This window comes from Rhinichthys klamathensis, unplaced genomic scaffold, assembly GCF_029890125.1.
Source record: "Rhinichthys klamathensis goyatoka isolate OS25496 unplaced genomic scaffold, OSU_Roscu_1.1 h1tg000050l_1, whole genome shotgun sequence".
Lineage (NCBI taxonomy): Eukaryota > Metazoa > Chordata > Actinopteri > Cypriniformes > Leuciscidae > Rhinichthys > Rhinichthys klamathensis.
Genome location: NW_026606596.1, coordinates 1190158 through 1473391, shown reverse-complemented (window position 1 = coordinate 1473391; position 283234 = coordinate 1190158). Strand labels below are relative to the sequence as shown.

General features: G+C 38.3%; 25 protein-coding genes and 2 long non-coding RNA genes across 57 annotated transcripts; 20 read left to right on the top strand and 7 right to left on the bottom strand.

Moving 5' to 3' along the window:
- The first annotated feature begins 558 nt into the window (after nucleotides 1-558).
- On the top strand, nucleotides 559-32656 carry synj1 (synaptojanin 1). 11 transcript variants are annotated; one of them, XR_008806795.1, is made up of 32 exons: nucleotides 559-708; nucleotides 1603-1750; nucleotides 1968-2054; nucleotides 2469-2736; nucleotides 2934-3159; nucleotides 5679-5762; nucleotides 8284-8345; nucleotides 10290-10386; nucleotides 10559-10734; nucleotides 11514-11595; nucleotides 11679-11831; nucleotides 15118-15283; nucleotides 16825-16848; nucleotides 17204-17395; nucleotides 17826-17910; nucleotides 18119-18259; nucleotides 18349-18541; nucleotides 19779-19937; nucleotides 20041-20197; nucleotides 20317-20434; nucleotides 20714-20926; nucleotides 21134-21212; nucleotides 21355-21517; nucleotides 21616-21801; nucleotides 22350-22388; nucleotides 22564-22695; nucleotides 23621-23659; nucleotides 25289-25335; nucleotides 25420-25606; nucleotides 26501-26781; nucleotides 29090-30832; nucleotides 30915-32656. XR_008806795.1 is itself a non-coding variant. In XM_056247701.1 (32 exons), the coding sequence occupies exons 2-31, from the start codon at nucleotides 1627-1629 to the stop codon at nucleotides 27309-27311; spliced, it is 3978 nt and encodes a 1325-aa protein (XP_056103676.1). In that variant the 5' UTR covers nucleotides 559-708; nucleotides 1603-1626; the 3' UTR covers nucleotides 27312-27314; nucleotides 29090-29178. The 11 variants fall into 11 exon arrangements, 10 of the variants coding, with proteins under 10 accessions (XP_056103676.1, XP_056103675.1, XP_056103670.1 ...); XM_056247701.1 differs by lacking the exon at nucleotides 30915-32656 and adding an exon at nucleotides 27294-27314 and having other exon boundaries at nucleotides 29090-29178; XM_056247700.1 differs by lacking the exon at nucleotides 30915-32656 and adding an exon at nucleotides 27291-27314 and having other exon boundaries at nucleotides 29090-29178.
- Nucleotides 32657-33484: 828 nt separating this feature from the next.
- slc9a6b (solute carrier family 9 member 6b) lies at nucleotides 33485-43057 on the top strand. The gene is made up of 16 exons (XM_056247692.1): nucleotides 33485-33868; nucleotides 34825-35024; nucleotides 35146-35223; nucleotides 35378-35454; nucleotides 35810-35922; nucleotides 36034-36139; nucleotides 38412-38553; nucleotides 38651-38756; nucleotides 39547-39635; nucleotides 39731-39844; nucleotides 39939-40050; nucleotides 40122-40275; nucleotides 40364-40394; nucleotides 40546-40631; nucleotides 42011-42116; nucleotides 42243-43057. Exons 1-16 carry the CDS (start codon nucleotides 33595-33597, stop codon nucleotides 42537-42539), a joined length of 2085 nt encoding a protein of 694 aa, XP_056103667.1. The 5' UTR covers nucleotides 33485-33594; the 3' UTR covers nucleotides 42540-43057.
- A 444-nt stretch (nucleotides 43058-43501) lies between these two features.
- fhl1b (four and a half LIM domains 1b) lies at nucleotides 43502-52741 on the top strand. The gene is made up of 6 exons (XM_056247691.1): nucleotides 43502-43630; nucleotides 49749-49929; nucleotides 50899-51073; nucleotides 51326-51495; nucleotides 51647-51833; nucleotides 51943-52741. Exons 2-6 carry the CDS (start codon nucleotides 49774-49776, stop codon nucleotides 52095-52097), a joined length of 843 nt encoding a protein of 280 aa, XP_056103666.1. The 5' UTR covers nucleotides 43502-43630; nucleotides 49749-49773; the 3' UTR covers nucleotides 52098-52741.
- A 3439-nt stretch (nucleotides 52742-56180) lies between these two features.
- On the top strand, nucleotides 56181-68441 carry LOC130082814 (adhesion G-protein coupled receptor G4). Its single transcript, XM_056247690.1, has 29 exons — nucleotides 56181-56247; nucleotides 56339-56989; nucleotides 57712-57809; nucleotides 57898-57977; nucleotides 58061-58091; nucleotides 58167-58210; nucleotides 58462-58610; nucleotides 58753-58947; nucleotides 59043-59186; nucleotides 59273-59346; nucleotides 59448-59530; nucleotides 59622-59655; nucleotides 59761-59783; nucleotides 59903-60051; nucleotides 60144-60267; nucleotides 62894-63003; nucleotides 63750-63954; nucleotides 64878-65046; nucleotides 65578-65724; nucleotides 65810-65935; nucleotides 66017-66062; nucleotides 66171-66274; nucleotides 66465-66586; nucleotides 66780-67048; nucleotides 67135-67240; nucleotides 67349-67629; nucleotides 67717-67818; nucleotides 67894-68058; nucleotides 68148-68441. The coding sequence occupies exons 2-29, from the start codon at nucleotides 56383-56385 to the stop codon at nucleotides 68297-68299; spliced, it is 3939 nt and encodes a 1312-aa protein (XP_056103665.1). The 5' UTR covers nucleotides 56181-56247; nucleotides 56339-56382; the 3' UTR covers nucleotides 68300-68441.
- A 153-nt stretch (nucleotides 68442-68594) lies between these two features.
- On the top strand, nucleotides 68595-77208 carry htatsf1 (HIV-1 Tat specific factor 1). The gene is made up of 10 exons (XM_056247686.1): nucleotides 68595-68699; nucleotides 70264-70428; nucleotides 70549-70732; nucleotides 72620-72667; nucleotides 72867-73021; nucleotides 73489-73652; nucleotides 73792-73888; nucleotides 75304-75393; nucleotides 75525-75662; nucleotides 76695-77208. Exons 1-10 carry the CDS (start codon nucleotides 68601-68603, stop codon nucleotides 76959-76961), a joined length of 1407 nt encoding a protein of 468 aa, XP_056103661.1. The 5' UTR covers nucleotides 68595-68600; the 3' UTR covers nucleotides 76962-77208.
- Nucleotides 77181-82547, top strand: si:ch73-52f15.5 (uncharacterized protein LOC100150557 homolog). 3 transcript variants are annotated; one of them, XM_056247688.1, is made up of 4 exons: nucleotides 77181-77471; nucleotides 78728-78909; nucleotides 78995-79387; nucleotides 82111-82547. In XM_056247688.1, the coding sequence occupies exons 1-4, from the start codon at nucleotides 77356-77358 to the stop codon at nucleotides 82152-82154; spliced, it is 735 nt and encodes a 244-aa protein (XP_056103663.1). In that variant the 5' UTR covers nucleotides 77181-77355; the 3' UTR covers nucleotides 82155-82547. The 3 variants fall into 3 exon arrangements, with proteins under 3 accessions (XP_056103663.1, XP_056103662.1, XP_056103664.1); XM_056247687.1 differs by having other exon boundaries at nucleotides 78728-78912; nucleotides 78998-79387; XM_056247689.1 differs by having other exon boundaries at nucleotides 77383-77471; nucleotides 78724-78912; nucleotides 78998-79387.
- A 3167-nt stretch (nucleotides 82548-85714) lies between these two features.
- On the top strand, nucleotides 85715-90324 carry tmtops3b (teleost multiple tissue opsin 3b). Its single transcript, XM_056247685.1, is given in 6 exon segments — nucleotides 85715-86128; nucleotides 87044-87372; nucleotides 88442-88672; nucleotides 88754-88870; nucleotides 90109-90201; nucleotides 90203-90324. Coding segments are annotated over 6 exon segments (1224 nt in total). The 5' UTR covers nucleotides 85715-85719; the 3' UTR covers nucleotides 90248-90324.
- A 17311-nt stretch (nucleotides 90325-107635) lies between these two features.
- Nucleotides 107636-124989, bottom strand: fgf13b (fibroblast growth factor 13b). 3 transcript variants are annotated; one of them, XM_056247684.1, is made up of 7 exons: nucleotides 124709-124989; nucleotides 124355-124497; nucleotides 117880-118047; nucleotides 112388-112498; nucleotides 112188-112291; nucleotides 110792-110990; nucleotides 107636-108649 (listed from the first exon to the last, which is right to left on the bottom strand). In XM_056247684.1, exons 2-7 carry the CDS (start codon nucleotides 124404-124406, stop codon nucleotides 108513-108515), a joined length of 771 nt encoding a protein of 256 aa, XP_056103659.1. In that variant the 5' UTR covers nucleotides 124407-124497; nucleotides 124709-124989; the 3' UTR covers nucleotides 107636-108512. The 3 variants fall into 3 exon arrangements, with proteins under 3 accessions (XP_056103659.1, XP_056103657.1, XP_056103658.1); XM_056247682.1 differs by lacking the exon at nucleotides 117880-118047 and having other exon boundaries at nucleotides 124709-124986; XM_056247683.1 differs by lacking the exons at nucleotides 117880-118047; nucleotides 124355-124497; nucleotides 124709-124989 and adding an exon at nucleotides 116184-116569.
- A 1418-nt stretch (nucleotides 124990-126407) lies between these two features.
- f9b (coagulation factor IXb) lies at nucleotides 126408-131232 on the top strand. The gene is made up of 8 exons (XM_056247680.1): nucleotides 126408-126596; nucleotides 127100-127269; nucleotides 127356-127380; nucleotides 127537-127650; nucleotides 129135-129269; nucleotides 129523-129830; nucleotides 129994-130117; nucleotides 130495-131232. The coding sequence occupies exons 1-8, from the start codon at nucleotides 126530-126532 to the stop codon at nucleotides 131049-131051; spliced, it is 1500 nt and encodes a 499-aa protein (XP_056103655.1). The 5' UTR covers nucleotides 126408-126529; the 3' UTR covers nucleotides 131052-131232.
- A 3153-nt stretch (nucleotides 131233-134385) lies between these two features.
- Nucleotides 134386-150169, bottom strand: LOC130082804 (proto-oncogene DBL). Of its 2 annotated transcripts, none has more exons than XM_056247678.1 (26): nucleotides 149952-150169; nucleotides 148916-149035; nucleotides 148466-148582; nucleotides 148024-148173; nucleotides 147540-147664; nucleotides 147143-147257; nucleotides 144942-145061; nucleotides 144508-144699; nucleotides 144229-144417; nucleotides 143918-144089; nucleotides 143749-143837; nucleotides 143561-143646; nucleotides 143335-143401; nucleotides 141920-142035; nucleotides 141781-141850; nucleotides 140716-140808; nucleotides 140438-140530; nucleotides 140225-140350; nucleotides 139074-139295; nucleotides 138590-138682; nucleotides 137962-138040; nucleotides 137819-137870; nucleotides 136725-136921; nucleotides 136383-136489; nucleotides 135947-136059; nucleotides 134386-134539 (listed from the first exon to the last, which is right to left on the bottom strand). In XM_056247678.1, the coding sequence occupies exons 1-26, from the start codon at nucleotides 150000-150002 to the stop codon at nucleotides 134401-134403; spliced, it is 3093 nt and encodes a 1030-aa protein (XP_056103653.1). In that variant the 5' UTR covers nucleotides 150003-150169; the 3' UTR covers nucleotides 134386-134400. The 2 variants fall into 2 exon arrangements, with proteins under 2 accessions (XP_056103653.1, XP_056103654.1); XM_056247679.1 differs by having other exon boundaries at nucleotides 136725-136837.
- Nucleotides 148893-159697, top strand: LOC130082810 (uncharacterized). Its single transcript, XR_008806794.1, has 3 exons — nucleotides 148893-148981; nucleotides 159416-159474; nucleotides 159554-159697. It is a non-coding gene; the product is annotated as an uncharacterized LOC130082810 (long non-coding RNA).
- An 831-nt stretch (nucleotides 159698-160528) lies between these two features.
- arr3a (arrestin 3a, retinal (X-arrestin)) lies at nucleotides 160529-164651 on the top strand. Its single transcript, XM_056247681.1, has 15 exons — nucleotides 160529-160554; nucleotides 161603-161633; nucleotides 161771-161831; nucleotides 161919-161963; nucleotides 162186-162379; nucleotides 162581-162640; nucleotides 162726-162802; nucleotides 162885-163020; nucleotides 163104-163188; nucleotides 163477-163549; nucleotides 163662-163799; nucleotides 163985-164068; nucleotides 164293-164316; nucleotides 164402-164451; nucleotides 164567-164651. Exons 1-15 carry the CDS (start codon nucleotides 160544-160546, stop codon nucleotides 164569-164571), a joined length of 1074 nt encoding a protein of 357 aa, XP_056103656.1. The 5' UTR covers nucleotides 160529-160543; the 3' UTR covers nucleotides 164572-164651.
- A 1228-nt stretch (nucleotides 164652-165879) lies between these two features.
- Nucleotides 165880-173732, top strand: LOC130082803 (solute carrier family 35 member F4). Its single transcript, XM_056247677.1, has 7 exons — nucleotides 165880-166102; nucleotides 166425-166737; nucleotides 167908-168124; nucleotides 168239-168364; nucleotides 168965-169157; nucleotides 169452-169541; nucleotides 173457-173732. The coding sequence occupies exons 1-7, from the start codon at nucleotides 166030-166032 to the stop codon at nucleotides 173702-173704; spliced, it is 1260 nt and encodes a 419-aa protein (XP_056103652.1). The 5' UTR covers nucleotides 165880-166029; the 3' UTR covers nucleotides 173705-173732.
- Nucleotides 173733-174455: 723 nt separating this feature from the next.
- znrd2 (zinc ribbon domain containing 2) lies at nucleotides 174456-181012 on the top strand. Of its 2 annotated transcripts, none has more exons than XM_056247672.1 (4): nucleotides 174456-174566; nucleotides 174953-175101; nucleotides 180346-180430; nucleotides 180521-181012. In XM_056247672.1, exons 1-4 carry the CDS (start codon nucleotides 174551-174553, stop codon nucleotides 180967-180969), a joined length of 699 nt encoding a protein of 232 aa, XP_056103647.1. In that variant the 5' UTR covers nucleotides 174456-174550; the 3' UTR covers nucleotides 180970-181012. The 2 variants fall into 2 exon arrangements, with proteins under 2 accessions (XP_056103647.1, XP_056103649.1); XM_056247674.1 differs by lacking the exon at nucleotides 174456-174566 and adding an exon at nucleotides 174679-174702.
- Nucleotides 181013-183507: 2495 nt separating this feature from the next.
- fam89b (family with sequence similarity 89 member B) lies at nucleotides 183508-185864 on the top strand. The gene is made up of 2 exons (XM_056247675.1): nucleotides 183508-184270; nucleotides 185138-185864. The coding sequence occupies exons 1-2, from the start codon at nucleotides 183920-183922 to the stop codon at nucleotides 185405-185407; spliced, it is 621 nt and encodes a 206-aa protein (XP_056103650.1). The 5' UTR covers nucleotides 183508-183919; the 3' UTR covers nucleotides 185408-185864.
- A 4613-nt stretch (nucleotides 185865-190477) lies between these two features.
- Nucleotides 190478-227483, top strand: ehbp1l1b (EH domain binding protein 1-like 1b). Of its 13 annotated transcripts, none has more exons than XM_056247660.1 (30): nucleotides 190478-190892; nucleotides 201589-201646; nucleotides 202190-202285; nucleotides 202515-202568; nucleotides 203661-203842; nucleotides 204353-204492; nucleotides 204904-204978; nucleotides 206349-206615; nucleotides 207926-208087; nucleotides 208329-208484; nucleotides 209819-210136; nucleotides 210863-210922; nucleotides 211047-211209; nucleotides 211684-212406; nucleotides 212791-213204; nucleotides 213522-213935; nucleotides 214285-214668; nucleotides 214977-215699; nucleotides 217684-218907; nucleotides 219218-219458; nucleotides 219561-219733; nucleotides 220458-220506; nucleotides 220608-221165; nucleotides 221250-221319; nucleotides 221421-221470; nucleotides 225596-225707; nucleotides 225803-225902; nucleotides 225984-226057; nucleotides 226858-226972; nucleotides 227065-227483. In XM_056247660.1, the coding sequence occupies exons 1-30, from the start codon at nucleotides 190789-190791 to the stop codon at nucleotides 227150-227152; spliced, it is 7347 nt and encodes a 2448-aa protein (XP_056103635.1). In that variant the 5' UTR covers nucleotides 190478-190788; the 3' UTR covers nucleotides 227153-227483. The 13 variants fall into 13 exon arrangements, with proteins under 13 accessions (XP_056103635.1, XP_056103634.1, XP_056103638.1 ...); XM_056247659.1 differs by having other exon boundaries at nucleotides 225587-225707; XM_056247662.1 differs by lacking the exon at nucleotides 190478-190892 and adding an exon at nucleotides 200726-200872 and having other exon boundaries at nucleotides 225587-225707.
- A 1215-nt stretch (nucleotides 227484-228698) lies between these two features.
- rab1bb (RAB1B, member RAS oncogene family b) lies at nucleotides 228699-230708 on the top strand. Its single transcript, XM_056247676.1, has 6 exons — nucleotides 228699-228953; nucleotides 229222-229294; nucleotides 229382-229477; nucleotides 229563-229658; nucleotides 229794-229925; nucleotides 230035-230708. The coding sequence occupies exons 1-6, from the start codon at nucleotides 228940-228942 to the stop codon at nucleotides 230227-230229; spliced, it is 606 nt and encodes a 201-aa protein (XP_056103651.1). The 5' UTR covers nucleotides 228699-228939; the 3' UTR covers nucleotides 230230-230708.
- Nucleotides 230709-231592: 884 nt separating this feature from the next.
- Nucleotides 231593-232701, top strand: LOC130082729 (gastrula zinc finger protein XlCGF7.1). The gene is made up of 2 exons (XM_056247583.1): nucleotides 231593-231676; nucleotides 231910-232701. The coding sequence occupies exons 1-2, from the start codon at nucleotides 231598-231600 to the stop codon at nucleotides 232614-232616; spliced, it is 786 nt and encodes a 261-aa protein (XP_056103558.1). The 5' UTR covers nucleotides 231593-231597; the 3' UTR covers nucleotides 232617-232701.
- Nucleotides 232702-234082: 1381 nt separating this feature from the next.
- On the top strand, nucleotides 234083-240645 carry frmd8 (FERM domain containing 8). Of its 2 annotated transcripts, none has more exons than XM_056247657.1 (10): nucleotides 234083-234245; nucleotides 234676-234763; nucleotides 234876-235043; nucleotides 236546-236647; nucleotides 236738-236796; nucleotides 237674-237840; nucleotides 237966-238187; nucleotides 238272-238545; nucleotides 238784-239006; nucleotides 239123-240645. In XM_056247657.1, the coding sequence occupies exons 2-10, from the start codon at nucleotides 234676-234678 to the stop codon at nucleotides 239233-239235; spliced, it is 1416 nt and encodes a 471-aa protein (XP_056103632.1). In that variant the 5' UTR covers nucleotides 234083-234245; the 3' UTR covers nucleotides 239236-240645. The 2 variants fall into 2 exon arrangements, with proteins under 2 accessions (XP_056103632.1, XP_056103633.1); XM_056247658.1 differs by having other exon boundaries at nucleotides 234083-234249; nucleotides 234682-234763.
- A 966-nt stretch (nucleotides 240646-241611) lies between these two features.
- Nucleotides 241612-248613, top strand: vps51 (VPS51 subunit of GARP complex). The gene is made up of 11 exons (XM_056247655.1): nucleotides 241612-241924; nucleotides 242131-242260; nucleotides 242901-243047; nucleotides 243226-243445; nucleotides 244254-245157; nucleotides 246389-246604; nucleotides 246681-246764; nucleotides 246861-246995; nucleotides 247095-247216; nucleotides 247933-248020; nucleotides 248134-248613. The coding sequence occupies exons 1-11, from the start codon at nucleotides 241745-241747 to the stop codon at nucleotides 248392-248394; spliced, it is 2487 nt and encodes an 828-aa protein (XP_056103630.1). The 5' UTR covers nucleotides 241612-241744; the 3' UTR covers nucleotides 248395-248613.
- A 401-nt stretch (nucleotides 248614-249014) lies between these two features.
- On the top strand, nucleotides 249015-252863 carry tm7sf2 (transmembrane 7 superfamily member 2). The gene is made up of 11 exons (XM_056247656.1): nucleotides 249015-249143; nucleotides 249368-249434; nucleotides 249551-249747; nucleotides 249840-249894; nucleotides 250268-250462; nucleotides 250612-250715; nucleotides 251276-251395; nucleotides 251519-251687; nucleotides 251762-251842; nucleotides 252000-252122; nucleotides 252697-252863. The coding sequence occupies exons 1-11, from the start codon at nucleotides 249030-249032 to the stop codon at nucleotides 252855-252857; spliced, it is 1386 nt and encodes a 461-aa protein (XP_056103631.1). The 5' UTR covers nucleotides 249015-249029; the 3' UTR covers nucleotides 252858-252863.
- A 268-nt stretch (nucleotides 252864-253131) lies between these two features.
- Nucleotides 253132-255324, bottom strand: znhit2 (zinc finger, HIT-type containing 2). Of its 2 annotated transcripts, none has more exons than XM_056247654.1 (2): nucleotides 254972-255324; nucleotides 253132-254851 (listed from the first exon to the last, which is right to left on the bottom strand). In XM_056247654.1, exon 2 carries the CDS (start codon nucleotides 254835-254837, stop codon nucleotides 253239-253241), a length of 1599 nt encoding a protein of 532 aa, XP_056103629.1. In that variant the 5' UTR covers nucleotides 254838-254851; nucleotides 254972-255324; the 3' UTR covers nucleotides 253132-253238. The 2 variants fall into 2 exon arrangements, with proteins under 2 accessions (XP_056103629.1, XP_056103628.1); XM_056247653.1 differs by having other exon boundaries at nucleotides 253132-254885; nucleotides 254972-255322.
- A 632-nt stretch (nucleotides 255325-255956) lies between these two features.
- mrpl49 (mitochondrial ribosomal protein L49) lies at nucleotides 255957-257210 on the bottom strand. The gene is made up of 4 exons (XM_056247651.1): nucleotides 257071-257210; nucleotides 256720-256867; nucleotides 256422-256546; nucleotides 255957-256325 (listed from the first exon to the last, which is right to left on the bottom strand). Exons 1-4 carry the CDS (start codon nucleotides 257170-257172, stop codon nucleotides 256179-256181), a joined length of 522 nt encoding a protein of 173 aa, XP_056103626.1. The 5' UTR covers nucleotides 257173-257210; the 3' UTR covers nucleotides 255957-256178.
- Nucleotides 257211-257368: 158 nt separating this feature from the next.
- Nucleotides 257369-259473, top strand: faub (FAU ubiquitin like and ribosomal protein S30 fusion b). Its single transcript, XM_056247652.1, has 5 exons — nucleotides 257369-257485; nucleotides 257596-257680; nucleotides 257772-257916; nucleotides 258132-258187; nucleotides 259055-259473. Exons 2-5 carry the CDS (start codon nucleotides 257606-257608, stop codon nucleotides 259178-259180), a joined length of 402 nt encoding a protein of 133 aa, XP_056103627.1. The 5' UTR covers nucleotides 257369-257485; nucleotides 257596-257605; the 3' UTR covers nucleotides 259181-259473.
- A 1049-nt stretch (nucleotides 259474-260522) lies between these two features.
- Nucleotides 260523-261386, bottom strand: LOC130082728 (ubiquinol-cytochrome-c reductase complex assembly factor 3). The gene is made up of 2 exons (XM_056247582.1): nucleotides 261188-261386; nucleotides 260523-260769 (listed from the first exon to the last, which is right to left on the bottom strand). Exons 1-2 carry the CDS (start codon nucleotides 261302-261304, stop codon nucleotides 260641-260643), a joined length of 246 nt encoding a protein of 81 aa, XP_056103557.1. The 5' UTR covers nucleotides 261305-261386; the 3' UTR covers nucleotides 260523-260640.
- A 10263-nt stretch (nucleotides 261387-271649) lies between these two features.
- Nucleotides 271650-281382, bottom strand: cnih2 (cornichon family AMPA receptor auxiliary protein 2). The gene is made up of 6 exons (XM_056247650.1): nucleotides 280804-281382; nucleotides 278852-278920; nucleotides 278600-278647; nucleotides 277031-277143; nucleotides 276809-276952; nucleotides 271650-272130 (listed from the first exon to the last, which is right to left on the bottom strand). The coding sequence occupies exons 1-6, from the start codon at nucleotides 280882-280884 to the stop codon at nucleotides 272103-272105; spliced, it is 483 nt and encodes a 160-aa protein (XP_056103625.1). The 5' UTR covers nucleotides 280885-281382; the 3' UTR covers nucleotides 271650-272102.
- Nucleotide 281383: 1 nt separating this feature from the next.
- LOC130082789 (uncharacterized) lies at nucleotides 281384-282742 on the bottom strand. The gene is made up of 3 exons (XR_008806793.1): nucleotides 282598-282742; nucleotides 282123-282272; nucleotides 281384-281427 (listed from the first exon to the last, which is right to left on the bottom strand). It is a non-coding gene; the product is annotated as an uncharacterized LOC130082789 (long non-coding RNA).
- Nucleotides 282743-283234: the final 492 nt, after the last annotated feature.

The window sequence follows — 283234 nt, the reverse complement described above, 5'->3', positions numbered from 1 at the left end:
ATATACGTTATAACGACAAATCTTATTGTAGTATTTTTATTCGACAATTGTATACAAACTATGGGTTGTAATTTGTAAAGCAATGGGTTCATCCATAACCAAACATAACATACGACTAAAAGAAAATGTATAAAATAAGAAATAAAACAAATAGAAGCTAAATAAACGATTTCTTATAAACTTGGAGGTTTATTTTTAAAATGATTTGTTTGGTTTTTTCACTTTCGAGAAGCAATCCCTTTCTATGCAACTGGATATATTAGTCTTTATCCAACTTTGGTAACAAAAGAGCTAACAAACTGTTTACATATTTTTGTATACATACACTGTGTGTGTATCATATATTTATATATGTATAACATTTTACTGATCACAGCGCAGTAATGTGTTCATTTGTACGCTAAAGGTATAGATGTAATATGTCAGTATTTATTATACATCTATGAGGATGCTAGCTGTGTTCCAATTCAGAGGCTGCAGCCTTCGAAGGAGGCACCCTATGCCGTTTCCTACATCACATGACACAAATGTGACCAATCAGCGGTCAGTTTGAGGCCCCGGAAACGGTTTGGGGCGTACAGTGCAGTTGTCCTTTCTAGGTTGCAGTTGTATTTCTGTGCTTGAACTAGTACCTGCCCCGCTAATCATTTTGTTTCTAGCCGTATACTATCACCACCAACCGGGGGAAGACAGACACAACTCTGACAGGTACACAAACCTTTTTTTTTATCAAGCATCCTCATAAATGCATAATAAATACTGACATATTAAATCTGTAGATTTAACGTAGAAACAGACACATTACCGCGCTGTGATCAGTAAAATGTCAGTTTATATGGTTTAAAAAACGCGATGGAGAGCTAACTTAGCCGGCTAACGTTAGCCGTTAGGGCTGGTCGTGATAAAGGCTTTTAGCGCTGTCACTCTGTCTTAACTGTTGATTTCGACAGACCCAGGGCCGGCGGGAACTGATCTTCTTCAGTCTAGTTATCATACGGATGATTATTAATATTTTGTGCACTAACCTTCAGCTACATACTGAGACAGTGGCCCAAGGTTAGATAGTCTGTATGTGCAGGAATTGTAAACATGTTCGTAGATTTATGTTGCAAATCTGATTGTATGTGGCGTGGCATTATGATGAGCACCTGTCATCCTCTGTTTCTGCATGGTTTGTTTCATTTGAGTCGGACATTTTAGCTCGTTGCCTCGGCTTTGAGGGGATTTGTGTTCATGTTACATCCCTTGCTGTCGTGTTGACAGCATAACTAACATGTTTTTGTTAGTGTCGTGTTGTTGTTTTTCTTTCCTATAATGCGCTGAAAATGCATGATCTTTATAGCAAGCTTGTGTGTTTTAGCAAGAAGAATATCGAAAGCACGAACTGTGCAGTCCTCTCAGTTTATTTCCTTCCTCTTATTTTAATGATTTATGACAGGATGCAGTCATAAAACACTTTGAATTGTGTGTTTTCGTGGTTGCATGATGCGACATTTGATGCACCTGCAGGCGGTTTGAGGGTTCGAATGTTTACCAGACCCCTGCGGTGTTTTCTTCATGGTATGTTTTCAAAGGAAATGTATATATTTTTTTCTTATTCAGGACTGAAACAGGTTGTGTCGAGCCATGGCATTCAGTAAAGGTTATCGTATTTATCATAAGCTGGATCCACCTCCATACAGTGTGATCGTGGAGACCAGAAATCGAGAGGAATGCCTGATGTTTGAGTCTGGAGCTGTGGCTGTACTGTGTAAGACTGTCCTCACACCCTTTAGAATACTTACTTTTTATTTATTTTAAATCTAAACATGTTAACCCTGTGATTTCCATTGATTCCAAGAATTTCCTAGATGCAAGAGAAAAAATGCCTTAAATATTGTCTATTTGCATTATCCATTATGATAACCATTATCATCTGCAAATATGACATGTGGTTTTTTAAGTAAAGGTTTTGATGTCTTCCACAGCCGCGGCAGAGAAAGAGACCATCAAAGCGGCGTACACCAAGATGCTGGATGCTTATGGAATACTGGGAGTTCTTCGTCTTAACCTTGGTACAGTTTCTCAGCCTCTTTTTTCTTTCTTTTTTTTTTTTCTCTCCGTTGTGTTTGTCATCACAACAAATACAAATCCGCCCTGTCGCCAGATTAAGTGTAAATCTCACCAAAACACTAAAATTCACTGCAAAACCAAGATTTATGGAAGGAAAATGCACAAGATATTATCAAGCAGTTTTTATACAAATATAGTCACTAATTACAGTGTAACTACAAGGTCAAGAGTTTGCAAGTGTAATATATTTCACTGTCATCTCTTAAGTTCTAAGAAATATTTATTGAAAGATTTCTTATAGAATACAACATAGACATTGAGACTCATCCACCCCAGTATTCAACTAAGTGGATGATACATATGTGTCTGATTCTTCACGAACTGAACTCTGAATCCGCTTCACTCTTCTCCCATAGGAGATTCTATGCTGCACAGCCTGGTGGTCGCAACAGGCTGCAGTTCAGTTGGGAAAGTCCAGGATTCAGAAGTTTTTCGGGTAACGGGCACAGACTTCGTCTCTCTGAAGAATGACCCCTCAGATGAGGACCGGATCGCTGATGTCAGGAAAATCTTAAACTCTGGGAACTTCTATTTTGCCTGGTCCTCCACTGGAGTAAGTCTAGACCTCAGCTTGAACGCACACCGCAGGATCAGAGAAGACATATCTGACAATCGTTTTTTCTGGTGGGTATTTTTCAGATTGTAACCTCAAAGGTCCTTTTGATTTCGTTGTGAAATATTTTTTTCATCTAATATAAATATATATTTTTCCAAACATTTATTTTTAGTGTTTCAAGTGTGCAAAATATTTCCAGTTTTTTGGACTGTTGAACTCAATCAGTAGACAAAAAATGGTTATAATGGAAAAGTAATCTTCACAGGAATCAGTCCCTCCATCTCCATCTCAAGCATTATGGGGTGAACTGTGATGACTGGCTGCTGAGGTTGATGTGTGGCGGTGTGGAGATCCGCACCATCTACGCTGGGCACAAACAGGCCAAAGCTTGCGTGATCTCACGGCTCAGCTCGGAGAGAGCAGGCACACGTTTCAATGTCCGAGGCACAAATGACGACGGCCAGGTGGCCAACTTTGTGGAGACAGAGCAGGTATGCCAACAATATGAGTTACCTGTGAATGACCATTGGACACACTTCCTTAACCCTCTGGCGGTCTTTAGCCGCGTTTCCACCGCAGGAACTTTCAAAAAAAAAAAAAAATCCCCCCCCCAGAAAGTCCCTGCTGGCGAGGTAGTACTTTTTCAGAGTTCAGGAACTTTCGGGGTGGGACTTGTGCGCTGAACATGCTGATTGGTTCTTACCTTGTTCTCTCTGCCGGATGGAGCGCGTTCGTCCCATCCATCTCATGGTCAATGTCCGCTATAGCTGATAACAAACGTTATATCTAGCATTACGAGCTTTCTGAATACGCTTTGGTATTAGTGTTCGTCTCTTTTCTGCCGTTTTGTTAATGACCTCGTTAGTAAACCAATAGATCGCACACAAAAGCAGCACAGCTCGAATCTCCTCAATACTTAAAACTCAAAACAGTACGCGCAGACTGGGAGGAGCAGTCGCACGCAGTTCAACGTCACCAGATCTTCCCGGTACTTTAGTCCACGGTGTAAACGCAGTGAGCAACCGGTCTGGGGCAAAAAAGTTCCTATGAAAAAAGTTCCTGGGACAAATAGTTCCTGGTAATTGCGGTGGAAACGCGGCTTTTGGTTATTTTAGCCCCGCCCCCAAAAAATTTACATTTAGAATAAAAAAAAAATGTTTTTACTTCATCAGAATGGTATAATTCTTGGTTACTTTTGTAACACTAGATATATAAAATATAAACACAAACAAAAATAGTCTCACTTGAGATCTTTGTGGTCAGAAATGACCACCATAGGAAATAAATGAGATTTTTTTTCTTTCTTTTTTTTCAAACATTTCAGCCACAATTAAGTAGTCTTTGATAATGTCTAAATGTACATCCAAATGCAAAACCTAATAAAAGTATCTAATTATGTCTGAAAATATTTCTATGAGCAACTAGGGGATACCCAGGCTTACATATACATATATATATATATATACACTCACCGGCCACTTTATTAGGTACACCTGTCCAACTGCTCGTTAACACTTAATTTCTAAGCAGCCAATCACATGGCGGCAACTCAGTGCATTTAGGCATGTAGACATGGTCAAGACAATCTCCTGCAGTTCAAACCGAGCATCAGTATGGGGAAGAAAGTTGATTTGAGTGACTTTGAACGTGGCATGATTGTTGGTGCCAGAAGGGCTGGTCTGAGTATTTCAGAAACTGCTAATCTACTGGGATTTTCACGCACAACCATCTCTAGGGTTTACAGAGAATGGTCCGAAAAAGAAAAAACATCCAGTGAGCGGCAGTTCTGTGGGCGGAAATGCCTTGTTGATGCCAGAGGTCAGAGGAGAATGGCCAGACTGGTTCGAGCTGATAGAAGGGCAACAGTGACTGAAATAACCACTCGTTACAACCGAGGTATGCAGCAAAGCATTTGTGAAGCCACAACACGCACAACCTTGAGGCGGATGGGCTACAACAGCAGAAGACTCCACCGGGTACCACTCATCTCCACTACAAATAGGAAAAAGAGGCTACAATTTGCAAGAGCTCACCAAAATTGAACAGTTGAAGACTGGAAAAATGTTGCCTGGTCTGATGAGTCTCGATTTCTGTTGAGACATTCAGATGTTAGAGTCAGAATTTGGCGTAAACAGAATGAGAACATGGAACCATCATGCCTTGTTACCACTGTGCAGGCTGGTGGTGGTGGTGTAATGGTGTGGGGGATGTTTTCCTGGCACACTTTAGGCCCCTTAGTGCCAATTGGGCATCGTTTAAATGCCACGGCCTACCTGAGCATTGTTTCTGACCATGTCCATCCCTTTATGGCCACCATGTACCCATCCTCTGATGGCTACTTCCACCATGTCACAAAGCTCTAATCATTTCAAATTGGTTTCTTGAACATGACAATGAGTTCACTGTACTAAAATGGCCTCCACAGTCACCAGATCTCAACCCAATAGAGCATCTTTGGGATGTGGTGGAACGGGAGATTCGCATCATGGATGTGCAGCCGACAAATCTGCGGCAACTGTGTGATGCCATCATGTCAATATGGACCAAAGTCCCTGAGGAATGCTTCCAGCACCTTGTTGAATCTATGCCACGAAGAATTGAGGCAGTTCTGAAGGCAAAAGGGGGTCCAACCCGTTACTAGCATGGGGTACCTAATAAAGTGGCCGGTGAGTGTATATATATATATGTATATATATATATGTATATATAATATATATATATATACACAGTAACACACAGTAGTCAACATTTGAAGTGGATCAAAAAAGTTAATCTAAGTTGTCCTAAGACAAGAACGGGTATTGTTGTAATTCATGTATAACTTTGATGAAAGGTGATCCATTTCAAATGTTGACTACTGTATATATACACCATGGTATTACTTATGATTTTCTTAATTTCTCCCATCCATTGCATGCATTGGATTTTAAATACCTTTGCTTTTTATCTTAAACACTGTATTCATTTGAAAATAATATGTATTTTTTTTCTAATTCTGTGTTCCCTACAGGTTATTTTCCTTGACGACAAAGTATCCTCCTTCATTCAAATCCGAGGGTCAATACCTCTGTTCTGGGAGCAGCCAGGAATTCAGGTACAATAAAGCTTTGAATCAATATGACGCATGCTTGCACAATATTTGCATTGGGCTCTACTGCACTGAGCTTTTAGGAGTTCCAAGCCCCTGCTGAGTCATCATAACAAACTTATTTTCTTGTGTTTCCACTTCATCACACCACACCAGTGCTGACCCCCTTTATTCATATTATCAGAAACACTCGTTTCAGGGGATTGTGTTGCAGCTGAATCAAAGTCGAGAGCCAAAAGGACTACATGGGAACCAGCAGCTGGTATATTGAAGGTTTAGTTCTGTCTGGTGGATGATCTGTTCTTTACTGCAAAGAGTTTGTGCAATGTCAGTCAGTGAAAGTTGCACCTAAACCGAGATTTATTTTGGAAAGGAGCCAGATTCGGATAAATGTATTGCCTTCTTGCGAAATCAAGTTAAGATGCCGGGGCAGGTCTGGAAATGCCTGTGTCTTTCCTCTGACATTGCATAGATGTTATCATCTCTGCTTTTAGTGGGAAGCTGGTGAGGTGACCCTTCTTGAGCTGTTTTTTCAAAGCTTTGCACAGAACCTGAATGACAGGTGTTTTGTGTCATTTCAGGCCATGATGGTATTGGTTAAAGGGTTACTCTTGGCAAAATTGAACCTAGGCTCTTTTTGTTTATCTACCCGAGTCAAACTTTCGTGTAAAAGCATAATTAGAATGGAAACGCCACTTTTAAGATTGACCGTATTTTCGTTTTAGGTAAAAATGCCTTTTGAATGGAAGTGCATGGGGCACTTCTATGATAGCATCAAAATCGCTGTTTTTAAAAGACTAAGAAGGCTCGACACAACATAAAACTGTGCTAGAAGAAGTATCACCAGGGGTTTGTTTGTGTACACAAAGTTTACTAAAAGGAAAGGTTTTGTACGACTCACTTTATCAGTTAGTGTTTCCGGTGGCTGGAATTTGTCAGTCAAAAGTAGTCGATCTCCGAATGCAACGTAATGAACTGACTCCATATGAGGAAATGTCATGAACTTGTAATTTCACTAACGACAAAACAAAAATGTATCCATCTTTCCATATTTACTCTCCTCATGTTACGTTGCATTCGGAGATCGACTACTTTTGACTGACAAAATTCCAGCCACCGGGAAACACTAACTGATAAAGTGAGTCGTACAAAACCTTTCCTTTTAGTAAACTTTGTGTTCACAAGCAATGACTTCAATGCTCAGGTTCATGTGTAGAGCCCCTGGTGATACTTCGAGCACAGTTTTATGTTGTGTGTCGAGCCTTCTTAGTGTTTTAAAAATAGCGATTTTGATGCTATCATAGAAGTGCCCCATGCACTCCCATTCAAAAGGCATTTTGACCTAAAACGAAAATACGGTCAATCTTAAAAGTGGCGTTTCCATTCTAATTATGCTTTTACACGAAAGTTTGACTCGGGTAGATAAACAAAAGGAGCCTAGGTTCAATTTTGCCAAGAGTTACCCTTTAAGGGAGTCCATTATCTTCACTGTAGGCAAAACTAAGAGCAAAATAATGGAAGTAGGATCGCCACATGATACTTTTTTCTTTTCTCCCAGAAAGCTCAGGGTAATGTGAGCTCATCTCTGCTGCCATTCCGAATGTATGAAATATTAATGGCAGGGACCTGCAGAGTCAACAAACAGAATTGGGTGGGACTTTGCACAGACTGACTGAATCTAAAGCATAAATGTCCCACACCAGCCCTAAACCAGGGGTCTTCAGCCTATAAAGTTAACTTTTTTAAATGGATTTTTGGTTAACATGTTTTAATTTTTTTCTCAAAGATTAGTTTGAGATCAAACAATAATTGACAGACCAACTGCTGCACCATCACAGGTCATCTGTTGAAAACCCCTAGTTGCAAATTTTGGAATAAATTGGATGAAAATACAAAAGGCATACAATTTAAACAATGAAAGGACAGTATTTCAGTCACCCTAGTTAGAAGACACCGTGAACCAGTCAAATAGCTTGAAGAGGAACCAGTTGTATTCAAAGTTGTAACCTTATATGAGAATGCAGGAAATGAGAAGCCAGTCATAGCTCTGTATTGCTTACCTGTTATGGTTGTAGGTGTGAACGTAATGCATTACACTGAAAGATGTGAGAGCAGTTGGTCAGATGTCATTTAGATAGGAAACCATTATTAGAAAGGTGCTTCCTGCTACTAGTAATAAGTGAAACTAGCCAACATTAGAAGCTCAAACTTCTATCTAGAGTTAGATTCATGACTGTCTAGGCAGGTTGTAAAATTCATGCGTTTCCTGGTATGATCGGTATCTCTGATAGATCTTCAGTCTTCAGTGAGTTTATGAAATCATAACTGATGGCTCCACTGTGTTCTGCAGCAAATGTTTTTCATATCTTCAAATGCAGCTCTACTCAGCAGGCGGGACAGGCCTGTGTTGTCTTTTTCTCGCTGTCTCTCTCATCTTCCTTCCCTCTGCCACCTTAATTTCCTCTTGCACCAAATATGAAACCATTCAGTTCTTTCTTTTTTGTGTTTTCTTTCTTTTTCCACAAAGGTGGGATCCCACCGTGTTAAGCTGTCCCGAGGTTTTGAAGCAAACGCACCTGCTTTTGAGAGGTAATTGAGATTCTGCTGCTTTCTGGTGCTGCATGCGCCAGTATCCAGCTGTTCTGGCCCAAGCCCAAACATTAGTGCGTGATGAAAGCAATCCAGCAGACATTTGCGAAGTGCGGGCCTCAATCAGTCCTGTTATTTACCACAGTTTGGATGGGAATGTTCAGTCATGCGTAAGGATGTGTTTTTAACTAGTCGATGTGCAATTAGGGTCTACCAGACCCTGATCAGATGGGTTTCTTAGGCAGTGTTTACACACACGACGGCTGGATGAAGTGCTACAGGGGGTCTCAAGGCGCAATTTAAAAGTTGAACTTTTTTAACAAGACTTATTGCTGTCTCATAAATGCAAACCGCTCATGGCATCAGCATTGATAGCATGAAATGCTGAATACAAGCATAAGATGTCCATCCCCTTACTCGTCCTAATATAAACATCTCGAAACCCATTCTATAAAGTAAACCCAACTGTAAAATAATACTTTGACCATAAAAATCATATCTAAAAAAATAATGCACATTAGATTAAGTAACTACTATGTACTTAATTTAATAAAATGCACTTAGTGTACATGCATGGTTTTATGTTTTACTTGTTGTTAAAATACCTGCATAATTACATCTGTTGAGCCATTAACCCACCCCAAAACCTGACCATACCATGAGACCTGACCCTAGATTAGAAGTTCCCATATCCCACCTCAATAGCAGCAAAAGTGTTCTGCAATACAACACGAAGACAATAAGTACATGGGGGTTTTTTTTTTTTTTTTTTGTTATGTTTTTTTTTTTTTTTGTTACGTAAGTACATAGTGGTTAAAGACACCTAATGCAAAATGGGACCAAAAAACATGATGTAGAGTAAAATTTTAATAATTGCATTAAAATAATAATTTATTATTTGTATATTTAATACATTTTCAGTGTTTTATGAAAAATATTTTAACAATTCAAATATATAAAAATAAATATATTCAAATATAAAAAAAGGTTTTTAATCAACTAAAATTAAGCTTAAATAATATATATATATATATATATATTACATGAAAATCTTAAACTTAAAACTTAAAGCAAAAAAAAATGAAATTTTTGCAAATTTAGGAAATGGACTACTAAACTGATTGAAACTAAACTGAAATAAAAAATAATCAAAGCTAAATAATAATAAACAAAATTTAAACCAAATGTATCTTATTTATGTGTATGGTTTCTTGTTGGGTGCAAATGTTTGTTTTTCAACTAATTCTATTACAATATAATATAATGTAATTAATTGTAATAAATTAATTAACATTCTTATTGGCAATTAATCTATTTATAAATAAATAATGGATTTTTAATTTAAAAACTTGTTTACACAATATTTAAGATTTAAAAATGCCACATTTGTTATTTATAAAATCTTATTTTTTATCAAATGGATAGTCTAAAAAACGTCAGCATTTGTGAGCCAGTTTTAAAGCATTTGTTACATTGGCACGGGTTAATAACGGCATGACCTCATCAAGGTCACTTAAGATGTCCTCCCTCTTCATCAATACAATCTCTTTGTATGATTTTTTAAATCAAGGAATAGATTGATTAAAATGATCAAATCTTATCCTGAACATGTGGGAGGATTTATTCTTATCCAGCCCTGGCTCCTCACGCTGAGCATGATGGACATTCTTTATTCATCATGAGTCACTGCTCTGTTCCCTGGAGTGCTGAGTCAGGTCGTGATGAGAAGTAGATGCAGACAACACTGTCGTGAGGCTTACATTTCTCACCCTCCGTCATGAATGAACTATTGATCACTTGTTTCCGTAGCTTCCTTAGTTTTAAAATCACCTTTGATTTTTCTTGAAGCATTGGAGTAGATATACATTTGTTATTTATTCAGCTTCAGTACGATTAACGTGTATGAATGTGTATTATTAACCCTGTGTGATGTTTCCTGTCCAGACACTTCAGTGCTCTGAGGAGGCTGTATGGCAAACAGGTGATCATCAACCTGCTGGGTATGAAGGAGGGGGAACACATGCTCAGTAAAGCATTCCAGGTGATTTTTATTTTTATTAATTTATTTTTTTAAATAATCCGGTTTGGCGGGCTACAGTACTTTATTTCCGATGTATTTCAATACTCTAAAGTATGACTAAACCATTGTGGTTGTTCTGCTTTCTTTACTGTGTAAAGACTCTTTGTCTTTGTCTCTTTGTCTTCACCCACAGAGTCACCTGAACGCTTCGGAGCATGCAAAGGCTGTGAGAATGTTAAACTTTGACTACCATCAGATGGTTAAAGGTGGGAAGACTGAAAAGCTCAACACTAACCTGAAACCTCAGATCAGCAAGTTTCTGGAGGAATGTGGTTTCTTCTACTACTCAGGGGAGGCCGGCATTCAGAGGTGGGGTTATATACCGTCCCAACACTGCTGGTTCTGGAAGAATAGCATAGAATAGCAAAACATTTTCTTCATCGGGTTGTTTATTTAATTTGTTGTTTTGTTTACTACTTGAAATAACTAGTGCATGATATATTTTGAGTTTTTTAAGCCACTGGGGTCTTTAAAGCAGAAATAAAGTGACATTTGTATCTATGCATATATGCACAATATAATGTAAAATAATTGTATTACAGTTTCTTTGTAATATGGCATAATAAACTATTTAATACAGGGTTTCACAAACAGCTTCTTGAGGAAACTTCAGGGGGTTTTGTAGTTGATGTAATGCTAATAATTAATTAAAAGATTAAAATAAAAAAATAAAAATCATTTAAAACAACAAAATCAAAGTAAAACACTTAATGAAAAAAGATCAAATATTTTATTTAATTACCTGCTTGTTGTGTGACCATTAACTGACATCAAAGAACTGTGAAAAATGTGTTGCCAATGTGTTGTTAAATTACTGAAATATTAACTTAAAGTCTCCGGGAGAATTTCAAGTAATTTTTTTGTCAAAATGGTTTGGCTGACAAAAAATATTGTGAATATAATACAATTTATGATTCTGAAAATGTATATTAATTAAATTTAAATGACAAAATAATTTATTTATTTACACAATATTCAAGTAACTAAAAAAACACTCTCAAGATTCAGGCTCTACAAAGTAATTGGCTATGGTGATAATAACCAAAAATAGCTGAATAAATTGTCTACCACAATTGTGTTCACCACAGATGTCAAACTGGAACTATTCGTTCCAATTGCCTGGACTGCTTGGACCGAACAAACAGTGTCCAGGCCTTCATTGCACTTGAGGTATATTTGTAACAGTTACAGTTGTTTTTACATTTTGCGTGTCTTTCATTTATTATATTATATAATATGTCTCTTTTTTTCAGATGCTTCCAAAACAGTTGGAAGACATGGGTCTGACGGAGAAGCCTCAGCTGGTGGCTCGCTTTCAGGAGGTCTTCCGCTCTATGTGGTCCACCAATGGAGACTCCGTCAGCAAAATCTACGCAGGCACTGGCGCTCTGGATGGCAAGGCTAAGGTGCGTGTAGGCTTGTAACACGCATGCAAAGAATGCAGCACAAAAGGCAACGGAGAGTTGAAAATTGTCGTTTCTGTGCGATCTTCGCCCCTTAAAGTCCCCATGTAGTCAATAATTGTATCCCTTAAAACTCATCTTTGATTACCAACATGATATATTTAAATATTTTTACCTTTTTTTTTAGTCATGCCTTAAAATAGCTTGAATGTAACTCTACACCCTTGCCTCATTTATTATACGCAGTTCTATGAATATGCAAATTAGCCCTGCCTCCACTCACTCACACCAGCTCAGAGATCCACTCATTGACGATCACACGTTGACGTGATTGGTTACAAGGTAGTTTGTGACGCCAGAAACACCAGCGATTTCAAACTGCATTTTGTCTTTGGTTCACTGCAGTTTTTAGGAGAAAATACTCGCCAATGGTGTTGACTTGCACATGGTTTGTAATTAAAACACCACAATAGACTAGGGGTGGAACGGTACACAGAAGTCACGGTTCGGTTCATACCTCGGTTCAGACATCACGGTTCGGTACGATTTCGGTACAATGGAGGGAAAAAGCAAAACAAAAATGCAGAAGGCATTGTAAGTTTTATTAATAAAGGCATAGAACCAGTTTATTTGTAGTGCACTGACAATAGTTTTATATAATTAGTTTATTAATTAAATTAATAAAAAGACAAAAAGACCTTGCGATATGTTTGGTAATTGTACTATTAATTTAAAATTATTTTGCTATATTTCAGATCAATATATTTGTTTTCCTTAATTTTAATTAGCATTATTAATTGACAATGTAACATTATTCTCATCTGAATTATAAATAATTGATTTCTGTATAAAATAATACTACCATTAAAAACACATTCGATTTTCTTTTTTAATCAATGTTGAATGTGTAAGATTAGTGCTCCGAGGACAAGAAATGAAAACCAATGCAATATGACGAATGTCCAAAAGACAAACTGTTTTGAAATGGAGTTGGTTAAATATGTTTTGCTTTTAAAACAGTGTGTGTGATTTTGGTTGGGTGACAGTTGTATGTTACAGTTTGACAAGAGTTTACAGTGTGACAAAAGCACAATGTTGTGTTTTATTGCGAGTGTACACACATATAAGTAAATTCTCTCTCTCTCTCTCTCTCTCTCTCTCTCTCTCTCTCTCTCTCTCTCTCTCTCTCTCTCTCTCTCTCTCTCACACACACACACACACACACACACACACACACACACACACACACACACACACACACACACACACACACACACACACACACACACACACACACACACACTCTCCAGCATTGCAATCTTGACATCGCAGCCTGTTCATTATGCGGTCACACCAAACGCGAATAGAGCTTCAAATTCGCGTCTAGTTCGACGCTAGTCCAAAGCGAATAGGACGCGCGTATAAACCCAACGTTTGAAGTGAACGCGCGTTCAGAACTAAGCCGATGGTACAGATTATGTGTCCCTAAAGAACCCGCGTATCTAACAGTAGTTCCGCATTACATTAATTAATTTGCACGCGAGTTTTATTTATTTTTATACCGTGTATTCTCCGTGTAAATTCGTGCACCGAACCGTGACGCCCGTACCGTTTCGGTTCGATACGAATACATGAACCGTTCCACCCCTACAATAGACACACAGACATATAAACAACATTAAAAGCTTTAAAATTAAAATTTAAATTCTAGGGTTGGTGATGTCACTAACCCGTGAGGAATGTCGTGTAGTCCCTACCAGACATTTGTTGTAGTCTTTAAAAAGCAATTTCTGTAAAAGCAAATATCTCCCTTTGCTTTGAACTTTGAGCGTTGTAACTTTGCAGATGTTGTTTATGCTCAAACAGCAACATTACACACTAACTAAAATTTAAAAAGTGAAATCATAATCAACCACCCCTTTAAGGTTGTCTAAACTCATGTGTCTGCTGTTTTTCTTGCTTTCCTATGGCTGTTCCTCTTCCTGTTCGGTAAGTTAACTGTAGACAGTTTTGTCCATTTGAGTTATGATGCTGTATTTATCTTGTCTGCTCTGTTTTGTTTTGTGTCGGTTCTGTTGCGTTAATAGAGAGAGATTATTGAAGCTGGCAGTGCTGTCAACTTTAATTAGGCCTCTTTACAGACCGTAAACCATAAAAGCCTGTAAACCTCTCCCATGCAGCTAGGCCTCAAACCTCAGGCTTTATCTAGCTAATCACAGAAAAGAAATGTATATACCAGGGCTCCAGTCTAACATTTGAGAGCAGTAGCACCGTAGCACTAGCCACTAAGTTCTACAGATGATGGCACCAGCACCTAATTTGGTAGTGCTGGGGGTGGGGGGATTTTTCATCATAAAGATAATTTAATCATAAAATTACTATTATTTTGCATTAATAAGTGCAGTAACTAATAATATTGCATGCTTATTTCTTGGAAATGCACATTTGACAGTAAAGCGCTGAGCTTGAGTTGAGATGCTGATCAAATTTGAATATTTTTCTACTTTTGGTCATCATATTAAAAATAACATTTAAATTGTATAACATGTAGAGCTTTGAGCTTTGCTGGAAAAAGTGTGAAGCACTTTAAAAGTCCTTGACAAAAGTGCTTGAACTTCACTCTCAAAAGGTTGTACGAACCCTGAAATGAATAGTTAAAAAACATTCGACTGTTTCTGCCACAATACCATGGTTACAGTTAGCGTTGGTACATTAAATCCACGGTGAATGTTGGTGATTTGTGGACTGAATAGCCTTCTTTAACTTGTTCGTTCATGGCACAATGTTTCTCCTGGTTTCCATGTCAGTGCTGTTTGATCTGATATGGTTTATAACAGAGCACCGAATTTGAATGCTTCCCACTAGATCTCGCTGCGATGCTAATGCTGCGGCGAATTCAAATGCTTTCTCACTGGATCTCCCAGCGCTATGTAAAAACACTTGATAGAGATCGGCCCGCAAGTAAAGCTTGTGCTGCGCTGTCTAATATTGCTCCGAGCTGATAAACTTTACGCGCTGCGCAGCTCACACAGAAAGTGGAGTTTCGTTCCAGTTTCATTTCGTTTGCCATGTTTTTCATATGGAACAGAAATGGTAGCTCTTACCAGTGCAACCTCTTACAAAATTTTGTCGCACCAGCAGCAAAAAAGGTAGCAAAATCCGACCTTTGAGCCGCAATCTGGATCCCTGTTTAAGTATTGCTCTGATGTTCATTTGAATAAATTGTTTTGTTTTCTAGCCCTTAACTGTTTTATATTAACTATTTTGTTTGTTTGTTTTTTCCCTGTAGGGTGGAAAGCTAAAAGACGGCGCTCGCTCGGTCACCAGAACCATTCAGAACAACTTCTTTGACAGCTCTAAACAGGAAGCCATTGACGTCCTGAGACTGGGCAGCACCCTCAACAGTGACCTGGCAGATAAAGCACGAGCCCTTCTCACAACCAGCAGCCTTTATGGTACGATTTACAACACCACACTCTAGAGTCAGAAATAAACCAGTGCAAATGGGAAGGGAAAATGCCCGTGAAAATAACAAAAAATACCCCAGATTTTTGGAATGTGGGGATAAAAAATGCCCATGTAGTGAACATAAGTACCATTATTAGTTAAAGTCCCTGTAAAGACAATTCTAAAAAAAAATCTAAACCCATTATAAATGTTAGAAATGTATTGCGAAAACACATTACAAAGACTGTGAACTGTGAAGTACTGAATTGTGGAGTTAGACCGATAAACGGTTTTTCACCGTTGCTGTGTTCAGGATTTTTGCCGATGCCGCACTGAGGCTGGCCCCTCCCCTAACAATAGAGCACATTCGCATCAGTTCGCCTCTCAATCGCGATCTGTCAGAGAAGTACTATTACTTACTACAGTTTGCTAGTAGCTACTAGCTAGCTATGCCTTCGTCACGGAAATGCGTATTACCTGGATGCGATCACTTACAAAACAGATCGGTGTCCTTACTTAAATTTCCGAAAAACGACCATATTAAGAAGAGGTGGATTAATTTTGTGAAGAGCCACCTTGATGGAGAGCTGAGGATCACCACCAACACCCGCCTCTGTAGTGATAATTTTACACAAGATAGTTTTATAAACTTTTTTTATAAACGGAGACAACTGGGATTCACTGATAATCCGCTGTTACTGGTGAATGGGGCCGAACCGACTATCTCCCGCCTTTATCCTCCCGTCCCGAAAGCAGTATCACCTAATGTCACCATCGGCAGCTTTCCCGCGAGTGGGTGTGGTTTCAGCGCAGCCAGCGGACACGCCCCCAGCGTTTGAGAGCAGAGAATAATGCTCATTTTTTCAATATTTTGATAGCTTATTTTATGTACTTGGCGGCTTTTTTAATCATTCAAATTTGGCTGGGTGGCTAATAACACATTTTTCTGTGGTGTGACAAACTCAGAACACATACTTAAATTTGACTTTACAGGGACTTTAATAATTATGGATATTTATTAAAATATTTAAAGTGTAATAAGTGTTTATTGTACTATAATATTTTGTTATTTTGCATTTTATGAGAATTGTATGTTTTTTATTTTAGGATTGACAAATAGATGTAAAAAAAAATGTTTTTTTAATATATAAATTAGTTGTATTATAAATTACAAATTATATATTATGAATATAGTAATATTATATAATTAATTATATAGATATATTCAATATTAAAAATACCTGGTAAATACTTATTAGACTTTACTGTTTCAGGTACAGTTGGTTACATTCAAACCGTTTTTTGTGTGTTTGTGGTCATGGTTTATGAGATCTGTCTGCTGTAGTGGACTGATTTCATCGTGTGAATGTGGATCTGAATGAGTTTTCTCATGCTAGCGTGCTAATCTGCGGCTCCCGTCTGCTTTGGGTGTTAGATTAGCTCTGAACAAGAGGACTAATGCTGTTATCTGTCTAACGGCTAACTGTTAACCTCTCTTTTCCCCCTCTCCCTTTCTTTTTCTTTTTCTCCTTAATGCTTACGATTTAAGTCTCTGAGCCCATTTTACAGTCAGGTACAGTATACACAGACCAGCCATAAATCCATAACTGTTTATGTTTCGTGTGTCATAAACTCTGTGTTTATTTTGGCGCCTCTGACATTGTACTGCGTGTTTTTATCTTTTTATCATCCTTTTAATTTTCTGTGTAGTCTTGTTTTAAATACAACATATCATTTTGTCCAACTTTCAAGGACAGAATTGAATCTGTCTCATCGTGGTTTGGTCAATTTCATATGCGTTATATTTTCTTTTGTGCGCTCTGGCCATTTGTTCCATGTCTAAGATATTATTTCATATCCAACTGTAGTACTCATTAATCATTTTAATGAAGGTTTTGATAAGAATTTGTCTCCCTTACTGTTTTTAGCATCTCCCAGAGTGCTTCTGGGCATGTGTCAGAACTACTACAAGTACACACGACCCAAGAAGATCAGAGTGTGTGTGGGTACATGGAACGTGAACGGGGGCAAGCAATTCCGCAGCATTGCGTTTCGTAACCACACACTTAATGATTGGTTGTTGGATGCTCCTAAGAAGGCCGGACATCCAGAATTCCAGGGTATGTGTTGATGCAAAGTCAATGCAAATGATACTTCAAAGTGAAATGAGGTTGCTGTGTATTTAAAGAGGACCTATTATGCCCTTTTACAAAGTCTTGTATTTGGGGTCTACTAGAATTGTTTTTTTATGCTTGAATGTTCAAAAAACATATTTTGCATGGTTGCAGCACTTTCACATATTTTCACAATCATTTTCACATATTTTGCATTGTTGCTTACTGATATAGAGAGTAACTATTGTAGAGGACTTTGTGCTTAGTAACTTTGCAGACCTTTTTCATGCTTAAACAGCAACATTACACACTAAAAAAAATTTGAAAATGAAAAAAAAGCATAATAGGTCCTCTTTAATATCTGTCAGTTAAATGACTAATGAAACTAGTGAAAATTATTTAGTGACCTCTATATCATAACTGTTTTGCCATGCAGATAGCAAATCCAACCCCGTGGACATCTTTGCTATCGGCTTTGAGGAAATGGTGGAGCTGAATGCTGGCAATATTGTCAGCGCAAGGTAAGAACTAACCTGACGTTAGAGATTTCAAAGTTGTCTGGCTGTACTTGCATGATAAGCGGAAACAACATTTCCTGTGGTCAGTGGTCGGAATGTGCTACAGAATAATAGTTTCTTTCAATCGACATTTAAGGTTAAATGTTTCTTTGTGATATCGTCATGCTCTCATTCCTGTGAGAACTGTTAACCTTTCTTTCTTCCCTGGCAGCACCACTAATCAGAAGCTGTGGGCTGTAGAACTGCAGAAGAACCTCTCACGAGATCAAAGATACGTGCTGCTGGCCTCAGAGCAGCTGGTGGGTGTGTGTCTGTTCGTCTTCATACGCCCTCAGCATGCACCGTTCATCAGGTATATTTAATGGCTTGCAAATTAGTATGATCATTTCAAGTATTTAAGAGGATTTAAATGACTTCTCTGTATTATGTGTTCTATAATAGGGACGTTGCTGTCGATACAGTGAAGACTGGCATGGGCGGGGCCACTGGTAATAAAGGAGGAGTGGCTATTCGCATGCTCTTCCACACAACTAGCATCTGCTTCGTGTGCTCACATTTTGCCGCTGGCCAGTCACAGGTCAAAGAGAGGAACGACGACTACAATGAAATTGCACGCAAACTGACCTTCCCTATGGTAATCATTTATGATGTAAAAATGTGTTACTTCTGTTCAGGTTATGATCACCTTCTTCTTCTTTTTATAATAATAATAATATTAGTCGTAGGGCTGTCAAAGTTAACACATTAACGCATGATATAATTTTTTTCAGTTTAACACGTTAAAAATATTTAATGCAATTAACTCTGCATCCGTTTTTTTCGTCATCCTTTGGGTAGCATTACGTTTTGTGATCACGCTCTTATTCATGCAAATGCTTTTAAACCGTTCCAGCATGACAAAGCAAAGAAGAGAACTAAGTGCGGTACAGGAGTCCTGTCTGTGAATCTCCTTTCTGTGGAGATTCACACTCAACTGACGCGCACAGAAAGCTGCTTCAGACAGTACGCCGGTTCTCTTTCACGCTTGAAAAAACAACACCACCAAACTTATGCCAAAATGGCCGTTTTCTCGAGTATCCTCGTAAGCACAGTCTTAAATTAGTTGAAATAAGTATTAAATGAACATAAAGGGTTGACAGAAAATGGATGTCAGATTCATCCCATGTGCGTGACGCATCAGGTTTTAAAGTGACAGTAGCCTAATAAACCTGCTGCTGTCTATCATGTTAATCAAAGAACAAAAGAATAATAGAAAATCCCTCACTACTTTCAACGGAATAACTTTTGTAGCTTTAATAAAAATGTATCTATATTTAATTTATAAATTATGCAGTGAAGATTGTGAAGTGTTTGATAACTTTATTTAATTTCTGGATATTTCCTACCTGTTAGATCACATATTTAAAATATACTGTCTTTATGGTGTTTCTACATTAATTTGGAGATTAAATGTGAAATTACAATATTAAAATATATTAAAAACTTTAAATGTTAGGTGCAATTAATCGCGATTAATTACAAAAAAAATTACAATTAATTAGTTAATTTTTTTTATCGATTGACAGCACCAATTAGTTGTAGTAGTATTAATATTTAAGTACATAATAATGAACTATTAACAATATATTATTTATTTTTATATAATATAAATGATAAAAACAATTATAATATTGTTTATTATACAGTAATATTGCTGTTATTAGAAATATTAGATGCATAATAATAAATATTAATATAAATATACATGTATTATTTATATGTATTTTTAATATAATATAAATACAAAAAAATATTAAATATTTATCGTTAATAAATGATAATATAGTATTATTATTTAATTATGAATATTTTTTATTTATATTATGTTTTAGGGTCGTCTCCTTTACTCCCATGATTATGTATTCTGGTGTGGAGATTTCAACTACCGAATAAATATTCCTAATGAAGAGGTGAAGGAGCTGATCAGACAGCAGAATTGGGATTCACTGATCGGTGGAGATCAACTGGTGGAGCAGAAGAATGCTGGACAGGTATTTTAGGGGGGGGAAACAGCTATATCAGCAGAACAAAACTTTTTATTTATTTATTTTTCACTCTTCTGAACATTTTTTTATTACTTTATTCATATTCCAGGTTTTCAAAGGCTTTATTGAAGGGAAGCTGGATTTTGCCCCCACTTACAAATATGACCTGTTTTCGGAGGACTACGACACCAGTGAGAAGTGCCGCACACCGGCCTGGACTGACCGTGTGCTGTGGAAGAGAAGAAAGTGGAACTTTGATAAAACTGGTGAGAATTTAATTAAAAATATATCCTTAACCAACAACCACATTTTAAATGCAGTATAAAACAGCTTACTTCCCTCGAAGTTTACATTTTCACTAGATCTGCCTGTGTGTGTGTTACAGCGGAAGAATTGGAGTTGAATGTAGTAGGAGCCCCAGTGAGTGAGGAAGATCAGTACCCATGGAGCCCTGGAGAGCTCAAGTACTATGGTAGAGCAGAGCTCAAAACCTCTGATCACAGGTGAGAGAGACTAAAGCCAGAAAGACAACTTTCAGGATTTACACTGACAACATTCTTAGTGCCATCCAGTGGGCCTCAGAGGTACAGCAGGAGGCTATCCATTAATGTTTTTTTGTTTTTTTTTATTGTAAGTAATTGTTAAAATATTCAAATTCAAGTCTATCTTTGTTCTTATTACCACAATGATCAGGATTGGACAGTTAAATCGCATTGTGGACCGCATAAGCTTTTGTGTAAGGGACCGCAGTTCTATTGCCATTAACATTAGTCTCTCAAAAGGCCTGTGGTGGCCATCATAGACATGGACGTGCTTGAGGTGGACCCAGAGGCCAGACATCAGGTGTATAAGGACGTGATCGCCCTACAGGGTCCACCTGATGGAACCATCCTCGTCTCTCTCTGCTCTTCTGGTCCTGATGACTACTTTGATGATGCTTTGATCGACGACCTGTTGGACAGGTTTGCTCATTTTGGCGAGGTTATTCTTATCAGGTAAGAATAGTTTGCATATATCATTTAATTATTGTTATATTTGATTGTTATATAACTTTATTTATACACTACCATTTATTTTATTTTAAATTCTAATAATATTTCAGTATTTGTTGATTAAATAAATGCCACCTTTGTGAGCATAAGAAAGATAAAAAATTCTCACCGACCCCAAACTTTAGAGCAATTTTTATTTTTCCTGAACAGGTTTGTTGAAGAGAAAATGTGGGTGACGTTTTTGGAGGGATACTCGGCACTGGCAGCTCTGTCTTTGAGTGCCTCTACTGTAAGTGACTCTACTGCACAATAAGTTTCATTATAAAAATTAAAAAAAGAACATTTACATGCAGAAATGCATTATACTGTATCATAATAATGACAGGTAATCTAACCGTCCCTCATTATGTATATCCCACCACCCAATGCAGGTGAATGGAAAGACCATAGACATCCGTCTGAGGAGTCCTGGTTGGATAAAGAGTCTAGAGGAAGAAATGAGTGTGGAGAGAATCTGCGGCAGCATCCCAGTGTCCACCAGCTCCACTCTGCTGGCAGAAAACTCTGACATTGGAGAAGAGTATGAAATGGAAGGTATGGCATCTCTTTGGGTTACTTGGTTCCAAAATGCAACATGAACCTATGGAAATACGGGACAGTGTGGAGTTCCATTTTTACTGCTGTGTTGACAGGTGATGTGGACGAGGAGGTTGAGGATATCTTGCCCCAGCACCTGCAGCCTAGAGCGAGCATGGATCTAGGCTCGTCCCCAAACCCATCCCCACGCAGCAGCCCCTGCCCCTCTCCTACCCATGGAGAGCCTGCGCCCCCCATCCGGCCCAGCAGAGCCCCCCCGCGCACAGCTGGACCACCACAGGGTAGTGCTAATATTTAATAGACTCTACTCAACATTGACCAACCCATGTATTTATATCAGGGGTTTTTTTGTGTGCTTTGTCCTTTACTAAATTTTTGTCCTTTCCTACATTTCATTTATACACCACAGTTCATTCACTATGGATGCATTAAATTGATCAAAAGTGACTAAATATTTCTGAAGGGTCATGTGAGACTGAAAACTGGAGTTAATGATGCTTAAAATTCAGATTTGGCATCACAGCATTAAATTACATTTTAAAATATATTAAGAAAAGAAAACTTTTATTTTAAATTGTATTAATATGTAACAATATTATTATATCCATCCGCAATGTATTTTAGATCAAATAAATGCAGCCTTGGTGAGCATAAGAGGCTTTTTTTCATAAACATTAAAAAAAAATCTCATGACCCCAAACTATGTATATATATTAAGCATCAGGAAAGTAAAAGAGCAAATTAAAAAAAATCTTAATAATTAAATTCCCTTCCAGAAGACCAAATATTCCAGTACATTAATTTTCCTTTGTTTTTACACTGCGAAAAGGAGGATTAAGCCCAGCATCCATTAGAAGGGAACCGGCAGGTAAAGAGTGCTGTTTCAGATGTGTTGCTGATGTGCTTCAATGGTTCCTGAGCTCTTAGAGTGTGTATGTGTGTCAAGGCTTCGATGTGGTTTGCAGTGCTGTGGGCTGAGCTAAATCTCTCAGGCTGTTGTTTTGATGCTTTTGATGATGAGATTGTTTTTTTTCTTTGCTCAGGTTCTCCGGTTGATGGTCAGCCAGCTGGAGCTCCTTCATCACAGGGGCTAGAGCCAAAACGCGCCCCTCCTCCACGCCCCAATGCCCCACCAGCCCGACCTGCACCTCCACAGCGCCCACCGCCACCCTCAGGTACAGCTATGAAGTCTTTATTAATTTTTACACAGGCATGACAATTTTCTGATCTGTTCTCACCAGAAGTTAAAACCCAAATTACACAAGTTTTCCAGGGATTGAAACGCCCAAACAAATGTGTTCACTACATTATAAATACTATGTTTTCACTTGTTGTTTTTTTTCATTGGCATTTTACAATGGTTCTAAAGGAGGTTCTACTACACCTGTTAGGAAAGATTCAGCAGGTAATGCTGTACATAATGTTGTGATTTGGTTAGTTAGTTGGCCTAGATATTAAAGTGTGGTTAACTTTTTCTAATTGAATGCACTATGATGCAGTTCTGTGTTCTGTTTGGTAGTGTTTCATATGCTTTTCTTGAGCCTCATTGTAATTTTGTCTTTTTGTTGTTTGTAAAAAATCAAGTTTGCACTGTAAATGTTTTTGCAACTGTATTTTTGTTCATGATGTTTTTGGAAACAATTTGAATTTTCCTTCAAAGGCTTTGCTGAGCCTCTCAATCTAGAGTTTGATCTGACTGATTATGAAGGTAATTTCTGAAAGAAATGTAGATTTTAGAAGATTCTTGCAGTGTTCGTCCTTGTGTATGGTGACCTCCTGGTCAGTTGAGACCTCCTGCACTTGCTAACAGAAATAGACTAATTTATGTGTTCAAGACAGTCAACCATCTTGCAGTGCATGAAGTCTCAGTTGTTCCAATGATTTTGATTTAGTTTTTGAGTGTGAAGTGCTGGGTTGAATTAGGTGAATTAGCTTTTATAATTGAATAGAGAAAAAAAGAAAGAAATGATCTCTCCATCAGGTTAGGAGTCAGTTTGGTCAAATGTATTTTCTCCCTAGCTGAAGGCTCTAATGTGCTACAAAACTAATTTTGAATAATTACAAACTTTTTAATAACTTTTCCCCTCATGCTGACAAAAGGACAAAAAAGCCCAGCATTAGCACGTGCAGATGCAGCTGGTGAGTTCTTGTCTCGCTCATCTGTGACAGAAAATTTCATTGACGGACACATTTGGGCCTTTATCATGCCATGATTTTGCAAGCCTCAGGCTAGTTTTAACAAAATAGAGCTAAAAAAGTTAGTTGACGTTCTTGACAGGAGCGGCTTTCTTTTAAAGGTCCCATGACATGGGGTTATTTTATTATTTTATAATGTTTCCTGGGTTGCCCTTATAATGTTAGTGTGTTTTTTAGATCAAAAATAGTCATAATTTCGAAATAAAAGGCATTTTTCCTAGCCTGATTTTAGCCTCTGATTTGAACGCTCTGTTTGAAGGGGCGTGTCTGCTGTGGGATTCAGTGTAACCGCCCACTGCTGTGATTGGCTGACATGCTTGCATATGAAATAGCTATGTATTACATGCGCAACTTTCTCGAATACTTTTACTACAGCTATTATACGTTTTTACTATTACAGCTATCGAGATTAACGAATCGTGAGAAGTTTTTAAAGTATTTAGATCTATTCCCATCACATAAAATGTTGCCGTGATAAGCATTGAGCAATCAGATCACAGTCTGTTGATCGCGAGACTGAAGATCTTATTGCAACGCAGTTTCTGCACTCTCTCTAATGCTTTCACCAATGCAAACACGATGATGTACATACAGTAAGAGCTTCGTTGTGCAGTGTAACGTGCGTCATTGATTTCATAACGAGTTGTCCAGATAAACTCGCGCTGTGTGGAAAGATTGTTCTTTGATCGCTTTCTGTATAATTTGTTCACAATTTAAATAAGATTATTTTCATCCTACTAAAAGAAACGATGTGAAGTTGATATTTTAGTCACTGGCTTGACTTATGCATAAACAGTATTGAACGATTTTGAGAGAAAGATTACCTGTCTGAACTTGAACAATAAGGCTACACATCAGAAGTTGTTGCTTGGTAGCTCGATCGATTTATTTTCAGACGTTCATCGAGGCCAGCTCTGTATTGGCCCAAGTTGAGGAAACAGTCGTCGGTGAAATGTTTGGAGTTGGACCATACAAAACTTTGGGAAGTTGTGTCGGCGCATTTCCAGAGAAAATAAAATGAACCCATTGTTTCTTCAGAGGCTCGGATAAAGGAACTAAAAAATACTTTTGTGTTCATTTGTACATCCGAACACTGATCAACTGCCATGCTTCGCTCGTTTGCAAGCCATGATATCATGATATCACATTTTCTCATGGGCGAGCAAAATTCTCTGGGCGGGCTAAGCAGAGAAAGGGGAGGTTACCTTTCCTCCGTATGACGTCATACGGAGGAGATTCAAGATCAGACCGCCTGAGCTTTCATTTTCTCAAAGGCAGAGAAAGATAGCCAAAGCTCGGTTTACACCGATTGAAATTTCTAGCCGCTGGGGGACCATATACAGGGGACTCATATTAATGTTAAAAAACCTCAGAAAGTGAAAATTTCATGTCAGGGGACCTTTAAGGCATCTGTTTAAGTTTAATCTTCCATCATCGGTTTTGTAGTAAAGACTAATTGAGTGGCATTTGAATTGGACCTGAAGTTCAAAATATAGGTTTTCTGATATTTTCACAAACATATTTTCTATAACTATTACTGAATGTTTGATTATGGCATCGGCTGTTTTTCAGGTCGAGGTCAAGCAACTGGATCAGCCCCTGGAGGCGCCCCAAGGCCGGTGGGTGGGCTAATTAACATGAATATTATTAAAAAGGAAAAAAATAAGATGTGTATCATGTTAAATATTATGATTTTGCTTTAGATTCCACCTCGAGCAGGAGTTATCAGTGTCCCTCCTCAGGCTAGACCTCCTCCTCCTGCTCATCCCGGAGCCCCCAGACCCATAGCAGAGGTGCATCCTGGGGCCCCTCGACCTTCACCTGATAATCACCCCGGAGCACCAAGACCCACTGCTGAACCCCAAAGCAAGCCATCCGAGCTCCCTCTGGGTTCGTTAAACTCTTCTAATTACTTATTAATTTTCCTTTTATATTATAATTTTTGTATATACATTTCTTATTGAAGTGCATGCTTTCTTGAATATTACAGAATCATGCAGTGTGTAATATAGCTGTTTGTGTATGTAAAAGGTCTGCAAAGTATTAAAGAATAAAGTGCACGACATATAAAGTTATTGTCTCCTAGAAGAAAGAACCGATTCTGAATTGCGTAATGAGTCGTCAGCAATTCCAGTGTCACTTCCTGTTACATGCCTACATAACAATGCAACAAATTGGCATAATGCCAGCCTATAGTTTTCATTGGCTACCTGCGAATAATGTCTTTTGTTGCTGCAGCCTGAAAGAGTTTGTTTTTTGTTGTCGAACATGTTGAGAAGCCACTGTTTTCTGTGGTGGGAATCCACATTGCATGCACTTCTAGGATGAGGACTCGCACTAGAATTGATACGGAAAAACCGACGCCATCGTTACTGTTCCTATCACTGTGTATCAAGCCTGCGGAGCTGAAATTCAGATATGATAATAGGCGTTTCGTTTCTGACACGCGCTGTAAGCTGTAGAACAATCACAACCGACTGAGCCATCTGACCAATAAGAGCAGAGTATGCTCGCGGAAAGTAGGGGTTTAGACTGAGAGACTGAATCCTCTAACCGTTTCCAAACACTTTGAGAAATGAGGTGATGTCCAATGAATATTATGAGTGTTTTTTTTTACCTTGGATGCAAGAACCTTTAAAATGGCCCAATAGGGGCAGTTTAATTTAGTATTTAAAACTGTATAATTTTATATGAGATTTTATACAAAATTGAGATATATGTAATGTGTGTATGTTTTAAAAGTTTAACCAATCTTTAACCATCTACTGTGTGTCTGTCTTTCAGGTCCACCTTCCGCACTGCCAGGTCCCATGAGACCTCAGATGATATCACCCATGCAGCCTCAGTCTATGTCACCAGTGCAGCCTCCTGTCCAAGCCCAGCTCCCTCTACCAATGCAGCCCACTTTTCCTGCCCCTCTGATGCCTCAGCCGGCCCCCCAAGCACCTGCTGGAGCCGCTGCCGCCCCTCAGCCCGGACTGGCATCACCCAAGCCTCCACCCCGGAGCCGGTCCGCACACGCACTGCCACCTGAGTCTGCTCCTCCTCCTCCTCCTACAACCCAGGTTAGTCCTATTTCTCTGCTCACTTTTGCGTGGATGTCAAGATCATAAGCCCTATATTTAATTGTGATAAAGATCAACACTATCAAAGATGCAAGGACCCACAAGATTCAAAAAAATTTTTTATTTATTTATTAACGAACGAACGGGCGGGGCAATGTTTCGACCAATCAGGTCTTCATCAGGCACATTGGTGATCAGTCGGAACATTGCGCTGTTTATATATATATATTTATATATATATATATATATATATATATATATATATATATATATATATATATATATGTATATGTATGGAGCTGTAACTTCAATGTGCGGACATCATTTTTTTTTTGCTTTCTAAGGACCCACAAGATCCCATCCTGGTTAATAAGGCCTCTTCCAGATAATCCAAGGCCTTTTCCTTTTCCTCTTTCTTTTTTACTTTTCTAGTTATAACAACTTTGTTCAGGTGGTTCTCGTAGTCATGTTTCGCTCTTCTTGATGCATGTGTCTTTCTCTTTCACTAGCAGGAGCAATCCTCAGGTTGACAGGTACTGGATTAAGTAATTTCTAGTATTTACGTTGTCTTCATGGCACCATAGCCTGTAGTCACGATGTATGGGGTGCTCATACATATAGGATCCTCCCATTTTATAGTTGATTTTTCCCCTTTCCATCTTTAATTTGACCTTTTTTTATTTTGAATATCAGAAGATTATAATGTAAAACTTAACTTGAACCCCTTGATAATATTGTATATTAAAAAAATGACCTGGTTATGAGGTTTATCAAGTTTTTCCAACAGGGGGGTTCAAGGAAAGTGTCATCCAGTATTTGTTGTGGGTATTGTTTGTTTTTAATCTGTGATATCTGTTTAAATTTTTTCAATGTTTCGTGGACAAGGATAAGCAATTCTAATAGCTCTAGTAGACTTGCACACTAATCATATTTGTCTTTTTGATGTTTTATAATGCTGTTTTTTTGTTTTATAATAGACGGTTTAATAAAACAGTAGCCTATTCGGATTTTTCAGTTTTTGATTTATGTTGATGTCTGTCATTGCACCATTTATGTTTTAACCAACAAGTCATCATGATTTTTTATCAAAATTTGGAACGAACACATTGTTTAAAATGAAAAGTCAACATGAAACAACATGGGTTTTCAACTCTTTTTACATCTGTAATAATGAAACAGGATATTTAAAGGTGCATTCAGTAATTTGGTGCTAATTTAATGAATTACTATCTGATTAACCTAAAATAAGTGCATAATTTTATTTTTACTACTTGAGGGAAATTAGAGTTATATCATTTAAATAAAAAGAAGTAAAATTTGTACTGTTCTGGGTCATAAATGACCCCCAACAGCCAAAAAAGGGGGCTATTATTTAGCAGCTTAGGAGGGGTAAATGGGATCTAAATAATCTAAAGTCCCCCAAAGTTATTAGCCCCTTTTGCATTGGGAAGTTCTAGGAACTAGCCACCAGGGTAGTTTCCAGAGAACTAAATGTTCCCCTAGGGTCATGGTTTGTTCCTGGTTGCATTTTCACCGCCAATAGGAACTCTTAAGTGATGTATACCACTCTTGTTGTTGTGACTTTTATTTTGACAGCGCTGAGAACGCGAGAGCCTGAGCACACAGCACTCCCATTCTCCGTCTTCATTTGCTTACGATTTGTTTAACAGTTATGTCTAATACGTTATTAGATAAAACTGTTATACAAAGAAAATAGACAGTATATGAAAAAGTATAAGCCTTTGCCGTGTGGTTGATGCCAAATGTCGCTTTCTGAGACGAAATAGGCTATAATCTGTGAGTGTACACCACTTTTTTTTAAATGGCGGGTGCTGATGTTTCCCGTGCGTTCGGCCAATCAGCGTACACTTACGTCACGGATAGTTCCTATAGTGCTGGGTTAGACCCTTCTCTGAAGTAGGAGCTAATTGAGTTCCTCCAAAAGGCGTTCCTGGAATTAAATCGTTCCCAGTTCCTGCAGTGCGAACACGCCAAAAAGCGGATACTGCTGCCATTAGTTCTAGGAACTATGAAAAGGTTCCTCCAGTGCAAAAGCCCACATTGTTACTATTTCAGTGAAGTTAGTGTTATGACATTTCATAAAACACACAAAGATACACTCTTACTGTTCAAACAGCCAAGGTGTGACCATTTAAAAAAAAAAAACTTAGGAGGGTTACAAAAACAATAAATGTTTCCCAACATATTTAATACATTCAAATCTGATTTCATGTTGACTTTAGAACTCCAATATGGTCTAGCTTCTCATCATGTCATAAGTTTGATTTATGTGTTTTTCTTTCCCCAGGCCAAGGACATGAATGGAGTCCAAAGAGAAGCACAATGGAAACTAGACCCCTTCGACATGCTTAACAACCAGTCCCTCTTCCAGAACGCATCATTCTCCGCTTTCCTCCCTCGCTCCTCATCCTCATCCACCCCCTCCCCTTCTTCTTCCACCTCTTCTTCCTCTACGTTACCCAGCTCCCTCTCCCTATTCTCGTCTCCGGACACCAGCAACACTCCATGTCTCCTGTCTCCACCCGTCACCTCACGCAGCAAATCCCAGGAGTCCCTCCGTTCATCCCCCAGTCCGTTCCTCGCAGACGCCCAACCCAGACCCAACAGCACAAACCCTTTCACCGGCAACCTGCCGTCCTCCCCTCGCCGATCACTCACACCCGATTTCTACACCCAGCATCAGGCCCAAGCGGGCAAACCTGGCCTGAACAGGGCCATGTCGGCTGTGGTTCACAGTTCCACTCTTCCAACATCTTTCTCCAGACAACAATCCTTAGTTCCCGCTACAGCAGCAGCCCCAATCAAACAGACCCAAAAGTGGGTCACCTTTGATGACGATTCAGACTTTTTAAGAAACGCTCCATCCGCAGTTGGGACCGGCCCGCCATTTATACCTGCAGCCTCATCCCTTCCCTTCCCACAACCCCCGGGCAGCTTCCCCAGCTCAGGCTTTGACTTCCTTTTAAGAAAGGCTCCATCTGCAGTTGGGACCGGCCCGCCACTTATACCCGCAGCCTTATCCCTTCCCTTCCCACAACCCCAGAGCAGCTTCCCCAGCTCAGGCTTTGACATGGACAGCAACTGGGTGTCGCTTCCCACCTCTACGTTCCCCACAATCCCCCCTCCGATCCCAACCAGGACTAATACCAGCATCAAAAACGCCCACATCCCTTCCAGAAACGAATTTACAGAGAGATGATACAGCCGAGAACATGTATGTAAAATATGGAGAAAATATTATAGTGTATCAATACGTGTATGGTTTGTATAAAAGTGCAGTGGTGGAAATGTTGACCTGTTTGTACGAAAGAAAGAAATATGGCTGTTTCCTTAAGCCGATGCAGATAGGAAACCAAGAAGAATTCAAGCAGATGTATCACTTTATGTTTTTAGATTTTAAAAAAATGAGCTGAGAACCTTTTGCGTCTTTTGCATATTAACCTGCATAGACATGTACACACATATGTGTGTACAAAACTTTACAATTCAATGGCCAGATATTAAACATTTAGCCCGCAAATCATTCAGCATCAAGCTACATATTAATCAGACGTAAAAAATGTACAAATATTAAATTATATATCTTGTTGCATTTTCAATTTCATTGTTTACTCGCCTTCATGTCAGAACACAAAAGAAGATGTTTTGGAGAACAAAAAAATGTGTCCATTCAATGGATCTCAATGGGGTTGTTTTGGACTCCAATGACTTGCATTATACGCACAAAACTATTTTTCAAAATATGTTCCACAGAAGAAAGCAAGTCAAACAGCATTGTAAAGACACAAGGTGAGTAAATGATGATAGATCTTTCACTTTTTGGGGAAATATCCCTTTATCCTGTAACCCAATTCAAGCAAAAAAAACGTATCATCAAACGCACATATTTAAAATGCCTGGCTGTGTCCGACCTGTTCTACGCCATCATATCCGTTAAATGGGCTTCTCAGTGAGCCAAGATATGTTTTGTTGTTTCTCTCATTATGAATGTATCTCTCACCAGTTTCTATGGCCTATGTTAAGATTCAGAGTGTGGTGTGCGCAGTACAGTTGCTGTGCTTTCCTGCATACTCAAATCGAGGGTCTAATTTTTATGAGTGTTCACACAATAGACTCCCTCCCACCCCGTGCATCGTGTAGCACGACCAATGTGCTTAGCTTTTCAAAATATATCTTCTATACATATTCATAGTGATTATATGTCTTCCTAGTGGGGGAAAAAATGTAAAGTAGGTCTGAATTGTGTTTATATTTGCAGCATATACATGCCATATCTAAAGTGCACTGAAGAGCTCGGTCCTCTAGGCTTTCAAACACAAAAGTTTGAGATGTTACGTTTGTGCGGAGAGGGCGAACGAGGGTCACAGTGGCCCTCTCGTACCTCGACACTGTATATACATGTGCTTTCAGTCTCATCTGATCCAAAGCTCTTGACAGAAATGCTGTATTAAGCAAATGTGTAGTGTGTGTGTGTTTGATTTGGTGGGTTCCTCCTTCAGGATGTCGGTCATGCTTTATTTTGTGCAATGTGTACTTATTCGCTCAATGATATATTATTTTTTAATTTCGGTGAACAGGTTGTGGATAAATCTATTTATTGTTGTGTGGGGAAATACTGTGCTGTATTTTGGAGTGTGACGTCTGTTTCTGTGTACTTTAGCTGTTCGTGTGAGTGTGCTTGAGTGTTTGCGTCGTCATGTTGAGGGATTCTGATATCTTTGTTATAAGTCATTATAGCATTATGTCTTCAAACTGTTTTAGAGAAATATATTTGTTATGGTATGAAGTATGGTATAATCTTGAGGGGAAGACAGACTGTTAAATGAACACACAGATTGATTATGAATGCCATAATATTTAAAGCTACCATCATATGTTGTTTAATAATGCCTTAGACATTTTGAAGAAGTTCAAATGTGTTTGATGCCCGAGTGTGTTTATTGGATTCTTAATGGATTAATGGTTCAGCCTCAGTTGTTTTTGTTGATTGTATAGCATTCTGGACTGTGTAATGATGCATTATGGGTGAATGGTCAGCCTTCAGGCACTGGCATTTTATGTGTGCAGTTGGTTTACTCATATTATGCAGGTTTTTAAATGTCCTTCAAGGGCATAGTGAAATGATTCAGTCTTGGTTAAAGTGTAGGTATTTCAGGAAAGCAGTATTTTACTTGTACTTTTGTTCCTTGTTTACATTTTAGGTACAAATTTAACATCTGCACAGTTGTTCAAATGTTCTCCTGGGATGTGTTGAGCAACATAGTTTGGCTTTGAGCTTACAGATATATTTTTGAACCTGGAAAGCACTGAAAAGTTTGTCTCCATTTGTGGTTTGGTTGAGGAAGGGGTCAGAAGAAAGCCAGCCAGCAAGATTATGTGTACTAATGCATGAGAAATCCATTCCAAAATGCATTTCAAAGCACTAACTGTGAACATCTCCAGAATACAGAGAAGTATCAGGTTATGGATAATAAACTATATCTATTTTTCTTTTGATGCCTGATAAACACAATGTAACCACTTAACATTCAAAGGCATTAGAAGTGATTTGTTCAGGTGTTCTGTATGTAATGGAAGCGTTGAACTTGACATTGCCAGCGCTAGTTATTAAAAAGAAGCAAGATTTTATAGGAATTAACTCCTTTTGTGAAGTTAACGGTCCATTGTAGCTTTTAGCCCAGTAGTGAACAAAAGTCTGTGGTATTAACCTTATATGTATGTATACACAAACCACAAAACTGCAATTCAGTAACGAGTACTTGATCTGTAATTTAAGTGCATATCAAAAGTGCACATTTATGTATGGAGCAATTGATGTTGTATGTATGCAATAATAAATGTAATTCAACATGAATCGTACTGTTATTTATTATTGAATGCATCAGATCTAATTACATGACAAAACATTTCAAAAGAATATATATATATATATATATATATATATATGTGTGTGTGTGTGTGTGTGTGAATAATGCAATATTACTGCAAAGCTTTTATGAGTATCTGTTTTCTTGTGAAACATTTTGGAAATATATATATATATATATTGAGTGTTTATTTCATGTTAGTTGTTAGAAATGTGCAAAATCACACAAATCAAGGTTGTAACCTGTACATAAACTTTTAATAACAGTTGCAACAATTCGAAAAAAAAATTTTTTTTTAAATCAATATTATTTAGTTTGACCTCCCGAAGTTGACGTTTAATATTTTTCTGAGGGTTAATCGTTTTTCACTGACTGTTTGTTAAAAGGAAAAACGCCCTTTTTAGGTGTTGTAGGCCAGTTATTTAATCTATATTATTTAAATACTATTATAGTATTATTTTTTAATCTTTATTTTTGAATTAGCTTTTATTTTTATATTTGTAATTTGTTTTAGTGCGTTTGTTATGTGCTTTTATCATTTTTATTACTTTTTGTTGTTTTTAAATATTTCTCATTTTAATAACAGTACTGAGTTAGCAGTATGTTAGCACTTCGAATTTAACTTATTTTAGTTAGTTGCCAGTGGCAACATTTCTATATTTATATATATATATATATATTAAGGTTTACAATACATGTAATATTAGTATTTTGTTTACCCCGATCTGGTATTACATTTTTATACAGTTGTTCTGCATGACATACTAAACAGTTTAAGAGTCCTTTATTTTGTAATATAATACTTCCGGTCAAACGGGACAGGTTCTGTCAAGGTTGTTATTGCTGCTGTCTTCACACCGCTATTTGCATCGCATCAACACAGCGCTGAACTGAACGGCAGACCAGTCTCTCATAATAAACAGCCATGATGGGATGTCAAAGAAGACGCACCTCCGTGTCAACAGCTTTTATGCTTCCCCGTTTACTCTGCCTGATGTGCTTTGCTGTCGTTAGTCTGGCTGAGAACACGGACATGGTAAATGTGGTGACGGAGAGGAAAGCGGAGGAGAGCCACAGGCAGGACAGCGCCAACCTGCTCATATTCATCATGTTACTCACACTCACTATCCTCACGATATGGCTATTCAAACACCGCCGCTTCAGGTTCCTGCATGAGACGGGCTTGGCTATGATTTATGGTGAGATTTATGTATTCATATTCAAGTTCACATTCAGGAACCTTGTGTAGGAGGGCACCAGGAATCTTGTGCATGAGCTCATTAATGTTCTCAAAGTACCTGTCAATCTATTCAATAAATTATTTTGCAATGCAGCTAAAAAAAAATACAACGACAAAAATGACTTTAAATGACAACCATAGTATAATCTTAATGCTGTAAGTCACTAATATGGGGCAAATGTAAAATAAAGAATATCCTAGTTTTGCCAGATTTATGCAGTTTTTATTAAGATTTTGTCTGTTTTTAATAATTATTGTGTAGTAAATACTTAAAAATCTAAATTGAAATCTTAAATATAAATCTTAATTGATTGTAATTGTTAATTTATTTTTTTAATAAATGTAATATTGTAAATCTATTTTAAAGCAGTTATTGCGTAATATATTTAATATTCAAATTAAGATTTGATTATTTAAGTCTTAATTTATTATATTTTAATAAATGTAATACTTTTAAGTATTTTAATGCATTTATTGTGTAATAAATACTTTAATCTAAATTTAAATCTTAAATTTAAGTATTAATTAATTTATATATTTTAATAAATTTTATACATTTAAATCCATTTTTAATTCAATTATTGTTTGCTTAATACTTAATCTTAAATGTAAGTCTTAATTTATAAAAGTAATAATCTTAAGTCTATTTTAATACAATTATTGTGTAATTCAAATTTAAATCTAAATGTAATCTTAAATATAAGACTTCATTTCTATATTTTCATAAATGTAATACATGTAAAGTTTTCAGATTTTTTTCTGATTGTCGCCGGTTTACTTCAATAGCAATAATTGGTATTCTTGGAAAATATGATTACCATGATAAATAATTGCTTTTGTTATTTCTGTGTATGTGCTTCGCTTAACATAATGAGTATTAAAACAATATTTGATGTATATGGTTTTCATCTCCAGGTTTGTTTGTGGGTGTGATTCTGCGCTTTGCGGTCCATTCGCCACAGGACTTCAATGACGTCACCTTGAGTTGTGCCGTGAACAGCAGTCCCACCACCATCCTGGTGAACGTGAGTGGCCGATTATACGAGTACAGCCTGAAAGGAGAGGTGCGGGACAGCAAGGGCCATGATGTGCCAAATGCAGAGATGCTCAGGAAGGTAATGCTGTTAAATCCTCTAAAATAACCTGCAGTTACCTGCAATTTTTAATATTGTTTGTTCCTTCTACTGGATGTGAATGTATAATACTGTATACGGGATATTGTTTTCACACTTCTAGGTTACTTTTGATCCAGAGGTTTTCTTCAACATTTTGCTTCCACCCATCATCTTTCATGCGGGATACAGTCTCAAACGAGTAAGAATATGATTATCATAATGAAAAAATTCACAAAATCGGGGGGAAAATAAGCTTGTTTAATCAGTAATTCTGTCTCCTTTATCAATGACTGATGTGGATTAGCTTGTTTGATTTTTAGTAATCTTTTTTTTTTATTCATTTTAACTATCAGAGGCATTTTTTCAGAAATTTGGGGTCTATCCTCTCCTACGCCTTTGTGGGCACACTGACATCATGCTTTGTAACAGGGTGAGTGATGATATTTTAAAAAGAAAAGGAAAATGTTATGAAAAAAGGGTAACACTAGTTTAGGGTCCAATTCTCACTATTAACCAGTTTCTTATTAACATGCATATTACTAGGATATTGGCTGTTTATTAGTACTTATAAAACACATATTTATGCCTTATTCTGCATTAACCATATTCTGCATCCCTTAATCCTACTCAATATCTAAACTTAACAACTACCTTACTAACTATTAAGCTGTAATTAGGAGTTAATTGAGGCAAAAGTTAATAGTGAGAAGTGGACCCTAAACTAAAGTGTGACCGAAAAAAAAATATATAATTCATTTTGGTTTTGTCAAATGTCCCCTGTCCAGGTTGGTGATGTACGGCTGTGTGGTGTTTATGAAAGCCATCGGTCAGCTTGGAGGGGATTTCTTTTTCACTGACTGCCTTTTCTTCGGTGCTATTGTATCTGCTACAGATCCAGGTATTGTTTTTTGCTTTGAAATTAGTACACTGAGCTCTTATATTTAATATATTTAGCTATATTAAAATTCACTTCGAATGACTTCATAACCAAGGTTTTAATTTCTTACAGTGACTGTTCTGGCCATTTTCAATGAGCTGAAAGTTGACGTGGATCTCTATGCGCTGATGTTCGGCGAGAGCGTCCTCAATGATGCTGTGGCCATCGTCCTGTCGTCGTGAGTACACACACTTTTGTGCAAAAATACACACAACACACACAGCAGGTTCATGTGAAGTCCTCAGGGCTATTTATTCTCGCGTTCAGATAATCTAAAATACACAGATATAAATGAGTTACTACAGCCAGGGCTTGACATTAACACTCCACAGATGCGGGTGTATTTCAGCAGTGGCGTGTAATGCAGTCACTCCTACTGGCCACTTTGGCGGGTTGAATTTTAAATATAATATATATATTTTTCAATTGTGGTCTTTTAAAAAGGCATCTGAAAGAATAAACTAAGTGCAATGTAGTGTTGTCAAAAATTTTGATTTTTCAAACATATCGATACTGAAATATCTGGAAACGATTCCAGTACTTATTTTCCACAGAATAGAAACACGATCCCAGCTGCGCTTTGTCTCTCATCTCTCCGACAGTGAGTTGACACACAAACCCGCCTCCCCTCACTTACGTTTCATTTTCTACCGGATGAAAATGATTGCTGTTACAGGGCTTGAATTTTGCCGTGGGATTGCGCGTATTGTGTATAATTTTACTCATTCCCGCAGATTTTGTGCTCACACCCAAAGTGCGCGCACATAAAGCCACCTCTCATTACTAAATTGAGTTCTTTTTCACTGCTTATTAAACAGTCAAATAAACAAAAAATAATGTCAAAATGCCAGTCTTGGCGAGTCACGTTAACACAGTCAGTTATGTTTTAAATGAACGTAAACAGTTGAGAAAGAAAACACGTGTAACAGTATAATGGATCTGTGTGTCAGGTCTTAAAGTGACAGCAACCTAATATACAGTACCTGCTGCCAAATTATGAGATAATATTAAAAATATCTATATGGTAGTTTTTCCCCATGGTATAGATGTCAAAATTGTGGCCAGTGAAAATGCTGAGTGGCTAGTAGCTTTGGAAAACCACTAGCCACAGTGGCTGGTGAGCAAAAAAAAGTTAATGTCAAGCTACGACTACGGCTACGTTCACACTGCAAGCCTCAATTCTGATTTATTGCTCAGATACGATTTTTTTTGTTTGGCTGTTCACATTTTAATTTTAAATGTGGCCAATATCAGATTCAAATGTGAACAGATCACATTCCTGAACTGACCCGCATGCGCAAAAGAACAATAGCAAAGATGGCACGCAGTACGCTGTCATATGGAAGTAAGCACGGAGGCTTCTGAAGTCAGCGTTTACACGTTCATTTATGAGGTGATGTGCCGTGGAAGCCAGAGAATTTGTGGTAATAACGAGGATGCAGACGAGGATGAGGAGAAAGAGAGCAACATTTTTTCCTCAAGTTTTGCTTCTATAGAGCTGTCACCGTAATACTTATGTGTAACAGCTCATCATCCGTCCACTGACTAACTTCACTGCCGTCTTCCATATTCATTGAGTGAGCAAAGAATTTCTTCTGGTATGTAAAATCTTTGGAGTGACTCTCATCAGCATAGAATTGTGACGAATCTAGATTGACATAAAAGTCGCATGAAGTCCGTTATGACTGTTCAGACTGAGGCTGCATTGCAAAACATTAGACCTGTATCTGATTTAGGACCACACATGAAAGTGACCCAAATCAGAATCGAAAAGATCAGATTCCATGTGGTTTGTGCTCTTTACACTGTCATGAAAAAAAAACAGATTCAAGTCGCAAATGAGCAAAAAATAGGCCAATTTTGGCTGCTTTGGCTGTTTCTTTAAGGTAAATTATTAATTTTTTATAGATCAAGAATAAACAGGTTGTTTGCTCCACCGTTCAGAGGTTTTGGGTTTGTACGATTTTTTTATGTTTTTGAAAGATGTCCTGTATGGTAAAAACAGTAATATTGTGACATTTAAAATAAGTGTGCCCTATTTTAATATATTCAGAAATGGGTTTAGCATCATTACTCCAGTCTTTAGTGTCTTCAGAAATCATTCTAATATGCTGATTTGCAGCTTAAAAAATGTTTATCATTATTTTCAATGTTAAAAAGAGTTGCTGCCTAAAATTTTCATGGAAATCGTGGTACATTTTTTCAGGATTGTTTGATGAACAGTACACTATTTTCAAACAAACTGAATTTTTTGTTTTGTAACATTATAAATGTTTTACTGTCACTTAATATCAGTTTAATGCTTCCTTGCTAAATAAAAGTATTAATTTCCATATTTTGAGTTATGTCAAGCACACAAGCTTTTCTATGTATTGTAAACATGTTCAGTCAATCCGGATAGGCTATGTCTTGTTTTAATATGAAAAATGATCTTTCTCACCTTCTAACAGATCAATAGTGGCATACCAGCCTGAGGGAGACAATCGGCACACGTTTGATGGCAGTGCCCTGCTCAAGTCTCTGGGTGTCTTTCTAGGGTTTTTCAGTGGGTCTTTCGCAATGGGGGCTGCAACTGGAGTCATGACTGCTCTGGTATCTTTTTTTCTTTTTTACATTTACATAACTACCCAAAATAATCAGTCTAAACCCATCTAAGGTAGTTGATGTATTAATATGTGCTGTTATTTAGGTCACTAAGTTCACCAGACTGAGAGATTTCCCCTTGCTGGAAACGGCCCTTTTCTTCCTGATGTCCTGGAGTACGTTCCTATTGGCCGAAGCCTGCGGCTTCACAGGTAACTATGGAAACCCTATGATAGAAATCTTTGTTTAGCCACATGCTGCATATGACATAATGGAAAAGTGAAAACTGTGGGTTTATGCAGACAGGTGACTTCTCTAAAATTGCTTTGTTACAGGAATACTTGATTCTAATCAATTGTGGCCTCAGTGCTCTAATATTTCTGTTTTGCAATATAATGATCGGCTGACTATACAATATAATTTATAAACATCATAAACTATATTTTGGTCACACTTTAGATTAGGGTCCAATTCGCACTATTAACTAATTATAAACTACGACTTTTGCCTCAAACTCCAAATTAGTGCTTATTAATAGTTAGTAAGGTAGTTGTTAAGTTTAGAATAGAATATAGTCATGCAGAATAAGGCACAAATATGTGCTTTATAAGTACGAATAAACAGCCAATATCCTAGTAATATGCATGGTAATAAGCGTTAATAATGCATAGTTAATAGTGAGAATTGGACCCTAAACTAAAGTGTTACCTATATTTTTAGTCAATGGTGTTATTGTTAACTAAAACTATTAAAAATAGTTCCAAAAAGTATATATAAATATTTGATGAAGACTTAAACTAGAGTATTAAAATTACTAAAACTAAAATTGAAATAAAAATGTATTAACGCTAAATAAGAACTAAAAATGACAAAAGCACAACAAAATGGCTAAAGCTTAAACTAAAGTTAAAATGAAAACTGAACATATCAAAATAAAAATTCAGCATATTAATAAATACTATAATAGTAGATAATAATACTAAAATAATCTTCTGTGTTTAGGTGTGGTTGCAGTGCTCTTCTGTGGAATGACTCAGGCTCACTATACGTACAACAACCTTTCTGCTGAATCCAAAACTAGAACCAAACAGGTAACGTGTTTGAAAGCCCTCAAACAACTGTACAAACGTTTTGCATCTTTGAAGATTGGTATACTGATGGTATTGTCCTCCATTTCCCCCAATAGTTGTTTGAGCTGCTGAATTTCCTGGCTGAAAACTTCATCTTTTCTTACATGGGCTTGACACTTTTCTCCTTCCAGCACCATGTGTTCAATCCCTTGTTTATCATAGGTGCATTTGTATCCTTTTGAAGCAGTGTATTTGTGCTGTACTCATGAATTGTGTACGGATAAACATTCACACATTATCCTTGACCGTGGATTTCATTTCTAGCTGGCTATACTTCTTGGCAGGGCAGCCAACATCTACCCCTTGTCTTTCCTGGTAAACTTGGGCCGCAAGAACAAAATAGCATCCAATTTCCAACACGTCATGATGTTTTCAGGTAATACCTTACTTTTTAATATGCATACTTTCCTCTTTTCTGTTGTTTATGTTGTCATCCTGACCTCTCAGGTCTCCGAGGGGCTATGACCTTTGCCCTCTCAATTAGAGACACTGCGACATACGCCAGGCAGATGATGTTTTCTACCACCCTGCTGATCGTTTTCTTCACCGTGTGGGTCTGTGGGGGCGGGACGACCCCCATGCTGTCACTCATGCATATTCGGTGAGTCTTGCTTGCATTCTGGAAGCAAACTATGTCTCTCTTTCATTTTTTTTTTTTTTTTTGCTTAAATGACATTATGTTTCCACAGAGTGGGAGTGGACACAGACCAAGATAATACTGTAAGTTCTACTCATGTCTGCGTGAAATGCAACTGCTGATTTTAGAAAAAACGCTGTTTAGCATTCAAATATTTACTGTACAGATCAGTACCATAAGGGTAATATAACAGGCTATATTAACTTTCTTGTCTTTTTCTCTTTGCTCATATAGGTCACAGCACCAGATGGGATGACACAAAGAAGTACCAAGCATGAAAGCGCCTGGCCGTTCAGACTGTGGTACACTTTTGACCACAAGTATCCTTCAGTTGTTCTGCCGAGTTGTATCAACATTTAATTGTTCTTTAAAAAATGACTTATTTACAACCTTGCACTCTACATATTGGATTCGACAATCTTAGGCAACCATAATACATTATAAATCTCCAATAGTATATAGCCCCTATCACACAGAAAGTCCAGAAAATACACTGATAATGTGTCTTGGGATTTGTTCCGGGTGAGATCAGGATGTGACGTGTAATGTACGCATCAAAAACGCTAGTTAAAACTCCCGATCAAAGAGTCGCACGATAACTGTGTCATCACTACTACACCCCTAATGGCATTGCTCCTGCTCCTCCTGGGACTGATCCCAGTAATGTTACCTGGACGTGTTTGTGTTTACACAAAAGGCACTCTAACAAATCTATGGCAATTTTCTGGGATCAACGCTTTTTGTGAAAGGGGAATATCCTTAGTACAGCTTGTTAAACAGTAGAGGGCGCTCATGATCAACTTTAAAATTTAATTTGATTTTTTCATCTGGGATTCACTAACTACACATTCGCCATAGTTGTGGTCACATGACATGCAGGTAAACAAATAATGTTTTCTTTTTAGGAAGTGTTTGGATTTATTGTTTTCATTTTTAAATTGTTTATTTATAAAAAAAAAAAAAAAAATTGTGATTTAATTAGTTACTAGCTTTTCATCAACTCGTGAACCCCCTGTAATTCACTCATCACACACTGGTGGAAACCCTGCCCTAGAATTTTCATTTTTCACAAACCGGACTAATGATTATTATATAATTATTATCATTTGAGACATCCTACCAGAAGTACAAATTGGCATACAATATATAATTAAATTATGAAAAATGAGAAATAAATGTCAGTGTGCATGAAATGGTCAAAATAAAGTATATCGATTATACAAAAAAGTATATAAATTAATCAAAAGTAACCGTAAAGATATTAATGTTACATAAAAATCAACTAAATGCTGTCTTTTGTCATTTCTATTCATAAAAAACCTGAAAAAAGTGCAGTTTTCAACAAAAAAAATAGTCAGCACATTGTTTTGAACATTGATAGTTATGATGATAATAATAAATGTGTCTTGAGAAGCAAATAGCATATTAGTATGATTTCTGAAGGATCATGTGACAATAAAGACTGGAGTAATGATGCTGAAAATTCAGCTTTGCCATTACAGGAATAAATGACATTTTGCCATTTATTAAAATAGAAAACATTTACTTTAAGTTGAAATAATATTTCACAATATTACTGTTTTAACTGTATTTTTGATCAAATGCCTTTATATGTAACAGTATAACTAATAAAAACGAGTAGTAGTATAATTATTTAAGTAATTTTAAATCATGTTTAATCCTTAATGAAGTGGTGCAGTTATTTAAAACCCTTCCTCACACACAGCGGGCCTCCTCTCACTACCACTCTGCCAGCCTGCTGTGGTCCAATAGCGCGCTGTCTTACCAGCTCACAAGCCTATGAGGTAAACCATTGAACCATAGCTGCTTTTGGCTCATACTACAGTGTAGAAATGTGTAAAATCATATGAGCACATGAGTGTTATCTGAATTGTGCAAATCATGGATTTTCTTCCCCCCACCCCCTCTAGAACGCCGGTCAATTGCATGATGAGGACACAGAGCTGATTCTAAATGACGGAGATGGTTTTATGTACAGTGACATGACGATCAGCACGGATGCCCATGGCATGCCCACCACCTCCACGGGCCAGGCTGGTCTTTACTCACTAGCAGGAACGTCAGATGATCCTCTCGACAGGGAGCTTGCGTTCGGAGGCACCCGTCTGGTCCTCCCCACAGAAGAGCATCCAGACCCGCTGACGTCATTTCCTCCTCCTCCTCCACCATCCCCGCCTCTGTCGGACCCTCTGCGCCACAGAGTCTGAGCCTGCCGGACAGCTGCTGACCTCTGCCTCTCTAAGTGATACTTTTTTTTTTTTTCAGAGATATTAAGTTAAATGTTTATTTATGCTTTTATTGGTTCATTATTTTGTGCCATTAATATTTATTTATTTGTCTAGACACTGTTCTACTATGGTTGTGTTGGCAAATCCTTCTGTTTTCTTCCTAATTTCTCAAGAAAAACAAAAATGTGCCATAAAAGATTCTAAATAAATTTTGTGTTTAGTAGTGTGTAGGTCAGACTGAACGTCTGCTTCTATTGTGAATGCATTGATGTGTCTTGATTGGTCATTTCAAAGCCATACATAACTTGTGGGTCAATTGTGGATGAATCTATTTTAATAAGTGCCTCCGTCCTGTTTCCTGGTGTTTGTACTGTGACTCATCATTTCCTTTTTAACATTTACAAAAAAGTGTTTCATATTTGTGAAAAAGTGATTTATTTCAAAGTGTTTCCATACCCTTTGACCCTCTAATAAATGAGGATTGATGCACTTTTTAAGCCAGTGTTGAAAATTATTTGAATGCAGTCATCTTTATTGATTAATTAACTAAAAAGATATACTGCCATTGAATTCGTATTTTTACAGGTACAGTAATGTTGCTAAACGTAGCTTTCTAGAAATTTCTAGACATAGCCAACTGCCTGGTGGAATTTTGAAGATATTTCAGAAATGGGCTTTAAAATCCATTTTTGATCATGGAAAAGGCTCCTTTTTCATAGAATGAAACGGTTGGATTTTAATTAGATTGTTTTAGCAGCGAATAAATACAAAACCCACGCACCGTGTGATTTACGAATCCTACGATGGTAAAATATCTTAATATTCATGAGCTAAATCTTCGTCATTAGATGGTAATTGCGCAGCGCCAGTATTACCTAATTAATATTAAGAAGAAGGCTTTCGCCATTGGACGTCTACCAATGAACGTTAGGGTGGCCTGATTAATATTTATGAGCTAAGACTTCTCGACAACCCACCAACGCAAAACCGAACCAAGTGCAAAACACATTGAAACTTTGCTGTGGCTGCAGTGAACAGGACACTTAGAGCACCGTGTCCCGCAGAAAGAGGTAAGTTTAACTTTCTCAACGGTTAAAAACGGAGGATAACAAATCAGCAAAATGTACGTTTTCTTAATAGGACACGGAGTCACAAGAATACTGCCTACATGCAGATACCTATACTGCTAAGATAAACATCAAATAATAGAGGCAGATTTTTTAGCAAAATAATGTTTTCATATGTAAATAAATAAATCATAAAAATATATATTCAATATATATATATATATATATAGGCCGCCTAAATTAAAAATATTTTTCGTGATTTAAAAAAATATTCTAATCAGGAATTTATTTCACCTGCCACCAAGACTTAACAAACATCCATCATTATAGCCTAGGCTACTCTTGAAAAAAGTTCACATTTTCAAAATGGTTTCGCTGTTTAATATTTAACCTGTCCAAGACTAAACCTACCCTTACATGTGCAGTATGCTGTTTTGATTAACCTCTATCATCTACCAGTGAGTCTGAATATGAAGTGCACTAATGTACAGTAATGGGGCGTTGGCTGCAGGGATTTTCTGCATGTTCTTTCAGCCTCTGAAATCTGTTTCTTATTAAAGATTTTCACTCCAGAGATCTAGCCACATGTCTAAGGTATGGACTGATGGGCTGAGAGACTCTGCTGGACAGTTTGTCTAAATTGTCTGCAGAAAGGAATTCACCCCATGAGAGTGATATAAATATCTGATATATGTCTTTGATGTCCATAATTCTATCATTATCTTTTGCACATTCCGAAGAAGTAAAATGCACAGGAAATTTATTAGGCTATAATATCATACCATTTTCCCATTCGGACACTTTTTGCTGGCTGAAATGATTTGTCTTTACAGACACTGAATTAAGCGTGCTATTATTAAGGTAATTAATATGCAAAAGTGTTGTCGCATACCTTATGAATAGTCCATAAATTAATAGCAATAAGTATTGACATAACATACATTTAAAATTGGAGCCAAACTCCCTGTTCATCCCAAGACAAGTATTGTATTGTATCAAGGGTGCATGGACGATCTCATGTGTTTGAGTCACTGCCTCATGACTGATTATGAATCAGGAGCCAGTTGCAACAAACTTCCTAAAAAATGTAATAAACCCTTTGCAATTACTGTATAAAAAAGGGTTTTCTTAAAGAGTACACAATGGTAATCAAAAACATTTGACATCACCATCAACAGATCTGTCTGTTCCTCATTTACGTCTGATCCATGCCGATCTAGTTTAACGTCCGTGAAATGATCTTTTGTTCTCCTGCTACTAAGAACACAGTGGGGACCTGTAAAGCATTTGACATTCCCTTAAAGGGATAGTTTGCCCAAAAATGAAAATTCTGTCACCCTCATGTTGTTCCAAACCTGTATGAATTTCTTTCTTCTGCTGAACACAAAAGAAGATATTTTGAAGACTGTCAGTAACCAAACAGTTGATGGACCCCATTGACTTTCATAGTATGGAAAAAAGATGCTATGGAACCGCCAAAACTGTTTGATTAACGACATTCTTCAAAATATCTTCTTTTGTGTTCAGCAGAAGAAATAAATTCATACAGGTTTGGAACAACTTGAGGGTGAGTACTGTAAATAATGATTTTTTTTTTTTTTTTGGTGAACTATCCCTTTAATGTCAGATGAAAAGTGATTAATTTCCTCCCCATTTTTGCTTGTTGGTAAAAGCATATGTCGAAACATTTAGGTAAGAACTCTGAAGATACTCTGTTTTTCATATCCCTCTGTTCTGTGTAGGTATTTGACTATGCATATAAAAGCCGATGAATATCATTGAGCGCTGCCTACAACAAATATTACAAACTGTTTGCGTAGAGTGTAAAGGGTGATATTTACACCATAGGGCTGATTTTAAAGTTGATAAGAAACAGCTTTTATTATTATTCTCTGGAATGTTCTCTGGAATGATTGACCAGTCTTAACATTCATATTTTCTAAGTGTCCTTCCACTTTTTCAGCAGTCTTTTCTGTAGTATTTTTCCCATAGGGATTTTAAAATGTCTTCATTAAATAGTTACAAGCAAAGAACCAAACCAACCAGTTATGAAGTGAATCACAACATTAAAAACTTTGTTTTGAAGCAAAAAATAAAAGTATTTGAAAAAAAGACAAAAAGAGAAAGGTACAAGATTTTGTACTTAAAGGGATAGTTCACCCAAAAATGAGCCCACGATTTACTCACCCTCAAGTCATCCTTGGTGTATATGACATTCTTCTTTCAGACGAATACAATCGGAGTTATATTCAAAAATGTCCTGGCTCTTCCCAGCTTTACAATGGCAATGAATGGCTGTTTCTGTTTTGAAATCCATAAAAGTACATCTATCCATCATAAAAGTGCTTCACTTCAGAAGGCCTTTATTAACCTCCCGGTGCCGTGTGGAGCACTTTTATGACGGATATAGATGCACTTTTATGGACTTCAAAACAGAAACGGCCATTCACTGCCATTATAAAGCTTGGAAGAGCCTGGACATTTTTTAATATAACTCCGATTGTATTCGTCTGAAAGAAGAAGACTCATGGGTTAATCATGGGTTAATTTTCATTTTTGGGTGAACTATCCCTTTAACGGCTTGAACTACAATCCCATGAAGCATTGCAAATGACAATCGAATCAAAAACAATGGAGAAATATAAAACAACCGATTTAAAGATGTTGATTATGTCCTGTATACAAATATTGAAGTATTTTGAGAGAATAGTGAGATTGACTTGTGCTTCATAGGAGAGGACGAGCACTAAAGAGCTCTTTCAGAGAAATTTGCTTTTGATTCTCTGATTGGTGGAGATTTCTTTGCAGAATCATGGGTAATGTAGTTTTTACCTAGAGTTCCACTGTTAAACATGAATATTTCAAAAATAAGTTGATATAATGTGCACTGATGGCTTCCTTCAACAAAAGCATATACCATTGATTAACAACCTCATAGCTCACAGTATCCGTCTTTAACGGTTTATAAGTTATTGTTAAAAATCAATTCCCCTATGGAAAAAATTAATGGGGTTTTTACTTCCCGAACACTACTGTTGCACTATATTGTACTTTTGACTGCAAAATCCAGTGACTGACCAATCAGAATAAAGTATTCCAGAACGCCATGTAATAAATAGCCTATTGTTAAGCCAGGTCCCTTTAATAGAAACATTATAAATTATAATGAATTTATGAAGGCATCAGTGTAATTATATGGTGGTTTACAAGTGGCCCCAGATTAACCCTATAGAGGGACGGTAGTCTTGTTTTAGTTTCCTCTTAGTGTATTTAGGACTGCAGATCAAGAGGACTAGGGTTACACAGTTGGCCAGCCGTCTCGCCTGTTCTTCTTACCGCCACTTCACTGGCTTCCTGTTTTCAAGCGTTTGCCACATTCTTCAGCAAGTAGATCATGCCAACACAATAAAACTCTACCAAGACCCCCTTAATTTTACCAGCTGTAAAACAGGGTTGATTCCATTACCGTATTTCAGATGACCTAATCAGGACCATTTGTGCCTTAAAATGCATTTTTTTTAAAACAATTCATCCCACATATGTTTCTCTGTTTGGGTTAGAGCATATGCACAAGTGCGCTCATGTGTGTGGTTTGCGAATGCAGTAATTACTGTAAAACTTCTACTTCCCAACTTCTAATTTGGTCGCCTTCATCATATGCACCGCACCCCGTTGTGGGCCTGCAAAGAAAAATAACTTGTTAAATCCATACAAAAGCAGCATAAAGGAGGAAAAACATGGTCCGTATCACCATATTATTTTTCTCTTCAGCTGAAGTCTCACAGGCTCTCAAGTTCCCTCATATCGCATCAACCAATGGGTCGCGAGCAGCGTGACTGTTCCAATTCTTCCCCTCGTTTGCCTTGGCTGCTACACTCGCCCGACTGTGTTCCAGATGCTGGTGCATGAGGTCATCCTGAAACCAGATTCCAGTCTCAACAGTCTGCCATCTCCCTGGAGATCACATTAAATATTTGACTAAAACAAGAGTCTGTTCGTTCGCCATTACATCAGCGTCTGTAAAAATGCCCCCTTTCACACTTATCTGTGACCCATTTAGCGGGTTCCCTTATTTGCTCATTTTGTATGAATTGAGCTGTTTGCTACTAACTCTAACCAAGTAAATGTAGCTGTGGCCTAGTGGTTAGCACATGTGCTGTGGTGTTCTTATGTGGGCCATGTGAGTTTGAATCTGGGGTGGGTTTCATGAAAATCTGAAGGAAAAATAATGAAAGTTGTTATTTTTAATAATAAACCATTCTTAAAAATAATAAAAAATGTTACTAAAAAGGATGACGCATAATAATAATGTATCACTTTCATTTTTTAAGGAACATTTGAAAAATAAATGAATAAAAATACATATTTTTGTGATAAAATAATAATGAAAAATATAATCTATAATAATCTAAAAATAGCCATCTTTAAAAAAGATAAAGATAAGAATATTTTTAAGTCTTTTCAGAAAAACAAATGTTCTTAATCTTGAGCTAGAAAATACTAAGAAAATAATAGTTGAGAAGTGTTGTCCTTAAAAATGTTTTGTGTATCCAGCCCCTGGTTCACATTGTTCTCCTCCTCATTTCTGTCCTTACTTGACTCTCCCATAAATCCCATTTGAAAACGTATGAGCTTTGGTGAGGGGCTGTTAGAACTGAGCTAAAATGTGATCTCCAAATGTCTATCTGGTTTGTCATTAAAGTTAACTGACCAGGAAACACAGAACTGGAAAAGGTATCATGAAGAACAGCAGATTTCGGAAGTCTTCGAACTTTCTGGAAAAACAAGACCACTTTTGCCAAGTCCTGTAACAGTATCCCACATATTTAAGCCTCATTACAGTTCAGATACTTCTCCTGTATCCATTAAAAAATACTTCTGCTAGTCTAAAACAGACATGGACCGGAGATTTGGTTTTAGATGTGTGTGTTAGCACAGCAGGACTACTGGGTCAGTACAGGGGACGATGCACTAGAAAAATAAGTCAGTGAGATAGAAATTGGAGGTAGAGTTTATTCTGGTTTTGGCAGTTATGTTAAAACTTGAGAGAAAAAAATATTTATGGACTGTGCAGTACAATTTGCCCAGTTTAATTTGAAACTTTGGGATTTCCCGGCTCCATACCCATTAAGGATGTTAGTTCGAGTTTACATTTGCAAAGGCGACAGGAAAGTAAAGTGTTATTTTTTCCTCAGCTTTTGGGACTCAGTTAGTTAGTTGACAGACAACCCACCTAGAAGTAATTCATATCTGATGCATGCTAAATAATTAACCAGACATGGGAGCTCACTGCAAAGTGAATGAGAGGCTCCCTCTTTAAACTTTGTTAAAGAACTGTTAACATTCCTCATCTCACCACATGCATACCAGACATACTTTAGCACGTATAAACCAAAGCGATCAAATGTGTGCCCGCATACTAAAACATGCACATATTCGCTTGAAGAATTTGCACAAAAGTTAATATTTCATTCCCAGGAAGTGTTCTGCCCTCATTTTAATGACTACATGGGAAAGTTCCCAATGACGTTAGTTTTGGCGAGTGAAACAATATGTAATTCAAACCATGCAATCGTTTATAATCGAATATCTCGTAACAAATTCAATTTTTATTGTATTTCCTTGGCTGGTTCACGACATCATTTGATTTAGGCATGAATGTGTGTAATGAGTGCACTGCTTCATCATTACAGAAGAGATTTAGGCCTATCATAATGAAAGAAGGATCTGTCTTACTTTCAGCCCGTGTGCCAGTCTGCTAACCCGCTTTACAGCTGAACCGAACCCGCTATCAGATCAAGATAAGAACTGAGGACAATAAAAAACATGTGCTGTGTGCTGTTGCCTATGGTTACATAACAGCTCAAAGCAATTTGGCCCCTCCGCCTAAGGGGAAACGGAACAAACACTATCTAGCGATAAATTACCTCAGTTTCCTCAGGAAACTCTGCACACTGTTAACTACATGAGGGGGTGTGGGACATGTAATACAATTTTTTTTTTTTTTTTTTTTTTTTTTTTTAAAGATCCTTTTCTTTTTTTCTACTAATACATCATGATGTATTTTTACGACCAAATTGTATTATCACGATGAGGTAATCGCTGTTATTATTTCTCAGAGCTATCCGTGGGTTTATTGGGGGACTATGGCAGATCGTTCCAGCTGTTTTTACTGTCGCGAGGACCTCAGTGGAAAGAAGTTCGTGAGGAAAGACGAGAAACCAGTTTGCGTGCGATGCTTTGACAAGTTCTGCGCCAACACCTGCACAGAGTGTCGACGGCCAATCAGCACCGAGTCTAAGGTAACAATTGGTATCTGTGTGTGTGTGTGTGTGTGTGTGTGTGTGTGTGTGTGTGTGTGTTTTCCATGGGTGGTTCTGTTGTTAAAATGCCACAAAAACCCAGGCTGAAATCTTGGTCGGATGTGTTTTGTGCCCTTGACATTAAACTTGACATATGCTTTGCTCTGGCCCTTATCTGTCGGATAAGAGCACTTATTATAGGCTACTAATGTAATAGTTTAGAAAAAAGTTTTACAACTTCAATAATCTATATAGGCTTTGAAGTCAAGATAAAAGTAGAAATAGGCTACTGTATACATAAATTTGTTGTATTTCTTATGATTTTTAAAAAATATTTTTACATTATATTTTTAATTAATCAACTGAAAATAATTATATGCTCTACCGTTATAAAATGTTGGGGTCGGTAAGTTGTTTGAATGCATTTTTGCTGCATTATTTTTGATTTAAGAAAATACAGTAAAATCAGTAACATTGTTAAATATTATTACAATCTTTTAAAAAAAACTGTTGCTATTAGTAAATAATAAAATGTAATTTATTTCTGTGATGGCAAAGCTGAATTTTCAGCATCATTACTCAAGTCTTCAGTGTCACATGATCCTTCAGAAATCATACTAATATGATGATTTGCCAGTAGCAGATTTGCTGCTCGAGAAACACTTCTTATTCTCAATGTTGGAAACAGTTGTGCTGCTTTATATTTTTTTGGAAACTTTTTCCGGATTCTTTGATGAGTAAGACCAGCATTTATTTGAAATGGACATATTTTGAAAAATAATAAATGTATTTACTGTCACTTTGTGATTAATTTAATGCATCCTTGCTGGAAAAATAAAAACTTACTGACCCCAAACTTTTGAACGGTAATGTATATTTATATATAAATATACTACTTTCAAAAAATATTATTATATTATGTTATATTATATGTGTGTACATCTCTGTCTTGGTTCCTTTTTTGTGTAGGAGCTTCACCATAAAGGGCGGTACTGGCACTCAGATTGTTTCCGATGTGCCAAGTGCTATAAGAACCTGGCCAAGGAGTCTTTCACCTCCAAGGATGACAGGGTCCTGTGTGGGACGTGCAGCTCACGTGAGGATGCCCCTCGCTGCCATGGCTGCTACAAGCCCATACTGGCAGGTATGAATATAAATGTATTTTTATATTCAGTAGTTTTATTTAGCTTAAAAATCTAATATGAAATTATATGTGTGTGTGTGTGTGGTAAATGCTTTAAAATAAGATAGAACAACCATTAAATAAACTAAAACATAAGATAAAGACATAAACTGACATTATATTTCTTGTTTAATTCATTTCCTTTGCATGTATAATATCTTCATGTATAACCAACTGTACTTTCCATTTTTCTCTCTAATGTGTTTGATACAGGCACTGAGAATGTGGAATACAAAGGCAACTCCTGGCATGATGAGTGTTTCACCTGCTATCAGTGTCAAAAGCCAATCGGCTCCAAAAGTTTCATATCAAAGAACAACAACATCTACTGCACCCCTTGCCACGAGAAGAAATTTGCCAAACAATGCGCTTGCTGCAAGAAGGTGAAAGATTTAGTAGAATTAATGGATTTTTAAGGATTACTTTTAAAGTGGTTGATTTCTTAATATTCTGTCAACACAAAACATGTTCTTTTATAAAATAAAGATGTTTTATGATAATAATCGTATTGCTTCCACATGTTTTGTCCTCCAGCCCATTACCACAGGAGGTGTGAATTACCAGGACCAGCCGTGGCATTCAGAGTGTTTTGTGTGCTCCTCCTGCCGAAAGCCTCTGTCTGGCACCCGCTTCACCTCCCACGAGGAAAAGGTCTACTGTGTGGATTGCTACAAAAGCACTGTGGCTAAAAAATGCAGCAGCTGCCAGAATCCCATTACAGGTTTGATTCCACACACGCACAATTCTCGACGTTATGCATTCTTCTTGAACGTTGTGTATTTGACTTGAACTAAAGTGACAAATAAATCTACTATTTTCTCATCCCACAGGATTTGGCAAGGCTACGAATGTAGTGAACTATGAGGGCGGCTCTTGGCACGATTACTGCTTTAACTGTAAGAAGTGCTCTCTCAATCTGGCAGACAAGCGCTTTGTAGCTCGCAATGGAGACATTTACTGCTCTGACTGCTCCAAGAAACTGTAAGCGCCTGCTCACCGTGGAGACAAAAAGAGTGAGATTAATTCAGAAAAAAAATGGCAGCATTCATTTTGAATTTATACAGAAATCCCACATAAATATGTGGAAGTATTGACAAAGGCTTCTGTTATGTTGGTTCTGGCTTCTTTATGAGGGGAGTTTGATATTTCCTGTGAGAAATGTTACGTTTACCTAGAGGCTTTGATGGGAAAACTTATCCTCTCTCTTTCCAAAGGCCCGTTTGTCGTGGGAAAGATAGTGAGACAGGATGACTGATGGATAATGAAGAGAGGTGTGTGTTTGAGACATATGACCGGTACATCTGTGTTCCAGAACGACTTGTTTCATTGTATTAAATTACACTTTGTGTTGATAACTTTTAAATCTGTAACAGCTTGTAATTGTGGCTGCTGAACCTGTCAGTACTATGTGTATCTTTTAGATTGCTTCCTTGTGATTTGAAATACTAATTATACATTTTTTTGTAATTGTCATAAAAAACAATACTGGAAAAATGAAAATGCGTAGCTTTTGTCGCTCTCTTTACTTACACATTCTCCTTATTGTAGATTAACATTCAAAAAATACGTATTTTACCTTTGTATGATCTGAGAAAAAAAATTAATAAAGTTGAGATTCTGACAAAACTTCTTATGTCATTTGAATTTGCCATGTCTTTTTTTTCCATAAAACAGCGACATCTAGTGGCATTATGTAGCTCAGAATCAGTAAATGTTTGATCATTTCAAATCAGTATGCAGACTTTAAAAACCTCAAAAATATGCTTTGTTTTTAAATAACAGTCTCTTGTTCATTTAACTGTACCTTTAAAACATGCTATAGAATAAAATGTTTATTTTATTATATATTGTCCAGCATCTTCTAGAAATACATGCGGTCGCTGGTCCTCTAATTCGGTAGGTGGCGTTGTCACTAATAACCTAGGATCCTAGAAATGCGGTCCTAAGACTGGGAGATTCCTGAAAATGCAGCCTCCGGTATTGCAGGTAGATGCTACTCCAAAAAGCCATGCAAAATGTAACGAGTAATTGCATTACTCATCACAAATGTATTGGAGTAAATAGTACATATTCAAAAATGTAGTCAAGAGAGTAAAAGTTGCTACTATCTTTGATACTCAATCAAAATACAAAGTAGCCAAAAAGATACTAAAGTAACTAATGACATTTAGCCTACTCAAATACTTTACACCACTGTTGTAATGTAATTTTCCAAACTCACCAATGTATACAGTGGTGAGTTCAAGAGCATTGGTATTACAATTAGGCAGCAATTAGGGGAATTAGGGGAAAAATCGAAGATAACGTCAGTAGACTATGGAGTGCCGCAAGGATCAGTGTTAGGCCCTCTGCTATTCTCAATATATATGCTGCCACTTGGTAATATTATAAGAAAACATGGAATTAATTTCCACTGTTATGCCGATGACACTCAATTATATATTTCATCACGGCCAGATGAAAACACTAACTCATCAAAATTGACAGAGTGTCTTAAAGATATAAAATGCTGGATGACGCATAATTTCCTGCTACTAAATCCAGATAAAACGGAGGTATTACTTGTTGGTCCAAAAAACTATCCACAAAACCACTTACAATACAACTTTAATATAGAAGGATGTCCTGTTACTTTATCCTCTACGGTAAAAGACCTGGGAGTTATACTAGACCACAACTTGTCTTTCGAAAATCATATTTCATATGTTACAAGAACGGCCTTTTTCCATCTTAGAAACATTGCTAAATTACGTAACATGCTATCTGTTTCCGATGCAGAAAAGTTAGTTCATGCATTCATGACCTCGAGACTAGATTACTGTAATGCTTTATTAGCCGGTTGTCCTGCATCCTCAATAAACAAGCTACAGTTAGTGCAAAATGCAGCCGCTAGAGTTCTTACTAGGTCAAGAAAATATGATCATATAACACCGATTCTATCATCTCTGCACTGGTTACCTATCAAGTTCCGTATCAATTACAAAGTACTATTACTGACCTATAAAGCCCTAAATGGTTTAGCTCCTGTGTATTTAATGGACCTTCTATCGCCCTACAATCCATCGCGTTCTTTAAGATCACTAAATTCGAGGCTTCTAGTCATTCCTAGGATATCTAAGTCCACTAAAGGAGGGAGGGCGTTCTCACATTTAGCTCCTAAACTCTGGAATAGCCTTCCTGATATTGTTCGAGGCTCTGACTCGCTGTCCCAGTTTAAAACTAGATTAAAGACGCATCTTTTTAGCCAAGCATTTACATAATGCTTACCTTTTATTATACTGCTGAATCAGATCAAATGCATTTAATACTATAAAACTTGAAGAGACTGTAGGTTATCTGTATAGGTTGCATAGTATTTGCAGTCATTACGTTCCTGTGTATATTGCGTGAATGACGGGTGGTTGGGCAGATATTGTGTTGCGGTAGGTGGTATGCCATACGGAACCGTTGTCCACTGAAACTGCCTATTCACGCACCAGTGGGGCTCGACAGCCTTAGTCAACGGGTTGGCGCGTATGGTTGGGTTGCGGAGAGATTGTGAAATTGTGGTTAGGTCTCAGCAGCAGGAGGGACGTAGAGGTCAGTAAGCTGGGCTGAGTTGAGTGGGGGACGGAGGGGGGTGATTTTGGGACGCAAGAGTCACTGTCTTCATGTTTTGTCTTTTACGCCTGTGTTATGGAAATCATCATTATGAACAGCAGCTACGCTAATTATTTTTCCTTTGCTTTTCTGCTGTTATCTCGGGACGCGAGTCCCGAGAAAATGGCGTTCGTCAGCTCCAGTTTGTATCCAGCCTCTCACGGAGACTTCAGATGCTCCAATCACAAAGCCTATGAAGTGACGACTCAACACGGGCGATATGGACTCTCTATGGTGGACGCCACTGATCCTCAACAACTCGTCTTAAGACTGGCGTGCATACTTGGACTTCCAAAAAAATACTCTAAATGTTCCGATCCAATCTGACTTGTAATGCTGCCCGAATCATGCACTGTTCCTTCGTTGGCCAGAGGAGAACTGGCCCCCCGACTGAGTCTGGTTTCTCCCAAGGTTTTTTTCTCCATTCTGTCACCTGATGGAGTTTTGGTTCCTTGCCACTGTTGCCTTGGCTTTTGGCTTGCTTAGTTGGGGACATTTAACATTTAATATTCAATAATATTATTGATCTGCCTTACTTAAGGTGGACGTTGACGCAATTTCTTTTAGAAACAAACTTTGTTATATTGTTATATTGTTTTTGTTATATTGTTTTCATGTTATCACTGTGAAGCGCTTTGATACAATCTGTATTGTAAAAAGCGCTATATAAATAAAGGTGACTTGACTTGACTTGACAATTAGTACGGTCATGGATAAAGTTCTTTGAATTTTGACATCATCATAAGTGATTTACTGGCCAGCAAAAACAAGTGCTTCTATGCAAATGTTTACATTGATGCTGACATTTTGCAAATCATTTGCTAATCATATAACAACTATATAATTTAGCTGCACTTGGCTTTATGAAGATGGTGTTCAGTGCATATGTACACAATCACTGGATGACACATGTCATGGCTAATCTGAATAAGTGGATGATCGATGAGCTTAATGAATAACTCAATAGGACGACAGGGGAACTTGTAAAGATGAACAAGATCTCTCTCATTGTCATACCTTTCACATCAAACTACATACATGTTGATGTACAGTTACTCTCTTAAATGACGAAATCACCTACATGGAAATTTGACACTAGCACATATTGAATGTGGTGAGTAAGTATTGTTTCATTTTGCTTGCATTCTGTTACATCTAAATTTTGTTTTGCCTTGTTAAAGATACAAGAATGACTGAATAATTGATATTTGTAATGTAATGATATGTGTGTGTGTGTATATATGTATATATCTATCTAATTGCAATATGTTCAATAAATGATACATGGTTTGTATGGAAAATGCTGACAAAACTCGTTTAGACCGTTTGCAGTGGAGTTTGTCTTAGAAATAAACCATTTTCTGCTTCCATGTTTTATCTTTATGTGTAATTTTATTTCTCACCTTTTGTCAGGCGGAGAATGGAAAAACGCAGTAAACAGGTTAAGGCTTCATTCATCGTCCTCATTCTATGTATAATAACATTGAACAATGGAGGTATTATTGTTGTGCAAAATATTTTACCATTCACAATTTGTTATGTTTTGTTGTTTTGTTATGATTTACATCATTTCATTTTACACCTGAGGTTCAGTCAAATATGACAGTCTGTGGGGGAAGAAGGTGGATTTCATGCAGAAGGACTGTAAATACTGGCTGCTGAAAAATGAACACAAAATCCCTGACCTGAAAGAGCTCAGTGTGTGTGTGAACATAAAGAGGAAGATCAGCAACTCGCACTGGACCGCATTCACGTACCTGCACCCTGATAAGACACGCATAGAGCTAGGGATGAAGGGCTCTGGATCAGAACTATATATCATAATGTTTGGAAGAGTCTGGACCAAATCTTCCGTGGTGTCCTTGGATAACTGGCATTCAGTTTGCATGACCTGGTCCAAGTCTATGACTGAGCCAAAAGTATATGTTAACGGATCCAAGGTGGACTTAAAGGCACAGTCTAAAGAAACGGCTCTCGACCCTGATTACCATAGTGTGGCCGCAGGTGGCACTTTGACTTTAGCTGTGGCCCACAATTTTTCGAAGGGCGAGATGAACATTGAAACAGGAAAAGAACTGAAGGGAAGTTTAAGTATGTTCAGGGTGTGGAAACGTGAACGCAGCGCTGAGGACATTTCAGGGTTGACCTGCACTGATGGGGATGTTCTGCATTGGGAGGAACAAATCTGGGACAATGTCATGGACTGCAAGCCTACACTAGACATTACTCAACAGTGTGGTAAGGGACACAAATGCACACACCAAATTTGTTATTGATAGGACATATGTGGCACTTTCCACAAATAGGGTACCCTGTAAAAAAAAAAGTATTGAAATATATATGAAATAAAATAATAATTCATGGGAATGTCCAAAAAAAATGTCCATGTATATTTAATTATTTACTTGAATAAGCGGGATAATGCCAGGCTGATGAGGTGACCTTGAGGTCCCTAACGTGGAGCATTTGGTAAAAAACAATGTCAGTAATTACTTAAACGTTCTGGGAATGTTCTCTTTAGGTTATTTAAAGAGAACCTATAAGTATTATTTGGTTCCCAAAAAAAATGACCAAATGGGAAAGTTAGGGGAACATTCTCTGTTTTTCTGGGGACAAGGTTGAACGCTCGTGTATTACGAAATCAACAGTCTAGTTTGTGTAAAATGAGAAATTGGAATAATATTACTTGCTTGTCTCTCTGCTACTTTTTATGTTAAGCAATAGATTATCAAATATAATAGGGCCACAAAAAAATTATTTTTGCTTCTAATGTTTTCAAAAATAGAGTTCCCTATTTATGAAAAGTGCTAGTATGTATTGGCTGAAGTAATTAAATGATGTCTATTTAAACAAAATTAAATTATGTTTGCTAAATTGTGTCCTATTCAATATGTACAGTAGTATATGCCATGCCACCTTTATTGGTCTTTTTTATGCCTCACACAATTTCCTTGTTTCAGACTGGCGTTATTATGAAGTAAAATTAGTGTTTATCATCCATCGTGAAGACGGAAACAAAACAAGCACTGAGGATGCTAGAGAAGTTGCAGATCAGTGGGTGAGCTACAACAAAACGCATATTGAATTTTTACTGCTATTAGTACAAGACAAAATGTCAATAATATTTGTATATTATTCTCTCCAAGTTGACACAAGTAATCAAAGACTTAAAATTGTGGGAGACAAACATATATTTGAACAAAGTCCTTGTGCAACCTTTAGGAGGGTAAGATACTGTAATATCTCTCTAAACACAGTACAAAAGTTTTCAGGCCAGAATCTAAATTTACTCATGTTGTCTTTCTACAGCTTACACACACCCTCCAGTAGAAATGCAGAGGTGCGTCAGTAGCATTAAGACTGTACAAAATAAAAATCTACATGCTCATCAAACTAACAAGATTTCTCTCTTCAGGAGGGAACCATGCAATTGTTGGCGACAAGTCCTGGAGTCAGCCAGTGAGGATTTTTCATATTTCATCTTTTTCACCTCTAAACGATTTTCACAATCTGAAAGAGTTTTTTAAATACCATTTGTGCTTTTCGTACATTGATTTTGGTATATTGAAATGATCACGTATTCACAAATTATCTTTAAAAACCCTGCATTCTTATTAATAAGAAATTTTGAAAGTAAACACCTGCAATTTGTCGCCCTACGGCACAAGCGGACTGACTACTGATAATGTCATTCTTGTGTATCTTCATAGGTTTGACTGTTTGGCTCACCTGAATGTGATTCCTAGTGTTGATGTAGGAAAAATTCAGGATGAACTTTCCGAGATCCTTGCCAAGCGTTACAAAATAGACCACTACGAAATAATTACAAGTCCTGAAGCCATCTTCATATACCCTCTTGGTAAATCAGATAGTACTCCAAGGAAATAAGCATAATCTCCATCCAAATCAACAATTTTCCACAGTCAAGCATGTTTTCTGATGTATAGCTAACAAGTACCAGTGCAGGTATGCATGTTTTCAATGATCTGATCTCTCTTTAGAGGATCTCTTACCAGACACAACTACACCAATAACAGCGACGGTGTCTTTGCCTCGTACAACTGAAACACTAACAACCACAACTTCTCAGCCGATGCCTGTGACTACTCAAATCTTGACTACTGCAAAAACAACAAGCACAACACCCATACAAATGGAAACAACAACAGCAGTTGTTTCATCCTCCACTGAAACAAGTCTGTAGAGACAGAACAGTAATATGCATTCTGTATATGCAATTCTAGATACACACAGGATTCTCTGACTGTTTTTCACTACATGTTTTCAACAGTCGCTATCTCCACACCATTCATGGAAACAACGCTGGCAGAAAGTTCCTCGACAATTAAAGACACAACAGTTTTATCCTCCACAAGCCTTACATTAAATACAACTACATGCTCTTCTACAGTTTCACCTGAAGGAATAATATCGGGTAAAGAATTACAATATCAAAACAAAAAAATTTTTTACAATTACTGAAGTGTGGCATATTTATTAATGTCTCTGTCCTGTAAATAGATAGTTATTTCAATGTCAACGTCAATGTGACTATAAAAGGCTCTGGTGACCCTAAGAAAATAATTGAAACCTGGGTAAGATCTCAACAAAGTAAACCTGAATTTATCCAGACGTGTTGTATGTCAAACTGGAAACAGGTATCATATCTCAGTTGTGTTTTTTATCATCATTACAGCTTAATGAAACTCTTTCTAGTGAAGGAATATCTGTGTTGCACTTCAAACTCGTGACCTCTTCAACACATGCACGAAAACGAAGGTTAGTCAGTCTTGTTATATTGCAGAGAAAAGACCCAATCCCAAGACACACTATTTTATTTTAAACATGCATGTCTGATTTGTGTTTGCAGTGTGGAAACAAAATCATCCAAAGTGGTTGGAAAGGTACGTGCTATATCTATCTATCTATCTATCTATCTATCTATCTATGTTTCTCTTAGATACACAAAATAACTATATTTCCTATTATCTTGTTCATTTGTTTCGCAGCATCCCCAGCTCTCAGAAACAAGGTGAGATCTTTATTACAAGATCTCAACAGCAATTGAAGAAAAGTAAACAATAGTGAATAATAATTGTTATGAACATACAACATGATTTAATGTGGTTATCTGATATGGCTTGTTCCCAGCCATAGATGTGTCTTTCATGCTCAGGTAACAACTTCCTCAAACATAGTAGACACACAAAAACAGATTCACCTGCTTCTGGAGCAACCATACACCAGTGGATCAGTATACTTGGATGCCCAACCTCAGGACATTTTTATTTCTTATATATGTATGTGCTACATCTGAAGAAATAAAATCTGATGATGAGGGGATCAGATCATGATTCATTCTCAGTACAACTCTCTTCATCTCCAAAAACAGGGCCATGTCCTGAACACAACCATCACACCAGACAGGGGCTTTTTAAATGGCCCCAAGTTGGGGTTCAACGCATCACCTCACTCTCCTGTAAAGGAAACCCTGAAAAGACAGCATACAGGGAATGGTAAGAGCCTCTCTTGTAAATCTCTTGCAAATAATTCCATTTTACTAAAACAAAATTGATGTTATAAATTGCTTCAAACCCAAAAGAACATGAAGCTTAATGGTAAAGTGTGTAATTTCTGCAGCATACAGCATCAAACATTTAGAATAATTCACGCCTTTCCCAGCTAAGTATTGTTTTCCCAACATTCCCATTTAGTTATGAAACATTATTTTTTTTAAAGTTCTGGGAAGTTTTAAGAATTATTTTCCGGGCTTATACGAACATTAATTATGGAAACTTTAAGCAGACCATCAAATTTGTTTTTCGATTAACCTTTGAGCAAATGGGCCCTATATCATATAGGCTACACCCGGCGCAGCGTCAAGCGAGACGCAAGTGTTTTTTGCTAGTTTCCGCCTGATGCCGTTATCATTTTCACGTCCTGCGCCACGTTGTTTAAATAGCAAATGCATTTGCGCTCATTTGTGCAGTATTAGGCCTACAGTACTTACAGTACTTACATACTTACAGTATTACACACACAGGGACGCGCAGCAGCACACAAACATGCCAAATAAAAAAAAAGGTTTCAATTGTAAACCATTAATATTGTGTACATAGGTATGGTGGAACCGGCTTGTCCTGTAGATGTTCTGCTTGCGCGCTTTAACCTCGCGCACGAGCAGATCCGTTTGCGCTCTGGAGACATTCAGTCTTTCCGTTTGTAGCTAAAATGCGCTATGTAAAGCGAATCCGGCATGGCGCGAGCGCAACTGGCTTTTAAGGCAATGGGGAATTACCATAGGGGAACGCCTAAAACCACGGGCGTCAGTTTGGTTTGAAATGTGGTGGGGACAGAGACGCATTCGGAAGTGCATTTTCAAAAGTGCTGGGTACAAATTCTGCAGCCTGTTTAACCCGTAAATAAGTGCATCGATCCGCAAATTTTTGTTTGAGTTCTTAAATGGTCTGGTGGTAGATCTTTTGCCAAGCGTGTCAGAGGTGGCAGGTTCTAATCCGCCCTCGGTAGTTTTTTTTCTCTCAAAACTGAATAATGTTCATCAGTGGTTACAGTCTATATCAAGCAGCCAGGGACACGTTTGTGTGCATTTTATTTTGTAATTTCACCGGAATTAATATATACAGAGTCTCTCCGCAACGGCGATAGATTGAAGTGCGCGTCCGAGTGAAGACTGTGCGCGAGCCACAGAGAACACTGTATCCACGACACTGATAGCAGCGGACACGAGCGCTCAGCTTGAGTTAAAAAACAAAACATTTTAGCTAGATCTCTTATTTAAGAGCGAACTAAATGAATGCTCTGCTAGTTAACTGGAGATGTTTTATTTGTATTAGGTACATCCGACCATGCCTCAATGTTTCCAAGAGTGGTGGGTACAAAATGACTCATGACGAAATCTGGTGGGGACGCGTACCCACCGTCCCCACCGAAATCGACGCCTATGCCTAAAACACAACCATTACTCATTAAGAGAATAGAGACGACCCTTTTAGACCATGCGCTGGGCGCGCCGACCATTTTTTCCGTCGTTATAGCAAAAGTGGATTCGGACACAGTGCGGTTTCACTTGGTGCCACTATAGAGGCACAGAAATTGTATTCTTAATCTTTGATTATATTGCAATAATTGCATTAAATCATTTTAACATTACCAGTTCATAGTTGCCTTTCTGTTCTGCTTAAAGGAATAGTTCACCCAAAAATGAAAATTCTGTCAGTAATTAGCCTACTTTCCCTCATGTTGTTCCAACCCCGTAAGACTTCCGTTCATCTTGGGAACACAAATTAAGATATTTTGTATGAATTCTGGGATCGAAACTTGCCGGTCCAGAAAAGTTAGTAAAAACATTGTTAAAATAGTCCAAGTGACTACAGTGGCTCAACCATAAATTTATCAAGCGACGAGAATAATTTTTGTGCCCAAAGATCAAACAAAAATTACGACTTTATTCCACTATTCATTTTCTTCTGCGTGGGCCTCAGAGTGAGTTCACGTAGTGTCACAGCGCTACAGTTCTGTGTTGTCACCCAATGCATCACACACATGACCAGAGTCGGCCAATAGTGAGCCTACGTGGTGACTCAGATTTCAAAAATATCTTAATTTGTGTTCCGAAGATAAACGCAAGTCTTACGGGGTTGGAACAACATGAGGATGAGTAATTAGGCTACTGACGGAATTTTCAATTTTGGGTGAACTATCCCTTTAATGAGACCTTGATAACAGATATTATCTGCCTATAAATCCACTGGCAGGGTTGTTGCTCCTGATCACCAACTCTAAAAAGAGGAAGCCATTTGATTTAATATTTACAGGGGCTGCTGTAAACCAATTAATCACATGTATGTTCCATATGGTGGTATCATTAATGACAGAACTGTTTGTATGATCGATTTCATGCAGAGGTTAAACAATCTCTTGCATTTCAACAATGTTCCAGTCGTTTCAGGTTTATTTACAGCCATAAAAAGGATGGACAGGTACCCTGAACCCGAAGAGCATTATGCTGTGTATCTTGGGAGTCAGGCAGCTCTGAAATAATTATTAGAGGAATTTGATCCAAATAATTCATGGTTTGATTGATATGTTTATTGATTGTGACTGTTTCACTCGTCTCCCTAGTTTTCTGGATGCAAACTCTAACAATGCTCATTGGAAGTCTCCAGACCTGGGCCAGTGCCAGGTTGTGGTCAACAGAGTGTCAGATCTGGAGGACATTACAGTCACTAATGGTAAACCCTTCTTAGAATTCATATTAGATACACAAGCTTCCTGTTAAAGTAACACTATGTAGTTTTTCAACTTTCATAATATATTTCCAAGACCCTTGTGGCGGTACATCGACTTACAATAGGTTAAAGGACACGTCTGCCATAGCCTGACGTGGTCTGTATCGCTTTTACTTGCACTATGTAACTTCGGGTTTCGGGCAGTAACCGGAGCACAAAAAGAACTACAAAATTCGACTGCTTTACGGCATATGTCACTTCCCCCACCACTTCCTTAAATTGTCTGTGGCCATTGTTGATTCCAAAGCCGGTGCTGGATAAACAGCGAGCGTGCGCGTGCGACAGTAGGCTAAATTATTTACGACAGCGGTAATGGACAATTCCGCTTCCAACCTGTTGGGCGACCGCAGAGGAAAAGTTCCTTGGTGTTGCTTTAAAGTAAACAGAAGAAAGAAGAAGAACCATTTTGGGTTCCCCAGTTTTTAAAAGAACCATTTCCAAAATTTCCAGAACCAAAATGTGTGAAGTACATTTTAATAATCTAAAAAATAGTTTTCCACTATAAAGAACCTTCTGTGCAATGGAAAGGTTCTGTTGCTGTTAAAGGTTCTTCATGGAACCATTAATGCCAATAAGTACATTTTAAGAGTGTAGAAATCTATTTTAACACATTAGCCTCTACATCATCCTGATATATTATGTTATATGGGCATTTCTTCAAAACATTCCCTTATGCTTTTCCCTACTAGACAATGCAGAAGATATTCTGATCATTATTAAGGACTTGATGCATGAGAACAAATATCTGGATGAGTATGAGCTCTCAACGATACTGAATAAACTAGCCGATGTGATTAACGTTAGCGTGATCACACCTCCGCTGGGAGGGTTCATCCTCAACATCACATCTGACATCCTGCAGTCTAAAAGCGACCTGCTACCTTTTACCAACAGGTAGGTGTGTGTGTGTGTGTGTGTGTGTGTGTGTGTGTGTGTGTGTGTGTGTGTGTGTGTGTGTGTGTGTGTGTGTGTGTGTGTGTGTGTGTGTGTGTGTGTGTGCGTGCGTGCGTGCGTGCGTGCGTGCGTGCGTGCGTGCGTGCGTGTGTGTGTGTGTGTGTGTGTGTGTGTGTGTGTGTGTGTGTGTGTGTGTGTGTGTGTGTGTGTGTGTGGCCTGGTAAACCCTACGTTATGGGGACAAAATGTCCCCACAAGGATGGCAATATCCGAAATCCTTGTTCGTGTGGGGACATTTTTTGGTCCCCATGAGGAAATCAGCTTATAAATCATACTAAGTGATGTTGTTTGAAAATGTAAAAATGCAGAATGTTTCCTGTGATGGGTAGGTTTAGGGATAGGGTTAGTGTAAGGGAATAGAATATACAGTCTGTACAGTATAAAAATCATTATGTCTATGGAAAGTCCCCAGTGTGTGTGTGTGTGTGTGTGTCCTGGTAAACTCTACATTATAGGGACAAAATGTCCCCACAAAGATTGCAATATCTGAAATCCTTGTCCTTGTTGGGACATTGTTTGGTCTCCATGAAGATAACAGCTTATAATTCATACTAAATGATGTTTTTTTAAAAGAAAAAGGTTGGGTTTAGGGGTAGGGTTAGTGTAAGATAGAATATACAGTTTGTACATTATAAAAATGTGTGTGTGTGTGAGACATTAAATATGTATTTAATATATTTGCTTGATTTTTATTACACTGTAAAAGTAATAAAACAAATATAGTAAATTATTTCATTGATGTGGTTGGCCGTGAAATGCGTTGTTCATACAAATTAAATTAGGTTGATGTTTTATGTGAGGATTTTAAAGGGAGATGTTATACTTTCCATGTAAACAGAAAATCCTTTCCTGTCTCTGTGTAGTATTCTGAACATCACAGAGGCTGTTGGAGACCAGATGGTAGGGCTCAATGGAAACTCAGTCAGTTTAACAACTTCTGCCCTGGCAATATCAGTGGTCAATATTGACCAAGAAAATTTTCATAACCTCACCTTTGGAGTCTCATCTACTAACAAAGGTTTAAACCCTGAGGTAAGCACAATTACGTTTAATAGTTGGAGGTCAGTATACATTTAAAAAAAAAAAAAATTATACTTTAGCAATTTAGCAGGGGTGCATTAAATTGATCAAAGGTGACTGTAAGGCCATTTATAATGTTACAAAAGATTTCAATTTTAAATAAACCTTTTGAAATTTCCCCAAAAATATTAAGCAGCACAACTGTTTTTAACATTAATAAGAAGAAGAAATAGCATATTATTTCTGAAGGATCATCATGAGACACTAAAAACTGGAGCAATGATGCTGAAAAATCATCTTTACCATCAGAGGAATACATTACATTTTAAAATATATTAAAATAGAAAACAACTTTACATAATATTTAACACATAATATATATAATACGTTATATAAAATAATATATTAATCATCGTCACAAGCATTGAGCTTTGAATGCTTCTATTTCTATTTTATACTTTTTCCTACCTATGAAAATATAATTAATAATATATGTATGGCATCTTAAAAGTCACACAATGATAAAATATTATGCTTTTCTAGATTTATATCAACCAGGAGCCTTTTGATGGTACAGTGGCCTTCATTTCTCTTCCCTCTGAAATACAAGACAGATTCCCAATCGTAAACGATACCAGCCCCCGTATTCAGTTTCAATTTTATGGTGTTCCAACTCTCTTTCAAACAAAGGTGAGTTCAGTTGCTGAGGCAGATGTTCATTTTACAGTTGGTTTGTGACTATTTTGACACGCTACTTTTTGTGAATTTGCCTCAGAATGACCCAGATAGGAAAGAACTGAACACTTATGTGGTGTCTGCAAGTGTGACTAATGCCACAGGACCCATTGAAAACCTAAAAGAATATGTTGCAGTCACTCTGCGCCATCTAACAACTAAGACAGTAAGTGGAGTTCTTAGAAATGTCCAGGAATTTAAAAAAAAACACTGGCAGAAATAATGAAACTGTCTTTACCTTTGACAGAAGGACCAGAATGTCCAGTGTGTCTACTGGGATTTCAATAAGAATGGCAAGTCACTTGTACTAAATGAATGAATACATTATAATTCTTCACACATTAGGTGCTATGTTTCATAAGTGTATTTGTGTCAGTGGATTTATGCATGTACTATTTTAGACGGATATGGAGGATGGAGTCCAAAGGGGTGCTGGACGTATAATATCAGCAAAGATTACACAACCTGTCTTTGTGACCACATGACCCACTTTGGAGTGCTGCTGGTACGACACAATTACAATTACTTTATTAGTTTGAAAAATAGTTTATAAATACAATAATAATAATAATAATAATACAATAAATATATAAAATATGTTGGCTTTATAAATAATAATAATAATAATGATTCAAATAGCATTTGAATATTTTATGTATTAAGCCAAGAATTTGTTTTTATTATTATTATTTAAGGACGTGTCCAGAACTCCTATTGATGAAATTAATGAAAGAATCCTCACTATTATTACATTCATGGGCTGTGGAGTGTCTTCATGCTTTCTTGGGATCACAGTGCTAACATACACCCTCTTAGAGTAAGATGCTTTAATATTTTATGTTAATAAATGGCATTGCAGCATACATGCATTGCTATAATATTTGCCATAATGGATATGCCATATTGTCATGTCTATTCAAAGTTTTACAATAAAATGTATACATTTAAAAGTCATTTTTCATGTTACATTTCTTTGCCATTGACTTTGGATGCATTGCATCTTAATACAGGAAGTTAAGAAGAGACTACCCATCCAAAATTCTGTTGAACCTGTCCATTGCATTACTGGGACTGAACCTGGTGTTCCTACTGAATTCCTGGTTTTCTTCTTTCGGCATCGATGGCGTATGCATTGCTGTGGCGGTGACCTTACACTATTTCTTACTGGCTTCCTTTACCTGGATGGGCTTGGGGGCTGTGAATATGTACTTTGCTTTGGTCAAAGTTTTCAATGTGTATGTGCCCTCATACATCTTGAAATTCTGCCTGCTTGGCTGGGGTGAGAGATTTAAGCTTATGAAAACATTCAGAGACAGATTTATGTTTTTAATTCATTCATTTAACAACCATTATGTCTTTGCACAGGGATTCCACTTATTATATGTGGCATGGTGCTGGCTATAAAGAGAGATGCATATGGCATGAACACCATGAGTGAATCCCAAATGACACTGGATGATTCTGAAATGTTGTAAGTAAAGTTGGATGGTTTTTAGCATGAAAATCGTAACGGAACAGCATTATAAATTTACTATAGTGTCAAATGTAAGTTAAGAATTGTCATGCCTTTCTTTTTCAGCTGCTGGGTACAAAATGATGTGGTTTTTTACATGTCAGTAGTGAGCTACATAGCCTTCATACTACTGTGCAATGGTTCCATCTTCTTAGTGGTTTTGATCCAGATTCGAAACATGCAAGTCAATCAACCTGCTGGCACCCGAAGTGGGATCTGGAAAGACCTGCGGGCTGTGGCGAGCCTTACCTTTTTATTGGGTCTCACCTGGTCTTTGGCTTTTCTCGCTTGGGGTCCTGTCAAAGTGTTCCTCCTCTATCTGTTTTCCATACTGAACAGCCTTCATGGTGAGAAAGAGCACATAAAATTCATTTAGATTCAGCTTAACGATCCAATCTATTAATAGGCCTATTCTATGTTGTGATTTGTTCCAGGATTCTTCATTTTTGTGTTCCACTGTCTCATGAAGGAAAACGTACGGAAGCAATGGAGAATACATTTATGTTGTGGAGCTTTCAAGCTGCAGGAATACTCTGGTAAAGCACAAATTTCTTCCTCGCAATATTAATCATCATGGAAAGCACAAGCACTAACTTAGTGATTGTTTTCAGAATGGAGCCAAACTGCAACTGTGGTTCCCAAACACAAACCCAATCCACCAAATACGTTTCCCTTCATGGCATCTGTGAGATCCATCAAGTCTAATTCAACTCAGAGCTCAACGGTTTCCTCAGAATCCAGCCAACGTCAGGTGACTATCACAAGACCTGACCTGGGTAAGATCATGTTACCAATAAGATATAGGCCTATTGTTGATATAATGTTCAAATCTTTTACATTTGCTTGTCTTAACCTTTCCTGGTAGGATTTGTATATGAAAACAGTTTGGCAATACCAAGAGCCAGGGCAGGACTGTTGGTTCTTCCCAGTGATGCATCTCCTGCCACAGGAAGTGGGCTTGAGTTTCCTTCAAGGCCATGGAAGAATGGATTCAACACAGATATCTATTCCAATTAAATGTGTCTGTTTTTTTTCTTTGTCGCTCTGTACTAAAGCACGTGTTTTTCTAGAAACTTTCAGTTTTAAAATGACATTTGGCTTTTCAGAAAAATAAATAACAAAATAGCCTAAACATGTTGAAAACAGATTCCTCAAATTATATCCTTTACGGAAATTATGTAAATGTATGGTTTGTTTGTAAAAATTTGAAATGACCTGTAAATTTCCATAATAAATCTGCAATAAAGTCTAAAAGTGGATTTGAATGAAAATCGTAAGCTTAGTACTGAGAGAGAAACATTAAGGCGGAACTGCACACATGCGCGACAGTTGCATTCCGGAAGACGCACAGTGTTGGACATGCGCGTTACTCTCGGAAGTGCAACATTTATGTTTTGGAGGCTCGGCATTGGAAAAGGTGGGTTGTCTTTTATATTTTCTTAATTTACATTAAAGCAGTGTGCATTTTTGCTGTTCGCCTCTTATATTAAATGTAGACCGTACTGTTTTTCTAAATAAGCCTAGGAACAGTTGTGTTGTTCACCCGTCAGATCGGCGTAAACGGATTTATGTGGGTTAGTTCTGTCTCATCCAGGCCCGGACTGGCCACCGCGAGTACCGGGAGAATTCCCGATGGCCTGGCGACTTGCCCCGCCGCGCTGCCCTGTATTTATTTAATATTATTTTAAAAAATATTATTATTTTATATTATTGCCTGCTCATTGTATCACAGTGAATCCGGCATTCGATAATACATCATGAATCTGTTAGTCTCTACTGACAACGCTACGGTTCGGCTCACGTCCGCTTTGTGCCTCAGTCAAACGGTTTCGATCAGAGTAAGTTAATCAATGCGAGGATGGAGAAGAAGCGGACAGATGGAGTAGTGGATAGTGGCGCCTCCAGGACATTTTTAATGGGTGGCCAAAGGGGGACAGTAAAAATCCTAGGGTGGCACACAACGGGGGGGAAAGTGCTAACCTGCATTAATTTCAATATCTATTTCTTTTTCTATACTACTAACATTTATTTGTCAGGTTGATATGCAGATTAAATTACATTTGAATTACATTCATAAAACTAGGTAGTATGCACATAAATCACATTTAGCAATGAACTGTAAAATACATTTATAAATTCCTGTGTAAATACATTTATACGAGTGATGCACCGAAATGAAAATTTTCAGGATGCACATGTCTGAAAAGAAACTGACACCAAAAATGAAAATAAAGTTTTAATAATAATCAATCATACATCAAATGTATTTAATAATCAACACTCAAATAATACAGAGTTATATAAACATTAAAATGACATGTTAGGCATTTTTATATAGATTTTTTAAGATGATTAGTAAGGCAGTAATACCCTAACTTATTTTCATGACAGATTTAGGCCTATTTAAAAATAATCTACAATAAATAATGAAACGATGAATGTTAAATATGTTAAAAAAAATATATATATAATGCACAGGTTATGTAAAAAATAATCAACATGTAATTTAATTCATATATTTATTAAAATGCTCCTCTAGAGTTTTTTTCTTTGTTGTTAACTAACAAGTTATGGTCATTGAATAGATTTCCTGATGTAAATGTAAGGTTGACATTGTTTACCAGCTGTTTTATTTTATTTCGGTGTTTGAAACACCGCTTGAGCGATTACATGAATAATTTGTACTATAATTTCTACAGTAAAAGTAGCAAAGCGCAAAGCTTATTGTGATTATTGGATGTCAGGCGCTACAAAATGTTGAGTGAAGTTTTGTTTCGCGCATCAACTAAAAACTGACCTATTTCTAAAAACTGACTGGTTTCCTATTTGGAGTTACTGCAAATTAAAACCTTTTAGGGTGACCTGGTGAATGTGTCAGTTTTTTTAAGTTCAAAACAATCCTCAAATAAACCCATCAGTATGGCCCTGTCTCAAATGGCACACTTCAGTGAAGTGTCTCTGTCTTGTCTTTGTTTCTGTAGATGAGCGGGGACTCGGATGGTAATAAAGAGTTCCACGAGCAGCTCCGTTTGCAGCAGCTGTATGAACAGAAGAAAGAGAGTGGAGATGATCCTTTCACGTATGTCGACCCAGAAGACGGCACTGCGTATGACTGGGACCATGAAAAGAGAGCATGGTTTCCAAAGGTCTCCCATTACCAAACAAAATACTACATTTACACAATGTCTGTTTTAATAACCCGATCAGAGCTGATTCGTTGTAAGATCTGCATTAAAGTTCATGTTATTTTTATTTTATTTTTATAGATAAATGATGATTTCATCGCAGCATATCAAGCAAACTATGGCTTCAATGAGGAAGGGGCCCCTGATCCATCTACTGCGGCCCCTCCCGCCGAACCAGATGAGCCCAAGAAGACAGAGGAGAGCTCGGACCAGGACAAAACTAAGGAGGGTGCTCAGAAAGGAGAGAAAAGAAAAGCAGACCCAGGTTAGAAGATATTCATAATTATTTACCTACCGTATTTTCCGCACTATACGGCGCACCGGATTATAAGGCGCAGCTTCAATGAATGACCTATTTTAGAACATTTTTCATATATAGGGCGCACCGGATTATAAGGCGCATAAGATACTGCAGTCAAACGTTTGACTGGGTTTGCGTTATGCATCCACTAGATGTCAACAAATGTCAACAAAACAGTCAGATAAAGTCAAACCTTACTAAGCGTTCTGACAACTCCGTTCACTCCCATGGTAATGTTGTTCAAACGTTAAAAAGTAAAACTCCGGTCAATTTTAACATTGAGCTCATTTTTTGTAAATTTGGAGTGCTGTTAGTACAGATAACAACGACAAAAACCGGTGTTGCCTACACGTGTTATCCTCTTTTTAAAATTTGCACCCTGTTGACTTAAACGGGACAAGTTTTAAACCTGCTTTTAGCCTCTATAACAACCTTAATGTGTCATTACAAGTGCACAGCCATGTGAGTGAACACGGTGAATCTGACTGCACATACCCGTATTTTCTTCCTGTTTTCGGTCGAAGTCCACAGTAGGCGATTGTCGAGTGCGTGCGCGCGATCATTGGTAGCTAACTAAGCAACAGTGGAGACTCGGACTGTCAGCCGATGACGGTGCTGTGTGGTGTTCTGAGAATATCAGCTCAAATGGATAGTTCATCCGAATCAGATGTTGAACACACGGAGGAGGTTTGATCGCGCGCGCGCGAACTCGACAATCGACTACTGTGGACTTCGACCGAAAACAGGAAGTAAATACGGGTATGTGAGCCGGCTGAATAAAGAGATGATTCCTGCCTTCGTGAAAGCTCGGATCCCAGTTGAGACTGATATATCAGCCTGGGGATCCACGATCCATTGGCAGATAGTGGCGTAAGTTGCCCGGCGCTGTCTCTTGGTGAACGTGTGTTCACCATCCATATATAAGGCGCTCCGGATTATAAGGCGCACTGTCGTTTTTTGAGAAAATTAAAGGCTTTTAAGTGCGCCTTATAGTGCGGAAAATACGGTAATTACTGCTTTAAAGATTAATTTACTATTTGCTGATCTTTACAATGGAACTGAGTCAACACTGAATTTATTTCATCTGATCAGTCGAAATGCATAATTTTCCTGTTATCACTGTTAAAGGGATACTCCACTTTTTTTGGAAATAGGCTCATTTTACAACTCCCCCAGAGTTAAACTGTTGAGTTTTTACCGTTTTTGAATCCATTCAGCCGATCTCCGGTTCTGGCGGTACCACTTTTAGCATAGCTTAGCATACATCATTGAAGTGGACAAGACCATTAGCATTTCTAAAAAAAAAAAAAATGACCAAAGAGTTTCGATATTTTTCCTATTTAAAACTTGACTCTTCTGTAGTTACATCGTGCACTAAAACCGACGGAAAATGTAAAGTTGCGATTTTCTAGGCTGGTATGGCTAGGAACTATACTCTCATTCCTGCGTAATAATCAAGAAACTTCACTGCCGTACCATGAGTGCAGCAGGCGTAATGATATGACGCAGCGCCTGAAAATAGGCCACCTTCCGTCAACACAGCGGAACTATTTTCAGGCGCTGCGTCATATCATTACGCCTGCTGCACTCATGGTACGGCAGTGAAGTTTCTTGATTATTACGCAGGAATGAGAGTATAGTTCCTAGCCATACCAGCCTAGAAAATCGCAACTTTACATTTTCCGTCGGTCTTAGTGCACGATGTAACTACAGAAGAGTCAAGTTTTAAATAGGAAAAATATTGACACAATCTGTATTGTATAAAGCTCTATATAAAACAAGGTGACTTGACATACATTTTCTGTATTCTAACTATATTAACAACTAAAAAAGTGTACTTGTATTTTACAGGCTGGTTTGAAGTTGAAAAGGACAAAAACACAAATGTTTATGTGACAGGTAAATAATTTCCTCATTATTAGATTAGATTATATTACTACAATTATGTCTTTAATATTAATACCATGTTGTAAATACTGGTATGACTCCCTCTAGTGGCCATATCTACTTTTTAAATCAGTTAGTTGGTTTAAATAAGAACTGATCATCAACTATTCAGTTTATGAAGTGTTTTTCAGTGTATGTGTCTTTCTGCTAGGTCTTCCTCTAGACATAACTCCTGATGAGTTTGTGGAGATTATGTCCAAATGTGGAATTATCATGCGTGATCCTGTCACAGAAGAATATAAAATCAAGCTCTACAGGGACAAGGATGGGAACCAAAAAGGAGATGGACTTTGCTGCTACTTGAAGGTTGGTCATTATAACATTATGATCATGTGCATGTAAATATTCTATATATATTTCAAATAAAAACACATACATGTTTGACGTGCAGTTATTTTAGTATTATTTATAGTATTTATTAATATTTTGAATTAGACTTTATTTTTTATAATTTCAGTTTCTATTTATTACATTTTAGTTTAAGCAATTCTGTTATGTGCTTGTGTCATTTTTATTCGTTTTTTTTTTTTTACTATTTCGATTTGGCTTTAATTATATATTTTTTTGTGTATTTTTATTTGTAGTTGTAATAATTTGAGCACTTCATCTTCAACCTATATTACTTTAGTTAGTTGTTAGATTAAGTTTTTCATCTAATATTTATATTTAATGAACAAATACTATTTTGAATAGTTTTAAAACTGTTTAACATGCTTTACATGTGTATTTATATCATTTGTAGACAAACATTTTCATTTGATTATTCCCTGCAGAAAGAGTCTGTAGCTCTTGCCGAGCGGCTCTTGGATGAGACTGAGATTCGGGGCTACCGACTGCACGTGGAGGCAGCGAGATTCGAGCTCAAAGGACAATATGACGCCAACAAGAAGAAGAAAAAGAACAAAGAGTACCGCAAAAAGCTCCAGATGCAACAAAAGTACAAACCTTTTCTAGCTCAATCCTGTGGCTCTATGTAGTCAATTCTGACACACAGTGCAACAATGCTCTGCTTAATCAGCAAAATATTTCTTGTGTTGCTGTAGACATGACTGACACTTCTGTCGTTTGATTATCAGGCAGCTGGACTGGAGGCCGGAGAAGGCCATGGACGCTCGCAAAAGGCATGAAAAAGTTCTCATCATTCAAAACATGTTTCATCCCAGTGACTTTGAGGTAAGAGTCAATCTCAGAACATACCGACACACCCAGAAAAAACACTTGAACATATCGTAGATGTTATTGAATAGAACATTTTGTTGGCAACACTTTACATTGAGTGACATCTGCATGAAAAAGTACCTTTCTGTTGTTTTCTGACAGCATTTGTAAAATGTCTTATGCTGCAGCTGAAACCAGATCTACAGTATTTTCAGAATATGTTTAGCCTTGCACTGGTATTCAAGATGTGTAAAGTTAATTACAGAAATGCTTTTCATTAGTAACAGTTTGGAGCTACGGCATTGTTTAGTTTGTCTGTACCCGTGATAAACGTCTCTGCGTCAGAGCTCAAGGCAGGTCTGTCTGCATTCCTGAAGTAGGTGCAGCTTAAAGGCTCAGAGAAGAGCAGGAATGAAGGTGTGGATCCGCAAATCTAGGATCCTCATGCTTTCTACATCTTTTAATTGTGTTTAATAAATGAGACTGATACTAAGATTGAACTAAAACTATGTTTGGGATTCTAAAGGCCTCAATTATGGCTAATTTAACTAGCTACCATTCAAAAGTTTGGGATCAGTAAGATTTTTTTAAAAGAAATGGATACCTTTATTCAGCGATTAAACTGATTAAAAGTCTCAGTGAATACTTTTACATTGTTACAAAAGATTTGTATTTCAAATCAATTACATTTTTGTAATGATGCTGAAAATTCAGCTTTGTCATCACAGGAATAAATTACATTTTAAATTAATTAAAAATGTAATTAAGTTATTATAAATTGTATTTCACTACTACTGTTTTACTGTATTTTATCAAATAAATGCTGCTTTGGTGAGCAAGAGACTTCCTTCAAAAACATTAAAAATCTTACCAACCCCAAACTTTTGAGCAGTTGTGTATACTACCCATTCATCATTTAGACACTCCTAATCCCTCTTTATTATTACTATTTTCACATTTTTAAATAATACATTACAAATGATCAAAACGTATGAAGTAACACTAAGAGGAGTAATGGGAACTGACTGCAAATGTTAAACAAATCAAAGCCATGTTATATTGTAGCTTCTTCGAGAGTGTACTAGATTCCAGATTCCATTTAAAATTTCAACAAACATCATGAAGTGCATCCCGGGATGCTTTTTAAACATTTGAAAAGGGATTCACATGTATTTTAGGAACTTGTTTGGCTGCTTTTCCTTCATTATTCAGTCCAACCTCATCCAACCTTCAAGATTTTTTTATTCAAATTTTAGTGCCAGTTAGGGACCATTTATATTTGTCTACGAAGCCCATTTCAATCTTTTAGGCCTTTAGATCAAAAGTTTTTTTTTTTTTTTTTAGATAATGAAGAATATAAATGTAATCAAATGTGTCCAGACATTTAACTAAAAAATGTGTTGAAGAGCTGCGCCATATGTGTCATGCAGGAGGATCCTTTGGTTCTGAATGAGTACAGAGATGATCTGCGGACAGAATGTGAGAAATTCGGGATAGTGAAGAAGGTCATTATCTTTGATGTAAGTCCTTTTTTACTTCTGTCCACATTTATTATAATAACTTAATTGTGTTTACACAAGTCAGCATTCAAATGTATCTTTTTTTTGCTATTTCTTATGCTCAACTCTTTGCTTTCTTCCATTGGAAACAGAGGCACCCTGATGGAGTTGCATCTGTGGCTTTTAAGGAACCTGACGAGGCGGACATGTGTCAGGCGGCTCTGAATGGACGCTGGTTTGGAGGGAGGAAACTATCAGCACAGCCGTGGGACGGTGTAACTGACTACCAGGTAAAATACTCAGCCTGTTTTAAGTTATGAAGAATTGTAAATTGCTACAGAGTTTATGTCCTCGATCTGATTTTTTCTGAATGAATCAGGATATTTAAAGAGAAAAAGTGAGGGGAGGGACATTAGTTTATCCATTAGGAATTTGCTGAATCACGAGAAGTGGGTGTTGCATACAAACCTAGTGTGGGTTTGCTAAAACAGTCTCTAAATAGCTATTTGGCTGTTGTTTAACATAACCCAACAGTCTGCACGGCCTACATGATGTCATCAGAAAAGGAAAGTTATTACATGGACTAAACCAACACAATCATTTTTAATTTTGTAATCCCATACACAATTAGACCAGAGATGTATATTAAGAAAGTTAAAAGAGTCTCAGGGTCAGGGTCAGTATAGTTTCAGGGTCAGTATAGTTCAAACTAAAACAAAACCATTAAAAAAAAAAAAGTGTTTCTTGAAATAAATGTATTTTTTAAGTGTCATTTAGTTTAACTGCATGCACTAAAATGACTCAAACTAAAACTGAAATAAAAGTTTTTAAAAACTATATAGACAAAATTACTAAAACTTTCAAATTAAAATTAGTTTAAAATATTAATGAACTAAAACTATAACTGTTACTAGAAATAAAAAATGTTAAATGAAATAAAATAAAACTTATTTTATTTCAGCTAGTTGCCAAGGCAATGTTTTTAATTGTCATTTATTTTAATGACAATGATATTTATTTTAATGTATGTACTAAAATGACCAAAACTAAAATTGATTAAAAACTATTGACAAATAAAAAATAAAAAAATCTAATAAAAATAACAAACAAAACAACAAAAATACTAAAACTTTACATTTAAAATGAAATAGTTCAAAATATGAATTAATACTAATGAAAACTTAAGCCATAAATTGTTACTTGAGATAAAATAAATGTTAAGTGAAATAAATATAATTATTTAAAAAATGTAAACCTAAATGTACAAATCGGTTCTATTTTCTTCTGCTTTTTTGCCTCACTTTTTGGCTCTGGTCACACAGGTTGAGGAAACCTCACGAGAACGAGAAGAGAGACTGAAAAGCTGGTCCTCTTTCCTGGGTGACGGATCTAAAGCGGACCCTTCAAAAGCAGCTGAACAACAGAATTCCAGCACACAAGAAGCAGCAGAACCGACCCGACAGGAGGAGGGTACAAACGAAAGCACCGCAAAACCACAGGAGGGGAAAGATGAGGAGGAGGACAAGGAGGAAGGAGGAATGCTGTCGACCGATAGCAGTTTAGCAGGAAGTGATGAGGAAGATGCGTAGAGAAAACAGAACTTGTTTAATGTCTCTTGCTCAAACATCTCAACACCAGTATACAGTGGTTTCCTTTTTATTGTTCCCATGACATGCCAGTGCATTTCACCATTTCAAAATTTGGGGGACAATAATGGAAATTTAACTGCAAATAATCATTTGTGTGATTATCCCTTCCCTTTATGCTAATGTCTGTCACTGTCCGAATCATTTTGAACTTCTGTTAATAGTTTTATAGTAAAAACACATTTTGTGACCTCTTCGTTGTTTCTTGCTTTCATGAAAAAGACGTTTCTTATAAAGTTTGCCACTGAAAATATTTTTGGTTTATATGGGAACAAAAAAAACAGCCCAGTGTAATTCCGTGTAAGCGTAATGACAGCTGTGATGTTATCTGTTTGAGATGACCTTGTTCAACTCGCTCGGGCACATTTCTCAGTGCACAACCTCCCGCACAAAGTATCACATTCGTTTTGTGTTAGTGCGATCGGTGCCTGGATGTGCGCTGGATTCAGTTCGGTAAGCAGCGTGTTGAATGTTTCGGGGATTTGATTTTTTTTGTGAATGCAGTTGAAGTCCCGTTTCAGTTTGAGGAAGGAGTGCTTTAGAGGATAAATAGAAACTAGCCTTTTAGAAATGTGGGTTTCATCTTTGTCTTTTTTAAATCTTTTGCTGTTCTCTGTTTATAACTAGTCTTAATAAGAGATTATGTATATGAAATAAGTAATTTCGTTTGTTTTTCCTCAACTATTTTGTTGCACTGTCCAGTTTTCTATCAAATAAGTAATGTTTAAATATTAATAAACTGTACTTTGCCATCTCAAGTTACATTCATACATTTTAATATACACTACTTTTCAAAAGTTTGGGGTTGGTCGATTTTTTTTTTTATTATTGTTGAAAGAAGGCTCTTATGCTCACCAAGACTGCATTTATTTTATTATAATCATAGTAAAAATTGTCATATGTAAAAGTACAATTTAAAATAACTTTTTGATTTTAATATAATTTAAAATGAAATTTATTCTGGCAAAGCTGTATTTTTAGCATCAATACTCCAGTCTTCAGTGTCACATGATCCTTCAGAATTCATTCTAATATGCTGATTTGTTGCTCACAAAACATTTCTTGTTATCAATGTTGAAATCAGTTGTGCGGTCATGGTTTTATCTTTGTGCAAAACCATGATGCATTGTTTTTCAGGATTTTTTGATGAATAGAAAGTTCAAAAGAACAGCATTTATATAAAATAGAAATATTTTGTAACATTGTAAATGTTTTTACCATCACTTTTGATGATTTAAAAAAAATCTTACAGGCCCCAAACTTTCAAACTGTAATATTGGATCAAAGTCACGCCTTTAGAAAGGTACCAGGGTCGACAGATTTACAGTTACATTTAACAACCTTTGTGCTCAAGGTAGAGAAGAAAAGTTAAATGCTGATATTTACATCCATCAATATCCACTTAATTTTCCTATACAAAATCATTGCAACAGAATTGACATCATAAGATTTTAACTGGAGAGTTTTTTTTTTGAAAAAACAGTTTACCATTTTATTTATTTATTTTAATGTATGGGACGGTAAATTGCTTTAAAAGGGGGAAATATAATGGTTGATGCACAACTTCATTCTTTTTATGATGAATAAATTAGAGAGAATAAATACAAAATAGATTTATTTCAATGTTAAGTACTCTTTACACATATGTACATGGGGGACACAAATGAAACCCATTTTGTAAAATAATAAATATTGTATCCCTAAGTCAGGATGATGGGGGACAGACTGTTAGAGCACTCAGAGGAGTGTAAAGATTCTCCTCAGCTGTTTACATACTATCAAGGTGATATCAACACTGCCGTGGATGAGCACTTCTTCCGTGCCCTGAACAAAGCCACCATACCAAAAGACCTCAGCACTAAAGCCAAGGAAAGCAATAGGACTCCCAAATATGGTGTGTTAATGCCAGTAAATCAATCAATCTATATATATATGTATATATCAATCAATCATCTAAATATATGCTTTTCTTATCCCAGATGCCCCCCTATCATCATCACCATGGGCTTTTTCTGGTCTAACATGGTCTAAGTCCACACACTCTTCTGGCTCCTCAAAGTTGACCCAATTGACATCCATGGAAGCCACGCCTCCATCCCAGGGAGTTATCGTGAATCCCTCAGGACTCTCATCCTCCCTCTGGCCCTGTCCACCCAGACAGAGCACAGCCTTTGAACTGCCTCAAATACTCTACCAACCACCCGTGGCTGTTGAGGGCAGCACCAGCTCTTACCTGAATATGTTACAAATGGATCGCCCAACAGGGGGCATCATGATCTCGCCCTTCTCAAAATCAGAGACCAGACCGGAGTGGAATTCTGGGACGGCCTTTAAAGATGTGTCTGGAAGCAGGATCGGCCTAGATTCAGGTACTGCAACTTATGCCATTGCTAACTGTTCGTTCACAGATGCATCTAATGCAAGGGTATACATCTTTAAGTAAGGGATGATGAACAGTCTGCCGTTCTTGATCGCAAAGTAAACTAAGACAGGTGATTAGATCAGCCTTTATAACCCTGAAGGGGTTTGTTTTGTGATAATGCAATGATAAATGTACATTATCAGTATTAAATGGCTACTCACCAAAAATTAATAAATAGTCCTGCCTACATATGCACGAAATATTGATTCCTTTTTTAATGGATTTTTGCAGTATTATAAATGATTTATCTGTGCACTTCATAATTTGTTTTTAAATCCATGTGCATGGTGCAATTACTCTTAATTGTGCATTGTCCCTGTAAAAATAAACAGTAAAAGTAAAGTAAAGATCCCTGTTCACACAGATCTGTGAAAGCGACTAAAAATGCTGTATATGTATGCCAGGCCAGTAGTTGGCGATATCACTTTGTAAAGAAACATTACATGCCTATATACAGAACACCTAATAGGCATGTCACCATTTTCACAAATTCGTGTTTTTGTAGTTTACACGTAAACGATAACTGTATCGTTTTCAAAAACTTGCACGTTAAAACCCGTTTTGAAAAGTTTGTGTTTTCAGGACCCAAAACACTGTTGTCGTGTAAATGAATGGCCAAAACGCACAAAAATTTTCAGTTTTTAGATTTTAACCCCTTAGAGTTTCAAAATGGGTTTCAAAGTGCAAGTTTTTAAAAACAATTCAGTTATCGTCTCTGTGTAAACTACAAAAATGCGAATTGACGAAAACGGTGACACCATGCACATTTGTATTGCGTGTTCTGTCAATAGGTGCATAGTGTTTCTTTACAGAGTGACATCGCCAACTACTGGCCTGGCATACATAATACAGCATTTTTCGTCAGTTTCAGGGATCTCAGAGCCATAGAGAGAAAGAGTTGCGACACTCTTTGATGTCGCCGCGAACGGCTGTCACGTGGTTCATGTAAGCCCCAATAGTTCCAAAACACACGCGGGCTGTCATGTTCTTCTATGGACAGACAGCAGCGATTGCATTATTAAACGGTAAATATAAAATAAAACACACACCCAAGTACTTTTTAAGCTGTTATTGCGTTTTGTTAATGTCAGTTTTGCATTTGGAGAGGCAAGGTGACAACTTAGATAAGTTTTAGGCTATATTTTTGGAGGGAAAAGCTTAGTGTTCATGTTCGCATGGGTAGTAATAGCACTGGCTTTAGCGGCTCTAACTTAACTTTTCCATGTCATTCATCTGATGATGGACGTCTCATGATATTTATTTTAGCACAACTGGGCTGTATTAGGCTATTGATTCCCGTGATCTTGCTTCCGATTCAGCCATTAGCCTACCTTCGTGATCACGCAAAGAGGTCTGCAGTCCGTTCAGAACTCCAACCAACATAAAATATAAATAATTACGCTGTGCATGTACAAATGAATGATTTAGGAGGGAAATAGACTGCTCCCATAACGTAGAAAGCAACGACTATATACAGCAATGTTCGGTAAATATTAAACCGAAAAATATTCTTCATAAAATTAAACCGGAGAGATAGTTAATGAGTGAATTAACTATGTTCCTAAATACATATAAGCACATGCATAACCCTCCCTAACCCATTTAAATAAATGAATTGTGTGTGTGTGTATATAATATTATATATAGGTTATATATATATATATATATATATATATATATATATATATACATATAAAATATTATTAAAAATATTATATATTATATACATCAGTTACGTAAGTTAGCTAACGTTAGTGAAGTGTTGGTCACGTAAGCTATCGCTGCAATTAACCTATTATCTTCCAATAAACATTTACTAAAACTGGCTACATTAAATATAACTACAGACTAGATTCACGAGAGGTCGGCTAATGTGTGTAAAAGTAAAAAAAATACAGTAATTTCATTAATTTACCAGCGAACGTACTTCTGAAGCACTGAAAATGAATGGGGTTCAATGGAGAAACTATCAGTGTTTGGAACTATTGGCTGCTCCACGACACGGGACACCGCATTCCAAAGTTCCTATGGCGGTCTATGGGAGTGTCGCAACTCTTTCTCTCTATGGCTCTGAGGGATCCGTGTGAAAGAGGATCGTTTTGACAATGTCGTAGTCTGTATGCAAAGGACACAAAGGAAAAACCTTTCCGTTTTTATACATAGTTGTCGTGTAAACGTGCCCTTAGCCTCTGCCATGATGTCCGTATTGATATGTTGGTGTGACATATTGTGTGCGGTACTGCCGTAAATCAATCCCCGCTTTTCGCAGAAGTCCATATCCTCTCACCAGACTTACTCTGAGAACAGACCTTTGGGGGGTAGCGTGGGAAAGAAGTCAGTATCCCATAAGAATTATTTTGAAACTGATATATATATTGATGAAATATTTACAGTTGCTTTAAATGTGATTGTCACTTCTGAATCTCTGAGTAGCTTCTTTGAATAAGTAATTAGGCTACTTATTCTAATTTCATGACTGTTAAAAAAGTATGTTCTATATATTACACATACTGTTTTACTGTATTATGTATGCCAGGCCAGTAATTGGCTATGTCACTTTGTAAAGAAACACTACTGCCAGCTATATAGTAGGGATTTATGCATATTCGGATGCAGCTTAACATGTCTGTTTATGTGGATAGATTATTTGTATTATTTTGTGTTTTTCAGGTGTGCCTGCCTCAGAAATCAATAAGGATTTGTACTGGTATTGAAGAAGAGATTTCTGGCTTTACAGTGTGACGAAAATACATTTTCAGCATAAGACTGCCTGTGTTTACATTATTATGTAAGCTTAAAAATGCTTTTGGACATTCGGTAAAGTGACTCAAACCATTATATTCATGGTGTCGGACATTCCTCAGAGATGAATGGCAGTTAATTGCTTCTTTTAGCCGTGAGCATGTGAATACGCTATCTTATAATAGGACATAAGTGAGAAAACCTGATTGGAAATAGTTCACTTCTCTTAGCTGGATGAATGAGGAAGTAAAGTCTATTTATATGATTTGTAATACAATCATAGTTTTACTAAACTTTCTTTTTGTATTATATGCTGTTTTGAAAATTCATATTTTTACTGTAAGCCGTAAAAAAAACTGTTGTCATTTGACAAAAAATATATATTTAATATAGTATCTAAATACTTTTTCTTATCTAATATTCTTTTCTCTCTGAAAAGTTCCTACTTTGGGGGACCCTTCAAAACTTCATGTACAATTGTTTCGACTCTTTAGAGCAGGTTACACAGAAGGCAAAGCATAGTTCATGCAATGCTGAAAGTGACATGAGCAAACCAAAAATAAATTTCCTCAAGTTGTTCAGTTGTTGTTGAATTTCATCTTTACAAACCTGTTTTCTTAAAACCCGTTTCACACTTTTTTCCTCAGGCAATGATGTATTTCCCTGTCACAGTCCCTCACTTTTGATATATGAGTATGACAAAACAGCTAAAGTACATGAATTTCCTCAATTATTTCCAAGAATATTATACAGTAGTCTATTTTCAGAAAGATTAGACATGTGACCCTTTGTTTAATAACTCCCACATAAATATGGTCCTTTTGTACCTACTTTACACATTTACATACTTTTTAAACAAGACGTTTGATTTTTTTTTTTTCGCAGGTCAGAATGACCTGTCAGAATTATGAATGATTAAAAATTTTTGCCAGTCTGTTGTTTATTAGTAAATTAGACTTATACGTTTACTTTATATTTACTTTTTTTATAGGCAATTTGCTGATTTTCAAAGTCAACTGCATTCTGTCTCTCCTATTTAAAGCATTGATTTGCAGTTTAAGGAGACATTTCTTTGAGGATAAAGACTCAAGGCCACCCACACATCTTTGTGAGCTCACGTGCTGCTGTTTCAGTTGGTCCTGAAGTGGGAGGCAATGTCTGCTGAGCAAAGGTGGCAATGGGGGATTCGTTTTCCACTCATTCATAAATATACCAGCTTCAGCAGGAGATGGCTACAGTGCTCTCTGCCCTGCATGTATTCAGGACATGCACATGAGGACAGCTTTTCACGCTCACTTACTCCCACATCTCCGCAAAACTGCAATTACTGCTAATAACACCTTGGGAGACTCTAGGAATCATTCATTTGCCTGTCAACAAACCATAAAGGGGCATAACATAGAGAGCCACTAAATGCAACTTTTGCTCATTTTTCAAAAATTAGAGCAAAATGATAAATAATTTATCTTAGGTCAGCATATTAATAGCTTTGAACATACTAACAAAAATACTAGATACTATAGAGGCAATTTTTTTTAAAGTTGCCATTCTCATAGTGTGACTGGGAATATTGTCAAAAAAAATCAATGCGTTCAATGCTTAATTTTTTTCTGAGCAACAATGGTGGAAATGTTCAATAGCTTATTTTGTAACCAAGACTTTAAGATATGTGACTATACATAAATATAAAATATAAAATCATTAAGAAATATTCACTACTGTAACATTTAACATGGTTTGAGAATGAGAATCGTTATGAGAACTGAAGGCTTTTTAACTCTCTTGGGTTCAATCGGTGGTTTAAAACACCAACATGGGATTTTTTTTTTTACAGTGAGTACACTGTTCTTGCTTCGTGTGCTTTTCTCTTTCCCATCTTCCTCTCACATCCCCAGAGTGTGATAATGAATGAGAAAATACAATTTGAGATGTTCTCAAAGCATTTACCCTAGTTCAATAAAGATTTAAATAAACACTAAATTAATGAACCTATCATTTGATTTAACTGTTAGCAGTAATCTCATGCTATGAAGCTCAGTTTTTTTTTTTTTTTTTTTAGTAAGCATGCAACATTTGTAACCCATTTTACTAGCATAATGTGACGTAAAGAAACAGGATTCAATCTGCAGGCCAGAATGTAAATTTAAGCAATGGAAATTAGATTTAGAAAGTAAATTAGTTTCATTTTGACTGAACAATATGGAAAGCAATGCTCATCTCACAGCAAAAATGGGTACATTATAGTGGACCAGATGGTGGAACTTTTCATTTCGGCATGCTCACTATTCGATTATTGATGCCTTGGCACATTTTAAGTTCTCTTCCATCTGCCCTAATTTTCCTGCTCTCTTATGAAGTAAATAAATCAGGCTGATGCCTAAACAAGAGGACAACAGGGGCACATTAAATCTAAATCTGTCATGTAACATTCAACACATTTGAGAAACAACCGAGAAAAACTGCAGACTAATGTTGTTGCAGTTTACTGAATTACAGACTGACTGTTAAACTGTTTCATTCAGGAAATGACCAGTGCAGTTAAAATAGTTTTTCCTCTAATAAATGGACTATGAAACTAAATATCCCAATGACAATGTCTGAAACCTTTAGAGATGTGAGACATTCTCATATATGTCAGTCCTTATTAATAGTTCCCTTTTTAGCCAGATATCAAAATACCCTAGACCATATGCATGGGTATTGTGGCAAGCCATCTTACCTTTATTTCTTTAAAATAAGAATATTTTTATATTACTAGTATTTATTTTTTAAATAATTTATAAAATGCAATAGTAAAATTTAGTGTATTTTTCAGTTTCACCAAATAAAACAAAATATTCCAAAAGTTACTATCTTACCAGTAGGCTATCTAATTATAGCCTATCACTGCAGGTATTTATGACACTAATATATATCCCATTTGTAACTAGTCACATTTCTTATCTCACTAATTACATTTGCCTTTTTACTTGTTATGTGTAATGATTGAATGGCTGCCTATAGTTCAACTGCAAATCTTACTACACTGTTAAAAAAAGCTGTAAAAATAGGGCTTAGCCTACTGTATAAATATGAAGGATTTTTTTTTTTTTTTTTTTTTTAACGGGTGTTTTACCTGTATTTTGAATTACGCATTTCATTGTTTTGTGTTTTAGGGTTAAAGGACATTTCTGTAAAATTACGTGATAATGCCCTGGCAGAAAATTAGCCTACCAGTTAGGCTACATTTTCCATTTATTCGTTTAGTGTAGAATCTAATAGTGAAATTCAACTGGTCACTACTGGATTTCTTACCAATAATTAAAAATATACCCACTAGTGACAATGAAAAAAAAATGTGTGTTCGTTTTAAGGAATAAATGGCTTGCCAAAGCCTACTTTGAGGATCCGCGCGCTTGAGTGGCGTTTATGCTGATAGCTGATAGATTACGGGAGGGTCGCGTTCTTCTCCTGAGGAGGGGGCACTAGGGCGATAATGAACGGGATCTGTGGGTCTACGGGGTATTTAAACAACCTGAGAGTGCAACTTACTTTCCCATGCTTAAGCTTCTCCATTCCAGCATACAGGTGTGCTCTATTCAGTCTACTATGGTTACTGTCGTCCGCTATTGTATGTTCCTCAGAGAGTCCTCAGAGAACGGCAGCCAGCTGGACACACCGACTCCAGATCAGCCCGGATTCAGCCGCACGGGACACACTGTAGTGGCAGTGTGTTTGGGAATAATCTTCGTTTTCGGTTTCCTAAATAACTTTCTTGTTCTTTTGGTCTTTGCCCGCTTTCATGTCCTGAGGACTCCTATAAATTTGATACTGCTGAACATCTGTGTGAGCGACATGCTTGTTTGTATTTTTGGCACACCGTTAAGTTTCGCCGCGTCTGTATACGGCCGGTGGCTGACGGGAGTTCATGGTTGCAGGTGGTATGGTTTTGCCAATGCAATGTTCGGTAAGACTGAGATTTAATAAACAAATATATTCTATTGTAGCCTTGTGATAAAAAAAATCGTATTGATTATCCTAACTGCACGTTATCACATTGAAAATATGCAACATGTGTCGGTTCATTTCAGTAGGCCTAGTAGCTAGAATGCGGTTGAGTAGTAAGTCAGATGGGTTAATTATTACAAATAATTGGTTAATTGTAGTTTCCATCATTGATTGTTGTTATTATCCTGTTTATTATACTGTGAAGTTGTTTTAAAACTGTAGCTATAATTATTAAATATGAATGGGCCTTCACCCAAAAATGTAAAATTCTGTCATCATTTACTCACCCTAACGTTGTTCCAAACTTTATAAATGTCTTTCTTCTGCTGAACACAAAAGAAAATATATTTTGAATAATGTTTGTAATCAAACAGTTGTGGGGCACAATTGACTTCCATAGAATGGAATTTTTTTTTTAAAACATTATGGAAGTCAATGGTGCCCCACAACTGTTTGGTTACCCATATTCTTCAAAATATTTTATTTTGTGTTCAGCAGAAGATAGAAATTTATACAGGTTTGAAACAACATGAGGGCGACTGGGCGAGTAAACTATGACAGAATTTTAATTTATTCTTAAACTATTCCTTTAAGGTGTCTTGACATGATTAGTATATTGTGTTTTTAATTCACTAAAAAGAACCACTTCATAATAGACATTCGTTCGGGAATCAGATTTCACTGATCGTGCTGTATATTTGTGTCAATGTTTTCTGATCTGTTGTAAGATGTATAGATTTGTACATGGTTTAATAAAAGTACAAAAAGAGAATTTGGCAGCAACTATGCTATCAAGGTAAATTAAGGTAAAAGAAACATTTAGTTGATAATCATATAGGCCTAATTGATTTGGCTCTTTATCCAACATCAACAGGTATTGTTTCACTGGTATCACTCGCTGTACTGTCATACGAGCGTTACAGCACCATCCTCTGCTGCACAAAAGTGGATGTGTCTGACTATAGGAAGGCCTGGCTCTTCATCACAGGCTGCTGGCTGTACTCTCTCGCGTGGACATCGCCACCACTCTTCGGCTGGAGCAGTTACGGTCCTGAGGGTCCCGGCACCATCTGTTCAGTCCAGTGGAACCATCGCTCCCCAGAAACGACTTCTTACGTCATCTGCCTCTTTGTCTTTTGCCTGCTCCTGCCTCTTCTTCTCATGGTCTACTGCTACGGGAAGATCCTCATTGCCATTCATGGGGTGAGGAAAGAGTGAAAGAGGAAAAGGTTGAAAGAGAGAGAGTGGGAGTGGAAGCAGTGATTTTGATAAAGAGCTCTCTTCGAGTAAGACTTATCGATCTTTCTAGCCAAATGTTTGTTTGCCATAAATTAAGCATTTTTCATGCTATACTGTCCAGAACCAAAGTCCTTTTCACAGGGTTAGTTCATCCAAAAATAAAACAATTGTGTCATCATGACTTACCCTCATGTCATTTCAAACCCACAAGACTTTTTAAATGAAACCTGAGAAGTTTCTGTCCCTCCAATGAAAGTCTACATAACCAAAACCTAAAAGATCCAAAAAGGCCACAAAGGCGTCATAAAATAAATCCATTTAAATTGAACGGTTTAATCAAAGTCTTTTGAGGAGATATGATTGCTTCATATGATGAACAAATTTAATTTAGGCTTTTATTCAAATATAAACACACTTATCACATGTGTGATCACATCACATGTGCATCACATATTGTAAACAAGAGCTTATGCCTGTGTCATGCGTTGTTTTTGTCGATCATTATTTAGAGGTAAATAAAAGCCTAAATTAAATCTGTTCATCATATAAAGTTATCATATATCTTCACAACACTTGGATTAAACCACTTGATTCATATAGATTCATTTTGCGACGCCTTTATGAACTTTTTTGACTCTTCTAAGTTTTGGTTACCTGGACTTTCAATGGTGGGACAGAAACCTCTCTCTTAATTTGTGTTTCGAGGATTAACCAAAGGTTTATGGGTTTGGAATGACATGAGGGTTAGTAAATTATGCCAGAATTCTCATTTTTGGGTGAACTATCCCTTTAAATGGCTATGCACAGCTGGATCAGATTTGAGCATTTTAGCAAATTCTTGTATGCCTTAACAAATGCAACAACAAAAAATTTGTAAATCAAAACATATTATGTAAAAAATAAAATGCTTTAAATTCTGTCAAACATTCTAGGTCATAGACAACATGTGGCGTTTCAAACCAGACGCAAATGTACAGCTTGATGCTGTTGTTCTTGAAAAGCAAACCTCAAAGCATGTCTCCTCACCCCACAGGTTGCTAAGATCAATCAGACAGCTGCGCAGAGGAGGGAAACACATGTGCTGGTGATGGTGGTTTCCATGGTGTCCTGTTACCTGCTCTGTTGGATGCCGTATGGGGTCATGGCATTGCTTGGCACATTCAGCGTTGGCATTGTCAGCCCCACAGCCAGCGTTGTGTCGTCCATACTAGCAAAGAGCAGCACTGTTTTGAATCCCATCGTCTACGTTCTGTTCAATAATCAGGTATGTGCTTCTTATAGGTGTATTTGTTTCCTCATTATCCTTATAGACTTGTATTACTATCAATTCTAAATTCATTGCCAGTTCTACAGGTGCTTTATAGCTTTAGTAAGATGTGGTCCAGAGCCTCCAGCCCATCTCACCCTTCACACAGAAGAAGGTGGTGGTCAACAGGACTGCATCCCTATGGGGTCATATGGTGTTACTTCTCCACCCAGGGACGGACTGGGGCTAAAAAACAGCCCTGGACTTTCTCCCAAATAGGCCCATCATCCAGCCATTCGCCCCTAGCCACAGGATGTCCTGATACTATGCCACAATACTGTAACCTATATCAGACAAGGTATTCACAGCAAGTAATATCTCAAAAACAATGATGACAATTGGGGTTTTGTTTATTAATGAAGCCTCAGTCTTCAAATAAAAACAAAAAAATGTACAATGCCATTACATCTGCATTGAAAATAAAATACAAATAATGACATGTCACTGGCTACAGAAACCCTAATTACACAAACTTGTAATTATAAAACATTTAGTTACTATTATACCAGGGGTCTCCAACCTTTTTGTGTGTGAGGGCTACCTCAAGGGATAAAATAATCTAGAAGGGCTATACTCAAAAATATTTATTATACATATAACGTGGTGGTGTTTTTTTTTACCTTACCTTTACCTTTACTTCACCATCATATGCGAAATAATAAAATATATTGATATTCTGGTTCAACAATTGGTGAAAAATTTGTAATATATATATATATATATATTATTCTCTAAAAACCTATTGTAGCATAAACATTTAGTATAAATATTTAATGCAAAATAAATGAATAAACTGCCATAACTTCTAAACAAAAACATTACTGCATTACATTTTAAAGCCTACATTTATAGGCCTACATGACTATTAATATAACAGCATTTTTAATATGAATACAGGCACATTTCTGCCAAAAAAATTCGTTTTACTAAGTTACAGTTAATTCATAAGTTGTGGAGTGAAATGTCTTCTAACTGGTTTGTTCTTGGAACAATGTTTCACCTGTTTTTTTGCGTCAAGATGTTGAGAATATCAGCGCTGTTTAATCTGGCTTTTAACTAGCTTAAATCACAGCCATCTGTGGGTTTAAAATAGAGATAGAGAATTCTGGGCTGAATTGAAATGCTTCTCAGTGGATCGCGCAACTCTGTGTAATAATGTTCGCGTGATCGAGATCAGTCCGCACAGCTGCTTCGGCCGCGATCGCAGTTTTTTTGGGCCGAGCTGATAATGCTCCGCGCTGGCATCCAACTTAAAGGTGCATTGCTGCCACCTACAGTACTGGAGTGTGAAACAGATTAGTGGGGGGAAAAAACAGGTTATGACTGCGTGTGTGGCGGGTGGTGGGCCGGCCCGCCGGCCGTCCTGGAGTACCGGCCGTTCTGTGATACTCCAGATCACACAGATGGCCAGTCCGCCCCTGTCTCCACCTGATAGCCCAGACAAGTTTGGGACCCCCACAATGACCCAAAGGGCTTCACTACAGAGAGAGAGGTAATAAGACTTTGGTTCCTGTGGTACACTGTTCTCCCTAAAACTGCTGGATATGAAAACACTATCCACGCAAAACCATATTAAGAGACAGGAAATAAAATTGTGTGCGTTTTTACTGCGATATACATAACCCAATGTGTGTTTTATAAGAAATATATTATATCAAAGTTTTGTTTTTGTGCAACGTTGATATTATTTAATTTGTTTGAATTTCTTGTAAATGTTGCATGAAAGTATTGCCACCAGGTGTCAGTATTTGTTCAAACGTGAAACAATGTGACTTGGACTTGGCAGCATCTAAAGGTCATGTCTATGGTGTGCAAAGGTATGAAAAAAAAATACAAGTATTAGGATAATTCGTTCATACTATCTGAATCTTGTTTGAGTATATTGTTTTTGTCAAGAGTCGGTCAACTAAACCCACTTACCTATTTATACAGGGATTGTGACTATAATCCAAGCAGTACCCATAATGTTACACCAGAGATGTTTTTCTAACAGAATTCAACAGAGTATTTTAACTTTGCTAATTACTTTAATTAATCTAAAGGTCTGAATCTTTCATTTTTTGTTCCATTGCTTTCAGTGATCACTTATCAACTTCTCAATGTTTTTAAAGGGATCCTATTATGCTTTTCCACTTTTTCAACTTTAGCTATTGTGTAATGTTGCTGTTAGAGCATAAAAAAGATCTGCAATGTTACAAAGCTCAAAGTCCACTCCAAAGGGAGATATTTTATTTAACAGAATCAACTTTTCAAGAACTACTGTACAACGATTTTTTTTCCAAATCTTATGAAGTTACAATGTTACTCATTTAAATAATCTGCGGAATACACAAAAAAGGGGGCAGAGGCCTGGCTGAGCTGATTAGAAAAGATGAAGAGTGTTGCTGCCGCTATGTCAAAGAGAAGCCTTTTTTTACCCCACCCCGGTTCCAAAACACCTTTGTTTGGCCTTCGTAAGGCGGACTCTTTGTACTAACTTAGTTTTCCGGAAAAAAAAGAAAAAAAAACGATTAAATGGTGGATAACATCATATCTATAATGCATAAGAAAAGTACAAAAAACATACCACTCTGAAATGTCCTGTGAAATCTGTGCTTGCAAAGTCTGTGCATGAAATCCATTTTGCATGATCCGCTTGTTCGTTAACACTGTCAGGGTCTGAATCGGGCTTGAATTGGTTTGAAATTGACGCCATATCCTTAATATTTACACAAGAGCAGAACTCGCAGTTATGGAGGGGCGGGACATTTCCTGAAAAATCTGTGCCAATCAGGAAACACACTGGGCCAGCTAACCAATCACAGCTCATTTCGTATTTCGGAAGCAGGGGCTTCATCGAAACCAGAACTATACAGCACGTTCAAGACAGACTGGGGAGAGAGCTGCTGTAATAATGTAAAATGTGTGAAGAAGAATACGTTTTTTGAACAATCAAGCATGTAAACATATTCTAGTACACCCCAAACACAAAATCAATACTTTGTAAACGGGCATAATAGGATACCTTTAAATGTATATTATGAGAAAATGTTGATGAAATATTTTTTTATGTTTTGGATTTTTTTGTACCAAACTAGTCAAAAATATTTCCATATTATTTTTGAACAAAAGGTTAAATCAGTCAAGCTAATTAATTGATAATGTGAATTTCTCAGCCTCGTGAACAATGATAATTGAGTCAGGTGTTCCAATCACATACTCATCCTGCCCTATGAAAGAGTTGGTTACCACTGAATTTTGTTAAAGTGTAATGTGGCATGACCTAAAGAGATTTCAGAAAACCACATAGGAAGAATTATACAGGCTCATTAGTCTGGAAAAGGTTACAAGAGGATGTCTGAAGACTTGGGGCTTCATCAGTCCCAATTGAAGCAGATTGATCACAAATAGAAAAAATGTAGCACCAGTCGTGCCTTGGCTGACCTTTCAAAGGTCAGTGTAAAGACATGTCAAAGGATTCTTTAAATGACAATGTACCACGAGAGAGAAATGTATGAGTCTGCAGGCATTTGAATATATTTGTTCCAATTTTATAGCACATTGCCAGGATGTTTGTGATCTGAAACTTTAAAGAAAGTGGGTCATGCAACTTGTCTGTTCCTAAACAAAGGAATAAATCACCATCAGAGTTGGTCCAAACAGAGGAAATTCCATATATTTGAATGGTCAGGTCAGAGTCCTGACCTCAATCTCATTTATATTCTGTGGCATGATTTCTATCCAAGGCCATTTGAGGCATCCCAAAAATATGCAAGATATCCCAAAATATTTATGATACAGCTTGTGCAGAGGAAAGGACCAAAATACCTCATATGCAGGTCACCAATAAGACGAATTTGACAGCAATTGTGGTCCCAAAATGTATTAAATATAAGTAATATTCACATTAAACTTTTGTGTCAAATTACAGAATTTAATTAAATATTGACTTAGATGGAAGCTATTAGATCACGCGCTGAGAGCCTGCTGACAGAAATCAAGACTATTTTAAAAGGTTCAAACTTTTTTTAACTGCTTGTCAGGAAAGATGGTGCAGGTTCTATGATTAGCCTTGGCTGATTAAGTTCACAGGATATATGTAAGGAAGGCTTTCATTAATACTGCTCCTGGTTCTTATCACAGAATGACTGGCTCTGAAATTGGCTTGTACCTGACAGATATAGAACTGCTATCACATTCTCTAATTAGCCAGCCATCCAGTTGAGAAAAGATCTTCAGCTCTGAAAATGGCAAGTTGATCTGAAAAACCCATCTGTGCTGACAAGGTTTGGTGAACTTAATTGTATTGTTGTTGTTGTTATTATTATTGAGTTAATTTTATTATTGGTCAAACTTATTAACTTAAAATCTCAGGGGCTACTTCAAGTAAATACATTAGATCAAAGAGGTTCAGCTGACCAAGAATTGCTGACAAATGATTAAATTCTGTGTGGGTCTCAGTTTTCAGTGACAGGTACATGCCTAGTGGCTGATCTGTTTGTGCAATTCCACAAACCTGGATGACCTTCTGAATGTATATAAGCAGGAGGCTTTTTTTAGAAAGGAAAATTTAAAAGATAAAAAAAAATAAGTAGTAGGGAGAATCAATGAATTATGAATAATTTACTGCCATTGTGAGAATATCATTGAGTAGCTGTAATGAAGCACACGTAAAAGGACGAAAATATTCTTTAATAAATTCACAAGGAACACTCAGGAGATCGTAGGAGAAAAATGCGTCCTTGCGCCATAAAATTCCAACTGAGGAGGGAATGAGGGGACTCTGGAGGAGGATGCAGAGTAGGCGGAGAGCAGAAAACCAGGGAAAATTACATAAGGAGAGACCAGGGTGGTGATGATGGTGGGAGGAGCCAGGGAGGAATCAGGAGAAGGAGCAGCCAGGCTTGGACCCAAAGTGCAGCCTGGATGATGGCCCACGGTGGAGTCGAGGAAGGGTGGAGACTCGGCAGACGACTCCAGGGGGACAACTGACTGAGACAAGGCCGATGGAAGTAGAGCCCTGGGCACAGACGAAGAGCCTGCGAGACCGTGTGCCGCGGTGACAAGAGTCCGAGGTGGAGCCAGAGGACTGAGGTGGAGCTGGAGGGAAGGCTGAGCCAGATGGAGCCAAAGGGGTGGAGGGGCAAAGCGTAGCTTAAGGTCTTTAAGTCTGTGGTGCAGACAGGGTGATATCTGACCAAGGTAGAGCCGGAGGGACGAGGGAGCCCTGTGAATCTGTAAGGACGATGGTCCCAGGTGGAGCCGAGGCAGGGAGGAACCAAGGCAGAGCCGACTGGTCAACGGGCCAAGGGGCCATCAGTGGCTAGAGACGGACCCGGGGGATCCTCTTTACTAGGTGGAGCTGGAGACCGGAAGACCAGAGCCAATTCCACACCGTAGAGTGGCATCAGAGGAGAAGCCGAAAGGCTGAAGGAAACAAGCAGAGGCAGGGCTGAGAAACTGGCTGTTATTGGAAGAGGAGGTGGAAAATGGAGGCTGGGAGGGAACTCTGGAGACACAGGAGACTTTGAGCTGGGTGGAACCAGCGGGGACGGGAGATTCATGCAAACATCATCTTCAAAATAATATATTACAGACGCCAGCTTCAGCTCACCCTCCCCATTCCTTCGTACTCCACTAATACTCCCATGGCAGCACATGATGTTGCCGGCTCACGCACCTGGTCAGACATTTCATGAGGCTTGGGCTCCGGGGCGATGGTTGGCTCAGTCGTTGTACTGGTGCTGGCTCATGCACCGCTGCAGTCTCTAGCCATGCAGTGGGGTGAAGGTTGGCTGGGCTCTGGTCCAGAGTGGTGACGTCCTCCTCTGGGCAGATGGTGAAAGCCGATACATTATTCACCAGGACCCACTCCACAAAAGCGGCGAAATCCTCTCAAGGACCGTTCCTTGGGAGGCGTGCCTTGGACCGTTAGGGACGTCAAATCCAAAAAATATATTGTGTGGTCCTCCAGAGAGCAGTCCTTCTGCTCCAGACATAGTGGTTGGACAGCAGGCAGGTCCATTTGTGAGGGGGAGAGGGAAAACAACCAGGGAAACTAACAAGAGAACTATAAGGGCGTTCTCACACTGGCAGTTTAGTTCGGAACGGGGCACAGTTCGCATAAAAAATTGCTTATGTGAAAGCTGTCATGCGGACCCGGATACTGAACCCCGAGACCTCCTGAAGGAGATGGTCTGAGTTCGGCTGCACACGAACTGTGGCATGATTTGCGTGAATGTGAAAACAACACGGACTCGGGTGCGCGCTTTTTCAGGAAGCAAACCCGCGCATGCATTTTAGCCGATTACAATGTATTTAGTTAAATAAAACACATGTAAGGAAGGATATTGTTGATGATTTACCTTGGATACGAGCTAGAGTGAGCCTGCATTGTATTCGCACATAGCGAGTGCAATCAGCAAATGGTGTATTTGCCATAATTAAATCCATAATTTGAGTGATTATGTGATCATATCCTCTGTATTCATCTCTGGACATCATTATCCCGACACAAATCTCATGAACCTCATTGTCATTAATTATACAGGGCAAGGCAAAGGTTCACATGCATGATTACCGATAGACATTAATTTGGTCTGTCATGTCAGATAATCTATGGCAGTATTTCAATCTCAGCACAGTGGTAAACACGGCTTCGGCAGAAAAATGATGCATGGACCTCTTATAATTACAAACTGCAACCCTGTGGTTTAATGAATAGGAGGTTCCTGTCTATATTTCTTTAAAAGGAGTTGGCTTTTGGATTCTCCCATTTGTATTCATGCTCAACTTCATTCCCTTTGGTCTCATGTTCACTCTGTTCCAATTTCGATAGAATGAAATCATCAAATCAAATGGCATCATCAAGCTGTCATTTCTGCGCTAGAGATCAGTCTTATCCTTGAAATCAGACTGTTTTCTGATCGATCAGGTGAAATGAGGGCCGAGCTCATACGCACATCAGCGCTCAAACCTTGAGCCAAGCACAGAGTCCGAGAAATCTATAAATCACTGCCAGTCTTATGGAGGTGTCCTTGGATACCCAGTATGACTGGGATTCTATTTATGGAAGATATGGTGATATTACACAAGCCTATGCAGTAAAAAGTGTTGTATGTGTGAATTATGCGTGGATTGGTGTTTGGTTTGCTTTTATCACTACAGATGTTGTGTTGATTCTCACTATTTTAAACAATAATCTCATTATTTTAAACTAGTTTGAGATCGTTACATGAATCATTTTTACAAGAAGCGTTTCTAGCCTTTCATAAGTAGGAAACCCATAAAAAGTGTCCCCATATTTTGATTTTTAATAATATTTAGGAGATATGGATATAAATTTTTTTTACCAGCAGTACAAAATGTGTTGCTTGTTCACAAGCTGCATGCGGAATAAAGAGCAGCTTCATTGCGTTGCATGACATGATTGCTAAAATATTATCTTGGAAAGTCATTATCGGGTCGGTATACGATAATCACTATTGTCAGACATGCATGGGGCTCATGCATGACACAATTTTAGTGGCATATGCCACTAAAAAACGGATTTACCACTAAACAAAATGGCATATTCCAATGTTTTTTTGTGCATAAGATGGCCATGCCACTTAATGTTATTACTGCTACTGAAAACGCCCCTGATTTTGACTGACTCATTAAAAAGAAACAAGTTAAAAAAAAAAAAACGTTTGAATCAGACAGCATGGCTTGCGCTATGTTCATTGTGGCGTGCTAGAAGTACTCACATACTCTTCTCTTTTCTGATGACTTGTTTACTGGTGCAAGGGCAAGACAACAAGACATCATTCACTTGAGATCACTGCAAAAGCAAACAACCATCCAATCAATTCCCAATGAACAAAATAAAGTCTCGCCCTACATTTTTCTCATTTGTGAAGCCGCTTCACACTATACATAACAATAAGGAAGAAAAGACTATCGCAACTTCTGTTTCATGTCTACTTTAAACCCTGTATGGACCTAGATAGAGTATTCCCAACTGTTTAGATATTAAATTGACACAAAATATTGTTGGTATATTTGCACTGATATTCCATGTAACTATATTTTGTACGTTTTTTTTTCACCTTGGGGCTGTACCTCAGTAAAAAAAAAGAAAAAATGGAAAAAAAGATTCTGGCGTGGCTACATTGAGGTGTCTTCCAGCAAATGTCCATGATTGTATGCGTGCGTATGTATAAATCCCAATGTAGGGACGCAGATGGTTTCATTAGTCTGTTTCTGACGCGTGCCTTTGTCTTGAATAAAATAAATATTGTCCATACCTTCAGAATAAATTTCGGATAAACCAAATCCATTTATTGTCCATTTGGTATTGCAAACAACAAAAAAGAACAAAAATAAAAACTAAATCAAAATATCTGATTCAAAACATACTGTTAGGCATGAGCACTGTCTTTCACAATCCAACTCTCAACACAGCACGGTCAAAAAGTTTGTTGACCTTCCATCAGCGCACCTGTAACTCATTATCACCTTACTTAAATATACTCAAAATACTCATACGCCCTCTAGTGTCACGAACAAAAAATACAATTCAAAATAATGGCTCCAACATACCGGCCCCTGAACTGTTAATGACATGGGGCATAAACAATTCAAAATCATATATTTACATAAGGAGCCATCAAACAAATCATTATACATAGGTACATTTTTTTAAATGTATATATATATATCATGCATTTAAACCTTCCCTTTATCACATTTCTAATAAAAGACAAAGTTTTGTTACTGGTCTTACTATTGTGTTTGTTTTGGTTTGAACTCGTACAGATCTAACTAAACTCCTTTTATCTGGGAAAGTCTCTAGTACTCTTCCAAGAGTCCAAGAATTGCGTGGGGCTGTAGAATCTGCAATGAGTACAATATCACCCGGCATAAGATTACGTCTCTCTTTTGTCCATTTTTGCCTTTCTTGTAGCAATGGCAAGTACTCTTTTATCCATCTTTTCCAAAAAAGATCTGAAAGGTATTGTACTTGTTTCCATCTTCTTTTTACATACTGATCTGATTTCTCAAAAAGACCAGGAGGATAGGTTGGGTTTCTCTTCATTGTAAGCAGATGATTGGGGGTAAGTGCTTCAAGATCATTTGGATCTTCGGACACTTTAGTGATGGGTCGATTATTGAGAATTGCCTCAGCTTCACACAGAACAGTGTGTAATCCTTCATCATCCAGCGTTTGTTGATTCAAAACGGAGGACAACACCTTTCTTATCATTCTGATGATGCGTTCCCATGCACCACCATGATGTGAGGCTGTGGGTGCATTAAAACTCCATTTAATTCCTTTGTGTGCTAAAACCTTGGTGATTTTATTTTGATTAAACTCCGCCAGTGCCCTTTTCAATTCTTTTTCTGAGCTAGTAAAATTTGTTCCATTGTCAGACCTCATTTGACATACTTGTCCTCTTCTGCATATGAATCGTCGCAATGCATTTATGCAAGAGTCAGTGTCCAATGAGTATGCCACCTCCAAATGGACTGCCCTACTGGCCATGCATGTAAAAATTACGCCATAGCGTTTCACAGAAGTTCGACCTCTTTTTACATCAATTGGGCCAAAGTAATCCACTCCTACATTTGAAAATGGAGGTAGATCTGCAGTTATTCTTTCTTCGGGTAAGTCTGACATTTTTTGCTCACCTAGCTTACCTTTGTTTCGTTTGCAGAAAGTACAGCTTGAAAGTATTTTTCTGGCTGTTGCATTGGCTTGAGTAATCCAGTATTTTTCTCTTAATATAGACAGCATATGATTTCTTCCACTATGGCCACTCTGTACATGAATATGCTTAAGAATCAGCTTGGAAATATGCTGGTCTTTAGATAAAATAACTGGATGTTTCTTTTCTTCAGGCATAGCAGCTTTGCATAACCTGCCACCGATTCTCAGCAATCCATCTTCTAAAATGGGGCTTAACTTGTGAATAGAACTGTCTTTTCTGATTTCAGATCTTCCAGATTTCAGTGATGAAATTTCTACGCTGAATCTTTCCCATTGACAGAACTGGATAATAGCCTTTTCGCCTCCGCAAGGTCGTCTGAAGACAAGGATTTTCCTCCATATGAAGCTTTGGTTTGTTGCAACCTCTTTTCCAACACATTGGAATCATTTAAAGTTGTCGTCAACTGTTTTCTTCGACGACTTACTTCAAGTAGAACTTTCTTTACTTTCAGCATCCATGCAACTGCAGTCTTGAGTCTTTTCCAATCAGAAAAGTAATTGATCAGCCTATGGGTTGCATTATTGGTGTCTTCAATGTTTACAACATTTGTAGAGAGCTCTTTCTTTAGTTCTGGATCATCATCAACAATGTTTGACTCAATGTTGTCATTTGACCATTTTGAAACTGGTTCTCTTAGAAACTTAGGTCCATTTAACCATCTTTTATTGGTTGTTAGCTGTTGTACAGTCATTCCCCTGGAAGCATCATCTGCAGGGTTTTGTGAAGTATGAATATACCTCCACTGTGTCACATTTGAAGCTTCTCTGATGACAGAAATCCTATTTGCCACGAAGGTACGGAATCTCTTGTTTTCATTTCTTATATACTTCAGGACTGATGTGCTATCAGTCCAAAAACAAGAATTTTCCAGTTGAAGCTGAAGTTCTTCTCGGAGCATTTTGTCAATGCGAATTGCTAGGACTGCAGCGGTCAGCTCCAAACGCGGAATGGTAACTGGTTTTAGAGGTGCCACCCTGGCTTTGCCAAGCAAAAAGGAAACATGAACAGCATTGTTACAATTCTGTAGCCTCAAGTAGGTCACAGATCCATATCCAGTTCCACTGGCGTCTGAAAAATGGTGTAGTTGGGCACTAACCGGCTGTCCAAAATCACATGGTTTCAAACATCTGTCAACATTAAAAGTACTTAACTGATCCAAGTCAGAAATCCATTTAACCCACCTTTGTTCAAGAACTTTGGGAATCTCATCATCCCAGTTATAGTTTGTTCTGCACAACTCCTGGAGGATGAGTTTGACTGGAAGTGTCAGTGGTGCAAGATATCCTAAAGGATCATACACTGAACTGATCACTGACAATATTCCACGTCTAGTTGGCATTCTTTCTTTGCAAACAGTTCTGAAATTGAAGGTGTCAGTCTGTACGCACCATTGAAGTCCTAAGGCCCTTTCTACTGGTAGTTGGTCTCGATCCAAGTTGAGCTCAGTTAGATTCTTGGATCTATCTTTTTCTGTAATGGACTGTAAGACCTTACGGCTGTTACTGACCCATTGTGTTAGATGGAAGCCTCCCTTTTGACATAGCGTGGTCAGGTCTTTGACCACCTGGATTGCTTCATACTCTGTAGATAAGCTTCTTAAGCAATCATCCATGTAGAAGTTATTATACACAGTGTCAATTACCTCTTCTTTAAAGCAGTGTTGATTGTCTTTTGCAGTTCTTCTCAGAGCGAAACACGCACAACTTGGGGATGAAACTGCTCCAAAAATATGAACAGTCATTCGGAAGACAGCAACATCCTGTGTAACATCTCCACCTGGCCACCACAAGAAGCGAAGAAAGTCTTTGCCTTCTTCTGCCACTTTGACCTGGTAAAACATTGCTTTAATATCAGTCATGAAAGCAACAAGTTCTTGTCTGAACCTCAGAAGAACTCCAATTAAAGAGCTTGTGAGGTTTGGGCCTTGCAGTAGTTGATCGTTTAAAGATGTGCCTTGGTATTTTGCTCCACAGTCAAATACCACACGTAACTTGCCTTTACGAGGGTGGTACACACCATGATGTGGAATGTACCAAACTTTACCGTCAGATCTATCCAATTGATGCTCTGGCACTTTCTCAGCATAGCCTTGGATAACCATATCGTTGACAAAGTCTGTATATTCTTGTTGAAACTTAACATTCTTTTCAAACTTTCTTTTTATCCCCACAAGGCGCTGTTTGGCAATGTTAAGATTGTTAGACATTATAACATCTTTGTTTTTGAAAGGCAGTTTCAAACTATAATGTCCATCCTTGAAGCTCACAGATTTCTCCATGATTTCCATGAACTTTACCTCCTCTCTGGACATTTCTTCTTTGTCCTCTGACACTTTTTCATTGAAATCATGCTGGTATTGCTTTTCCAATAGCAACTCCAATGTTTCAACAGAGATCCTGTTTACTCTAGCAGTATGTTGTTCATTTTGATAACTGCCTAGAGAACCATTGACGACCCACCCCAATAGGGTACGTATGGCATAGGGACCATCTCCCTGACTATTTACTACTTCCCACGGTTCGAGTAATTTGGAGGCGTTGGTACCTATCAATAACTCCACTTCAGCCTGAATGTGCGGAATTTGAATACCATCAAGATATGGCCATTTAGTTAGGTCTTCCCGATTTACCATGTTGGCTTGGTTTACGGGCATTTGTTTCTGTGTGTACACTTCTGGCAATTCATAAAACGTATTACCATCAAGACTTGAAATCTCCAAGTTGTTTACCACATAGCTTGAGACTGTTGTTTTGGGACTCATGGTAAGCAAACAAATATTTGTCTTTCGTCCATTCAGGTGCAGCTTCCTCATTAAACTTTCTGAACAAAAGGTAGAGGTACTGCCTGTGTCCAGAAACGCGTAGGTTTGAACAATTTTGTTGCCCCTTGCAGACTTTACTTGGACTGGAAGGATAGGTAAGATACCACTGCTACTCCCGGCCCCAATATGACCACACGTTTGGGCAGATACAAGTGTATTGTTGATAGTTGGTTCTACATTCTTTTCATGGTTTGTGTTGACAGCTTTATCAACTTTGAACTCCTTCAAATGAATGTGAAGAACACTGGGATGTTTCTGGTTGCACACTTTGCAAGTTAAGCGCCTTTTACATTCTTTGCTCATGTGTCCAACATGCAAGCAACCAAAACAGACAGCTTTTTCCTTTATAAAGTTTACCTTTTCCCTATGTTTCTTCTTCTCAAACTCTTTACATTGCTCCAAAGAATGACCTTGTGAACAAAACAAACAAGTGGAGTTACTCTTGAATTGCCTGCTTGGATGTTCAGCATTTACCCTTTGGATTTCACCAACAATGGGTTTGTTAACATTGGTAACATTGGTAGCAAAACTATCCCCTTTTAACTTTGGCTTTGACTGGAATTGTGACTTCCATTTGTAGACATCCTTCGGTTTACCAGTTGTTCTCATCTCTACATGTTGAATAGACCCAAATATTGGATCAGAAATGATTTTAACTTGGTATTCAACGAAGTTGACAACATCACTAAATTGGGCTCTTCTTTTCTGTCTTTCCATGATATCACATGCAGCTGTTCTCCATTTTTCTCTGAGTTTAAATGGAAGCTTTAGAATTACTGCTCTCATGTTTGTTGGCATGTCCAGTTCTTGCATATACTGTAGATCTGCCATAGCATTGCAACACCCACGTAAAAAGAGTGCATAATCTTGAAGAGCTGTGGTATCTTCATACCTGATCATGGGCCATCCAAGCACCTTCTCCATATATGCAGCAGAAACAAAATAATCTTCTCCAAACTGCCGTTTAAGCATAGTTTTAGCTGTATCATAACCTCTTTCCGGTGCCATATTCATACAGCTTCGAACAATTTCTCTTGGGCGCCCTCTTGTGTATCTTTCAAGGAAATACAAGCAATCACCTTTGTTATTCGTTTTTTCCTCCACACAGTGTTTAAAAGCTTTAGTGAACAAACTGAATTGCAATGGATCCCCTTCAAACACTGGAATATCACGTGGTGGTAAATGTTGAGACTTTTGCTGTTGTACTAACAACTCCGTTATTTCTTGATGTTTTTGAAACATACTCTGTGTGAAATCAGACCTTCTATCATCTACTGAAGTGGCTATTCTGGGTCTTGAAGATGCAGGTTGCTGTAAATGAGATGATGTTGGTTGTGAGGTAGCACCTATGCTGCTTTGCAATATAGTCCTTGACTGTCTCTCAACATCTGGTTGAAGAGATGCAGTTGCTTGTTTTGCCTGTTTGTTGACATAGGATTCCATCCCATCTGATGCGATGCTGTTTGCTCGTTGTTCATAAGTCCTGAGCACAGATATCTTTGCATTGGATGCGGCGATTTTTGCATCAATATCTGTTCGTTCCTTACGCTTCTGTAACATTTCCAACTGTTGCTCAATATCATGCTTAGCTTTTAAAGACTCTGCTTGAGCGACAAGAGCGGCTTTTTCTGCTTCAAGTTGAATGCATACCAGTTGCACAGAGGCATTAGATTTGCTGGAGCGTGAACTGTGGCGGTTGCTCTTGTGAGAAGTGCGACCACTAACCCGTGTTTCAACATTTGAAATGCTATCCTTGGGTTCAATTTCGCTTGCAGCATGATCACATTCCTCCTGTAGCTTCTCACACCAATTATATACCACAGTGCTGAATTCCACAACCCATAACATTTTTGCTTTGAACCATGTTTCATGCCGGTCTTTCTCTTCATCAGGCAATAAAGCAATCAAAGATTTGTGTACTTCTTTTGCTTCTTTGCATTGTGTTTCAAACTTTTCAAACATACCTTTGACCTCATTTTCATATTCTCTATTACCCATTAACTCTTGTATTGTCTTTTTTAGTTGGGATGCTTTGTCAAATTTTGACTTTCTTTGTTTCTGTAAAATATCGAGTTTTGCCAATAACCCTTTTGCAGTAAGCTTAACCTCTCGTTTTCGTACAGACAATTCAACATTTTCATCCTCTGCTTTCTGCGTCTGAGCCCCATCTTGCTCAATTTCAGAACCAGGAAACTCACTTTCATCCGCCATTTTTAAACCTTTACTAACTGCATATTTTACATCATAAACATCAACTTAAAGTGTAAACATTAACAAAAACAATTAAGCATTTCACAAACAGTTCCGTTCTTCGTTTCACAAACCCCTCTTTTTTTTTTTTTTTTTTTTTTTTTTTTACCACCAATGCGCATTGGATTTGTCTTTGTTTGTATGTGTGCACACTGTTTTATATATAGTCATTTGACTCAAGTTCAAGTGAAAGCGCTTTCATACCTCAGTTCCACAAACGCTGAAGCCTTTGCTGTTCGTGTGCTCTGTATTCTCTTCGTTTAGCACGTGCGGGCTTGTAGTCCTTCGAAATCCGCGGCGTTCAATCCCACGCAATAATAATAATCCACAAAAAATAATCCAACAAAACTGTCATGAATGAGCATCATCCGACTTCAGATCCGCTGACTTTTCCTGTAGTCGTCCAATTCGATCTGTTCCAGTCGATGTCGATACAAGGCTCATTCAGGCTCCTTCGGTCAAACTTTTTGACTTAGTGTAGGGACGCAGATGGTTTCATTAGTCTGTTTCTGACGCGTGCCTTTGTCTTGAATAAAATAAATATTGTCCATACCTTCAGAATAAATTTCGGATAAACCAAATCCATTTATTGTCCATTTGGTATTGCAAACAACAAAAAAGAACGAAAATAAAAACTAAATCAAAATATCTGATTCAAAACATACTGTTAGGCATGAGCACTGTCTTTCACAATCCAACTCTCAACACAGCACGGTCAAAAAGTTTGTTGACCTTCCATCAGCGCACCTGTAACTCATTATCACCTTACTTAAATATACTCAAAATACTCATACGCCCTCTAGTGTCACGAACAAAAAATACAATTCAAAATAATGGCTCCAACACCCAAGATAAGAGTTAGACAAGAAGTTGTACATTGCCAAGCTTTTAAAAGATGCATAAAGCAAACCCACAAACAACGCAAGGTTTGATTTTTTTTTTTTTTTTTTTTTTTTACAGAGCTTACATGCATTTTTAACCTGCTCTCTCCATTTATAAGATAGAAAGCCCTAGCTTTCAGATTCTCCTGATGGCCTGACTCAAAGCTTTTATGACACAGAATAAAATATGACTATATTGAATCTAAAGTGTAGATGCACTCATACATCAGCAAAAAAGAATATATGTATATATATGGGTTTTAAAGAGTCCCATAACCTTTAAAAAGCCAATCCCCCCTGATTCCATGGCAACCAGTGATGATACAGGCTGTCAGCCCCACCTTTCTTCTGCACTCCATCAACATCAGAGTACTCGCAGCACACACACACCAAAACAGATGGGAACTTCACGCTTAAATCTGCTCCAGCACACTGTAAATATAAACACAGACCTGCACCTATACTTTCTAGTATCTGCAGGTTTGCCAGTGTTATGTAAGAAGTCCATAGAACTTGATATTTCCCACAGTATAGCCGATAAAATTCTTTTAAGAAGTTGGTGCTCACTAAGCCGTGCCTTTCCTTTAAAGAGTCCAGGTTGACTGTGGTAGAGTTAGAGTGACCACGCATGACTGCACAAAGCAGGGGCTGCTCGGCCATAGATGCGATGCAATTCAGCCTAGATTCACCTTTGTCTGGTCTCCCTCCGTTCATTATTTTCATTTACTGGTGCAGCACCGAGCACAATTTCCTGAGTGCTGCTCTCGAAATCAGATTTTAAAACGGCAGATCAGCACTGAGCTGTCCATCATAACTTTACTCCTCCATCTCATTTCCTTTCTTCAGTATCTACACATCTATCCATCCCAAATCACTCTTCCATATCAGTCAGTTTGTGCTTCTCATTCAGGCACCATCTGGCTACCAATCAGGTGATGTCACATCCTCTCCACCACATGCAATGCTATTTTAATCATAAGACTGTTAATGAATGCAAAGTCTTTAGCACCTTTCCCAGGGGCAAATAATCCCATCTCACTGGGTTTATTGGGAACGAAAGCCCAGTTCATTCAAAATTAATTTCAGGTTATGAAATATTAATGTAGGACTTGATGGCCTTAGTGATGATGTAACCATCCCAGATTCGCCCAAGGAGCTTCTTGAGGCACATTATGTATTCTTGAAGTGACCGCCCTGTGTGCTTGAATCAGTGTATTAGTTCTCCAATATTTTGGAGTCAATGAATCACTTTTGTTTTGATGTTTTTTTTTCTTTAGTATATGACAGCCAAAAACAATTCAAGTTAAAGCTATTTTCTGTCGTTTCATTTTCCTCCGTTGCTTTAAACTGCTTGCTTTATTGCTGTTGCTTTATTGCTCTGTCTAAAATGCTCGATTGCGTTTTAAACATCTCGAAAACACAATCAAGCAGGCCAACTTGCCTTCTTTATTTTCAGTGCTTTTCCATTAAAATCTCCCTATATACATTATTTAATGGTTTGGTCATATTATTTTAGTTAAATAGAGTTGAATTGGATGGCCATTTACAGTACATAAACAACAGTAGATGGTTTTCCAATGGCCTCCTCATAGGTTATGCATTAGACATTATCAAGGTTTCATTACACCACTCCAGTGAAGCAATGCACAACAAAATCAATTTCTTCATTCATGGTGACTTCATCAATATGAATTCATGAATAGAAAAACAGGTAGAACCATCTACTTAAAAATCAAACTGTGCTTGCTGACCTGATGTTTATTCACGACTTCTGGTTTAAATTCAGACTATTTATGCAGCGCAGTGCCAAAATGAACATTGAGTACGTTCCTGAGATCTGAATGTCACAGTCTGCATATTTAAAGGATGTGATTTTCACTGACAAACTGGTACATAACTACAAATTCATCATGTAATTAAAGCCACTTTTGGTTATTTGCTACTGTTTTCATAATATCGTTCAGTTAATATTACTGATAACTTCAGCCCAGTATGTCAAACTACTTTTAACTAAATTATGTTATTATAAATGCAAACAATAATATACAGTCAGCCAGTCTTTATGATCTGCAGCGATTAGCTAATCAGATTCAAGTATTTCAGAGAGGTGTCTAATAATTGCACTTTTTGTACCATATGTTTAAAACTAAGGTCACCCTTGATCATTTTAACATTATTCAAGTCTGCAATGGGATATGGTCACATTCGAGATATAAGCAAAATATTAAGAGAATATATATATATATATATATATATATATATATATATATATATTCTTATTTTATATACGATTTTTGGGGTTATTATTATCTATCTGTCATAAAAGAGATACCTCTTTTGTTCCTAACTAATAGATACATTCATAAACAAATATCAGGTTTAGTATGCCAAGATAATTTGTATATATTTATTTTATACTTAAATTATTTTTGTATTATTTTATATTACATATTTAATGCATATTTTCATATGTATATTTAATTTCAGGATGAATATGCTTCATTCAAAGATTTCTGAGGATCTGTATACATTTTTTGCTTTTTAATGTAGGGTTGTCACACACAACATACAGTTACTCTTATATTTACTTTGTTAATATTGTTTTGAAGAAGAGTCACTTAACACCATAATCCTCTCCACTAATAAGCTGGTGTGTGGTGGGCGTTCTGGTGCAATATGGCTGCCGTCGCATCATCCAGGTGGATGCTGCGCATTGGTGGTGGTTGAGGAGATTCCCCCCTTCCATATGTAAAGCGCTATATAAATGTAACAAATTATTATTGTTATCAAACGTCATGAGTGCTCTGAACATACAAAACATTTTATTCAGTGCCGCTTCTTAAATGTACAACATATAATAAACGTAGCAGTAGCAGGATAAAATGCACTTATATACATTTGTATTTTACTCCAGTATCCATTAGAGCATATGGTTCCATATTGTAGTTAATAAACATAGCTACACAACATGCAGCGTCCATTGTCCCCCATGCATTAAATATGCTTCACACACACAAACATACCTACATATAACAGAAGAGGATTTTGATCAAAATTATAACCAGGGGCTGCTGCCTGACCACTGAAGACAAGAAAGAAGAACTATAGGAAAGAAGTTTCATACACAAGTTATTTCCTTATGCTGATTTAGCCCTGTTGAAGCAATGGAAGCTTCCTCTTGCTTGGTTTTCAAGCAAGAGGAAGCGATGGAAAAAAAGCCTGCCCTGTTTTTACGTAACGGAAACCTTACCGGGTTGATGTTAATCAATAATTTAAACATTTTCTGATTTGACACTTCTCCAAGATGCTAGGTTCCCAAATTAGAAGGGAAGTAAAGGAAGACATAAACAGACAAAAAAGCAGGGACGCACAGCGAGTAGCCTTTATCTATCCTGAATACATTTCCTCTAACTAAATGACATTCACTCCAGTGGTTTTTCTGAGGGAGCTGGAATTACACAGATTGACTTACCTCAATATAAAGAGACTAATGACATCTTTGGTGTGCAGACAGACCGAACCCTAAATCTGTTTAATTTGCAGAATAACAATGTGTGTGTGTGTGGGGAGGGGGCTGATAAGACAGAAAAAGAGAAGAGAGGAGCAAACCGGCTTGTCTAAAAAGCACACAACAATGAACCGCTGCCTCAAAAAAGCTGAGCTGAAATACTTGTATCATATGTCCAAAACCTTTGGGATTTCTGCCTCTATATACCGATAAATGGGTCGCACAAGCTGCTATTGTCATATTGTAGTTGACTCAGCACTATGGAGTTGGCATCCCTAAGAAGAAATGGAGCAAAACACAAGAGTAGGTGTTCTAGAAGATTCTGCGACAACGCAACAGGGGAGAACCACAGCTCTTTATGCTACACACGGAAACGGGGATTGACCGCAAATGGAGGCAGACCCCTACATCAGTAAGATGGCTTGGTTTGTTTGTCTCAGGAGGTTGACCTGCAGAAGATTGTACAATGTAGGTTTGCACTTCAGTTCTCATCACAGTGATTTCAGGAAACACTAGCTAGCGACCAGCTAAGGGTTTCACCGCACTCTTGTAAACACGTTTGTGCTGTTTAGTTGATGGTAGAGTCCAGCAGTTGTACAGCAGCAGGTTATGTCGACTCATTCTGGCTCAGAGTCTTGCCACCGTTGAGCATGGCCGAGGCGCTGCGGCTCTTGGTCGGAGTGCCACTTCCGGAGCGGGAGAACTCAGTCAGTTCATGGAGCGACGGCTCTCTGTACATAGCAACTATAATGGGGAGACACAAGTAACAGGCCTTATGAATCTCATGTTCAGGTTCTAGCAAGCTTGTCTCTTTACTAGTAAATCAATACCTTCTATTAGTGTCTACACAGCACTTGGGATGGGAATCACAAGAAATGTAACGATTCTGTATCCTTAAGGGTTCCTTTACTAATTCTTTTGAATTTGAGGAAGAAATATTAGGAAAACAGAATATTTCAATAATAAAATAAAAAACAACAAAGAACATAAAATGTGGGAACATACTTCACACACACACACATACACATGTATATACCTCTTTATATAATAAAGAATATAAAAACTGCTGATTCACAATTGTTTGCCGTCTGTATGTTACGCACTGAACAGCAATGTAACATTGAACACTTTCAGTATTTGAGATTTCCTACCCCATCCCTGATATTTGCATAAGTTTGTCGCATTTTTGGCAGTCACACAGAACTTTCAAACTGGCTGTGAAGTAGCCGTCCTCCACTTATTCACCATGGTAAAACGATTGAATGTATCAATATATCCACACAAAACAACTGACCGTCAAAAGTAGATTTTCTAGCAATGTAAAGAATTATTTAATGATTATAAAATAATTATTTTTGACATAATTATTCATACACATTATTCATAACCGCTCATTTAAAAGAAACAGTGTTTTAAAGAAATACGTTTTAGTGGAGAAATATTGGTAATTCTCATTTGTGCTCATAGTTTTGATTAGAATTAGAATACTGATTGGGCGGTCACAAACCGTCTAGCCGTAAAAGTTCAAATATTTCAACAAGATCAAAACGGAACCGAAAATTCCACATACACATATATGATCGGAAACCCACTCAGCTCCCATCTTCCGGTCTGTTTGTCGGAATGGAAAATCATCATTTGACAAGTTCCAGGTAACTATTCAGCACATAAACACCTGATTGCAGTAAAAGAATAATTTTGCTCTGCACATTGTTCTGATATAACATAACTTAGTTTTAAATCCAATTGCATGGAGCACCGGTGCTCATTTCAAGCAGACTAATGTCTAGTCATCTTAGCTTCATTTATGACTGTGCACAAGCAGCTGGAGGTTTTGATTTCCCCTCAGATTTAGCCAGTTCTGAGAAAGAAAGGCACCACTTTAATTTAGGGAGGAAAACCGATTTCATCAAGGGGTAAAATAAGGTGTGCCTATACTTAACTATGCCTTCTTTTATGGTCTGTTTACTCTTTTACCTCAATAGGAGAGGGACGTTTTAAGAATTAGGGATTGATATTAAGATTCTAGTTAATGCAGTAATTATTTTCTTATTTTGGCCAATAACCAATAAATAGTTAATATGAACATTTTATTGTATTTTGTCTAAGAGAATAAAACATTAAAAACTAAAACCTACCTAGAACTTAGGGATCACAACATTGTAATGTTCAGTCAATAAGATTACACAATATTATGTAAGATTAGGATTATCTGAATCAAGGTTTAAGCCTAGTCCCAGACTAAAATGCAGACTAAAATTTAGTCCCAGACTAAACTGTTTGAGCTGTTTTAACTGAAAGCTACTTGTACTGACGTATCTTAAAATATGTCAGTGCCATTGTTTTGTCTAAAGATGCTCACCAGTAATGTTTTTTTTTTTAAAGGAACATTTATAAAAACTACTTAAATGTCCTAATTGAACTAAGGCCGAATCCTGGCTTAGTCTAAGGCTAAGCCCTGTCTGTGAAACCAGCCCATAATGTTTTTAAAGATTAACTTTAAGTCAGTGTCCAATAAAATGTTTGATAAAACATATGGTAACAATCATGCACCCTAAACAGAATTTGCTGAGCAATTTAGTTAAAGTTTGTTAAACTGTCAACATGTTTACGGCGCTTATACTGGTTTAACCAGTTTAATAGCATGCATAGACATTCCTTATGCACGCCAAGGTTATGCCATATAACTTTGTACAATACAAGCATGCGCTTCCAACACATATGCATTTTCATCTTTTCATAAATCAATAACACCAAATAACTGCAGATATGACCTGAAAGCCAACAACCTACTTGAATGCTTGTGCTACAATCAGCCAATATATCCTCAATCTAAAGAAGATATTTTTAGAAAGCTATCAGCCTGGCTTAAACGCTTAAACGAACCTTTGAGAGGTTTGGGGATGAAGTGTGCAGCCGGCTTGGTCTTCTTTACATGGTTGCCCTTCATGACTTGACCCTCTTTGTTGAGACCCAGGTACCAGCCTCGGCCCGACTGCTGCTGCCGATAGATCATTGATGAGTAGGTCACGTAATAGTTCTCAAACACCGACTCTTTGAATTTGCACTCTGGCGTGAAGTGCTCCTGTCAGAGTAAAACAGGCAGAGAAGACAACAGAGATATAAGAGACTTATTCTTACATGTTTGTGGAGGAGTATTTGCATAAGAGAGAGGAAAAGAAAATGTGTGTGCGAGGGAGATAAAGAAAGCGAGAGCAGACAAATTGGAGCTGAAGATGGTCCAGACCAGCCTCCATCAATATCCACACAACACCTCATCATGATTTGTCTTTAAACCTGGAGGTAAATTCCACTGATTGGAACTGTAATAAGTGGTCTAAACATGGTAGCACGCCGCCCCGTCCAGTTTGTGGTTCAGATTGATTACCATTAAACTCCTGAGGCCCGAAACAATTTGACTCATTCCTGCAGATCAATACATTCATCCTGGGGAAAACAACCACTCAAAATCAACAAGGAGATACGTGTATACCGGCACGACCATAGGTGCGAGTTTGAGTTATTCCTGTGGGCAGTCAGAGGTGAACCCACACACACAGTTGAAATGCAAAGGTACAGAGTAAACTGTTCCTGCATTATGAAAGCACAGACCTGGCCACTTCAAAACTTTAGCATTTTAATGCCAGCAATGTTACTCAAAATGTCCATTTTGAATTGACAGAAGCACTTATTGGCATGGCACTAAATTATTCATGTCGCCACAGCACATTTAATCAAAGGAAAGAGGCGAGGGAGGCACTCGCAAAACAGAATATCCATTAGAGCATAATAGTGATTTCTGCATATTTAAAAACTGCGGAGTAGATATCAGGCAGAAAACCTTGGGTATGATGATGCATCATCTCCCAAGAGCGTTCTATATATAGTCCAAATACAAAGCAATTATACGAAGTGTGAATTATCTTTGTGTGGTTGCGAGGTGCTAACAAGAATGTCTAAATATGCCATCATCTCTTCTTTGAATATGATCACGATACACTGCTGCGATAAATAAGAGAGGCAGATGGTGTTTGGGCAGGAGTTGGATCTCATTATCTCTTCAGTCTATCGATCGCCCGCTGTCTGGAATCCAACCTGCAACCTTTAAGTTAACAGCTCGGATCCTCAGGCATCCATGATGCTGTATAAGACATAGATTTAACTCCAATGAGAGCGGCAGAGACGAAATGTGGGATGTTTACTACTGCCCTGAACTCAGAAGAGCCCACAATGTGTAGGAGGGACTCACAAAGATGCAGTATGAAGAGTTCATCATACTTACAGAGGTGTACAGGTAGCCTTCGTTGTTCATGGCCAGGTAGAGCTTGGTCTGAACGCCCTGTATAGCCACCACCCGCAGCCCGACAGGGATGAGGTTGAAAATAGCTGTGAAGTTACAGTACAACAAAACAGAATTGAACCCATGGGAAAGAAGCGTGTAGGCTCGGTCGTGTTTAAACATGTTTCATGCAGTGAACAGACCATAGCTATTATCTTCCTCCTTTGTACCATTGATGGTCCCATCAGCTTGGAGTTGTAGATGAAAGCCTTGCCGACTGTAGAGCTTGGTGACTATCCCCTTGAGCTGAGGCTCTGTAAAATTGACACAACACATATTAGGAGAAAGGGGGGAAAGGAAGGGCATGCAACAGCACATTATATGAGGTGAAGAAGAAGAAGAACATCCAGCACAAAGCTTGTGAAAGCCAAGAAATGACTGTTGGAAAACCATAAAATGTGAATTGTGAAAACAGAGTGCTGGTGCCAACAGGACCCAGGGATTTGCCAAGCATGCCTCAGTGTTTAGGTGATAGATAACTATGACTTATATAACATGCATTTCTGTAATATTCTGATTCCAGCTAAACGGCTCTGAATTTATGAGTTACAAAACTTTATTTCCTCATTGAATACAAGAGAAAATGCAACAACAAAAAAAGAGCAACGAGAGCACATCACGTTAATGTTTACCGATTCTGTGCTATTGATATTTGATGATGATGATGTAAAATAATAAATTGTTTTAGTCACAAACAATTTTACAGACAATTCATTATAATTCCCATTTCCACAAGCAGTTACCTTTAAGAGGTATTTCTTCTTGATCTGACCAATAGTAGTCACGTAAGTTCAGTCAAATTAAATAATATATGTTACTATTTATTTGTTTGTTATTTATGTTACTATTATTAACAATAATTTGCATTTCTAATTTTATCTTGTAATTGGTTGTATTTTCAATGGTTTGAGCATGAATATCTCAACAGAATATATAATTTTAAAAGTTTTTTTTTGTTTTAGGTAATTTGCATGTTATCTGATGAAGCACATATTCTGTGACTTAACAAAAACCCCAACCTACCAACCAAAAACCCACTATATTAATTCATAAACAACCGAATATAGTAAAAGACCAGCCAGTGATCATATCATCGGCATATTTACAACAAATGTTCAAAATCAGCAATAGCAATCTATCAAATGAAAGTCAGCATAACCCAAAGAGTGCCACAGATCCCTGTTTAGCCCATCTGATCCAGACTGCATGATATAGTGTAGATCAAGTGAGGAGCTGTGTGACCTGGTGATATTGCAACATCAGCTCTAGCTCAGGGAGAAGCCAGTGTTCAAAAGCAGTGGACTGTGAAATCCTTGTCTTGTTACTCTGCGCAGCGGATCTTAGTGCATAAGGAAGGAGTTAAAGATAGACCAGCAGTCTATTAACTATGATGAGGATGATGACGATGATTTATGGACATTGCTATCTGGGTAAGGTCTGATAAAAAGAACACACATAACATCAGACCTGGCCGTCTTCTCTTGCGTTTCTTTGAGCCGAAGAGTTTGACGCGTGAGAATAAGTTGAGCCTGCTGGGCTTCTCGCAGTTCCCTATGCTCTTGTTGGGGCTGCTGGCGCATCGGTTGGCATTGGCTTTCTCCCGCTCCCTCGCTTGCCTCTTCTGCCGAATGAGGGAGCTGGCGATCGCTGCGGCTGTAGCCAGTTTGGCGTTTTGTTGTAGCGACGCGTCCCAGGTTAAAAATGACCATATGTTGTGTATATTAAAGTCCTGTGTGCTCAGAACATTGTCACTGAGGAAGAAAAATCAATACTCCATGACGGACTGCGTAATGGTCATTTCAGAAGAAAGAGCATTTTTTTTATTGACAAATCACTTGGTTTGAAGCCTTTACAGTCGCTTCATTCAGCGTCGGCTGTTGTGCCCTGCCATGGTGCAGCAGATCCCGGACAGCAGCTCCTCTTCTTCTCTCCGGGGAAAAAAGCTGTCTTCTAGAAAATGTTGCCTTTTTGTTGCGCGTTTGTCTGAGAGAGAAACGCGTGCCATTGTGCCATATCCAAAGCTTTACTAAGCCATGCGCTGATTCAGAAAAATGGGCACCTGTTAACACACCGCGTCTGAGGAAATAATTAAATAGTGTCTTTATGTGAGAACGAGGAGGTGGGTGGGGGATTGTGCTGGAAAATTGTGAGCAAGAGGTCCCCGCCTTTCAATAATGCAGCCTTTAATTGAAGTTGAGTAGATTAATCGTCTTCCCCTGCAGATGCGCTCTCGTTTTCAGCAGTGGAGATCTGCATAGGTACTCAACAGATTCCCCGTCCCCGTTCCCCAAAGACCGCCCAAAATATGGAAATCCAGAGGCGTAGGAAACGGCATCTAAACTCTGGTGTCAGCAATATGATCCATGAAAGAAAAATATCTACATCCACTATTGCAGAGATTTCAGACTGCTCTCTTTTCGACAGTGGGTTGTATTGCAGCAGCAGCAGCAGCAGCTCGTTCTCCTGCAGCAACACGGCTTCAGCACGGCCCCAGAGACGTGACTGTGGTCTTCAACAAGCAGCCTTGTATAAACAGGCAACATTAGAGCCTCCTGAGCCTCCTGAAATGAGGAGTGGCCTTTGTGCCACATATAATCCAACTCATTAATAGTTTTTTTGTTATATATACCATTTTTTGTTTTGTTCTTTATTGGCACTGATGGTTTCATAAACAGCCGTGGAACCTTTCCATTGCAAAAAAGAAAAAAGGTTCTTTATAGGGGAAAAAAGTTCTTTAGAATATTAAAATGTTCTTTACAGTCATAAAAACAATTCTTCTTTTAAGAACTGCTCACTGAAAGTTTCATTAGGGGAACCAAAAATGGTTCTTTTATGGCATTGCTGCGAAAACCCACTTTTGGAACATTTATTTTAAAGAGTGTACAAAAAAAAAAAAACTGTGGTTGCTAGAAAAATACAACCTATTACAAAAAAATTACCATAAAATACAATTATTTCAATGAGGCATTACAATGACAAGTTACATTTCGTAACGGCAAATTACCTAACAAAACATTTATACAGTGTATATAAATGCCTCATTCATTCATATAATTTATAATGTTAATTTACCAACTCATTTGTGGTATTCAGATATGTCTGTTACCGCATAATACACTGATAAGGCCACATAACGACTTAAAATTAATAAAAATTGGCCTCTGCAGCAACTAATAATAACATACACCATCAGTGCGACATACATGTCACTAAAATAATGCAGTAATACAATTTTTTAAATAATAAACAAAAGATAGTTCGAACCGGGATTTCTGGGAAAGCATCTTTCCTCATTATAATTAAAGGTGATTCTTTTTATTCATAAAAAACTATTTCACTAATATGTAACTAAATGCATGTTTTTTCTTTTTAAATATAAATGTAACTTAAGGAAATTCATACTTTGTACTTATATCAAATAACAAAAAATCTTCAGCAATTTTACATGAATTATCTTACACATAGGCCTATATATAATATTACATAAAATAATCTTACTGTATAAGGTAAAGTTAAATAAGGTTAAATAATAGGTTATATAATATTTTTCACTGAAGATGATGTTACCACATCAAACACATTTTTAAATTACCTAACAAAACATTTATACAGTGTACAAGGATGGATGGTGCCAACTACATTGAAGAACAGCAGAAAAATACATTCTTTTCCAGAGCGAATATACGAGTTTTCAAAACGGTTTGTTTTTTAAAACAGCAATCCTCCTTTGATGAAACCTCTTCCGAGCCACTTAAGCTGAAGTTCAGTTGAACTGGTGAGTTTCAGCACCACGGACAGCACCAAAGACCCACGCCAAACAAATAAACCCATTCAACCACTCAAACATACCATGTGTATAAATGTATATCTCATTCATTTGTCAAACTCCTTTTAAAGAAAGCCACCTGACTGGATATCTTCAGATATCTAAAAGTGTACCTGATACAGATCTTCTCAAGGGAAACGCCATGCTACTCTCAGAGGCATCCAGAGATGACTTTTATTCTTTCGCACTTCTTCAGTGTTCAAAGCAAGAAAAAGGGCGTTGCGAACTTTCAAATAATTCTCATGAGTATTCTGTCCATTAAAAGAGCACAGCCCGGCGATCATAGCAGATCATTATCGCCTATTATTGACAGACCACTATGTGTTTAGGGCGCCTTATCAATGATTCATCAGATGCACTGGAGATAATGCCAACTCTAATATTCTCTTCAGGGTCATTCACAGCAAGAAGAGGAGGAGAGAAGAGGGTAGAGCGAGCAAACACTCTCAAACCTTTGTGAATGAATCCTAATCACAAACCTGAGGACTTACTTAAATGTATATGCTCTATATATTCAGCTTATAGTCAATACGTAACAGAATGCAATATTATTGATTCCCAGGCAGCGTCATGAAAAATAACAGGCGGGCCAATGAACAAAACCCATTTGGGAACAAAGCGGAGCTTCTAAATATTAATCTTGATAATAAAAGTGTCAGAGATCTGGCTGGCTTTAGGAAGTTTAGGAACAGTCCAGAACAGCAGAGCGAACCAACATATTCACAGAGAGAGAGAGAGAGAGAGAGAGAGAGAGAGAGAGAGAGAGAGAGAGAGAGAGAGAGAGAGAGAGAGAGAGAGAGAGAGAGAGAGAGAGAGAGAGAGAGAGAGAGAGAGAGAGAGAGAGAGAGAGAGAGAGAGAGAGAGAGAGAGAGAGAGAGAGAGAGAGAGAGAGAGAGAGAGAGAGAGAGACTAATGAAATATCAAGGTAATGAGGAAACAGGATTTTTTTCTCAAACAAGGGGAATCGAATTAGTCTGGCCTTCCTTCCTGTGGTGTGTTATCCAATCTCTGGTGATAGTGACTTCTATCTATTCTTGATGTCTTTACAGTTAAGGGACCCTGAGCTGGAGCACTTTTTTCTACATTCTATATTTTCTGTGCTGCTATTAACACATATACTGCAGTTGTTTCTCTATCTAGGAACTGAATTGAATTGGCAATAACATAAAGTCTCAATCTAATTTATTAGGGCTATTAGTAACCTCAGTGTTTATAGAACTTAAGCAGATCTTGTTATGATGAGAAAACAAAGTTGTAGTCTTTGTATGGCACAAAGTCATACAAATCTCTTAGGGTTATTTTTTAATGACTGAATGTGGTTATGTTTTCAGCCTCATTTCAGATGAGAAGGCGAAAACAACCCCACCCCGATGAAGCTGATCTTAAAGCGCACCACATGATGGCGCTAAAACATGTAAAATGGGCTGAGAGAGAACATTGGGCTCATCATCACATCCAAGCGTTCCTGAAGTGAACAATAAATCAGACCTGGGCTGGGTCTGAAATACAGTCAGTGTAATACATGCAGGAGTAACAAGAACTTGTGCGGGCCTAGACGTGAAAACATTCCCTTACTATTCAGAGACAGAAAGTCCAACCGAAGAACATAAAACAGTTCATTCAAATTCATAACAGCACTGGTACATCGTGCACTGAACTAATAGCATGCGTTGCGATGTTAAACGTTTACAGCGCATGCTATTTCCGGTGGGTTACGGTGTATTTTAGGGGGTTTGGTTATCTTTCGTGAAATGAACATTGAAGGTGCTATAGGCAGGCAGAACCGATAAACCTCTCATCTCGACAAACCTTCACCGTTTTCTTTTTTCTTTAGAACGAAGAGTTTCCAGAATGGACAGCAAAAGAGCTCCTGACATTTACTATGAAAGGGTGAGTTTTCTTTCTGATCTACCGCAAGCGACTGGGTTGACTCCGCCCGCAACAGAATGTACTCCTTGCCATCTTGAACTGTGTATACTTCAACATAGTGACAGAACAACAAGTATTAGAAACAATTCTGGTAGGACAAAATATATAAATCATATTACACTATACTGACGCATGCAACAGCGCACGTACACACGCACACAGGGAGGCCGAAAGAGACCAAATAAGTTAGAAAAGATGATACTGACATCTGGTGGTAAAGCCTTGTATTTAGTGATAACTAAACTATATCTTCTTCACTATTTCTTAAAGGGGTGGTATAGTGTAGCCTGGGAAAACCCAGACAACTTCCGGCAAATTTAGATTTGCTCTGCAAGTTAGTCTGGCAAAGAGCTCATTCAAGCCCATTTCTAATCCGTCGAAATCGAGGCACCAATCAGAAACGTTGGGGCGGGCTTTACACGATGACGACAGCACAGCGACGGAACTAGGGGTGTGACGGTTATAGTTGAACACTGTCATTAGAACTCTATAACCGGCAAAACCATGTTATTAAATCATTTTTTTCACAAACATTTTTTATCATAGAGAATGTTTAAATACTAATATCAGCTTACGAGGGAAACGGAGGCGGAGTTAGTGGTGCTTCGGAGGCTGCTACTGCTGGAGATGATTCGGGAGAGGTCTGTGCACCCCCTCACAAGAAGAGAAATCTTGGAGATCTCCTTAATAAAGGAGGTCTGAAATCTCTGCCCCTTTACCGATCAGAGCTCGCGCTGGCACGGAGTAAAGCCTTGTTTATACTCGACGCGTCCGCACGAGCGCAAAGGTGCGCGCGGCAAAAATGACGCGTTCGGTGCGCAAGACCGGCAAGACCCCATTTCGCTTGGCTGTGTGCATGGCTCTTTTTATAACAGCGCACGCGGCGCCGCGTTCGAGAATGAACGACTTCAAGCCGAATCTGCCCGAGCATGTACGTCTCACCGCACCGGCACCGGCACCCAGTTTGCGCATCTAAATTGCAAAGTTCATAGCAAAGTTTTTTTTTGTTAAGGTTTTGTTTACTGTGTGTGATTGATTTAATGGAAAGCACATTCACTTCTAGTTGTCTTGCTGTTAATTTTAAATAAACGTAGAGCAAGTAGCTAATCAGTGTCTGCTCGTTAATTCAAACTAAGTTGTTCTATAACAGACTAACGTCGCTCTGCATACGTCATCTCCTTCATCGCTCTGATTGGTTTTACGTCTATCCAATTGCGCCCAGAGGCATTTGAGCTACCGTTGGTGACGCCCCTTTGGAAATTATTTGTCTATGAAGCTTTGCCAGACCATATCTCAGTTACAACTGAGAATGGTCTGGTTTTAACCAGGCTAGGTATAATGCCCTTTTCACAAGATGTAAATAAGTCTTTGTTGTCCCCAGAGTGTGAATGTGAAGTTTTACCTCAAAATACCCCACAGATATTTTTATATAGCATGTTAAAATGGTCACTTATTGAGGGTGAGCAAAAACGCACCTTTTTTTGTGTCTGTCCCTTTAAATGCAAATGAGCTACTGCTCCCGGCACAGAGGGCGGAGCTTCAACAGCTCGTGTCCTTTACCTCACACAGACATGCACTGAAAATTTCAAAAACGTTTAGCCTTTTATGTTCAGTCAGACAATGATGGAGAGACCCAAGAAGAAGTGACAACATGTAGAATGCAACATGATATTTCTGAATGGTTAGTTGATGAATTTATGTAGATGATGTTAACCATAGATATCCATAATAAAGGCTAGATGTCTTAGGCGGAGTCTCTATCGTCATCACCGTCGGCCATCTTGTCACAGGCAAGCTTTCTGGCGGGCTCTGTGGTACCTGATGTAAGATGAGTGATCAGCACGAACACAGATACTCTTATCTCGTTGAAATCTTGACGGATTTACAAACGGTTTGGTTTCTTACAAACGTTATTAATGTGGCTATAATTCTGGATGATTTTTTATTTATACACTTATTATTCATAAGTATGCAGTGTCATAACTACATCTCTGACGTTTATAACAAACCAAACTGTTTGAAAATCGGTAGAAAATTGAGCAAGTTATGGTTATTTAAAAAGTACATGCACCATTAAAACACAATGTTACGAGTGAGCGAGCTGCCTGTGACAAGATGGCCGCCAGGTGCGGACGAGACATCTAGCCTTTATTATGGATATCTATGGAGTTAACTATCTTCATTGATTAGCATATTCTGCCATGACAATCTGTAAATCGTGTTCCAGGGTTGGTTCATGTAAATTCTAGGGGTTGGTGATGTCACTAACCCAGGAGGAATGTTGTGTAGTCCCTACCAGCCGTTTGTTGTAGTCTTTAAAAAACCCTTTGCTTTGAACTTTAAGCATTGTAACTTTGCAGATGTTGTTTATGCTCAAACAGCAGCATTACACACTAACTAAAATTAGAAAAGTGAAATCATAATCAACCACCCATTTAAACTATTAACTTAAACTGGTGTGTTTTCAATAATGACAAAGCCGAACACATCACAGTATTAGGCTATCCAAGACATTTGTCAAATGTATTCATGCAATTACACATACACATACAAATTTGACATAAAAGCCTACAAGATAGTTTGCAATGATACCAACTGCAAAAACAAAGGGGGGAAAAAAAAAATAAAAAAAAATGGTCCAACATAATGTATTTTCTATATAGCCTACCTGTATTTACATTTTAGAATGTTTAGTACATGTTTTTTTATTATTTGTTTACACATGTGTGGTGGAGCATTTATATATAGTAGATCACATATGATGAATTCTTGTCACTGACACTTTTATGAGGTTACAAAGTATAAATCACTGAGGCTTCAACAAAGAAAATCAATGTTGTTAGTTTTAACACAGCATATGATGTATTGGTACCGCTTGGTTAACATTAGTTAATGGATTGACTAACATTAACTAAAAATGAGCAATCCATTTGTTACCGTATTTATTAATCTTTGATAACATTAATTAATGACAATACAACTGTTCATTGTTTGTTCCTATATGCTCAGGTCCATTAATAATAATAATAATAATACAATAATAATAATATTAATGAATGCAACTTTTGATTTCCGTAATATATTAGTAAAAGATCAAATTAACATTAAATTAGATTAGATTAATCTAAGGCTTAGATTAAGCCAGGATTTGTCCTTAGTTCAATTAGGACATTTAAGTAGCTTTTATAAATGTGCCTTAAAAACATTACTGTGGTGTGCATCTTGAGACAAAACAATTACACTGACATATTTGAAGATATGTCAGTGCAAGTTGCTTTCAGTTAAAACAGCTCAAACATGCATTTTAGTCGGGGACTATATGCTTAAGCCTTGTCTGTGAAACTGGGTGTAATATAGTATGTAACTGATGCTCATAAATGGAACGTTATTGTTAAATGTAAAAATGTATCTTTGAAGTAAAACTAATAACATGGTGACAGATATGACAGTGGTGACATACAGTGACCAGAATTAATGAAGGTGTTCTAAATGAACGGTGTGTTCAATTAAAACTCAACACAAGATTAATCTCTCATTTAGGCTGAATCCCCAAAGGTCTATTATATATAATTAAAAGCTGTGTCTTTTTAATGACCCCTCATTTAACATGGCCTCAGTGTAGATGTGTAGATTGTTCCTCGCTTTTCCATGACGTAATAAACTTTAATGAGTTTTTCCTGTAACAATTTAATCAAACATAATCCTCGGCAGTGGCGGTTCTAGAGGGGGGGCCAGGGGGGCCAGTGCCCCTGTGACAAAAAGCTTGGCCCCCCTTGTGGCCCCCCTAAATGTGGAGTTTGAAATAATTTTTACAAAACTGTTTTTTGCTATCGTTGTATGCGTATTATTTTTTATTTTTCTATCTTTGTGGATTTGCATTTTCACGTGACAATTCGCATCACATTCGCGGGAATCGCGGCAGAATAACGCCTGTCTCCTGCACGCGAGAGAGGAGAGAAGAAAGTTGGTAAATGTCAGTTCAGTTGTAAGTTCATTCTTTATGTGCGTATGGGGTGTGCGATGTGTATTGTCTATTATGATATTGTAATCATTGTTTTAACTATGTACGAGGCACTGTGAGCTGACATAGCATTTGTCTATCGTCCTTTCACTGCTGTGTGCAGTTCATAGGTAGGCTCTGTCCCCAAATTAGTTTTTGTCTTATATTTATATCATATTATGTTCTTATATTAGAATATCACATCAGCAAGAGTGCCGTTTTCCCGTGCACAATTGCAACTGTGATATTTATGTTATACAACAGTTAAATTAACAATAAGTTAACATTGGGAGTTACTTTTTAGACACAATATTGTCAATATTGTTTGTTTTCCCTTTATTTCGCCGACTAGAATTTCATAATGAAACCGTAGCAGAGTCTCAATGCAACACAGCGATGATTTCTTGACTGAAATCCGCGTTTTGAACGAATCACTTGCTTCTTTCCCGAATAAATCAGCCGTTTGAACAAATCGGTTGAATGAATGAATCCCTCTTACAGGGACTTGCCGCCGCCTACTGGCGGTTTTAGTTTCATATTTAAAGTATCCTTTAATTAAAACGTTAAAATTAGAAATAATTTCATATTTAAATATTGATTTGAAAAAAATCTCATAGCTTTATTTATGCAATTGTAAATGGAGTGTAAAAATATTAATGCCACTTCTGTGTCACCTCTGCACTGCAAAGATGGATTTTGATTGAATTAATTAATTTGACTGGTAACAGTGGTACTGTATAATTATTGTATAATTAAGTATTATTGTATAAATAAGTATAATTACTGTATAATTTGAATGTTAGTATTTGACATAAAAGGTGATGCATAACTCTAAATAAGTTTAGAAAAAATGTCCATATATAGGTGAAAATGCCCCTGAAAAAATCAATTTAAGGTGGCAAATATTGCCCCTTAATTAAAAAATGTATTTCTGTCACTGCTGTGAACTGACCACTGCATAGAATATGAAAAATATGAATATCTTCGTGAGTCAGCTGTCAACAACAGGCCTAAACCAGCCATGGCACCAGCACAAAAACACAATCAGTAAAATATTATCTAATTATTAACAAAATGTTGAAAATATTGAAATATATTTTTGTCAATATTGCACACCCCTAATGTACGGTATTCATTTTGATTTCTTTAGGTCTTAAAAAGCCTTAAATTGGACTTTAAAAAGTGTGCAGGAACCATGTAAACGGTTAGACATATCAAGTCAGTTATTTTCAGTAAATTAATTAATAAGCTTCTTGGTCCCCATTGCTTTTGCTCTATAGTTCTCAAAATGAAGAGAAAGAAGGACATCATGTCTATTACAGTTACTGTGACTAATACTGAATATGTAATGCAAATGTAAAAATATAATGGAAATGCAAATACATTGTTGAATGATTATAAACACGGTATTTTGCCTGTTAATGCCTGCAGCAGTGCAGAAAATGATATGACAACAATACGGTCTAAATGTAACTGGCCCCTCTAACAGTACAACTGGCCCCAGCTTGGCCCCCCCAGTTGAAATGGGCTAGAACCGCCACTGATCCTCGGCACTGGCATTTACAGCTCCCTCTCAGGGGTTTGTGAAGCTTTATTACTTATGACCCAACCACACAACACACATATAGCCTAGGCTAAAAATCAGGCATGCACTTTAATGCTTGTTGACCTTATATAAAATGTTATGCAATTTATGTCGAGTGAAAGAACCACTGTAGACACTAAAAACAGAATACATCTGCTTTATACAGCATGTCATGTATTTTTTATGATTCAGCCTCTACGCCTCTTTGTCTCCATGGCAATAGGTACCCAGCCTACATCCGTGAACTGAAGCGCGGATAGTAGGCTATATATCACGCTCAAGAAAAAGAAATAAAAACATAATTGTTTCTTGCTATCAACAGGTTTTATGGGGCATTAGTTGTTTTGAGGCAAACCGTGAGAAGACTGGAAAGCTATTTTTGCGTCTCGTGAAGCGCGCGCGCTCAGCTGTTAAAGTAGATTTAAAGTGACCGCATCACCGCAAATATGATCGCAAAATAAACATCACACTTGTTGGTTATGCGTATCTTTAAGCTTAAACGCTAACATATATTTTTTTTATAATATAATGTTAAGTTACTCTCTTTGTAGATGCCTAGATCGGCTATGGCGAGGAGGGATCAATTTCTAATGATTTTTAGTGCAATACATTTTCAGAGCTTGACAGCGGCCCGTTAATTGTAACCGTCTGCATAACCAGAACTATCAATGGCTTCCAACGTGCGCCTTTTCCGCGTAATTATAAACAACCAGATTTATGTCAATACATGGGGTGGAAAAAGGTTTAAGTAAAATAATGCGATGTCTTACCCTTGTTTGCATCCTTATCTTCTTTCGTCTTTAGTAATGCTTTCCCGCTCATAGATCCCAGTTTTGATGAAGAATTCCAGATGATACCAAATCGGTCCGATCATTTAAAACTGGCTCTTCTATTAAACAATGGCCAACCCCTCCTTAAAGGAACCAGAGCTCAGTTCATAACGATTTCCCATTGTAATATCTTTTAATTATGTTTTTCATTTATTTTAAATCCAATACGGTATCCAGAATAAATCAATTCTGTATGCTTTTACAATCACACTCATCAGATAATTACATTAATTTAATGTAAGCCTATTTAATGAATAATTTAGTCAGTGCATTGTAATGTTGCTGAATCCTTACCGTTTGCTGGTCGTTATTATTTTCTCTGGCAGGTGTGCATAACGCTTTGTTCCTTATGACAAAAGACAAGGCTGCAAAGCAAGGCGTGAAAAACTGTCACAACAGTTTTCAGATAAAATTAAGACGTGAAAAACACTTCCCAAGCTGTTTTAGCGTCGTTCAGTTTGCAGTCTGCAAGATTAAAATTCGTGCGCTCATGATGTGCTTTGACACATCAATCAGACCACATGGCGGTGTATCACCCTAGCTACGCAACTATTGAGGTCGTGTTGTGAAGCCCATTCCCAAACTTCACCACGTGACGCATGACGTCGCCCTTCAGTCAGAAGAGTCAGAATGCTCTCTAGTTGACAAACATTACGTAGATTTACGCAAGACCATTCATTATCTGAACTCTCCGCATTTTTTGATTTACATGGTTTTGTTTAAAGAGCAGCTACAGGTAGGTAAATGAAAATATAACCAAGAAAATATGTGGGTTAAAAAACAAACAAACAAACGAAAATGCCTAGTTCAACAGGTAACGTTATGGCTTATCGTTAGCTCGCTATCATTTACGTTATAGCCTACTTGCTTAATTTGGCAAAAAGTAGTTGTTAAGCGTAAATATGTGAATTATTGTGGAGGCATTACCAAGTAGGCTGTACTAGTTAATTTCATTCATTCATTTTCTAAATGAATAACAAATTATATTAGTAGCCCACTGGATTTTCAGTAAGGCATCCTGTTTAATTTTCTAAATCGTTTTCTGCTGAAAAATCGAGTTCGCCTGAAAAGGTAGGCTAACCTGGGTGCGAAAATATTGTTTGAGTGAGATAAATCTTTACATATTGAATACCTAGAATTATCTATTAAGATGGCAAAGAAAAGGTTGACTAGTTGACCACCAGAAAGCCTTAATTCCCATTTCATTCACCCATCCAAGAGCAGCATTAATTATGTAGTTTAAACTTCCTGTTTGACTGCCAGAGAGAAGTCACATATCCTGTTACATAAAAAAGATGAGGCAAGTCTATTTTTTTTTAACTTTGGATTGTCGGATATGAGCACTATAAATATTTAAAACTTTTAAACTAGGTCTGTCCGGTTTCTTATATGTTAGTATAAGAATATATATAACACAAGATACTGTCATACAAAAATTCATGTAGGCCTAGTTTCTCTTGGGAAATTTATTTTGGCTTATTCACCATAAATCACTAAAGGAGAACACCTTGCAATGAAAACAAACAAATATGCTATACAGACTGTATATTTTATATTGTATATTCAACTAAAGAGTTTATGTCAGAAGGTATAGTTGTATGCCAATAGCACGTCTCAACTCTTAGCACATAATGTCGGTGTTTGTTGTTTCTTAATAGCAGCCGTGGACAGTTGCAGTTATGAGGTCAGTATTAGTCAGCCAAGTCTTGTCAATATTTGCTGGGTCCCAAGTCTGAACCGAGTTCTTTGAATCAGCGGGGGGGGGAGAAGACAGAAATGACTCAGGAATGTGATTGGTTATCCATACAAATATAATCATCCACAGGGATAAGGCTATATAATCCACATATTATGTTTTCATACTTTTATGTTATAAAATGCATTATTCAAACGCTGTGATGCTTTCGCATGACACTACAAACTGCTTATATGGTAAAATGCAGGGAAAATTACCCACAAACACTACAGGTGCAGACTGGGGGAAAAAACACCCACCGGATGAGATATCTGTTTGCATGAAGTGCAAACAGATATGTCCTGAACTTTGGAACAGATCATGAAAGTATTGTGACTGCTGAGAAAGATTTCTGCCTAAGGGAAATCATCAAAGAGAAAATGGTGAAGATTTATCACATTATTTTGATATGCACTTTGCTGCTTGAAACATGGCTGATGTCTGAAGGTATGTTAACATTATTATAATCTTGTTTATGTATGTTCCTGGAAATCATATATTTATATATGTGTGTGTGTGATTTAAAAAAAAAAAAAAAAAAAATTGTCAAAATTCTCAGTTTGAGGTGGTTAGTGTAATATAGTCAAAAAATATGTTTTAATGGTCAATGCATTTGTATGTAACATGTAGTCTTTTGAAATGTAACAAAAACTTGTGTTATAACCACTTAGAGCTAGTAAAGAGAGAAACTGGTTAACAACAGATGCCTTCTAATGTTTTGTGTTGTGAGAAAACATAAAGGAAACCAAAAATCAACTGTAAAATCGTTCATATCATGGTGGAACTAAAGTGATGCCTCAGACTTCAATAGCTGTTCAAATTCAGCATAAAAAGCCTTTCAAAGTAAAACAATATTCTCTTGCCAAATCTTCGGTGCTTGTAGACTACTTCATCCTAGAAACAGACCTTGGTGTTTGTGATTTCACAGTGTGTCTCTGTTGTGTATGTAGCTTCAGTGTTTCTGCCGAGGGAGCTGGCGGGGTCTCTTCTGAAGAGACAAAAACGCTTCAACACAGGATGGGAGGAGGTTATGATGAAGGCTAACTTGGAAAGGGAATGTTTTGAGGAGCGCTGCAGTCTAGAGGAGGTCAGAGAGGTCTTTGAAGACCAGGAGCAAACCGTGAGTAGCATTTACATATTTATCTCCTAAGAACATTTTTAGTACTCTCTCTTTATGAGTTTAAGACTTTCCAAACTCTGTTTCAGATGAAATTCTGGAGGAATTATATAGGTGAGTACGAATGTTGATGTATGTGCTATGTACAACTTTTTTGTATCTTTCTATCCTTTATTTTGTCCATAGTGTGTGATAATTTAAATTACATAAACATAACAGAATGTATTGAATCTATTGATAGTAAAATGATCATGGCCGCTCCTCTTTCAGATGGAGACCAGTGTCAGTCGAATCCCTGTCAAAATGGTGGGAAATGTGAGGATGGTATGAGTACATACACCTGCTGGTGTCTAGCACGCTTTAGTGGGAAGAACTGTGAGTTAGGTAAGATCTGTGATGAGCTCATAAACTATAAGATTTGACATTATATCTTCTAGTTCAGACAACATAATATATAAAGAAATATGCCAAAATATGTTGTCTTATTTGATAGTTTTAGTAATATTGTTTATTTAAAAAAAAATATATATATATATATATACATACTGTATGTTTTTATATTATATAAAAAAACATAACATGAATAAAATTAGATATGACATTTATTTAGTTTTTTTTAATATATCCTCCTGGGACCCAAGAATAGACTTTTGTCCACTGTAGTGGACATTATATTTTAGTGAATTTCTCTGACATCATACATGTCACATGACACAACCTGGGTGTCCTGTAAAGAGCACATTCAGGACTTTTCAGAGATACCAAATGTTTGGAGGTTTCACCATGAAAACAACTTCTCCTTGGTCTTTAAAAATGTCTGACATTAATTTAGTGATCAAATGTAGCATTCTTATGGAAATATGATAATATAGTGTAATTATAATATAAATTGGACTACTTTTCAAATTGTATTTCATAAAACAACATCTCAGGAAAATGTTAAGGGGTTTAAAAAAAAAAAAAAACTTTCTGTTACAGAACAGGGCATTGATTTCAAACGTGTCCACTGTAGAGGACATCAGGACTAAAATCATGTTTATCAGGCATTCTGGGAGACACAACAAGTGAATATGGAAATAAATTATACATCAATATTCCTATGAAATGTTAGATATTATTATTAAAATGTTGCCAATTATTACTCCAATTATTACCCTTTATTCTTTCATTAAATGTTGCTCCCAGAACACATTAATGTGCAAATTAGATACAGTGTATAGATACATTGCATTGAATGGGAATATTAACTTATGGCCATTTTACCCACATATTGCAAAAAGTAAAATGGTGTATCAATTCATTCCATTATTTCTTTCATAACATAGGTGAGAATAATCTTTATACAAATTTTGGTTGAAAAAATCCTGAAACCCCAAAATGTATTGGTGATTGAAAAAAAAATCCCATTGTTTTTGCCTATACATATAATTTCATGTCATTTTATTTTTTAAACAACTTAGTCCTGGCGTCCACTACAGAGGACATAGCATAACGTATGAATAAAATATTATTTTATATATATGTTTTTTTACCATTTGTTTATTGTGCTCTAAACAGTGTGATGACATGGAAAAAAACTAAATTCAAAAAACTTTTTTTTTCTGGGTCTCAGGAGGATATATAATATATATAAATGAATAATATATACAGTATACTGTATATATACATATATACATTTTTATTTTTATATATAAAAAAATAAAGTGAATATATATACACACACACAGATATTTATTTAAAAATCATTAAATTTATATTAATATACACCTTTTTATCTCGTTAGTAGAAATTCTTAACCTGCTTTAGTTAATCTTAAGGTCTTCCTCTGCTAAACCTTATGTTGTGTTTCATGGGTTGGTTTGGTGCAGAGATGGCAAAACAGTGTACTGTAAATAATGGAGGCTGCATGCACTTCTGCACTGTGGATAAAATTTATGGAGCAGTGTGTGACTGTGCCGAGGGTTACAGATTGGCTCTGGACAGCAGGACATGTGAACCTACAGGTACTGGAATCTATTCCCGCTTATTACATGCCATAATGGCATTGCCATTTATCTGCATTAAGCCTCTGTATTGTCACTGGGACATTTTCTTATATGGGGCTTTTCTTATATTGTCCAGTTTGACCTTTCATCTGCAGTAGTGTATTTTGAATACCATTTACATTCAAGGAATTTGATTGCATGTTTTAGCAGATGCTTGGGTTGGTTTATTGATTAGATCTTGCTCTTGATTCATCTACTTGCATCTTTATAGGGCAATACCCATGTGGACGTCTCAGTAAGATTATTGCTGAAACTCTTAACTCAAGATCCCTTATCAGTGCTGAGAATGGAAATCAAAATCAATCCATCAATCACGTCAATACAACCGAACACAATATGACAGAGTCCAGTCCTACAGATGCCCCTAAAGTGAACGGCACCAGCACACTTCAACCTACACTGGACAACAGCTCCTCCTGGGCTTTCTTTCCCCCTCAACCAACTATCAAAAATGCAACAAACAATGAACATCGCATTGTAGGAGGCAATGAGGCAACACCAGGGGAGATTCCCTGGCAGGTAGTGAAGAGATGAATTGTGTGTGTGTGTAAATAAAACATTCATGAGATTGCTCCTCGTCGTATGAAGCAGGGCAGACATAATCATTGGTTTGTGTCGAAAAATCCACAGAACAGAACCTTATATGGAGGAAATAATAAAAAAAAATATTTTTCTCTGGCAGGTGGTTTTTATGGCAAAGGTGAATAAGAATGTATTTTGTGGAGGCTCTCTTCTCAGTGAAGAATGGGTCATTACAGCTGCCCACTGTGTTGAAGGAAAGGTGGGATCTTTCTTCATCAGAGTGGGTAAGAGAACTACACTGTCACAAAGTTGTTATTGCTATTTGGTTATAGGAAAAAAAAGTTTTAATATGCAGTTGTACATATAAAGCAAGAAAATCATTATTGTTGTTTTTACTACAACTACTACTACCACTATGTTATTGGTTTATATATTATTATTTTTATTAACCCATTTATTATTATTAATTTATTATTATTGTTTTATTTCATATATACTGCATATATATATATATATATATATATATAACAATAATTATTTAATTTATTATCATTGCTTTTTATTTAATTTAAGAGACTCTTAAGAATCAACAGTTTTGTCTTTCAGGGCAAATGTGATGTGATGTCATGCATATTGTAAATGATTTGCTATATTTCTTTAGGGGAACATGACATCTCAAAGAAGGAGGGGAAAGAGAGTGACCAGGGCATAGCGGAGTACCATATCCATCCACGTTACAACTCTCAACACGGTTTTTACAATCATGACATCGCCCTGTTAAAGCTCAAGGGACCCGTTAAATTTTCAGACTACGTCCTGCCCATCTGCTTGGGCACTAAAGACTTCACAGAGAACCTGCTCAAGAGCGCGCAAAACTCCCTGGTGAGCGGCTGGGGAAAGCTACAGTTCGGGGGCATCGAATCCAAAACACTTCAGAAAGTAGAGCTCCCCTACGTGGACCGGACAGAGTGCAAAAGCAGCAGCACTGACACCATCTCCCGCTTCATGTTCTGTGCCGGTTACAGTACGGTACACAAGGATTCCTGTCAGGGAGACAGCGGAGGACCCCATGCCACCCGCTATCAGAACACATGGTTTCTCACGGGCATCGTCAGCTGGGGTGAAGAGTGCGCCAAAAAGGGAAAGTATGGCATCTATACCCGCATCTCAAAATATATGTACTGGATAAGCAACATTACTGGGATCAGAACAGGATAAATGTCCAATATTGGTCAACAGAGTTTGAATTAGATGAGGCCATTTTCCAGGTTTGTTTTGAAGAAAAATACACGTTGAAATGATTTAGAGCTCACAGTCATTTCTGTACAGATAATATTTACTAGTCATCATTCAACAAACATACTGTAACAATCAAGAAAATATATAGTTTACCATCTTATACTTTGTGCTTGTACATCTAGTGAAATTATTTTCATACATGATATACAGTACCACTTTCTTCTTACTAACTCTGTACATATTATACACCTATGGCTGTATGGCTTTAAGACGCGTCCTTCGAACTGAAGTACACATGAAACTCATTCAGACCACATCTGTTTTTCTTCTTCCGCCTTTTAACTTTATGACATGCGCGTGTACGTACACTACCTTTCAAAAGTGTGGGGTCAGTAAGATTTTTAAAAAATTTTGATAGATTTCTTTATATTTTTTTGAAAGACATCTTATGCTCACCAAGGCTGTTTTTTATTTGGTCAATACCGTACAAATAGTAACATTGTAAAATATTGTTGTAATTTAAATTTAATATATTTTAAAATGTCATTTATTCCTGTGATGGCTAAACATTACTTATTATTATCAGTACTAAAAACAGTTGTGCTGGTTGCTTAATATTTTTGTGGAAACCGTGATACACTGATATATTGATACATTCTTTGATGAATAGAAAGTTCAAAAGTACAACATTTATTTACAATATAAATCATTATCAATGTCCTGACTGCCACTTTTGATCAGTTGAATTGGATGAAATTAATATGTAAAACCCCAAACTTTTGAACGGTTGTGTATTAATTCATTGTAGTTTTTAATGAGGCTAACTAATAGATGACATCTTGCATATTCACCTCAATGGTTTCTAAGCTGTTAACAAAGTTAAGTGCACATTGTAAATGCAGGATGGGACAGGGAGAAAGTTTTTTTTTTTTAATGGAATGGACAAGTTTACAGTGGGCATTTTGATGATGTATACCACCAAGCACATTTTTTACTTCATTGACAAAAACTCAAATATGGTGAGTGTGCTGAAAATGAATTTTAAAACTAAATATTAACAAATGAGTTATGCCATTTCTAGTCCCATGTAAAAAAAATACTTTGAAAACTAAAAAGATGTGCTAAATAGCCCAGAACAGCCATATTTAATCTGACGTAAAGTAAATATGAACATAAACGCAGGATCATCTGAAGATGAGCAGCATGTTTTGAAGCATAACAGTGAAGCAATAAAGCAATCACATTGCTGAATAGTGATTTAAAAGTTTTTACACACTCACATACTCTCCAAACTATTTCTTGCACATTTCTCTGAAATATTTCTGAAATACTGATGCCAAAGCAAAGTCAGAATAATAAAAAAAGAACCTAATACTCTTTGAAAAGGGAATGTTAGGTTTTGGCACATAGACTAGTTACTGATGTGAGCTTTCATCTTTCATTCACTGTAGCGCTGGTATCTATTCCAGCATTAAATGGCTTTTTTAAAACAAGTGTCCAACCACCATACCCATCTGAGGAGAGAGAAAAAAACGTTTGCTGTTCTCACAGGTCAGTGTACACGCCATGCTATAAACCTTCCTGTTTTAAAATACAATTAAATACTGTGCTAACTACACAAATACATGTTTCAAATCATGTGTTATGGCACAGTATGGTGATGGTACCTTCCAGGGCTGAAGTGGATCAGTGGTTTGTGCTTCGCAAAGCTCCTTTTATTTTCACACTGTATTGTTGTAGGTGGTGTCTCTTTTTGTCTTTAAATCCAACATAATCCACAATCCCCACTGATGGCAGATGGAAACTTTCTGTTGACTAGGCGGCTCTGTTCTCCTGACTTTGTGTTTGTTTGTGTGCGTCGTTTTGGCATGACTGGGCTCAGTCCTGAATGACAGTAATGGCCTTTAGGGTTGTCACATGGTGGGAGCTTTGTGTACATGTGGTTTATGTACTTAGGTGTTGCTGGGCTTCCTGCTGTTTATATTTCCCGTATCTATGAAACAACACCAAAGTGTTTTAGAGAAAGAAAAAATTCTACTGCAGTGCAGCACAGTATGCTCAAGTCTGATAAAAATAATAAAGGGGTCATGACATGAGAACTCAAATTCGCCTTCCATCTTTTGAAATATACTTTTGTCTCTGTACCAGTAATACATCATGCAAGTTTCATAGCTTAAAACGTCGTCCTCATTATAAACAAAGCATTTATTTAATTAAGCAAAAATGGCTCGTTTTGATATTGAGAGATCTGTGAAGTCACATGGGCAAATACATATGACTGCCTCAAGAGCAAGACATCGACAAATAGTTATACATTTTCACACCATGCCTACTGGCATTCAGTCACTTAAAGGGGTGGTGTAATGCCCTTTTCACAAGATGTAAAATAAGTTTTTGTGTCTGTCCCTTTAAATGCAAATGAGCTGCTGCTCCGACACAGAGGACGGAGCTTCAACAGCTCCTTTTACCTCACACAGAAATGCACTGAACATTTTCAAAAACATTTAGCTTTTTATGTTCGAACCGGAGTCAGACAATGATGGAGAGACCCAAGAAGAAGTGACAACATGTAGAATGCAACAGGATAATTCTGAAAGGTTAGTTGATGAATTTATGTAGCTTATGTGTAGTTATCTTCTAGTCATTGATTAGCATATTCTGTCATGATAATCTATAAATCACGTTCCCGGGGCCGGGTTTATGTACATTTTAGGGTTTGTGATGTCACTAACCCGGGAGGAATGTTGTGTAGTCCCTACCAGCCATTTGTTGTAGTCCTTAAAAAGCAATTTCTTTAAAAGAAAATATCTCGCTTTGCTTTGAACTTTGAGCGATGTAATTTGTTGTTTATGCTCAAACAGCAACATTACACACTAACTAAAGTTAGAAAAGTGAAATTATAATCAACCACCCCTTTAACGGCTTACATTTGCTTACACTGGATGTGAGTGTCGTGTCAAATAGAACCCATTGGAATCACTGACGCTGTCTACACTGGATACAGTATACAGACGAAAAGTGAAAGCAATTTGAAAAGTGAAAGAAAGTTCGCTTTGACCCGTCCAGTGTAAACAGCTCATTTGCATCTCTATGCAGACTTCAGATGGATGCCAGCATCGGAAACAATTGGATGGTTTATTTTAATAGAGTTCAAAAGGTGCAGCACGCACATCCCCTTTAAAATTAAATGTTTAACATATTTTTTAATGAACATTCATTTATGTATAAGCTGCATTTTAGAGTATAGTGTTAATGATAAAGGTACTGTTTCCAACATCAATTACATTTACACTAAGCAGGAGGAGACAAAAATCATTAGGTACAGTTTCTACTTTCTGTACAGTTCACTCACCACAAGTCCACTGCCCGACCTAATGGAGGGACTTCTGCCTGCATCTTCCAGCATTCTCAGAAGTGTATCTACAGGGAGTTTTCCTTCACCTCCACGAGTCAAATTCTTAACATGCCTGTGGGAATTACAGCATGATATTAATCATTAACTTGTTAATTAGAGTGATGCTTGTTGCGTAACTAGTGATGTCCTGAGGGCAATGAAGGGCAATGAATCAATGTTATATTCCAGAAGATAATGCAAAATTATGTCAGCATTTTGGAGCCAAATATATGGGGGTTAATAATTATTAAGTCTTGTTGGCAAGAACGTGTTGGTGGCGTTTTATGCACAATATATCAGTATTTGGTACCATATCGGTTGATGGAAGATATTAAAAGCTTTTTATATATTGTCCAATATATATATATACTGTTAAGTGTAATCTCAAAATGAATATCCATTTTATACTGATGCACAAGGACAGGACAACCTGTCACTCACATAACATCACAGCAATAGCAAACCACAACCATCCAATCAATTCACGATGGACAGAATCAAGTCCCACCCTCTCAGCGTTGCTACATAGGGCAGATTTCCACCCAACTGGGCAGTTTTGAATTTGATTATGCCGGTAAAAATTGGTTTGGGCAGGAGGACAATATCTGGGTTGGTGTTGATGTTGTGGCTGAGCCTGCACTTTTAGCCAATCAAGAGTGATGGAAGGCAGATGTGATGATTCATGAGTGACGGGTTTTTAGCTGTATATTCAAGTAATTGCTATTTCAAAGTGGCATAAGTTGTAGCTACAGTAAAGAGTGGGAGAGTGACCCTCTAAAAAGATGGATAACATCTATGGTGGGAGATGACTCGAAGGCTCTTTGTAAATATAACCGAGAGAAATCGAATATGGGACTAGTTTTGTCCATCATCATGTGCACACTGGCCTGACCAGGACATCTGCAACTTTTAAACTGTCTAGACTCGTAAGCTGAAAGAGGTTTAAATCAACGATTAATGTTCAAAACTGTTCAAAGCTCTGCTTTATGTGCTACAATGTGTAATTCAAGTGAAACGTACTGTTGTTCTTTTTGAAATTAAAGCGAATCACAACGGAAAGTGCATTAATATTATTGTTGTTCATTTTTTTAACATGAATGACACATTTTCAGCTTTTATGGTGTGTGCAGGTGTTAAAGTTTGTTCATTTCTTAATCCGTGTTCCTGTTGTATTGTTCTCCTGGCAGGGAAATTGATTAATTTTTATCATTTTATTTTGTCATAATTTTTCAAGGAGGTAAATGGTCCTCATAAACCTTGGTTGCCATGACAATTAAATTCTATCCCATTCTTTTGGCTGTGAATATTTTTGCAGAGCTTTGGAGAGCTTTTGGGCTGAAAATCGTCAACCTTATCTGGCTTACTCTGACCTACATTTTTTCTTGTTTGAAAAGCCATTTCACTCAGATATACATCACAATAGGAAAGAAAAGAGTAATTGCAACTTAAGCATAAATTAAAAATGGAAAATGACTCTCACCAAAGCCCCATAGCACTCTCCTGCAGCACGTGAATGACATCACCACATTTGACGATAACGTCATCCTTGCCGCACTTTAAGTGATCCACCATTGCTCTATACCTTCCAGGAACCTAAAAAACAAGCAAACCAGCATAAAACAAGGTTAAAGCAAATCATTTAGACCATAGGTCTTCAACCCTGCTCCTGGATGCCCACTGTCCTGTAGAGTTTTACTCCAACCCTAATCAAACACACCTGAACCAGCTAGTCAAGCTCTTCAGGATCGCTTGGAATTTTTTTTTTTTTTTTTGATATAAACTCTGCAGGGCACTGGGCCTCCGGGAGCAGGGTTGAATACCTCTGATTTAGACAATATAAACCCAAAATCAATTAAACAATTAAAAGTTCCCCCCAAATAACTGAATCTGAGCGATATCTTAAGGTCAAAGCTCACCAGCAGCACATCGTCTTCTTCATCAGAGTCTGAGATGTTTGAGATGTCAGTGGTCCAGTCCTCCAGACCCTCACAGATGTCCACTGACTGAGAAGTCCCAGGCCAGCCTGCAACCCACAACCAGCCAAACCATAATGACATTTCCACCATATGGATTGTAAATCTTGCATTGCAATTACGTGATTCAATTTCATGCATATAAATGTGCCACAATTTACATATAACATATTAAAAAACCCATTCCAAAAACCCATTGAGTTCGATAGCATAGTACATTTTTCTGCACCTTATCAACCAGATTTAATTCCAATGAAAATGGCCTTCCCACGGCCTCTGACTCACTGCGACGGTTGTGGTGGCTGGGACGTGGAGAAACGAGGACTGGGTCTGTCAGAACAGGACTCACGCGGCCTGAATCGGCCTCTTCTGAGCTGACGGACGCCCCCTGGAGCTTGCTGTGAGGAAGGACATCAAAACAACCTGAGCAGCCAGTGATCTGTGTGGAACTCCAGGGCATGCACACGGACATATGCCTCACACTGACCCCACCAACCGATGAACCGAACAGAAACAAGGGCATCAAAAAAACACAACAACAACAACCATCAAACGTCATCACAAACAGGATATTCTTGAACAGGACTGCTGTCAGTTGCCTACACGTAAAAATAAATGGCAAGTAAACTCTGTATTAATGATTTGAGTGTAATTTCAAGTCAGTCAATTGAATTTCAGTAAATATTCAATAATAGCTGAGTTGACATGATATTGACTCCAATCCTGTTCCGTTGAAGAACATGACATTCAAAGAAATTGTTTTTTGAAAAACCAAATATAAAGTACTATGTGCTGTTTATATAAATACACAATTATTATTTATTACAAATATACATTGCATTCACTTAGGGTGAAGTATACATATGTCTGTCACATAAAAAATGAATCCTAATTGTTACATCATAATAATAATCCAAAATTGCACATTAGCCAATTAATTAGCCCATGACTAGACTAACAATACATTTAAACTAGATTTAGATGAATGAATAGGATTCAATGCTTCTTAGAACTTCTTCAACTTCACACTAAATGTTTGAAAATAGTTCATAATGCTTATTAAACAGTCATTTGCTAATAGCATTTTACATTTGGTTCTCCAAAGTCCAAGCCCAATGTTTCCATCGAGTAGTTTTCAAAAATGAGATCAAGAGTGTTTTTTCATGCCAGTATGATACAGATTAATATATCCATCATGCAGATGGGCTCAAAGCAAACAGTATTTATGAAGGTGATTTAGATAAGATAAAACCTGTTCATTATTGTGCTAAGTTTCAGATCCTTTCATATGCAGATGTTGATTTACACATATTACATCCATGCTATAGAAGAGATTGCAAATACAATGTGAGGGGTTATGGGAATACAGTGAGGATCACCTGTCGCCCAAGGGTGTAAATAATGGCTGCTCACTATCTGGGTGAGCATCACCTGAGAAAGAGGAAAGGCAGAGTTTGACCCACCAAGCACGACTCATTAATCAAGACCGATATTAACCGAAACGAAGATGCAAAGTAGGAACCTTTGTCAATCTTTTGCTGATTGTTGAGAATTTTTCTAATCTCAGTGAGCCATGCAATCTTCACATCTACTGTTGGAGCCTGCAAAATAAAACAATTAGGCTACAAAACACAGATCATTTGTTTCCCACTAGCAAATGTTTTTCTTATTTAATATTTTTTTCTGATTTAATATTTATTTTAAATTGTTAACTGTTATATCTATTTTATATACTGTGTATATATATATTTATATATAATGTTATATTATTTATATATTTTAATATAATATTTTAAATACTTTATTCTATTATTTATTTATTTTTTATTACAAGCTATATAATCATCACAACGATTTTAGTAATAAGTTAAACTAAACACCTCATACATTTCACGACTTCTGGACCGTAATGTATATGAAATCTGAATAAAAAATGGCTGATTAGTTCTTCTGAAGTACAGTATATTTAAAAACCCACATACAGTATTATTTAGTTATGCAAGTTCTACAAACAAATTTGCGTTCAGGACTTGACATTAACGTTCACTGTGAGGAGGTATTGAGGAGGCGTTAGCAAGTGATGACAGAGGCCCTTGTAACTTTTTATCCATTGCATTCTGTGGAGTTTTAACCTTGATCAAATGACTCACCTGAACAACATACACCTCCTCTTTTCCGTTGTACCAAATTTCAAACTTCTTTACATCCCCTTTGACGTTTTCTGTGATACCAACAGCACTCATCTGCAAATGAAAAAGAGGAGTCAAAGACCTCACTTGGAAATTCAGTAATGCAGTATTTTAATAACCTTGTGGGTTTTTAAACTGCCAATGAAATTTGAGTTAAGCCTAAAATCCCTTTCATAAAAATCTCTTTGAGCACACTTAAAATACGGCTGGAATAAACAAATAGGTGCTTAACTCCAACATCAGTGCAACACAACAAGCTCAAAAATTGGTTTAAGTGTAGAAAGTAGGTCAAAGTTGGCTGGTTAGCTGCATGGTGGATGCGGTAACTGCACCATCTGGCAGCCAAAATCATCTTTCTACATTGATGGTCATTCAAAAGTAGTCATGCATTCTGACCAATTAAATATTTAAATGCCAAATAGGTCGGTCTCTCACTCTCTCTCACCATCAGGCAGTGTTTGAAGCTGTACGAGGCTGTCCGATCATGTCCCTCTCCACTCTCCTCTCTCTTCTTGCAGAAAAGCAGAGCTCTTTCATGAAGGAATAGATGCCTTTGCATGGGTTTAAAGCGAGCCATGTCCTTCATGCGCGTTGGGCCTTTCCTATGGTTGATCCAGACGTTGAAGGAGCCCTGCATAAGGACGCGGCCCAGGTCACTCAATTCACCCTGGATACAAAGAACATGTAAAAAGGCAAATGTGGGAATGCAAATAGAAACTCGTTTGAAAGTTAATTGCAGGCCATATTCTAATAACAAAATCATGTTGCATCAACTGTCAGTCACGATAACTTTAAACATTAAAATGCCCCATTATGCTTTTCCGGATTTTACCTTTCATGTAGTGTGTAATATAGTCGTTTGTGAATGTAAAAGGTCTAAAAGTTTCAAAGATCAAACTGCACGATAAATTGAGTTATTGTCTCCCAACGGAAAGAACCGATTCTGAACTGCCTGAAATGAGTCGTCAGTAATTCCAGTCTTAAAACTTCCTGCCTGAACCTACGTAGGTTTGTAACAACTGAGCATAATGCCAGCATGTTGTCTTCAATGGCCAGCCCTTGACCAGCCCTCAAACACTAGTTGTAGCTGAGGCATGAAAGAGTTTGGTTCGGGTTGTTGACATGTCGTGAAGACGCTGCTTTCTGCACTGTGAATGCTAATCCACTTTGCATGCACTTCCAAAGGATGAGACTGTTACAGTAAAACCGACAGCATCGTTACTGTTTGTATCATTGAGTATGCAGTGCTGAGGAAGCCTCCGGAGCTGAAATCCAGACATGGTAATGGGCGTTTAGTTTCTGACACACGCTTTAAGCGGAAGACCAATCACAACAGACTGAGCTATCTGACCAATCCGAGGCTTAGCAGAGTAGGCTCGCAGAAAGGCAGGGAGTACAAAGCCCGAATCCTTGATCAAACCTTTTCAGGCACTGTGAGAAAAAAAGGTGATGCTGTTTTTGGACCTTGGATGCATGTAAACATATTGTTGGAGACCTTCGAAACAAAATTAGGAACCTTTAAAATAGCATAATAGGCGCACTTTAATAATCCTCCTGTCCATTATATAACCCTCCATTCTCATTTGTTGGCCACACCTCATAACCTGTGATGGCAATTTGATGCATGGAGTCATTGACGGACTTGAGGAGATCCAGCATGGCATTTAGCGCCCCCTGCAGCTCAGATGCATACTGTGAGTTTGAGCTGTGCTTTAGTAGTTCCTAATCAAAGAGACAGGAAGCACTTAGAGAAAATAATGGGGGAAATGTGGAATTTTGGATTTGGTTTGTTTTGGTTTGGTTAAGCACCTTCAGAAGAAGCTGGTACTTGGTTAAACGTTGAACAGGTTTCAGCAAATATGAGTCCAACCCTAGTTTATGATCCAGCTTCCTTTTACACTCCTAAATAAGAAAACAGAAAATAAATTTAGTAAAATAGAAGATTTAAAACTCATAACAGGATATAAACCATCCCACTAATTACTATCTATGCCTATAGATATCTGCGAGTGCTGTTTATTGTAATACTTTTAATCAATTGTTATTGTATGGTTGTGTGAATTCCGAAAAAATATCCACATCAATACCTGGATGAAGACTGAATCAGAACACTGCCTCCAGAGGGCATCTGAGCGAGGTTTGTTCTGGCAGTAGCGCTCGTAGACCTGAAAATTTTCTTTCTGCAAAACAATTCATTACAAGCGAACTGTTATAGGGCATAGATCAGTGGTTCCTATACTACTTTTCTAAGGCGTCACTATGAATCTTCAGCACCGCAGCAGAATAAATCATATTTACCTGAATTGTGAATGTGAGTTCACAGTCTATTGAATGAGAAGCAATAAAAGGCAGTGTACCAAAAATTTATGGCAAAAAATGTCTTTCTGTTGAGATGTCATCAGAGCCTGCATGCAAAAACAACGTCCAACGTGACCAGTCTAGTCACGAACAAACAATTTACGAACCAATGATTCTTACGAGTCGGTTCTTTTTAGTGAAATAAAGACATACAGCATGACCGGTAATGAAAAATACCAGTTTCAGTCAGTATGACTGAATCAACCCAATCAACTGTATACCTCACGTACTAAACAGCAAGTTATCATTATTTTCAGTCATGTCTATGTCAAAATGAATGTGTTTTGTGTCAGTATCATTACTGACCAATTGTTCATACTGTATGATATGTCATTAAAGATACATAGACTTGTTGAATTATATATACAGTGTGTGTGTGTGTGTGTGTGTGTGTGTGCGTGCGTGCGTGTGTGTGTATAGTCTAATGCCTGCATGTATTTGATCAAAGTACAGTAAAAACAGTAATATTGTGAAATAATACTGTAATATTGTTACAATTTAAAGTTTTTAATAAAAGTATCAATATATTTCAAAATGTAATTTATTCCTGTGATTTTCAGCATCGCTACTCCAGTCTTCAGTGTCACATGATCCTTCAGAAATCATTCTAATATGCTGATTTGTTGCTCAAGAAATGTTTCTTGTTGCACTGCTTAATATTTTTGTGAAAAATGTGATACTTTTTTCTTCAGGATTCTTTGAAGAATAGAAATTTCAAAGAAACAGCATTTAGTTGAAATAGAAATATTTTGTAACACTATAAATGCCTTTAGATATGACACCGAATTTCTCACCCTTTCCAGAAAGCGTGCTCCCACTCTTTCTGGGGACTCTAAGCAGCTCTCGAGGTCCTGCAGGAATATCCTGCATAACAAAGACAGGATCAGCATGAATGTGTGTTTATGTATCCATGTGTGTGGGCATATTTCTCACCTGCTGTGGAATTTATAGATCTCAGGCAGATTTCCAAACAGCTCTTCTTTCTTGTTTCGCAGTACAGATGGCAGTATATTAGAGAGAGATGGGTTATCCATCTCCGCCCTATAACCCTTTCACCAAGGAACAGGAAAAAATGTATGACTTTCAATTATTCTAAATATCTTCTCTTTTTTTTTAGCTCTTGAAGGGGAAAATCTGGAATCCACTGCTGCTTAAATGTATATCTAATGAGTGATTATAATCAAGGAATTAATCAATATTTTTCCTTCTAAATATCAAATGAGTTAAATGACTTCTCTAGGCTTGTGAGATTTTACTTTGTTATAAAAGTTACCAGTGTGATTACTGAAATGTTCTTTTCATATATTCTCTAATGTCTGATGTCAGTAATGCAGTGCTTGCTCATTTAGCCCGGCTTCCAGAAATGAAATATGGAAAGATGTTTTGTTTGAGAAAGGTCTTTAACATGTGAATACATACATCTGTTTTTCTAGGGTACCCTGACAACTATGGTCATTGAAGTCTATAGTTTAAGGGACCATTTCTCGGTTAAAGCCTTACTTTCTAGTTATATTAAAGTGCCCTCTCTTTGAGAGAAAGACCGTATTATCTTGATGTTTTGAGAAGACTCTCCTGTTTATAGTTAGAGCCTGGTCATAATCCAATCAATTATTGGAGATTGACTTGAGTTGTTGTTCTGGACATGCTGGCGCCCAGCAACCCAAATCTGTGACCTTCAAGGTCATGACGTAACTAACTTCAGGGTCCGAGTGTCGGCCGCATAATCGATGGAGATATACCTCAGTCTATCTGTATATGTGTGGAAAATTACTACGTTTATCTATTTCTTAGCCAATCAGAATCATTCAACCTGAAGCAAGGACGTAGCTTAGACCTTGGTGAAGGGTATAACGGCTGTGATCTTTGTAACTGTAAGCGGGGCGGCCTACGTACTCCATTGAGTCTTGAAGCTGACTTCTGCTGATGAATCTGCAAACTATCTTCAGTAAAAATTGTCTTTAATTTATTATAATTCTGACTCTTGTCTTAATGAATCATTTTTGGTTCTGGGTCTTTGACTGTAAATCCTCTTACACTCTAATGGTACACTTTTCCTTTCTGTTGCACCCTTAATCATTGTGCCAAGTGATCAGAGCCATCACAGTTTACTTTCTCTTTATATGGCAGTCTCTACCAATGGTTGTACAGAAAACATCAGAAAAACGTGTATGTACGTGACACGGCTCTGACTCACCGTGACACTATAAACTACAGTGTGAAAGGAAAGATGTGAATCCAAAATGATTGCATCCAAAGATCATCAACTATATCACAGCTGTTAGGCAAATGGCATGTGGGAGAACAAAACACAGACCAATTATTTCAAGGTCATTCGGTCAAGACATTACCAGCAAAACAGACAGCAGCTCCTCCACGTAGATTCTCTCCGTCTCAATCAGCTCCTTCATTACGTGGCTGTAGAGGCGAGGGATGCATGGGCAGAGAGAGGGGAAGAAAGAGATGAGGACAGAAAGGGAAAGAGACTGGTGAGAGACAGACAAAAAGAGGAGGTTCAGAAGGAATTCATGATTCGTGAACATACATTTTTTGTCAAGATATTGCATAAATGCTCACCGTTTGTGCTGGTCAGGGTTCTCAACTCCATCGGGGCCGTAGGATAGACAGCTGCGGTTCTCCTCGTAGTCGTGCATCACCTCTATCTACAGCACAAGAACCAGGAAAAAGTTCCTAAAGCTGTGAGCAACGAGTAGAACCGGTGCGCTTTGTATGATTTTGAGACGAACAAGGACGGTCAGCCAAACCTTCTTAGTGCTGGGACCTTTCCGTGAGCCCCTTTTACCAGGGAGTGCAAGATCAAAAGAAAACCTTAAACTGGAGTTCACATCAAAACCTTCGAAAAAGACAGAAAACAGTCAGACCGATGGCAATTGTTCACCATGAGCAAATGCAGTTTGAAATAGATAAACATACTGTGTTTAGGAGAGAACAGAGGGGATTTGCAGCGTGGCGAGTTCTCAGGCCTTGGAGCGACCAGCTGGATGGGTCTGACCTGAATATCAGCCAGCTTTCTCAGACAGGCCTGTCTGCTCTGGATCATTCCCTGTACTGTTGATACCTTCTCTGTGACAGCCTCTATCTGAGACTAGCATGAAAGCAAAAGGGGGTGAACTTAAAATAGGCCCTTGATCAATAGAAAATTATTAAGGACATACCATAGAAAAAGAGGGGCATTTTCACTACTGGTCTCAAAGGGTATATTTGTGCCGTATGTGTGTCAGTACCTGCAGCTGTGGTGTGAGTATTGCCTCAAACTCCAGACTGAGGAAGCCCGGGTTAGACCGCAGGACTGAGGCTGTCTCCATCAGTTTCTCAATATCCCGCAGGGCTACCTGCGCCCCCTCTTTGGACTGAAACTTATCCAGCAGCTGGTTAGCCATCAAATAGGCCCCCTCATCACACCAACGCACAGTCTGCCCATACAGAGATATGCAAAGTCTCTATGTGCTTTGCATAAAGTGCATAATACAGTATTACAAGGTTCTTGGATTTGCATTCAATACCTCCTCCAACCGCAACAGCAGGTCTCGTATGCGTGTGAGAGATGCCCGCTTGGCACGCAGAGCTGTTGTGAGAGTGTCACAGTGATGCCTCAGTTCATTGCAACGCTGAACTATTAGGGCAAGAGCGTAGTGATGACTTGCTGCAAGCTGGTGCCCATGCAGAATAATAATCTGAGCACGGCCCATTTCATCCTGCAAGAACAACAGAGCTAATAATCAAACACTTGTGTATATCAGTTGAAATACAGTTTAAAAGATGTTTCACCTTGTCAGCTCTCAACATCAGCATCAGTCAACATTTGTGGTGTGCAATGCATTTAAACTGAAGCACAGTCTCAAAAAGGTTTCTTTTCATTTTCTATGAATGCTTACCAGAAAAAAAGAAGAAAAAAAAAAGAAGAGGGTCACATATTTTAATCATTAAAATTTGAAACCTCTGCTGTGGTCTCCAGCATCTCGAGGTCTTTGAGCAGCTGCTCCGTCTGGGCCACTGTTGTCCCCACAGATGCAATTGTTTTCTCTTGCGTACTGAGTTTCTCCAGAATGGCCTCCATCTATGCACAAAGACAAAATAATTATTTTCAAAAATGCATTTAAGATCAATATTTCATATTGCATTCATTCAAGATTTTCACAAAAATATTATAGAGGATTTTGGCATTGGTATAATTACAATTTTTTACAATTACAATTAAAACAATTTCCACAGATGTTAAAGGGGACCTATTATGCCCTTTTTACAAGATGTAATATAAGTCTCAGTTGTCCCCAGAATGTTTCTGTGAAGTTTCAGCTCAAAATACCCCACAGATCATTTGTTATACCATGTTGTAAATGTCCATTTTTGAGTGGAAGGAAAAACATGCTGTTTCCGTGCATGTATCTTTAAATGCAAATGAGCTGCAGAAGAAGAGGGCTGAGCCTATACAACTCGTGCCTCAATACTCTGCCAAAAACTAAAACATCTGTTTGGTTTTGATTATCATCTCTATCACAGCCACACTCACGTGACATTGCAGTTCTTTATCATCATGAAAGTTTATTATCTGCATTCGTTTCTCAGTCTAAACTTCTGATATATGGTTTTCTGAGCGCACACATCTGAAGCACGAGCACAGAGAGCTGGATGTCTGACTGTGAGTATTATGCTGTTTTCCAGGCAGGTTTTTGAGCACGTAAATCACGACTTCAAACCACGACTCACGACTTTGTAGCGTTCCAGTCACGCCGAACTACCTGAGCGCAATATACATACTTATTGTTTCAGACACATAACATTGTAATACATAATCATGTGTGTATTATTATCATTATTATTATATTATTATTAATTTGACTGCAACGTTATATGTCCTAAAAGTGTATTCTCACCGTGTACCGCCTGCAGAAACACTGCATCCGTAGGGGCTGCCATTGTTGTTTTGTATGGTTTCGCGGGCTATGTGACGTCAGAGTTCGTAACTGGGAGTACATCGATCTAGTAAGAGTTCACGGGTGGAAAGTGTTTGACTGCCATTCCAGTGCACTTTCACGGGTATAAGGTCGGAAAAACACGGGTTACATTACAGGTTGCCTGGAACACGGCATTAAACTACGTTCTCTTTCACGTCTTTTTGTGCTTAAACTGTCAAATACACACAAGGTTATGTAAAAAACACACATCACATAAGTCTGTTGTGTTTGTGAACGTAAACAGCAAGTACAGAAATTGCATGTGTATATTAGATCTGTGTACTAAAGTGAAAACAGCGTAAATACAGTACCTACTGCTAAATATGTTGTCAATATGAATCAAACAACAAAAGAAAAACAGAAAATCACTTACGGCTCTTGATTGAATTACTTTAGTACCGGTAGCTTTAATAAGAATTAATTTCTAACATGAATGCTGCTGTTAAATGCTTTGGCGAGGGAATAAATATGGCAGACTGTATTACAGCTCAATCAGGGTGGGGTCTACTATGCTAATGGCACAGAGTCTGTCAGACGTCGTGGGCGGGGCCTGTGCAATGTGATGTCATATTAAATAGAAACTGCATACGGCTAATTCTGAGACATTAGGATTTATGGGGATTAAAAAAAAGAAGTGGGCAGATTTTTACCATTATAGGGTGGTTGTGTACACACACTGCCAACACACATTTACTGTATATTAAATTTTGCATAATAGGTTCCCTTTAAATTGTTTAAAGAGATAGAATCAGGCTTTCCAATGCTGGATATGAGAAAATAGACCAAATAAGACAAAAACAATTCACTAGAATGAATCAGACTTTCCAATGCTGCATATGAGAAATTAGACCGTTTCAGGCAAAATGATTTACTAGAATGACTTCCAGCGCATCTTATGAAAGAGGCGAGTACGCTGACTTTAGGACCAACAGAATCACTAAAATTAAATTGGACTTTCCAGTGTATACAGTATGATAGAGAGAGCCGAAACATCGTGTTAAACCTCAGCTCACAGTAGCGGACTTGATCTAGTAGCGAAGTACAATGACATTCAAAACAGCGATGTAGCAATTTATTGTGCTTTACCATGAATAGTTGGAAAAGCTTGTTACTACAAAAGCAGTGTTGTTAAAGTAGTTAGGTTAGTACACTTTTAACTCATTACTCCAACACTGGTCTGTACCTCATGGAAGCTCAGCTCGTATTGGAGGAGTTGAAGGTATTGTTGAAGCTTTAGGTGGTGCTTCTCAAAAAAGCCATCAAAAGCCATTTCCATGTCCCGTAACTGTGCCACGAGCCTGCAATAAACAAATGAAACATGATGAATTTGTACACAAAGAGCCTAAGCTGAAGTTCATTTTGATGATTGGCACAAAAATGCATTGTGAACTAGAGGAAGTTGAATGGGCCTCAACCAATCCAATACTAGGAGGATAAAAATTAAAAGAGGCAATAAAGACTGCATGATTTTGATTACCTGAAAAACATAAATACTCCTTGGAGAGTTATTCAGCAACCCGAAAGAGCAGACAATGATTTACTTACTCTGCTGGTGGTGAGTAATACTGTATGAAGGCTACCTCTGCACTCTTTCTTTGTCTTGGCTGATGTCTCTGTCTTCTGCTGCAGCACCTTCCATTGCTTTTGAGGCCTCGAGGTTTGAGAGCAGCTGACGTCCATCCCTCATAACTGACCTAATGTCATCCTGTAGTAGTTTTCAAATCATATGTCTTAATCAACCATAACTTAAATATATATTTTTTTATTTATTCCAGTATTAATGCTTTTTTATGTGTTAGCAACTTTTTTTCCCCCAAACACAGTGTTTGTTTTTTATATTTAATATATTTTCCAAGTCTGAAACCACATTGAAAGTCTGGGATAAAAAAAAAAAAAAATTATTCAACTTTTTAAAATATTGTATTCAATTAAAAACAATTGCTATGCTGGAAATATAATTTGCATTAGATCAAATTATATTAAATTAGACCATTTAAAAAAGTGTCAGACCCCACTGTTTATGTGCCCAATAGGCCCACTCAATTGTGAGACTCATCTCCATACCTTCATCTGTCTGTATTTGTCAGTGTGTGATCTGAGTAGGTACTCAATGCCACTGGCTTCATCGGGCAGCTCAATCTCAGACAGCTCTGTGCCGAATGTCTGCAGTAGTTGAGCGATCTCCTTCACTGTCACTGCAAAACTCTCTATGGCCTGGAGGAGGCAGCACAGATAGAAATATGCATTACTCAGCAGTTATTGCAATTATAGTTCAAAGCCTCCTTATCTAAAATCAGATATAAACATATTTATAGTTGCCAATCTAAATTAATTAATAGGAAGTAAACAGATATCCTTTAGTAAGTGATTTATTTCTCTTATCAGCATTAAATGACATACAATGCGATTTTGCAATTTAATTCCATTTTGTGAGCATATAATGATTTTTTTTTTGTTACAGCATAAATGACTTGTCATTTTCCTTTCTTGAAATCAGAAAGCTTACCGTTCGCAGAACTATCCAGTCACTATGGCATTGCTCCAGGTTACCACCAAACTCAGAGCTCAGCTGATTTTCATCAATGAAGCGAAGCAGGTCTGACAATGAGCTCAGCATTATCATCTGAATAAGGCAGAAAATAGCTAGGGAATTAATTAAGCACAGCATATTTAATGAAAATTTTATTAAATACGATTAATAATCCATTCGTTAAGCAGACTAACCTTGTAAGGGTGGAATGGCCTTTTAATGGCATTGTTATGGATAAATAAAGATTGAATAAAAATAGATGCAAATGTTTTCCCACCAGTGGGGATTCAAACGAATGACTGGTCTCAATATTATAGTTACAACTTGATGTTTGTTTTGCTGTTCAAGACTTCAGGTATGCATCTCATCACTATACATAAAAAAAACTATTGTTTTGTACCACAGAGGACTCTCGTCAGCTCTTACCGGCATCTTGAGCGCGAAGTCGTCCTGACTGAAGCGGAAACCGAGGTCTGTTCCAGTGGTCTGAAGGTGGGTTTTGGGCCTCAGCACTAGAACTAAATGCAAATGTCCAGGGAATGACATCTGAAGAAGAGACGTGATATTTCAGCAATTTCAGTACATGTTCAATTTCTTTCTTATCCCATAATGGGATGATTTAAAGAGTAATAATATGGTAATTTAATCATAAACAGCAAGGTGGCTGCTTGTATATCATCCTCCCACTTCAAATGTGTCCATAGATGTAGAAATCTAGGTCAGACACCCACATGTCCTGGATGCACATATTTAAATTGTAATTAAGTAATCACAGAAAAAGTTACAGTAATATCAAGAACAGAGCTCAATTTAGAATTAAAATGTGTTTTAAAAAGCCTTTACAAAGCTAACAAATGTGAAACAATTGCATTTTGTAACTTCAGTCTGACTACAAGCAACTACTATGCACTTTTGTCAGACCCAAGACAATCAATGTCAGTGGAAATCCAAGGCTGAATTTGTTGACTGTTAACCTACTAATGCTGACAAGAAAGTGTAGGCTGTCTGTCTTCTCCCTTTTTGACAGACTGATGATCAATAAACTTCATCAGAGACACTCACACTTTTCACTCAAATTGCTGTGCTGGTCTCCCATAATCATCAGAAAATGTACCCTTATGGTGCATATGTTACTTGCAATAAAACATATGCACAGCCAAAATAAGTCTATAATGTAGCCTATTATTATTGCATTAGTCATAATCCGCACATGGAGTTAAAAGCGTGGTCAGGTGTTTAAAAACGTGGCGATCATTGCACATAACTGTTCAAATGTAAAACAAACCATTGCTGACTGCAAAAATGATCACAGTAGGCTAATAACTAACAGTTAACATCACAAACGCGCGCGTGATCTAGTTTACAGTTTCTCTATAAAGCAGACTCCCACCCAGCGCCCGCAGTAGCGTGTGTCAGTTCTGCAGCAAAAACCCGGTCCAAAATAGAGAAGAATCCATCTTACCGCAGCCCTCTGGATCCGGGGCAGTCCCCTGAGTGGATTAGCCTCCGCCATTGTTTCTAATTTGTCCGTTTCGTGGGGATGTAGACCCACTTCTTAGCCTCACAACTTCCCTCCCTCCATGACTTTGTCTGCGGGACTGTGAGCAGCAGCAGAAGCAGCGAGTCGCAGAGCGGATGCTGCAGTGGCGACGACACCTTGACCGCACTTATCTGCTCATTACTGTCTGTCACACCTATAAAAATGACTCTTACGCGTAACAAAATCCATCCAAGAAACCACATTTTTTGTGTGATTTACTCGAATCAGACCTGATTGGATTATATTGCAAGTGTTACAGATAGTGAGGGAAACGAGTTATAAAATCCAGCACCATGGACAAAGGTCGATAGGCACTCGGCCAAATACCTTCTTCCCACCTAACACCACATCATCACCTGACTCACAAACAATAATTATAAAAAAACATAGGCCTATTTTAAAAATGTGATACAAAAATGATAAATCAATTATATATATATAAATAAATTATGAATAATATGTGTGTGTGTGTGTGTGTGTGTGTGTGTGTGTGTGTGTGTGTGTGTGTGTGTGTGTGTGTGTGTGTGTGTGTGTGTGTGTGTGTGATATGATGTTACATTTATAATAAATTAGTAAATATATAATAAATATAAATATATAAATTAATACAATATAATAAATTAATAAATTACACATTTAACATAATGTATCAATTTACTGATTTTATCGTATTTGGTTAAAATCCCATTTAATATGACTAAATCAACCTAATTATAGTAGTAATATAACATATCCATGGTTTAGATGTCCATGCATATATATATAGCCTACAGTACCAGTCAAAAGTTTGGAAACATAAAAAAAAATGATTAGCCTCGTGTTCACCAAGGCTGCATTTATTTAATCAAAAACACAGTAAAAACAGTAATATTGCGAGATATTATTAAAAATGAAAACAAATGTTTTCTATACAAATAAATGTGAATATTTGAATATATTTTAAAATGTAATTTATTCCTGTGTGTCACACATTGCTGCGGTGAAGTGCACGACTCAGGAGAATATGACCAAAAAAAATCCAATAATCCAGAACAAGAAAACTCAGGAGAATTAGCAACAACATAAAAGTCAGACGTAAACATCGACGATACCGGACACAGAACTAGGGAAAATCAGGGCTTAAATACATGGGGAGACATAATGATTGACAGGTGAACGTAATCAGTAACCAAGGGGAAAAACTAGGGAAAATAGGCAGTCAGACAGGGAGCATGATAATTAAAAAGAACATACACGTTACAGAACGCCCCCATCCAGGAAGGTGCGTCCTTGCACCATAACAGTCCAACTGAGGAGGGAGGGTGGGGGCTCTGGAGGGGGACGTCGAGCAGGCAAAAGGCTGGAACCAAGTGGCGCTGGTGGTAAGAGACCAGGGCGGTGGTGTTGGTTGGAGGAGCCAGGAGCAGGAGGAGTCAGCTGAGGACCCAAAGCGCAGCCAGGACGATGACCCACAGTGAAGTCGAGGGATGGAGGAGCCATGGTGAAGATTTGGCTGATGAAACCAGGGGGATGACTGACGGAGATGGAGCCGATGGAAGAGGAGACCAGGATGCAGACGGAGAGCCGACGAGACCGGGAGCCACCAATGGCAATGAAGGACAAGGTGGAACCGCAGAGACGAGCATCTGAAGTGGAGCCAGGGTGTCAGAGGACTGGTGGGACTGAGGACCAAAGCGGAGCCGAAGGGGCGGAGGAACGAAACATAGCTGAAGGCCCGTGAGTCCGTGGCACAGGCAGAGCAACATCTGACCAAGCAAAACAGGGAACACAGGAAGGCAGACAGGCAAACAGGGAAACCAAAACACCATGATAATAAAACAGAACAAAACAGAACATACTGTCACTTCTATTCTGTTATTCTGTTCTGTTAGTTCCTGTTTTGCCTACTCCGTTACTGATTATCTACAGATATATAATATAGTTATAGTTACATATAACCAGCTGCCTGTGTCTTCCCCCGAGCTGAAGCAAGCCCAGTCCATCTCAGAGCCAGGAGCAGATCACTACCTAATAGATCTGTGGTCCACAGATCCACTTCCATTTGAAATGTTTTAGATAGCAATTAGAGTGAGAAGTGTGAATGTCTCTGATGAGGTTGATAATCATATAGCCATTAAAATGGAGAAGACAGACAGCCATACACTACACTTACTTGTACATTAGAAAGTGCTGGCAGTCACTCAAATTAAGGACAGGCCTATGAAGTTTGACCTTAGTAAATGTTAAAGATCCCAAAGACCTGGATGGTGCTCAGCACGTTTCTGGCATGTTCTATGGCTTTATTGCCACTGTGATTAAGCTTTTTAATCTTTGTTCTGGACTTTCAGAATGAGAGTGAAAGTGGTCACAAAACACAGTGGTCTCAGTGCACTCAAGTCCGGTGGTCTCATCTCGAGTCAGGTGGTCCCAAAGTTACTTCCAATGTCATCTGCGCTGTTTGTGATGGCTACTGCCATCTTGTGTGTTTGGGCCACACACACTTCTATAGCTCCTCCCCAGGCGCAGAGGCAGTGGCGCCTGCTCGTGAACTCTGTCTGCTCTTTCAAAGCCAAGGAGCCTGAATCTGAACTCTCAGTCTGCCCTGTTATGGCCAAGGACACCATCCGACCATAAACTCGCTGCTTGTCCAGTATTGGCCAAGAAGGCTGTTCTTGAACTATTTGTCTGCCTAGTCATGACCAAGGAGACTGATTATGAACTATCTATCCTATCTGTTACGGCCATTGAGGCTGTCAATAATATCTCTGTGCTCTGTTTCAGTGCTGCCGTAGTATCCACCACCGACAATACTGTCATGGTTCCAGGCTCCAACATGGTCTTTACAACAGCCATGGGGGTATTGTTCAGTCCTGTCTGCTCTGCTATGGTAGTCTTGAGCTCCACCTTAGGGGACTTCTGCTCCGCCTGCACTGCCATGGTGGTCTTCTGCTCCACCCTGGTGGTCCTCTGTCCCTTCAGATCCACCCTGGTGTTCCTCAACTCCATCTGCTCCACCGTGGTGGTCTTCTGTTCCGCCTTTCAGGTCTCCTGCTCTTCCGGCTCCACTTGGTCACTGCCAACTCCACCCTGGCTCCCTGTACTGTGAGCTCTGCCCTGGGTAGGGTTGCACCAGCCGTTCGTAAGTTCTTTCTTAAACTGGAACGTAAAGTTCACACTAGAGGCTTAGTAACTACTAGCTAGTTTGTAACTAACTCTGTACTTTATTCCATTGCACCATTTGTTCGTAAGGCAGAACGTAGCTAGTAGGTCGTAAGCTCTCCGTAAAGTAATGCGTAGTCACATAATATGACGTTTAGCCTCGATGATCCAATAGCAGCCTTCAAAACCGTGAGCAGAAGTTGTTTAAATGCTGTGAATTTCAGTTTATCCTTCATTCTAACTTCTTTTGCCTCACTTAACTAACAGTAAAAATATGTTTCCATTAAATACGACACTTAATCATGAATCACTTAATCACTTAATCAAGTGTTTTTATATTTAACTTACGTTCAGAAACGAATTAATAAGGATAAATAAATAAGTAATGATACAAAAAAACATAAGAAATAACATTTATTGATTATGACTGATTTTATGTGACATGCACAACACGGACCGATGGGACAGATGCACACAGCGGCGCGCCGTAGGACGGACGTAGGACTGAGCTAGACCCAAGAGAGAGATAAGCAGCCTCAATCTCCTCATTTACATCTATCACTTTGGAGCCCTCTGCTGTGAGTCTTTTGAAGTTATCTTGTAGCTCCTGTACATCTCCATGTGGGTCCTCATTATATGGTTGGTGAGTCGGGAAAAAAGTCTCTTTACTATTGTTCGCTCCATTTTCAGCTCTTCGAGTGACTTGGACTCAGCCATGTTGCTTTGTTGGACGGACAGGTGGACGGCAGGTAGTTGGTTTCCTCCAGGCCCCCAGGTGGAGTCTTCCCTCTTTGTGGCGGGCTTTTGTGGCGTCTTCACTGGTCTAGGCCGGTTTTTCACTGTCAAGTGTTTTTATAACTGTGAGGTGCCCACACTTGAAAAGGACCAGACTTCGGATTACACTCAGAAAAAGATTTATTTTTGACCAGTTGAACAGGATCAAGATCGGGAGTAACAGGTGAAAAACCTTTAAATAAAAAAAAAAAAAAAAAAAAAAAAAACATTTTGAATAAACAGGTACTTTCCCAACACAGGAAAGGTAAAATGCATTTTACAGGAACCACACACACAGGTAAGTAATGCACAACTAAACAAAGATTAACCAAACTCTGTTTTTTTACACAAAATAACTTGGTTCTTTTTACCCTGCATTTTACTAGACTTTCCATATAGATTAATTCCTAATTCTTTTTAACTATACCAATTTAAGCATTTGAACTTATCAGTTTAGTATCTCTATAAGCCAAGCAATAACAATTACTTTAATTTAATGTGTTAAATACCACATTTAATACACGTTAAATACCAAACAGACAAAGGATCCAAAACGAGAGTCCATGTGAAACAAGAGTCCATTTGAGCTTACCGATAGCCCATTACGATCAAAAGTCCTAGTTCCTCACAGTGAACACGTTTGTGCCTCTGCCGTCCTCTTAGTCCGTCGCACCCCAGTCAAATGACTGATGCGCGTATTTGAAATCCACTGATTGAACTGGGCGCGAGCTTCTGATTTCCCCTATTCAATTCACCTGGTCGAGCATGCACCAACGCATGCGCAAGGGAGGAAATGACGAGTACACGGGAGACAGCCACACCTCCACCGGGTTAGTGCGACAGTGTTGATGAGCCGCTAACAAAGTAATTTATTCACATAATGTTCTCTCTTTTAAAATGTAAGTGAGTTTAAATGTCAGCATTATCATATGTCTAAAGAATTGAAGTCTGTCAGGTAAAAGAAGAGCTTATTGATGCAGTTTAGTCTGCCTGCTATTTTAGTCGCTGCCGCTACTCCTGATCGGAGGCTTCCGTAAATATTTAGTTTATACATAGAGTTAAGCTTCAACTAAGTTTAATGGTGCAATGCAAAAATATTTAGTAGTGCGTAAGTTGTATCTTAGTCCCCATTTACGCACAGCTGGTGCAACCGGCCCCTGGTCTCTAGGCCCATTTCCGCCACACAGGCCTGAACCTCCATCCCTCCCCCTGAACCGCTTCTGCTCCACCACCCTCCTGGACTCAGTTTTAGGAGCATCTGAAATCTGTTCCATAACTCTTTCCACGCTATTGACGTAAATATCCGTTATTTTTGAGAAAACGGTTGCCCGACATTGACGTAAATTTTCAGCTTTCCGTTTTTTCACTGTTATACGGTAGGGGGCACTATTACGCATATTCTGAAAGAGTACAGAATCTCCTGATCAAAACACAGGGCGAAAAAGAAGCAGAAACATGCGATATCATATGTAAGCAGATGCATATTTAAAATATCGCGACCATCAACATTAAACAGCAAATCACTGCCTAATGTTACTGAATGAAATGTCAACGACGAGCTACAGGACTGTGAAGCTTTGGGGGTGTTAATGGATTCAATCTACTTCATCTATGTTTTGATACCTTGTTCTGAATCCGATCTGGATGTAGGCTTTGACAAAAAAATTATTTTCTCAGCTTTTTGCTCAATGTTTGCTCAAAACTTACCCATATTCAAGTGTTGATAAAAAAGGAATGAACGAAGCTAGAATAAAACAGTTTTTTTTTAAGTAGAGAGTCTGTTCTTTCTTTTGATATATTGCATGTTCAGATATTCATACAACAAAATATTCTGAGGGCCATGAAACTTTTGTGAAAATGGTCATAAAGGCTTTTTTTTTCAAAATCGATGGCAGGTAAAGAGTTAAGGGGGGCGGGGGTTCTTTCACGATTACTGTCTCTGTTTTCATGAACTTTTTTTGGTATTATTTTGATATTCTATTGTATTGTTGTGCCTATGTTCAGTTTCTGTGCACAGTTCCTGTTCCCCTTGTCTTCATCATTATCCTGTTAGCTTCCATAGTTACCCTTGTTTGTTACCATGTCAACTAATCACCTACACCTTTCCTTTATTTAGCCCCTTGTCATCTTGTGTATATAAACCCTCAGTTATCTTCTGTTACTCGTCTTCTTGTGTTAACATTTCATATTAGTGTTTCTTGTGATGGTGCCTTGTGTTTATTAAATGTGATTTCCTCATTCATCTGCGTCAAGCTTCTTTCAGATGGGTTATCAAGTCAAGCCAGTAGCCTACGTGATAAGGGAACACTAACACTTCTTCAAAATGTCTGATTTCCTTTTTTTGACCAAAATGACCTCAAAATGACCATGAAACAGTTTGTTCACTGAATGTCCATAACAGAGATTAAAAAGCTTAATCACAATGGAAGCCATGCTGAAAACATGCCAGGAAGGTGCTGAGCGCCATCCAGATCTTTGGGATCTTTGGGCATTTACAAAAGGTCAGGCCAGAGTTCATAGGTCTTTACTTCATTTGAGTGACATTGGTTTTGTCACAGAGAACTGCGAGCACTTTCTAATAAAGAGGGAATCCATCCTCTGGGCTCAGTCGACACAATCCCATTATGGACAAAGTGGGAGTGTAGACAGATTGAGAGAGATTAAACTTTGAAACAATCTGTGCCAACTGTGGGTAAACAGCACCACAACCAAGCTGTACATTAATCAACAGACAAAAATGACTGTTAGATGGTGTTAGTGTTATATCTGTTATAGATCTGTTAGTGAGTTTTTCATGCAAACAGTAATCATTCAGATGCCGTCTAGGGAGGATGTGTATAACATTGTATATATTTGTAGATCCACTTTAAGTCATTCATTAACATAACTTTGGATCGTTACTTAAAGTTAATCAATTTCAAAGACAAATCTGCTCTATTATTTCAAGCACGTTTGAAAAGGGTCTGTAGCTGGTTAGAAAAATCAGAAAAGTTTAGAATAAAAAAATATTATACAATCATTTTTATGAAGGATACAAGACGTGAAAAATGACTTAATTATTTTTCAGAAGGATTCTAAAATATTTTCTGTGATTATTCACTCATTTATAAATAAGTAATTATTTATGTGTGCACAGTCTTTGACACTTTGTTACCTGGGCTTTACCTCTTTCTCAACAAGCCTGCTCCCTCCCTAAAGTGTAATTACAGACGCCCCTGAGCTCTTCTGTAATTACCTTTGGATTAAATCCTAAGTCTTCACACTTTGAACTAAAAATGGACCTTAGATATTAGAAGTTAGGGACTAAGGTGTTTTATTTTCTAACAATTTTTTTATATTTTTTTTAATATGGAGGTTGATTGTGTAATGCTTATGTAATTTTCTTTAGTTACATCATTGCAATCAAAATGTCCCTAATATAAGAAAGGTTTAAGTGAATCAATTAACCTATCACACTTTTTATTAAAGAATGCTTTGATAATTTGATGCTGTTTAATATGTCCTAAAAATAAAGATTCTTAACTTAATGTTTTGACTCGACCGTAGCTATTTAAGTAAATTCTTAGCAATAAGTGGATTACGCTCAAGAAATGTCCTTAGGGTGCCAATTCTTGCACCGGCGACACAAGCGCCATCTGATTGCTCTTTCTGAACTCCTGGGATTGGTAAAGACCTTTTCATAAATACGATGTCATTGGATTGCCAGTACCTGAGAGGAGGGAACAGATGGAAGGAAAAGCCATCTCAGTGAACAGTGACGTTAAGAGATTTACCTGCTGTTGAGCAAATTGGGATTTCATAATAAGCTTACATACACCTTTTGTGCAAGGTAGCACCTTTAATGTGTGGGGATTAAAAGAATATAATTAAAATAATAAAGAAAATAATTTAAGGAGCATCATTCAATTCATCATTGTAGCTTTCGTATAAGGAAAGGCTTATGTGCCCATGCGGTCACTGGGTTCCCAAGCCTGTTGGCCATCTGGAGCAGCAAGACTCCTGTTTTATCCCTATACTATTGTCTTTCTTTTTGCGTTTCCTTGATTTTTCAAGGAATGATGATGATGATGATGAAGCAGCCAACATTAAATGTTGTGTCCTTTTAGGCATAAGTTGAAAAAGAACAAATAAATGATTAATAATGGAAATCCTACAATATATACACACAGTTTTCTATCTAAAATTGTGTACAAAAATATGTGCAGTTCTATATTAAGGTACAGGGTGAATGGTCTATGTTTAGGCCTTCCACTTTGTTTTGTCTACTGGGCATTTAAAATACTCAGAGGAGGTCCTGACATCACTCACGGCTGTTTTGAAGTTTGACCCATTCCGCCTTGTGTAATATTTGCAGGTGTGAGTGTCCTGCTCATGTTCCAATTGCAGTCCAGCTGCTTTGACGTTTATAGGAATATTTTATTTACATTTATATCGTGAGGCCTTGTTAAATAAAAAGCTCAATTAGGTGATGGACATTTCATAGGACTAAACTTGAGGTCTTCGCCTCACTTTCTACTGTTTGTTTATTTATTTGTTTGTTTGTTTATTTATCCGATTAGCATAGACAAATTGATCAGTCTCCTGACATAATGCTTTACCAATTTTTATCTTTATTCTGAACTATATACAATGTATTTGTACTACAGTATAAGATTATGTATAAAAATAAATGAAATGTATTGCATTATATTATATTATATTATATTATATTATATTATATTATATTATATTATATTATATTATATTATATTATATTATATTATATTATATTATAAAAGTCATACTTTACCATAATTTATTTAGATGCTACTGTACATTCTTACATCCACCTCTGGTTAGACCATGAGGTGAGTAAAGCAGAGTACATAATTTATAAATAAGTTTAACTTGATGGTTTGGGTGAAGACAATGCTCCACACTGTGCCCATTTTAATCTTTAAAATCTGGAAAATCAGCTTATTGTTTGTTAATAACCTACTATTACAAGGGCTATGGGGCGGCAGTGGCTCATTGGTTCATGTAGGTTGTCTACAAACCAGAAGGTTGGTGGTTCAATCCCCGGTTGACCAAGTGTCGAGTGTCGAGGTGTCCATGAGCAAGACACCTAACCCCAGCTGCTCCCGACAAGCTGGATGGCACCTTGCATGGCAGACACCGCCGTCCGTGTGTGAATGGGTGAATGTGAGGCATTGTAAAGCGCTTTGGTGGCCATTGGGTCTGTGAAAGCGCTATATAAATGCAGTCCATTTACCATGACAAATCATTTTGATATAAAGCCAAAAATACACTGAAAAGTAAAACAAAATACAAAAACAAAGTAAAAACAAAAAACAATTTATTGCTTCAAGTCAATTGTAAATCTGACTAATTGAGATGCATAACCATGTCCCAATCCAGTCACAGTACTCTGTCATAATTCTCTTGTTTTAATAATTCTCTTCTCTTGTTTTCTTGTTTAATGTTTTCATTTCCAGGGATAGAAACTTCATACATTTTAGACTAAACCCTTGCAAGCTTCCCGTATTTCTTTGGTGTAATTCCCCATTTTTATTTGTATTTATAAACATTGCGTAGCCCTAAATAGCATGTTAAGTGTTTAATTGGATTGACAGAAAGACAACAGCATCTGAATCAGAGCAGCACAAGCCATCAGAGCAAAGGTCCGAGTATAAAACCCTTCGCCTCTGAGTCTCAACCGCACTCTCTGACTACACCAGACGGGCTGCGGATTACCAGAGAGAGGGAGCAGATCGCACTAACAGTCAACAGGTAAGATCTCAATGACTTTACATCAAAAAGTTCAGTAACAGGTATTCTGGTAACAATTCTACCTATCATCCTACAAAAGAAAGCAGGACACTATTGTGTTTAGTACAGTATTAAATTAACTTCCTTGAGTTCATTCAGCCCTCTTTCTCAGATTACCAGCAGGGCCTTGTGAATGTTCATTTAGCCTACATGTGTACAACCAATATTTGATTGCATTCAGACTGTCTTCCTGTGAAGAGCCACTCAATCAGCTAAATTGAAATTGGACAATGATGAGCATTAAGAACCTCATGATGTGCATTGGAGCTTTACAGCTGAGAGTATTCGATTTGTGCAAAAACATCTAAAAGGTCTCCACATTCTTTTGCATTTATAAAGGCCATTATAGTATATCCACAGTGTTTGACAGCCTCTTGGTAGCTCTTTTTTATTTTGAAACGTAGGCCTATATTGTGGTCACAACCTATATGATTTCTCTTCATGTTTGTTTTAGTCAAATATATATCCTGCCCATGCAATTTGCATTTAGAAATAAGCTTAAAGCCCATAAATTGGCATATTTAGAGAGGGTTACATCAAAGTATCTGAGTTCACTGGATGAGCAATGCCGTACAGCTAGGGGTATCTCTGTGCCAAGATTTGTTTGAGAGAAAAATAAGAGTAACAGTTGCTCTGCTGTTATCACTACATTCACAAGCACACATCATGTCTTGCAATAAAGAGTGGAGACATACACACATAAACACTCATGCAGTGAAAGCCATTTGTTTAAAAAATCACTCTTCATAAAATTAACTTTCCGATTTCATTTATTTCAGGAAAATCCTTGTACAATGGCAGACAAGTAAGTATTCTTTCCTCTTTCCTTTCACCTTTGAGAATTGTCACACTGCTCACATACAAAAAAAAAGTTTTCTAAACACATTTTACTGTTTTATTTAGCATTAGACTTGTTGTGCTTTTCAATACCAAAACAATTTATTAAAGATTTGGAGAAAGCCGAAAAGCAAATTATGCATAGCAACCTGCTGAACTCTAACATTGCTGGATCATACTTTTCACCATAGTATTTACCAAGTGCTTAGTTTGGAGTAACTCATTTTTATATTCTTTTTATATTTTCTATTAATATTGCATGCTTTTTTTTGTCACTTTCCAATTTTCTGTGCTTGTTAAATATTGGCCCGTCAGGTTATGTCTAAGAAATGACAAAGGGTCAATCCAAAGTGCAAATCACAATTAAAAATAAATAATTTAAAAATCATTTGAGAAATCAAAAATGAACAAACCACTTTATATGTCATGTCTAAGTAGGATAGGATAGGATATAGGATAGGATGGCAAAAATTACCGCAGAAGCATCACATAGTAAGAGAGAAAAAAACAATTGCTTTACATGCCACAATGAGGATGTTCTTGAAAGTTTAGAATAGATCTCATCATTTGGGAACATTGATTTGAGTCCAGCATGAACGTGTCATAAGCCGGCAGTCACAATCAATTACCAGGCATCCTCTTTGGAGTAAACACAAGCTGCCTCCATTTATGAAGCCTGGATTAATAGCAAAGGGCATTTCAGGCCTTGGCCTTAAAGTGTCTTAAAATACTAAGCTTTAACAACGTGATGATCGCTCAGGGCAAAAAGGTCAAACCTGATAACTCAAATACATTGCTGAGGTAGAGAGGTTAATACCTGAGGTATAGAACTAATAGGACAAGTGATCCCTGCTCACTCCTCTTTGACACCCTCTGCAGTGTATATATATATAGTCAGGCATTACAGAGTTACATTTTTGTAACACTTACTAATTTTATCTTGTTTTATCAGTGTTACTACACACTCCATGTATCTTACTGTTCCTTATTCACAATTTTCTTTTTTGTGTTTTCAGAGTTTACAAAAAGACCAGTGGAAGCGGCCAGGTACGACTAAAGTTAGCTGAAGATTTTTCAGTTGATTCTGAATTGAATTCCTCAATTTATTGTTACAAATTTATGCTTGAATTTTCATATTTCATTACATGGAAATAAATTAGTGTAATGCACTGTTTATGTTTCAGCTCACTCTCTACCTGGGGAAGAGAGACTTTGTTGACCATGTTGACTCAGTTGACCATGTTGGTGAGAAACTGCTTGCATTTATTTTTGAAACACAGACAACAGGTAATATCCAACAACTAAATAAGAATTGTTTCTTATTCTAAACAGAGGGTGTAGTGAAAATCGACCCTGCAGACCTTGAAGACAGAAAAGGTATTGTCAGGATTAAGTTTTTTTTATTTATATATATATATATATATATATTTAAATAATAAATAAATATTATATAAAAAGCATAGATAATACATTTAAATAACAAATTCATTTAATCATTCATACTTAAAATTATATGATTATGTTATTTTTCTCTAAAAAAAGGATGAAAAAGAATTAATAGAACAAATAAAAAACAATGCTTAATGTTGCTTCATGCAGTTTGGATTCAGCTGGCCTGCGCTTTCCGTTATGGTCGTGAAGACCTGGATGTGATTGGGCTTTCCTTCAGAAAAGACATCTGGATTCAGCACATACAGCTATATCCTGATGCAGGCCACAAACCCACCCTGACAGAGATGCACGACACTCTCCTAAAGAAAGCTGGAGAGCAGGGCCATCCCTTCACTTTTAATGTAAGTCATCAGCCAGCACCAACAACAGAATAATTCATTTACACTGTGAAAAGCACAGCAAAATAATACAGACAATCATTAGGAGTAATCATTTTACAAACCCCTTATAAATAAAAAATATAATTTGTACACCATTTGTCACAGAAAATGTCCTGATATAACTGATGTGACAAATTAAAATGAACTGTCTTTTTCTTTCAGATCCCCGCCAACCTCCCCTGCTCTGTTACGCTTCAGCCTGGCCCAGATGACAAAGGAAAGGTGAGATGAAATGAGAGCGAATTCAATATATTATCTTCAAATGGAAATGTGCTGAATGGACTTGCTCATGGCTCTGTTTTTGCAGGCTTGCGGTGTTGACTTTGAGGTCAAGGCCTACGTGGCCAAATCAGCTGATGACCCCGATGAGAAAATCGACAAGAAGTGAGTGTGTTATAGGTTATTTCGCACATTTACCCCCTGTTAACAATTTTTACAAATAATGTTTTTCTCTCGTCTCTCTCAGGGACACTTGCCGCCTTATCATTCGTAAAATCCAGTTCGCTCCTGATAACACAGGATCTGGACAGAAAGCTGAGATCTGCAAGAGCTTTATGATGTCTGATAAGCCTGTTCTTCTGGAAGCCTCTCTGGACAAGGAGGTGTGTAAACTATGACGAACTGTATGCTTTGATATTTACCAAATCAAGAAGAAATTCATGTGTCTTTTTCCCATTGATGACAGATCTACTACCACGGTGATCCCATCCCCATCAACATTAAGGTCAAGAACGAGACAAACAAAGTTGTGAAGAAAATAAAGGTTACAGGTGAGATTGATCAAAAGCAAAGCAAAGTATAACCCCTGACAGGATTATTGTACCATACTTCTTTTGCTATAATGACCAGTTGACTGTATATTATCCTATTACATGACTACTTCCAAATAAATCAATAAATGCACATCAAATATTGATTTAAGTTATTTTAAGATGATTGATTTAAGTTATATATATATATATATATATATATATATATAGTCAAGCATTCCATCGGGGGGTATAATAAATATAGCAGTATATTTGAATGAACTGATGTTGTATCCATTACTCTCATAGTTGACCAAACCACAGACGTGGTTCTCTACTCAGCCGACAAATACACCAAGAATGTGCTGAGTGAAGAGTTTGGGTGAGTGTCATTTTCTTTGACTGTGATATGCACGTATGTCAGCCATAGCGAAGGTCTCTTCAATTATCAGTTGTAAGTTATCTAACCTATATGATTCAATTTTTTTCTGCAGGGAAACTATAGAAGGGAGTGCAAATTTTGAAAAATCCCTCGCGATCACTCCTTTGCTGTCATCCAACAAGGAGAAGCGTGGCCTGGCACTGGACGGCAGGCTTAAAGATGAAGACACCAATTTGGCCTCAACCACTATGTAAGTGTTTGTTTCATCTTCAAACAGAGTTTTACAGAACGCCCAATAGAGTTACACATAATCCAGTTATAAAAAAATAAAATATTTTTGGGCTGTAATGAACTGCTCTCAATACAGCACATTCGCTTTGATACTATACTGTGAACTCTGCTAATTATTCATTTACTTTTCCGTCCTTTCTTCAGAATAAGGGCAGGAATGGATAAGGAAATTTTGGGAATTTTGGTGTCCTACAAGATCAAAGTTAACCTCATGGTATCAGGTGGAGGGTAAGGATTTCTTTCTTTGAGATATCTGTCCAGTTTATGCTAAACTCACAATAACAAATAAATTATTGTTTCAATAATAATAATTATTATTATTATTATATGAACATACATATATTTAAATGCACACACAAACACACACACAATAATTATTATTATTGTAACAATATGTTAACTAAAATGATATATAATTTATACTTATCTGTTTCTGCTCTCCTTTTTTGCAGTCTGCTGGGAGGACTGACAGCAAGGTAGGTCAAAAATGAGAAAACATTTTAAATGCATTATGGGAAATCATAAATGGCCTTTATCTAACCTGTTGTTTTCTCCTTACAGTGATGTGACAGTAGAGCTGCCTCTGACCCTGATGCACCCCAAACCCAAAGGTAATCAAGCACCCGCTTTTCTCTTCATTCTTGCCATGGCCAAACGTGGTCTACCAGGGTTTTTTGCCGTGAAGTATCTCACTCAATTTTTTTTGTCTCCCTCTGATTATAACAGACTGAATGCCCGTGTAAGATTCCACAGGACAGACGTTACCCTCAAGTACATTCCCTCACAGCAAGACAGCACAGGAAAAAGTCACATGTCTCCCCATTAAGCAAAGAAGGCGTCTCAGACAATGCCAGGAGTATATCATAACATCTTCTTGGTGAAAGTGCTCCCTGATGGTCATCATATTTCCTATACATTAGCCCATAGTTTACAAAGTGTGTCTGAGTGAGGAATTTCAAAATGTATGGTGTTTGATCACTTCATTATGTATGCTTGTGTTAACTTGTCTTGCCTAGAGTATAGTCATTTAAATCACAGCAACTCACGTGACTTTGTGTAATGTTTGTTTTGTCATGTGTGGAATTTTTGACTCTTGAGTCATTAAACCAAATAAAATACCTCCAAAACCTTCATGGACATTGTGTTTATATGGATTGGTATAAATGATAAAACACTAAATGGTAAACGTGTGAATATAGTTTAAAGGGTTTCATTCGTTAACATTAATGAACAATTCTTCTGCTTCATTTGTTAATCTCAACATTTACTAATACATTTTGAAGATCAAAAGATGAACTATCATGAATGTGAACATTTTTATTAACTAACATTAACAAAGGTTAATTAATGCTGTTTATTGCTCATAATTAGTTCATAGTTACTGCTTCAACAAATGAGACCTTGTAAAGTTTTACCCTTGAACTTTAGAGAATTGATAGACTGACAACTGATGAAATAGGGAAGTAGCAAACTGCTGTTGTTCGAAGATTTTCAGACTATTTGTTGGTCAGAACAATACACAGTTACTGGGGCATGTTGTCACAAAAGGTTATTGTGTCCAATATAAGCTACAGCCTACCTTTTTTTTCTGGCCAGTATTAGTGCCCAAATTTTAAGCAGTGACAGAAAACTATCTGAAAATCTCTTCTTAATGACATGACACAGAACAAGTCAGAAAATACACTTTCACATACAAAAAACATTATGCATAACCAAGAATTCAGAGACTGGAGATACATAATTCAAATTGTCTTGCCCTAATCTTGTTCTTAATAATTACAACCATCTCATCAGTGTTTTTATAGTCCAATGATGATCCAAAATCTGGATTATAGGTCAGATGTCAATTTAATGTTAATGGGGGTTGAGAGACTTAATACTATAATATTTACAATATCTATATAAATCCATTTTATTATTATACTAAAACTGTCAATGCAAAACTTCACTCTAACTTTTTTTTTTTTTTTTGTACAGTTTTCTTTGTAGTACTCTTCATCACTAACTGTGATTTAACAGCATTTAGCATGTGGGACTGTAAGCTGTTAAACCTTAGATTTTTAATCACAGGTGGATCTGTAGTAATCTGCACTTAGCATGGGTTTACTTAAAGCATATTACTGGTATGAGAGAGGGGCTCAGAACCCTGACCTAAGGGTTAGGTTTTTTTTAGGAGAGCACAACAAACAATGAACAAACTCACAGCCAAGATATCTCCTTCCTCCGGACCCCTACCCATCACACTTCACCTGCCTGCACCAGGTAATGTTGTTTTTTTAGCTCTGCGTAGTTTACTGTATTTTAGATGTTTTAGATATTATTTCCATTGCACAAAAGGATCTTTATAGCTAATTTTTTTTTTTTGTGGGAGATTTTATCTAAATATCAAGGAAATATTTTTCACACTAAAAAAAAAAAAGGTTATTTTAAGAGCTGTTCACTGAAAGGTTATGGGGAACCAAAAATGGTTATTCTATGGCACTCTTATGGCACACTTCCAGAGTGTATGGAAATCTATCAAATGTAGAAGTAGGAAACTGTGACAATTGTAATTCTCTAAATGACTTGTCTTTGTTTTTCTTAGTAAGTGAGAAGGATCCCCAGGAACAGAACTTAGTTGAGGATGAATCTGATGCAGAAAGACCATTTAAACGTTGCTGCACTCGATGGCCATTCCGAGCTGTACGGAGGGTGACCTGTGGCCTCATTTTAGGGGCTTGTGTGGCTGTTTCCTGGGCCTGGGGTACTCACAGTGCTAAAGAAACTCTGATAAAACATCCAACCCCTTTCTTTATCATTTGGTTCTGTAGCATCTGGAACATTCTCTTTTTTCCCTTCTACTATCTGTGTCATCTTCTCACGGAGAAACAGAAGCAGTTGCCAACCACCGAGTTCAGGTCAGAAGAAAACATTTCAAATGAACACTGGATTGTTTTAAATGATCTTCATGACTTGCTCATGTTAGGATGTTTGGCAGTCCAGTATTCATTTGCTATAGTGCTTAAGCAATTAAATCAAGTAAAATGAACGTTATTGTACTGTATATCATTCTTATTTTGACTTAATGTTCTGAAAGCTGTTTAGTGCAAGCTGCTTTCAGTCCCTAATCCTCCCAGCTTCTAGTACAGCTAAACAAATTGCCACTTTATTAATTAATCTATGCCTGGCCAACAACCAATAATGAGTGCAAAGTCATAATTGAAACTGGCTGGCAGTTGTTGGTATAACAGCAAAACCTTCAGCATTATCATTTGGGGATAGGTTAAAGCTTTATTATAAATCGTACTGCATGCACAGAGTCCTGACTAAGCTGTATTTTTACACATGGGGTTTAGGCCGTTCTATTAATAAAACTGCATACATTCATCTTTAGTGAAAGAATTGTGGATATTGGTTTTTGTTGCAGAAAATTCACATGCAAATAAATCATTATTTGAATTAATTGACAGGGGTAGGCTACAGGGGCAAGTTTTTATTACAATTAATATGTCTCAAATTTATTTTCAGACTTACTGACCTTTTGTGACAACATGCCCCAACAGTGAGACATTGTTTTGACCCATGCAAATTTTAAGTAATACATTTTGTACAATGTTTACATTTTGGATCATTTACTTCTAACCCTAACCCTAATTTTCAAATTAGAAGTTTTACAAACACTCTGCTAGAGAAAACACATATTTATAAAACTGATAATTCCGGTCCTTGATTTAATTGGTTGAGCTGCGTTGTAAATTACTCTACAAACATAGCCTACACCAAAATAAATATTAAAATAAGTATTTTTATGGATTAACCGTTTTATAAAACCAATAGGCCCTGTGAAGCCACGTCGTGCCTAACAACGGCCTTTAACTGAATTCACTGTAAACCACGGCTTGGGGCTTATTGCTTTGTTGTATTATTGGACTTTTGGATTAGGCTAATGACTGAGATAAAGCTCCTGTGACTACTTGCCCCAGTCTACCCTATTTCTCGTCTGAAAGAATAAGTGATAGAGACTCTTGTGTTGTGCGATCATTTTGATGTGACATGCTGCTGGCATTCTATTCTCTTTTGACGTACAGAAAATGTAGTCAATTCCTGGGTGAAGAACTGACCGTTAGGATTGTTCTGAAAGGAGCAGCTCCATTCTCTGTGCTATGGAGTTTATCTGGTTATTTGTACTTATTGGCGCTTTGCCGCATATCCAAAGTGGACGTAAGTGCCGTTCTCTGCTGCAGCCCAGCTTTTACTTTCCTCCTTTCATGGATCGGACTCAAGGACCGCTTCATGGGTGTCAGGGTGAGCAATCAAACATGATAGCGGGTGTGTGTGTGTGTGTGTGTGTGTGTGTGTGAAAGGCAATTCATTGAGGCAATCACAAATATTTATTTATTTATTTTAATTTCTATTTAGGTAGTAGCTGCCGTCCTGTCCATTACTGGCATTGTTATTTTGGTCTATGGGGATGGTTTTCACAGCGACTCAATCACAGGAGTGGCACTGGGAGTTGGCTCAGCTTCAACTTCTGCTTTATTCAAGGTCAGCACTTGAGGTGGGGATTTTAATTCATCCCATGTGACTCTTTTGAATCCGAAAAAGATTCGTTCATCATAAAGATTCTTTCTGAAACGTTCACTTTCGTTTAGTGACTTACCGTGTCACATTGTTACTGCACGTACATCAGAGACGTCTATTTCATGAGTGTGTTTACATCTGGATGACATCTTTTTTAGAGTGTTTGCTCATCTGCAATACGTCTATAGGACGTTTCCTGTCAGATGTCTTTAAGATGTAATGATTTAGAATGTATGTTAAACTGACATCTTAAAGATGTCTATCAAGTAAATAGCAGATGCTTTCCAGATGAAGTGATCTTTAACAGACATCTTGCAGACACGTGTGCTATCTGGGTACAGTAGGTGGAACGAGTCATTGAATTATTAATTTAGCCCATTTGTAACAAATCTGAGCCATTTACAACCGAAACAATTATCCGTTCTTAAAATGACTAATTCACTACAAAACTCTAGAAGACTGCGTGAGGTTAAGAAATTAATTTAAATCTAAAAGTGCTTAAACAACTGAAAAAAAAAAAATTTCTGCAGTTTTACTTTAATAACTGGTGGCTTCATGTCTCAGGTGCTTTTCAGAAAGCGTGTAGGGAATGTCCATCCAGGCCCTGCCAGTGTGTTACTCTCCTGCGTGGGTCTGTGTAGTTTCGTCCTCCACTCCTGGGTGTGTGTATTACTTTATTTCACACATGTGGAATACTGGCCTCCCTCCCAGCACATCCCCTGGGATAAACTCTTTGTCATGGCTTCTCTACTGCTTGGTAACTTATGCTTTTGTTTTCCACTATCCATTATGTAATAATGATTGCACACATTTATTGTTTATAAATTCTGAAGTTAGAAAATTAAAAAAATACTTAGGCTATGTGTTATATTTGATTGTATTTCAATGATATTTTAAATGATATTATATTTATTATTAATTTAAAGTTTTTATAATTTCATAATTTATTGTTGATATTATTACTAATATTATTAAATATTCAAAACAAAATAGGTCAGATTTTTATTTGACATATAACTTTTAACTATTTTTTGTCCTGTTTTCTCCTAAGTTTTCAATGTGCTGGTAAATCTGGGAGGAATGTTTACGTACCCCAGTTTAATTTCTCTGGGAATTCTCTTGACCATCCCAGCGAGTGCAGGTATGTATTTGTACATAAATAAACAAAAAATAGACCTTCTGAAGCCTCACAGATATGTGAAATAGAGTGCTGCAGTGATTTCGTAGAAGTTAGCATCACCCTGGTTCCCTCGTCAAAAGACCCAATAGGATTTTTCCATTGGCTTTTGGATTATTGCATAAATAAGCTCTGCGACCAACAAAAGTTTATGATTCTCATACGTTTTGTTCATCATGATATATTTTATGTTGTAGAATAAAATGTTAAAGTATCTTGAGCTTGTGTAAACCGCTGACCTCCATCTATCCATCTTCTTCCGCTTATCCGGGGCCGGGTCGCGGGGGCAGCAGTCTAAGCAGAGATGCCCAGACTTCCCTCTCCCTAGACACTTCCTCCAGCTCTTCCGGGGGGACACCGAGGCGTTCCCAGGCCAGCCGGGAGACATAGTCTCTCCAGCGTGTCCTAGGTCTTCCCCGGGGTCTCCTCCCAGTGGGACGTGCCCGGAACACCTCCCCGGGAAGGCGTCCAGGAGGCATCCGAAACAGATGCCCGAGCCACCTCAGCTGACCCCTCTCGATGTGGAGGAGCAGCGGCTCTACTCTGAGCTCCTCTCGAGTGACCGAGCCCCTCACCCTATCTCTAAGGGATCGCCCAGCCACCCTGCGGAGAAAGCTCATTTCGGCCGCCTGTATCCGGGATCTTGTCCTTTCGGTCATGACCCAAAGCTCATGACCATAGGTGAGAGTAGGAACGTAGATTGACCGGTAAATCGAGAGCTTTGCCTTACGGCTCAGCTCTTTCTTCACCACAACAGACCGGTACATCGACCGCATTACTGCAGAAGCTGCACCGATCCGTCTGTCAATCTCCCGTTCCATCCTTCCCTCACTCGTGAACAAAACCCCAAGATACTTAAACTCCTCCACTTGAGGAAGGATCTCTCCACCAACCTGAAGGGAGCAAGCCGCCCTTTTCCGACTGAGGACCATGGCCTCGGATTTGGAGGTGCTGATTCTCATCCCAGCCGCTTCACACTCGGCTGCAAACCGTCCCAGTGCATGCTGAAGGTCCTGGTGTGAAAGGGCCAACACGACAACATCATCCGCAAAAAGCAGAGACGAAATCACGTGGTCCCCAAACCTGACACCCTCCGGCCCCTGGCTGCGCCTAGAAATTCTGTCCATAAAAATTATGAACAGAACCGGCGACTAAGGGTAGCCCTGCCGGTGTCCAACATGCCCCGGGAAGAAGTCTGACTTACTACCGGCAATGCGAACCAAGCTCCTTCTTCGGTCATACAGGGATCGGACAGCCCTTAGCAAAGGACCCGGGACCCCATACTCCCGGAGCACCCTCCACAGGCCGCCTCGGGGGACACAGTCGAATGCCTTCTCCAAATCCACAAAGCACATGTGGACTGGTTGGGCAAACTCCCATGAACCCTCCAGCACCCTGTAGAGGGTATAGAGCTGGTCCAGTGTTCCACGGCCTGGACGAAAACCGCACTGTTCCTCCTGAATCCGAGGTTCCACTATCGGCCGTATTCTCCTCTCCAGTACCCTGGCATAGACTTTCCCAGGGAGGCTGAGAAGTGTGATCCCCCTGTAGTTGGAACACACCCTCCGGTCCCCCTTCTTAAAAAGAGGGACCACCACCCCGGTCTGCCATCCCAGAGGCACTGTCCCCGACCGCCACGTGATGCTGCAGAGGCGTGTCAGCCAAGACAGCCCCACAACATCCAGAGACTTGAGGTACTCAGGGCGGATCTCATCCACCCCCGGTGCCTTGCCACCGAGGAGTTTCTTGACTACCTCGGTGACCTCAGCTAGGGTGATGGACGAGTCCACCTCTGAGCCCTCAGCCTCTGCTTCCTCAATAGAAGACATGACGGCGGGATTGAGGAGATCCTCGAAGTATTCCTTCCACCGTCTGACGACATCCCCATTTGAGGTCAACAGCCGCCCACCTCCACTGTAAACAGCGTTGGTAGGGCACTGTTTCCCTCTCCTGAGGCGCCGGACAGTTTGCCAGAATCTCTTCGAGGCCAGCCGATAGTCCTTCTCCATGGCCTCACCGAACTCCTCCCAGGCCCGAGTTTTTGCCTCCACAACCACCCGGGCTGCAGTCCGCTTGGCCTGCCGGTACCTGTCAGCTGCCTCAGGAGTCCCACAAGCCAACCAGGCCCGATAGGACTCCTTCTTCAGCTTGACGGCATCCTTTACTTCCGGTGTCCACCACCGGGTTCGGGGATTGCCGCCTCGACAGGCACCGGAGACCTTACGGCCACAGCTCCGAGCCACCGCTTTGACAATGGAGGTGGAGAACATGGTCCACTCAGACTCAATATCTCCAGCCTCCCTCGGGATCCGGTCGTGGCTCTGCCAGAGGTGGGAGTTGAAGATCTCTCTGACAGGAGATTCGGCCAAACGTTCCCAGCAAACCCTTACAGTACGCTTGGGTCTGCCGTGTCTGTCCAGCTTCCTCCCCCGCCATCGGATCCAACTCACCACCAGGTGGTGATCAGTTGACAGCTCCGCCCCTCTCTTCACCCGAGTGTCCAAGACATACGGCCGCAGGTCAGATGAAACGACCACAAAGTCGATCATCGACCTACGACCTAGGGTGTCCTGGTGCCACGTGCACTGGTGGACACCCTTATGCTTGAACATGGTGTTCGTTATGGACAAACTGTAACTAGCACAGAAGTCCAATAACTGAACACCGCTCGGGTTCAGGTCGGGGGGGCCGTTCCTCCCAATCACGCCCCTCCAGGTGTCACTGTCGCTGCCCACGTGAGCGTTGAAGTCCCCCAGTAGAACGACGGAGTCCCCAGTCGGAGCACTTTCCAGCACTCCTCCCAGAGACCCCAAGAAGGCCGGGTACTCTGCACTGCCGTTCGGCCCGTAGGCACACACGACAGTGAGAGACCTATCCCCGACCCGTAGGCGCAGGGAAACGACCCTCTCGTTCACCGGGGTAAACTCCAACACATGGCGGCTGAGCTGGGGGGCTATAAGCAAACCCACACCAGCCCGTCGCCTCTCACCATGGGCAACTCCAGAGTGGTGAAGAGTCCATCCTCTCTCAAGGAGTGTGGTTCCAGAGCCCAAGCCATGCGTAGAGGTGATCCCGACTATCTCTAGTCGGAACCTCTCAACCTCACGCACGATCTCAGGCTCCTTCCCCGCCAGCGAGGTGATGTTCCACGTCCCTAAGGCTAGTTTCCGTGTCCAGGGATCGGGTCGTCGAGGCCCCCGCCTTCGACTGCCGCCCGAACCTCTCTGCACCGGCCCCATACGGCTCTTCCTGCAGGTGGTGAGCCCACGGGAAGGCGGTCCCACGTCGCTCCTTCGGGCTGAGCCCGGCCGGACCCCGTGGGAAGAGGCCCGGCCACCAGGCGCTCGCATACGAGCCCCAACCCCGGGCCTGGCTCCAGGGTGGGGCCCCGGCTGCGCCATACCGGGCGACGTCACAGTCCTTGAATTGTTGTCCATCATAAGGGGTTTTTGAACCGCTCTTAGTCTGACCCGTCGCCTAGGACCTGTTTGCCTTGGGAGACCCTACCAGGGGCATATAGCCCCAGACAACATAGCTCCTAGGGTCATTCGGGTACTCAAACCCCTCCACCACGTTAAGGTGGCAGTTCAAGGAGGGGAAGTGATACTAGTCCAGTGGGGCCGACCGCTGACCTTATAACCGCTGACCTTATTTCAGGCATTTAACCAAAAACCCATTCAAAAACCCCATTGACTTTTGACAGAAAGTGCTAAAATGCTAACTCTTGTCCAGGTTTTGGCCTACAAAACGTCATCCCTGCAGCACTCCATAGGCCTAGATGTATAAAAATGATCGGACATGTAAAGCATTTAATTTCTGTGTTTGCACCTTGCATATTTTTCCATGCTCAAGTCTATTGCCCTCTCTCTCTTTCTCAAGCTGTAGATACATTTGTGACCGTAACTCTGCACATTAGCCATGTGCGAGCAGCAGCAGCCAGCATCATCTCAGCAGGGTATCTCATGCTGCAGCTTCCAGAAAACTGGGATGAGAGCACTTTGCGCTGGCTCAGCACACTGTGGCGTGGAAACTGGCGAGAGGACAGTGTCCTTGGAGAGGAGACTGTAGGGGACCCTGCTGGGATTGCACGAGCAAAACCCAAACCAGCCATATTGGCACTCAGCTGAGACTATTATTAGAACAATTGAGCGTTGGTCTGATGTGTAATTGCAACTATTCACATTGTAGTTCTGTTTTCATTTCATGTTGTTTGAAATTCAAAATGTCTTTATTAGCTGCTGACACACCAGATGATAGTAAGATAATAAGAAAGATTATAATAAAAAAATGTTTAAACTTTACAATAATGTTCAATTAGTTAACATTACACTCTTAGAAAAAAAGTTAAATGATGTTTATGTTCTACAAACCTCATATGCATTAACTAACATTACATAACAATGAGAATGTAACATTTGTTACAGTATTTATTCATCTTTGTTAACAGTAATTAAAAAAATACAACTTCTCATTGTGATTTCATGTCAGCTCATGTTCATGAAATAATATTAACAGATACAACTTAAATCTTTAGAAGGTTTTTTTTGTGCATGTTGTTAATAATGTGGATGGAACAAATGGAATTGTAAAGTGTTAGCAACAAAATGAAAGCCAATAAGTTGTACATTTTATTTATTTAAAGGAAGATTGTAATAAATTATATATTACATTTTTAAAAATTCTCTAATAATTCAAAAATTATATTAAAGTTAAAAAATGTGTAAGCTATCAAAATCCTAAAACTTTCTTTATTTCCAGTTTTAGTGAAAACAAAATGTCAGATTTTCAATGTGGTCATGGTCAATAAAAGTGAAAACAAAACTGCATGAGTCAGGACCATAGGTCAGGACCTACATTCAGCTCGCTAGATGGCGCCAGTCCATTTTCTCATCACTTTACACACACATTTCACCGCTGATGTTTCGAGCAGCAGGAAACGTTATCTGTGTTGTGAGGCGGCTGATGAGGAAAGCATGGCCCTTAACGCAGGTAAAATGTGTTTTGCTTATTCTGTTGTTGACTTCCCTATTTATATCTCTCAATAATCTTCAGTCACTTCACATACTTCCGTCGTGCTAAAGTAGTGCACGTGCAGACGCGCTAAAATAACATCTCACGCTAGCAGGTTAGCGCTTCAAGGTCTGTCGGTATGGGTGTGTAGCTTTAATTTATTCGAAATATCTAGGTCTTTACAATGCCTTTATCATAAATGATTATTAGTGACAAACTTATTTTATACAGTCTTTGGACAACCGAACCTAAAGTCGTGTAACTGTCTGAAATCTCCAAACACATGGATGTTAGCTGGCTGGCTGTTTGTCATCTGTACATTAATGACACACACATGAGGAATCCATGTGCTTTGATGAATCTAGATGAAGACTTTGAATGGGAACCTCCCTCCGAGGCGGAGATGAAGGTGATTCAGGCTCGACGGGAGCGGCAGGACAAAATCAGCAAGCTGATGGGAGACTATCTGCTGAAGGGATATAAGATGCTGGGGGATTGCTGTGAGCTGTGTGGGGTGAGAGTAAAACACTTTACATTCACTCATCAGTGACTTCATAACATTATTGTCATTATTGTTAATATACATGTATAATCATAATATATATAAACATTACATAATATATATATATATATGTATATATATACACACACACACACGTATTGAGGTGCCATATTTAAAAACTGTAAGTATGCCCTAATATTTAAATTCTGGCCAGTAATTTTATATATATATATATATATATATATATATATATATATATATATATATATATATGTATTACTGGCTAGAATTGTAATATTAGGACATATACGTATATTGTATATGCCGTAATATTACAATTCTGGCCAGTAATACATTATATATATATATATATATATATATATATATATTAGTGCTGGGCAAGTTAACGCGTTATTATCGCGTTAACGCATTTATTAATTAATGCCGACAAATTTTTTATCGCGCGTTAACGCAGAGGTTTTTTTTTTTTTTTTGAAAGTCCGTTGCTCACTGCCTCTGAATACAAATAGGCCTACAGTCAAACCATGATCACAGGAGGGGTGGGATGTTAGTCAGCCAGCAAATAACCCACCCAAACAAGCAGTGGAGAGGCTTTGGCAGGTTCTCTCAAGTGAACAGAAAGGGAGACAGCGCTCCGCGAGTGAATGACAGGCGCTCTATGGATAGTAAGCATGGCACCGGCTTCTGTGCGCTACGCAGCTGCGCCTTTTTAACTTAAATTAAAATTATACATAACTTTACCTGATAGGCCTGCGTTTAGTTTAGCGGGGATGCTCTGCCATGTGAATTCCCTCCTGTTGATGTCCTGATAACTATTTAGATTCTGGAAACTCACAAACAGCGAGCCGAGGATCAGTCTCTCTTCCAATGATTTGTGCTGCGCGTCGTGTACAAAAAAGTTAGACAATTCAACTTCGGCAACGCGCGGGCGCGTGCGTGAGGCGAGCATGACTGCAACAGTTTCACAGGAACGCACCCGCTTGTCGCTGCACCTGTGCTCGACCACTTCACCTCACTCTAGGCTGATTTATACTTCTGCGTCGGACTTACGCCGGAGCCTCTACGCTATAGACAACGCGTTGGTTTTCATTTATATTATATCTGCGTCGTTGTCCGCGTTGACGCGCAATTACACATGAGGGAGAGTGTGAAACCCGGGGAGCGGTTCTAGCAATCACAGCGCTTGCGGTACGCGTAGAATTGACGTTACATTTCTGGAGAGATGCACGTCAGGGTACGCGCGCTACACAGCTACGGCGTGAGTTCGATGCAGAAGTATAAATTGGGCTTTACCTCTGTTTAATGTAATCTTACGTGGGAAACCATGGCATGCCATGACCAAACCTAAGCTGCTATCAGAGAAGTAACGTTGTTCGACTTATATCTGTAGTAGTGATCATGACCCTTTGACTACATAGACTGTTTCTGCTGCTCCCTGATACAAGATACCTGTTCAGAAAAAAAAAGAAAAGAAAACTGGACTCGTTTTAACAAGCTAGATAAAAGGTAATGCCCTGGCAGTGGCAAATAGCTTTGTTTAAATATTTGATTTGATTACATTAATGTTTAAGTTGAGATTTACAAGAAATATTTTATTGATACTGTGTAAAGGGAATACTGCTGGTGTAAAAGCACCTTATTTGTTTAAAGTTTTTGCAAACCACATGTTATTGCACTTTTGTAGCAGTACATTTAAATCAAAAGTGCGCAATACACTACTAGAATTCATTATTCAATTTTGCGCGTAACAATGCGATTAATCGCGATTAATCGCAAGAAAATCATGCGATTAATCGCGATTAAATTTTTTAATCGTTGCCCAGCACTAATATATATATATATATTAATGGCCAGAATTGTAATATTAGGGCATATACAATATGTATATGCCCTAATATTACAATTCTGGCCAGTAATACATTATATATGTGTCTGTATGTGTGTGTATATTTTATATATATATATATATATATATATAGCCTATATGTATATTATTACTGGCCAGAATTGTATATATTAGGGCATATACTATATATATATATATATATATATATATATATATATATATATATATGAAGAGTTCAGATGCAAAACCCTCTAAATCCGTCAGACTTATTTTCTTTAAATGAGCATTTTTTATCAGGCTCCTATGTTCACGTCCAGTAGTTTCATTTTAAAGGTACTGATAAGGTTATTAGTCATTGAATAAAATAACTTTTTTTCAAAAATGTCACTTGAGTCAATTCAGTGATTTTTAACAAATTCGATTTTCTTTTGCGTCAAAAACAGCTAAATCCACTTGTGCTTTTTTCGCAAAAACCTCTAAATCCACCTCTTTGGGACAAGACATAGTAAATAGCTGAAAAATCAATAAAAATGTAACTAGAAACACTGAAAAAGATTAGAGCACATTCATTTCAAAACTAAACAGTAGACACACCTCTTTACAGGGGGGCTGAATGAGATCTGCGATTATTTGCAAATCCCACCCCATTTCTCTGCAGTCACCTTTCTGCCCTGTCTGAATAAAGACAAAAGCCCCCCCCCCCCCCCCCCCGATTCACACAGTACAACCACATTGGCAAAAAGAATTGGCGATTAAAATAGTTTAATAGTTTTAGTTTGTATAATCAAGTAGAACAGAGCAACATTCTTAAACATCAATATCTGTGCATTTTGTATAAGAAGCTTATAAGACTTAAATAATGTAAAGTAATATTATAATGTATATCTCAAGTATAATAAATCAAATTCCTTCAAAGTTACAGCACTGCACCAAGAACTGTTATGAGTGCATGCTACACTTGCGACCAAGCTATTTTCACTGTAAAGTTACCGATTTTCTTTTGCCTTGTAAATTAACGGGAAGAGTTTTGAGGTAGATAAACGACGTTCTCTTCTGCCTTTTGATGTCAGTAGGACAGGCTCCTCCATTTCATCGTACTCCATCTTAAAAATGTAAAAAATCTGAATCCAAAAACAAAATCTCCTCAGCCGTCTCAAAAAATCCGTCTCCTCAGCGCACCGCTCTATTGAAATAGCCTGTACTGATTCGCGCGGCTCGCGCCTTCTGATTGGTTCTCGGGATGTAGTGGCTTTTGCTGCCAAAGGGAAGTGGCGTCTAGAGGCTTTTGCCGACAAACTGATATTTCTGAATGGGCTGAGGCTGAGATTTCGAGGATTTGAAGCAAATATATTTGTTGAACGTGTACTGTGTTCAGATAGCTTTCACTCAATGTCATTATCTCATTTTTGACGGAGGTGGCGTTTAGAGGCTTTTGCATCTGAACTCTTCATATATATATATATAAACAGTAAGATTTTAAATAAATTAATACTTGTATTCACCAAGGATGCTTTAAAGACCATATGCAATCTTATTTTTTATGGAATATTCAGTATTTATAAAAGATTTATCCATGGACATCACTATTTTTCTACAATTGATTTACCCTCGTATTGACAATGATCCAATTAGCCTTTCTCACACTTCCGGGTTTTTGGCTTCCGGATTGGTGCACACAGGGTAAACTTATTTTTCCGGTTATAGCAATGGCTGAGCCTAACAAGAATAAATGTGGCAATAGAATTCTTTTTACACATTAAAAATAATTGCTCTGCTGCTTGATTGAGAACCAGGACCGGTCACACCCTGCCTGGACAATGTCTGTAAATATGCACTATAATATCTGATGTAATACTTGCAGCACATCATAAATAATAATAATAATGTTGTTATTTGTATTATTTAAGTAATGTTGTATTTATTGTATTTATTCTCCTTTGCACTAATAATATGCCTCAGGAAGTAAGATATAAATAAGAAATGAGAATTTATTCTATTGGGATTAGCATTGTTCTGAATTTAATACATACTTAAATTGGACTCTGGATAATTGTTTGTTTAATTTATCCTTGGGGGGAAATTGTGCATTTGTAGTCTCGGAAGAAATAATTTCTCATGGTGTGGTGATGCGAGGAAATTTACTGAATAGTCAATATTTCAGTTAATGACACGGCAGCCGGTGAATACAAACCAACCATGGCACATTTGAGCGTAATATCTCAATGAGTCAGCAGTCTGAGGGGCCGTGGAAGTTACAAACAAGTAAAACCTTATTTAATCTGTAGATTATATAACAACAACTTGGAAAACAGACAAAAAAGAAAAGGTAGGAAATGTTATTTGAGAAAAGTTCATACTAATATAATAGGCGCAGACCCGTAGCGAAAGTAACTTTACCCTGTGTGACATAGTTTCCGATTCCATGTGAAAAAGGCTAATCAATTACTTATGGACAAAATCGAGTACCGTACCGTATTTTTATTTTTTATTTTTTATTTTTTGAAAAGCCGTTTCCCTGAAAGGCTGCTCACTGCAGAGCCATGGGTGGAGCGTGAAGTCCAGTTTCCCCTTTCTGGATGTAATTTGGTCATAATGGGTGGAGCTAGAAGGTCTGACCTCTTCCTAACCCTACCCAACAGCACTGGACTAGGTCAAGCTCAACCCATGACATCCAGAGAGATGGAGCTGGACGTCATTTGGCTCTGTAGTGAGCACCACTTTGTGTCACTCGGATGTGCTTTAAATTGTTCAAAAGTGACACTACAGACATTTAAATGTAACAAAAATATTTTTATTGTACTTTTGATCTAAAAATCCAGAAAAAAATCTATCACGGTTTCCACAAATATTTTAAGCAATACAACTGTTTTCAACATTGATAATAATAAGAAATGTTTATTGAGCAACAAATCAGGATGATTTTGGAAGGATTATGTGGCACTCAAAGTAATGATGCTGCAACTTCAACTTTACCATCACAGGAAGAAATCTCATTTAACATTAAATTAGAAAAACGTTAAATTGTAATAATATTGCACAATATTACTGTTATGTTATGATAATCTAATATTAAATATCCGATATCTGCCAATACCAATAAAAAAAATCTGATTTAAACCTTGAAATAAACCTCTTTTTTTCTTTTCTTTTCTTATTAAGAGAAAAGAGATTTCTTTTCTATTTCTTATTTTAAAATTATTTTAAAAGTCAGTTCATCTTTTCACTGAAATTATGCTGATAAATGTAATTTCTAATTGGGTGGGAGAGAAACATAAGCATTGTACTAGCATTCTCAGGTGTTTAGACCTCTGGAATTATAATAATTAATATTTATTTATTTTTGATTGTATGAATTAAGGAATGCAATGAATTGTCCTATATATTTGCAGACAATTCTGCTGCAAGATAAGCAGAAGAAATATTACTGTGTTGCTTGTCAAGAGCTGGACTCCGATGTTGACAAGGACAACCCAGGTACGTTTAGATGCAGCCTCTTGAATTGTTTATGAATGTACAGTCTTGGCTCTTGTGTATCTCTGTTAACTTGTTCACTTTCCTTTTCAGCTTTGAATGCCCAGGCAGCCTTGTCACAGGTACGAGAGCGTCAGCTTGCTAGTCAGTCTCTCCCTGAATCTAACGGAGCCTCATCCAGCGAACCCCCTCTCTCCATCACGGGCCAGCCCCGGCCGGAGCACTGCGAGGGGGCCGCGTCTGGACTGAGAGGTCCCCTTCCCACCACACAGTCCACTCCTGTTTCTGCCCCCCCTGCCAGCGCAAACTTCCTACCACCTGCCAACCCTCCTGTCCAGACTACACCTCCTTCAGGGTCCTTGGGTAACACCCTCCAGCACGCAGCCTTGTCGAGCGCAGAGGAGGCGGTGCTACACAAACTCAGATGGGCCACGCAGGAGCTCCAGCACTCTGCGTCAGTGGAGGCCAGTATCCAGCTCTGCAATCTCATCCGAGGCTGTGCCGAATCCCTGCGTAGCTTGAAAGAGCTGCAGCTCTCATAAGACTGAACTATAATCAGGGCTGTAACAGCACACACACATATAATATGAAATATGAACAGCACATATATATATATATATATATATATATACATATAGTAACATACTCAATGGAGTGTTTCAGTTGTGTTTGTTCCAAAGCAGCATGTGACTGTTGTGTGTTGAAATACATTGCTTTAGCTGCAAAAGCTGTTTTTTCTTTTTCATGATTTTTTTCCCCATTTCTTTATGAAATCCATATTTTCTGAAAGCACTGAATTGACCGTTGTGACGATGTTACTACAGTGGCACCATTTTGATGCTATGAGTTTCGCCATGGTAAGGATACTAGCTGTGTCTCATTTCGAAGACTGCGTCCTCCGGTGGTCGCATTCGTCGGCCGCATACGTCATAAAGGATGTCTTATTTCAGAATAGTAGCCTAACTATTATAAAATTGACTGTTATTCCTAGTGAAGCATAAATTGTAATGTCTTAATGACTTTGGAATGTAGTGGTCAGTTTACTGAAATGACGCAGCCTCAATGATGTATACAGACGTTTTTTTTTTTTTCGCTGCCCAGAGCTTGCCGTTTTTAAACGCAAAAAAATAAAAACTGATGGGCCCTTAAAGGGCCAGTCACATAGAACACGTTTTTGGATTGAAAAAAGTGAGATGCAGGCAATGGAATGGGGAAAACCTGTTTTTGCCTTCCACTACGGCGCTTTTCTATCGTTTTTCTTTGTAAAGCAATAGACAGAAGTGACCATTGTGCTAGTGTTAATAAAGTTCAACTTAAAAAAAAAGGTGTTTCTATGCATTGCCTTTTTTATTCTATTAATTTTCCCCACACAAAGCTCAGATGAAGCCTTTAAAAAAAGTATTTTAGACTCAAGAAAATGCTTAAGGAAAGAAAGAACATGATCTGCTACAATGGTTTTATTACGATTACTGCTGAAAATGAGAAAGTGCTTCACTGTGGCCACCAAAGCTCAGATGAAGCCTTCCCTGTTGTCAATAATTGTATCCCTTAAAACTCATCTTTGATCACCAAAATGACATATAAAAGTTTTTTTCCTGTGAAAATAAGCACCCTTGCTTCATTTAGTATGAGCGGAATCATGAATATGCAAATTAGCCCTCAATCACACAAGCTCAGACTACCTGATCCACTAGGTCAACTTTACTGTTGTAAACACTGCACAATGGCAAGGCATGGAAATACTGGTTTAATTCAGCCATTGTTTAACCATAAATTAAGAAGTGGAACAGTGGATTTTAAAGGGTCATCTACAAATCAATGTATCGGGATGGTAGTGCGTTTTATGTATCGCTCTCTTCAACTTCGGACACATAACGGTAATTAATATGATTAGCCTTTTGCTTGACTACGTTATCAAACAGATGATAATGTGTTGCTAATGTTACACAAACCATCTTCCTTTTCACCATCTCAGAGTCAGCAGCTGTCTTCTAAAAATCAGCATCCTTAGAAACGCTTTGAACAACTTAGAATGTCAGTAACGTCGTAATACTACATAATTTCATCGCATCATACATAATACACCTGCTATATTGTGATTTTTCATATCAACAGAAAAATATACTGGGATAACCTGGCTTCTCTCTAGACTCCCCTGCTTTGCAGCAGTTAATGATATGCTAAAGCCCACCTGCGTGTTGATGTCATGGTCACAACACGTAGATAACAACAGCGATTTCTTTGGTTCACTACTGAAAATACTCAGCAATGGTGTTGACTTATGAATTTGCACATGGTTTGTCTTAAAGCATATTAAAAACACCAAAGGCATATAAATAAATAACATTAAAAACTTGATTTTCTCCACAGGGATCATTAAAAATTCATTGAGACTCAAGAATATACATAAGGAAAGCTAACATGATTGACATAGGCTGCGTCCGAAATTGCATACTGTCTTGAGTACCCAGCAAACACATTAACGTTGTGGCAACGTCTGTGGCACGTTGCATTTCTACTACTATGTAAACGTGGCTGTCTACGTACTAGCAACATTGTTATAGCAACCTTTTGGCCTTGTTGTTAAAACGTTGTTAGAAGGTTGGGTACGTTGTACCAACGTTCTGTGTTTGTTGGGTAGGTACTTAGCACGACCGCTAAAATAAAGGTATGTTCTGTAGTATGAGTGTTTATTTTAACATGTAGGCTACACAAAGTGACACGCATACTATGCAGAACATACATTTTTAGGTCGTGAAGTAATGTCATACTGTGTGCAGTGGAAAGGTGGCTTATGAATGTATTCCGGACATATTGCTATGCTGTCATTATCACCACTGCCATTCACAAATACTCTCCCGTGGCCATCATATGCACATTTCAGAATCTCTGCGGAAGTAATAGGTCATTCTGGTACTTTCTGCCTACTCTTTCATCAGTAGGCTACTGTGAATTCGGACATATTTCCTGTCACATAGTCACATAGCCTACTTTTTTTTTGCTTACTATATTGAGATTACTGCTGGAAATGAGAAACGGCGCCTCACTGTGGCCAAACGGCGCACTGGGCGGAGAGATTCAGTAGGCGAGGTTTAGCTGCACAAGACAAAAGAAAACGTTAAACGAAAACAAAGCGGGGCGCCTTGATCTCCCGACCAGGGTTCCCTGACCAGTTTTTCTTATATTTAAGGGTAGGGATTTGTTTTCATCTCGAGCAGTAGAATAAATGCGCTGCTTTACGACGAAATGCAAGTAAGGAAGAGCGGAAAATCAAATGCCTCCTGAAGAGATACGGTGTAAACGAGCTGTTATAGTTATAATTTAGTTTAGACCAGCGGTTACATATGAGGAATATCGCATATGACTTTTCTTTATATTTTCCGGAAGTTAGTTTTCAGACGTGACATTTGGTTGCAGTTAAGGTCATGCGCTCACCTTTAGCTTGTCTTTTTATAGAAAGATAGTACATCTAATCTCAATTGCATATTTTTAATGGTGTTAAAAATAAATGAGAAAAATAACAACACCAGGCCTGGAAAAGTTACAAACCAGGATTTTATTTTAAAAGCGAAAACAGTGAAATCGGAAATGAACGGGTTTCAGTCCAGTCCAGCGGATTGTCCGGCTGGAAGCGTCTGTTCCATTGAAGGTTTGCCTCCGTTACCCAAAGGACTGAGTGGCATCCTAAACTCGAGCGGGGGATCATGGAGGGACATTGAAAAGGTCTACAGCAAGAGGACACGCATCCAAGCGGACATCAGCAAGTCCAGAGTGAGCGACTGTCTTGGCCGCAGTAAACCAGCTAGCCTTGACGCAGCGCTGGCCGTGTTGCGCAAAGAGATGGTACGAGACAACGCCTGAATGTGCCGGTGTGACCTTCACTAGATATATCTGCTAAATTGGCAGCTATTTATGGGTCAAAGACAAATGTCAGAGATTATTTAAAAAGTACATCTTTTAAACATGTGCTAAGTTTTTTGAAAATGTAAATGAAATGGCTAAATTTGTAATCGTAGCCTATTCATTGTAGTTTCATACATTTTTGAAAAACTTTGCACAAAAATAGTTTTTTAAAGAATATCAAGCTTTTTAGGTTGACTCCTTTTGACCTGAATACAACTTTTTTTTGGTGAATTTATTTATTTATTATTTTACAGTCTCTGGACAGTTACCCTACCTAGACATGTTTGACTTGAGCTCCACCAAAAACAAAACAAAAAAACATCAAAACAACTTTTAATTCAGACATTAAAAACATGTTAATCGTTAAATAATCTTTTTGTATGACAGTCATTTTAGTTTGAAATGCATTTTAATAAAAGTTTAACATTTTCATTAACATTTCCTTGACAGTTTTATTGAAAGCTACGTTACACTAAAAATTAGTTGCCTTACATTTTTAAGTACAACTAACTAACTTGGATGTTTAAGTCATTTCAACTTAAATTGCATTAAACTGACTTAAACTGAATCTTGAATAACTTTAAAAAAAAGTTGAAAATTGCTTGGCTTATTTTGATGAGTTACGGCAATCTAAAAACATATTGATCAAATAATTTTTTACAGTCTATTTTTTAAAGGGAGTGTCTTCTCCCTACAAAATGTTAAATTTTTACTATGCAAACTCATAACAGCTGTTTGTATTATTAGAGGTAATTAAAATATGTATCGGAACTCCGCATAGCTCATATGTTCTCGTGACTTTTGCAGGTTGGTCTCCGACAGTTAGACATGTCCTTGCTGTGCCAGCTGTGGTCTCTATATGAGTCCATACAGGAATACAAAGGAGCTTTCCAGGACATCTCCTCTTCTTTGTGCGAGAGCTCCTTCAACACCGAAAATGGCTATTCTGAGGATGAAGAGGAGGAAGATGAAGATGAAAATGAAGGGGAGAGTGGGGAGACGCTGTTATCCCTTCCTCAGCCCACTCAGAACTCCCGAGACCAGTGGATCAAAGACTCTTTCCACATCCCCATTTAAATGAAGCATGCGCTCTCTTAGTTATAGATCTGATCTCCCATGATCCTCATCGAAATAAACCGTGACAAACATGACCCCATTGTTTGAAGGATTCTATAGGCATCAAAATGATCAAGGCCTTTGTTTTTGTAGGATACTATTACAATGGTGATTGTAAGCTTGTTTCAGGGGAACCATGGAAAACTGCCTTTTTTACTTCCTGTGAAGTCATAAAGACCGGATGTGGACTGACAGGAAGAGGATGTTATGGCCAGAAACAGTGTAGTCTAGGATGTTTTTCTACTTAAGGTAAAGGGTGTATACATCAAAAATTGAATTAAAGACATGCCTTATTATTCTCTCTTTTGATATATCAAGTCACAGTTTCATTATATTATAGATGTGGCAGATATCACTTGTCTATTTTCTTTATACCAGGATTTGAAATACTGTTTATTTTATTATACAATATTATTTACCACCTCTGTTTTCCATTAGTAAGTTAAACTTGCCTTTTGTACAAAATGAAAAAGTAATAAAACATGTCAAACTTTACCTTTTTGCTGATGGTCTCAAGAATATACTTCAGTAAAAGTGGTTTGTTTCCTTTATTTTTAGCTACATTTTCTGTCGTCTGATACTTTATCCACCAATGTTTCAAAATACATGCTCAACAAGTTCAAAACAGCTGTCCAGTGCAGATATGAACACATCAGCCATTAGGTGGCATACATTTCCTTCCTAAAGTTTGTAAATTGATGTTGTTTTGAGTCATGATGTCAAGAATATTAGAGTAAACAATCTCTCTTCTTTCCATTGCCTTGGTACCGTTTAGCGCAAAAGAAGATTGCTAGATTCTTCTCCTTTAATGTTTATCTTTGAGTCAGACCAGATACAGTACATGCCATCGGATTAAAACAATTATACTAAATTTGAATGTTTAGATTGAGACTCCTTCAGATCTTTCTGAACCACTCACTCATTACGCAGAAAGTATAAACAAATGGTTCCAGCTACTCTTGTGCTTATTAGGTAATACTGCTAGCTTATTTTGCATTAGGGAGAGAAGGGGGGAACAAGTTCAGACACAGGCCAGGCAGCACTAAAAAAACTGTTCCATCACTATTATTCATATTATTACAGTAACACATTGGCATGTCCTGTAATTTCCATCAAAATTAAGCTTTAGGTTTTATCAAGTCTTTATGTAGTCTATAGCAGTTTAATAAATACAAAGTTCTGTCATAAAACTCCAGATGGCGCAGGCTGATTACTGTCCTTAACTCAATCTTCTTGCAATCACATGATTCTCTATAGGGTTGACAGTTGATTGGTTCCTGCTGTATCAGTAGCAATGAGCTCGCTCCTCGCTGCTCAACTTTCAAAGACTTGGTTTGCTGTAGCAGTTGCAGCGTGCTTTCATAAACCCTCCACCTTCCCCAGCTCCACCTGTATAGATCTGCTACGGGTAATTCATGTATGCTATATTGTACAGCAGCAGCAAGTTATGTCTTATATTGGCAGTAGTCCCGTACTTTCTCTGCAGCAGCGTAGCAGATCTATTCCGCCAAAACCAAACATATCAACAGGCATATAAACTCACAGAAGAGTTGTCATGACAGAAATAGCAATATACTAAGTTTAATGTAATATATAACAATATACTGTAGCATTTTCTATTATTCAAATTAATTTAAATGGAGAGGATGTTTGGAAACTCAGTCATGACCAGAAATTTTACATAAGCTAGCTTATATTTGCATAACTAAAATTACACTGCAAACTGTAGCTTTAGGTATTATGAAGTCCGTCTATAGCATTTTAAATTGTATTTAGCCATTGGTTTCATCTCTGACATTTATTTGGGTTGAAGTTGAGCAGGTGGATGAATTACAGTCTCTAAACTCTGCCATTCGGGGAGGTCATGGTTCTCCATGCTCACTGCAGCTGCTGTCAGAGTCTGTCCTCTAAAGAATAGCAAACAGTTATTAAAGGTTTCCGTCTGGTGCTCTAGGCTAAGTGGTCGTATGTTTGAGTCTTTGCAGGTAGACAACAAGAACAAAGCTCTGGGCAGTCTTACAGCACTGAGAATTTGTCATTGTCCCACAAGCCCCACTCATGTGCCAAAATCTCGCTGAAACGCACTGTAGTGTCCACATTGCATACTTCTTCAGGGAGACCATCTCAAACTCCACATATTTGGTATGATGGAGTGATTAAGTGGTGAAGGATGTGGCATTTCTCTAGACAGCTCTATAAATAAAATACAGATGTAAGATATTGTTGGATACAATATCTCAACAAGGAATGTCTGTTAAAAGTAACTCAAACCAAAGGTCGCATTGCTATCTTTTCAATCACATTAATATGAAAAATATGCACTTTCTGCCCTTTGATTAATCTTAAAGGCATAAATATTATGGCAGAAATGATTACAGATACTTTTTACATACTTCTGTTGTTTAACTAAGCATTTTTTAAAACCATTACCATCATTCTAACGTGAATTTATTTGCATTTTGCAATTCAAAAGTTTGGGGTTGGTAAGATTTTTTAAAATGTTTTTTTGAAAGACATTTCGTATGCTCATCAAGGCTACTTTTTAATCAAAATATAGCAAAAACAGTAATATTGTGAGATATTGTAAAAAATTTAAATAACTGTTTTCTATTTTAATATAATTTAAAATGTAATTTATTCTTGTGATGGCAAAGCTGAATTTTCAGCATAATTACTAGTGTATTATGTGTATTCATTACTATAATTACAGTCTTCATTGTCATATAATCCTTTAGAAATCATTCTAAAATGCTGATTAATGCAACAGTTGTGTTGCTTAATATTTTTGTGGAAACTGTAAAACATTTTCTTTAGGATTCTTTGATCGATAGAAAGTTTATTTTAAATAGAAACAGCATTTATTTGAAATAGAAATCTTAACATTATAAATGTCTTTCCTGTCACTTTTGATCAATTTAATGCATCCTTGCTGAATTAAAGTAATAGTTTCTTTCTTTCTTTCTTTCAAAAAAATAATCTTACTTAACTTTTCAAAAGTAGCATATGTGGTCGAAGGAGAACAGTATGTCATCTTCATGTTCTTCGCAAATAAATAAGGCCCTTGTTTTTTTATACCATACGGTGGTGTGGCACGTCATTATAAGGATGAGGCATTTCTTGATCCACCTAGTGTGTAAGCATGTATTTTGAGTGAGCTCATGTCTTACCCAGATACAAACTCAGCTTGTGATGTCCAGTGAAGGGAGGGGCCCATTTTGGAAACTCATAGTCATGACCACAAATCACTGTTTCCCAGTAGACTTAAGTCTGTTTGCTAAGTTTGCTAAGTTTGGAAGTCGTGCTGTGTGTTTGTTTTTGAGGTTTTTTGTTGATTGTATGGATTACTGTTGGCTGTAAAAACAAATTGCTCCTTGGGGATAATAAAGTTGACCTAACCTATAACCTAACCTAAGTTTTACATGAGCTGGCTCATATGTGCGTACCTGAAATTAGACTGCAAACTATATTCAACAACTCTCAAAAACAAACCACTGTAGTTAGTTTCACGTGTCAATAATCACCTGTGCTGATCAGTTATTGTTAATGAGCTTTACTGAAATGCATATAGCCTTATAAGGTAGAATATATAAATTAATATAGCATAAGGTATATAATTGAACATTGAAGAGTTTTTGAATTTGTTTTGTTTTGTATTTTGAGATTGTAATGTGGAGTTAGCATGCAGTGAGTGGAAACACCAGACAGGAAGAGGTTAGTGTCACACAGAAATATGACTAAGGGGGTCACCGATTTGGATTCTAGGTCATCAACTGAGCCAAACGTTTGTGCTCCCCCTCATAACCCACGCAAGCGGCACCACTCGTTCCATCCCTCCAGCTGCTTCTGTCCATTTATCCCTCGCTCCCAGCCTTCTAAAATAGATCATGTGTAACTTGAAAAATCCCCTTCCCAATGTCCACTAAAAATACCCATCGTGATCAAGGACTGGACAGCCTCACATTGCTGCTCCAGATCATTATGTTGATAAATGCACTGAATGTACATTATGTTTTTCTCAGCAACAGTTTTACAAGGGAGTCTATGGCAGGCAGCCCATATGGTACATTTATATGATCTGAAGATGATTTGACCCAAATTAAGTGACAATGCAATGAACGATGAACATAGCCCTATTTTACCAAATGGTTCTAGGGCTGCCATATACTCCCATATGAATGAATGAATGTCAATCTATCTATCTATCTGTCTATCTATCTATCTATCTATCTATCTATCTATCTATCTATCTATCTATCTATCTATCTATCTATCTATATATCTATCTATCTATCTATCTATCTATCTATCTATCTATCTATCTATCTATCTATCTATCTATCTATCTATCTATCTATCTATCTATCTATCTATCTGTCCATCCATCTATCTGTGTAAAGTATTGTCAAATTGCAACATAACTTGGTAAAATGTGGTAAAAAAAAGCTACCCAAAATGTTTGGAGACAACATAAATGAGCAATCATAAATATGAATACGTATGTTTACCTTTGAATTATTTTGCCCTAAAATCACAGACCAATTTTATTTATTTGTATTACCCATAGGCCTACTCCACGTCCACAATTATATTTTCTTTTTTTTAAACTCCTTTTCGCAAACCCCCCAAACAGCGTTCATTTTGTAGCGCCACCTAGGCCTATTTGCAGTAGCCTAGGCTATACAGTTTTAGGAACTAGTTTTTTTTAACTGCTTTTCAGAAAATCATCACTTTGGACTTTATCTGTAATTTTGCAACTAAGATAGGCCTATTATAATTATTCAAACTTATTCATAGAGTGTGTCCTCTTCTAAACCCTTGTGACTGGATGTAACCCCTGATCCATCATGTCATTATAGTACCTTTAGTAGCCTACTGTATACAATGAGGGAGATTTTGCATAGAGCTGCATCATATGCGTGTTTGCATAACCCTTCCCACCAACTCCTGCACTTCTTCGTCCACTTTCATCAGTTCATGGTCAGTCAGCTGCTTTTTAGAATAATTTCGTATCGCGTCACGAGTTCCCTCAAGATTCTATACCAAGTACCCACAAATGTTTTTGCTCCAAGGCAACTAATGCCAATACACTGACAATCTCTCGCTCTGGTGTGTAACGTGATGCAGTAGTTTCCGTAAATGGTCTTTACTCGATGGCGACAGTTCGGTGGTACTGAGCCGCATGAGGTGCAGCTCGTGCTCCTCACCAGGAACATTTTACTTTACGAGCCACTTGACAGCCGTATATTTCAGTAGGTTTTACTTTTTGTTCAGTGGCGGGACGGTAAAAACATAATTTCCATGTGCCTGACTTCATTCGCGGATACTGCATTTTCTACAGAAGAATGACTTCAGTGTGGAAAAGATTACAAAGAGTTGGCAAAAAGGCTACTAAATTTCAGTTCGTGGCTTCGTATCAAGAACTTGTTCTGGAATGTACAAAGAAATGGTAAGTTATGATTTCTTTTCCGTTATAGCGCGTGTGCTTCCTAAATACGCAGTGCTGAAGGGCGGTTCTTCTGACTGAAACAGTACAATGCGCACACACTATATCTTATTTTAAATTAGCGTTGGCAGGCTAATCTAAATGATTGTGAATAGAACAATTAATACAGCTCTCGATATTAAGACTGTATTTGAAATGCATTGGAGAACGTTGACAGCCACACACACCTCTACTTCCGCCTCCATCACTCGTGCTGTCAACACTGAACATATTATGATGAACATCCATCATGATAATCTAAGCAGAATAAAGTGCTGCTGCTTCTTTTAATTTTAATTTTCCTGACTCACATAAGAGGGAGTTATAATTGTTTCAAATTGAGTGGTGTTTTTTTCCCTTTATTTTTAGGTGTTGTCCATGTCATTTTTCGGTTATTATATCATGAGAGCTTTAAAGAGCATTGAATTCCTTTTGACTTCACCCTTAAATAGTCGGGGAAATACTTTATTGCTGTTTTCCAACACAAAACTCAAATTGTAAGTTTTGTGCAATATTTGGCTTTTATTTTATTTTTATTTTATTTTTTCAAAAAAGTTTTCCATATACCGTAAAACGTGTTGAGGTGAGAGAATTAAACAATTCTATAGAATTGTTTAATTCTCTCACCTCAACATGGTTTATATGGAAAACTTTTGCAGAAATAGTATACTATTTCTGCTGTATAGGCTACTATACTATTTTTGCAGAAATAGTATACTATTTCTGCTGTCTATCGTGTCTTGATCAAGAGACAGCTGTTGACACAGACAGGGAGTGTTTCTGTCCTCACATTCATTAATAACACGTGTCTTATATGGCCTATTTGTTCTTATCTATGATCAAAGACAGCATTATCAGGAAGAATTCAGTCTGATTGGATTTGAAAAAGATACTGTTTTTCAATCACAAGTATAGCAAAGACAAAAAGGTGTATTTAAATCAAAAGCAATCAAATCAAATGACTTTATCATCACTACACCATACACAAGTGTAACAGTGAGTGGAAATATTGGGTGCGTCATCCACCAACATTGCAGTCGTAATAATGACAGTATAAGACAATATACAAGATGCAGAATACCCATATGCACAATACACATAATACGCTAATATGTTCTTGAATGCTTCTGTTGGACTGGAGAATTTGTTTTAATCATTTTGCTGATATTAACTATTGACAATATTCTATGAACAAGTCTTGGCCTGGCAAATGAAGCAACCCTCCGTTATCCAATGTTTGTCATCTGCCTTAGGAACTGAATCACTCTGTAATTTCTGCCTTTAGAGTTAAGCACTATCTGAGATTTAACACAATCTCTGTCATAGAATGCCTGAATCATCTTATTGGTGATCTAAATGATCTCAGTTTCACCAATTCTATATTCTAGAAATTAGTTACTCTTTCTTATTTAATATGGACTCGTATTCAAACTTTCAACATTGTTATTGGAAAAAAAAAAGGTTGGGTTAATAGTAAACTTGAGGAGTCGTAATTGTTGTTATCACCTAATGAGCTTACAGCTGATGTGCTAGGCCTATGTCCTAGATTCTCTTGCAACACTGAGGAGAGAAATTCCTGTATATCTTTTACAGAGCTTTCTTTTGCTGACCTAAACATGTATCGTAGTACAGCTTTCTTAAAATCTCTTTTCTAGAGCAGGTAGTGTTTCTAAAGGTGAAAAGAAACTACAGAATGTGTAGTTAACTACTTATTTCTGTAAGCACGTCTGATCTTGTGAAGCTCAAAGGGGTGATTTTCGTATATACTGCCAGTGGGCCAAAGACAAAGTCTGTTGATGTTACGCCACAGCTGAGGAGGGTGTGAGCAGGAGATATCAGACAGCTGAAAATGACACAGCGGTTGCTTATGATGGGGTAATATAACTTGAACGGGGTGTGTGAGCATGTGTGTGCTTATCTGACAGTTATTTTACATGTCAAAATGATGAAAAAAGTAGGACTGAATTCCAGAAAGAGAACTCTCCAACCAGGCTTTCAGTCTATTTTTACGTCCATCCGCGCTCTGCCCACGTTCCCCGTCTTCTCCTCCTAATTTATCCTTTTAGCCCGTTCTGCCCTGTTGCTATTACTAGCTGTAACCTGAGTAAGAGTTGGGTCTCGCTTCTCTTTGTGTAGCGGTTCGTGCTGCTACTGACACACATTACCTATAATAATGACCTAATAGATGATCCAGCTGTACTGTGACATTTACATCTGGAGGACGTTCATTAAGAATCATATTCTCGGTTAGTTTAAAGGGATGTTATTAATTTTCCCTTCGTTTAAACTTTTTCCCTTCGTTTGACCTTTTTCTCTGGTATGCGAAAGTAGCAATTTCTATTCATATTCTGGTCATGGTTTTCCAAGCAATTAGAATAGGGACTTCATTAAAGCACCATAAAAATATCTTAAAAGTGGTCCATGTGACTCATACGCTACAATAGCTATGTTTCCATCCACCTATTTTTATGCGCACCACATTAAAAAAAACGCTGTATGGAAACTGCAAGATGCGCAGAAATTCTAAAAATGCGCATAAAAAACGTATGCGCTCAATTGAGTCAGATAAAAAAAATGATCCGATAAGAAGACATGCACATAAACTACGATTAAAACACATTTACCGAAAAAATCCCTTGATGCGCAACAAAAAACTCAACAAAGGATGGGATTGGATAACTACTAACCAGCGGACCAATTTCATTGCACCGCATCTGTTTGATCTTTCTGAAATACCTCAACCAAAGTCTGTCATCAGAATGATTTTGTATAATGACTTCCCAGAACTGTCTCACATGATTGCATTACCAAACATCAGGCATCCAAATGCAAGATAACATGACAGCGTTTATTGCGTTTCGTCATTTATGCAAGTCTAGTAATGACACAGTTTATTACAGATATTTTGCGCCATTTTCCCAGGAAGTGACAATTTTGTTCTCTTGAACACATGGGATGGAAACGCTGCTTTATTCACAAATCTTTTAACCCATATTCCAATTTTGCACATAAGTTAAATTTGCAACTTTGGATGGAAAATGTTTTGAAGCAGTGTAATAGCTTTGTGTGATGGACAGGGCAAATCGCTAGTTACGCATGTAACTGTGGTTCTGTGAATTCTGGATGACCGCCAGAGGCAGTGTAAACACTATGGATTATCGCAGCGCCAGCTAGATAGGTCGAGAGAATATACCAACTAGGGCTGTCAACGAATATTCTAAATTCGAATATATATTCGAATAGTTTTAAAAAACAGAAATTCGAAGGTGAAAATTAATATTCGAATCATGTGGAAAAACACAAGCGCGGTAGCAGAGGCGCGGCTGTCTGCTTTGCGAGTGGCAAAATTCTGTAGCTTAAAATGTAAAACGCATTTTCTAGCTGCACAGCTAGCACAGTGAGTGTCTGGCTCACTCATTGGCTGTGCTGCGGCAACTGCACATCCAATGGCACGGGCGCCTCCAACGTGTGCGCCAATGAGCTAGCATTACATCAGACACGTCAGAGCCCGCCAAGGGGGCGTGGCCAGACGCCCTCGAAATAGCCATAGAGTAGCAGGCTAGCTAGCAGCAGTTTACCCATGAGTTTACCACAGCACAGCTCGCTCGGAGCGTTCAATGTCGGTTCTATATACTGTAAAACTTCAATTAATGTTAATAATATTTGTTTCAATCACCGAATGAAGTCTGCTATATTTAGGACAAGAGTCGCGACCTTACATTGCTTGCACAAAACTCTTGATCAGCACTCAACATTTGTTTATTGTTGTTCATTTAAACCGTTGTGCGCAGAGAGCGTGAGGGCGAGAGAGAGAGAGAGAGAGAGAGAGAGAGAGAGAGAGTGCCTGCGAGTGCGAGCGAGAGTAAGGTCTGCGGTCTTGGCCATTAGTTGATTTACTTGGTTTTGTGTAAGTTAATACGTTGTCAAATATGTTTAAACTTAAATAAACTACCTATACAAGTAGTTGTGTCTCTTTGTATTAATTTGTCCTGTTATTGACGTAATGCGCGTCATTGACAAAATACAAAACCAGATATTCAAATAGTTCGAATATATGTGTTTTTTTTAGAGGGAATATTCGAACGTCATTTTTGAGCAATTTTGACAGCCCTAATACCAACAAAGTCACGTGGCGTGACGTATGCTGAGCCCTGGAGGGTAAAGCAGCTCAGCACTCTACCTCGGTACGCCTTTCTCGCGCATTCCGAGTGACAGAGAACTCTGGCGGTCATCCAGAATTCACAGAACCACAGTTACATGCGTAACTAGCATTCTGTTTCATTCTTACTGACCGCCAGAGGCAGTGTAAACACTATGGATGACACATACCAACATAGTCATGAGGAATGCCACCCACCTGATGAAATTAAGGCTGCTCCAGAAGAACCGCAGAACTAACGGCATGATGAGCAGCAACGTTGACCTTATAAAACCGGGCAAACGTGCATGGAGAAGCCCAGGTAGCAGCAGTGCAGATATCCACCAGGGAAACTCCTCTAAAAACAGCCCATGAAGATGAAATGGCCCTAGTGGAATGGCAAGTTAGTCTCCAGGGCAGTGGTCTCCCTGCCGCCTTGTAAGCCAGCGTAATGGTCTCCACTATCCAGTTCGACAACCTCTGTTTCGACAATGGAGCACCTTTCTTCACACCACCATGGCAGACAAATAACTGGTCTGACCGTCTAAATTGAACAGTAGAGTTCACATAACACTTCAAGGCCCGAACAGGACACAAGAGTTGGGCACTTGAATCGGACCCTGAAGAAGTCTGAAAGGAGGCCAGTTCAATATGCTGATTTATGAACTGAGGAAGAAGGACCTTCGGAAGAAAAGAAGGATTGGGTCGTAGAACCACCCCGGAGCCATCCGGTAACCAACGCAAGCACAGTTCACTAACAGACAACGCGTGCAACTCACTGACTTGTTTCGCCGTAGCAATAGCTAACAAAAAAGAAGTCTTCAAGGACAACCATTTAATGTCAACATTTTGCAAGGGCTCAAACTGGGGTGAGCACAGGAATGCAAGTACGAGTGACAAATCCCACACAGGAAAATGAGGATTCCGAGCAGGGTTCAGACGGCGTGCGCCCTTCAGAAAACTGCAGACAAGACGGTGAGAGCCAAGAGAAGAGCCACCAACTGGAACATGATATGCAGAAATTGCAGCAACGTACACTTTCAACGTGGAAGCTGCTTTTCCTTCCTCCAGTAAACGTTGAAGAAAACTTAAGACACGCGGAATGTCGCATGTTGCAGGATCGAGCCCCCATTCCTCACACCATGCAGAAAAAAGCTTCCAACGTGAAGCATAAATCTGTCGTGTGGAAGAAGCCCTAGCATTAGAGATGGTGTGAATAACAGCAGGGTCACAATGCTCTAGGGAAGGATTTAACCCAATGGCCAGACCCAAAGCTGCAGACGAGCCGGGTCCGGGTGCCAGACACTGGCCTCCAACTGGGAGAGGAGGTCCTTCCTGGGGGGAAGCTTCCATGGATTGCCTGTCAGAAGTCTCAGCAACAAAGGAAACCACGGTCTGGCTGGCCATCGTGGTGCCACGAGTAACACTCTGTGCTTGCACAGGGAGATCCTGTGCAACGTCTCCCATAACAGAGGGGTAGGTGGAAACGCATAAAGCAGGCAGTTCGGCCATTCGTGAGACAGCGCATCCTGGCCCAGGGGGCTCGACACTTCTGTCCTTGCGAACCATAAGCGACAGTGGGTGGTCATCTCTGAAGCAAAAAGATCCACCTCTGCTCTTCCAAATCGTAGCCAGATCTCCTGCACTACATCTGGATGAAGCCTCCATTCTCCTGGATGTACTTGATCCCTGGAAAGAGCATCTGCTGTCTGGTTGCACACTCCTGAAATATGAGCTGCCCTCAGTGAAGCGAGTCGTGGCTGACACCATGTCAGGATCTCGTGAGTCAACCATAGAGACCTGCGGGATCTCGTGCCGCCCTGGTGGTTCAGATGGAACACTGTTGAGGTATTGTCTGACCGAACAAGAACATGGCGGCCTGCCAGAACCGGCATGAAGTACTTTAGAGCCAAGAACACTGCCCTGAGTTCTAGCAGGTTGATATGTTCCGCGGCCTGGATCGGAGTCCAGCGCCCGGAAATACCCCTCCGATTCCACGTTGCCCCCCATCCTGTGAGGGAAGCATCTGTCGTGACCAACTCCCGACGAGAGGGAACAACACCCAGGGGCACTCCTGCCTTCAGAAACTCTAACTGTCTCCACCGCCTCAACGCACATATGCAACGGTGAGAAATTAGCCGCAAACTGTTGTTCCATAACTGGAGTGGTCTGAGATGGAGTAAACCCAGGGGGATCACAACTGTAGCCGCTGTTAACATCCCTATCAGTCGTAGGACCACCTCGTACTGCAAAGACACACCCGGACGAAAGCGAGCCAAAAGTTGTAGAATGTTTGTCACACGTTCCTGAGACAGGGAGGCAGACATTAGGCAGGAATTCAGGGTCATTCCTATGAACGTAGTGGTCTGTGATGGAATCAAACGGCTCTTTTTCTTGTTCACAGAAAACCCCAGCTTCTGCACATGTCTCAAGAGCAGTCTGGAGTCTTGTACGGCCTGCTGCTCTGTGGGGGCACAGAGAAGCCAGTCGTCCAAATAAGGAAGAATACGCATACCTCTCATCCAAAGAGGAGACAGAGCTGCGCTCACACACCTTGTGAAGACGCGAGGAGCAAGGGAAGGCCGAAGGGTAGCACTTTGAACTGGTATGCTTGATTCAGGAAACTGAAACGTAGAAACTTTCTGTGATGTACAGCAATTGGGACGTGAAAGTATGCATCTTTCAGATCGACACTTACAAACCAATCGTCTGCTGTCACAGACCGGAGAACATCGGCTGTGCGCAGCATTCGAAAGGGAAGGACCTTCAGGAACAAATTCAGAAGCCTTAAATCGAGAATTGGACGGAAACCCCCGTCCTTCTTTGGAACAAGAAAATAAGTTGAATAGAACCCGTCTCTCTGAACGAGGGGATGAACTTTTTCTATGGCTCCCTTCTCTAACAGTGAACAGATTTCCAGAGAGAGAGCCACTGCGCGAACCGCGTCTCTGACAATCGTAGGAACAATTCTTGAAAATCTGGGAGGCCGGCGCCGAAACTGTAGAGTATATCCCCTGCTCAGAGTCGCCAACACCCAGGGGTCTGCTGTGTTGGATCTCCAGTACTCCAGTTGCTCTACAGAAAAACGATCGACCACCGGCCTGACTGTCTCAGGCTTTACGTGTGCGATTTTTAGTGGTCGCGGGGGGACGCTGACGGGGCCCTCCCGGAAACTGTCGATGAGGTGGGCGAAAAACTCTCGCATCTTCAGGAACACGAGGTCTTTGAGGGGGCTGTGACTGAGGTGTAGCGTGCCGGCGGAAACGCTGCTCCGATGCGGCATAGTGATGTCGGGTCTGAACCGCTGGCATCCTAAAGGTAGGGTTGCGCTGCACCTGTGTCAGCTGACGAGTGGCTTCAGACAGCTTTACCCGCTTTTCCAACAGTTCCGGAACATTTGGACCAAAGATATGCCCGGGAACAAAAGGAAGATCTCTCAAGGTTTTCTTACAGTCCTCCGGCAGTCGTGCTTGGGCAAGCCACACTTGGCGGCGGGTCACATGGCCTGTTGCCAACAGAGCAGTTTGCAGAAATTGTGAAATAGAGGGATCTGCATTTGCAGGTTTCAGCGTACTGGTGGCAGCAAGAAGTAACTGGCAGATCGTGTTTTCTGCTCGAGTAATGTAGGCAACAGACTCGTATGCCTTTTTTAGCAAGGAATCCGTACGACCGCATTGCGCACTGGGGCATCGCACATTCCCTCGTAGAGCCTCATCAGGAGAGACCACCAAAGCTGCCACAGGCTGCTCTGCAACATCCATAGGATCCCCATGATCGTGAAAAAAGGAATCTGAAGCACTTGTAGAAAGCACATCAAACTCTGAACAATGAGAAAAACAAGGGGAATCAAGAGACTCTTCCCCAGCTCCCTGGTTTTGAACATTCTCATCCTCCTGTGTCATCCTCTCAGGTGTAGCAGATGTGACCGGCTGAAGTGAGTGAAGCAGGCGTTTCAGCTCTGCCATCTCTGAAGAAAGCACCGACACCGTCATAGAAAGTGAACCTTTTCTCAACATGTGAATGTTCATCATCTCGCGATTTGGCCTTCTTAGCTGGGAGGGGAGCACCAGCTGCTGCCGACGCCCTGCGCTTCCGAGTGCGCGAAGGGGCTACATCTAACTGCCCTAGTTTCACTGTAGAATTAGGGTCTAACTCGGCAAGACGGAGCCGTCGTTCCGACATAGGCAAAAGGCTGCAGTGCATGCACGGGTCCGTGAGAGCCTCTCGCAGATGTTGAACACCCAAACACGACGGGCAGATGTCATGACCGTCGTCAGGGAGAAGATTATTAGGGCACAGCTTACAAGTCTGTGGAAAACCAGTGGCTATCGAGCTGTGAGCCATAGTTACTCGCTAATAACACCCTCGGATAGTACCGTAAGGTTAAGTTAAGCGGGATGAAAAAATAATTAAAATAAAATAAAACGATTACCTCGGGTGAACCGACAGGTAATACCAACAAAAATTTTACGAAAAAAGATAAAAAGTGTCTAAAATGGCCGGCGGATTGAACCGAGGGACAAAAAGTGTTACATGGATACGAGGAAAAAACACTCTAAGTAGATAACTTACGTCAACGGGAGACCGTTAACTCATAGCGCGGCAAACACAAGCCACCGGATTGCACTGAGAGGCACAGAGTGTTACAGACGAAGAAATATGAAAAAACAAAACTCACCAAGTGCCGTTAATTTAAACCCAAATTCCTTGAAAATCCAAATCCTTGAAATGGCGTAGACAAGCGCTGTCACAGCTTGTGAGGACGAATCTCGCTGCTCTTGTAAGCTGCACTTGACAGCGCGTCACTCAACCAATACAACCTATCTCAACTAGGCGAGAAAGCGAAAGAGGTAGAGTACTGAGCTACTGTAGCTTTACCCTCCAGGGCTCAGCATACGTCACGCCACGTGACTTTGTTGGTATATTCTCTCGACCTATCTAGCTGGCGCTGCGATAATCCATAGTGTTTACACTGCCTCTGGCGGTCAGTAAGAATGAAACAGAAGTTCATTTTGTGTTGTCATCATGAAAGCAAATACTATACCGTTCAAAGGTTTGGGGTCAATAGTAGTTTATTCTGCAAGGATGCATTAAATTGATCAAAAGTGACAGTAAAGACATTTATAAAGTTACAAAAAATATATATTTCAAATAAATGCTGTTTTTTAAACGTTCTATTTATTGAAAATCCTGAAAAAATATGTTTCCACAAAAATATTAAACAGCACAACTATTTTCAGCATTACTAATAATAATAAGAAAAAAAATATTGAGCAGCAAATCAGCATATTAGAATGTGACACTGAAGACTCGAATAATGATGCTGAAAATACAGTATATTATAATAGCAAAACAGTTGCTTTAAATTGTAATAATATTTCACAATATTACTGTTTTTGCTGTATTTTTGATCAAATAAATGCAGCCATGGTGAGCACACGAGACAAAAAAAATCTTAAACTTTTGAACAGTAGCGTATACAACAAATCTTTTTGTTCCCTTCAGTGTTTTTGTATGCTTAATGACAACCCTCATATCCCAAAATATAAGTCGCCATTATTAAATGTGAACAGCTGTTTGTAAACACACAGTGAGCTCAGAGGCCAACACCCCTTGTGCTGTGAGCCAAAGTCAGCTCAGTCATGTGACCTTGCCGAGTTTCCTCCAATTCTTAATGCAGCGAGCATGGCAATAAACAGCTCAGAGGTGTACAATGGGCTCACATCTGAACAATTCACCACAAAAGGGCAAGTTTATTTAGGAAACATGTGCCAGAGCAGATCTGTACATGTACACTGTACACTTGGTAAATATGATTTCCATGAATTTGTTTAAAGCTCCACACTTATTGATTTGCATTTTTTTCTGGCAATATATCATCATAATGTTCTGGATATCAGATATATGGCTTATCTGGGACTACAGGGTGCTGTGTGACCTCAATAAACAGACTTAAACATCACAGGAACCTTTTAAAAGCTTTTTTTTCTTTAACTTGTTTACATTTTCATCTGGCAGTATTGGTAGCAATGCAGGGGGGTAAATGTAATAGATACCACATGTCCCAAATGACACCAAATTGACATTTGGTTATTTAGTAAGACAACGTTTCATGCCTCAGCCTCACTCAATTATTTGTTCTTGGTGCTTGTTTGTGAGTAAAAGCTTCCCCTAGTTTGGATTCGTCTTGTATGCAAGGCCTTGCATCATGTGCTCTTGTTTTGTTTTGGGTTTGAAACATTTGGCAGCATTTATTGATTCCTTTCTGCCTCTGGGTAACACTGGGAGACCAAATCGCAAGATCTGTTTCACTGCCTGTAGCTTTTTGTAGACACACACAAACAACCAATGCCACAGTGGCTTTCTCAAGATCATTTCGTATAGGCTTTATATGTACTTCCTGCTATTTTAAGCAAGCACTGAAAAGTGATAGTCTTAATGTAGAAGTCTTTATCAATAGTAAAGGACCCATTATTCAACTTGTAAACTCCCACTCAGCACTCTTTTATTTTTGTTTTATAGGCAACCAGACAAACTGAGAGTGGTGTGGACAAGGAGGAACAGACGCATTTGCTCCAAGGTACAAAGATAAACAATCTTTAATTGTCTATAAAATCCCAAACCTGACTTGATTTCTTCCATTCCAGATAGGAGCACACCAAAACTTAGTGATTAGGCAGTTGATCAAGAATTGAGTATTATTTTATGAATCTTAATCTTTAATTACCATTGTGTATGAAATGTGCTATATAAATAAACTTGCCTTGCCTATATAGATATATAAATAAGATATTTTAAGTAATATTATTTAATATTAATCAATGTTGTTTTTATTGACACACATTATAAATAATATACAAAATATTATAAAATATAAGTCTTGTTCTAGATACAAAATTATTCATGAAAGCAAAGGTAATTTAGTTTATGACTATGCATGTCCAGGAATCCACCATTTCAAGTTGATTTTCTTCCCAAGCGTTCAGTCAGAACAGTGTACTGACACTTAAATTATTATGTTTAACAATGCTTTATTTACAGCGATTTACAAGTGCTTACAATGATTACAACTGCTTTACAATGTGGATTATTATAACTGACAGTGTTGTTATTTTCTCATCAGCTTCATGCATGGCAGCCAGGCATCAAAAATCCCTACAGGGGAATGGTGGTGTGGCCCGTACCTGAGAATGTGGATATTACCGTCACACTCTACAGGGTATGACACCTATCGCATCTTATTATTAGCTATACGATATATATATATATATATATATATATATATATATATATATATATATATATATATATATATATATATATATATATAAATATATTGCATGAACTCATGCTATACACAACTTGTTAAAGATACTGACAAATGCTGACCTATACTAAAATTTGTCAGCAAATTTGTTGAACTTTTTGAATATGCTTTTGTTTCACAGGACCCACATGCAGATGAGTTTGAAGACAAAGAATGGACATTTTTCATTGAGAATGTGAGTTTTTTTTTAATAAAGATTAAGTTTGATTCATAGATTCAGCAATGTTCTGGAAGCATTCCTCAGAGATTCTGGTCGTTATTGACATGATAGCATCACACAGATTTGTCGGCTGCACATCCATGATACGAATCCCCCATTCTACTACATCCCAAATGTGCTCTTTTGGACTGAGATCTGGTGACTGTGTAGGCTATTTGATTATAGTAAACTCATTGTCATGTTCAAGAAACCAGTTTGAGATGATTTGAGGTTTGTGACATGGCACAAAATACAGCTGAAAGTAGCCATCAGAAGATGGACGCACTGTGGTCATAAAGGGATGGACATGGTCAGTAACAATACTCAGTTAGGCTCTGGCATTTAAACAATGCTCAATTGGTACTAAGGGGCCCAAAATGTGCCAAGAAAACATCCCTCACACCAATAAACAACCACCAGCCTGAACCATTGATACACAGCAGGATGGATCCGTGCTTTCATGTTGTTTACAACAAATCCTTACCCTACCATCTGAATGTCTCAACAGAAATCCAGTGGTTATTTGAGTTACATTTCTATCAGCTCGAACCAGTGTGGCCATTCTCCTCTGACCTCTGGCATCAACAAGGCATTTTCCCACAGAACCGCTGCTCACTGGATATTTTCTCTTTTTCGAACCATTCTCTGTAAACCCTAGAGATGGTTGTATCCTAGTAGATCAACATTTTATGAAATACTCAGACCAGCCCGTCTGGCACCAATAACCATGCTACATTCAAAGTCACTTAAATCACATTTCATTTCTTCAAATTTCATGTTTCTGAAGCTCAGTTTGAACTTCAGCAAATCGTCTTGACCATGTCTACATGTCTAAATGCATTGAGTTGCTGCCATGTAATTGGCTGATTAGATATTTGCGTTAACGAGCAGTTGAACAGGTGTACCTAATTAAGTGGCCAGTGATGTGTAAATGTGTGTGTGTATATATATATATATATATATATATATATATATATATATAGGTAGGTAATTCAAAATGCAAACAGAACAAAATGTGAAAAATTTGCTTTAATTATTCTCAAAGTTACCTTCTCTGATGTTCTACAGGAGACAGCTAAAGGCAGTCGGAAAGTTCTGGCATCTGTGGACTTGAACATGAAGAAGTTTGCCAGTGCAACACACTCACAGACGGACCTGATGCTCAAAATGAAGCCTCTGTCGGTGAAGGTGGTGGAGGCCACGCTGAAGCTCTCCTTATCCTGTGTGTTCCTCAAGGAGGGTAAAGCTACGTGAGTTCTCCCTGTTGACCTCATCCACATGGAGTTCTTGCTCAGGAAGTTAGAACACTTGCATGTGGTGTTTAATTATCTAGATTCAATCATGTGGGAATGTGACCACAGCAAAACTTTTTTTGTGATTGCACCAAAACCGAATGCATGAAAATTGTTGCAAAAACAAATTGATTTCGGTTAAAAATATTTGGAGTGTGTTTGAATCCAACAAGAGAAATGGTTTGCTGTGGAACACTGGCGTGAGTTTCTTTCCTGATGTGCAGGTCAAGAAGCACGCAGAGCAGAAATTTCCAAAACAATACAGCCTTGTAGAGATGTAATGCAAAAGAATTTCGTGCCTAATCTCCATTAGATCAAATAACTTTACATAGCTTCTGGAAGTAAAGACGCACATACAATTCACATAGTAAGGTTTTCACAGCTGGTTCAATGAAATACCTACACCTCTTGACAAATAACCTTTATATCTCCTCACAGTTCTTGACCAGTTATGGGTTTCCTCTGTAGGGACGAGGACATGCAGAGTCTTGCCAGTCTGATGAGTGTAAAACCAACAGACATTGGGAACCTGGACGACTTTAATGAGAGTGATGAAGAGGAGGATAAGAGATCCAGTACTGGGCTTAATCTCAGTACTGCAGCTCCAGGTATTATAAAAAACTATGAACATATACAATGGGGACCAAACGTCTGAGACCACATTGAAAATCTGGGATTCAAAATACATTTTAAACTTGGGAATAACTTTTTGGATTCTGAAAAATGTGAAACAAGAAATATACATTGTTTTGCTGATAATATGATTTGTAATGAAAATTTAAAGCATTAAGTTGTACAAATACACATAGATGCATTTTCACTTGTGGTCTCAGACTTTAGGACCCCACTGTATTTATAAAACACTTGCATACTCATGTCTTGTATTCTTTATCTTATATCCTTATTCATCTGCCCTCTTGCATGAATCACTATTGATGCATGTATATTTTCTCTTACCATAGTAACCCTTACTTCCTCACATGCTAGAACTTCTCCTTCTCTCTTTCTCTCTCTGTCAGCACCCCACCTTCCTCTTCGACCAACACGCTCCCAAGAAAAGAGACCTGCATCTCTAAAGAGCCCTTCAGCAATAGGTACTTATATTTACTTATGCTCTTTCCATATTCTCTCTCTACACTCTTTTCAGTCATATCACGTTTCTGATCATACTGATATATTTTTCTTCCTTTATAAAAATTAAGTTCATATAAAACCACATCCAATTAATTATTTCCATTAACTGTTTCAGGAATATGATTTTTCACTGATGTGGTTTTGTTGCATATGATTATCACATTCATTCTTTGTCCTCATTTCAAAAATTGAAAGGGACTTGCATTTCATCATGAATTTCATGAAAATATTTTAATCTAATTTAAAGGGTGTAGTTTACCTCTCAATGAAAAAAATCATCATTTACTCATCCTCATGTTGTTGTCAGGACCCTCATGTCTTTTTCCTGGAACACAAAAGGAATTTTGAAACATATTCATGCATTCAACTCTTTTTCTTAACAAAAGTTTATGCTTCACGTCATTATTGAGATGCATTGTCAAATCTGAAATTGTGTCCAATTCAATTTGATTAGTTTAGATTATTGTAGAATGGTGCATAATTAATTCCAAAAATATTGACAATGACAAATTACATAAATGTAGCTGGAAAGACAACTTGCATTTGTCAATTCCTGAAAAAATGATACATCAGGCAGTCTCAAAGCAAAATCTTGGCTACGAAGTTAATGTACACTACTGTTCAAAAGTTTGGGGTCAGTTCATAAAAAAAAAAGTGTACTTTATTCAGCAAGGTTGATAAAAGAATCAGCATATCAGAATGATTTCTGAAGGATAATGTGACACTGAAGATGAGTAATGGCTGCTGAAAATTCAGCTTTTCCATCACAGGAATAAATTACATTTTAAAATGTTTTAGAATATTTATTACAAATTGTAATAATATTTCAACTTCTTCAACTTTCAAATTTTACCAACCCCAAAGTTTGAACAGTAGTATACATTTATTTTTTAATGTCGATGAAATAGATTTGCAAAATAAATGAAATCTGTCATATGTAATATATGGGAAATAATGACCATCTTTAAATCAAGCAGGGCCTGGGAATTTACTTTTTACAAAATTACTTTTTTGGGACAGACATGGCTACTGCGAACTGTTGTTGGAAAAGAGCATTAAATTCTCCTTTAGTGTTACACAGAAAAATAACAGCGTACAAGTTTGGAATAACATGAGGGTGAGAAAATAATATTCTCTTTAGGGTGAATTAACCCTTTAAATGTCTTTTATGACGATGCACCACCATCCTTAATGATACATTCATTACCTTTCTCACTCTCTCACCTCTATATTTCTCTTTTGCCTCATTGCTTTTCCTCAATACTGCTCTTTTACTTTCTCTTTCACTCCATTGCTGTCTTTCTCCCTCCATTTTTCATGCTAACCTCAGTCAGTGGTAAGGAGAGGCCTGCTGATGGCGTCCTCTCACGCCCAGCGTCTGGCACTATCCGTAACCCTGACCTGCCAGCACGTCCACCTTTACCCACCCCACCCAGTCCAACCCCTCGCACCATGCCCTCACCTGCCCGCTCCAGACCACCACGTCCACCACCCATTGCCCAGCGACAGGCCCCACCTGACTCCCCCACAGAGCAAAATACTACTGGTTTGCTCCCCCCAGCATTACCCAAAGTCTTCCAGCCATCCCCTGGCTCAGGTACCATAGATCGACTTAAATTAAACCGCTGGAGGTCAGCAAGTCGCCTGCTATACTGTTGGTTGCTAGTTGACGTTCCTACTTGATTACAGTTATTTGTATGTATGGTTATATGGCTCAACAACGTGTACTTCAATTGGAATTGAAGTTCTTCCCTTCTGATAAAATCACCATCTCAGCTACAATACCAAATTAGATGCATTAAATTGTTCAAACGTGACAGCAAAGACTATTTCCGCTATTTCAAATGCTGTTCTTTTGTCAAAGAATCCTGAGAAAAAATGTATCATGATTTCCTCAAAAATATTAGGCAGCACAACTGTTTTCAACATTGATAATAATAAGAAATGTTTCTTGAGCAGCAAATCAGCATATTAGAATGACTTCTGAAGGATCATGTGACAATGAAGACTGGAGTAATGATGCTGAAAATTAAACTTTGCCATCACAGGAAAAAAAGTTCATTTTAAAATATATTAAAATAGAAAACAGTTATTTTTAATTGTATTAGTATTTAACAATATTTCAGTTTTTACTGTATTGTGATTAAATAAAATAGATGTAAATAAATAAATGCCTTGGTGAGCATAAGAGACTTCTTACAAAAACATCTTACCAACCAACCCCAAACTTTTCAACGAAAGTGAATATTTATTGACCTTTTCGTGTTGCTAGTCTTATATTTCTTCATAAACACTTGTCTAAAGCACTGCACAAATGGTAATTGTTTCACTTGAGGAAGTGAAGTCATTTCAGCATTTACAGGTAGTCGGTAATTTTATTGCCATCTAAATATTGAACATTTTGGTAGTTTTCTTCCACTCATGAGAAAATTCCTGGCTGATTTGCGTACTGTTTTTGACAAACACCAGGGTCATGTGGTATAATTTTATTCCCTTCTGCATTGTCATCTTTGACTTTACATGGAGGATTTGGAAAAAGTTTTAGAATTTTTTTTAGATCACTATCTTTTTACTATCTTTTCACTACCCTATCAAAATTTGGGTATGTGGTGCGAAAGAAGTTGTTTCAGAGAACTGAGAACTGAAATTCACTATGGCCACATACGCATTGCAAACCGCATTTAAAAAGAACAAAGAAGAGTGAGAGCCGTATTTAGCTGCAGTGTGCATGCGTGAATTCATTGACATCCACATGCATGTGTTGCAAATGGACCCATGCAAATGTTCTTTTACAGCCATCACCCAGAGAAACAATTCTAATAGTGCTTGTGCATCTGTGTTTTTCTCGACAAAGCCTGGACTACATATTGTTTATCTGTCTATTTTTCCCTCTATGCTTATGTCCAGCTCCTGTGCCTTTTCCAAGAAGACTGTCAGGCTCCGAGGCCCCTCTGGAGGGTCCGGTGACCTCTGACTATCCTCTGCTCAAACTCCCTCGGGCTTCTCTTTCTTCCCCTTCCGATCCCTTCCTCTCTCACTCTCCCTATCTTCCCACTGTGCTCCCGAAAGGTAAAGACTCATGATTTCTAAACATTCACAGACCAAGTGCAAGTCAGAGTACATTTACTGTAATTCTAATAGGAATAGTAAATCTTAGCCTGACTCTAAAGGAAACTTTAAGATAGCTTTTGGAGAAGTCAGATTCATTTCCTCTAAGCCACTGTCTCTTGTTCTCACTTTTTCTGCATCTCTGACTAATCTTCTTTCACGTGGTCTGCGTTCTCTTTGTGTCATTGCACTTCTGTCTCAGATTCTTTTGGAGCACCTCGCACCAATGTTTTTAAGCCCAAGATTGTCCCAGGTGCTCGCCCTGTATCCCCCACTCCTGTCCCTCTCCTCGAACCCAAAACTTCTTCCCTCTCTCTTTCTGAAACGCTTAACCATCCATCTGCTGGCAGTGTGCCAGGTATTGAGAAATCTTCCAGACTGCATGTAAACAGTAGAGGCAGCAATACTAAAGTACAGTTAACAAGTGCACTTAAGGTATTAATGAACATGTTGAACAATTGTTCACAATCACTTCATTTAAATTTCCTTTAAAATGTAATGTTACTACAATACTTGGAATATATTAAATTTTTCTTTCTAAAGACTGGTCAGAAATTGTAAAAATTGCAATGACAATATAGAAGTAATTTTTTTTTTTTTTTTTACATTTAAAAATCATTTAAGTTTGTCTTAAAACTGTGTGCATGATTATTATGCAAGTCGATATTCTGTTCATATTTTTTCCAAGCACATTTTACCAATTCCAAACCACACAGAAAGTTAGTAACAACATCATTAAAATAGTCATCGTCAGAACGTAGGCTCACTATTGGCCAGCATCATACTCATGACGCTGGCCAATAGTGAGACTACGTTCTGACGTAGCGCTGCGCTGTTACACTACGTTAACTCACTCTGAGGCCCACACAGAAGATGATGAATAGTTGAATGAAGTCGTTATTTTTGTTTTGTTTTTGCGCACAAAAAGTATTCTCGTCGCTTGATAAACTTATGGTTGAGCCACTGTAGTCACTTGGACTATTTTAACAATGTTTTTACTAACTTTCTGGGCCGGCAGGTTTCAATTACAATAGGAGCCTATGGAGGAGTTAGACAGCTCTCAGATTTAATCAAAAATATCTTAATTTGTGTTCCGAAGATGAAAGAAAGTCTTACGGGGTTGGAACAACATGAGGGAGAGTAATTACTGACAGAATTTTGGGAAAACTAACTGTTTAAGACTAAAGGTGAAGAATTAGGTGTGAAACCATCAGGAACCCTTTAGTCTCCAGTGCCACCATTTTCCAGAACCTACTTGGAGTCTCTAGAAGTGTAAAGTGTCAGGTTCTCAGAGACATTGCTAAGGTAAACAATCCTAAAATATGACCCCGATTTAATAAGAATCAAAAAAAATCATGAAAATATGATCAGAATAACGACTTGCATAATAATTAAGCATGCACTGTATCATATATTATTTTTCTTAAACAGTAAACTTTTTTTTATACATACAAATATATAGCTGCCTTTATACTTAAGTAAAGGTTCCATCATCATATGTGATTGTCCCTTAAAAAGTTTGAAAGCCCCTTGATGTTTAGATCAATATTTGCTTCAGAAAAATATATATTGATTCAAACTGAGCCTCTAACACTTGATCAAGGAATGCCTGTTATTTAGTTTGATCTATCTAAAAACTTCCTTTGCCTGTTTTACTTCTTTTTGTATATATTTTCCATCTTTTTCTCACAGCTTTTGCAGAGCTAAATGAGCGGACGATGGCGGTTTCTACATCTCCTTTCTTCAGTGTCCCTCTAAATGAACCTGCTGTTCCTTTGCTGAGCAAACCAGATCTTGAAGCTCTTTGTGAAACATCTTGCCCTTCTAGTCAACTCCCCAAGCCACCTCCACCTCCCTCTGTCTCCCTTTCTTACCCCATTAGCAAACCTCTACCGGTCTCTTTTACCCCAGCAACTGTCTCCTCCTCTATCTCTGCTCTTGCCCTGTCAACCAGTGAAGCTCTCACAAATGCCCCCTGCTGTTCACCTCAATCTTCTTCTGCACGGTCAGGTACTAAACTGCCTATCGTTTGCTTTAAAAGAGACCATAATAGGAACTAGTGTGACTGGTGATAGGTCTAACGGTTATAATGTACTAGAAGATTTATTTTGCGATTTAAGGGTATATTTGCACAACAATGAACTAAAAACAGAAAAGTTTTTCCTTTGGGCTTTTGAAAAGTTCGCTTACAGACCAGAGTGTTGTTAATTTGAACACATAATACGCATGCACATGACGTCGCCGTTTCCACAAATTTGCGCCTTTGTAGTTTATACAGAGACCATAACAGTGTAATTTTCAAAAACTTGCACTTTGAAACTAGTTTTCAAAAGTTTGCATTTCAGGCCCCCAAAACGCTGTTCTCATGTAAATGAACGGCCAAAATGTATAAAAAGTTTTATTTTTAGTTGTCGTGTCGTGCAAACGCCCCCTAAATCGCATCTATCAATCATTAATTTAAGGTTTTTGTTGTAACTAGCTACAACCACCACACTCAACTAGATTATTGATTATTTATGCTTGCCATGTCATGCTAGATAGTCCCGCCCACAGGGAACTCTCATTGGTCCAAAATCCCACTTTAGAGATTGCTTATTTGCATAAAACTCTGCAATGACATCTCAAATCAGCTGTTGTCTTTGAAAATGAATTCAATAATTAAAACTTAATAAAACTAATTTAAAACTAAAATTATTTAAAAATTATTGTTTTTATTGTATGTTAATTGTTTTCCAGAAATACCCAGGGAGCTCAACACACTTACAGAGGAGGATCAAACAAATCCATTTTTACAAGGTGAATAAGTATTCTTCACTCTTGTCATTAATGATGTAAAAGGCCTAAAAATAAAAATTAAGATTGATTAGCTTTTATTTATTTTAATAATTATTCTGATTCAATTTGCTGTTTTGTTCCACAGATTTACTCACTGAAGAACCGAAGACCTCCGAGCCCAAACAAGAGCAACATCGGACAGTCTGCAGCATTAGCATAGTGAATCAACAATCTCCTTCCTCCCTCCGTCAACCTGAAACCAGCAGCACTGAAAGAAAAGAGCTCCGACCTGCCACAGCTTTAAAAAGGTGGGCACTTAAAAAACTATTTATTTGTTCTGGCATCAAGTATAATTCACTAACATACATTTTAACTTTAGAATTCAGTAAAAACTAACATAATATCAACTTTGCAGACACAGTCTGATTGGCAGAGGTGTATTCAGAATTTAGTATTTTGCTCTGTTTATAAAGCGTTTCTGCATGAATATGCATTTAAATCTTTAAATGAGAAAAACTGTTCCTTAATAACAATAGGGGAAATGCATGACCTTGTGATGAGCCTATCATTAACAGACCATGACATTTTCCTACACCATCTGTGTAAATGTTTGAACTCTCCATTGCTTTCCCTCACCACTCCAATCCTGCATCTCTTTCGCCACTAACATTGCTGCCACACAAAGTCCTGTCTAAGGAAAAGCTGCATCTAATCTTACCAAACACTGCCATGCTTTTTGGCCTCTCACCCTATATTTGACACCAAGTATCTTTGTCCCCCAGTCTTGGGCCTGTTGGCAAGTCATCTTTAGACACATCTGGAGTACCGCCTGTGGAAGCTCCCAGATCTGAGCAATTGGACACTGGGACTGTCCCTCCTCCACACCCATTCTCTGCTCCAGCAACAATACCTCACTCATCAGTGGTTTCCACTCTTACAAAGAAAAATCAACAAGTTTTTATTGCAGAGAAACCACCTTTGGCTGAGGAAGAGCCTGATTTTAAAATGGCTGATTTTGATAAAGTGATCATGACCTCTCAACCCATTAAATATGTTACTGTTAGCAGTCGCCCTGAGAAAGAACCACTCAAAATTGACACTGAACAGCCAATGCAGTCCAGTCTGGTTCAAACCTGTTCAATAACCGATGGTGACTTACTAAAGCAACCAGAAAACACAATAATTGAATCAGCAGGGAACGTTCCTTCAAAAGAGGAACCGAATGAGCAGAACGCGAAGGGTGCTCTGCTTTGTGCCGACCTCAACAAGTCAGACGAGGACAAGATAATCAAGAAATTTGCTTCAACTGTGGTTGCCCCTACAGAACAAAATATCCGCAACGTTTTATCCAGCTCATCACCTCAACAGCAAGAACCTACGGATCTTCCCAGGGGAAAAAGTCAAATGTGGGTGGAAGAAGTCCTTGCATCTAAGGTTGACAGTAGTTTGAGAGAGCAAAAGTCCCATAAGGATCAGCTGGACAAGATTTTAACTATTGTGGAAAGGTGAGTGTGTTGCTCGCATGGTACTATTACACTCCCAAACTGCTGCAAACTTAAACTTTCCTCTTTTGTGCTACTTCCTGTTTCAATAAACCCTTATCTGTCTTTTAATGACGTTCATTTGAATAGTTAGGCACATAAAATTCTGTTTTATAGATAACACATTTAAATATACTAACTGACCTCAGTATGAACAGATGGGTTTGTTATATCTTCTTTGCCAACCACAAAATTATACTTCTGTAGAATTACATCATCCACATCAATTCTCCAGAAATTTGTATTTGCACTTTCTAAACTCTTTACTAAATACTAATTTCCTTATTTTTCTCTATCTGTAACTATTTTCTTCCTGTCTCATTCTTCTGTTCCCTGTTATTCTCTCAGTCAAAATGAAATGGCCTTCACTCCAGATGACAGGCCTAGCGTTAGCCTCAAAGCAGCTGCCCCTCAGATAACAGCTCTGCCCAAAGAGCTTCCTCCTATTCATCCCCAATCCCTGGAGGAGCCCAAAGTCCTTAAATGCATCTCAGAAGAAACTCCAGCAGTCAGTGAACCAACTAAACCAGAGCCGATTGTAAAGGAGTCAGACAACACAGTGTTAACACAGAAAAGCATGGGGGTCCATTCACTTCCGGTCACCCAAGCAGAAGTGCCAATCTGGAGTTCTCTGGAAGAGAATGTAAAAGATCAGGAGGAGGAAATAAAAGATGAGGAAATAAATAAGCACAAAACGCCTCACAAGATGCCAAAAGAAGAAAATAAAGCTGAAGTTTCCACAAAAAAATCTTTAGATGGAGGGTAAGAGACATTTTGACAGTGCCCAACATGGTCTCTAATGTTCAGCCATAGCCGAGTGCTTGCATGCTTGAGTTTTGTCACATGTCTCATACGATTGAGTGTGTTAAAATGCTCTTTTGGGGCTTTTGTGCACTCTCATGCGTCAACAAGAGAGTGAGTTTGGCAAGCCATATTTGATGATTTGGATATAAACTGATATTGATATTGGTACTGAGTGTTATAGCAGGCAAATTAATGTGGATAAAGTTTCATTAATGAATGTTTGATCAAAACAAGGTAAGTGAAATGTGTCATAAACCCTATTCCTTACCTCACAGTGAAGAAAAAGCTGTAAACCAAATTGAGGGTGCTGAGAATCTCGTTTTAACTGAACCAGTGTCCCAGCAGCCCTCCAATGTCCTAAAACCACAACCAGCTGAGACAGTTAAGGAGAAAAGTAAAGAAGCTTTCAAAGTCAGTATACAGGTCCGTATGAAGCCTTCACTTCCTGTGATCTCCCCTGCTGTTGCTGCAAAGGAAAACAGGACATCACTGCATCTGGAGGAACTTTGCCCTCTGACGCCCAACCTGTCTCTGGATACCGAGTCTGACGAAAATGGTTTCAAGAAAGAGGTCACGTTTGAAACAGAGAGTGTGTTGTGGGCCACAGTAGAGGAGAAAACAAAAGAAAAAAGTGATGAGGTTGTTAGCATGGCCAAGTCGATACCAGAAAAAGAGGTCCTGGATAGGGGGTAAGTGCGTGAGGTTTGTTAACCTCACTGCATGGAGTTTTGTGTGGACTGCAAACTGGGCTTGCATAGATTCGTCCATACTATAGTAGTCAGTAAGTTTTTTTTTTTTTTTTTTAAACAGTTAATACTTTTATTCTGCAAAGATGCTTTAAATTAATCAAAAGTGACAGTTAATATATTGACATTATATTAACAACATAGACAATTTATTTATTTATTCTGCCTGTGCTTCTAATGGATCTCATAAAGTAAGCATTCGTTTTACTTGCTGGGAGTTGAGATGTTAGCGAGAGAGAATATTGAAATTCAAAGAATATTCTTATCACTTACACTTTTTGGTCCATGGCAGCCAATGTGGACAGGAAACATCAGAAACCAAGCAGGAGGGGCAAAAGGATTCCTTCGTTTTGTCCCCTTTCCACCACAATCTGACTAAAAATGCTATCAGAGAGAGCCAGAGAGAAAAAAACAAAGAGAAGACCCCTGAGGTGGAAGATTCAGATGATAAGATGCTGCTGCAAACTGGCAGTGAGAGAATTTGGACAACTCAAGCTGGACCTAAAGAAGATCTCAGGACTGTAGGTGTCTGTTCAGGGACTGAACTTGGCCTTGAGATTGATGTAGGAACAGATAAGGCCATGGACACATGTAAACAGGAACTTGACTCTGTTTCTGATCAGGAAGAGGTATCTGTAGGCTTCATAAGGGGGATTTTCGGTGTTCTGTACAAAGGGTAAGTGTGGGACAACTCTGAGACTTGCACAGAGCTTCTTTGGCCTTGGCATCTGCATGGCTATAATTTAATTTCCCCAAAACACTGAAAGGTTGTTATTAGGTGTGATTGTGCATTTGCAAGGAAGCTTTTGCATCCACAGTTAGGGTGTCCTGTAGTGATGAGAAGCATAGCTTGCTTGTTTGATTGATTAAATACTGGCTGGTGATTTTCGCGGCTAAATCAAAAACAGCCTTTTTTTGAACGGAAACCATTTGTTTTGTCATGGTGTAATGTAATTGTGTCATTTAAATGTCCTCGTCCTTTAGTTATGAGACCATGACATCTATACTACAGCAGCCAAGTGCTGCAGAAACCGATGTTCAAGATGACACAATCTTGGACAATCAAGATGGATCTGTGGTTGAAATTCTCCCTCCCGAGGCCTTCTGTGACACCAAAATGGAGCATCCAACTGATGATGAGCCACAGGAACACCTACTCAAGGATTTGTTACAGTCTAGCGAGTTACAGATAGCTATTCAGACTGCCGATCCGGTGTCCATGAGCTTGGTGGAGTGCTTGAAACTGGCTGCCAGAGAAACACAAAGCGGATCCATTCATTTCAAAGCCCAGGATGAAGGAAGTCCTTCTAAACAGAAAACCGCAATTGAGAAAACCCAACGTACATCAAAAAGAAATGACAAAAGCATGAAGATGGAATTAAAGTCTGAGAGTGTGATATCCAATGAAAAGATAAACGAAGAGACATGCTTGCCTCTGGAAACCACAAAAGAAGACATACCTGCTAAGAAAGGGGTTCAAAACGTCAGTGCTGTGGGAACGGATCATCTGGTGGTAGACTATGAGGAAATAAAAATACACGAAAGCCCAAAAAGAAATGGACATGGAGAACTTCTGTTTGGCAAGATGACTCCTGGAAAGATAAAGACAGCAGATTTAAGGCCTATGGCGGAGGAGCTGGAATTTGAACTGGGTCATGAAGACTTAGGGACAGTGTGGTCTGCTGAGCTATATATGGATGGAGCAGGGTAAGTGCATGACCTCTGCCTGCACTGCCTCTCATTTTTATGACCCTCCTTAAATGATCGCCACGATTTTGGCAGTGTTCCGTCTGGCTGACAGTCAAGCGTTCTAGACGTTATTCGTATTTGTCTGTGACATGGGCTGGTGGTGTCTGTGTGTGACATAAAGCAGTGTATGTATCTTATGTCTAAGAGGTGGGTTGGGATGCACTACCATTAAAAACTTTGGGTCAAAGATTTTTTTATTAATACTTTATTCAGCAAGGACACAATCAAAAGTGACAGTAAAGACATTTATAGTTAAAGGGGTCATATAATGCCATTTTTGTACAAGCTAATATGATTCTTTAGGGTCTAAATTAAAAGTTTGTAATATACTTTAATTAAAAATTCTCATTAGTATTGTAAGAAAACACTTATTTTACCTGGTCAAAAACAGCTCTGTTTTCAGCACGCCGTTTCAGTGTATATGACTTTAAATGATCATGAGCTTTGCTCACCCCGCCCCTCTGTTCTGTGCGTACACGTTTGTAACACAATACCATAACGTGTTGTTCATTATAAACGTGGGATTATGAATTATATGGAGAACGTCGTACATAGAAAACATGCAGTAATGTACCCTGAGTGTAAACCTTAGACTCATTCATCGTGAAGCGATTTGCAAAGATATAAATATTAATATAAAGTTTAATAAAACGTTACACTCACTTCAGTTGTTCTAGAGGTTCAGCAGGAACACGAATATCTGGTACCGATTCTTTATTCAGGAGCAGCTGCTTAGCAAAACCAGCTCATACTGACCCTCGTTTATAAAGCAGTCTGCTGAGAAATGATTCGCGCAAACATGAAAGCATTGACGTTGGTCGTGGGGAATATTCCCTTCGAAAACAAACTCAACCACTGCGTCTTCAGCGGTTCGGATTTAGGAACATTAAAATGACTGCTGTGTTCGTTATTACACCCAAGAACAGAACACCACAATCGCTTAGACGCCATTCTGCTCATAGACAGTGCTCCAGCATATCAACAATGACCGCGCCGGTCGGCGTGGACTATGATTGACAGCTCTCACGAGCGAGGGCGGGTCTGTGTTGAAACGCGCCTATCAATCAACAATCGCGGGAGGGGCGTCCGACCGTGTGACGTCACACGGTCGAACGGCTCGATTTGAGGCAGGGGAAAACATATAAGGAGATTAAAACAAAACCACTGGATGGATTTTTATCATGATGGTTGTGTACAGGCACTGCCAACACACATTTCAGTACAATCAACTTGAAAAAGTGCATGTACCATTATATGACCCCTTTAAAAAAATGTTTCTGTTTCAAATAAATGCTGTTCTTTTGAACTTTCTATTTATCCTGAAAAATCCTGGAAAAAAATGTATCACTATTTTTCACAAAAATATTAAGCAGCACAACTGTTTTTAACATTGATAATAATAAGAAATGTTTCCTGAGCACAAAATTAGCATATTAGATTGATTTGTGAAGGACCACGTGACACTGAAGACTAGAGTAATCACTGCTGAAAATTCAGCTTTTTTTTTTACTGTATTTTTGATCAAATAAAGGCAGCCTTGGTGAGAATAAGAAATTTCTTTCAAAAAAATCTTACCGAAGACACCAAACATTTGAGTGGTAGTGTGTTATGAGCATGAAACATATTGTGTTGGTTCCCTTTTTTTTTTTTTTTTTAAGTGCAGGCTTTGATTTTGGGCTCTCTGTGGTTTATCAAAAAGGACTAAACGGCAACTTCGCAGCTTGTTTGTCTATTTTGCAACTGCAAGCTTGCAAAAAATTGTTAGCAGAAAACATAACACAGCGACTGTGGGCTAACGCTGCTGTTTGTACCCCCTTGCTGGAACTGATTGTGCCATTTTCACTTAATTGCATTTTTACTGAAAAACATTTGCACGCTATAATAACCAAATTGGTAAGGTGCAACATTTTGATATTTTGTTCTGGTGTCCCATTTCTCACAGACCAGAGGAATCCTCAATACAGCCAATACCACAACCAAGAGATTTCACAGCCATACAAACACTAGAAGCACCTCAGCCTGCCTTTCCATCAGAATCTGTGTCTATATTAAAAGACACTACACTAACGGAAACTATTTCCCAACCTGTTAACAAAGTTATCCCTCCTTGTCAAGATGAGTGTAAGCAGTCACCACCCCCAGTGCCTTTACAGGAAGTCGGCCCTGATGCCATCAGTCAAAACTGTAGCGGTGCAGCGGATAACAAACATGTGGTTCCACAATACGATGATAAAGGAACCACTCATTTACATGTGACTACAGAGACAACAACTGTAAAGACTGCTGAGATATGCGATGATGTTGCAAAAGAGATGAGTGAGAATAACTTATCACCACTAGATGGCGACACTTCAAAAGTTGAGATGGAAAAAGACAGCAGCCCAGTCATCACTAAGGCATCAGAAAGCATTATTGTAGCAGCCACAGTGAAGCCAACAGATATAAACGTTGATGAGAATGTTATTTCCGGGCAGGACATTTCTCCGAGAAGCTCTGTGGTCCCGTGGCCATTCCCCTCTCCTAAACTTGAAAGACACAGTGAGCCAACAAAAGGTACAGAAAGTTCCAGTCTAAAGGATGACGACCTCTCAGAGGAGAATGTTCTGTTAGCAAAGATTTGTCAAATGGTAGAAGAGGAGACGACACAGCCTCCAGCTCCTGCTCCACGCACTAAGAAACGCTTGATCCCCTGCAAGTCTGATTTCGAACTTCCTCCAACTCCTCCCCTGCAACTCAAGTCTAGCATGAAACTGTCCATGGATGAGATGCAGACAAATTTAGATCAGACTGAGATCACAAATACTATTGGACCTCAACCATCAGTGATTTCTCAAGATGAGATGGATGAGAAAATTGACATCAGTCAGTCTCAGACTTCCTTTGTGCCACTGGAGAACTTGAAGTTAGATGATAGAGAAGCCAATGCTAGAAATGCTGTTTTAGATGATAATGTCCGGTTAAACAAGGAAGAACAAAATGTCCAGCTGGAATGTATGGCAGCTGAAAGGGAGTGCCAAGATACGCCAGCTGTTAAGCCCACAAACAAGACAGAAAACACAGAAACAGAAGCTGAAACTCAGAACAAGGAACAACCAGATTTAAGTATTGATAGTAGTGAAGAGGCTCAAATAGAGCAGGATAGACCACCATCAGTGCCTGATGAATTGTAAGTTTGAGTGGCGTGTAAACACTAAAATTCAGCCTTATCTTACCATATTATGTTGTTTGAGTACCATATTATATTGTTGAACACTGTGTATATTAATATTTGCATGTCTTTTCATCAACCTTTAAAACAACACCCAAAATGTTCTAAGCATTGCAGAGGAAAACTACCCATTTTGCATAGCAGAACAATTTCATTTTTACTTTAACTAGGTGAAGCAAAAACAATGATGAGGAATTGTGTATTTATTGTAGCACAGGGCAAAGAAGTCATGTCAGTATGTCTAACATATTTACTGTCCTTTTGACAGGTCTGGTCATCCTCAAGAAAAGGATTCCTCTAATGTAACCCCAGAGGCTAAAGGGAACGAGACACCATCTAGGAGCCCAGGCAGTGTGCAGGTTAATGGCCAGACCACTGTAGACGCATGTCACGTGATTGTGCCCCCAATGCGCAGTAAAAGGAAAATCATTCCACCACCTATGGACCTCACTATTGTAAAACAAATAGATGAATCAAATAAAGAGGGTTCAGCAGTGCCTGCATGGGATGTGAGTGGCATTTGCTGTTTAAAGTGCATGTTAAATGTAGACTGTGTTTTGTTTTTTCTAATCAGGTTTTGTTTTTTTGTCTTTCCATTTGTCACTATACAGTTTGCCAGTCCACTGCCCAGTCCTGGTCTGGTGACCTCCAGTCAGTCCTTGCTGAAGTGGTGTCAAGAGATCACTAAGAACTATAAGGGAGTAAAAATCACAAACTTCAGCACCTCTTGGCGTAATGGCCTGGCGTTCTGTGCCATCCTACATCATTTCCACCCTGAGATAATGTGAGTTTCATGTCTTTCATACCCAGCTCAAAACAAACTTATTCTTTCTTAGTATGATTCAATTTATTCAACAACCTAAAAAACTCTCTTATAGATTACTTGGTTCAATTAACAGCCATTTTGTACAAGTAAAAAAAAAAAAAAATATATATATATATAGCGATGCACTATGTATTTGTAGCATATCGGTTGATAGCTTTAAATTTAATACCTAATTCTGCATGTTAATTTTCTCTATTTTTTATTTAATTTATCTTTGCCATCACATAACACTCACTTAAAATCTTCAAAAACTAAAAAATTAATAACACTGGAAAATTTAATTTTCGGCAAATTCGAAATGAATATCCATTGTTTATATTGTGCAATATAATATAAAATAATTGATTTTATTGTTTTATTTTAATACATTTTATTTATACAAAGTAATGTAGAATATTAATATTGGACATTCATAGCTTATTGTTCATATATGACAACAATTACAGAATTAATTCAAATGAATTATAAAATGATTACTTGAATGAATCTCCCAAATACAGATGTTAAAACAAAACTAACTGCTAGGGTTCAAAAATTCTTTCAAAGGCTTTATTTGAATTTATTATTATTTATTCGTTGTCGTTAATAAATGTTTTACCATTAAAACATTCATTAAACACTGTAAAACATATCAGATTGAATGAATTTGTTATTATGTACTGACCCGGTTGTTGTTTTCCAGTGACTTTGATGCATTAGAGCCTCACAACATAAAGCAAAACAACAAAAATGTAGGTTTGTTTTAAGCAGATGTTCCACATGGACAATTTTTAACTATAATCACAAAATAAACCTCATCATTCTTGCTACCTATTTTTTTCTTCTCTTTCAGGCTTTTGATGGTTTTGCATCACAGGGAATCTCTCGTTTGCTGGAGCCCTCAGACATGGTGCTTCTCTCTGTGCCAGATCGTTTGATCGTCATGACGTACTTGTGCCAAATCCGTGCTCACTTCACCGGACAGGAGTTGAGTGTGTTACAGATTGAGCAGAACAACAGTCAGTCCAGCTACGCAGTAGCCGGGCCAAACCAGCGGGCGGATGTACACGCAGCTGCCAAATTCTGTGCAGAGAGGCTCCAGGCTGGATCTGTGTCAGGAGACAATAACAGCAAGGACTCACTGGGAGAGGAGGGAAGTGACACTGTGGCGAAGCCCAACGGAGGTCTTGTTCCTCCACCTCGGACTAAACGTGCGGGAAAAGTGGATGAGAAGGGCAGTAAGGAGACACAGGAAGGTTCGCAGACACCTGTGGCCCCGCCACGACCAAACGCAGCTGCTTCCAGATCAGGATTCGGGCACATACGAGATGCGGATCTGGTGAAGAAACAGCGGTCACGGCTGAAGAGTGAATCCATGGATGAGCCTGATTCAAAGGAGCCACCAGAGGAGGTAAAGGACATTAAATGTTCCCTTTCCTCGCATTTATGTTTCAATATTTAATCTAATAGTATATTTTCTACTAACCTCTGACAGTCAGATAAACGTGAACCAACAGTTCAAGGAACAAATGGCTTAACAGCTGAAAGAGAAAGTGCTGAAACGGGTAACCTACCTAAATATCTTCCTAAAAAATTATTGAATGTGGAAAGATTTGTTATTACACTCTAATTTACCTCTTTTCGCCCATTTGATATGTGTTTGCAGAACCTCACGAAGTAAACCATGATGTTAAATCAGCAGATAATGAGACAATGGTCAGTATACCCTCTATCTTTGAGAGAATTACAGTGTTTCATCTTTTTAAAAAAAGTGAAATTCTTGGATAACCTCAAAGCTTATGATTTTAAAATATAAAATTAGCCAATTTGCATGTCAAATACCTAGAAACTTCTTTTTTTTAATAGGGCTGTACAATATATTAATTAAATTAATGAAATATTGCAAATGTACAAATCTTGATATGCATTTCGCAAGGGGTGGTTAATCTGTCTGATTTCCCGATTCGATTCGATTACGATTATTGAAGTCCCGATTCGATTACAGTCGATTTTCGATTATTAACGATTCTCGATTAGCGATTATTGATTTTCCATTTCACAACAGTAAACGAAAATACACTACAAAGTGTTTGCAGTATTAAAAAAAGTCAGCTGCTGAATTACTTAACTCTTTTATTGAGTAACAACAACTCAAAGCACTTTCTGTGTCGTGTAGTTATAACTTCAGAATTATTTGTATGTAGCTTATGTTCTGTAGAACACAGAAATGAATACATCACATTGTGTTGTGACTCATCAAGTTGAACTAAACAATAACAAATAAATGAAAGGCTTATTTCCTTTAGGAAGTGGATCAGAACCAACATACTGTAGAAATTGGACAATTTTCTTCTAGAAAGACAAGGTGTTGTAGCAAGCAACGCTCGTTAGGCCGGAGACACACTGGCTGCGTGGCGTTTCTGTTGCGTATCAGCTGCGTCGCGTTTTCTGTGTCTTTGCACACCAGAAACGTGTCTGACGCGGCGCCGCTGCTGCTAGGTGACAAAGGCCCTGTCCCAAATGGAACCCTAAGCACTCGCGGTCTTCCTCTGAGTCCGCACTTTCGCAACGTAACGCCGCTTTGAATGTCGGGAAGAAGTCTGCTGTGGAGTCCGCATCAGCGCGGGCTCGGCAAAAGTGCGCATCAAGGGCGCAAATCGACCGCAGAGGGGGCGCTCGCGAGCACCCTTCTGAGATCTAAAAATGACAAATGGGACGCACTGCGGTCTCACGGACTTAACGGACACGCGCACGCGGCAGCCATTGTAAGTCCACAAGACCGAAAGTGCACATGAAGTGTGCCATTTGGGATTGGGCCATAGAGGGACAGTCTACATTTGGGTTAGCGGTGTGTTAATCCTTACTACAACAATTTCAACTCTTGCCTCTTGCCTTTACGACAACAATTTCAACTGTTATCACACATCTTCCAAAATCCGAAAAATAGGGAAGTGGGCTGTCTGTTTATTTCAATAACATTTACAAATTTTGTGTAGCTTTAAAGAGCCTATATTTAGCCTGATGGTGGACCGTCACTCAGAAGACACACTATGTTGTTATTGTAGCCTATTATCTTTATATCCTCCTGAGGCCCAGAACGTTTTTTTCAAAAGTTTTTTTTCTTCTTCATGTAATCACATTGTTAAGAGCATAAGAAACAAATGAAAAAAAAGAGATATTTTATTCATATGTTATGCTATGACCTCTGTAGTGAACACCATGACTCGATTGTTTAAAAAATAAAAATGACATAAATTTGTATATAGGCAAAAATAATGGCAATATTTGAAAATCGATAATTATTATTATTAATTATTATTTGTTTAAATTACAATGATATCTGAATTTATATAAAAACCTAGACTTTCAAACATCAAAATGTAATTTATTAATATGTATTCGTGTACAAAATGACATATAAACATCGTTTCCTATTCTATTTTGCCTGGAAACGCTTTCAACACGCTTGCGTGTCGCGTGAAAAATAGGCGTCGGTTCTATTTCTAGCATGCACGCGTTTTCCGCGCGGCTCATGCAGGCAGTGTGCAAGCTCTAACCTGTTAACATGGGAGCCGAAATAAAAACGGACACACCTCCGGCACACCTGCTCTCATTCGCACTGGCTGCCTTACACACGCTTGCTAACTGGAACTGGGCGCGTTCGTGACGTTCAACTTCCGGTATAACATTTTTTACAAAATAAAATAATGAATTTTTTTTTTTTTTATAATAAAAAATCGATTTTTGAAAATGTAATAATCGATTCATACTCGTCCATAACATACTCGCGATTAATCAATAATCGATTTTTTTCACCACCCCTAGCAATGACTTGAGATAACTAAATGATTTTATTACTTTAAAATTACAAAAAGGTGTAAAAGTTTTAGGTTGATGCAGATGGCAGAGAAAAGACTGTTACTCGTGGTCATCTCGCATGTCAATGATCTCATTGCAAACTAGTCTGAGAAGAGTCGCCTGCAGTTGCTGCAGAAGATTTAGAGAATCGTGAAATATGTATATACAATATACATATAAATATATATACACTCACCGGCCACTTTATTAGGTACCCCATGCTAGTAACGGGTTGGACCCCCTTTTGCCTTCAGAACTGCCTCAATTCTTCGTGGCATAGATTCAACAAGGTGCTGGAAGCATTCCTCAGGGAGTTTGGTCCATATTGACATGATGGCATCACACAGTTGCCGCAGATTTGTCGGCTGCACATCCATGATGCGAATCTCCCGTTCCACCACATCCCAAAGATGCTCTATTGGCTTGAGATCTGGTGACTGTGGAGGCCATTTTAGTACAGTGAACTCATTGTCATGTTCAAGAAACCAATTTGAAATGATTAGAGCTTTGTGACATGGTGGAAGTAGCCATCAGAGGATGGGTACATGGTGGCCATAAAGGGATGGACATGGTCAGAAACAATGCTCAGGTAGGCCGTGGCATTTAAACGATGCCCAATTGGCACTAAGGGGCCTAAAGTGTGCCAGGAAAACATCCCCCACACCATCACACCACCACCACCAGCCTGCACAGTGGTAACAAGGCATGATGGTTCCATGTTCTCATTCTGTTTACGCCAAATTCTGACTCTAACATCTGAATGTCTCAACAGAAATCGAGACTCATCAGACCAGGCAACATTTTTCCAGTCTTCAACTGTTCAATTTTGGTGAGCTCTTGCAAATTGTAGCCTCTTTTTCCTATTTGTAGTGAAGATGAGTGGTACCCGGTGGGGTCTTCTGCTGTTGTAGCCCATCCGCCTCAAGGTTGTGCGTGTTGTGGCTTCACAAATGCTTTGCTGCATACCTCGGTTGTAACGAGTGGTTATTTCAGTCACTGTTGCCCTTCTATCAGCTCGAACCAGTCTGTCTGGCCATTCTCCTCTGACCTCTGGCATCAACAAGGCATTTCCGCCCACAGAACTGCCGCTCACTGGATGTTTTTTCTTTTTTGGACCATTCTCTGTAAACCCTAGAGATGGTTGTGCGTGAAAATCCCAGTAGATTAGCAGTTTCTGAAATACTCAGACCAGCCCTTCTGGCACCAACAATCATGCCACGTTCAAAGTCACTCAAATCACCTTTCTTCCCCATACTGATGCTCGGTTTGAACTGCAGGAGATTGTCTTGACCATGTCTACATGCCTAAATGCACTGAGTTGCCGCCATGTGATTGGCTGCTTAGAAATTAAGTGTTAACGAGCAGTTGGACAGGTGTACCTAATAAAGTGGCCGGTGAGTGTGTATATATATATATATATATATATATTTAAATATAGGATTATCATAAAGCATATCACATTGTTTAACAAGTTATCACATTTTTCATCAGTATTGTGCAGCCCTACTATCTAAATTTACAATAACCATCATAATAGTCAAATTATGGGGCTGGATTCACAAAACATTCTTAAAAATAAAAGTCCTCTTAATTGTCTTCTTATTTTCTTACTTAAAAATAAAGTCAAGAATATTTTGCATCCCCAAACATTTTTTAGGAATGTTCTTTTTTTTCTTCTTTTTTTTTAAGACCCACTTTGCACCACTCGCGTCTGGTGTAGATAGTGTTAGAATGAATCTGAAGAAATTTCCTTTTAGTGAATCCGGCCCCTGATTCACAAGCTTTTACCATCCCATATTTCATTTCCTTGTATCCAGTAAAATCAAGCCTGTCCTTTCCTCTCCATTATCTTTGTGCGTCATCTCTCTTCCTCCCCATTTCCAACCATTTTTGCTTTCTTTTTCTCTCTCTCTCTGTCTGCGATACTCTCTTGTCTGGTTTTATGTATGTCTCCCTGTGGTCCTTCCTGGTCAGTGTCTGCAGGACACCAATCAGTATGTGTTAAGTGAACTCCAGGCCCTGGAAACCGAACAGAAGCACATAGACAGAAGAGCTGATGTCGTGGAGAAAAGGCTCAGAAAGCTCATGGAGACGGGTAAGAAAAAAACTCACATAGAAAGAAAGAGTTCAACTGATTTCAAGTTAACTCTTGGAATGCAGCATGATACTTCATTATTGTCTGTTTAACAGGAAGTGATAAAGATGAAGAAGAGAAGCTGATTCAGGAGTGGTTCACTCTGGTCAACAAGAAGAATGCTTTGATAAGGAGACAAGACCATCTGGAGCTGCTGTATGTCCTGATAATCTTACTCGCATTCACAAGTGATATGTCAGTCCACACCGATAAACATTAATGATGTTATCCTTGCAGGCAAGAAGAGCAGGATTTAGAAAGAAGGTTTGAGCTGCTAAACCGAGAGCTCAGAGCCATGATGGCTATTGAAGGTAAGACATGTAACTGATATGAGTTATTTAATGGAAACGCTGGACAGTCACAGCTCAACAATACACTCATATTTTGGCTGATGCTGATAATTCTAATATATAAGTTTAATTTAATCATAACAATCCATAATAATTTATTAGTTATGGCTGAAAATCAATACATGGCTGACATTATAATTCTATACTATTATAGATAAGCATTACATTAAATTAAAATAAAGCATTACAAAAATAAAATCAGTCCATTTAAATTTGTGCTGTCAAATCGATCACATTTCACATCTAACGTAAAAGTTTGTGTTTACAAAATATGTGTATATATTATTTCAATTTATATATGCGTGTGTGTGTGTGTGTTTGTACATGTACACACTTATATATATATATATACTGTACGATACACACATATATATATATATATATATATATAGTGTATGTGTATAAATAAATGTGTGTGTGTGTGTATATACAGTATAAACTTTTTTAACACCTTCATTTTTTAAAAGTGCTTTTCACTTTTGCAATAATCTGCTGAGTGTCTTCCTAAAAAAGCCCAACTTTAGGTCTGTATTCCAAAGCATTCATGAACTATTGCAACCATTTATTTTTCACATCTATGCTTAAAAAGGGGGCTGTCCGTTAATGGGTTAAAACACACACACACAAAATGGATAAATAATTATCTGCTTGGCCCATAAATTGGTCTATTAATACGTTAAACCTTTACTTACCTATTTCCTGTGTGGCTGCAGCTTCAGTAGTCAGTATTTCATCACTCACATTCATATTCCATCATTCAGACTGGCAGAAGACTCAGGCCCAGCAGCACAGAGAACAGCTACTGCTGCAGGAGCTGGTGTCACTGGTCAACAAGCGGGACGAGCTGGTCAGAGACATGGATGCAAAAGAGAGAGGGTGAGTCTAGTCACACTGTGCACTGGCATGGTGAAAATTATAAATGGGTTATGTGATTTTAATTATGCACTGTATGTATTTTCTATGTGCAGAGCTTTGGAGGAGGATGAAAGACTGCAGAAAGGTCTGGAGGCAAGACGTAGAAAATACAGCAATAAGGAAAAGTGTGTTCTTCAATAAAGACTTCATATGAATTCATATGAAAACTGAGGCTCACTGCACAACAATCTAGATGACTTTGACTACACCAGGACATTAGTGTGCCTTGTTTTAACTTTCAAAGACTTTTGGCTTCAACGTTAAGCCCTTCCTCACAACATCTTCAAGATCTCAGTGACATCAGTGGGATGTATAACATGTTCAGTGTGGATCATACTAGTTATACCCTGAAAGTTTGCACAATGATTTGAAGGTTCTTCCAGGTTGCATTGGTAAAGAGCTTGATATTATAAGCAATATTAATTTAAATCTGAAAAAAAGGTCTTTATTGTTTTATTGGACAATAAACAAACACCCTTCACATACCTGAATGGTTACAGACAAATGAACTGAACACAATAAATAAAAGGGAGTAAAGTGAAAAATCCTTCATACTGCTGTAGATTGCAAAATAAAAATATTTATTGAGACTTCTGTCATGTGACCTTCGTCAGGATTCGTCGGAAGCGAACAAAACAGTGCTCAATAACCAATAGAATTCTTCCAAGCTACAGCAGCGAGTAGTATTTTTTCTCCTTTGTTAAGTTTTATTGGAAATGTATTGTTTCTTGTAATTTTTTTTTTTTTTTTTTTTACTTTGCTCCATATGATTAAGATGATTTGACTGTCTTTAAGATGTATCGAACAGGCAAAGAGAATTGCTCCAAAGTTTGCTGTTTTTACATTATTTATTTAAGCGTGTTGTTTCCTGGTATGCCAAAATGTCTCTGTTGGGCTGTTGTCTTGTATTAGCTGCAAATTGTATTCTCTGATCGTTTATCAGACAATGTGTCTCCAAATGAATGTATTCATACAATTTTAATGCATTGCAGTGCCTTTAGATATTTAATACCTTTTGAAAAGGGGCTTTTTATATATACCGAAGCCTGTATTTTTCAGTTTTAAACCTTGAAAGATAACTAAATGAAAAATATTTATGGATTGTTTTATAGATACAAAAAGTATTTTGTCTGACTGTACTCTTTTGATATTTAAATGTGTTCATTCCTATTGTAAGATTTAGAGTGTTTTATTCAATAAAGTTTGATGATGTTTGAATTAGTGTTGTATTAAGTGAATTATGTATTTTTTTTCTGGATAAAACGTTGTTGTTGTTTTTTACAACAATCCCATTTGACGACAAATGAAACAAACTCAAACGTTTTACCTTTGCAGCTCGAGTATCTTTATCATCCTGAGACTGGGGATCTTTTGACTTGAAAGCAGCTACAGAAACCTCTTAGCAACCGCAAAACGCCTTGGAAACCACAGTTACAACATATTTAAGCATCGTGGCGGTTTGTTTTTTAGGGGCAAAAACAACACGCAGACAGACGTTTGATCCGTGTACTGTATCAGCTGATCTACAAAACCAACATATTTTATAACCACAGACAGAGAACAAGCCAACTTTACGTTTCTGTTATGTGAATTCTGGCTACACACACAACATTTGAATGGATGGATCCTACCACTAGGCGGCGAAAGCGGGTAAGAAAAGCGGCGCATCCTCATCCGTCACTGCCGCACCTGCGCGGCTTGTAAAAACCTGAGAGAAGAGAGGTGGCGGAAAGTCAGACTGGGTTAATTTTGCAAGGAAATCTGGAAACGGCGCACAAAGGCTTATCAAAACTCAAAGATAATCTTTTTTTTGCTACTATTCCAGGCTAAATACTGGTTCAGAGTCTGCGGTCAGCCGGTGAACAGTAAGCGACCCAGAGCGCTTCTACCAGCTGGACAAACAATAACAATCCCTTTGCTGTCACATCATGAACCCTGAATAGTAAGTCGTCTTACCGTCATAAATGAACATCTATGATTGCCTAATAATATATTAAACCTTTCGTTTACGGGTCAATCAAAATTTCTTTGCAGTTGTTGATCAATTTCTATAATAATTAAATAATAAATTGTATGACTGCAACATAACGTCAGTTGCTCTGTAAATAAAAGTGTGATAGTTAGGCTATTTATCAAACAGGACTACACATATATATATATACGTATATAAACTGTAATGAAAATATATTTATCTTTGCATATTTCTCCAGTGACTACTTATTCAAGCTTCTTCTGATTGGAGATTCTGGAGTTGGAAAGTCCTGCATTCTCTTGCGTTTTGCAGTAAGTGTTTTCTTAACAGCATTTTTGGATATTTTTGGATATGAACGATGTCAGATCTTGTGTTCTTTCTTGACTCTTCTCTACCAGGACGACACCTACACAGAGAGTTTCATCAGCACGATCGGAGTGGATTTCAAGATCAGAACTATTGAGTTGGATGGAAAAACTATTAAATTGCAGATAGTGAGTTTGTAGACTTTAAAATTCAAATTAAGTATGTAATTTAATGTGAAACCACAGATACACTGAGTCTCGTCCATGTTTACAGTGGGACACCGCTGGACAGGAGAGATTCCGCACGATTACATCCAGCTACTACAGAGGAGCTCACGGGATCATTGTTGTGTATGATGTTACGGATCAGGTTTGTGAGACCCCTTTCTAAAAATGCATCCATATTGAAACATTTATGGCTATTGCTTGGTTAAAGATGTAGAGCTGAACTGAAATGTAATCTAAACGACACTTTTTTGAAAAGTTTATGCTGGTGCCTTTTCAGGAATCCTACAACAACGTGAAACAGTGGCTGAAGGAAATCGATCGCTATGCGAGTGAAAATGTCAACAAACTACTTGTAGGAAATAAGTGTGACCTCACTACAAAAAAAGTTGTGGACTACACTACAGCTAAGGTTGGTTGGTAGGGCAGTATAATAAACTTCCTCTTTAGACTAGTTAAACATGGAGCCTGTCATTTCTATGCCAAACACATTCCCCGGTTTCACAGACTTTTCTCCACAGGAGTTCGCTGACTCTCTTGGCATCCCTTTTCTTGAGACGAGTGCCAAAAATGCCACGAACGTGGAGCAGGCCTTCATGACCATGGCAGAGGAAATAAAGAAGCGCATGAGACCAGGGACTTCAGGGGGTTCCGAGAAACCTGATCTTAAAATCGAAAGCACCCCAGTGAAACAGTCAGGCGGCGGATGCTGCTAGAGCATATTTTCTCAAGGAGTGTGATGAGCATGACTGGACACTGATGAGTATTGTGTAGAGATGACCAATTTGGATATTAATGACAGACTTTCTCCTACATGGTGCTCAATAAAGTCAGAAATCATTACTGTTGTTTAACAAAGAAGCATTCATGGCTTATCCCACATTTTCGTTGTGTTTGAAAATAAGATTAAAGCACAGACACACTCTGATTCAAATGAAGGTGAAAAATGTCCAGATCACTGTGTTAATAGTTGATCCAATTAATTGATCCAATCGTGTGAATATTCATAACCTATGAACTGGGATTCGCAACTCTGAAGTGGTGCCTTTTCTTGTTCATGCTTTGAAGAAGATCAAGTGGTTGAGTGGTCATTGTACATCAGCATGGTAAAGCAGTGACTCTCTAGCATTATCACGTGGAGTTTTACTGTGGTTCTGTGATAATAAACTAAACTATGTTGTTTTGTGTGTATTAATTAGTTTCTTCTTTTTATTTGTGTGTGTGTGTGTGCGTGCGTGCACACCTGTGGCTGTGACTATTTTAATTATCTTATATAAAGGGATCTTACCCAAAAAGAAAGTCATAATTGATGTCACTTTCATGTCGCTCCAAACTGGTAGGCTGACATTCTTTCGTCGAACGCAAAACAATAATAATACAAAAAAATGTTTTCATCTCAAGTCCAAAACTGACACTCATTGAGTTTCATTGTATGGGGGAAAGTCTAAATATGGTTTTGTGTTCTACAGGAGAAATTATACAGGTTGTGAACAAAACGAACGTGAGCTAAATGAAAATGTTGTATTTTTTGTATTAGTCAAAACGGTATTCGGTATAACTGCTTTTTAAACATTTAAAATTAATTGACATTTTACATTTAAAAGTAAACTGAAACTGCTGTTTTAAATGAAAATACTCCCCGCCCCAAAAACACATTTCATTCCTGGTTGCAAACATCCATTCTTCCTTAATTGGTCGCGTTGAATCGATTGTGATAGTAATGGTCTAAAGAGCGATTAACACAAAAACTCACAAACATCGTCCATTCACACCTTGCGGTCGCAATTCACAGATTCAATTGGATTGCATTTTATATAGCGCTTTGCCGCTTTCACAGACCCAATGGCCACCAAAGCGCTTTGCATTTTGCCTCACATTCACCCATTCATACACTCATTCATACACCGACGGCGGTGTCAGCCATACAAGGCGTAGGGAGCAGCTGGGGTTAGGTGTCTTACTCATGGACACCTCGACACTTGGTCAGATTCAAGACACTCCCACAACAATTCGGTAATAAATACATTGATCAGTACCACCATCGGTTCTACCTCATAACAAATCAGGCAACCATACGTGCAAGAATGGAAAGTGTGTGCACGAGTGATTCCGGACCACGCAAAAGGAAAAATAAAGATAGGCCTACTGAAGAACAAGAACAAGGTTGGTATTCTTGATTTTCTTGACATTAAGAAATCAAAGTCAGTTCATCTGATCGGGTGGTCAGAGTGGTGTAGCCTAATAAATAATAAATCCACTAAAAAGTTAAATTAAATGGTTAAAATCGTGTATGGACGTTGATTTATTAACATGAGAATGGCAGAGATCTCATAAAAGCATTTATTTCACATTTTAATGAATTTTTTGACAATTGATAAATGATGTGCTCATTTTAGACCTGGTTGAAACCCAAGAAGAACTGAGCAAAGTGGAGAAGAATAATTTGATATCAGGACAAAAATCTTCCAGTTTCTCACAGACTGAAAACAAATCAGGAGCCAAAAAAAATATCCCCTGCCCTCTGTGTGGAAAGAGCTTCACACAAAAAGGAAACCTTAAGATTCACATAAGGATTCACACTGGAGAGAAGCCTTTCGAATGTCATCTGTGTGGCAAGAGTTTCACAGATCCAAGGAATCTCAGAGATCACCAGCTCTCCCACTCTGGAGTAAGAGCGTTCGACTGCGATCAGTGCGGCAAAAATTTCATGTTTGCAGCTCACTTGAAAAGACACCTGAGAATCCATACAAATGATAAGCCTTACTTGTGCTCCGTTTGTGGACAGAGTTATTCACGCATGGACCATTTTAAAGAACACCAGAAATTGCATGTCAATGTGAGACCTCATGTGTGCTTTGAATGTGGAAGTGCCTTTAATTTAGCCAGTCACTTGAAAGACCATCAAAAACTTCACACTGGAGAGAAACCGCACAAGTGCTCACACTGTGGAAAGAGTTTCGCGCAGTCAGGATCTATGAAAAAACATGAGAGAATTCATACAGGAGTGAAGCCATACATCTGCCCTTCATGTGGGAGGGCCTTCTGCCAGTCAAGTGCTCTACTGAATCATATAAAAAAGCATTGCCCAAAGTTGCCACAGTGAGAAAATGATGCAAAAATAATGCAAAATGGCGGTTTAAAGAGAGAATTTCATTTTTTAGAGGGTCATTTTTTGACAAAAAAAGTAAATTGGGGAGGTCAAAGAATTCATTCAAACATAGGTGTGAAACACCATTTTCTATCTAGAGGAATGTTTTTTTGTTGTTGATTTTTGCACCAGTCTTAAGTGATAATTAATTATGCATTGGACTGTATTGCACTCTTAAATAATAAAAAAAATACTGACTTAAACTATAATCTATTCATGTTTTGCAATTTCATTTGTTCATTTACCTTCCGAGAAGGTAATAGCTACTATTCATGTTTTTTCCCCTATACTATGAAAGTCAATGGGCCGATCAACTGTTCTGTTACCCATTCTTCAAAATATCTTCTTTTGTGTTCAGCACAAGAAAGAAATTCATACAGGTTTGGAACAACTTGAGGGTGAATAAATGATGAATATACATTTTTAGGTGAACTATCCCGCATGCTTTCTGGAACATATTCTACAAGGGCTGTACAGAAATATCCTAACTAATATAATCCTATCCGTTTAGAAACCCGTGGTCATTTCATTTAGGAAATAGAACTTTTCCCCATCTTAAATCAAGAATTTATAAAGGAAGTTTCTGTAATAAAGCCCCAGATCACAGTCCAAGATTAGTGACTGAATTCACTCCTTATTACAATATGGGCAGATCAATGTGAAACTGATGGATATATATATATATATATATATATATATATATATATATATATATATATATATATATATATATATATATATCCTATAAACAACAACAACAAAAAGTAAATTCGTATAAATGTATATTTTGCCCAAAATACCACAGTACAAAAGCAAAAACTAATTCGTAATTGAATGGAATATAAAATTAATGCAATGGCTATTAAAACTATACTCAAAAATATCTTTATTATCTAGTTTAGGCAATTCAAAGCAGCAGCAGATGGCCCTAACTCATGCCAATGATGAAATCACGTGGACCACTTTGGCGCCGCACAGAAATGATTAAAACCTAGAGAGGAGAGGAGATTATCCTAGTAGTATGAAGCCAATCAAAGACTTTAGACATACAAAGACGGTGCAGTCATTACTTATAAATGGCTAAGTCCCGCTCTAACTAAATATTTTATTTTATGAATGTATGACCAGTCATTTAGCCTATTTTATCGATATTTGTCATGCGCCATAATTTAGCATAGGATTTTAAACATCTTTATCCACTTGTTTTATGTGCAAGATATTTTTATTTTTGGTCTTATTTTTGTATTTATTAAATGAACAAAAACGTAATAATAACATTTTAGAAAGTTTATAGTTTATAAAAAATATATTTTTTTCAGGATACATTTACTAAATATTCTAGTGTTCACAGTGGTGGTGCGCCCTCTGTTGCCGATTAATAGTACGGCGCTTCTTTATACATGAAGCTTGTTCCAGGTTTTTGTTGATTTCACTGGTGGGCGCTGTTTTGAGAAAATTATCCAGATGCGCTTCTGCTGCCGTCACACTTTCAGATCTTTTATGTAACTTAATCCATTCAACTATCGATGATTTCTGTCTGTTTTGATCGAGAAAGAAGCTTCTGAAACGAAGGACAGTGTCTCGGTATGTTGCTGTTTGTAGTTTGGTTGCCAGGCAGTTACTGGAGTAACGTTAGCTAGCTAACGTTAGCTGGTCAGAATAGGGACGTCAGCTGTGTTTCTTTTTATTTTCTTTAATTTCTCTACTTTTTTATAATATTATTGTATTTTAATCGATTATGTATGATATGGTACAACTGAGCAAAAACTAACTGTAAAATGTGTAAAGAATACTTCAGGAATTTTAAAGTTGCTGGGTTAGCCTTTCATAATTATTTAAACTTGTTAATGCGTATGACTGATCATTTTGCTATGAAAACTACTATCTGAAATGATGACTTCGTTTTTCCTTAGTTTGTTAAGAATATGCCAACAATAAGTAGCAGAAGTTTCTTATATAACAACGTCTTGTGTTTCCTATTCAGTAACGTTACTTGTGTTTGTTTCTGGATTAGATGGAGAGAGATGATGGCGACTTCCTCCCTGAGCCATCAGAGGACTCTCAGTCCCTGCGAGGAAGTGTGGCTTCCTCAGTCACCAGAGGTTTGTTCTCTGTTCCTTAATGTTTCTTTGGTTCCTCTCTGGATCTGACTGGAGATCTCGATCTGATCATTGTTGACCTGAAATGATCAGTGTCACTCTTGTGTTTCTCCAGCTCAGGATTTGTTGGTGTACTTGGCGAGTGACAGTGCAGTGCACTTGACTTTGGAGGGTCTCGGCTGCATGAATGCACAGGAGCTCGGCCGCAATGTCCGGGAGGCTCTCAACATTCCCAACTCTGCCGTAGATGTGTTTGCTTTCTGGTTCTGCTCTCCTTTGCTTGGTGATTAATGCTTTTTTATGCCCTGGGCACTGGCCAGATGTCAGACTGATACAAGATCATATGACCTATTCGTATTTAGGCTATGAAGAAAGGCGAGACACAATGATGGCATTTACAGCCTCTATGGCTGATTTGCAAGTGAAGGGTTGGGAGGGGACTTCAGGAAGTCCTCTGAGTGTTAATGCCACCAACTGGCATTTATTAATTATTTGATGTCTCTTTAAACAAAGGCATAATTTTACTTATTATCTAGTATTAAAGGCTGGAATACACCACACAACTTTTAAAATCTTAACAGATTTGAAAATACTAGGCATCATACACTTGCTAACTTTGTAATGGCTACAGAGGAAAAACTGGGCATCATACACTAAAGGCCTGTTCACACCAAGGATGACAACTATGGATTTTTAATTATTCTAATTCTATGAGAATAGTGACCACACCATAACTATAATGATAATGACAAAGAGGAACAATATCAGTTTAATCACTTTCAGAATTATTTTTCCTGCTGATGAATGATAAAATCATTGACAGCCAATCAGAATCAATCCGGCTTTGAAGAGTTTGAGCATGCAAAACTGCAGTGTAACATAATAAACAGAACAATATTATGCATTGGTGTGGACGCTAACATAGTTATTGTTATAGTAATCTTTATAGTTATCGTTCTTGGTGTCGACGAGCCTTAAAGGTGCACTTAGTGGTTTCTGAGAAACGCTGTTGAAAGTGAGCACCAAAACACACTTGCAGCCAATCAGCAGTAAGGGTATGAATGAGTGAGTGAATGGGTGAATGTGAGGCAATATGTAAAGCGCTTTGGTGGCCATTGGGTCTGTGAAAGCGCTATATAAATGCAGTCCATTTACCATTTACACACTCACGAGGGGGGAGGAGCCTGTGCTGCATAGTTTCTTTGTGAATTTGGGGGCGGAGCCATCAAGATAGGGGTGTGATCACTGATCTATATATTAATGTCATTATATAGATCAGTGGGTGTGATCAATTTGTTGAGGGGCATGTTTTGGTGATTTCAAATATCACCAGCGTATCTCAGAAACCTTAAACTTTCAAGTAACAACACAATCTATATGTTCTAAAATTGGCTCAAAATATCAGACATGTTTTGATATCCGCCAAATGAAAGGAATCATAGTCTGAAGCTAAAAAATTGAGTCTGTGTGCCCATCATACACAGCATGGTTTTCTGTGAAATCTGTTAGCACTGACTGTCCAAAATCTGCAGGCTGTGTCTGACTTTACCAATTGGCATTTAGTGGCAAATATGTCAGAATTCCAGCCATTAATTAGACCTATATTCTAATAATAACATTATTTGTGTTATAATAATGAAAAACAATACAATAAAAAAAATTTGTGTTTGTTTATTAACAAAGGAAATATGCCCTAGTCAGTGTTTGATCATCATCATTTTTTTCTGAGGTCCTTCTTGTTGATTCCCGCCTTTAGCCTCATTCTGCTGTGAAATGTTTAAACAGACCTGCAGTTGAAGCCGAAACATCTTCCCTACAAGTTGTGTCGTCAGTGGCAGGACCTGCTGTACCGCTTTACTGAGGCCCCCGCCGAAGACATTTCTCAAGGTGTGTTTTTTTGTCTGTTTTTGGTTTTGCATACTTCAATTCACCTGAAAGTTTAAGTGTCAAACAAAAACATATCTCTGTGTTTTTCAGATGAGCCAGTTCTGATGTACAAAAGAAATGTTTTTTGTCCCAGGTCAAAAGAACTTCAGGTAATGAACATGTTTTTAGATGTTTGTGTCTTTAAAGAGATAGTTCACCCAAAAATTAAGATTATGTTGTTCCAAATTTGTATGACTGAAAAAAAGAATGCATCAACTGTTTTATCCACACACTGAAAGTCAGTGGGGTCCAAAACAGTATTGCAGCCGATTAACTTTAACTATATGGGTACTGAGAAATCCATCAAAATATCTTCTTTTGTGTTTTAAAGAATTTAGTGCGTCATACAGGTTTGGAATGACTTAAGGTTGAGTATATGGTGTTTGTTATGGTAATCTAACCCTTTAAGCTCAGTGCACACTTTGCGTTTTTCTCTGTCTATTACGAGTGATGCTTTTCAGATTGTGCAATATGACCCCAGAGAGATCTTGCGTAAAATCCCAGGCTCATGTGCAACATCAAATGTCTCTCATGTCAGACAGTATACATCTTACCTAAGACTTTGTACTTGATCCTTGGACAGCATTTGTGTCTCTGGGGTCATTTGGCTTTGGCAGTGGAGGTCATGACATGGACTGGCATGACATTATTCTTCAGTGCAATCATAACATGAAGGGACCCAAAGAGATTTATGTTGCATATCAATCATAGACACACAAAATCTTGCAGCTGCTTGTTTTCAAAATTGTATTTATTAACAGAAATGGGAGTATTGATATATTAAATTAACCATGATTTGTTTTGTGAACTGTATGTTCTTCAATAAAAACAATAGATATTGATAGGGGTTAATATTTTTTTTTTATTAATTAATAAACATATATATATTTTTTAGATTAATTATCTTGAGGCCCCCTTGGATGAGAACCACTGCTATAAAATTATGTTAATTTCATGTTGTGTAACATTTTTATTTTATAATGTCAGATTGAAGATGGAGGAGTGTTAAGGTTGCTTTATGACGAGGCAAAGATGAATATCTTGGAGGGTCGATACCCCTGTGACCCTGAACACTGGCTGACGTTGGGAGCGTTGTCCTGTGCTGTCGAGCTGGGGACTGGGCTGGATGACCAGGCTCTAACAGCGGCAATCAGGTGATTAAATCATATCAGTGATTAAATGAGGATAATGTAAAGGTGTTCAGCTATAATTTTGTGTTAAAAAATTGATTCTGAATTGCTGTAATTAATTTCAGTTTCTCCCCTTAATGTTATTCCAGAGAGAAGAAGCTGTCCTCATTTCTTCCAGCCCACGCTGCATTAGGAGGAGGAGGTTTTCTGTCCACACTAAGGGGGAGAGGAGGGCGGAATACCGAGATGGAGCATAATCTCATAAAGGAGTATCGCACGGTCTGCTCCTCTGCTGCCACCGGACCCAGCCAGGAGCCTGTTGCTTTGCTGCACCAGTACCTCAAGAGCTGCCACACACTGCCTTACTACGGGTACGAATGACGCAAGTGGAAAGTTGTTCACACATGTGACATGAAGTGACTGAAGCTTAAATTTGTTTATTTTTGCATTGGCAGATGTGCTTTCTTCGTGGGTGAGATAGACAAGCCAGCCCAGGGCCTCCTTCACAGAGGTGGCCGTAAGGCTGTGAGTGTGGGCATCAGTCTGGAAGGAGTGTATGTCATGGATGTGAAAGAGAAGCATGTCCTCCTGGGTCTCAAGTTCAGTGAGCTGTCCTGGGATCACAGCTATCCAGAGACTGAGGGAGACTCGCATATACTCTGGCTGGAGTTTGATGGAGAGGAGGCTGGCGTGCATGTCAATAAGTTATTAAAAATTTATTCAAAACAGGTGAGCAGCACGCAATAAATGAATGACTAATAATGTTATATTTGTCAGTGTAAGTAAGCATATATTTAAAAAGTTTTGGATTATAGCTGTAAAATATTAAAATGCAATAAAATTAAGTTCTTTTTAAAAATGTAAAATGAATCATATTTATTATTATACATTTTATAAATGAATATGAATTAAAATGTTTCCATGAAATACTTGTGCATTATTTACCAATATACTTTTTGTTCTCTAGGCCGAACTTATGAGTGGACTCATTGAGTTTTGTGTGGAGTTACGCTCTGTTGGTGAGTCTGCAGCCGCGGGTACTGACGGTGAGGTCACGCCTTCCCAAGAACCTACGGGTCAGGAAACCAATGAGAAAACTCGAGAGCGTCGACAGGGGAAACTGCGGAGACAGAGCAGCGTGGTCTGTAGTCGAGTCCATTCACTCAACACCATCAGCTATGTTGATGACGGTGAGGGACTAAAATTGTGTCCATGCATAGATGGACTCAGTGTTCATTTGTTATGCCCATTAACTTTTATCATCTGCAATAAATAAGCTCCGTTTAATTTACCTCTCTTGTTTCAGGCAAGGAGATTAAACGTCTAAAGCCCAAAAGAGCTGCTTCTTTCTTCACGCGACAGGCGCAGCCTCCCACTTACTCGGCTGTTCAGGTGACTGAAAGTTTAGAGCAAGGGTGAGCCCCGGCTTCAACACTGCCCTCTTCTGCCCGGTGACCAAAACTACATCTGTCCATTGAGATCCTTAGAGACGCAGTGCAAAACCACCTGAATGGACAGATCGGACCAAGATCACAGACCGAAGAGCTAAACCACTATTTATAGATGGTTTGAGCATTATGTCACAGGTTAAAGTTAACTTTGTTGGCTGTTAAAAAAAACCAATGTGAAATTTGCTTCAGTTATGCTTTCCTGTCAAAATAATTTATGGACATTATGGTGCAAATGTAAGGCTTTGAGAAGATCTGAAAGCTCTGTTTAGGTCACAGTTCTGAATGTAGATTCTACTATGCAACCATTAAACCAAACTACATCCCAGTGGCTGTAAATCAAGACTACAGCAGTTCAGCACTTTGATCCATGCCACTAATACAGCTAAAACTAGACCTTCTGCACCAAAGCGAACAGTCAATGCCTCTAGTATAGGACGACCGCTCTTATACACTAAACCAGGGCCGCAGTCTGTGGCAAAGCATTGCAAAGACGGCATAGAGTGAGATTATGACATTCTGCGTCACTTGTCTACTGAATGTGTTTGTTGTTTTGGCTGTCTGTTTATTGTTGGGCTTGTTTGCATATGCCGACTTCTACTGAGCAACAAGGTCAAATTGATTTTTTTTTTCTTTTTGTGTTCATTGGTGACCAAAGTTAAATCATGAAACAACATGTTGAGTGTTGTTCACTACCTTGTTGCTCTGGAGAATCATGCCTTTCTGATGGCGTGCAATGTAATGCTCTGCTGAAAACAATCCAGGTCTGCATTTTTAAAGCAGAGAGAACTTTAATTAATACATCAAATCACCAGTTGTGTAGGTACTTGATGATCAATCAGTGATGTATTTCTATTTAGTAATGCTTTTCAAACAGTGTATGACACCCTAAGCATTGTACTGTATTTCCAGGCTTTCAGAACTTGAATGTACCTATCTAAATGAAATGTATCTGATTTTTTACTAAATTATTGGCAATGCAGGGCCTGACATTAATGTTTGTTCAGGATAATTGCTAAAAATGTCAAAGGAAGTTGTTTAATCTGGTAACTAAAGTGTCATGCTAATTGTCAGGTGTCATAGTTTATCTGATCGTAACATCTGGTCTTCAGTGTCCAGTTACTGTGGCATCATCATCAAACAATACAAGACCAGTTGTCTGAATTGTGCAAAAATTATTGAATTAATGTTCATTATGCATCCTGTTTTGGTATTAATATGCACTGTTGTTTTACAAGTGACTTAAACGTTCAAGTTTCTGTAAACACTTAATGTCAAGCCTTGCATTAATAAGTCTTCAGTTACCAAACACAATTCTGTATTTATCCATGCATGACATCTGTTGTCTTAAATAGATTTTGTGGTGTGCATGTTTCTGTAATCATTGTTTTTACCTGCTTACACATGGGGCTCGATGACATTTTAAAGTGTGTCAAATTAAAACTTTTTTTTTTTTGCATCACAAGCTGAATGGTGTAAAATGATCAGTACACACTGAAATCAGAAAATCTTACTGCATTTCTGTATTTATGCTAAATGCTTATGTTGTCATCAAGATGTTAATCCTAAAATGCTTAATCCCAGATCTTCTGTACCATATTATATTTTCTGTTCTAAAACTAATCCCATATTTGTATTTCAATCTGAACATCTGTCATGCACATAATAACTGTACTGTAGATAGTCACATCTATGTTATAAAATACTGAGTCTGTCAATACTAATTTAAAGTGCCTTTTTTTTACATATACATTTTATCTGTTGTTGTTGTTTTGCTGTCATCTGTCCCTTGAAATTGTATCTCCACTACCTTTTGTTGTTTGTGAAGTTTTTATACACAAATTTCTCTACCAAGATTTGTGACTGTAAAATTAACTGAAACCATTTATATGCAACATTAAACCTTTTTATTCCCGCTTTGTACTAACTTCTGGCATACTGATCAGTAAATAACTTTATGTATATTGGATTTTATATTGGTGTTTTATTTAAACGAACTATCCCTGCAATAAGGTCTTTGATGTGATTAACAGAATTAAATCTTCAGGAGAAAAATAAATTTATCCGCTAATAATAGCATATTTTTATGTATATTAGCAGTAACAAGATTTACATTTTCTTTATTTTTTAAAGGCATTTTGTATTACTGTTTAATTAACATTGAAACATATTTTTAAAAAGCATTTTGTATTAAAATGTAATTGAAATAACATTAAGAACACTATTATTTGGTACAAATTAAAATCGGCCAAATAGGAAATTCTTGCTTTTATTATACAAATTCGCGTCCCGGACCTCTATTTTGAAATACAGTCTACAGTAGCGCCATTTTGGTACAGAGCAGCAGCTCTATACACAAACTGAGTTGGCAGGTAGCAACCAGAGCTCTTGCTACAGATGTTTTGTTGACAACTGTCATTCATTCATGAATTAAAGTCCTACTCGTTCTGACATTAGGCTATAGTTGAGCTGTGGTGGAAATGAGTTCAGCTACAACCCCACCGGATTCGGACCCGGCCCAGCGTCGACGGGTTCACAACAATATGCTGAAGCTCTACTACGGCCTGAATGAGGAAGGAAAAGCCGCAGAACAAGCCGAGTCTCTGGGTCCGTGTGATATCAACGGACCGCATTTCGATCCAGAGATTTATTTAAATAAGGTATTGTGATGAATAATGATAAATAGTGAGTGCTTATTGTTTGTTATGTAGAGGTGTGTACACATCCGTCAGCAATGTGGCGTGGAAGTATGCTGTCAGTAGTTTATATGCCAAATATACATTATTCTCCAATACATGCTCTGTATTTTATAATAGAAGGTTAAAATGTATTGTGGTTTGACTTTTAAATGTCTTGTTTGTCTCAGTTGAGGCAGGAGTGTTCTCTGGCTGAGCTGATGGATCATGAAAGCTGTATGGTGAAGCAGATTAGATCTCTGGACAGTGACATGCAAACCCTGGTTTATGAAAACTACAATAAGTTCATCTCAGCCACAGGTTAGCAGATGGATGAAATGATAAATATCGGAATGTAATGTTGTTCAGATTTACCGTTTATGTCACCATGAAATCAAAATTTACATTTCTTGTTTTTATGGAATATTGCAGTGCGCCTTATAAATTATTTATCTTTGCAAATCATTATTATTATTTTGTAATTCATGTGCCCTCTTAATCTTCTGAAATTACGTGTTTAGTGGCGCGAGGGCGGGACAATCTCCTGTCACAAAAAGTCTCGCCCCATATATTTTCTTGTTCGAGAAGCCGTTTGAGTGAGCCCATAATATAAACGCAGTGTGCTAAATTGCACTTTAAGCGTTTTCTTTATAAGGGTTTTCTGAACGCATCTGTTCACCTGTATACAGTCTGTAAGGTGTATTTAACAATCCAATCAGTTCCTGATTGACAAAATCAAGTCCTGCCCTACATCTTTTCTTGCTCGAGAAGCCATTTCACTTTGATGTACATAGGGAAAAAAGACCATTTAATTTCTGTTATTATGCTGACTTTAATGACATTTCTCCAGCATGGCTGGTCTTCAAGTTTCTTTGATGGTTTTGTTTGGACATTAATCACACTATTGTGTCATTCATAACCCTTCTCTGATGATGTTAAAAGTGTATTTGTCTTTCCACAGACACAATCAGAAAAATGAAGAATGACTTCAAGAAGATGGAAGATGAAATGGACTGCTTGTCAGCCAACATGGCCGCTATCACAGAGTTTAGTGCCCGCATTAGTGGGACGCTGCAGGGCCAGCATGCACAGATAACTAAACTATCAGGTATGAAATGAATACCGGTAATAAATGTATGATCTATGACTGGTTCATTTTACAGCCTTGTATTGCTAGTATAACAACCATTATGTCTTCAAACCACATTAAATACTCTCAGATACAATTGATCTAAAGGCTTTAAAAGAATTCTGCTCAAGTCATGAATCTTTCACCTTCTGTATAGGTGTTCACACTCTCCTCCGTAAGCTGCAGTTTCTGTTTGAGCTGCCAGCAAGGCTTAATAAGTGTCTGGAGTTGCAGGCCTTTGCCCAGGCAGTGAGTGCCCACCGGAGGGCACGGTGTGTACTGCAGCAGTATAGTCATATGCCCTCTTTCAGGGGCATCCAAGACGACTGCCATGTCATTATGGAGCAGCTCGCTCAACAGCTGCGCCAGAAATTCAGGTCTGTGCTCTCTCGGATGTCACTGGATATTTGTATTAGTTTTGGAAAAAATTTAGATGCTATATTCAGTATAATTTAGCAAGAAGCATACAAAATTTGGTCCCAAATCAAAGTTGAGATGCTTCAACCATACATTATACAAGATGAAATGGGGGAAGCAGTGTTGCTATTGGTAAATAAAACTATTACAAATCATTTTCAGTAATTGAAATAAAGCTGAAATAAAATATAAATATTAGATGAATAAATGTAACTTTATTAAGTATTTATATGCATTAATCACACATTAATATTAATTATTATACAAAAAAATACTGTAACAGATATATTGCTCATTGTAAGTTAACGTCTGTTAATTAGTTAAAACTAATGTTAACAAATGAGACCTTATTGTAAAGTGTTACCAGCATATTCATAATTTTCATTATGATAATATTAATATTAGTATAATGAAAATTAGAAATAAAGCTTAAAAATACAATTAAAAAATGTAAATAGAAATATATATTTAAAAAAAACTAATTAAATAAAAACAAAGCCATATGTAGAGCACTTTGAGTACCCAGAAAAGCGCTATATAAATGTAACAAATTGTTGTTGTTGTTGTTGTTGTTGTTATTATTATTATTATTATATAAAAAATGAAAATATAAAATGAAAAGCTATTTCTAAATATTAATAGTATATACTGTAACTAATACTTTTATAACACTGGGATGAAGTGGGTTTTTTTTTTCTTACAGTACATGCCTCCCCTCAAATCTAATGTCATGTTCTTTATTAATGTAAAGGTAATATTTGCTTGCAGGGATGGAGGTTCGAGTGCTAAAGATCTCTCTGAATGCGTTGAGCTGCTTCTGCAGTTGGATGAGCCAGCGGAGGAGCTCTGTGACAAATTCCTCAGCCACGCCCAGTCTCGGTTGGAGGCGGATCTCCAGGGACTGGAGGCGGAGCTTAAAGACTCTGCGGTTACTGATACTGGTGGAGGCTCGGCCCAAAAAACAAGTCCTGGATCAAATCCCATATCTCCTAGTTCCTCTGCGTTCAATCCATTCCTCTCCCCTACGGCCGGAACAGACATTCTAGAGTTCATAGATCGCGGGTGTAATGAGTTTGTCAGCAGTCTCTGTTTGGTTATTGCCTCCTATCAAGAATTGTTCATCAACCGTCCCCAAGAAGGTGAATTAGCTTCGAAGAACATCCCAGAGATGGCTAATGGCAAGCTACATGTGTTTGTCGACAATTTAGCTGCTAGGTATTTCTCTCTAGTGGAGCGGAGGATACAGGAAGAGAAGGGAGTGGGAGATAACTCTCTGTTAGTGAGAGCTCTGGATCGCTTTCATCGCAGATTACAGGCCATATCCAAACTACTTCCGGGGTCAGCAGTGCCCAGCCAAGGAACTGAGATAGTGGTGCGAGCAGCAGGAGAGAGAATCAAACAGTACCTGTCTGCCTTACAGACCTTCTACCATGACAGCCTTACTGATGTAAGACAGGCATTGGCTGCCCCTCGTCTATCAGTGGGTGGGGCCAGTGCATCGGGAGGTGGGGCTCTCGTAGGAGGGACTGCAAGCAAGGATGCCCCGCCCAGTCTGCCAGAACTGCTGATGTCCTTATCAAACTTTATTCTGAATCAGTTAAAGTCTGTATTAGCATCAGTGCATCTCTTCACAGCAAAGGACATCACATTCTCCAACAAGCCTTATTTCAAGGTAAAGAATGAACTGTATATATGTAACTTAAAAACTTGTATATAAAATACTTACATTTTAGTATCGGACCTTTCACACACTTGTCACACTTGTGATCCTCTGCGGTCAAAACAGACTGAAGACAGTAAGCTTAATTTTTTTTATGAAATCAATGTACTATACAGTGTTTAATTTAAAGGTATGTAACATTCAATAAATGGAAGGTAGATTTGTGCCATCTGGTAGGAGAAATAAAGAAAATGATACGCAATACAATGGTATTACTACTACCACTAAATGACTGTATAGAACTATTATAGATGTTTTCAAAGAGCACAATGGTGTTCAAGTGTGACTTTTTTTAAAAGATCATTTCGGCTTTTCTACTCATGCCTAAAATTGTTCATGTTCATATAACAAGTGTCAAAAAAAGTCATCAAGTTTTATACTATTCCAATCCAAACTCAAAACATAAATTTTACGGTCTAAAATAGCTGAAGACCACCAGAGGGTTAAAGGGTTAGTTCACCCAAAAATTAAATTCTGTCATCATTTACTCACCCTCATGTCGTTCTATCCAAACCTGTAAGACTTTCATTCATCTTCGGAAGACAAATTAGGATATTTTTAATAAAATCTGAGAGATTTACGTTCCTCTGTTGACAGTTACGCAACTACCACTTTGACGCTTCAAAAAGTACATAAAGAGATCGTAAAACTAATCCATATGAATTGAGCAGTTTAGTCCAAATTTTCTGATGAGACACGCTTTATATGATGAACAGATTTAATTTAGGCTTTTATTCACATATAAACATTCATCAACTCACACATCAATTGTGGTAAACGGAAGCTTAAGTATGTTCGCTTGATGTGTGAGATCAAATGAGGTTTATTGTTCTGTTGCACTGCACTTCACTGCACTTCAGCAAGAACCAATGAGGTTTGTTCAAGCGCGTCAAGCAGGTACTATTGAGCTTCTGCTTATGTTTGCTAATCAATGTTTACATGTGAATAAAAGCCCAAATTCAATATGTTCGTCACACAAATTGATCGTGTCTCTTCAGAAAATTTGGACTAAACCGCTCTATTTATATGGATTAGTTTTACGATCTCTTTATGAACTTTTTGAAGCGTCAACATGGTAGTTGCATAGCTGTCCATGGTAAATAATCACATTTTTGGGTGAAGTCACCCTTTTTAAAAGTATTACTGTCGTTTGTCTAACACCTGTCTTGTATGTTTCTCTCAGGGTGAGTTTTGCAGTCAGGGTGTGCGTGAGGGTCTGGTGGTGAGCTTTATTAAGTTTATCTGCCAGTCGTCTCGGCAGTACTGTGAGAGTGCAGGTGACAGAGGAGGATCCACCCCTCCTGCCCTCCTTCTGTTGCTCTCTCGTCTCTGTCTGGACTACGAGACCTCCACCATCTCCTACATTCTCACACTCACAGATGAACAGTTTCTTGTACAGGTATTCCATATCCATTATATTCTGATAAAAACAAACTCTAAATACACTACTCATGCTGACTTTCCTCTCTAAACAGCACCACACTCCAGTCACTCCTGTTACAGCACTTTGTGCAGAGGCCAGAGAAGCAGCTCAGAAATTACTGAACCACTATGTTAAGGTAATTAATAGAAAATATTTAGCTGTCCTGAGTCATTTATTTTGGTCTAGGATTGTTGCTGGACAACATTTGTTGAGCTGGTTTTGTTTTATACAGGTTCAGGGGTTAATCATTAGTCAAATGCTGAGGAAGAGCGTGGAAACAAGAGACTGGGTGAACACCATTGAACCTAGAAATGTTCGAGCTGTAATGAAGAGGGTGGTGGAAGATACTACCTCTATTGATGTACAGGTGATGCATCGAACATTTGTTCCAAATGTCATATACAAAAAAAATCTTAATCATTTTCATAAGCCAATTGTAATGTTTCTCCTTCCTGCATTTGTCTAGGTGGGACTGCTTTATGAAGAAGGAGTGAGGAAAGCGCACAGCAGTGACTCCAGCAAACGCACATTCTCTGTGTACAGCAGCTCAAGACAGCAGATCCGCTACGCACCAAGCTACACACCCAGGTGCACAATCACTGCACTCATTTTACTAAGTTATGACGTGCATTTGAAAATGCAACCTGCGTCAACCATCTTCCCAAATTTGTAATAAAAAGCTTTTATAAATCTTTAGTCAAACAAATAGAAGCTTTAGGGCAGGGCTGTCCTGCACAGTTCATCTCCAACCCTTATCAAACACACCTGCCTTTAATTTCAAGTGATCCTGAAGACCTTAATTGGTTGCTTCAGGTGTGTTTGATTAGGGTTGGAGATAAACTGTGCAGGACAGTCGATCGGCAGGAGCAGGGTTGGGCACCCCTGCTTTAGGGCCTCCCTGCATTTTTTTCCGGTAAAATATAAGCTATGTTTTAACATTTAAAAAAATAAATGAAGACAGCCATGAATATTAATATTGAACATTTATTTAATATTATAAATGCATGTTTCTTATTTTACGGTATTATTGCAATAATACTTACATTATTATTGCATTAAATTATTGGAGTATTATTGGAATGATTATTTAAGTACAGTTTGAATAATATTTATATTATATAATCTTATATTTTGAATATTATTATTGTATGGTATTAAATGGGATGGGGGGATGGGGTCAGGTCTTCCCCTTCTTTTTTGTCTTTAGATGATCACATGCCTGAGTTCTGTAAAGGTATAATGGAATATATAGTCACACATTGATACAGGATATTGTTTATGTTTTGTTTTGTTTTTTGTTCCAGTGCTCCAATGGACACAAACTTGCTCAGTAACATTCACAAACTATTTTCTGAGAGGATCGATATATTTAGCCCAGTGGAGTTCAACAAGGTAGAAAACAAAACACTATTAGCTAACTATTGTTACTGTAATTTATCTAACTGACCAATGCAGATTTTTGTATTTGAGTGTTTTCAGTCTGTAATATCAGTTTTCTTTCCTAGGTCTCAGTGCTAACTGGCATCATTAAGATAAGTCTGAAGACATTCCTTGAATGTGTCCGTCTCCGTACGTTTGGCAGATACGGACTGCAGCAAATCCAGGTGGACTGCCACTACTTACAGATGTACCTGTGGCGATTTGTGTCTGATGAGAACTTGGTGCACTTCCTGTTGGATGAGATTGTGGGTAGTGCCGCCCATCGTTGCTTAGACCCGTCTCCAATGGAGCAAAGTGTCATTGAGGTCATCTGTGAGAGGGGGTAGAGTGGGTGCTTTTCCTTAAATCTGCAGTCTAGTTTGCACATAGGTGAAACTGAACTCAATTAGTGGACAATATTAATACTTATATTTGAAGTTTTTCTTGTATCTGGTCGCTTGAACACTGAATATAAAGTCTGTGACCTCCAATTGAACCCTATTACAGCTGGATTGAGAGTGCCCTTTTTTGGGGGCGAACATTGGGTGCTAAAAGGTCAATTATGAAGATCTGAACTCAACAGTAAAAGTAAATAAAGCCATTTATTTAACTAAAATCACTATATATTAAGGGTAAGGTGATTTGTTTATAAAACAAATCAGTATGTTTGAAATTTTTGTTTTATTGTTGATTACTGTATTCATCAACTTTGAAGGCTGTTCAATGTGCATAACTGGATAGTATGTATTTAATAAACGTAATGCACAAAAAGAACTTTGCGTCTAAACGTGTCTTGGGAGGAGAAACTGCTGTTATTTAATGCACTGTAATAATATGAAGCCAGAGCAAACGCTCTCCCCATTGGTCAGGAAAGTAGTAGGGGCGGGTTTTTCCGCTTTACTCTAATTCGGATTGGTCCCCTGGTTGTCTCTCCCCACTCTTCTGATAGCAGCGGTACGCGCTGATTGGTCAGAGACAGTACATGCAAACAGCGTGTTCTGGGCGGAACTACGCAGGCGTCACCTTCTCAGTCATTAACTGTGATGATGATGAGCGGCTACCATACAATATAACAGTAAGTTGGTGGAAAACCGAGGTAAGAGAAAAACACGCTATGTTTATTTTATGTATATATTCATGTTTTGTTTGGTTGATTCGCTGAAGTCTGAGAATAATCATGATATTACGAATGCCTGCGTCTTTTACACATATTATATTAACAAACGCAATGTAATTTAAATAATGCCCTATTCTTGTATAATGAATGTGTTGTCAGCCATGCTAAGTGGTCTCCTCTTCTCTCATTTTTGTCCCAAACAGGCAAAAATGAAGCCGAACAAGCACAAAGCATTACATTCAGCTGAAAGGGAATTTGGGGGTACTCTTGGTGAGCCATTATTTGTTTTATATGTTTGTGTATGTGTAATAATAATGGATCTACTGTGTGATTACATATGGCTTCTGTGCAATATTTAAGATTAGTTGTTCTCCTCGCCTGTCCAGGTGCCACCTGCATCCCTGTGTTTCTGCCTCTGACTGTTCTGTACCTCCTGAGTGTGTGTCGGTCTCCAGAAGCCAGTGTCCTGCAGTGGCCCCCTCCTTTAACCCCCGCAGCACATTTATGGGACCCTTTGGCTGCGGTTCTGGTTGTAGGTTGGATCACCCTGCAGAGTTTTCTCTACCTGCTGCCCATTGGAAAGGTGAGATACTGTATCATTCATTTCTTTGAAAGTCATTAGATAATTTTCTGAAGAAAGAATGTCAGAATTTACACTAATTTATTTGTTCACAGGTTTCTGAAGGATTGGTCCTCAGAGATGGATCCAGATTGAAATATCCCATAAATGGTAAAATAGGCTGGCTGTATGTCTGAAATAATGCTAATACTGGCTGATTTACATTTGATTAAAAAGGATAGCCTTTGACCCCCTTGTCCTTGTTTTTTTTTTTTTTTTTTTACCACCTATGATATACAATGTAAAGTTCAAATTCCATTCGTCAGTAATCTCCGATTTCCCCCTATATCTGGACTGTGCTTCAAAATAAAATACATTTTATTTTAATATAATATGCTTCATTATTCTAGTGCTGATTTGGTGAAGAAGAAACCATATTTTTATGGAAACCATGAAACCAAACAACTGTCTGACCCCAAACTTTTGAAATGTAGTGTATATGTATGTGTGTGGATATGAATGTGACCTGTAAGTTTTTTCTTAGGTTTCCATGCCTTGAGCATTACTGCTGCCCTGTTGATCGTATGTGTTTTGCTGGGAATGCCACTCGGGTATCTGTTTGAGCTCATTTTGCCTCTGGCTGTCTGTGCCATTGGGCTGTCCTACCTGCTGTCTATGTACCTGTATATCCGCTCTTTCTGGGCACCTCAACTTGCTTTATCACTTGGAGGAAACACAGGTGAGATAATCAGTTCTGATACTTATTTTTTATATTATCTATAAGTAATGTTTCACTATGCATGTAGTCACTTGACCTCTTTGATGCAGAATCCTTTCAGATATTCCAGATGCTGCTGTTTGTCAGTTCAGTTTCTTTGTCATTTGTAGGAAATCCTCTGTATGACTTCTTCATGGGTCGAGAGCTCAACCCTCGCATTGGAGACTTTGACTTGAAATATTTCTGTGAACTAAGACCTGGATTAATAGGCTGGGTAAGAGTTTTAATCTTTTTGAAAATAGTCTCTATTCTCATCAAGGCTTGATTTATTTTACCAAAAATGCAGCACATAGTAACATGGTGAAATATTATTATGAAAATACAGTAAAATTTGTGAAATATTATTACAATTTAAGAGAACTAATTTAATATATTTTAAGATGTAATTTTTGTCTCTGATGGCAAAGCTGAATTTTCAGCACCATTACTCCAGTCTTCAGTGTCACATGATCTTTCAGAAATCCTTCTAATATGCTGATTTGGTGCCCAAGAAACATTTCTTATTATTATCAATGTTGAACACCATTGTGTTGCTTGCTTAATATTTTTGTGGAAACTCTAATACATTTTTGATCAGGATTCTTTGATGAATAGAAAGTTCAAAAGAACAGCATTTATTTGAAATATAAATATTTTATAACAATCGTCTTTACCGTCACTTTTGATCAATTGAATGCATCCTTGCTGAATGAAAGTATACATGCAGGTTCAGGTTATGCAACTTTAAAATTAACACCAAAGTATTTTTACCTATGTCTCTTTTTATTTTTTCAGGTGGTAATAAACCTGGGGATGTTAATGAAAGAAGTAGAGTTGAGGGACTCTCCATCTCTTGCCATGCTGCTTGTCAACGGCTTCCAGCTCCTCTATGTAACAGATGCACTGTGGAATGAAGTATGACAAAACTAGTCTAGTCTGAAAACTTATGAAATGCATTTATAATGGTGGAAGGAACTGTTTGGAATATGTAGACTAAGTCCCACATACATAACATTATACTTTTCCTTTTATCTGCAGGAGGCTGTGCTTACTACTATGGACATTGTGCATGATGGATTTGGGTTCATGTTGGCGTTTGGCGATCTGGCCTGGGTTCCCTTCACATATGGCCTTCAGGCCATGTTTCTGGTTGTACACCCACAGTCACTCAGTACTCTTGGAGCAACAGGGATTATTCTTCTAAATGGTAATCTACAGCCTGTTTTGCAGCAATCTGAGCGTTTAACAGTTTCTAACTTTCCTCTTTTCAATCGTTCACAGGAATGGGTTATTTCATTTTCCGGAAGTCCAACTCTCAGAAAAACCAGTTCAGAAGAGACCCCACACATAAAAGTGTAGAACGTCAGTAATCGCATTACTACAAACTTTGAGTTTGTATCAAGTGAACACATTATCAGTATCTAACACATGAAACAGGATGCATTTTTTACTGGAGAGACAAATAGGGCCTCCAGATGAATATAAAATTTTTTTCTCTTCCACCCTTTTTCACTTGTAGACCTGGAAACTATTGCCACGGCAACAGGAAAGCGGCTACTGGTGTCAGGGTGGTGGGGGTTTGTCAGGCATCCAAACTACCTGGGGGACCTTCTCATGGCTCTGGCCTGGTCCCTCCCTTGCGGTAAGTGATAAGCAAATTATTAATAACTGGTGTCCTTCGTTTCAGTTACATGCTGATCATTTCAGTTACAAATTGTCATCATTTACTCACCATCATGTCATTCTAAACCAATAAAACTTTGATACCTGAGAGGTTTCTGTCCCTCGATTGAAAGTCCAGGTAACCAAAACTTAGAATCAAACAGGTCATAAAAAGATATATTTGAATTGAGCGGTTTATATTCAAGTCTTGCGATAAATGAGATTTATTTTGGCTTTTATTTGACATTTAAACCATCTAAACAATGATCTTCACACATACACAGAGCACAACACAATTTTTACCAAAATATCTTAATTTGTGTTTCGAAGATTAACCAGTCTTATGGGTTTGAAAGAAATGACATGTGAGTGAGTATGATGATAATTTTCTTTTTTGTTTCTTTTGGTGAACTATCACTTTAAATACAAATGTATTAGCTGTTTGCCAGTGTATTTTAAACTATCCATGTTTTGCCATCAAAATAAATAAAAGGAAATGTAAGACAAATCATACTTCCAATATAATAATTTGTTTATTCCACTTTTTTCCCTAGGAATGTCACATATTCTGCCTTACTTCTATGTCATATATTTCACCAGTCTGCTCATCCACCGAGAGGCCAGAGATGAGAAGCAATGCAGAGCCAAGTACGGACTGGCCTGGGACACCTACTGCAGACGTGTGCCCTACAGAATAATCCCGTTCATTTATTAATGCGGACTGATGTGTTCTGAATGACCAAAAGATTGCTGCGTGCAACTATTTAGGTGCAAAAGTGTATGTCATCATCGGTGCCGAGAACCAGATATCCATTGAGCCAAGATAATATATATACATTGTTTTGTTTTTTTGCATCATAACATGTTCATTCAAATGTTTGTTTTTTTTAAATATGAAAAATATGTTGTATTATATTATTAAAAAGCATTTCAATATCATCAGTGCTTTTTGAATCTTCAAGTGTGGACTAGCATAAATGACATTTAAGGATACTCAACAACCACAATTTTTTAATTCTTTAAATTGCATTACACACAAATGGTTTTTAAAAGACAATTGCCTTATTATTACTAATATATAGTAATAATCACAATCTCACTCAATTTCTTCTATCAACGCACCTTTACCTCTACTTTTTTCCCGTCCCTTTTCCAAGCGTTTCTTCTCTCCCTCTAATGTCATCCTCTCCTCCTCCCTTCTCTCATAGTCCGTCCACACGCATCCTGCCAGACTCCTCAAAGCTCTGGGATTCTCTTTCACCCAAGACTGAAAAAACTGGCACTTCTTTCCAGCTTGAAAAAACAGCCGCCTTGTCCGCTCGTCTTCCTTCGGAACAGAAGCCTTTGCCTCGCTCAAAGCTGTGCGCAGCTGGGACAGAGCGGACAGTGCATATCCCTCAGTGTCCTCTCTGCTCTCTCCAGTCAGAATATGAGCCACCGCTTCCACAGCTCGAAGGGAAGCTAAAGGGTCCTCGGAATCAAAGTATCCTCCTGCAGATACTGCCCTTATCCCGGCGTCAAGTGCCTCTGGGACAGAGTTGAAGACCCGTCCGCCGCCCAGACCCTCAGAGATGGCAAGCACCGCCTGACAAAACTCTAGCAGAATCTCTGAGAAGTCTCCATTGTAGAGACACAGGGAGAAGGTGTAACTGTAAAGAGCATTGATCAGGTTGAACCGCACTAGAGGAGATGGCTTTGACGATAGCGTGTGAAGAGGGGGAATTTTGGCACTTATTGGAGGGATTGAGCGTCTTAGTGTTTTGTCTGATTGTACTTTACTGTGACTGACTTGTTTGTTTTTTTCCTCTTTTTTCTCATTCACATCGTGCCTTTCTTCCTGATTCTCAGACTGAAGTTCCTCTATAAGTGCTTTAGTGTTCTTTTCATGCCGTTCCCACCAGGGGCTCCACAGGACAACTAGCCCACCGATGCCACCTTCTTTCACTAGACTCTCAAATTTCTCCTTTTCCTGGGCTGACAACAACGACCAGAGTTCTTCCTCTGAAAGAAAGTCGATATCGAGCCCGGTTAACTTTTCAGCTAAATCAGCTTCCTCTTCATCACTCCTGTGTTCAATATCTCCGAGTTTCGCCAGTATTTCTTGCACCTCGTGAGTTTTTTCATCCCCGCCAGATTGAATCTCTGCCAACCTAGAAAGCAGCTCCAAAGCATGTGCGTCTTGTTCAGTCACACTATTTTCATCTTCTCCCAAGTTCCTTAATAAATTCTCCATCCCTCTCTCACTCTCTGCACTCTGTCTGAGCCGTGACAGAATTTCATGCATTTTCCTTTTCCCCTCTTCATCTGTGGCACCTTGTGATTTGAGCTCCTGAAGCACAGACTCTCTGTAAAACTCCTCTGAGCATGAGGAGTGATTCTGACTCCTGTAACAAGCCAGTCCGCAATACAGGACGTTACACCTTGGGCAAGTGTAACAGGACGGTTTGGATAAGCAAAGCCCACATGGCTTGACTAATGATGCATTTCCATCAGTAGTTCCGTCCTTTGTGCCATAAGCAGGTGTCAGGAGAGGTTCAGAAGTCCCTCTTTTGGGAAGTGCAATCCCATCTTTGGTGGTAATCGAGTCAGAGTCTGTTTCTGGCCAGTCGCTAAAGTGTTCTTCCTCCTTTGGTGCAATATCAGTGAGTAATGAACGAACACACGCAGGGATTTTACGTCTAACAACGGGATCCATGAGAAGCTAATTTCCTGAGTTAGAATGCATTTGTATGATAGTTATGATCTGCAATTAAAACGTAAAATCATCTTTAAATTCAATTACACATCAACAGCACTACTAATAAAGTTTTTTTTTGGTATTTATCTTACCTGACAAAAATCTGTGTATGCGCACTTTGTTTTCTCACACACACAAATAAACTTAAAAAGTAGAGGATCTTTTCGTCAGCGCGTGTTTATAATATGCGTTCATACTGACGCGTCACGTTAGAACTACGTTGATCGTCGCAACATGATGACGCATACGTCCTTTTGCTCTAAACGACAAGGCTGCGCAATATTTGCGCAGATTGACAGACAGCCAGATAGATTTTTGTCGTTTTTCTCTTTTATATTGTTTTATTGCTGTATTCATACTTGTATGTTTAATATTTGAACGAAAGTATGAATAACCAACATAAATCCGAAATATGTTACAGAAGAGAGCAATAAGGATTGTAAATCAGGTTTACTATGTGAACCAACAAATATATTTAATCAATTACATGCTTTAAAATGTGTTGATTTAGTTGTTTTTTTTCACTGCACAGGGGATGTATAAAGTGTGTAATAATTTACTTTCTAATTGTATTCAGAGGTTTGAAATGAGAGAAAGTCAGTAAACTAAGGGGAATCTAAGCATTTAAAAAGAGTAAAAAAAAATAAGAACTAATGTAAAAAATGTATATCTGTCAAAGGGGTTAACCCATAAAATAATTGTGACAGGAATTAAGAATGTGTAGTTCACTTTGTAAATATTATTATTATTATTATTTAAATAAGGTGGTAAACAAATAACTCGAAATGAATAATTTGTGTATGTGGAATTTTCAAATTATTTTATTAATGTTTGAAATATGTACCTTTTTAGTTAAGTATCCACATTTTGCGAAATGTCTTATGTAACTGTTTTTGTTTATTTTGTATAAATCAACTCCAGTGAGAAAAGTGACACTTACTAATTGTGTTAAAAGGGTAGGCATAATAAGCATAGGCCTAAGGCTATACACCTTTTTTCCATGTATATTTTGTAAATTATCATGAAGATAGTCTATGAGGACCAAAATAAATTGAATTGTTATTGTACATAATGCTATTCAATAATATGTATGTTTTATTAGAAATATATTCCAGACACAAGTATCACAAATCGGATTTTGAGAATACCTTATATTTATTTGTTTTAATCCTAAACATCAGGGATAACATGAAAAATGTTAACAAACTGACAAACTTATCACTCAGCCTTTTCTGTATTGCAATTCAGTTCATTGGCTGTGGCTTTTGAGACTCCAGTGACTGTTCACCACTTCAGCATTTAAAATCCCTTCTTCAGAAGCCAGTCCTTCAGCTCTTTATCAAACTGCCCTTTAATTCTAATAGTCCCGGTTACTTCGTTGACCTGTGTTGGAGGCTCTTTGCCCGTAAGCCCCAGCAGGAATTCCTTAACATCCTTGTTCAGGGCCTGGAAACGATTGATGTAAAGTAGAAAATAGAATAATCTTGGACCATTATATTATTACACATAGTGCTTCTAAACACGTCTGTTCATTACACTCACCCATATGTCTCCCTCAACCTTTCTGAGCAGAGTGCTTTGCTGATTCCCATGCTTGATGTCAGAGTAAACAGGAACATTGTGCATTCTGGAGCGACGGATCATGTAGGGCAGTGAAGGTGGAGTATCTGTGTAAATAATAAAAAACAAATAAAACTCCATCAATAAAAATATCACAAAATACTTTTCCCACAACTCATTAAAAATGCAATATGATGCAAAATATCTACCCCTTATAGCTAAGAGACTGGTATGATCATATGTATTTTCCCATCTAGGATAACAATAAAAGTGCGTCTACCTGGTGGTGGGATCCATCCTGACGGTGCAGGACCATCACGTCTAGGAGGAGTTGGGATGCGTGAAGGAGGAATAAGTCTCTCCACAAACCTGAACTCTTCTGTGGATTCAATGATGCCCCCTGATCCTTCAGGAGGGCTGTTTTGTGTCTAAAATCAAACAAAACAGTCTTGTTAAAGCACCCATCTATGTTTCAATATTAAGCTAAAATTGTTGGTTGTTATTGCACAAAACCACTCGCAACATTTCAAGAACAAATCATCCCGATGCAAATTAACATTGCGACATTCAATGCACCCTATTATTAAACTACAAGGATAAATTATAAGGTAAAACTGATTGTGATACTAACTCTTAAGCAAGCTCCACAATTCAATGAACGCGTGGCTGGATTAAAAGCTCTGTAAGCAACTCGGCAGACTGTCAAAGACATGCTTCTGACGGAGGCGGACATTTCTCTTTTCTGAGAGAGAGGAAGGACAGCAAAATCTTACGTCATGAGTCTGAATGAAAAGCTTTATTGACAACAGAAAAAAATGCAAGACCTTGACTAAAATCTATATTTATAACATGTTATTTTCACTTCTTTGTACCAAGAAATTAAAACGCAACATTATAATAAAATTGTGCTTAAAATGCTGTCCATGGGACTTTTAAGTGGCTTTAATAAAATGCGCATGCGCACAGCATTTTCTAGAAACGCGTAAACAACACTTCTGACTTTTTGATGTTGTGTTTGGCGCTCGTAGTCATCTATATCGATTCATGTTAGTAGTACTTGTCTTTACTTTCAATATATAAGTAATAGTGGTGATGATATTGTGCCGTTTGTGACAATTCTGTCAAGGTAATGACATTTTAATTCTCTGTTACGAAGACTTGACACCATGCAGTTGTTTGTTCGTGCCCAGACTTTGCACTCCGTTCATCTGAATGGGTCCGAGACTGTTGCCCATATCAAGGTACTTTGTGTTACAGTACGCATTTTATACAGTTTATTTAGAGAAACCTGAATCGGAAATTGCATTTCACGAACTGTACTTGTTTTCTCAGGCTCAGATTGAAGCTTTGGAGGGTCTGGCCTGTGATGATCAGATCATTTCACACTGCGGGATTCCCCTTCAGGATGAGACACTGGTTTGTCAGTCTGGTATTGAGGAGTTCAACACTCTTGAGGTGTCTTCGAGGCTGTTAGGAGGTAAGGATCAAACCCCCATGCCTTTATTACCCTCTACCTGTTACCATTTACCATGGTAATGTTGTAGATGGAAGGTCTGATGAATTCCATTATTTTAAACATCATTTGTGCTGAAAATAGAATATCAAAGAAATTATAAATATTCCTTTATGATAATTGGTATTTGCCTCTTTATGATCCATTTTTTCATAAATATAACCTCTCCCAACCCAAAGGCAAAGTCCACGGTTCCCTGGCTAGAGCAGGAAAAGTCAGAGGACAAACTCCCAAGGTAAGTCTACACGTATTTGTGTCCCTACTTATACCATTCCCTATAAGAATGTACTCTTTCTGTGAAGAAAAAGTACAGAATTTTGTGTAGCAGATGAGTAGGCAACTTTTGGGACATTCTACCATGTCATAATGATGTCTTCAATGGACCGCGAATGTGAATCCTGTCACCGTAAACTGTCCTGTCAGTCATATTGTCACAGTTAAAGGGATAGTTCACCCAAAAATGAAAATTCTGTCATCATTTACTCACCCTTAAGTTGTTCCAAACCTGTATTTCTTCTGCCGAACACACAAAAAAAGATATTTTTAAAAAATGTCATTGTCAGTAACCAAACAGCTGATGGACCCCATTGACTTCCATAGTATTTATTTTTCCTACTGTGGAAGTCAAAGGGATCTATCAGCAACTTGGAACAATTTGAGGGGGAGTAAATGATGACAGAATTTTCATTTTTGGGTGAACTATCCCTTTAACGTCTTCATATACACACACTTCACATTTCACTTCATTTAATTTGCTCTACAGTCTTCCTACTGTACTGGAGAGAAAAGTAGCATGTTGATATGAGAGTGGAGGGTCTTTCATGTGGAGAAACTCCTTGCCTTTTAGTATAATGCTGCATTTAAAAGTTCACAATGTTGTTGCAGATTTGATAAAGGATTTCTCCAATCATTTTGTTCACTTAAAACCTTACCCCGAAGCTTCATTTCAACATTCTATGATTTTGGACACACTTATTCTAATTTTGAGAATTTATTAGGATGAATAGTATGCAAATACAAAATATTGCATAATATTGTGAGAATCCTAATTGTGAGCATTTACTTGTTTATTGACTTATTGCACCGATATTGATCCTTTCAGGTGGACAAGCAGGAAAAGAAAAAGAAAAAGACCGGCAGGGCAAAGAGAAGAATTCAGTACAACCGGCGCTTTGTCAATGTTGTCCCAACATTTGGCAAAAAGAAAGGACCAAATGCCAACTCATAATTTTCTCTTCAAAACGACTATCAATGTTCACTGCATTCCTGGGCAGTTTTCTTTGCTTTATCAGTAATAGATTTTTTGATAGGAAAATTGTAATGTAAAAGCCAGCTGATTCATACAACTAATTTGTGCACTTTATATGCTATAACGATGTTTTGTACAAGTATAGTATAGTAAAAGAAAGATGGTTTGTAAGTTGCAAAAAAAAAAAAAAACATTTAATGCAATATGATTGATTCATTTCATTTGCACGGTTTTACTGTACATTGGAATAAAATTTGAACTTTGCAGCATCATGCACTGTGGCTTTGGTGATTCATTCTAAAAGTCCATGTCAATATAGGAGCAGCAAGTGCAACGTTATTGTTTTCTTGTTTTCTTTCCCACTGGATCAGCGATCACCGCGAGACCCCAAGAAGCCAAACCTGGAGAGAAAATGTCTCAAAGTCAGATCTGATTTCATAACTCATAACAGAGAGTGCATTAATGATCTCACCTGCTGCAAACATGATCTGAGCCACTCTCCCCATAGATCTGGGTCCACCTAAATGTTTTAATTTCTGCGCTTGCATGAAAACATATCCGCCTGAAGCCAGCAGCCCACCGCCCGAGAGGATTCGACAGCTCCAGCAGTTCTCAGAGAGCGGTTTTGTGACAGGACTCGACTTCTCCGGTAGTGGCGTTGGACTTGACATGTTCTGGAGAAAGTGTCAAAGCTCCTTTTGTACTGTTCTCAGCTGTTTATAAACAATGACACGGTCTACTTTCCAAATAATTTGGTAACATTGTTAATCTTGATACAGAGACCTATCCACCAGCACTAACTCTATCAAACATTTGGACGCATTGTGGAAAATACCGTTGACCTTAAAAACCGGAAGCATTCCGTGTTAGCGCTGTGTTATGCACTCGTGCAAGTCATTGCTGTGCAGATATTGCGCAGGCACGATTACCATTCTACTACAGAGCGTAATAGAAACACTATTCACTTAACTTGTTCACGATTGAGATGTACAATATAAAGGGTACGGCCAAATATTTGTACAAATATAATTAACACAAAAAAACACTTTGTTTTATTTACAATTTAAATACATATATTTAAACAATTTTACTTGTAAAACACTAACCCTGTTGGATAATCCAGGTTTTTGGACCAGCCATAAAACCAGCAAATAGCAGGTCATGCCAACTTAATATGTTTAAGTTGTTTTTGGAACATATGGTCCAAAACGGCAACTATTTTAAGATTATTTATCCAGGAAGGAAAACAAAAGTAAAGCAAATCTGTCAGTGCCATTCATGGCCATGTCCATCAAATAATAACCAACATCATAGCCTATGACATGGAGCATTTGCAGAGAATTTATTTAAATAAGTCACAGCCTTCATACTTTTCCTCCCATGCATATGTACATAATCCCGGTAGCATGTTAAAGTCTGATATGTGAAAACTCATTCCATCATTTCTGGCTCCCAATTCCACGTGCAATGTTTTCATTGGTCTCTGCAGCCTCTTTCAGCACCTGGAGCATGAGGGCATTTCTCTTCCTGCTCTCCTCCATTCGGAGGGGGTTGGCCTCGGGCAGATTCTGGAAAAATAGAGGGAGAGATGGATCAAGGTTACAAATCTTATCAGGAATTTGAACTATAATTTCAGATGCAATTTAAAAACCTCATAATATTGTTTAAACATTCTCGTGAACAAGGTGTTATTAATCCATGACTAAGTGCTATTATCCAATGCAATGGAACAACAACAACAACTAATGCAGCTCACTCATAATTGTTATTAACCCGGAGGCGTAAAAAGGGACTAGAGAGTAAATATCATCGATCAGAGTGTAATAAAACTTGACCCTGCTTAAATTAATTCGTTAATAAGAGATCGTGTAAGCCTGTACGACCACATGTTGACAAACAATTACATGAGGCACCTTCCTCGCATCAACCCCGCATTTTCTTTATAGGTTTGTGTTTCTCATTTATAGAGCTGCAATGTTTTCGTACCTTCAACATTTCCCTTTTCCTCTCTTCTCCTGGTGAAATTATGGCCCACATTCCGTAGCCGACACCGACAATCCCGACCAGCCCGATCGAGACCAACATGGTCCTCATGGCGCTCATTGTGTGCACGAGCTCTCCGCGAGCACGACAAAACTCTTTAATTATACGCTTGATATAAATGATCAAGTTTCCCTAGATCGCGGAAAAAGCTAGGTCAGTGTGAGTATACAACACTGTCAGTTGACACGATGCGGTGCATTGTGGGAGTAGCCTACATCATTATACAACTTTTTTAACCTGTTACTGGGAGATTTGGTCTGTAATTATTGTGTAAATGAACAGGCGCACGTGCTTTTAAGTCTTTTAACTCTCACATCACCTTTTACCGTCTAGTCGCACTTTCTACATACAACGGAGATGACCGTATTTCAAGCTAATATAAGAGTTTTGTTTTCTCCAATTATTTGTTTAGAACCTGGGATATACATTGTAAAACTAAATAAACACTAAATAATCAAATCGACAACAAACATATAATATAATATTTATATAATATAATAATTATAACTTTTTAATTGTATTTTTTTTTTTTTTTTTTTTTTTTTACAATGCTGTCAATACAATTTGTGTAGAAACATTGGATTATATTATTAACTTTCATGTGGAAAGGTTCCAGATAATGTTATTTCTTGGGTTTCATATTTCTAGGTGGTTGTTAAATTTTTTTGTAGTTGAATATTATCTATATAACAGGATTGGACAACATGTGGGACACAGCATAAGAGTTTTGGTAATAAAGCAGCTAATAATTAAAAAAAATTGAATTAACAATCAATTGAAAATCAATTTAATGGATTATGTGAAAATGACATTAACTGTTGGATATAGTCAAGAAGGTCAAGACCTCTGAGGCAGGACAGGCCAAAATCAACATTTTATAGACAGTGGATTCAGACATTTAGCTATCTACTTTTCATGCTAGGTGAATTGTTTGTTAGATAATAGTTCTCTAATGGTTTTCACTAGGCTATGCTAGGTAATAGGACACAAACACTACACTATTTGTGGAATGTGGTATGATGAGGTAATAAGTCAGGTATTAATCATTGACTATATAACAGAACATTACTTCAATTTGAAATATTGCTTTTTAAAATATTAGTCATCTTTCAAGGGTCAAATTAACGCATTTTGCATAATGCAAAGCTGCACGCTGACTGAATAAGTAAAACAAAACAAAAAAACAGCAGGACACAGAACAGTTGTTAATTATACTTTCCACCAGATGGCTCTAACATACTATCTGGTCTAAGTGTGTGTGTGTGTGTGTGTGTGTGTGTGTGTGTGTGTGTGTGTGTGTGTGTCACACACACTCCGTTCAGGCACAGGCACTGCAGGCTGTGTGGGTGTAGAGAAAGCACATAAGTGCTGATAATGTGTGTCCATCAGAGTCAAGGTGCAAAATAGATAGCTAGAAAGGAAGATATACATTAGTGTCCCTTTAAGCGACATTTTCCCAGCTTGAGCACATGTTGAGCTTTGTTCATCCCTTACGAAACATTGCTGTGGTAACCATATTTCTGCACAAACACCATAGATGCAGCTACTACAACACAACTAAGATAACTTGCTATTATCCATCACTGCCATAACAATGAAAGCAGAAAAAAACAAGATGATTCTAAAAACCTCTTACACCATTTAAAGAAGATGCCATATTCATATATTATGGTTCTAGAGCAATAACAGCCTGCATTTTACTGGAAATGGATTACATCCGGTTTAGTCAGAGCAGTCTAAAGGAATCCTATCAGAAACAAATTTTGTTGATAAGTTAAATGTGCATGATTATGTTTAGACTTTACAGAGTGCTTGACTCTTGCATTGTCAATACAAAATATTTACCAAAAATTGCTGCACCTCTTGATGGAAATAAATGTTGTGATGTTATTTCCATCAAGAGGTTCATCAATTTTTGGTCAAGATTTTGTATTGACAATGCAAGAGTCAAGCACTCTGTAAAGTGTAGCCTACTCCAGCACATCCCAAATACTTTCAATGAATTTAAGGTATAGACTCAGAGGTGCCAATTCATGTAAAATGATTCTTCATTTCAATTTGAGCCTGATGAATCTCTACATTGTCATCCTGAAATATGGCAATGATGTGTCTTCCTAAATGGTTCTTTAAGAAATAAAAAGCTACACATTCCATCTATTAGGGTTAGAAGAACCATTGCCAAACATGCTAGAAAGATAATTATCACTAATAATCCAATCATAGACTCTCAAGCATTTGCCCATTTAAATTCAAACAGTGACTTTTTGCCCGTGCAGTGTGTGTGTGTGTGTGTGTGTGTGTATTTTATATATAAAACATATTTTTTGTTCTAAAACTTCCAGCATTTAGAACTTTCAGACAGCCTACATGTTGTAACCACAGCGATTCCTTCACCTTTCCTGTTCTGAATTCCATCCGTGCTAGAGGTTTAAACTTCTAAAGTTCTGAAGCAGAAAGCGAGGTAATTTCTACTGGCTGCGTTATTGCTTGAATATTTAATCGTTTCCTGCTTCTCGCGCCCCCCACACCCCCTCCAAATCACTCAGTCTATAATGACACCTCTCACGCCAACCCCCTGGCTGCCTTTCCTCTCTGATTGCTACAGTAACGCTTGCAGATGCCTGCTCTTGTTGCCATGACTCCCGTTTTTTCCCGAAGGTGCACCGCTGATCATTGAAGGAAATATTCATGTGCGTGTCTGTGTATGTAGACTGTGTGTGGTTTACCTTCGATGATTATAGGTGTGCTTTGCATTTTTAAGCGGTAATAGTTTGCCCTTGTCTATGCAGTATTGTTTTATGTATACAGAACACATGCACGATGCTTTCATAATGTTCTCAACAGCGTTTAACACAGTTCAACACCTGTGTGGTGAGGTCCTGTGTGGTATTTCACAGTAGCACGTCCAGTATGAATGCTAATCATGGCTGGGATGGCGTTGGGAAGCAGAGCCCACTTACAGTTCTCGGCGGAATTTCAAACACTATTTCACACTTAGAGTTTGCGTATGTGTTGTACATAAATCATCTGTGGAAAGGGGAACATGGTATGTGTGAGTGCGTGTTTGGAAATAGATACCTAAAAGTCTGTACTTCCCAAATACAAAGTTCATCTTTTTTTCACATTAATATAACATAGTTAAACAAGTACATTATGCGCTTAAGCTTCTGCTCTGTGCAAAACTGACCTTTCTGTCTTGAGCAAATACATAACAAGAACATTGAGTGCTGGCCATAGTACGCTATTTTTATCCTGACTGTACACATAAATATACAGCTAATAAATTAAAAGTGTTGCAGGTAAAAAAATAATTTTGTAATGGTTGGTATGGGGGTTATGCTGCGTAGTGCGTTCACGCCATGACGCAATTACCGTAAATTAAGCTCTGTATGCTTTTGAATCGCTCTGACAGTATTTTAATGTCATACAACAATTGGTCTGCACAGCATCGCTTCAAACCAAACACACCTTAAATCTGCAGTGGTCAGGTGGTAATGTGGTACAAGTCGTAGCTCTCATTGTAATTACAAGTTCTACAAGCACTTGAATGATTTTTACAGTTCAGAATCATTACGGTAATTATGACATGGCATGAACACTCCTTTAAACTGAGTTCTGGAATACTTAATTGTGGTTGGTCAATCACAGATCTCCCGTCAAATAATTTTGCATAATTGCCAAGGAAAGTGCTAGGTCCTTATCAGTCTTTCACGTTCGACGTGACTTGAAAGAGGTGGGGTCCCCTCTGCTATCCACCAATAGTTCCTTTTCCCAGCAGAGGGCTACTTTGGTTTATACATAGGGTGATCTGAGGGTTACAGTGGGTGCTCTCCAGCCGGGCCAGCAGCAGTGTTCACCCAGGCCGCAACATGGAGCTGGTCACAGGAAAGGGACGCAGCCCGTTTCAGTCCTCGCCAGATCCTCCAAGCGAGAGATAGAGGGAGGGAGATGGAGACCCAGAGATGGAGGGAGCTGCTCTTCTGGAGACGGTGGGTGCACCGCTTCTCCCAGAGGAGGGTAGGGTGGAGAATCCTTTGTTGAGTTTGTTTTTTGTTCCGCACAATTTCAACAAAAGAGCAGATTCCACAATCTTTGGGTCCCAAGAGGGCGCGGTTGACAGTGAGCAACGCTGTGACACTCTCGGCCCCCTCTTCTATCGCCAGTAGGCAGGAGTCTGCGCTTCCAAGACGTGACGCCTTCTCATGCGTCTCCTGCCATTCCCTCACGGGAACTGTGCCCTCGTACACTCAGACCCCACTCCAGGACGCTATGCCTTCCGGGTCGGGTCCCTGTCCTCCACCTCACTGCCCCACCGCAGGTACACCTGTGGTCCCACTGGTCCCGCTTGCTCAGTGTCTAGGAGCCTTTCTAGCGCTTTCCAGCCCGTCACGCTGGCTCATTCGGACGATCAGACTTGGCTATGCGATTCAGTTCGCCCTGTGTCTCCCTAGGTTCATTCTGTTCACCTCAGTGGCGGACAAGGATGCTCCTGTCCTGCGTGCAGAGATCGCAGTACTACTGGTGAAGGATGCAATAGAGCCAGCACCTCCAGCCGTCATGAGGTCAGGGTTTTACAGCCCCTACTTCATTGTACCCAAGAAATGCGATGGGTTACGTCTGATCTTGGATCTGCATGGTTTGAATTGGGCCCTTCACAAACTTCCGTTCAAAATTATTTTTAAATGTGTCCGTCCCCAAGATTGGTTCGCAGCGGTCGACCTGAAGGATGTGTACTTTCACGTCTCAATTCTCCCTCAACACAGACTGTTCCTACGCTGTCCCTGTCACCCATGCCCCTTTACGGGAAGTGGGTGTTCGCATCCTCAACTATCTCGACGACTGGCTCACCCTGGCCCACTCGCAAGATCAGTTGTGTGAACACAGGGACTTGGTGCTCAGGCACCTCTGCCATCTGGGGCTTCGGGTCAACTGGGAAAAGAAAAAACTCTCCCCTGTGTAGAGTATCTCTTTTCTTGGTATGGAGCTGGAATCGGTCGCCATGACAGCACGTCTCACAAGTGCTGAACTGCTTGAATCCGTTCGAAGGGCAGGACAGCGATTCCACTGAAGTTGTTTCAGAGGCTCCTGGGGCATATGGCATCCGCAGCCACGGTAACGCCGCTCGGATTACTTCATATGATACCGCTTCAGCACTGGTTACACAACCAAGTCCAGAGATGGGCATGGCACCATGGCACACTCCGGCTGACAATCACACCGGCCTGTCGCCAAGCTTTCAGCCCGTGGTCAGACCTTGCTTTTCTACGGGCAGGAGTTCCCCTAGAACAGGCATGTTGTTGTCTCAACAGATGCCTCCACCACTGGCTGAGGTGCCATGTGCAACTGGCATGCTGCCTCTGGCTCCTGGACAGGATCTCGACTGCAGTGGCATATCAATTGCCTCGAGTTGCTAGCATATATTCCTTGCCAGTCCAGACGGACAACAGGTCGCTCGCTGCGTACATCAACCATCAAGGTGGTCTATGCTCCCATCACATGCTGCAACTCACCCGCCATCTCCTCCTCTGGAGTCAGAAGTGACTAAGGTCGCTTCGTGCCAGCCACATCCCGGACGAGCTGAATCGTGCAGCTGATGCACTCTCAAGACACGTCACATTCTCAGGAGAGTGGAGACTCTTTGGAGCCACATAGGTAGACCTGTTTGCCTCTCCTGACACATCCCACTGCCAGTTGTTTTACTCCCTGACCGAGGGGACTCTCTGCACGGATGCACTGGCACACAGCTGGTCCCAGGGCCTACGCAAATATGCGTTTCCCCCAGTGAGTCTGCTCACACAGACACTTTGCAAGGTCAGGGAGGACGAGGAGATGATCTTGTCGGTTGCGCCTTACTGGCCTACCCGGACCTGTTTCCCAGAACTGATGCTCCTCACGACAGCCCCTCCATGGCAGATTCCCCTAAGGAAGGCCCTGCTTTTTCATGAACGGGGCACCAGATGGCACCCGCAACCAGACCTCTGGAACCTCCATGTGTGGTCTCTGGATGGGACGCGGAAGACTTAAGTGGCCTACCCCCACCGGTAGTTGACATGATCCCTTCAGCTAGAGCCCCCTCTACAAGGCATGTTTAATGCATTGAAGTGGAATCTGTTCGTTGATTGGTGTCCTTCTCACAGAGAAGACCCCTGTAAATGCCTGATCAGAGTCGTCCTTTCCTTCCTGCAAGAAGGGCTGGAGTGAAGGCTGTCTCCCTCCACCCTAAAAGTGTATGCCGAACATCCCGATGTAGTAGAAGGTAAGTCTGTGGGAAAGCATGACCTGGTCATCAGGTTCCTCCTCGCCTTCGCCTCATCCCCACTTGGGACCTCTCTCTTGTCTTTACAGAGAGCTTCCTTTGAGCCTTTGATTATGTGTATTCTTTCACAGTACGGCTTCCCTTTCGGTGAGCCGTGTCTTTCCCTTGGCAGAGCCCACTCTGCCGTCTCTGCTTGTTATTGACTCCACCCTATTAGGCAGGATCTACCACAGAGCTGAGCGACATGGCACTGGCTCAGCTCTTCAGTGAATACTTAATAAGTGAGTCCCGCACACTTCCTTATGTACCCACAGCGCATGGTTCGCGATGCAAATCTCACTCGCCAATGTCCATTGGCTTGTTCTGTTACCACTTGAAGGTGATTGGGCTCTCAGGCGAGATCCCAATATGTCAGCCACTGATGTAACATCTCCATTCCCTCCTTCAGGGAACGCGGGGTTACATTAATATAAACATTTCATGTCTCTCATATCATTCCGCACTCCCCCTTTTCCACATAATAATTCATTTAGAAAAATCAGGGTTATGAACATATATATGTTTTTATGTGCTGAGTAATGTTATTAATCCCATTAATTAAACCTTTGCATTTAATAGATAGAAGGTTTTCTACCAGTTCACCCAGTCTCATTTGTGCTGATAATATCTCGGGTGACATTTTGTCTGATATCCAAAGGCCAATCTTTGTTCTCTCAACTCATCTATCATTCTTACTTAGTTCTCACTCCACTGTTCTAATTTAATGTTCTTCTCCCCCAACTTTAAACTTCTGATAAGGTACTGAGATTTGCACCGATGCATAATTCATGTCTCCCTCTGTCCTTCTTAACGTTCTGTCAGTCTTTTCATCATATTGTTGAAATGAGTCTTCCAATTTTAGGGAGATGTTCTCATGCATTCAACAGCACCGGAAGGTTTTCTAGACATCAGACCGAATTATATCATTTGCTGTTGATTCATCATTGACAAAAGGCATCTTAAGCTGTATAAAGAAAGGGTTAAATTGATGATTCTACTATATTTCATTTCCTTTGGATGGAAAATCTTGGTGATTTGAAAAGCAGCTCTTCAAAACGAGAACTATTTCCATACAAGTGTAGCTGTCTCAGTCTGTGTGTGTGTGTGTGTGTGTGTGTGTGCGTGCGTGCGTGCGTGTGTGTGTGTGTGTGTGTGTGTGTGTGTGTGTGCGTGCGTGCGTGTGTGTGTGTGTCTGTATGTACCAGCAGCTTGTCTGTGGCTCACTCATGTTTCAAACTTATCAATTGTAACCAGTTTCCATGGCAACATCTCTCAAGAGTTGAAGAGAGATGGAGAGAAAGAGCAGAAAGAGAGACAGACTTTGGCAATGGAGCGCATGTGATTACATGCGTGTATTCTGCATGCGCTGCAGATAAACAGCACTCTGGTGCTCTGTGATAAAACTGCATGTTTAAAAAAACAGCAATTTGGGGTTTCTCTTCCTGACATTATTATGTTATTAATTTATCTATACTCTGTTCCATTTCCCTGCTCCATTTTCATATCAAATTGCTTTTCAAAGCTTTGGCAAATGTTTCAACTGTGTGGCCATGCACAGAAAACCTATTTTGGACAGGCTTTTTGGTTTTGATTTTCAGCGAGAGAGAGAGAGAGAGAGAGAGGGAGAGAGAGAGAGAACCTAACATAAAATGCATTTCATTCCTTTTGTGTCTCCATGGCAACCAAACTGTGTTAGCCTCTTATTGACTCCAATGCACTCGCACTTTCTCTGCGTCTCTCCCTTTTATTATCACTCTTTCACATTCCCATTTGCTAGAGACTTGCAAAAAACTTTATCTCTTGGCCTTCATCATTTTCCTTGATCTTTTTTCTCTTATCACAGTTTTATTCCTTTCAATTTATTGTTTTTTTCTTCTTTTTTTATTGTTGAATTCAATTTCCTCCTTTTGCAGACCATCTTATTTTTCATTAAAAAAAACCCTCTCAATTCTCATTTCCCTCCCATTTAAAAGATTTCAACGTGTGAATTTAAAGACAATTTTAGGGCTGATTCAGTACCAGTGAAAATATTGATCAGATCAGATAAGTGAAGATGTTCTGGATTAGTGATGATGACAAGATGAAATGGTTGTTTAATTTACATGTTTAAATTGGCTGCTTTTGTTTGCAAAGCCTGGATGAGACGGCAGACTTGTTTATTCAAATAAGTTCATGTATGTTATCTGACAACTTGTATTTTCTTGGTTGTATTGGTGGTGTCTTACAAGCCCATTAGGGCTGGGCATACAGTAGTATGCAAGACACAATAATAAAAACTATTCATTCATTCATTAATTCATTCATTTACACTACTGTTCAAACATTTGGAATTGTTTAGATTTTATTTTTATGTTTTTGAAAGTCCCTAATGCTCACCAAGGCTGCAATATTGTGAAATATTATTACAATTTAAAATATCTATTTTCTATTTTAATATATTTTTGAATATAATTTATTCCTATGATGGCAAATAATAATAAAAAAAAAATCAGCATCATTAGTCCAGTCTTCAGTGTCACATGATCCTTCAGAAATCATATGCTGATTTGATGCTCAAGAAACATCTCTCATTATTATCAGTGTTGATGAATCGAAAGTTTAATGCATCCTAGCTTTTTTTTGCTGACCCCAAACTTTTGAACGGCAGTGTATATTTACTTCCCACCCAAGATGCAAATCAACAACACTTTTTTTTTTTCGTCGGAAACCTTGTTTTATTAGAACATCTGGAATTGCTTTTGTAGTATATAATATATCCGGTAGTATTCAATTGAATACAGACCGTAAAGTTACCAAAGGTGCTGTAGCGTACATTAATGAATCATGTATAAAAGACATTATCATGCAGGTATTCTTAAATGTAGATACTGCATGTGAACTATATTAATCACACAAAAAACATTCAGTGATGACGTCTATAATGAAGACCCTAGTCATTTGTCTCTCGGCCCACATTCCTGTGCTAATAGCGATTGTCTAGGGTATATTTTCACATTTTTGAGGGTACATGGTACATCAAGTCAAAGCCAAGATGGAAAGAGGACCCAGGAGTTTGAACCAGATAGGCAATGTTTCTAAAAAGCACTAAGACTGTGTCGTCATTAAATTCCTCGCTTATTGTACTGAAATTTGAAGTGTGTGAGTGTGTATGTGTAATAATGAAGCCATTCTATCTAGTGCAGTGGCTCAGGAGTGATACGCTCGGCCACTCTATTCATCTACAAAGCCAGAATTACACACAGCTTAGTTAAATAATCATTATTCTACTTGTTTAGCAGACTGATGGACACAGCACAACACTGGAACTCCAGGTGAGGCGAATTGAGAGGCCCTATAATACACAGAACAAAGTGGCGTTAAATGTTGTGTATAGTCTAACAACACAGAAGATTGCCTGAAAAGTTTGTATTCATCATCATCGTGGTCATGACAACACCATCAGTCTGTTGTCGAAAGCATCATGAGCGAACGTTACCGACACCAGTGTCTCCATCATCTGCATCACGGCCTGCTGTTCGTCTGTCTCAAGCACATCAGCCCACTCGACGCAAATGAGTCTTCCTCTGTTGTTTGCTACAGTTCATCTGTTGGCATTCCAAAAGTGCTTTTATGATTTGTCACAGTCTATCGAGTATTTGAACTCCGGCAGAGGTTGCGGTCAGATCTCTCTTCCCTCCGGTACGGCCCGTCCCGCATGCCCGTCTCAATTAAGAGTCTGCCGTTCTGCTCGACCGCTCGTCCTCACCGCAGCCCATGATGAATGAACCCAAAACATCGGGTGTCAGTCCTAAGATGTGATGCTGCTCAAACAGTTTCTCCGGCTTGTAATATTTATCTCATTGGTTGATTTGCTTTGAAATGTTTGTGTAAACTTCACCATCTGATTTTTCGTAAAAAATACTTCTTGTGCGGTTTAAGGACACTAATAGAACTACCCTGCAACAACTGAGCCATATATTAATAATTTAATCAATTATTATATTCTACCTCTACATACAGGGTTCATTTATAGGTATCTACCACAAATACTGAAATAGCAAATACTTAGCAGTTATGAAATACTTTGACATAACAAGTTTTTCCACAAAAAAATGCGGTTGTTATCTGAAGAAAAAGTCCACGGTCTATTGATTTAAAAGTCAAGGTAACACATTCTGTAATGATCTTGGTAGCACATTATGTGTCTCTTTGTAGACATTAAGAACCGATCAGTTGTTGCTATGAGCAGCGGAAATTTTCAGCAGCCCTTGAGAAATTAAATGGTGTTACAAAACATCTACACTGCCTGAGTCTTTTGTTCACCAGATATCTCTCTCTCTATTGCACTCGTTTTTTCTTCTTCTTTTTAATGGCAGTAATTGAGGCAGCTTTACATTGACGGCTTTAAATGCCTCCTTGTCTTGAGCTTTTTCTACATCTGTCCATCGTCCATCCCCACCCAGGAGATCTGAGGAGGAGCTGAACAAGGTATGTGGATGAGGAAGAGGTGAGCACGACACAGTCGGTCTTTGCTTTGTCGTTTCTCTCCTTCCTTTCATAGTCCTCTTTCCTTCATTTGATCACTTAGAAGCTGACCAAAGCATACACCATACTACAAAAGAGACACAGAGAGAAATTAAGAGATATTTAATAATAAAAAACTTTAATCAAGCACTTTGAATTAAGCAAGACATTCACAAACACTTGTTAGTGATATCTCAAATATGTATATCCCTTACAAAGAATACAGTATGTAGAGAATGATTTCAAAATGATTTATTCCCCAAATTATTTAATCAGATATGTATATGTATATACACCACTGTTCAAAAGTTTGGGGTTAGTAAGATTTTTTAATGTTTTTGAACAAAGTTTCTTAAGCTCACCAAGTCTGCATTTATTTGATCAAAATACATTAAAAACAATAATATTATGAAATATTATTAAGATTTCAAATAACTGTCTATTTTAATTTAGTTTATTCTAATGAGGACAAAGCAGAATTTTCAGCACCATTACTCCAGTCTTCAGTGTCATAAGATCCTTCAGAAATCATTCTAATATGCTGATTTGATGCTGAAGAAACATTTCTTATTATTATCAATGTTGAAAATACTTGTGGAAACTGATACATTTTTTATGATTCTTTGATGAAGAAAATTCTGAATTCATTTATTTGAAGTAGAAATGTTTTGTAACATTAAATGTCTTAATATTGCCGATTCGATTCTTTATTAATCCCCTTGAGGGGAAACTCATTTGCCACCATGGGATCTCCCAGTCACGTGACCCCTTGCTGCGTGTCAGCCATTTTGACGGAATACATCCGTCGGCTACTCATAGATCCATAGAGCTGGTAAGTCCCGCCCCTTCCGCTTACCCCGCTGGACCTCTAGGTTGAAAAATCGTCAATGCAAGTGAATGAGAGAAAATAATTATTTTCTAATCCCGTTTGAATTTTGCAATGAATGTGAACATATGTTGTCTGTGAATTTTTTATATAAATTTTCGTGTAAAGAATGCTACAATTTAGCGGGTAGAATTTTGATACGGTTAGACTTTGTGTGAGAGCACTTAGTTTGTGGACTACAACTCTTCGCTGCTTTCGACGCGTTTGATATACGTCACCACCACTAGCACACGGATCCCGCTAAACATGCCTTTGTTTGAATGGTGACATTTGGGTACAAAACACACAGGCATCTTGATCTAATTCCTTAGATTATCGCACGGTGATTTGTGGAGGGAAAATGTGTTATGCGGTGACGTCACATATGCGACGTGTAGTCTTTCTCGTTATGTCTATTCCACAACTGCTAGCCAAAGAATCATACAATATACTGTCAAACTCGTTACATGAGAAATTACACAGACAACATATGTTCACATTCATGGCACAATTCAAACGGGATCAGAAAATAATTATTTATTTTTAATAAATATAATTATTAGTATAATTAGCCTAATTATTGCAATACTTTGCGCTACAGTATTGATATAATTGCATGCGCAAAAATCATGGTGAAAAATATCTCGATACTGAACTGAACAGAATCGATTTTTCCCCCACCATGTCATGTCATCACACTTATTATTAGCATCACAAAAATAAATATACAAGAGGAAGATAAAGGAATAGAAATTATATATCCATATGAAGCACCACAAGTTCTTTTTACAGGCATTAAATGTGTAGAAAAACTTCCTGACATTGTTCGGTGACATTACAGCTACCTTATTCACTTTCCCATCACGCTACACCGGAGTTTCATTAAAAGAAAATGATTTTTCAATCATCACCGCAAAGGTTGGTCAATGTATTTTATCACCAAATTATAGTACCTGTAATAATTTTTAAACTGAGTTTACAGGGAAAAACACAAAACAAAATCACCAACAAGATCAAGTGTATCTTTAATGAATTTGTTTAATCTAGTTTGATCCAAGAAAAACGAAATAATAGCCTATGCTTATAAGTTATATACTTTTTTATACTTATCACTGACTGTCACTGTAGTATGATAAACTGTCATTGAGACTGTTGAATCAACCTGTGTTTCTAACGATTTATAAGAAGTGTCAAATAAAATACAAGATCAGCTTTTGGTATTTGAAAACGAAAGACTGTAATGTGATAATACGCCTAACGAATTAACTGATCTAGGAATGCATGTATGCGTTTTGCCTGTTTATTGCCGCCAACCACTTTTCTCCGTTTTGTTTCTTTTGGGATACGGTATAAAGATATTCCTTTTGTATGATCACGTATCTGATCGCATCCAAATGCACAGCATCGCTCGGGCATGATAGGAATATTTCGCGACGAGCTGTATTAACACCGGCGGTTTAGCATTTTCTATTCCGTCAAGATGGCTGCTCCAAATGGCGTGACGTCACGTCTCTATACACATCACAACCAACACAAACAATTAAACATTACAGCACAGTCAATCTATACAATACTTAATAGAAAACCTCACTGCAGCAGGGATAAAAGAGCTTCTAAATCTCACAGTAGAACACTGAGGCATCACTAATCTCTCAATAAATGAACTTTTAAGTACACTAAAAATACTATAGTGGATGACCTTCATAAGTCAAAATCATTTTTGCCCTTGTTCTCTTTTCCACCATGGCCTCAAGTGAATCTGGAGTGAAACCAATAACCGAACCAGCCTTCCTAATCATTTTAATAATCCTATTTTTGTCATCCACAGTAATACTACCTCCCCAACAATGCACTGCATAAAACAACACACTGGCCAGGATTCCCTGATAGAAGTAATAAAAAAGCTTCCCACTAATACCAAAAGAACTTAGCTATCTTAAAAAGAATAATCAATCTTGATTTTGCCGCCTTGAACACAACCTCACTGTTCTTCTTCCAGTTTAATGGACACCAAGATATTTATAAGACTTTAATTTAATGCATGCTTGGTGAAAAATCTTACTGACCCAAAATTTTTGAACAGTTGATGTATAGGTATGTAAATTATTTTATTTATGTTATCCAGATAATAGCCATGATTCTATATGTAATGGTTCTGTTCTGTTTATGTTTGGGTGTCTGTGTCTTCATTTAGCCTGTGTATCTATGGGGCTGTTTACATGACACCATTTTCAACTAAAAACGGAAGACTTTTTATGTGTTTTGGCCGTTCATTTGCACGACAACAGCGTTTTGTTGGCCTGACAAATGCTAACTTTTGAAAACGGGTTCCAAAGTGCACGTTTTTGAAACCGAACATCAAAAGTGTTATAAGAATTACACAAACAAACACAATATAACATTTTGTCATCATGAAAAATCCTTTGTGTTCAAAGGTTTTGACATTTTCTTAGAGGAAGTAAAAAGGGACTTTATATCAGAAGAGATGATTTTAAAATTTGGATTACAGTAAATGGTTCTGGCTTTGTGAAGATGAAATTTACCCAGAAGACAAAGTAATAATACAGTTTTATCATGATTAACATCCTTAGAATGAAAATCGGACATACAAATGATAGATTATGTAATTTGTGTAGGCATGTGCGTTCGGCTCGACTGCACTGTAGTAAAATAATGCGTATGTGTGTAGGGCAGGCGCGTAAGTGACATCGCCAACTACTTGTCTGGCATGCATAATGCAGCGTTATTAGTCAGTTTCACAGGTCCGTGTGAACGGGGATCGTTTTGATGACGTTGTCATCTGTACAAAGAAAAAACGTTTTTATCACACCGTAGTTGTGTAAACGTACCCTTAGATCTCAGTTTGTTTCAGTTGTTTGTCCTGTATTGTCTTTGCTACGTGCTTAGCGGTTTCAGCCTCTCTGTATTTTGGAATCTGCGTTTAGTTAGTTTAATAAAAGTTTAAGGCCTGGTTTCACAGACAGCGCTTTGATTAAGCCAGTATTAGACTTTAGTTCAATTAGGACATTTAAGTAGCTTTTATAAAAAAATGCCTTAGAAAAAAAAACATTACTGGTGTGCATCTTGAGACAAAACAGTGGCACTGACATATTTGAAGATATGTCAGTGCAAGTTGCTGTCAGTTAAAACAGATCAAACATGCATTTTAGTCTGGGACTAGACTCAAGCCTTGAAACCAGGGGTAAGAGTGCTGGAAATGGATTCTCCTCTCACACATAATTTTCCTTGGGTCACTAGGGATCACTAGGGTGTTATTGAGCAATTTCTAAGGTGTTTTGAGTGATTATTATTTGGTAGGGTATTCTAGGTGTTTATTACTAGGGTGTTCTGGGTGGTTCTGTAGTGGTACAATCCAATTCTATGATATTCTGTTCTGTAGACACTGCTTGGTTTTCTTCTTAAGTGTTTTTTTTTTTACCCTTTTTATTATCAAGCGAATATTATAAGTCTTAGAAAAACTTAGACTCTTAGAAAACATACCTTTTCACAAAAACTCACATGATTTTGAGGGATCATTCATTTCAAATTATGTCATGTGAAGTACAAATTGAGATACATAACCCTACGTATGAGCCCTAATAATAGCAATGCAGTTAATTACATTTACATTTACATTGATTCATTTAGCTGACGCTTTTATCCAAAGCGACTTACAATTGCTATATATGTCAGAGGTCGCACGCCTCTGGAGCAACTAGGGGTTAAGTGTCTTGCTCAGGGACACATTGGTGTCTCACAGTGGATTCGAACCCGGGTCTCTCACACCAAAGGCATGTGTCTTATCCACTGCGCCATCACCACCCCTTATGTTTGGTTAATAAAATCCAAACATAAAATCATATTTAAATGGGTAGAAGGTGAATAAATGAGGAGGGTTTACCTGTACAGATAGTAGAAAAAGGAGAGAAGGTAGAAGCCTAGTTTGCACCAGGACTCTTTTTGGCAATAATTCAGAATGTCCGCATTCATCACACTCACTGGATCATACATAACTTCAGACCCATCTGCAGGACGGTGGAAAAACCTGAGGGAGAAAATGAGAGAGGGAATTACTACAGGGGAACCATTTTGGAATTTCAGTTAATTGAGGAACAGTTTGTACCTCCAGAGGTGATAGAGCAGCAAGGGGATGTTAAGGCCCAGAGTTACCCATTCCCCTGCACACATGAACATCAGACAGAACAGCCCGTGGATGGAATACTCTGGTACCACCAGCTGGAAGACAGAGGATAGTTTCAAGTACTAGTAATAACTGTAAGCAAAAATATATATTCATCATAACTGTCACACGTTCAGTTCTGATTCTTTATGTGCATGCAAAAAAAGTGACATAAAGTAACATACAAGTGGGCCCTCCAAGTACCATTGGAGTAGAAAAAAGAAAAGAGGTAGAATATACTCTAGGCTCTGAAGATACTCTAGGTGGGGGTCTATGAGAAGGGATTTAAAACTGCATTTTCATGGCATTTCTAACTATTAAAAGTACTGTTCAAAAGTGTGGTGTTGGTAAGATTTTTTTTTATCTTTTTTGAAAGAAGTCTCTTATGCTCACCAAGACTGCATTGGTTTGACCAAAAATACATTCAAAAGTAATACTGTGAATTTAAATATTTTAAAAAAAATTAAATATATTTTCAAATGTAATTTATTCCTGTGATGACAAAGATGAATTTTCAGCATCATTCCTCCAGTCTTCAGTGTCACATGATCCTTCAGAAATCATTCTAATATGCCGATATTGAATAGAAACATTTATTATTATCAATATTCAAAACAGTAGCTTAAGATTTTTGTGAAAATTGTGATGTATTTTTCAAGTTCAAAAGCACAGTATTTATTTGAAATCTTTTGTAATATAATCAATCTCTTTACTGTCACTTTTTTTTTAAAGAAGTAAAAATGAATGAAATTGCATCAGTAGCCTACTATATTAATTATTGGACGATATTAAAGATTTTATCATTTATCATTACCAACCAGTATTGGATATTTAATTGTTCATGCTGTTATTTAAGCGATGTCAAGCGTTTTTTAGGCCAAAACATTTTTTGTCACATGCAGCAAACATCTCCTCACTATCCGCTAGCTGCCTGTCCCCTGAACACACTGTAAAAAAACACGGTCTCTGCAGACACCCCAGGCTCCACAAACGGTAACAAAAACAAACTCCGGCAACACGCTCCACGAAACATAACAAACTGTTCCAGCCAATGACCGACAAGAAGGACTTGGGGGTGGGGTTTGGGGGGTTAGTGCGCGGATGAGGAGGAGGGAGGGTCTAGCTAGCCTCCGTTTTGTTTGACAATACTTAAAACGTCAACAAGAAGTGACGTCACCCGACATCGCTTAGAGCACCTTTAATAGCACTTATCATTTAATAACACGGTAAATGTATTCTTTATAAAATCTCAAAATGAATATCCATTTGTCATACTGTATATTTTATAATATTATGATGCCTAAATCCACTTGTAGCATTTAAAAACAACTGATTTTATATTTATTTATTTAGCCAAAACGGTCAGCTTACGCAAGGGTATCAGCCAGAATTGTCATATCAATGCATCCCTTCTACGAAGTTTGAAAATAGCTGTTTTAAGGGCTTCTCTTTCATGTCCTCCCCACCTTACATTTGTTTACACTTAAATGGATCTTCCACAATTTTACTCACCCTTCGGAGGAGGTTGCAGATTCTCTCGATGTTCAATATTCTTTCCCTCTGAGGAAATACAGAAGAACGCAATAAGATTTCTATCAGCATGCTCCAACTGTTTTGTAACTGTGCAGCATGGATGCATGTTGCTGCGTGTGTTCACATATATGCATGTATACCAGAGAGTTTCTCTGAAACCCACAGTTCACAGTTGGGATGCTGAGTAGTTGATGCTGTGTGAAAGGAATCGTGATCTAAGAAAAGCCTTACCGCTCTTGTGGGGTTGCTCTGATCGATGGGGTTTTTGAAGTCTGTGCGCAGCTCATCAAACGCAATAATCTTGAGAAGAGACAACAGAATTGGTGTTACATGAGCATTTCAACACAACCACTGGACATTTTGGAGGTTAGAAGAGAGAATGTAGGAGAATCTGTGTCCCTTTTTATCTTTAACTTTCCACATTTCTCAAGCCATTCCTACAGCTTCATGCTATGCTCTCCCCTCCTTCTTTTCCCCCTTATAGATCCATATCTCCTGCCATCCCCTCACTTCGTTCTCTGTAAACAGATGCAGTTGCCATGGTGACCGAATGAGCCCCTAAGCGGGCGTCATGGTTACTATAGAAGTGAGTTCACATTCTTATTGGCTGAGAGCCATACAAAGATGGGGGAGAAGGAGAGGAAAGGAGGATGGGGTGTCAGAACGAAATTATGGTTTGATAAGCATTCTCAATAACATCATGGTTTCTCGCCGTCATGCACTCAGACTCTCAGCCTCCCCCACTCTCTGTCTCCTTCTCTCACATACATTTACACACACACTCACACCAAATGACTCATGTTTAGAATCTCTCCCACTCCTGTCATTAGTCAATTCTCAGTCATTTCAAGTTTGCTTCTTAATGGCCCTTTGAACGTCTTACACGTAAGGTCTGCAGTCTAATGCCAATCTGAAAATATCCTTGGCTTCTCGTTTGGCATTCAGGGCTTGCGTTTTAGGTGTTGAAACCTCTGCTCCAGTAGATCTCTGGTGTTTTAGTGTTTCAGACAGATTTTAACAGTTCAGGGCCATTGTGTTTGTCTGCTGTTGCCTTTGTGAGAATGTCGCATCTAATATGAAGAATACAAATGATGTTGAGGTCTCTGGTGGCGACTGTGCAAATTTCATTTGTGATTCTACAGACAGTGGGCTGGCACAGAACAACCAGTAGAGTTCAAATGGGCTGTTGACCTCTTCCTCTTCAGCGCTCTCTCTGTGTGTTTATATGAGGCAGCGGTGAATCTCACTAAAACATGTCTAAGTTACATTACACCCCAATATCAAAAGAATAAGAAATTACATTTTGGTTAAAATGGTCACCTATTTTGAAAATTAAAATAACTTAATTTTTTTTATTATTTTTGAACCCACAACCCAACAGTGGATAAGCACTTTGGAGAATGTATTTTTTTAAATATATATTTTAAATATACATTATTTTAGATTTCTTTATATAATATATCAATATTATTGTAACATATCATGACATTTTCCCCTAAAATAACATTGCCGTAAAGCATCCAGACGTTGCTATTATTTTGTAATTCCCATAATAATAATAATAATAATCATAATATATAATTATTTTGTAATTACCCTGTAGGGTATTTGCACATCTATCATGTGTGTGTGTGTGTGTGTGTGTGTGTGTGCGTATGCAGATATTTATTTATATATTTTTATTTTATTTTTACTTTATACAGTATGGAGAATTAGGGGGATAACTCATAATCCTAAAAGTACATTGCAATTTCTTTAGGCAAAATATAATTTCTTGTTTATTTCTTTAGATTTTTCAGATGAAAAAAGATCCATATACGCACAGGTAGACTCCCACCTTCCTCAGTTTTTTTTTTCTTTTGTATCCGTCTACTTGTTCTGTAAATCATTAATCATCCATGACTCAGAATGTCTGCTCTAATAATAACTGCCGCGATTTGTATTCACCTCATGGATAAGGCCTCTTGTTAAGGGCAGGGGAAACAGCTTGGACAGACACACACCCGTCTCTGCGCTCAAAAAACTGGCACGGAGACACATATTCACACTCACGCATTCAGAGACATGCCGATGACATGGATTCCGATGCCAATTGGAATGGAAGTGTCACAGTGTTACAGGTAAAAGGAACTCGTACACATTCACATGGTAAGATGTAAAACTACAGACGGCTCGAAGCGTACCTGCCAGATGACGAAGAAGATGAGGGCAGCGCATAACACGAGTGTTAACATGTAGCAAAAGGCCGCAAAGGTGAAGGCCATGGCTGTTCCAGCCAGCCTGACGGTGATCCGGGTCGAGAGAGGGCGAGGGGGAGTTTTCCCCTGCTCTCTCTCTCACTCTGTCCTCTCTTCACTGAGTTAAACTCAGTCTCGCCCCCGTCAAGGAAGTTGCGAAGCACTTTCCTCTTCTTCTGTCTCTCTCTACCCCTCGTCTTAAAGCTTGCGGTCCAGCTTAGGATGAAGTCGGGAGAGAATTAGAGAGGAATCTTCTTGGTCTGGAGCTGCAGATATGAGGTGTCTGGCTGGCTATCCGCCTCCGCTGGCTCAAGCGCCTTGCAACTTGTGGCTGGACCGTGTGTGTTTGTGTGTAATTCTTCCTCTCTGTTCACCTAAGATAACTGTTCGAGCTGTTTCCTCTTTTCACTCTCTCTGTTGTATCCTCTGTTCCTCCACTTGCTCTCCTTCTCTGTCTTTTTCTCTGATTGGCAGAGGGGTGTTTGTATATGTGGAGAATCGCTCCCCTCCCCCGTCTCTAAGATTAGTGCTTGTGGGCACATCGGAAGATGAATGTCCTCGGTATACGATCTGAAAAAGAGACATTGATTCGAGTTACAAAGTAAAGAATGGATGAATGAGTTCACCCCAGCTTGATGAATTGCTGAGCAGTAATTACAATTAGACGTATTTTAACTGCTATCGTGTTGTCATTTCAATCAATAACAGGACACATGTGAGCGTCTAATCGACAGGTTTTACAATGATTCATATCCTCTCTTAGATTGAAAGGTGGATTTAATATGAATATATGAACAAATTAATGACAAAGCAAAGTAAAAAAATGACATACTTTTATAGACAGAATTAGAGCAAATTATGATTTTAAAATGAGTCATTGAGGCTGAGTGTAACATAAAACATTATTTTTTACAAATAAATCTTTGTTAGATCATTTGAGTAGCTCGCTTAATGTGGATTTGCAACAAAAACATTTTTTACAGTTATATATTGAACTTATTATCCTAAGTAATCTAACCAAGGCTTTGTATACATATGCATTTCCAAGATACAACTGCATTTCTTTAAAAAATATTTACTGCTGGATTTGGTTGATGCAATGAATCCTTTGATTCATTGCCAATTTTTGTGCATGAATCCATAACAAAGCAGTAATGGTGTCCAGTTCTTGACCATGAATAAACAAAGCATTCAACATGACAGTGAAGAATGGTTAACTAAGTTAGCTGCGTTGCATGACAGGATGTAAGAACATGAGCATTTACCTGTTTTCTGAAGCAGCGGCGCAAGTCTGTCTAGATCTGTCCTCTCTCCCCTCATTTTCCTCCCATCAATCTGGGTCGACACCATGTCAGAAATCTCTGGTCTGCTTTGCTCTGTATGTCAGTGTCGGTCCCATCACAGTCTTTCATTGGCTGCTGCGACCAGGTATAAAACAGCAGAAAGAAGCGACACGTATGAATGGTGTATGGTGTATGAATGCTGGACGTTTTATCTTATGCTCTTGATCCTGCACAGCTTTCTGAAGTCTGACAATTAATTAAGCGTTTTCTCCCCCCCACCCCCCTTACCCATTTCCCTTTCGCTTTCTCTCGCTCTCATTCCTTCTCTGCCTCTCTCCTTTTTTTTATGAATTCAAGCATTCCCCGCTGGTTATTAATCTCAAAAGCAGAAGCAACGGAACAGCCCTTCTCTCTCGCCCCCATCTATTTGATGATAATAAAAATGTGATGTTATTACCTCTGAATGCGCTGCTCAACTACATTCAACAGTCTTCTCTTCCTCCGTCCCTGTATTTTCTGCCCTACTCTCTCATTCCCTGGAGAGATATGAGGGGGCAGAGGGAGCTCCGGAGCTTTTTTGGCTTCCCTTGTTTGTCTCTCTCTCTCTCTCTCTCCCTCCCTAAGTTATTCTCTTACTGTCTCTCTCTCACACAATGTTTCCTTTACTTTCTTCATGAAAGTGCATCTCTGTCACTGCAAGAGAGATGAAGGTTTGATTCTTTTTAGTCAAATATGCAGTCATATTTTCAGAGATCAAGAAGAGTTATTTTATTTCACTCACAATCTTTTTTCCCTTTTCACAGGGTTTGCACAGATTCCACAAATGTTTTTTTTCTATTTCCAGTCGTTCATGACAACTATTATGATTTTTTAAATTATTTTATAGAGTTATGGTGTGTTTTTTGTTATTTCTACATCACATTCAGTTATGGGAATAAATAGTTTAGGCCTATTATTATTTATTATTATTATTATTATTAGATTAAATGATAAAAACCTATGTTTGTACCAATATCTCCAGTAAGACAAATGTAACAGCTTGAGTAGAATGTAACTTAAAAAATGTATTCATTGCTTTAAAAAAATTCTTTGAT

Excerpts from the sequence above, each read along its gene's own strand:
- cnih2 (XM_056247650.1), bottom strand. The coding sequence starts at position 280,884 with ATGGCCTTCACCTTTGCGGCCTTTTGCTACATGTTAACACTCGTGTTA. Across the intron at positions 278,921-280,803 it reads TCTTCTTCGTCATCTGGCAG|ATTATTGCGTTTGATGAGCT; the intron begins GTACGCTTCGAG and ends TCTCTTCTCAAG. Across the intron at positions 272,131-276,808 it reads TTTTTCTACTATCTGTACAG|TATGGTGTATGCTTTGGTCA; the intron begins GTAAACCCTCCT and ends TCTCTTTTGTAG.
- faub (XM_056247652.1), top strand. The coding sequence starts at position 257,606 with ATGCAGTTGTTTGTTCGTGCCCAGACTTTGCACTCCGTTCATCTGAAT. Across the intron at positions 257,681-257,771 it reads AGACTGTTGCCCATATCAAG|GCTCAGATTGAAGCTTTGGA; the intron begins GTACTTTGTGTT and ends TTGTTTTCTCAG. Across the intron at positions 257,917-258,131 it reads GTCTTCGAGGCTGTTAGGAG|GCAAAGTCCACGGTTCCCTG; the intron begins GTAAGGATCAAA and ends CCCAACCCAAAG.
- synj1 (XM_056247693.1), top strand. The coding sequence starts at position 1,627 with ATGGCATTCAGTAAAGGTTATCGTATTTATCATAAGCTGGATCCACCT. Across the intron at positions 8,346-10,289 it reads AACGCACCTGCTTTTGAGAG|ACACTTCAGTGCTCTGAGGA; the intron begins GTAATTGAGATT and ends TTTCCTGTCCAG. Across the intron at positions 17,911-18,118 it reads GGCAATATTGTCAGCGCAAG|CACCACTAATCAGAAGCTGT; the intron begins GTAAGAACTAAC and ends CTTCCCTGGCAG.
- htatsf1 (XM_056247686.1), top strand. The coding sequence starts at position 68,601 with ATGCGCGACAGTTGCATTCCGGAAGACGCACAGTGTTGGACATGCGCG. Across the intron at positions 73,022-73,488 it reads GACTTTGCTGCTACTTGAAG|AAAGAGTCTGTAGCTCTTGC; the intron begins GTTGGTCATTAT and ends TATTCCCTGCAG. Across the intron at positions 75,394-75,524 it reads AGAAGGTCATTATCTTTGAT|AGGCACCCTGATGGAGTTGC; the intron begins GTAAGTCCTTTT and ends CATTGGAAACAG.
- f9b (XM_056247680.1), top strand. The coding sequence starts at position 126,530 with ATGGTGAAGATTTATCACATTATTTTGATATGCACTTTGCTGCTTGAA. Across the intron at positions 126,597-127,099 it reads AACATGGCTGATGTCTGAAG|CTTCAGTGTTTCTGCCGAGG; the intron begins GTATGTTAACAT and ends TTGTGTATGTAG. Across the intron at positions 127,381-127,536 it reads ATTCTGGAGGAATTATATAG|ATGGAGACCAGTGTCAGTCG; the intron begins GTGAGTACGAAT and ends CTCCTCTTTCAG.
- mrpl49 (XM_056247651.1), bottom strand. The coding sequence starts at position 257,172 with ATGTCCGCCTCCGTCAGAAGCATGTCTTTGACAGTCTGCCGAGTTGCT. Across the intron at positions 256,547-256,719 it reads AGGATGGATCCCACCACCAG|ATACTCCACCTTCACTGCCC; the intron begins GTAGACGCACTT and ends TTATTTACACAG. Across the intron at positions 256,326-256,421 it reads AGGTTGAGGGAGACATATGG|GCCCTGAACAAGGATGTTAA; the intron begins GTGAGTGTAATG and ends AATCGTTTCCAG.
- znhit2 (XM_056247654.1), bottom strand. The coding sequence starts at position 254,837 with ATGGATCCCGTTGTTAGACGTAAAATCCCTGCGTGTGTTCGTTCATTA.
- arr3a (XM_056247681.1), top strand. Across the intron at positions 161,964-162,185 it reads AGACCTTGAAGACAGAAAAG|TTTGGATTCAGCTGGCCTGC; the intron begins GTATTGTCAGGA and ends TGCTTCATGCAG. Across the intron at positions 164,317-164,401 it reads CTGGGAGGACTGACAGCAAG|TGATGTGACAGTAGAGCTGC; the intron begins GTAGGTCAAAAA and ends TTCTCCTTACAG.
- frmd8 (XM_056247657.1), top strand. The coding sequence starts at position 234,676 with ATGGAGAGAGATGATGGCGACTTCCTCCCTGAGCCATCAGAGGACTCT. Across the intron at positions 237,841-237,965 it reads GCTCTAACAGCGGCAATCAG|AGAGAAGAAGCTGTCCTCAT; the intron begins GTGATTAAATCA and ends ATGTTATTCCAG. Across the intron at positions 238,546-238,783 it reads TAAAAATTTATTCAAAACAG|GCCGAACTTATGAGTGGACT; the intron begins GTGAGCAGCACG and ends TTTGTTCTCTAG.
- LOC130082729 (XM_056247583.1), top strand. The coding sequence starts at position 231,598 with ATGGAAAGTGTGTGCACGAGTGATTCCGGACCACGCAAAAGGAAAAAT. Across the intron at positions 231,677-231,909 it reads TACTGAAGAACAAGAACAAG|ACCTGGTTGAAACCCAAGAA; the intron begins GTTGGTATTCTT and ends TGCTCATTTTAG.
- fhl1b (XM_056247691.1), top strand. The coding sequence starts at position 49,774 with ATGGCAGATCGTTCCAGCTGTTTTTACTGTCGCGAGGACCTCAGTGGA. Across the intron at positions 49,930-50,898 it reads CAATCAGCACCGAGTCTAAG|GAGCTTCACCATAAAGGGCG; the intron begins GTAACAATTGGT and ends TTTTTTGTGTAG. Across the intron at positions 51,496-51,646 it reads AATGCGCTTGCTGCAAGAAG|CCCATTACCACAGGAGGTGT; the intron begins GTGAAAGATTTA and ends TTTGTCCTCCAG.
- vps51 (XM_056247655.1), top strand. The coding sequence starts at position 241,745 with ATGAGTTCAGCTACAACCCCACCGGATTCGGACCCGGCCCAGCGTCGA. Across the intron at positions 243,446-244,253 it reads CAGCTGCGCCAGAAATTCAG|GGATGGAGGTTCGAGTGCTA; the intron begins GTCTGTGCTCTC and ends ATTTGCTTGCAG. Across the intron at positions 246,765-246,860 it reads TACTGAACCACTATGTTAAG|GTTCAGGGGTTAATCATTAG; the intron begins GTAATTAATAGA and ends TGTTTTATACAG.
- slc9a6b (XM_056247692.1), top strand. The coding sequence starts at position 33,595 with ATGATGGGATGTCAAAGAAGACGCACCTCCGTGTCAACAGCTTTTATG. Across the intron at positions 38,757-39,546 it reads CGAAGCCTGCGGCTTCACAG|GTGTGGTTGCAGTGCTCTTC; the intron begins GTAACTATGGAA and ends TTCTGTGTTTAG. Across the intron at positions 40,395-40,545 it reads ACACAGACCAAGATAATACT|GTCACAGCACCAGATGGGAT; the intron begins GTAAGTTCTACT and ends TTGCTCATATAG.
- LOC130082728 (XM_056247582.1), bottom strand. The coding sequence starts at position 261,304 with ATGAGCGCCATGAGGACCATGTTGGTCTCGATCGGGCTGGTCGGGATT. Across the intron at positions 260,770-261,187 it reads GGAAAAGGGAAATGTTGAAG|AATCTGCCCGAGGCCAACCC; the intron begins GTACGAAAACAT and ends CTATTTTTCCAG.
- tm7sf2 (XM_056247656.1), top strand. The coding sequence starts at position 249,030 with ATGCAAACAGCGTGTTCTGGGCGGAACTACGCAGGCGTCACCTTCTCA. Across the intron at positions 249,435-249,550 it reads GGAATTTGGGGGTACTCTTG|GTGCCACCTGCATCCCTGTG; the intron begins GTGAGCCATTAT and ends TCGCCTGTCCAG. Across the intron at positions 249,895-250,267 it reads ATTGAAATATCCCATAAATG|GTTTCCATGCCTTGAGCATT; the intron begins GTAAAATAGGCT and ends GTTTTTTCTTAG.
- fam89b (XM_056247675.1), top strand. The coding sequence starts at position 183,920 with ATGGTGTTAAAAATAAATGAGAAAAATAACAACACCAGGCCTGGAAAA. Across the intron at positions 184,271-185,137 it reads CCGTGTTGCGCAAAGAGATG|GTTGGTCTCCGACAGTTAGA; the intron begins GTACGAGACAAC and ends TGACTTTTGCAG.
- LOC130082804 (XM_056247678.1), bottom strand. The coding sequence starts at position 150,002 with ATGGCGGAGGCTAATCCACTCAGGGGACTGCCCCGGATCCAGAGGGCT. Across the intron at positions 145,062-147,142 it reads ACGAGCTGAGCTTCCATGAG|ATGGAGGCCATTCTGGAGAA; the intron begins GTACAGACCAGT and ends CTTTGTGCATAG. Across the intron at positions 136,060-136,382 it reads AAGAAGACGATGTGCTGCTG|GTTCCTGGAAGGTATAGAGC; the intron begins GTGAGCTTTGAC and ends CTTGTTTTTTAG.
- znrd2 (XM_056247672.1), top strand. Across the intron at positions 175,102-180,345 it reads ATTGCTGTGAGCTGTGTGGG|ACAATTCTGCTGCAAGATAA; the intron begins GTGAGAGTAAAA and ends ATATATTTGCAG. Across the intron at positions 180,431-180,520 it reads TGTTGACAAGGACAACCCAG|CTTTGAATGCCCAGGCAGCC; the intron begins GTACGTTTAGAT and ends TTTCCTTTTCAG.
- si:ch73-52f15.5 (XM_056247688.1), top strand. The coding sequence starts at position 77,356 with ATGACCTTGTTCAACTCGCTCGGGCACATTTCTCAGTGCACAACCTCC. Across the intron at positions 77,472-78,727 it reads TGTGCGCTGGATTCAGTTCG|GATGATGGGGGACAGACTGT; the intron begins GTAAGCAGCGTG and ends TCCCTAAGTCAG. Across the intron at positions 78,910-78,994 it reads AAGCAATAGGACTCCCAAAT|CAGATGCCCCCCTATCATCA; the intron begins ATGGTGTGTTAA and ends CTTTTCTTATCC.
- fgf13b (XM_056247684.1), bottom strand. The coding sequence starts at position 124,406 with ATGAGCGGGAAAGCATTACTAAAGACGAAAGAAGATAAGGATGCAAAC. Across the intron at positions 112,292-112,387 it reads GGAGGAAGATAATAGCTATG|CTATTTTCAACCTCATCCCT; the intron begins GTCTGTTCACTG and ends GTAACTTCACAG. Across the intron at positions 108,650-110,791 it reads CATCCCCAAACCTCTCAAAG|TTGCTATGTACAGAGAGCCG; the intron begins GTTCGTTTAAGC and ends TCCCCATTATAG.
- ehbp1l1b (XM_056247659.1), top strand. The coding sequence starts at position 190,789 with ATGACTTCAGTGTGGAAAAGATTACAAAGAGTTGGCAAAAAGGCTACT. Across the intron at positions 206,616-207,925 it reads CCAGCCATCCCCTGGCTCAG|CTCCTGTGCCTTTTCCAAGA; the intron begins GTACCATAGATC and ends GCTTATGTCCAG. Across the intron at positions 208,485-209,818 it reads ATCTGCTGGCAGTGTGCCAG|CTTTTGCAGAGCTAAATGAG; the intron begins GTATTGAGAAAT and ends TTTTTCTCACAG.
- LOC130082814 (XM_056247690.1), top strand. The coding sequence starts at position 56,383 with ATGCAGAAGGACTGTAAATACTGGCTGCTGAAAAATGAACACAAAATC. Across the intron at positions 58,211-58,461 it reads ACAAGTCCTGGAGTCAGCCA|GTTTGACTGTTTGGCTCACC; the intron begins GTGAGGATTTTT and ends GTATCTTCATAG. Across the intron at positions 59,347-59,447 it reads AGAAAATAATTGAAACCTGG|CTTAATGAAACTCTTTCTAG; the intron begins GTAAGATCTCAA and ends TCATCATTACAG.
- LOC130082803 (XM_056247677.1), top strand. The coding sequence starts at position 166,030 with ATGAACAAACTCACAGCCAAGATATCTCCTTCCTCCGGACCCCTACCC. Across the intron at positions 168,125-168,238 it reads ACCGCTTCATGGGTGTCAGG|GTAGTAGCTGCCGTCCTGTC; the intron begins GTGAGCAATCAA and ends ATTTCTATTTAG. Across the intron at positions 169,158-169,451 it reads CATGGCTTCTCTACTGCTTG|TTTTCAATGTGCTGGTAAAT; the intron begins GTAACTTATGCT and ends TTTTCTCCTAAG.
- rab1bb (XM_056247676.1), top strand. Across the intron at positions 229,478-229,562 it reads AAACTATTAAATTGCAGATA|TGGGACACCGCTGGACAGGA; the intron begins GTGAGTTTGTAG and ends CCATGTTTACAG. Across the intron at positions 229,926-230,034 it reads TGGACTACACTACAGCTAAG|GAGTTCGCTGACTCTCTTGG; the intron begins GTTGGTTGGTAG and ends TTTTCTCCACAG.